Source organism: Motacilla alba, chromosome 5, assembly GCF_015832195.1.
Source record: "Motacilla alba alba isolate MOTALB_02 chromosome 5, Motacilla_alba_V1.0_pri, whole genome shotgun sequence".
In the NCBI taxonomy this organism is placed as follows: domain Eukaryota; kingdom Metazoa; phylum Chordata; class Aves; order Passeriformes; family Motacillidae; genus Motacilla; species Motacilla alba.
Window position 1 is genome coordinate 26,361,578 of NC_052020.1, and position 245,954 is coordinate 26,607,531.

A 245,954-nucleotide genomic window follows, 5' to 3' on the forward strand; every position below is an offset into this window, starting at 1 on the left:
ATAAGAAGATAGTGTGAATAATTTAAGCCCATTCTTCATTCATCACAAGGATATCATAGTTAAAGAGTAAGGTTAGGAAACATTATCTCTTCCTGCTACTTTATGAAAAGGAAGATTTTTAGCTCTGGTAGTTTACAAGTGAGTTACCCAGAAGTGGGAGCTGTGAACCAAACCTAACAGTGAACCCAAACAGTTGCGAGTTGCTCAGTGTCAGTTTCAGGAAGATGCTTCTTCATTAACAAAGGGAATTGCCTCAACCAGTGGGCCACCAGTCATAGTGGTGTGGACAAACACTGGTGATAAGCACACATTTCTCTATATGTAGTGAATGAATATGTGTATTATGTGTCCTAACAATTGAAGCAGATAATAAGAGAGCTGATGAAGAAATGTTCATTTTGTGAATGGAAATGAACCAATGTTGATGGCAATAGGTGGAAAGAGTTGCTTTTTTTATACACAAAGTAGTAAAAAAGTGCATCTTTCCCTGGGTTACAAAAAGGAGTTATGGGGTTTGCTTACCTTTAAAAGGCACTTACAATTTCTCAGATGGAAAATATTCAACTAGAACTACATAGTCCTTCAAATCTGTCATAAAGGTATTGCAAAGGTGACAGTTGTTCTAGTATATTATGCACATAACAATTTTTCCACATTCACTCTAAAGTAGGCAGTGTTTTTCCTCCCAGATCATAACTGAGGGTAGATAAACACCCTAACCACCTCTTAATTTAAGTAATAAGTTTTGCCAACAAAACTTGCTGCATGCTAGATGTAATGAGGAGCTCATGAGTATGAATCCATTTGTGAAGAGTACTTTATTGTTCCCAAATAATTGACATGTTGCCTGCGGTGTACAATTATTCAGGAGAATTTTCTGATTCAATTAAAGAGAATGGAAAGGCCTTACCAAACTTGTTTATCTGGTTTGTCTGTTTACCTGTTCATCATTTCAGATCCAGGGGGCATAGTTTCTCTCATCACTTTGGAACTTCACAAGTTAATTCATTATCTAATGCAATTGACATGCACATTATCATGGGAATCACACCAGTTGTACATGTCTTTTTGCACACTGTAAGCTCGAAAAGACCAATTAGCCTTTCCTTCATCATCACTTGAAGTACAGTGAGCTGTGAGTTTCCAAATTACCACATGCTCTTCGTAAGCAGACAAAACCTGGATGGTTCAAATAAAAGTCAAGCAGAGAAAAAAGTAAACTAAAACTGAGTCTTTTCAAAAGGAAAATCTGTTTCCACTTATGTGAAGGAAGTCTTTAAAGAAAAGATCTAATCTTTTTTAAGTCACTGCTCCAGAAATAGACCACGAAGTTCTTCAAGGCTTTCTGTTCTACTATTTTAGGTTCAGAGATGTTGGTAAGTATAACAGATACCAGCGTTTCCTCTGTCAGTGCAGACTTGCAGAATATCTTTACCACACACCAAAAAAAAACCCAAACAACTAAACCCAAAAAACCACCAGCACACTAAAATCTCTATGTAAATAAGAATATGAAATTGAGCTGCTCTAGTTTCTTTTTTTTCCGGCCTTTCTTTATTCCTTTTTTTTTTTTTTTTTGGGGGGGGGGGGGGGGTTGGGGGGAATAGTACATCTCTTTTTGCAGCTGTTAGTCAGCAGCTGTGAACCACAGCAAATGGACACCTCTCTGTTCTGGAGGTTTTTAAGTATCCCAGGTAATGCAAAATAAATCAGTAAAGCAAACCGTCCTGGTTTCAGGTGGGATAGAATTAATTTTCTTTATAGTAACTGGTACTTTGCTGGATTTAGTATGAGAATAATGTTGGCCACAGGCTGATGTTTTAGTTGGGTTTGAGTTGTTCTTACTCTAAATCAAGGACTTTCCAGCTTCCTGTGCTCTGCCAGTGAGGAGGTGCTCAAGAATGAAGGGGATCCTGGCCAAAGGGATATTTCATGCCACAGAACATCATGCCCAGTATATTAATGGGGAAGGAGTTGGCCATGAGGTTTCAATGGCTGCTGGGGGACAGGCTGGGCATCAGGCAGTGGGGGTGAACAATTGTATTGAGCATCTCTTGTTTCTCTGGGGTTTTATTTCTCTCTCCGTTACAATTAGTAGTAGTAATGTCTAATTGTTGATATCTTTTCTATTTTGTTTCAATTATTAAATTGTTTGCATCTCAGCCCATGAGATTTGCCTTTTCTATCCACTTTTTTCCTCACTGGGGGCAGGGGTGGGGGAGTGAATGAGCAGCTGCTGGGACTTAGTTGCTATTTGGGGTTAAACCACAGTGTGTTGTCTTAGTTCAATTCTGAATGTCTCACTTGGCTGTAGACTGCAAGAAGAAAAGTACTGCACACCAAAACTCTGAAGTTAGAGAGCAGGAGGACTAATTACAGAAATTACTCCAAATCCCAAAAGGCTTACATGACCAAACTGTATGATAAACATATAGTTGCTATGAAAAGAAGTGAACAAAAAATTTAATTGTGCTGGGATGTGCATGGCAATGAATATGGTTTCCTAATAAGTTTGACTGTATGGAAAATAATCCCCAGTCATGTAAAGATATTATTACATCTTAATATGGATATTTTCTATTTAATAATTATAAATATTATGCATAATTATTTAATATTAAATGTAATAAATGTTAAATCATGTAATGAGGCAATAAATAGAATTGGTCTGAATTTCAAAAAAGATAAAACAAGCCAGTAAAGACCAAAGTGACAGCAAACTATTTCTGGGCACAACCAGACATAGCTTCAGCTTTTATTATTTCTTAATTTAATAAAGAACAGAGATGAGAAAATAGTCATATATCTAATGGGGTACCCACTTCTAATCTCTTTTTTGTTTGAAGAAATAGATCAGAATTTCCAGGAATGTCTGTAGATGGAACACAACTTTCTAATGCTTCCAACTTCTGGTTCCCTAGGCTTTATAAGGTATAGCAGTGGAAAAATAAGTTTACTTTCCTGAAAATCTTCTTTTTTTGTGTAGTAAAGGAGATGTGAAAATTTTCATTAATAGTTTTTGTCTGAAAGGAATGATCAAATTTTTCTTCAAGGAATCTTTAAATATTTAAATCTGCACCTATACACAAACATTTCATAGGTCTGTGATGGAGAAGGGTGACATGATTAACAATGTTCAAGAACTTCTGAACTCTACTGTTATTTTCTTCAAATCAACATGTGTGGCAGTAGATGACTCATCCTGCAAAGTCCAGATTCATTGGTTTCAAACACTTACATTGGAACTTCCTTGCCTGGACTTTGGGGTCTTGGTAGTACGTATTTATTTCTGTATGAGTCAGAAGTTCTGAATAATGTTTCTACTTAGTTGACTACAGAAGACAAAGCTCCACAAAAATTTTTGGAGTCAGATGTCAGGAAAAAGAAGGGACAGAAAGAAAAAAAAATAAAAGGAAGATATGGATAGCAGGATGACCAGACCTTAGAGATGGAAAATTCACAGGTTTGGTTAGTCAGTAAGTTAGCATACACCAACTCCTAGAATGGAAAAACTGTTGAAAATTTTAACTAAAATTAATATGTAAATGGAGGCGGCAACAATGCTTTCACTGAAGAGTGGAAAGGTAAAAACATTTCATAAGCTCACATTTCTGGCAAAAGTCAAGGAGCCAAGGAAGTATCAGCCAAAGATGAGAAAGCTCTTGGTTTTGTAGATGTTTAAACAGGTATCTAGTTAATAGCAAATGACACATCACAGACACTGAGACATTTAGTTCAGCCCCTTTTCCAACTGTCCCTACAACACTCCTAGCCAGTGTTAATCAACCTGTTGTAAAAGCACTTTGATGATGGAAATCAAGGAGTTTCTTAGGGGCTGTTTTGCTATTCTCACTAAAAGAATTATTTTACTCATTATTCTCATATCCTATCACCAAAGGAATTTATTCCTTTCCTCTGTGCAACTGCCTATAAAATTATTTGAACACTATTTTCATCTCTCACCACCAGTCTTCTCTACACTAATCCACCTGAGTTCCTTCAGTCTTTTTCCACAAATTGTGATTTCTCAACACAGTGTCAATAAGCATGAAGTCATCACTCAAGGGATAGAGGGATCTTGGAAAAGCTCTAAGAGCACTATGTCAAACAGCATCAACATCAGGTTTATAGTAAGCTGAGAATAGGTACTGATTAATTTAGGAGGTCATTTGAGGAGAAATGTGACAGTGTATGTCTGTCTATTTTGCTAGGAGAAGAAGGGTCAGTTGGTAGTATAGTGCACCAAAGTATTGATTCTGTGAGATATGGAATTTTAAAAGGAAAATTTTACCTCATTATGTAAGGAGAATTCCGCTGCCAGGCCTCGTAATGTGTAATTCCATTCTGCAAAAAGCTTCCTGATACCTGGCTTGTGAGGATAAGATCCATAGTGAATAAGGTACAAAAATGAAAAGCAAAGATTGCTGCACGGTCTCATTGTGATTAAGTTGTAAAAATGGATTCTAGCCTTCAGAAAGAAGTTACAGCCAAGATGGAAGTTTTAGGTCACTAGGCAATATAAAATACGTGTTCACTTCCAGCTGTACTATAGACTGCTGGTCTGATTTTAAGGTGAATACACTATTTCTGTGCCTTAGTTTTCCCTTTGTAATGACTCATTGTGAGTCATGAGTGGATGACTCAGAGATTATGGACAGTACAGCTCCTATGGATTGAAATCAGAGCCAGCCTGAAAGGTACTGATATGGATTCTCCTGCAATGCACAGGACCCTGAATGACAAGCCATACACATGCAGTGCAGTTCATGCAGGTCTGCTATAATTTCCTTTTCTGCCTGAGAATGATTTTCAGCATCACTATTGTTATAACCTTTACACATCTGAAAAATGTAGTACTTCTTTTTCTGATTTGTTTCATCTTTTGTGTTCTTCAGGCAATTAAATGTGCTACAGTTAAAATATTCACAATTTTTTATGGAACATAGTACAGTGGATCTTCTGGTACGATTGTAGTACAGCGTAGATCTGTAGTTGTAAAAAAATATAAATTACTTCATTTTCAATAAGCTTTGTGTCATTTTAATGTACAAACTGGGTCATTTTAAATTATTGACTATTGCCATTACTTCTTGCCTTTAAATTTTGACATTCCCTCTGCCAACTCTGCAATTCCATAAGAATTTCAGATGTTGTGACTCAAGTATCTTTATCTAATACAACAACCATAATCATCTAAATACCACTATACTTCCTTCGTAAAAGTTCAAAAATGTAATTGAGAAATTAATGTTCTTCAAAGACTCAATTATTTCTATGTGATTAATAACTTAATTCTCCAAGTGTCTACCTTGTGGTTCACAACTTTACGAAAGCCAAAAAGAGCAAATTGTTGTTCGTGTCCTCTCTCCATTATCACATAGCAGTGAGAATCTCCTCCTGAATGTGGACTTGCCCAGCTCAGAAGGAAAGGTTGTATAGCTCTTGCTTTCATCAGACTCACCAAGTGCCTCCAGTATTAGTCCAGTACTCCAAAATTTCATACCATTAGCTGTCATTTACATTAAATACAAGGTGAAATGAAAAGCCATCCAAATATAAAAATAAAATATTAATTTTTGGAAACTAGATGTAAAATTAAATGTTGCATCATCCCAACTAGTTATTTCATTACACTGATTCATAACATACCCTTGCCTGGGGACTTATATATGAATGGTACTAAATAGGTAAGTAATTGAGCAAACATTTGTTAAATTCACCTGTTTCAGATCCACAGCAATCTCCACTGTTAGCAGGAAAGTGTGTGATCTCTTTCTATACCACTGGGTGGTAGATGCAATCCCCCATGTACAACCACTCCCACAAGTTACAAAATCTTATTAAATGGTCAGGATGTCCAGGTATCCCAAAGATCTGCAAGAAAGTGCATCGTGGTTAATTATAAACTGCCATGACACAGAACTAATTTCTGAATAATTCAACTTTTGATATTACATTTGCAGCTGAAGCCATTTCCAAATATGAGACGGAACAAAAAATACAAGTAGCACTGGTCTCTAGCTGCATTACAACTGGATTTAAGTAATTTCTTACAATGGGGCATACTTGTGTTTCCATTAGCTGTGTGAATGACCTCTAATCTCTAACGCAAACTGAAAAAAAAAAAGCTTCTTGCTCTGTAGTGTAGAAAAAGCCTTCATACAGCAGTACTGCCATCTCCTGCTTGCTTGCTTCCATGCATGCAAGTAGGAGATCTGTGTTGCAAAGCAGCCACAGGGAAGATGCAGTTTTCTGCTGCTAGGTAACTGAGGCAGTAACATTTTCTAACACTCAGGAATAACATGTTTGTAGTTCCCCAGATGGGTAGAATTTTCAGAAGTTAACTTTTTTTTAGCATAGGAAAGTGCTACAGCCATTTGTCGAGGATTTCTGATATATGACATCCCAGCTGAACAATAGCTCAAAATGTGTACATTTGTGTGCTTGTGCTGTACCCAAGGAATACAGTATACCTATTGAATATGCTTCTGTGGAGTTGATCTGTACACAAACCAACACATTTGAGCAGAACTAAAATATTCCCTGTGGTCTGCACGAGTGCTGCAAGTCCAAAGAATGAAAGACTCATGCACAGCATTAATTCAATGCAATTGGGGTGTATTTGCTCATATGAAGCATTTGTGTGGTCCATATGCAGTAGGTCCAACAGGTCCCAGATGTATCACATATGCTCTAAATCATTAGGACACAGGCAGGATAGAGCCAGTGTACTGCCAGAACACAGAGTTAGAATCACAGTCATATCAGGCTACTGGCTTATTGCTTACCATAAGCCAGGAGAGGAGAGTTTATGCTTCTGAGAATATTTCTACACATTTACAATGCCTGGTGTAGGGTCTCTTGCAGTTAGTCATGTGCCTACTGAACTCTCTCTGCTGTGCTAAGGCGTTATAGATATGGACCCTACAGCTCAAACCTAGTCCTGCTGAGGGATTCAGTTCTGGTGCTGACATCACCTCTAACTTGACCAAGCACTGCGGCAGACCCAGCTTATTGCCACCACTGTTGCCAGTTCAAACCAGCCACATCTCTTCCACAAATTGCTACGTGCTGGGCTCAGAAATGCCAGAGGACATGACACTTCTGCTTTTGCTTCTGGCTTGGACTAGAGCTAGATAAGAGACTAGGACAGCAGTTTCTACTTGAACCTGGAAAGCTTCCCAAACCGGAACCTACCATGAATCATACAGATGATCCAACTGCCCTTGGTTACTTGAATTCTTTTCTAGGACAATCACATTCAATACACAGAGAACAGAAAATTGCATCCAAAGCAACAAAATATGGAATGATGGGTGAGGAACATAATAGTGGATGTAAATGATAGTTGCTTAAGATAGATTTTCCCTTCCCAGAGAATCACAAAGTTCCATTATTCTCGTTCTTCCCTCCTTTGGAGGCATATTTATTGTTCAAAACAAGTTAAGAGCTATTGAAGACATTGGCAGATACTGAATAACAGTTCTGTTGCTTACTAGCCCAAATCTCCAGCAGGGTAAAAAGTCCTATAAACCATTTTGTTGGTGAGATCTCAGTTCACGCTCAGTTAATTGGCCTGTTTTGTAGGATTTAATCTGGTGGCATAAGAACCTAGAAATAAATCTCTTAGCTACGATTAGAGATGAAGGAGAGATTAGCACAGGCAGGAGAGTTGAAGTGGTTTTCTCCATCTCCATTGGTAAGTCAGTGTGAAGACAGAGCAACTACAGAGACATCAGGAAATCAGTATTTCAGTCATCCTCAGGATGTCCAATTCAGGTATTTTCTCCCTTGAATTCAACAAGTTACCAGTTTCAAGATCCTGTTCAGTCCTCTGAAGCAGGTTAGTGGTTTCTTTTATAACGTCACAAATAGCAGTATATGTTTAGCTAAAATAGCAAATTGTGGATGGTTTATGACAAAACTGCAAAATTTCTTTGAACAATTTGTATCTAATAAATAAATATTATAAAAAATAGCTGTGCTATGTCTTGTTCAATATAGTTTGGGGAATTTGGTAGCAAAGGAACAGCTAGGTGACATCTTGGAAGCAAATTGTATGGTGATGGAAGCTGTGTTTAAAGTTAGATAAATTTTAATTAGATGAAGAAAGCTTAAGAACAGTATTGATAGCATGGGAGAGATTTCCATATTTATTTGTCTTCTTTTGTTGAAAGAAGTATTTCTCCCTTTATAGAATAAAATCCAGTTTGCTGTCCCATAGCTAAAGAAAGTATGTCTGTGTGTATATGATTCATAACTCTGGAGTGGCTCACGTGCAAACGTTTCTAAGAACTGTGGCAGAGACGTTAGTTCCACTGAAATGCTGGGAGCATTTGTGGCTTTTCAGTAACCCACTGCCAGCTATGACTTGGACAAGAACAGACACATGTTGCAGAGAAAGACTGACGCTTTTAGCTCATAATTGCAGTTCAGTTCTTTCAGCTGGAAAAACTTTCTTCATTGTGCTCAAAAAATTATACTACTCAGCTGTGCATGTGTTGCAATAGATCTTACACTGATAAATTTTTTCAATACTTTGTTAAACAGGATTTTCAAATTTCTTTACAGCTAGAATATGACAAAGTCTCAAATCTATATCTATATCTTCCAAAATCGACAATCGACTAATTTTAAGTAGAGTAGAACTATTTACAATTTTTGTCCAAATGTTAAAACTAAATATGTTTTGCAAGTAGAGTGTTTTCAGTGACACTGTAACTAAATGTGTGCTGAACAATTTTGAGGCATTGTTCAAATATATACACATGTTTCACAGAAACAGTGAGTGATGCATTCATGTGTGCTGGCCATTGAACATGAACTGTGTATCAGCAATCAGTAAATTTCAGAACAGATTTTCACTGTTGTGAGCTCTGAGGCCTGAGTATCAGGGGCAAATAAATCTATTAGCAGCCATCATTTACAGTTATTTAAGGTCAAGTCACAAACTGCTTAACTGGTGAAGCAATCAAAGATACTGTCTCCAGGCTTAGCGGGCTTATTCAGGCTGTCAGCTGAATTCACAGGGAGGCTTAATTCTGTACCACCAGAGCATGATCCCTTCAAATGAGGTCTGACAAATACTGGAGAATGGTGTGAAGGAAGTGTTGTAGTTTTATAAATTATTGTTCTCTGAACTTCTCTGTAAGGTGTCTATCATTTATATGATTATCACAATATGATCACAATCAATATTCAGCCATAATTGATAATCAACCTTAACAATCATTACAATTAGGACCCCATTTTTAAATTCAGAAAGCTGCTGGCCTCAACACCTTTGGAAATAGACTAGTAAGGAAAAATAGTGTGCATTTTGCACACTATTTTCTGTATTGTACAAAAGATACAGAGCTGTATAGCTTTGAGAAGAATTCATTTTCTCTGTAAATGCAGTAAATAAATGCAACTTGAATTAATTAGATCTCATAGACCTTAAAAAATTAGTGTATCAACATATTTAACCATATCCTCATATGAATCACACAAGCTATTCCTCGCCTGTACAAACTGAACTGATTTCTTCCAATGTAAACACATGAAGACGCTGGGATTCCATTACCTTTTTAAACTGCACTCTGCAACAATCTGCTTACCCAATGCTAAGCTTCATTGCAGCTGGGGATCCTTTACCAGGTCAGTGTAGCCCTACTTCTGTCCAGCTTGTCTGTCCCCAGGTGGTTTTCATGCTGTTTTAGCTGATACAAGTTTTATTGAATAATAGCATCCACTAACTTAGAAAATATTATGTTGCTTATACATCTCAATTTTTCCAGATTTACAGGATTGCACTTTACCGTTTATAAAGGCCACTGTATTAGTGGAATTAAATTACTGTATAATTATTAATGCAGAGTTTTACAGTATAAAATCACTCTAATGAAAGTTGCCAAATTAGGAACAAGACAAGGAAGATTTCTGGAGAGGAAAGAAAAAAAGAAGGCTGTATATATGTTTGTTTATTCCGATTTTGAACACAAACCTAACCATAACACAGGAATCTAATAATAATAAGTACCTGTAGTTGTTTAAAAAAAATGCAAGCAACAAGTAGAAGGGAAAGACACTGGGAGTCTTCTGAAGGGAAAGACAGCAGACCAGTTCACTTCTAGATATCAGGTCTGCACAGAAAATTGGTCTTGACAAAAATTCATAGGAATCCAGAGTCTCTGTTCATACTATTCACTTATTTTTAGTTGCTCTAGTTGGTCCTTAGAATTTATTTTTTTTAAGTGATTCACATTGTTATGAAATTTAAGCAATAAATTTCACTGGGGCATTCCCTTGGCAGGACTCAGAGTGCGTGAGGCTGTGCAGGAAGTTCTTTTCTAGGCTCTATAAATACCTGGTCAAACAGACAGTAATCTCTCTCCCTCTTCTTCAGATTTCTACTGCACGCCTTGGATCCATGCTCCTAATCAGCTTATGAGCTTCCCTTGACCTACGCTTCTTTTCCTAATGCGTGTCTGACTATGGCTGTCCTCAAAGTCAAATTCACCAAAACCAAGAGGGACAAATTGGCTCAGATCTTATGGATCCTCAACTGGGTTTCTGTAGTGAGTGGGATCATTCTCTTCAGTCTTGGCCTCTTTCTGAAAATAGAGATCAAGAAGCGCAATGAAGTGATGGCGAAAGGGGACATTAACTCTGTCCCCAACATGCTGATCTCTGTAGGGGTCATAGCATGTATCATCAACTTTCTGGGTGGCAAAATCTGCTATGACTGCTCAGATGCAAACAAGTTCTCTCGCTGGAAACTAGTAATGCTGCCATACATCGTATGTACCTTCTGTTTTACCTTCTGCATCCTGGTGGGTGCTCTCATGTGCTATACCATGAGGAACGAGCTGGAAGAGTCTCTCTATCTGGGACTGAGGGATGCCATTAAGTTCTATAAAGACACAGACATACCTGGGCGATGTTTCTTAAAGAAAACGGTGGATTTGTTACAAATTGGATTCCGCTGCTGTGGAAACAATGGCTTTAGAGACTGGTTTGAAATTCAGTGGGTATCTCCTCGGTATCTGAATATGGCTTCCAAGGAGGTTCTGGAGTAAGTATTTATCAGTCATAACAAAAAAAATGTAGAAGAAAAACTCTTTTGAGACTGGAAAGCCCTTTTTTCTGGATCTTTGTATCTTAATAAAAAAAAGGTAGAATGACCAGGTTACTCACAAAATATGCTAAATACATGTCCAATCAAAAGTTGCCTTTTGCTAAGCCTTTAGGGATGCTAAGCAAAGCAAAGATGTATTTCCTTTTTCAGTGTGGTGAATTAGCTACCTCAAAATTTAAATTTCATTTATAGTGAGCTGATAACAGTAAGAAAAAAAGGATTGTACTATCAGTACATTGCAAAGTCAATTCTAAGCACTGAAAGACCCCTCTTCTTCAAGGTATTAGACTTTGCAATCCCAAGTTCAAATCTGTATGTTCACATGTGAGAAACTGCCAAATACCACATACACTGCATAAAAAGCAGAAATTCCCCATTTCTTTCTGCTGGTGGTGCTTCACATGATGTAGCCACTGTGAAATTTTATGTTCAAAAAGAAGAGTCGTAATACTTACAAAGAAGGTAAAAATTAAAAACTTCCAAAAGTAGACAATCCAGTCTGTAATAATTCTTCTAAAGCTGAAAAAGGTCTTCACTGACAAGTAGCTTTGTATTCCCAGGAAAGACAAATGGAAAGAGCTTGACTGGCATTTGTAAATGCTGCATTTTCTTGAATTCACAAATCCATGACAATAAAGCCAGAAAAGGGGAGGCCAAAGGTCTTAATTTTACAGAATCTGCAATTTGAAACTGCCAGCATAGCAAAACATATATAGAAAGCTGCAAATATACCAGAGGGCAGGACCTAGGAGAATACAAACAAGCAGGCATCAGCATACAGAAGACACTTGTCTGTGGAAATAAAGCAATGCAGGCATTCTCAAGAGATAAGTTCGAAAGTGTCACACAGAACACTGACCAGAGCTGTTTCAAGTCTTGGGTGTATGCTGAAAAGTGACATGACAACAAAGACAATCCCCAGGAATTTAAGAGTAGTAGCTTAGTGTGAGGTCAAAAGTAAAATATACTTCCTTTTATTTCTGTGAGAGAGGCAGAAACAGAAATGTTTTACCCAGGGTTTTAATTAAGCTATGTTTTCTTCTGCAGGCTCATCTGTGCTCTGCCATTGTTTTGAGACTACACTGTCATTTAGCTTTTGCCCCATCTAGGCAGAAGGTGGCAGTGAAATGTGTGTGATGAAAGTAATTTGAGAATTTCTTTTGCTGTGGATAGATTGCTTAGTCCTGTCTTGACTGGCAGAGTCCAAGTTGGTGCTGTATAACAAAACTATACCATGGCTTCCAAAAATCCGATAGTCAAACATTTGATATGAAATCTTTGGAAGCAAAGCCCAACTGTTAATGTTTTGAAAGGATGGAGAAGGAATCAAATCTTTCTTGGTTTCAACTTCTACTCTGTGTCAGTAGTTTGTAGATCAAGAGGCAAAGCAGGTGAGATCTGACACACTGTGAACTCACATGTAACCTTTGCAAAACTGAACTTTTCACCTTCCTGCAAAACCTTCTACAGCTCTGTTACCAGCACCATAATTTAATAAGGCATGGAAACAATCAGTGGGAATGGTAGGAACACGAGGTTACAGCAGTACAACGCTACCATTGCTTTGGTTGGGTACAAATCATCTTTGCTCAAAAGCAAATTTTTGCTTTACAGTATCATAACAACTTTGAATTGCAACAGCAAATAGCAGTGAATGTGTTGCTCCACCAATTCTTTTACTGAGGTCTTCCCTTCTAACAGTACCAAGACACAAATTAAATAGTTTTAAAATTTTTTAATTTGCCACTAGCAGAGGAAACACAGCAGCAGAAGGATATAACCCAAGTCTGAAAACTGCTGCTGTTGGCAGTAGAAAGAAGATTCCTCTTTATAACACTCCCAGAACAAAAGAGTTTTAATTGATGCTTGGAATCAAAAGAAAAGCTTAAGACCCAGTTTAAGAGATTGTATTTCAACCATCTTAAATGCTGTACTATATTGGGGTCCTTAAATATGTATAATGCCCTGAAACACAGAGGGCATTTTGCCATCTCAGGTAAGATCTTGCCTTTCACAATGTGCCAGCCTTCCTCTCCTCTGTGAGCTTTCTTTCCTCCTCACACATTGGAGCCCTCTGGTTTGTGCCTCTCTGGCTCCCTTCCCTTCCAGTGCTTGGTTTTGCCTATGCCACAACATGGCTCACACACTTCAGTCTATTTTTATTTGATTATTTGGACTCTTCTGCATTGATTCCATTCTGTTGCCATCACCAGGTATATGATGGCAACAAAATGAAAAGCTAGACTTGAAAATGGAGAAAAATTCATGCCTATCCCACTTCTAATGGGAGTGGGAAATGGCAGGCGAACTTCCTGTCTTACCTGGAAAGATCTTTGAGGAAAATGTTTTTAAGAGAATTTTAAGTAAAACAAGAAAAAAAAAAAAAACAACAACACTACAACCCAAATTAAAAAGAGAGGAAGAAAAGGACAAGAAACAAAAAAAGAGGTTGTATTTAGTGGGCTCACAGCAATAAAATAAAAGCAAATTTTCTGCCATAATAGCACTGACACAAATACTAAGCTTCCTAGCAGCTTATGTTACGTTTGAAGGTTACATTTATTAATGTGAAGGTCCCAAATTCCAGATCAAGACTGGACCACAGTGTTTCTGCTCCTTCTGTTTACCTAATGAGCTTCTTGTATTGCATTCCTTCCCTCTCATTTATATCAGCTGTACTGGAATAGAAAAATATTATTTGCAAACATTAATAAATGAGTAAGTTTTGGAAAATCCTAGAAAATTTGCTATTGGCAAATAGTGAATGCTGTATATGTAAGTGAAAATTATCTATCATGTATTCTGGTCCCCTTACAAAGGGTAAATAGCCTGGACTTGATAAACTAGAATATGGTTCTCACCCATGGGGCTGTCTTAGGAAATTAGCCTTTTCCACCAAGCATAAAAATAGATACATGCTTAGAGGCTGCTTCCCCAAGGTGTGAGAGTGTCTCTCAGCATCTTAAATACTGTCCAGTTTCTGGAAAATCTCTTTCTCTGAAGAAAACAGATGCCAAGGATTCATTTATCTTCCAGAAAATCTTGGTTAATTTGAGACTGTTCTCTTCCCACCCTATGATTTTTTTCCTATTGCTCTTTATCTTTCTTCTTTCACCACTTGTTTTCCTCCTGATCTTATAGAGGAGGGAAAGGAGTATTTTTAGCAATAAATAAATTTCTTAAAGTTACAGAAAGTGAAGTTACAAGAAGTAGAAACTCCCTTGTGAATTAGTCTCAAAACATGTGCTGGACCTGTCCTTGCAACGGGTACAGTGGCAAAAGACCAGCAGATGATTTCCAGTGGTTCCTATGGCATACAAAGTTGTTCTTGTATTAGGATCCCTCTCATGGAATGATTATGTTGAAAAATTAATCCAGGAGTAGTGAAACACAGGATTTCCAGGTACATAACTTCCATTAGAATTCCAACAAGATAAACAAGTCCAAAAATTGTCTTCAGTATTCAGCACAAAGATATCTAAAAAGGCAACGTCTCCCTGAACAATGAACTCAACTCTTGTGGCACAGAACGAAGAACCACATGAGCTACTGTGCTATACCACACTTAAATACAGCAAGTCCAATATTCAGTGTTCCTGCAGTAAACAACTTTTCCACTTGAAAGTATATTCTCATTTTGCTTTTGTTATGTGAGAGGCCCACATCGCAGCAGAGCTGTGTTACTCCCTTTTCTAAAATCACAGGCACTGCCTGCTGCTGCCACCAGGTTTGTAATGCCCAGACTTTGTCCTGTTGCAGCCGTCTGAAGAGCAACGTTGATGGGAAGTTCTTGGTGGATGGAGTCCCCTTCAGCTGCTGCAACCCCAGCTCCCCACGGCCCTGCATCCAGTACCAGCTGACAAACAACAGTGCTCACTACAACTACGACTTCCTCACAGAGGAGCTCAATATCTGGATGAAGGGCTGCAGAGAGGCCCTGCTGGATTACTACACTGGTATCATGAGATCCATTGGCATTGCAGCATTGCTTATTTGGTTGTTCGAGGTAAGTCTCACAAAAATGGTCTCTATCAGATTAATCAGTCTTCTGTCTCTCCAGGATGGAAAACAATGACAGTGTAACACATGAGAAGTGCCTCAGCATCCAGTATAAGGTCCACAAGCACTTCAGGAATGTTGTAGGATTTGTTTTAGTAAAGACAACTTCCAAACTCCACACAGCAGAAGGAAATCTTGTTGAGGATGAGAACTATCAGAAACCATGTATATAATTTATAGAGCTTTTTCAACAGAATATAGCATATTCCCTTCCCTGATGCATTTATGGGATCAGATACAGGATGATACATACAGTGACACAACTGCAAGGAAATTTGGTGAGAAGGTCTGAGTATTTTTAAGTCAGTTTTAAGAAATATATAAACTATGAGTAGGTCTTTGGCTCAATGCATTAATTTTGCTTATAATTAAAAATGTGTCTTTTATTCATTATCTCAAAGCCTCCTTTTTATATTACATAGCTTCACCATATAGACAGTACTTGCAGTCGTGGCATATCATCCTTTTAGAAGTAGATTGGGCTGCTGGTTATGTAATCAAAATAAGCACATCACAGGCAAGATACATGCCTGCAAAGCTGCAGTGTCCTGCTGACGTCTGTAAAGAAAAGTTCTCTAGACAGTGTCATCTGTAAGTAAAGGACTCCCCAATGGCACTGGCTCCAATACAGTTTTCTTACCTTTTTAGTATGTTTTAGTTTTCTGACTGTTGCTCTATTTATTCCATACATATTAACATTGTAATTTAAGTAGTTCACAACAGTCCTCAGGCAGTTCTAGGAGGGGTTGTGATGCCAGAAATAACCTGAAGCATGTGAAAAGCTGTGAGGCAGCTTGCTGTGTTCCCTTAAATATTGACAAGCTGGATCTTGATTCCAACAGAACAATGAAAGTGGGGCTTTTTCCTAAACTTAGACTTGAGCCTCTGCTATAGGCCATCCTTTTTTAATTTTCATGCTTTGACATGTTTGACACATATGGCTTACACAGGAATGAATAAACATCCTTGGAAGAAACATTGATTTAATCAATGTCAGTGGAAAAAAAATCCACTGAAATTAACATACTACAATTTTTTCTTTCCCAGTGACTGATGGTTCCATCAATTGATCATCCATTCTACACCAATTAATTGCAGTCTCTGAGGCTACAAGGTTCACCAGTAATTCTAGGTATTTCTATGCAAGGGGGATTGCTACCTGAAGAACGAAGAGAGAATCAATCCATCTCTCCCTGCTATCTTTCTTTTAAAATGTAATTAACTGGAAAAGTGGTTAGACATATTGCTATTATAAAGAGTCTGTCTGCTTTACAGAGTTATGAGGCCTGTAAACACACAAGTCAGAAAACTGACTGAGTGATAGGACTGAGGCTGCAATTTCAGCTGTTTAACCATTAACTGTTTCTTACAGCTCTCTGTACTGATTGGTGTCCGGTACCTACAGACAGCAATGAAGAATGTCCTTCTGCTAGGAGATCTGGAGGGTGAATCAGATGGTTGGTTACTAGAAAATAGTTTTGTGGAAACTGCCAAATACAACATCAACATCATTAAGAACCTCGGCAAAGCCAACCAGATCTCCACTGTCTCAGGCATGAACGACCCCAACATTAATGTTCAAAACACAGACTGTGACAAAACTAATATTACAACAAAATCTATCCCTGCAGCTAGGTAGGCAAATCTTCCAAGAAAAGACATCACAAGTGTAGCTTTGCTCTATTACAGTCCTACAGTCACCAGATTTTATCTGGTGGGGAAAAAAAAAAAAAAAAGTAGAAAAACTAGTAAAACAATTGAACAAACCAGACTGGAGACAGCTCCAAAAATGCTGAACCTTTGGATGAATGTGTTTTTACTTGTAAAATCCCTGATTCTCAACACTGCAAGAAACTTCTGGAATTTCCCCCACTTTATCTCCTTTACTTACAGACTTCTATCATGGTCTGAATGCATCAGAATAAGCATTATGCACAAGCAAATATTTCAGACAGGGTGGGTTACATGTACTAAGAGACAGATTAGTTGAATAGGTATCAAAGACGTCATTACATGTATAAAAATCCCAGGAGCAGGGATATCCCAAAAGAAATTATTACACTGGATAAAAAGTTTATTTATAACAAAGAAGACAAAAACTGAAATGAAGTTTCTGCTGGTGCAAGTTAGGAAAGGGGAAATTTTAACAAAAATATACATATATTACAGCCACAAGAATCCACCATGTATGTGAAACTGAGGTGAAGGCAATAAAAGTTACCACAAAAGTATTTCACTTGTTTTTCCCAAAATGTCTGAAGTACCTTTTCATTTCCCCCCCTCCAATTGTTTAGAGACAGCTAGTTGCCGCACTTTCCTGAAAGTCAAAAGGTACAACTGAAAGTTCTCTGCTTGAGAAAACTGCCAGCTTGTGCAGGGATATTATAACTTCCAACTAGCATGTGATAGCACAAGTTTAAAAACAAGTAGATTCTTCCTATGAAACAAACACTGATGATCCTAGATGCTTGAAAGCTCTTAGTTTCAAAAGTACTTACCACACTGATCCAGGGGTGGGAAGGTAAGAGGTTATTTGTAATCAATGAAGGCAGACAGACTGACAGCTCACACATCATGCCCTTGCTACAGTGCTCAGGAGCTTTATCACTGCATGCTGTGAAAGCCTTCAATGCACAAAACACCTGTAGTTACAGGATGCCCTGTGACTGTAACTGATCATTAATAGTCAGCAGGAAAAAAGTACCAATACAAAACAGAGGTGGAAAGACCAAATGAAATATTTTACATGTTACTGCTATGAGTGCATTCTTTGGATAATCAACTAAAAGAAATTTTATCACTGGAATATTTAAAATAGAACCATTCCTGCTTTTGAAACTGTGCAAAATAACAGTGAAAATTTCTTTACCTAAGATTGTTGTACCCCACGAGAAAAAGCAAAAATTATAATAGAAGGATATATTGTAAATAAACTGTGCAACATAATAATCTGTAGTGTAATTTCAGCAGGCTATGTGCATGACCATAATTCAACTGTAATTCCTTCACTGCCTAACATGATAGGCCTACACTTAAGTATGTTAAAACCTCTCCAAAGAACTAGATTTACAAGCTGAGACTTCTTTCTGCAAGAACTGTTAATTCTTCCTTTTGCACTGCACTTACCTGTATGCCTATTTCTTGTCTTCATTGCAGTCACTTTGTCCAGTGAGTGATTAAAACTTAACTGGTGTGTAATTCCTTCAGCCATTTCTGAGAGCCAGAAGTACTTACCAGCAGCTCTATAATTAGCTGATACAGGCTGGAAAAGAAATGCAGAAAGTCATAGCTCCTTGAGAGATCAAGGAGAAAGACACTCCTTGGAATGCAAACCAATCAGATTTTGCATGTTTTTGTATGTTTTTGTTTAAATGCAGTGTATTTTTTTTCCAGATAAGTATTCCAAGTGTCACCTGTATCAGTCAATAGCAGTCACTTCCTCAAGACAATTTTATTCTGTTTTTGGTAAAACAGTCCTAGACCTCAATAACTAAAGCTTGCAGAATTATAAGAACTGTGAGCTTTTGATAGCTTTCTAGCTAATGGCTTTGTCAAGAATCTGCTCTAAAAAAACAGATTTGGAAGGAAGAGTGAACTGATGATCCAGCCCCAGCATCTCTGTCAAGACAAAAAAATGCCATCCAGCAGCAGCTGTAACACATTACCACAAAGAGCAGAGGTGTAAATATCCAGCTATACAATTTTTCTCTGGCCCCTGCACAGCTCATTTACTTGCACAAGAAGAAAACACATTTTACCACAAAAGACTAATCAGCATTTAGCACATTAACCTTTGTCTCTCAGCTAACTGCCCCAAACTGCAGCAGTGCAATATGATTGGTTTTGAAATTAGCTTACTTTTAGCATGCATCTCACAGGCAACAGTCCTTGTCTGACCTATTACCAGTAATTACTTAGTCATTAGACTGCTAATTTCTATCCTGTGTAGGCATTCAGAGTCTCCATCGACAGGGATGCATTACAAAAAGATAATCACTCATTTCATAGTATCAGGGTAAAATTTACTTTTGTAAATAAATGCGTTCTTCTTTGCTTTGTATTTATTGATTTCCTCAGAACATGGAAGTGCTACAGCCTACATATCTGGCTTCCTTTATAGCACCTGTCACAATAGTTTGGGTTTCCTGCACTATTTATCACCAGAGGCACTGGATCAAGGAAACAAACTCAGGCAGCAGCACAGACTCCATCTTTAATTCTCTGTAATTCATAAAGACGAAGACAGCATTAGTGAGACAAGCCTTTAATCCAGGGCATCTGCTCAGATACAGAAATAAATACGATTCGGGGGACACTTCTTATCCTATTTGTTACTAATGCCTAATCCAGCCAAAATTTATAATAATATAGAAAATTCCAGAGTAAGGAACTCACCTATGCATAAAACTGTCTTCTTTATCAAGTTCTTCATTTAAAAAATAAAATAAACACTGTAATGTTGAGTTTCTGGTGAAGGCACAGTAAGAGTTTCTTTAGAAATTGCATGTACAATGCTCTTCCTTTAAAGCTTGCTCATTGCCACTGAAAACACTTGCTCTATGTCGATCACAGAGAAAAAATAGTAAGAAACATAAACATGCAGCACACTTAGGATTTTGTTAAAATTAACATAGTTCAAGTAGGAACTGGTACCTTGGGATGAGCATCTCAATTCTTGTACCCAAAGAGGCCAATATTAAATTTCAGGCACAATTAAGGAGGAGAGATAAAGTTCTGCAGTCTTCTGAAAAAGGCTAACCACACATCTGCACAAATACAGCAAGGACTTCAAATGATCGTGAAATCCACAGTCCTCACTTTGTGCTTCACAACATTTTGCTGCAGCTTATTCACTAAAGCATAAAGCCTAGAAACCTAAAATTAAGTCCAATGGACTCGAAGTTGTTTGACAACCTGTACTTATACATCACAAACTATACTCCTTTTATGACACTGATCTCATGAACAGCAATAAGAAAAGTTAAGTCCCCATTGTAATGTCTCATGTTTAACTCTATACCAGATCTCTTAGGCACCATTACACAAAATCATGTATATATCACCTCCTGGAATTTCAGCTTGCTCTCCTTCAATGCAGATTTCCTTTACATAACTTCACTTTCATGAACTATTTTGACTGTACTGAATGCAACATCAGAGAAATGTAGCTAGGATGAGAAATAACTAGATTTGAGACACACAAAGGAAGCGGATTTTCATTATTAGCCATTTTTTCCTGTATCAACCTTCCAATTTAGCCTACCTGGAAAATACTGATAAAAACAAAGAGAAGAGATTGCACCACAGAAATGAAGCAACTTCTACTTTTGATAAAATATCTTTGAACACCTTGTCAAGTAATAGGTTAGAAGAATCTAAGTAACAACACAGATATTGTATTATGAATCTGAATAGTTTACATTAGAGATTATTCAAGGTTGTTGTCTAGAAAATAAGTGGATTTCAACCATAATGCAGAGCATATAATAGTGAAAATACTCCTCTATATAACTTTGTACATTGAGATTTTTATTACACAAGAAATAGTGCTCTGACTTTTTCTTTTTTCACTTAATTAACAGGATTCTTGCTCTAATTTTCTTCAGAACATTTTTGGTAGTAGACTTCAATCTATCTACCTCTACCTTTTTCCTTTTCAGGAATTCAGTTCTTAAAAACCATTTACTAAGAATAGACATAAAGAGCAACATCATTAACACCCAAATGGTGCCCAAAGCTTCAACAAAGCAGAGAGAACATGATGATATCCAGCAGCCTCTAACATGAAGAGCAAGAAGTACTGGCCATATCTATGTAAAACATATCTTGACTGTTTGCTTAGGTCTATAATAAACCACTTTTTTTTTTTTTTTTTTTAAGTATGTATCACACAGCACATGAGACCAACACCATGGAGTTTCCCTTTTTAGAGGTTAAGTATCTGCCAAATATTACAGCCAGTTCTTCAAGAAGATACAAAACCAGAAGCACTCAACTAGATCAGTTTCAGGGCATTTAAATATTAAATTCTGTACTTTTAACTTCTTTTAGAAATTTATGTAGACACAATTTATGCAGGAATTTGCACCTGTAAAATACTAGCACAAGTTTCAAGTGGAGAGTATATTTACATAACAAAAGGCATGCTACCATTCCTTACAGTATGACCAAGATACAGCCTACATGGAAAACTGATAGTTTACCAACCATTTACCAGCTCTTCTCCTTTCCCATACTGACAGACACCACTATAACACTCTTGTAAAATGAACTGTGAGGTGCCAAAGTGCCTTCAAATAAAAACTGAATAATCTACGAGAAGTTACTTTATTTCTTTTTTTAAATATACATATACAAGATATTTTATTTCAAAAGCACAAGAACATTATACAAGTTTCAAATTTACATTTTTGCAATTTAAGATACCAGTATGTGCATTATCAAATAACTTCTGTCAGCTTGGATGGAACAGAATAGTGGCATAAGCATCCTGCAGTCACTAAATACAGATTATACTCACAGTGAACAAAACTGCATAGTAATTTATGAAATGAAAGATGACCACACTAGTCAGTGAATTATAGGGGAGCCCATTTGCTAAATTAGTATGTGCAAACATACAGAAAGACTCAACTTTCCTCTCCCACTTCTTTAGCTACAAAAAGATTTCCAGAGTTTTAAAGAAGCTCACCTGCTCTTACCAGCTCCTGTCCTTGTATACTACAGTTCAGACAGAAAACAAAATAACGTGATCTCGCTGCATATTGGATAATGGAAATTTTGTATCAGTGAAGTGCAAGATAACAAAGTTTTTGATAACTGAATATGTAAATATCAGAGGGAAACAGTAAGAGAATACAGGTTTGGTATCAATGAGGCATTTGTGAGTCTTAATTCAGTATTTTTGTTTGTAAGCATTGTTTTGATGATATAAAAATCACCAGTGCATGCAAGTTTTCATGACAACTGTTCTAAACTCAGTATGTGTTTCAAACATGTTTTAGAGAAGACTAACAGAATTAATGTTTGTCTTCTAAGAGTTTAATTTTCAGGTTTAAAATCTGACAGAATCAAAATAAGGTCTTAATTTCAAGAAAGATAATACCTGGAAAATATACTGAAGCCAACTTTTTATATCACTGGGGAAGGATTACAGCAAAAGTTTTTAAAAAGTATTTGAAACCAGAACAATGTTTGAGATCATTGGTATTCCACCTTTAGATTAGTTATGGTGCTGTTCAGTGCACCCATATATACACACTCAAAAAACATTTTTAAAAACCCCAGAAGAATGGTATTTAAATCTAAATCATTAATTGTGATTCTACTATCTCTCATGTAATTGTGGGAAAGGAAAACAAAACAAAAAAGAAATAATACAAAACCATTCAGACATTAATTTGAAAACCTCCCCTTGAAAGCCTGATTAAAATGGCACAAAAGACTCCAAATAGCAAAGGGGCAGGGAAATGGAAGGTAGTGACAACTTCAAACTTTCTCAGGAGATGCCATTCCCATGTGAAAGAGATTTTACCCATCACATTATAAATTCCCTCATGTATATTATGACTGAAATTCAGAAAATAGAACAACAAATATTTAGAACTAAAGCAAAATCACATATCATTGAGAGAGAGTTCAGTCACAATGTGCTATTAACTACTGAAGGGCAAAGAGACAGATTTAGCCGCCTTTTCTTCCCTTTTCTGCTCTACCTGGCATTGAACCACTGAACATGCCTCTCAAAACACACAATTTCCTTTATGCAGACTCCAAAACATGCTCCAAACAACAGTGACAGAGGATGATGAGTGGAAAATCCCTTAGATAAGGGCAAACTTTTTTCTGATTCTAAAACTTGCTGGTTTTGGGCCTTGATTTTAGTCCAGTGATAGCTTTGAAGGCTGTTTACTTCAGAGGTCTCTGGCTCCTGTACAGCTTACAGGCTACACTACAACTACATACCTGCAGTATTCTCACATTTGATTCTTGGGGAAGGTCTCAGAAGACAAACTGTAAAAAAAGTAAAACTAACCACAACCTAGGCAAATGGTGAAGCCCCAGACCTCTTATGATATACATTAATGAAGGATAAATTAATTAGATAAAGTGCAGTTCTGGCAATGCAAAAAGCACAGACTTAATTTTTTGATGCAACAAGCAAGATGGTAATCCCCCCATGCACTTTCTATTCCACACTTCTCATTTAAAGAATTGAAAACTCTTCATTAAATCCCAAGGTATATCTGAATGCAAGCTTTTTCTGTAAAACTTATTTTTTATTGTACCTGTTGCTGCAGGTGACTAAAGACCTGGCACCACTTCCACTCCAATATGATCTCGATCTATTTAAAGCTTCACTAAGCTTGGGAAAAGAACCCAGGAAGAAAGTAAACGAGGCTTTTCCTTGGCAACACCATTTAGATAAGTTCTCAAGGCATGGAAGAGACAAATGTGGTGCATGCTCTGAAAAACAGCATTTGGGAACTGTCCTCATGAAAATACATAAAACAATTCAAACTTCTGAAAAAAAAGGGAAATATTTCTGGTTTAGTAATAATTACAGAATGTGGTTTTCCTTTTTTTATGGAAAGAAAAAAAGAGGAAAATAGATGATATGAGTTCTGTTTCAACACATCAGTGATACATCCAACAGAGAATCCATCAATTAATTGTCTGAACTACAGAAACCACTTGAGTAGATTTTTTACTGCCACCTTCCTTTCCTTTTCCAAAGCACTGCCACAGGTCAGAGTTTTCACTAAAATCAAGAGATTCAGAGCAGCTGCCAGTTGAATCCAAAGAAGACCTGATTTGTTTCTTGGCTCCTGGCAATCTCCTCTATGATGCAGTGCTGCTGCCACAGCAGATGGAGCTTCCGGTAACGCTCCTGACATAAGTGCAGGGGATTGCCTCTTCTTCAGAGAGGAAAAGAGAATAACCAGTTAGCATTTTAGAATAGCAACTGTCCAATTAAAAGGCTAACATTAACTCTACACTAATTAAATACTCAATAAATTCCAAGCAAGTCTATTGGAAAAGTAAAAATATCTCTACTTGTGACAAGCAATGACTGCCATTTCTATGATGACATTTCAGCAATGGCAGTTCTCACATGTTTCTGGTGAAATGCAGACAAAGCATTCTTGAGACAAGAAAGTTTAACAGTACCAGAAAAGTGTATTTTCTCATTATAAACTACCCATTTCTGACTGGAAACTGCCATCAGTTCCCCAGGTCAAGACACACATTACATACAGTGCTGTACACACTAGCTAGAAGAATGTGTTTTCCAATGAGTGTAAGAAGGAAAGAAAGATAAAAATGGAAAGGTAGGAAGTCAAGCATTTACTTACTTTAGACCTGGATCTGTTTCTCCATATTCATCCAAGTAGGGTGCAGGATATAAGCAGCCCCTGGTTTTACCTTCAATGAGGACAACTTTGCATTCCCTGATTCTTAAAAGAAAAGAATAGCTACATTTAAAACACAACTCCAAGCAGGCCCTTCCCTTTCTGGTGTGCTATAATTTATGTCAAAGTAATGTTTCTTTATCTCAGACAAAAAGAATCAAATGCTTTGACAAGGTTGTGAATTCTGGCTACTTACTTGAGAAACATGCAGACTCCAGCTCCGCATTGAAGAGCATGAGAAGTACAGGCTCCCAGCTCCTCCCCATTCACCACCTCCTGACAGCAAGTGTTTTGGGAACACAACATTGCCCCACAGAATAAACACAATACTGGGTGCTTTTGCTCATCGTCAGAAGATCGTGGGCATCTAAAAGAAGCGTAACCAGCATGTCACAGTAGAAATTAAAACTTGAAAAGAAATGTTAACTAAAGTTAATGTTCCTTAAGAAAACCCCCAAAATACCTATCCAACCAATTAAAAACCCCAAATCACAATCAAACAAAAACCTAAGACATATTATATCACAATCATGTAACGTATCTGCCTCCTTATGTTGTATTTTCACACTGTTTGAAATTAATTATCTGCAAGATATCTGCTTTGAGTAGGAGGTTGAACTAGATGATCAACAGAAGTCCCTTCTGACCTCAATTATCCTATGATTCACTCTTCTTGGCATAAAACAGTGCCATCATCTGGGCTTGTTGTGTCCAGTGCAAAAATAATTTTCAGGCTTATGGCCAAACCAAATGAACATTCCACAGAAGAAAAATGACCAGCAGACTAAGCTATAAGAATTTTATATGCTGTCTTATCAAACACAAGTGACTTCATTTAGCAAGCTGTTGTGCTTCACATTTCAAATGAACAGGTGCTAGTATAGGTCAGTAGAACCATAACAATGCCTTCACTACAAAATAATTCCTGTATTCTTTCAATACCAGTTACAGTAACTGCAAGAATGTAAAAATTCACTAAAAGAGACTAAACACCTAAGAAAACAACTAAGTATGCCACATCTTACCTAAACTGAGAGGCTTGATTCAGAAGGCAACTGTAGTCTTCAGGAAGCTCTATTAAATGATTTCTTTTCCTAGGATACCTGGGTAAGTGGAATACAAGTATTATGAGAATAATAAAGATCAAAGCAAACAATGGACTAAATAACCCCAAATCCCTGCTGAGCTTTTGGTCATTTCTGCAGAAGTCCACAATTCTAGAGCAATTCTTCAGTCCTGGAATCCCAAATGAGATGCTCCACATGGGAGCTTCAACATTTCTATATTCCAGCAAAGGTGTTGAACTTAAATTTCACATATAACCTACATGTATGAAGACATTTCCTATTTCAGTTAGCTTTTATTCTTTCCTAGAGCAGGACAGATTACTTGTCTAACAATGCTGTACAATCTCAATAAGGAGTCAATGTATGAGGAATAACAAACAAGACATTTAAAGTGAAATGTACTTCTAGCAGTAGAGCAGAAGGAATAAAACATGAAGTCTCTGACTTGCCCACAATAAGCATTTCATTTTTTCAAGTGTTTTAAGTCAAAACCAGAAGAAAACAACAACAATAAGCTTACCTTATTGCAATGCTTTTCCCTTTCAAACAACTTAACACCACTGGATCAGCACACCACCTATTTCAAACAAACATTTGCAGATGACAGCATTTGATAAAAATACACATTTAGGTTCATTAAACTGAACTAGTTAAGTGATAAACAAACACAAAACACTGATAAAAAGCAAGTTCTACCTAAAACTTTGCAAGAAAAAAAAAGGGGTGTTTTTTAATAGTTTTCTTCAGGAGAACGTTTTGCACACAGGAGGAAAAACCTATGTGAAAAAACACTTAAAAATACCATCATGCACATAAAACCACCAGATTTACACAGAGTTAAACAATGCAAGCAGAAGTCAGACATACTCAGTTTCTCAACAATGGGCTACAATACATAGCACCTTTTGAAATACACATGCTAAAAGATACAGCATAAATAAATATTGTGCATTGTAACAGAAAAATATTTGTTGCTTTGTTTAAATAATCATCACCTAATGGCTATTTTACCATGGTTTATTACATAATTGCTTAGAATGGCCAAATGTGTCTATCAAAACAATGGCAGGTATTGGCCAGTTACTGAAGAGAGGAACTGGTATGTTTAAGATGTCTTTCAAGTTATTTCTACCAAAAAAAAAAAAAAAAAAAAAAAAAAAAAAGAAAAAAAAGAAAAAAAAAAGAGAGAAAGAAGATGCAGCAGATGGTCAATCTAGTATGCTTCATTTAACACATTTCTCAACAATCATCAAATTCAGTCTTCTGAAATAAGATTCTGTGAAAAAACATATGGGAACCTGCATGATGATTTGGCAACTGTTACTATTATGTTAAATATGCAGCCTCCTACTTGAAACCTCTTTTTCTGTATCACTGTAACTATTTGTTAATCCTCTTTCTAGTGATCTTTCCCAGTGCTCACAAGCATTATCTTCTGTGTTGTTTAGGAGCACTTTACGTCTTCAGCAAATATGTACAAACAAGTAAGACAAACTTATTTAATAGTTTACTTGTAAAAATTAATCTATTAATCTATAAGTAATAATATATATTACAAATGGAATTGATCATAATGAAACTGTCTGCAGGGAACTGTTTAGGTCAGCTATAGGGACTGTTGGGAATCAACAATTCAAAATGTCCCTAAATTGAACAAATCTAGTCAACAAAGGTTAGAACATGTAGAGGTTAAAAAACCCAACCAAACAACAATGCAGTAAAGGCTACTGCGAGCCAGAGAATTCTGCCAAGAACCAGGAATAATCATTATTGCCACCAGGTGCTCAAATGGTCATGTTAAATACACATTCTTCAACACAATATAGCTGGCTTATTCTTAATTGAGGATGAGGTATGGTGTGTCTGTTTATTTAATTTGAGGTTTTGAATGCAGAATTTAACCAATTCTTTCTTTACTGCTAAAGAAAGAATGTTTTCTTTACTGCTACTTTCACAAAATGAAAGAGGAGAAATTTAGAAATTCTTTCCTTTGAGGATGGTAAGATACTGGAACAGGTTGCCCAGAGAAGTTGTGGATGCCCCAACCCTGGAAGTGCTGAAGGCCAGGTTGAATAAGGCTTGGAGCAGCCTGGTTTAGTGGAAGGTGTCCCTGCTCACTGGCAGGGAGGGCTGGATCCAGATGATCTTTAGGGTCCCTCCTAACCCTCAAACATTCTATGATTCCATGACTGCAGATGGGAACGTACATAATGCTCAAATTGTACCTTTTAACCATTAAGCCAATTTCAATATCCACCAGTCTAATTTTGCAAATGCTGCGAAGAAATAATACAAAGCCTCACCCTGCCAGCTACATGATTTTCCACATTCTCATTTTATAACTCGTGTAATCAGCACTTTTGCTGTAGACAAATTAAAAATAGGCAAATGAACACTGAGTGCCATATCAAACGAGCAATGGTTTAAAATAACTTCTGTCTGAATGGTTTCATATAGGTCTGCAAGCACTAGTCCCTTAAACTATAATTATTTAATATTGAAAACATCATAAAATAGAGAGCGCTTTATGTTTCTGAAGTGCTTTAAGAGATTCAGTGTACCTGTACAAATGTTTAGAACTTCAGTATGAATTTGAGCTCAGTCATTCATTAACAGTTTTAGTCTAGAATTCCCACAGGGCCACCACAACAGAAGAACATGGCCTGTCTAGTCCCAGTTAGTACCTTTGAAGCAGTGGATTTACTGTGTCCCAATATTCATGGAAGAGCAGGAACAAATTTGTAGGAAGGGAGAGGTAACTACAAAGTGCCTTGAATTGCCCTTCTTCAGAAACTGCAAAAGAAAACATGAATGAGTGCTTAAGTGTTTCAGCACTGCTGAATAATTCACTCAAAACTAGAAATCTCCTGATCCCTTTTCCATTGAACAGTCTGTATCCCACAGCTTCATCATGGCTCCTACATAGTACAACTGGATATTATTCTGCCAACTTAATTAGAGCTATAATAATTTGGATTAGCTGAGGATCTGTTTAAACTTTAGATATATATTATTAAGTATTTTTAGTGCATAAGTTACACAACAGAATTTCTTGCTTAAATTACTGCATAATATGTAACACAAGTGCAACAGATTTCTATACTTGCATTTTAGTTTGTCATTATCGTTACGATAGCCCTCAATTATAGTAAATTTTGCTGTAATCAAGTTAGTGCTAGCATTACATAAAATTGGGCTAATTTTATAGTTTGCCGGGTGGTCATTTATTGTCTCTGTTACAGAAAATGACATTGTTGGTTCAACAGAAAGACTCCTCCCTATAGAAACCAAGATCCAGACCCCTGGTAAGGGTAACAGCATATCCCAATGTGCAGTGACTTTGACTTGCATATTCTAACAAAATTCAAACTTAGTTGACAGTTTATATAATCAATTTTGTGTTTTTTTTAATATATTATACGTATTATATTTTGTCTCAGTTATTCATAAAAATTATTGCCCTTCTTTTTAAATAGTTCATGATTCTGTGTTTCACTGCTATTTTGACACATAACAAAATATTTATTTTTGGGGTTAGTATCAGTAATGCATTAGGATCCTTCAAGAAAGAGGAAATTTAAAGAGAGTTTTAAAATACATTTCAGGCAATTTCTCAGGTGATGTAAGCTAAATTCCTGAAATTATCCTTAAACTGCTGAACCTCTATCAACAAGTACTTACTATCAATACATCACTGACAATTCACATATTTGCATATACTCAGAAGTAATGCTCTTCTATGCAGGTCAGGACAACTCAGCTTCATGTGCCTGTCCCTTCCTTTACAAATTAGTAATTCCTTTGCTTTCCAAGTCTTACTTTCATGTATTGACTATTGTTAAATTATTGCGAACATTTTAAAATTCTTTCAAGACAATGAAGGTCATACATTTGTTTTCTCATATTTACCTTGTAGTAGTTCCTCAGGTGGAGAAACTCCCAGTAAATAATGAAAGAATAAAGCAGCACAACGAAGGTAAGGCATGATGCCTTTTTTAACACAATCCCACACAAGCCAGCCTGGAATATCCTGACTAAAGCAACTGTAAAACACAAATGAGAAAAAGCTGCAGCAGTTCATAGTGCAAATCATTCTAGCACGATCATATTTTAGCTAGCATTGGAAGAATGGTAGCTGTGTAGAAGCAGCCTTCATGTACCCCAAACTCTGTGAAACACAGCCACCAGCACTTAACTTCCAACTTCCCCTTTTCACAATGAATGAGTACTGAGTTTATGAACCACACTTGTATTAAATCTTCAAATTAGACAGCTGTAACTGTCAGAAATGTCTGAAAAATGGGCACTAACACCCAAATAAGCAACAATGTTCAGCTTTACACTTATCCCCCTTTTGTAGTAGGACCATTTCCTTCTTTCTGGATTCCATTTATAACACAAGAGATCTAAACCAAAATAATCAAAGCAAAGAAAAAAATAAATACTGCAGTTGGATGTATTTCTCTCCACAGGGTGTATTTATCTCCACAATGGGCACAGGTATTTCTTTTATCCTCAGGCTAATGATTCACTCTGCTGTCCACAAAAAGTAGCCACTTTAACTAGGAGCATTTCTTCAGTTTCAGTGTTCAGGAGCATGGGAAGAAAGCACAAGGCACTGTGCTAACTCCCCATACAAAATGAGTACTTTTTTTCCCGTCTTCTGTGTTGTCCAGGTCAATCCTGTGGATTGCTGTCTTTCCAAGAAAATTTAACACTACAACTGTTACTTACCCACTGGTGTACTGGCAAACCTCTCTACAGAAAGACTGTGCAGATTGTGCCTCCTCACTACTGTCAGATGAGTGAGCAGTAGGGGATTCTGCACACAAAAAGAAGAGTCCACTGTAAATGCACTACATCCTGACACACTTCTCTTTTACAAACACTAAAACCTTTTTTATTATTCAATTGCATTACAGAATTCCACTTTAATTTGCTTAATTATTTTCTATTTGTTGTTTTCTCTCTTAAAAATGTTCTCCTAAGATTTGATGCTGTAAGGAAGAATCAGGATTACACCCTCATTGCTTATCCTCAGTAAAGAACTGCTTCCTTCCCTTGAACTTTTGAAGTTGTCCTACATAGCTTAAGCTACAGAATTTTTTTTTAATGTCTAGATTTTAAAAAAATTCCTATCATACTGAAGAAAAAACAAAGTACTAGCTAGGAAGTCTACAGGCATTTTTTAACTATGTTATGAAATAGAGAGAAAAACTAAATTCTCTCCTATCAGTTTACAGGATTCTGTATTTCAGATCTGGGTATTTACTAAGTTGAAGGGCAAAGAAAATTTTATTTCCCAAATTCACATGGATTACCACTGTGCAGCTCAGTGATGCTGGCAGAACTTTGATTGTCTTGCAAGGAATGAAGAAGGGGAAGTTACCCCTCTGAAAAGACTGACTGAAGCAAGTACTGGTATATCAACAACTATTTTGTTTTCTTAGCCTAAGCACACAGAAGTGATATAATAAAATGCTCTGAACTTGATGTAATGCTACTTCATTTTTACCAGAAAGCAGTTATTACTACCTAGGCCTAAGTGTCACTTCTTATGAGGACGTTTATACCTGGAAGACACTAATGTTATCAATCCATTATTTTTAAGAAACTGTGCAAAAATGCCAGAAAAATGCAACACAAATACACATTTTTACCTGTTGCTGAAGAGATGACTATTTGCATTATGTGTGCCAGTGTTGTCAGATGGAAGAGGTAGAGGTGGTTATAGGCTGAACTAATTGATGAAGGTTGCAAGTCTACAGCATCTTCCCAGTATAAAGATGGAAAGGATAACACAGCTCCCACCTACAGGGAAAAGGAATAGGGAAATATTGAAGTGCCAAAAATTTGGTAATAGATACAAGGGTAGCAATTATACTCTCACTATACATTTGTATTTTATTTCTGTAGTCTGAGTATGTTCATCTATCTTGCTAGTTTTAATTCAAAGTGCAGCAAAGACGCACTGGAGAGTATTAACCATTTGAGCACTAGGGCACGTAGGAAACTCAGACAGAGCTGAATGATAATTGTCAGTTTAGATATATACCATGCCCAGTTCCTAAAAAGCTTTATATTTCTGTTCTTTGACACAAGACAAAGCACATTGAAAAAAGTGGGAAGTGAGACCAAGCATTAGATAGAAGGACAGCCAGGGCAAGACAGATTTTATTTGGTGAGTTTGGTTTTGTTGGCTGTTTTCTGCTTGCTTTGGATTTTTTGAACAGCAGAAAAATCTATAATATAGATTTGTATTAAGAACAGAAAGAAGAAGCTAAGAAAAATACAGAAGGTAATGAGAGTCAGTGTGAAGGAATCAGAGTATGAGACAGTGATTGAGATGAAGGGAAAGTGAGGGAAAGAAACTGAGTGCATTTCTTAAGTTTATTTTTTTATGCTGAATAACAATGGAAGTGGTAAAAAGAAGACTGAGATTGCAAGAAGGAAATTTAATAAGAACAAGACAGCAAAGATTTGAAAGTTAGAATAAAAAGTAAACAGAGCAGTCATATGCAATCATTTGATTGCTGCTCATGTATAATCATTTGACTCATGCAAGTGAACAGATACTATTTACAGAGTACAGTACACAAAAATTTGTGCTCAAAAGGAAGTATTAATATGAAGAATAAAATGAACCTGCTTACCAAAATGTGGAACATATCTACTTCTAAGAGTGATGGAGTGTCCTCCCCTTTAAAGTTTGGTAGAAGAACTACAAAATAAGCATTAAGTTAAACATTTAGCACGTATTTTCTTCTTTTGGATTGAACTGCAGTATCACAATCTGATTTTAGAGACTATAATTTCTGTGTTTTCATCAAACAAAGGTCCAGATCCCTAAGTAGGGATCTATTTAATTAACTGCTTACCACTGATTTAATTGTGCACGTTCAGCTGTTTCCACATGCACAAACAGTTAAAAATTTTAATTAATTTATCTTCAAAATTCTGAGACATAAATCTTTGTTTCTCCAGCTCTAATAAATCACACACAGTGTTAAGGGTGAAGGTCCTTAAGCACCTCAACACTAGATGCCTCACAACCTTGCCCAATACAACAGCCTAAGAATCACACCTAAGAGTCTTATTGAATAGAAAGCAAATGGAAGAGTAGAATTCACAAAGGCCACCATACTAACCCAATCAATAAGAAACATGGGGGAACTAGCTCTCCCAGGGACTGAAATATCTTAAGCTAGGCTTTCAGCAGCCTTTTGAAAGTACTGAAATGAAAGTCACAGAATAATAGAATGGTTTGCATTGAAAGGGAGCTTAAAGATGATCCAGTTCCATTTCCCCTGCCAAAGGCAGGAATGTCACTCACTACATTAGGCTGCTCAGAGCTCTCTCCAATCTGACCTTTAACACTTCCAGGGATGGGGTAACCACTTCGTTGAGCAGCCTGTTTCAGTGGCTCACCACCCCCCCAGTACAGAATTTCTGTCTAATAGTTAATCTAAACCTAGGGGTTTTTTTCAGTTTAAAACCATTCCACTTTGTCCTGCCCCTATCTACCTCTCTAAGAAGTCTCTTTCCCACCTTTTTATAAGCCCTCGTAAGATACTAGAAGGCTGCAATGAAGCCTCCCCAGAGCCTTCTCCATGCTGAGAGGATGAGGTTTCACAATTAAGAAATACCTATTTTGTGGTTTTATTCACCTGTTTAGAAGAGAATTTGAGTAATTCTGAACATTGAGAGAAACAGTTGCTACCCATCTGTTCCAGACTTAAGTATCTGTAAGTCTGGGTAATCTGGGGTGAGTTCAATCCACACCCCATGATTTCAGGCAACTGAAGTGAGCACTGCTGTCAAGTACTCCGACCCTTGCTTCTACGCTGTGCAAACCTGCGTGCCACTTTGGAATAGAAACTTGCACAACACAAAAGGCAGTAAATTTAAGGAATACAGTACCTCCTAGAAGACGAATCAGATGTTTCTGAATCAGGAGCTGTGGGGATGTTGTTCTCTGAGCAGCTGCAAACTGCACTAATGCTTTAAGGCCACTGTGCTAGAGCGCAAGAGAAAACGGTTGAATGGGAAAAAAGGCTAAATATAATAGTAATATAGAAGTGTAAAAACATATCTACTTCTACATAAACATAAAAGACATTTATAAATTAATATGAACATCCATATATAAGCAGATATATTATTCTTTCAAAGTGCTCTTTATGCTATGAATCCAAACACAGAAATATCTCTCAACATAGAATGATCTTGATGTTAGCACTTTTGATAGGTATATAGATGCATGCATATTATAAATAAACTTTTTGGTTTAAAATATATTGCATATCTTACTCATCCGTACCTGTCTATTTTGTAGGGATCCAAATAAAGGCTTGCCCTCTGTTTCCAATAGGTTTTCTTAAAATTAAACACAGAAAAAATTAGGTTGTTTTGTTCTACACAACCTAATATTAATTTATTCTTATTATATACACTCCTTTTCAAAGCTCAACCTCATTGTTATAACAGAATTCTCATGAAAAAAAAAATCTGTCTTAAATGGCACTGATCATTTCCAAGATAAATTATTACAATAAGCCATTTTCAAATTTTCAGTTTTCAGAACTTGCAAACTAAGGATTTAAAGGAATGCTGCTTCACGTGAATGATGATAAAACATTCATTCTATGGATTCAGATTTATTTTCAGTTACCCTTATGCAATGCTCCAAACAATCAAGTTACATTTATAGAGATGCTATGCAGCCATCTTACCCTCATATATTAATAGAATGTTAAGGGGCTGAAATGCACCCTAAAGATCATCTAATTCCCACTCCCCTGCCATGGGCAGGGACACCCTCACTAGACCACGTTGCTTGAGGCCTCATCCAACCTGCCCTTGAACATTGCCAGGGTTGGGGCAGCCACCATTTGCCTAGGCAACCTGGCAAAATCTGCACTATCTCATTTGACTGCAGTTTAACAGAAATACTTTGAAAACAAAACTCCCAAGTTGGAATACAGCCAATCTCAGTCTTTTCTCCCTGAGTGCTTTGATTCTGAAAGAATAATAAGGAAAAAAATAAGCAAATAATAAAAAAAAGAAATCAAATTAACTCAATTGAGTAAAAAGGTATCAGTTCAAATGTTTTTGTACTTTAGTCACTTTCCAGACATGAAACAGTACACCTGGAATTTTTAAAATTTGATTTAATTGGGGGATTTTGTTGTGGGAATTTGATTTAAATTTGTTGTGTAAATTTGATTTAATTTGTTGTGTAAATTTGATTTAATTGGGGGATTTTTTTTTTTGTTGTGGGGTTTTGGTAGGTTTTGAGTCTGTTTCCTTTTTCAGGAGTCTGGCTTTTGGCTATGATACCAATTCACATCCCTTGGGTCAATGATGCTTTGAACCTCCTCTAGAGGTTCTTCTAGAGTTCCTTATCTAGGCAGCTTGGCTATACGCCCATTAAATGGTTTCAATAACGCACTATAACTAGACTCTAGACCAGCATACTGAAGCTATACAGGCAGTTTTGCTTTACAATTTCACTGAAGTCTGCTCTACTTGCAAACAAAACTGATTCCAAGGAAGTGGTGTGGCCAAGTCAAACTGTCACAGTGATCCCTCTGGCTTTATACTCTTCTTCTCAAGAGTACCTGAATTTTCTTCCAACACAGGCCTTCAATATCAGACCTGTGATAACAGTTACTGCATTTATGCACTTGCTGGCTAACTCCTCCTTGACAGCCACCAATATTTTCTTTCATATATCAAACGAAACCAATCTGCACAGCATTAAGTACAGTAATGTTAATAAAGTGGGTGGCCTCCAGTATTTTCTCAACCAACCTGAAAATATAGAATCCATCACTAAAGATGCAATCAGTTCTGTGACTATTTCTGCCTTATCAGAATATTCCCAATCCCCCTAAAAATCTTCTGAACTCCTGATACTCCACCAGAGATTCAAGGTAGACTAAACTTGTATTTCTACATCTTCATCAAGAAATAAATACTTGGTATAGTTGTCAAATCACATGTATGGACATGTACAATTATGTTCTCAAGCCCTTCATCATGCATTTTAGACCTAGATCCTGCCTTTTTCCCTGCCTGGAAGCATCTACAGATTTATCCACAGCTTCATGTTCATTACACAAACTTAATTGTGTATGTAGTACAGAAATTAAATGGGTACATTATCCCAAACAATGCAATTATTTTTCTGGTAACTTTTTTGCCTTCAGAGATTCATAGCAGATAATGTTTGGTAGTTTTTTTGGTAGGTTTTTTGTTTCTTTTTCTACCAGGTACGTACTTAGCAGTTTCAGAATACAAGAGACTTTCTTCTACAAATCCCATGAAAATTTTTAAGAATATAGACAAAACCAAATAATAAGACAGAGTACTATTTCACAGCTATTAGATATTTTGCATAGGAGATGCGTGTAGGTCAATGATCTTTGGCAACCTGAAAATATTAATCAACCTTGCTTAATGTTACAATTAGTAATATGGAACATGATCACTAACTGTTGTCCCAAATCAAACTCAACATTGGCATTCCATATCATATTTCAAGAGCTACTGTCCAAGAAAAACATCCTACTATTTATATTGGTGTATAGATAATAATTCTGTTATTATATATGCAATTACATATAATTTATTTGCTATACTATTACATACGGCTTGTACTTATGTAGAACTATTATTTGTACAATCACATTGCATAAAATTAAACAATCAAACAACTGTAACATTTTCAATTAATGAGAAGGAATAAACTGAAATTAAGCTTTACCTATACACTGGATGGTAAAAGCACAAGTGCTCCAGGTCATCATAGGAATCCGGGAATCAGCTTCATTCGGAGCAACTTTGAGCCCAACTCTGTAAACGGTGGTGGCAAAGAGAATAAGCATCTCCTTGATACTGCTTGAGTACTTGGCTCTGCAAAACCAAGATGAGAAAAAATCAGTCTCAATTATTAATAGTGTTAATTACTTAGTGGTTAATCGATCACTATCAAAGTCTAAGTCCAAACCAGGAAAGTTATTTCTGAAAGAAGTACTGAGAACAAAGACCCTTTGTCTGGACAGAGATGAAAAAAAAAATCCTAGTTTTCAGTAGTAAACCAAGGACTTTGACAAAAAAGGCTTTACAAATTGAGAGATTAAGAGCTGCTAGGCTGGAAGATATTATTTCTGTGTATGACATTATAATTCACATTAGAAAAATGCAAACATTTTAAAGTAAAATACACTGAAAATAAACATTGTAAGAAACAATAATTTTAAGTCCTGAAGTGAAAATAATAAGGTGCTAAAAATGGAAGACATTTCAAGTGTGTTTTTAAACCCATTTTTTAGCACTTAAGCTCTTCTCAAATTACATCAGGTTACTTTATGTAAATATAGTTTTATGTAAACAAGTGTTTAGTAGTTTTAATGGCTTGTGGGTTTTTTTCCAAGTCATACATAGGACTTTCCAACAGAAATATATGACATTCATATTAATTCTCTGTATCTTTATGGGCAAAACTATGGTACCACAAAATCTGCGGTTTAGCCAGGTTCACACTTAAACAACACTGTTTAATTTTAAACTACAGAATCTTTCCCATGAAGATCAGTTACTGAGAAAAATATTTGATTCAGCTTACTGACATGAAAAGCTCTGTATTTCTCTACAAATAAAAGATACACATGGGTATTTTGCATAACTTTGATGTAAGTCTGAAGTAGTAGGGTACTTACAGCATGACCTAAAAAGAGATAAGGGACAGCTGAGCTCACTTCAAAAGCATCTACCCATTCATTCTGTTTTAGTGGGCCAGTGCTTTTGCCCACTGGAATTGAACACGCTTAGTGTTACAATTAGTAATGTGGAACATGATCACTAATTGCTGTCTCAATGTTGGCATTGAGTTTAATTTAGAATAGAATAGAAACAGAAACAGACAACAGCCCTATTCCTCAAAGTGATCCACATTCCATTATCGTGTCCAAAACCACCTGAAATCTATGCCCAAAACAGACGCATAGCAGAAAAATTAAGGCAGACAAACAATAAATAACATACCTAGCAGCACAGCAAGTAACCCAAATCACCAGAATTGTAGATGAGAAGATTCCAGGCTTCTAGCTTTGCACCAAGAACATAAGAAGTTCCAGACTGGATTTGACCAAAAGGTCTTCCTAGCTCCTCACAAATTCAATATTCAGTGAATGCTTATGGAAAATAATAAGTAAGCCCCTAGTAAGACCAAACAAATCACGTCTTCCTTCAATACACATTCTGAAATATATCTGGGATACTGAAGGGAAAATTAACACAGTGCAGAGAACACTTCCAGTAACACTTACGAGGACTGAACTCCAAAACTAAGGATGGAATGGAATTCCAAAGCTGAGTTCCCTGTTCCCTTGTTGGTGAAAGGTGGAAGACTTTGTTTCTCTCCTAAAAGGAAAAAAAAATACATCCGCATTAAAAAGCAAAGAAGCTGTTACAGTTTGCAAAGCAGTTGAAAAAAAGGGAGTAGTCTTCTTATTTGAAACTGATTTGAAAGTAACTGCAAACACACCTCACCAGCCAGACTATATTCCATGATTCCTCCTTTAAGTAACATTTGCCTCTATGCCCCAAAACAGCAGACTCTCTGTGCCTCTTGTTTTCTAAATACTCATACCTACTTTCATTTCGTCCTTTATAATTTAGTTGTTCTCTTTTTTACTACCCCACAGTCTATACAAAAGTTTATTAACCATGAGCATTAGTCTGCTGGCATCCTCTCCAAGTGCACCCAATTCTTTTTCTACAGGAAAGATGGAAATGATTTAACAAAAGCCAGAAAATTGGTGAGGGCACTGAAATCAAGATATCAACTCAGAAAGGGTAATAATTTTTATCCCCAGCTTTATTTGATACCGTCTTGATTGAGAGCAAAATGTATTCTTTATTTGAAGTTTTCTGCTGGTACTAGTTAGAACATGCACTGACATCTATCCCACAGAATAGCTTAAAAATTAAGATAACAAACCTTTAGCATTTTTCACACTGTAGCCTGATATCCTGACTGTGACAATCTCCAGCCACCTAGCTAGAGACAGGATTTGAGCTACTGCCTCTGCATCCTCACTGAAAAGAAAAATAGAAAGCAGGTTTTACTTTAACACTCAAAGAACCACCTTAACTTAAAAAGGAGAGGACGCAATTAGATCCAAACACATTAACTCAGTATTTGCTCTATTTTACTGGCTTCAGAAATTTAGAGCAAACAGTACAAAATGGAGTGTAAGGCTAAATACTAGCACTAGGTACTTTCTCATTTGATTTCAGCTCAAAAGAATAGGTAACCCAAACCTATTTAATAAAATATATTTACTGCCAAAAGAAGTGTATTTGGATAAACAATCAATAAGGTGATATGCAGTGTTTTATACAGATGAGGTTTTTCTGAAGTTTCCCTTTCAAAAATTTGAAAAGCTAACCAGCCCCAAAGAAATATTTCCTTTTTTTTTTTTAATTAGAGGTTAACCAATCTGGTATTTCACCTGTTTATTTTTTGAGCCTGCAGTGGAACAATAGGAATCACAGTATTGCACAGAGATTTGCAAAGGGGACAAAGATATTCTCCATTCTCCAAGTCAAATATCTGCTCAACATGCAGACGTTGTCGGAAGTTCAGCTGCATTGCTTCAAAGTACCTACAACATTAAAAAGGAAATGAGAAAGTGGAATGGCTCAAATGCAACATGAACACAAAGGTTCAAAGCGTAATTATACAGCAAACACCTATCCAAGCCAACAAAGGAGTCTTTTTCTTTGATTTGTAACTCTTCTACATGCTTGGATGGGAAAATAGTAAAACCTTTGAGCACACAGATGAATTCATGCTAAAATGCATGGTGTATCACTAATGGGAAAATGACGGCAAGTTTCCCTCGCTTATATTATCCATATAAATTTCATTAATATTTTGCAGACAAGCAGTCCTTACATTTTTCTACTCTTCCCTCTTCTCTTCAACATAATGAAACATTGTATCTAATAACTCTCATATGCAATTCACTACAGTAAATTGGAAACAGGTATTGAACACAGGATTATTTAATTTTAGGAAACACTACTAGTAACATGTCACAAATGATTAATCAGCTATTCATTGCAATAGTATCATGACTAGACAGTGGAACTGTAGCCTTCTTTCAACAGGAAGAGAATAAAATATATTACAATATCATATTTCAACTATTTTAAACAGAAAAGGAAATAAGAAATAACTATGATCTTTTTACAGGTTTCATTATAATTTTTGTCCCCTCAGTGGATGCAAGTAAGCTTTCAAATGTCATTATTGTCTCATTAGTATTTATGGGAACAAAAAGATCAAACATTTAAACCTTCTTCTCTGGATACAAATTTAGTCCTAATGTTCAGATCTAGAAAGCAGGATCTTAGAGAGAAATATGAAATTATCTAACTTCCACACCACCAAGGTAATAACTAGATTTTTTTTTTTTTTTTTTGCTTTAAACCATATATCTTAAATAAAATAAAATTCCATTTATGTGAAAAGAGAAAGTGTATATGCAGGGGCATCTGCAGAAGTTCTAATGAAGACAGACTATTTAGGGAAATATTTTGTTATAAACGAAAACCCATACATTGGTTTTCCCCACATTCACAAAACAATGTTTTTGCAAGCAACTCCTCTTCCTCATACATGGCAACTACAAGGATATTCCACTCATTTTGACTTATTCTGTTTTAGAGGATTTCCAGCACTTGTAGGCTGCACATAGAAAGACAGGCAGGCATAGTTTGGAGGAATATTAATAAGTTAGAATGTCTGTTATGTAATAAATGACTGTACTCAAACCTTCTGTGCTACACCGTATGTGAAGAGCCTGTTGCTCATTTAAATCCCATTAACCCATAGAGCAAGTCATCTTTTCTTAAAAAGAGCAAAGGAACTGAGCTCCAATGTTGCACTACTTAGACCTATGCAGATGTAGGTGGATCTGCCAAGAGCAGATGTACTATACTCAAGGAACATACTTGGGTTTCATTTTAAGGTGCATGTGCACCTATTTATTCTGTACTGATCTTTTATTGTAAAAACAGCCTTATACACACATATGGAATGTAAAAAGTGAATGGTAAACACTAGAAGTTCAGTAAGATTTTTTAAAGTAAAACAGTGCAAGTACAAACAAACCTCAAGAGATTGTTTATAACGTATGTCATATGTATAAAGAGACAATTACAAGATTAGCTTGTGATTGCATGACCCACCTCTTATCTGTTGATAATACTTCAGTGGGATTATTTCTATTATTATCTCACAACTGCTTATATAGTTTAGACTTGCCACACCTATGTGCAGTGAAATGTAGGTTGATTATATCCTACAAGCTAGGAATCTTAGTCTTTTAATGTCCAGGTTGCATTCAAATCCAAAACACTTGGTCTGAATTGTGGGTCTCCCAAACAACAGAAATCCAATTAAGCCTACAGCAATTGTATCAATTCTTCACCCTTATTTTTCATTCAGAGTTTCTTCACTAATATGGGAGGAGTCACAAGATTTAACCACTCATATTCCTCATATTCTGTTCTAGATGCTAGAATCTCTTCTAAACACTCACTGGAATAGATCAGTTTCACCCTGTAAGTATTGACCTGGAGAGACCTTCAGAGTAAAAAGTAAACACTACTTTGCTAAAAGTAAACCTACTCAATATGGTTTCTTATTCTTGACCAATTCTACTCCATTGTTTATATTTGCATAAATTAATAAGTCCTTAGAAATTCTTCTCTGGGTCATAGAAGGCCCTAAAACTTCTTTTGATGATTATTATCTTCATTAAGTCAAAAGACCTCTCATTCCATACTTCATTTTTAGATCAGTACAAATATTTTTGATCCCTAAATTAAATATCCACTTACTATATATTGTTTTCAGTGTAGTCTTAAGGTGATTTGGAAAATAGATTAATTGAAAACCATTAAAAGGCAACAAAGACATATCCTTACTTCTGCCAGCAGGCTGCATGCATTACATGACCACAGCTCCCTGTGTGGGTCCCACAAGGTAAGTCAGGGTGCATGAAGAGAGGATCTAGCGTATCTAGAAACACACAGCAGAAAAATTATGGAATGAACAGTAACATTACTTACCATCAGTACGAACAGAAATGAACAAAAATATACACAGAGCATGAACTTTCAGATCTTATTATCCTACAGTTTGCACAGTCACATTGAAGCTTCACTTGGCTAACTTTTCCAGACCAATCATGAAGCAGAGCAATGACAAGGAGTACCCATTTAAACTACGGAAGGTTCTCCATATAAAGAAAAATATGCCAAAATTCAAATTGGTTAAAAAGAAAAAAGAGTGCTTCTGTACTGGAACAGATCTGTGGTTGGATTCACTGTCACTGAAGCTTCTAATGTCTTTCTTATTTTATTTTTAAATGAAAATGAAACTACTAAGGACAAGTGGGATGAATAATTTATCCAACTAATCCCATATATTTTCAAAACACTAACACAAAAAGCACTGCTGAATAACAAAAATCAAGTCTGTCTTTTACTAATCTTGCACAATTCCAAACAACAGAAATATTATGTGAATATACTGATGTCTTTGTGTTGTATGTACACCCAAAGTAGGATCCCACTTTCACTTTAAAGATATCTAAATACTGAACAACAGCATTCTTCCATGCCTCATCTGGGGGACTGTTCATGATTTTGAACAAATACACTTGAATCTAACAAAGTGAAATAAAAAAAAGAACTTAACTTGCACTGAAAATAAAAGAAACTAACTTGCATTGTCTGTTTGACAGCAGCTGAAGCTGCCATAAGTCAAATGGAGACTGAAATAAGAAAGTAAACCTTGGCATAACACTGAATTGTCACTATCTGCACTTCTGCTGGGGGAACAAGCATTTTTACATTTATTTAGATCTCGAAAGAAAAAGTTCTTACAGAACTCCTTCTAACTGATGAGCAGCAGAGGACCATGCAGTAGGGTATAAGTACTATAAACCATGCTCAAAACAGCTTCAGAAAAAGGAACTCTGTCCCCTTCTTTTTGCAGTTATTTCAATAGGCAAACATGTCACTACAGAAAATTTACAAGTGTGTCTGACCACAAGAACATAGGACTTAATCTGCACTTCAGAGTACCACAAAAAAAGAAATGCAATTAGCATATGACCTAGAAAAAAATTCTATATAACTGGCTCAAAAATGCCATTACCAGTAGTTTGCTGATAAAGAAAAATGGATCAAGCAGGATTTTGTAGGAGTTTGTCCTAGGCCTAGGACAATTCAGTACCTGTTAATGATCCAGAGGAGAAAACACGAAATATCTTATTAGTGAAACAATTTGGAAAAGGTTTGTAAGCATGATAAAAAATAGGGTAATACCATGAAAAAACATTAAAAAATCATGATCTTTCCTCTGGTAACAATCAAGAATTTACTTCTAAGCTAAAGCAGGAATAATGAACTGTACAAACATAATTTAAAGCTATTTTCTACAGCGTAGTGTGAATAAAAAAATCGGACATAGCATCCATTTTGCTCTATGAGCTGACCATAAACCACAAAAAAACACCCCTACATCTGAAAATAAGAAGGAATTTAAACTACAAGTTGTGACAGCATCTTTCTTGAAATATTACTAACTTCCTTTTCCAAATAGAGAACAAAAATGTCAGTGAGTACTTAGGTTCTCCCATATCCTTGTATTTATTTTCTTCAAGTAACAGACCAAAATTTCCACCATGTTTAGTCAGCTGCTACTTACAAAACAAATTCTGCTGGGCTTTGTGTTCCCTGCTATCAATATGCTATTACACAAATGTAACTCCTGTGATTGCATAACTTTCTTGTATTCAATTCTTTGTTCACTTATCAGATGATATCATATGATCCTTGCTTAGATTTTTATCATTCTTTATATTGTTGTTTTTATTATTTCCTGAACATATAAGGGGAAAAAATACCCAAACCAAAACAAACATCCTAACCCTTTTCAGGTTGGCATACTGGCCTCTGATAATGTTCATTTATTTCCTCCATATTGGGAAAAATTGCACCTGTACTTGAATAAACAGGAACTGTGAACAGTCTTTGCTTTTCTTCAGACTAACTACTCCTACTAAATCTACATGTTAATAAATTATTAAGTCTTGTGAGATCAAAAGCATTTTCTGATTTCCCTCACCAACAAACCTAAATCTCCATATACTTATTTAAGTTTTACATGTATTTTAAAGCAATTTAGAAGTTTGCACCCATTTTTCCTAAGTACAGTAAGCCATTTAGTAACCTGACCAAACAAAAGAGTTTAGTTGGTTGAAGGAGTTTGAGCTCCAGATACAGAAGTGCTTGTGGTATAAGAGAAGACAAATCTCATACCTCCTGAGAGTTCAAGAATTCTGCTCCTATTCTGAGTTAAGGCAGTTGACTTCTGCACACAGGCAGATAATACCATGGCAGCACTTTCCAACTTTACTTCCTGCTCCTCCTGACAAAGAATACAGGTCAAAATTTCCTTCTCAATGACAGATGGACCTCGTTTGGGACCCAAAGCAATTCTGGAGTAATCAATTGCTGAAGAGGTGCTGTAAGACCAGAAGTGAAACAGATATAAAATAACCAGCTGGATTTTCTAAATGAACTGAGTTCTTCCCAACATCTAACAAGGTCATAGACTACAAGTATGTCTGTTTTCTCTTACCTTTCTTCTTCCATAGTAGCATCATCTTTCCCCTGGGCCTCTAGTGTGTTTTCATACAGGAGCTTGTGGGTTTCAATGAAATTCCTCTGCAAAGCAGACATCTGGGCCATTATCTTCTGACGGTGCAACCTCGCTGCCTCCGCCTTTCTCTTCCGCTCAGCTTTCTCTTTATCCTGAGTGCTCTGTGTCTTATAGTAAGAGAATAAAGAAATCACAGGCAACTAAGAACATCAGAAAATGAGAAGACTCTTTCCCCATTATAGGCATTCTAACCACTGACATCAAATTCCTTAACTGACAACACTTTAATAAGGAAATAAAGTTAACTGCTATCTGAAACAGAAATAAACAGAACTCAAATCTTTACATGTTGACTGGACAGACTTTTGTGGTCTACCAAAGACTGGACTTTTGTGGTCTACAAAAGGTCACTACTACAATCCCTAGTCCAAAGATAAGATCAATAATCCCTGAGTCATTTCAATTAGGTACTTGTCTGTTCTTAAAAAAATTTAGTGAGTTGTACATTAAAGTTTTCTCCAGAGTTCTGTTATTCTCCCCATAAGTGAAACCCTACTGAGTATTCAGTACTTCCCTTACAGAAATTGAAGACAATTTTATCTTGAACTGCCTATCCATGACAGAACAAATGTGTCAGCATTTTGTGCATCTCTCTATTGTATTTTCATTATTCTTTCCAGTACACTGGAAAGCTATTGTTCTTCCAACGTTTACTCTTGTATCATATTTTCAAAAACTATAAACAAAGTATTTCTATGCTTTAGAAATGCAGAATTCAAAAAACACCGGTAGATTTGATTAAAACATATAGAACCTACCTCTTCCCATCCCATTATTAAGGGACAAATACAACATTATACACAAGGTTTCCATTCACAGTACCATCACTTTTCCAGGAAATCAAACAACTTGCTCCGCAAGTAGAACTGTAAGAAATTAATTTCTTACGGACTTCTGTAATTTGTTTGATACCTTACCAAATCTCATATGACACCTACCTCAAAAAAGAAACACGGCATATGCTGTGTGGTAAGTTTAGAACTAGGCATGCAATGACCAGCCAAGAGATTGCTGGGCAGCAAGCTGAGGCCAAACAAAACGTCTAAGAGCAAACTGGTCTGTCTTCACCTACTGCCTAAGAGTAATCAGATTCCTCTTTTCTGTTCAAATGCCAATTGAAAACTCAACCACTCCTTAAGATTGAAGTCATCTTTGAAATCTCCATTTCATTGTGTCATTTGACCACTGGATTCAGAAGTTATTTTGAGGGAAGGGCAAAGAGACTGACAGTCAGAATATTTACTTAAGGTTCATGCCTTTATACAATCAGGGTAAAGAACATTAACCTCTTGATAGATAACAAATTACAAGACATCATCTAAAGTGGATGTGTATTTCTAATTATTGTGCAGTGATAGTATAAAGAACAGGTGGTCAATTCACAAAGACAAGAAATGGAAAGATCAGCACAAATTACTTCCTTCAGCCCCTTCAATTGCTTCACTTAACTCAGAAGTTAAGTGAGGCTGTACTCAGAAGTACAACCAAAACTCACAATAGCTGCTAATAATGACATGAAACATGTTTGGCACAAATTTCACTTACTGAAAATATTATTCTTGGAAACTAAATCCTAGCTGTAGACAACGTATCAGAAATGAGTTTTGAAAAATCATCATTTTAGGCAACAGTAAATTTAGACACAGTACTGAAAAAAGCCATTCAAAACATTAAATACAAGGCTTCTACTGAAGCTTTATTTTTAGCATTACCTCATCACCTTTTGTAGCTTCTGAGCCTGATGTAGCTCCTACTGTTGCCAAACTAGACTTTTCTCTCAATCTCTTCACCGTGTCAAACATCTAAAAAGAGAGATTTAGATGTTAAAAATAAAACACAACTTAGCTCTTATAACAAGATAGATTAATACATTTCCAATGTTACAATATATAAGCGCTGCAATAGGCTGCCCAGAGAATTTGTGGATGCTGGAAGTGTTCAAGTCCCGGTTGGATAAGGCTGTAGACAATCTGGTCTATTGGAAGGTGTCCCTACCCATGGCAGGGGCTTTGAGCTACATCATTTTTAAAGTCCCTTCCAACTCAATCCATTCTATGATAGACAGAATTAAAACTTTTGGTATTTTGTTTCATGTTACTTTCAGATTTTTCAAATGGATTAAACCACTCAAAATTCCTAAATAACAGAAACACCCAAGACTCTAGGTGCACTCCCAGAACATTGCCTTACTCATTATTCGCTGTTACTGTGCAACAGATACATTCCTCATATGTGTAAAAATGTCATTACAGGCATGAGAAATTGATCCGATACTTCGCAGTACAAGTAGCAAGCACAATGCTGCAAAAGATTAAAATTCTCAAGAAATCACTGCAGCTATAAATGGATTATATGTAGGAATCACATGCAGGAATCATAACATCTTTCATATGAGCTTTCTACACTACTGAAATCAGATTGTACTTATCTCTCCTTTGTACCTGCAGTATCCAATTGACTGTGTCCTTCTGTGCCTCCAACTGGGGAACTCTCCTCAATTTCTCCAGAAGCATCAACACGTTCACAGCATTCAAGGCTGAGCTTCCCATTCCTTTACAAAGTGAAAAATAGAAAAGGGCCTTCAGGGAAAAAAAACCCTAACATTTTAATGTCCTTACAACCATGCACGTGCCTTAAAAAACTGCTAATTATATGATACACATACATGAACACAAACTGTGTAGTTAAATTTCTGGTATAGTTTCACCTGGTTATTCTAGTTATATATAGTATAATTTATCCTCTAGTAGTTCAATTATTTCTGCTTTAGAAAATCTTTGCTTAATGTCTGCTTAAAAAAGAATCACCTTTCACTTCAGGAGGAAGCAGTAAAGCTCTTTAGAGCTTACCTATGTTTGCTAACAGCTTAGTGTGTACATGTTTACTTCTAATCACAAAGGCTATTGTAATTACAGTAATTATTTCCTTCCTCACAACTTGGTGAGAGTCCATAGTAATCTAGTCTCTTCTCTAACACAAGAATGGTCTTTTTTAAAGCATTTTAAAGCATTCTCTTCCATGATATTTCTTTTGCAGCACTGTCCATGTGGAATTAATTTTACATTTTTAGTAGGGAGACAAATACATTGCTAAAGAAACTGTCTTTTAATGAACTGTGTCTCAATAAGAGCTTTGTTACGAAAATACTGATTATTTTTGCATCCCTTTCATATAAATGGGGCTTTGGTTTTTCTAGTTATGCAAAACTAAAGCTAGCAAAGCATTCTCTAGCATCTCAGTTATAATTATTACTTTTATTGTATTCCTATAGTTGACATGAAGCTTCTTAAATGGAAACACCTTCAGTATGATGATAGTTCTTTCTCTACAATATGAAAAAATTTTAAAATAAAGTGCATTGGGAGTGCTTTTTCAAACAACATTTTTTAAAAACTAAATAAAGGGACTTCAGTAGTTTTACATATTTATTCTTGTAGAAGGTATTTGAAAGATACACAGATATGATGTTTAGGAACATGTTTTAGTGGTGCACTTGGCAGTGCTGACTTAACATTTGGACTTAATGATCTTAGAGGTCTTTTCCAATACAAACACTTCTATGATTTTACTTCACAACTCTTATCTCTGTTGCATCTCACAAGTGAAATTATGTTTAGCTTGATAATGGAATTTTTATTAAAATAAATTTATTTTTTACACAGTAAAGCAGAAACTCTAGAGAAGATGGAAGATTATTTAGAAAATGCAGATTCCAACACCCACACAGTAGTCCTGAATGTAATATTAAGAAATGCTCAATAGAGATTTGAAAAAGAAAAGGGTACATGCCACAACCATGAAGTTCTGTTTCTATTTTCATTACCATAGTAAAAGACTAACTTGCAGGTAAATCAGTAAATGTACAGCTCAAGAGAACCAAAGCTGGACACAGTTCACTTAAATCCACTGCCATTTTTCAAAGAGTCCTTAGTTCCCATTTCAATGTTGTTCTTGTGAAGGAAAAACCACTTTCAGTTATGTAACACTAGAACTACTTTTCATTTTGTTCCCAGGAAGAGAAGCACATATCCTCTTCAACCCATCTGGCAACTGGGAACAGAGGCAGTTAGTCCAAACACAGTTTCTCAATTATGAAAAAGACCTGTTAAATTACCAGGTTTTAATTAAATAGAATAAAATAAAACCTTTCTGACTAAATAACTGAATTTCTTCTAGTTTTTTGAGTCTTTACAAAATCAAGTTAGTCTAGTTTACTCTGTGCTTTAAAGAAAATGAAACATACGTGTTGCTTTGTGATAAAAATCAAAGGTTACTTCTTCTTCAGGAGACTTCTGTAACTGCTGCTTCTCTTCTAGTAACCCTAAAGAAAGCAGATGAAGCACCTGAAAAAAAGAGAAAAACAGTAACTCTCAATCAATGGTTAAGATATGGAAAACTGGCATATAAAATTAGGATGTTTAATACAGTTCTTTATTATATATTTATTATGTTAATGATAAAACACATGAAAATACAGAGATCATACATGGAAGGTGAAATTTAAAAAAGCACAATGTAAATTTACTGCATATTAGTTGCACTAAAATTCATCAGCTTGCACATGCTTTTATATTAGTAATATGTGAAATCTTGTCCTTCTGCTGATACAAAATCTGTACTTGGCTAATTCCATAATCCAAAGATTAGCAGTATTGGCAAGGCAATTAAACAAATCTAGACACTCTAACAAAACTGATTAAGTAAAACTATCTATAATTTCAAGTCCTAATTCTATAAATATTAAAATAAAAACCCCACTAAAACAAACAAACAAAAAATGCCTCCAAAGAACATTTCAACAATGTTTTAAAAGACTCAAGCCACTGCAGTAAAATTAAATGTTTAAATACTTACAAAAATTCTATTATTTCATGACTGAGGCCCCAAAGACATTTATGTATTTGGAGACTCTGCAGCTCAAAAAATGAAGGAATTCCAATTATCAAATGGTTACTTGTGAAGTTGCAGTAAAAATATGAGGCAGGGAAAATTACATATTGAAACAGCTTCAGTAATGAGGCAACACGGAGGAAAGTAAAATAGAAAATTTTAATACTGTTATGTATCATGTTTCTATTTTACAGCAAAGCTAGATAATTAATAATAAAAATATTTTCTTTGCCAGTAAGATTTATAAAAACACATTTGGGGACAAAATCATTCCAAGTTAATCTTTACATATTTTGGTGTTCTAATAAGCAGTCAGCACAAGAACGACCATCAGAAGATGGCCAAGGCTAACCATACCATTTGGATCATCGCCTCAGTCCACAGGTGGGTTTCCAGCTCCACTGCCCTCTGCAGAAGGGTGCGCAGGATGTGCATCATAACATCACAGTTCAGAATCCTCACCACATTGCTGAACGCAGGACTGAAGTCTGGAGGAGGAGGTGGTGGCAATGCTAGGAAACAGATGTGTAAACATATCAATGAACTGACATCCCACCCAGAAGGAGAGAGCACAAATGTATTCATTTCAGTGAAAGAAAAACTAGACCTTTAAATGAGTAAAACCATGCTCAAACACAATTGTGTGCCTAAGTCAACTTTCATCTTTGGCAAAACTAAGTACTTTTAGTAAGTTCTTATACAAAAAACACATGCAAGCTAAGTTAAACAACCAATCACAAGTATTAGTTACATCTGTAAATGCAAATTTTTAACACTCTGAACTACCTTATTTATGTCTCACTATTAAACATAGAGTTTGTGCTTTGCGTCAGATAAAAGGTTTTCAAGTAGTTAAACAAAACTGAGGAGTGGAGCTTCCAGACTGTGGTGTCCCACACTACAATGTCACATGTGTGGAACTCTAAATTTTTTCTGCTACTGGCATTCCAGTCACTTCTGGTCATGTACATTTGCTGAGTTAATACTGGAACTCTAATGTGGAATCTTGCCATCTACTAACAGCACCCCATGTAACGCCACAGCCTTTCCCTACCAGGAACCACTGACTTCTGTCTTCTTTAGGTATCTGGATGCCTCTTTTCAGAGGACTTCTGTGAATGCAGTGTTTCTGAAACTATCATTCTTTAGACAATTTAGGCTGAATGAAGTTACTGATAAAGACAACACAGCCACACAAAAGAATATGCAGGAAGTACCTGCAACAATAAATGTAGCCACAGGGGAACACCAGTCAGTGTCAACAGATATCTTGGCATTTTGGAACCGTACTGTCCAATTACACGAGTCTAACAATTACATCTAAATAATCACATTTTTTAAAATTTCCACAAAATAGTTCCCCTGATAACATTTTAAGCTGTCAGAGTGAAAGGGGAAGAGGCAAAGTTGAGTTTATTAAATTGCTCATTGTATTTATTTGTTCAGCTTACCAAGTCCTCGTCAAATCAACTCAATTAAATGCTTGTGACTTGAATGGGTAAAAGTAAACTCAAAAGGGAAATAACATTTGTGTTACAATAGAAACACAGGGGTTCATTGTTTTATGTACTCAGAGCTTACAAAAAATTCTTTTTAAACCTCAAGTCTCATTCTTATCTTACAGAATGGATCCAAGCATTAGTTCCTGTGGCAACCTTCTCTACATGCTACTATTATGTCTCAATATTGTGTTAAAGAAACTGCTCACAAAAAACACTACAACTTTTGCCTCTTTGTTACTCCACCATAAAATCTCTGAGTTTGTGGGTTTGTCAACAGGTACTGTGCCATGGTTATTTCCCTGAATGTAAATTAAACTAAAAATTCCAGAATTCCTGTCCATGATAAAGAAAAAAGACAAAAGAAATCCCAGGTAACAATTAATGACAATTACTACAAATCACAACAAATTTAATATGAACTCACCTATCCACTATGAAGTCACAAGACATCTCTCAAAGCTCAGTATATATATACAACTACATATATTACCAAATTAACACATTTGTTGAATCATCAATTTTAGATTTTTACCTTCATCCCTGTTTTCTTGTTTCCTTCTTTTCTTTTGTGTATGTTCAGCCTACAGAAAAAGGAGTGTTGTTGTATCAGCACCTCTATAAAAGTACACGATAATGAGATTAATGAAATTATGAGAAATCCTACACTAGAAATATGGTGAGAGGCACAGTAAATGCCTGGCTGTGAACTAGAATTTCGTCTGAAACACCTTTAACAACATTGCATTTTGCATTTAAATTTGTAGTAAAGATAAATAATTGGACATATTTGCTTCCTCAGTAAGAATTACAAAAGCAAAATTTGGGGGTTCCCAGTCCAAAGGTAATTCTTATCACATTATGATCTCAGCATAGAGAGTTAACAGAGTAAATACACAAGGTGTCAAAAAGGAAACACTAATGCAAACCACACCATGTAAATTTGTATTGAAAATTTTAACTTAATGGAATATTTCATTTCAAAGGTAGCTGCAGATTCTCTTTACTGAACCAATTTCTTTAAATGGCATTAATTCAGCAAAATTCTTTAAACATTGGTAAGTATGTACTATTTTTTTAACCTTTTAGAGTGAGTCTTACACTGCTTACCTTGCTGTGCTGGGTCTTAGTATAGTGATAAAAGAACATATTGAATTCCTTCAAACATTCATCTTTCAGTTCATAAACTCCATGACCAGAGACACCCGGTTTCCTTACAGAGAGATATTTCACGATATCCAGATTAATAATATACATTCAGAACATCTTTGAAGGCAAACACAATTGGTTTTCTAAAGAAGCAGGAACTGTAATGGCTACTCACTAACTTATTAAAAGCAGAGAGTGAGCACAGTTATGACTCTTAAATTTTCAATACAGGATTTACAGAAGTAAACAATTCAGCAGCAAAATATTTCTAGTCTATACCATCTAAAGCACATCGTATAGCCTCTGAAAATGCTTTTTAACTGTATGGCTTAGAATTTCAGACATTTAATGTTATTGCATAAAATTCAATCCTTTATTTAACCTAAGAATAAAAAAAGTAATACTTGCTGCTTTCCAGACAGAGAGACTTTTTGAACTGTTAATGTAATTCACAAAGTAAGATTCCTAGGTAGACCTACAGTTTCTCTTAATTGAACATGAACAAGCAAGTCATATGAAATTTAAAATAAGGTATACTAAAATAAAACATTTTTCTCACAAAAATAGCAGACATTTGAACTGGTTTTGTTCAACTACAATCTATTGTTCTATATTTGCATACACACAAATATATATTTGTATATAAAATTAATTCCCAGAAAAAAGGCTAAGTTCCAGAAAGTTAGCAACTAAGTAACATAACAATTACTAGATAGTGACTGTCAAAGGTATAATGACTTCTTAATTTTCCATCTTAGAAAAAAAATGAACTTTCAAAGACTTTCCCACTAGGACTTGAGATTACTGAACTCCCAAGGCTCCTCAAACTGAATTTGAGGAAAGAGGGGGGCAAAGGGAAAGAAACAGCCGCAGTGTAGGATATTCCACACACTGCTCTTTCCTAAACATATTTGCAAATATATTTATTTCAAGATATCAAAATACTAGCTGAACAGAGACTGTTGTTCATACTGTTTAACCCAAACATACCTAAGAAATTTTATTCCACATTCAAGCTATTTATAAAATAACATTAGGAGCTTACTTGAATGTAGCCACTTTATCAATTACATTCTCCAAGCCAGTTTCGTTGTTCTCCTGGTAAAAAAAATTAGTTTGGGAGAAACACATAATGATTCAAATACCTTCAGTAATATGATATGCACAACAAAAATAAACAAATTTAGATAATTCCCCAATTCACTAATTATTACCTTTTGCCCACTGTTAATCAGAAAGCAGATATTCATAACTGGCAAATTCCAAGGAAGAATCAAAGATACATAATACTTTCACTTAATAACACAGAACTTCATTAATAACAGAGCTGATCTCTAGAAACAGGTCAATGCTTACCCAACCTTAACGAAGAGGAAAAAAAGAGGTTTAGATATTTTAAACAGTGAATGTGGATACTATGATAATATTTAAGGCCATTTCATTTACAACAAAAATTTTGGGGTTTTTGCATTAATTGCTGGCCCTGAACAGTTGCACAGACTATAAAATCTAATCCACATTCCTTGCCTTTGCTTCAATCTTCAACAACTGTAATGGAATGGCAAGGAAATCTCTGTTTTCAAATAGACATGAACAACACTTGACTTCAAATGAATCTGACAGGTTTAAGTCATCAAAATTACAGACTTAAATTTATCAGTGGTACACAGGTCAGAATGGAATAGAGCTGCATCATCCTACACGGCCAAACCAGAAAATTTCACAACTTTTCTTTTTGAACTTAGGAGAACTACAGCTTAATATTCTAAAAAAAAAAAATCACCTCTTAATCCAAAAGCATAAATCCCATACAAGTTTTTTCAGATCAGCCCCTACTTGAATCTATGACATTTATCTTTACATCAGTAAGGTGTGTAAGCCCCTTTGTCATGCCATTTTGTAATTCTCAAACCAACATTTAAGCTTTATATTAGAAATGCCTCCATATAAAGATATGAAAGCTAAAGAAGAAAAACACAAAACAAGAAAGAGTAAATAAAGGAAAAAAGTAAATAAATCAGGACTCACATTTTCAGGCAAGGACTTGGTAATTGCACTGTGAGCCATTGGTTCAATACATAACAGATGGATGATTTCTCTCATTATTACATCTTCTTTTGTCACATTACTGATTCCAGGCACATATCTTTCCCCTGTCAGAATGAACCAAAAGGAGAAGAATGGTAAATATGACAGTTACAAAGCGAATTTGAATTTTGCATCATGATAATGGTATTACTGGGATGTTTCATAGAATAAGCTTGCATTTGTCAGAAGCCTGTCCCAAGTGTCTGAGTAAAAATGATTCTTAGCCTAGCTTCCTAACAAAATGGGTCAAGATGGACTCTCTTCATATTCTACCTCAATGTCAATTATGAAGTTATCTAACAGCTTTTTTCACTGTCCAACTCCTATTGTTTCCAGCTGACAAATACTTGCGTTACTGAATCATCTGTTTAAAAGAGGCACTCTTCAGTATCCTCTCTATAGTGTCTATGTTTAAGACAATCATCAGGCCTGCTCTGTCAAAGCAATAATCCATTACTACAACAACAGAGAGAAATTAAACTTACCCACAACATAGATGAGAATCTGTAGCATCTCTTCTATTAAAACATTATATTGCTTAATCAAATCCTGCAAGAATGAGAGAAATCAGGTTAAAAAAAAACAAAAACAAAAGTGCAGAAAAAATCCATCCATCAAATGACACTAAACTCAGCCTTCATATCTACTACGTTGCTGAAACATTGTACTCTAGGAAGAAATTTCCATTCCAACAGGCTGGAAAAAGTGCCTGCTCTGGTAGAAGAGATATTATACAGCAACTGAAATGCAAGATTCACATGCAAGAAAAGAAATAGCTAAAAAAGTACCCCAACTGAAGGGTTATATCAAAGTTCAAGCTACAAGAATTAGCATAACAACCCAAGAAACTTCCAACCAATATAAAAGCATATAACATGGCTTAAGAGATCTAGAAATGCTATAGCCAAGTCATCTACATGGATTTTGGTAGATGCCCTATAAAATAAAGGTCCCAAAGGGAGCTAAACTTGCTTGCTAATTTTGAGGAAGCCTCTACAAATTCCAAATACAAAGTATTTACCTAACCACAAGCTTCTGTGTTTACTGACTTCTAGTGTGGCCTTAAAAATGCAGTCATCAACAGTAGCTAATTTTCCTTGATGATGTTTCATATACTCAAAGCTGACAAATTAAACAGCAGAAAAATGTGCTACTTACCTGATCTTTGGTGGGTTTGATCTTTTTGAAAGCATCAGCAAGCTCATATCTCTGCAGTATCAGCAGGAGAAACTGGTTTGGATCCATAAGAGATGCACCTATCTATCAAAAAAGCCAAATTAATATGAACACCCTTTGCTATTTCAAAATAATGCAAATTAAACTCAATTTTTAAAAAATGACAACTATGCAGTGATTCAGAACATTATACCTGGAGCATGATGATGTCTTTATCATACATCTCTTCTCTGCATTTTACATCTTGATAATAGAATACCTAAGAAACAGGAAAACAAAATAGAGATATAAAGCAAGGTACTACCAAATGCGCAGCAGTTAATTTCCAAGGCTTTTCAAAATGTACTACACTTTTACTGAGGAAAGTCAACATTTCTTTCAAAATAAATATGTACTTTAATGGAAGTGAAAAACATTTTTTCACCTTTCCAGAAAAAGTCTATGCCATACTTCACACCCCTTTCCAAGAGGGCACAATTCAGTAGCAGCCATTGGAGTTAAGTCAAAACATCCTCCTTCTCCTATCCCAGTTCTCAGAAAGACAATCCTGCAGGGGTTCACTAAGATTTACTTTGATTTCATCAAATGGTTCTACACAAGCTTAGCAGAGAATTTCTGCCATCAAAGGAAACAAATCCCCCCTCTCAAAAAAAAAGAGAAAAATTCCCAAAACCAAAAAGCACCAAAAAACCAACAAAAACAACAACAAAACCAAAAACAAAAAACCAAACAACAAAACCAAAACCACCTCAAAGTGAAGCCAAAGGAGGCAAATGCAAGGGTAGACTCTTCCCTTTACCTTTATTCTTGTAATAGAAGTCACAAGTATTAGAAAATGTTTATATCTTTAGCTATAGGGTTCTCAAAAGTTTAGTGCGAGACTAAAATAGTTTAACTTCTGTATATAATAATTGTCATACACCATAAGGAACTCTTAACTTTTTATGTTGTAATTAAAAGTACTAACAAGTACTTTTGCAGTGACTATGAGATTTGAAAGCAGCTTACAAGTAGTCATCAGCAACATTAATACTATTTCACAGAGCAGGAAAAAGAGTCAAAACAGAGTTGAAAACACTCATCTAAGACAGGGAGGTAAGCCACTGCTGAAGATAGAAATAAAACCATGTAACCTAAATTTCCACCTAGAAACTTTTCTATTTACTGTAGGAGTGACCCCATGATGTCCCTTCTGCACTGGATGAACCCCTGGCAGCATTACTGAGCAACCCTTGCAAACACTAATAGGATCAGCTCAGCACTGACCACTGCAAGGAGTACCTGGCTTATCAGGGAGAGCCCATTCCTTCTCCACATCTCTGCAGCAACCTGTGCAACCAGGACAAGACATCGCAAAGGATATTCTACTAGCAGCTCCACTTGAAATTCTTCCTAGAATTTAAAAAAGGAAAAACAAACAAAAAAAACACCTCAGAATAAATCTGCCAGTGGTTTTAAAAGTGTAAGTCCTAAAGAACAGAAATATATTGACAGCTGAAAAATAACTTGTATGCGTGTCATAAAGGTTAGAGCATACAGTTTGAGGCTTTTTTCTTTCCAGAGTATAAATCACAAAAGCATTTGGGGAAAAAAAACAAGTATCTTACAGGAGAAACAAACTCGTGCAATCTTGAGATGGCTCCAGTCTTGCTTAATCGTACATGAAGACCTACAAAACCAAGGAAGAAAAATCAGAAAATACATCAAAATTAGTGAAGGTTCTCCAACACCTTCTAAATGTTAGCTAAATCATTTACAATTACAGAATTACAGAAAAAAAAATCCAAGCTTGTTTAGGAAAGATGTCATATTTTCCTTTTTTAAGAGAAGATCTATTACATTATCACAACAGTTCTTACTAGTCTTACAATCCATTATTTTATGAATAAATTTACACTAAATGAATGAAGGAACACCATCTAAATTGAGATGCTAGATAACAAATAATAAAATTTTTATTTCACATTGAAATCGTACACCAGTAGTAAATGAATTTCAAGACTACAAGGCTTAACAGATGGTATCTTGGTATCAAATGATGTGACAAAGAACCTACAGCTTAGTAATAACATATGATTTCATTTGTATTCTACAGAAAGCAGTGATTGTATTCTGACTGGAAGCCTGTCCTGGCATTGTGCAAAATGTGTTTCAGGAGGAGCATTTTAACAGTCCTAAGATATATATGGCTGGAAACTAAATTCAAGATACAGTAATAATGGACATTCATTTAAATGAAGGAGAGAGAACCAGAAACACTTCAGAGAAAACTAAGGATCTCATTAAAAAGGAATTTTTTTCCTTCTTGACTGACTTCTCTCTCTTCCATTTAAAAAGACATCCTCCAACCTCCATGGTAATGTTTTAAGAAAAACTTTCCCTTAGTGGGAGATATGAGGAGCACATCTTCCTGATCATGAGAATGTCAAAGCTGGAGAGCAACTCATCTGTGAAGTACTTACTCCAAATGTTTTCTGGAGTAAAGAAATGGAGATGGATGACAAGCATGATTTAAACAGCAATCAAAACACACTTACCAGCAAGAGTCCTAGACAGTGGCAAATGTATGCTGACAGGATCTGCAGACACTCTGTAAGGCCTGCTCTCCAGGGTATGGCCACATAAGTGAAATACTGTCTTCTCCCGAGAGCGGCCATTTGTGCTGCACCTCATCACAGCTTTATGACATTCTCTGTAGGACCTGAGCAGCAGCTCTTCCTAGAATTAAAAATACTTGCAGAATAAAAAAATCCTACAGTCTTTCCTTTCTCTCTGTGTCACATCCAAACTCATTCTTTCAGACCACTTTTTTTGTGGAGAACTATATTGAACAATTGAGAGCTTTTGTAAAAGATGCTGTTTCAAAAGCTGTCAGGAAGATTCAAAAAAGGCATGCACGCAAGAATCCCAGAAAATTTATATACTTACATCACAGGCACACCACTCCTGGAACATCAAAAGAATGTTCTTGAGCTGCATCTGTATGGCAATAGCAGCTTCCCAGTCAGGGTCCACTTCAATGTGCTGACCAATCTGTCTTTTTATCTCCTCCATTCCCTGAAATAGGAATCCCACTAAATACTCTGTCTAAATCAATGATCACAGGCTTAACACAACAGAAAATTCCACAGTCAAAAGGTAAAACACATGTAACTAAATCTGATGAGTATTACTTGTATAAGCATGTCTTCTTCACCCACCCAAAACAGGAACTGAAGAATTTAACACTGTAACTACATGTTTACATCCATTATAATATTAAGGGAAAAAATAGGAGCTGTAATCTCTTTACAAGAGAATATTAGAAAGAAACTATTTAAATGTATTGTACCTGCATGCAAGTTAGAATCCTTAGGAAAGAAACAAATCCTTCTAGAAAACGCTCCCTCAGACGGTCTGTCCATACTGTAGGTTTGCTGACCAAGATATACCTGTCCCCCCCAAAAAAATATTATCATACTTTACTCAGACTTCTCTTATGCTTGTATTTCAAGAGTTGTTGAAATGCAATTGTTTTCAATTGTTTTAATACCCTCAATTACATAATCAAATTTCATCACCCTCCCCATCTTAAAGTACTCAGAAAATTCCCCCAAGTACTAGAACTACTAATACCTTGATGTGACTCCATCACTAGAAATTAACAGATTTTTAAAAAAATTCTAAGGTATATGGGGTGTAATAAATGGAGTAACAAACACTACTCAGTTTATTAGAGCAATTTGGTACCATTAAAAGTAGAAAAACCTATGCAGATAAGGATTATACAGCTTTCCCTGAACAGCAAATGGGAGACAAATTTTCCATACTGTCTTACAGCAGATAAATTTTATTTATTAGTGTAAATATTATATGCAATTAGATAATTGAAAATCAAAAACTGTTTTTATAGAATGTAATTTTGGTATTTTAAAATTTTAATGTTTTCTTTATCATATAATGTATGTTTTTTGAGGGGTTTGGCTTTGATTTTAAAAGAGTTTTAACATCAGACTCTAAACTGAAACACCTCATCGTACTACCAATATTTTCGAGCTGCTCTAGCTTCTCAGCCTTACACTTACCTGAGGTCATATATTACTGAATATACCCGGCTCATTTTGTCCTGACTGTAGCCTTGGAAGTTGAACTTGTCGTTTTTGTCTAGGTACTCTGGAAGCACTTCCAGGAGTGTCTCTGTAATGGTGGTGATTACATTTTGCTCTTCAATAAGATGTCGGGCCTGCAAGAACAAAGTGAAATTTTTTTCTTCCTGTTTTTGTAAATATTATCATCAAAATATTTTTCCTTTGAATCCAATCTTTCTGATTAAAAATTCTTTTAAGCATTTGCAAAGAGCCCAAGATAAAAAAACTCCCACAGTACTTATTGCATAGGAACACAGCTGCTACCAGCTACAAAGTTTGTTCAACAACAATTATGTACGTTTGTTCAATTCTGACAGCATCTATATAATGGATATGCTGGTTTTTATTCTTGAAAGATCATGTAGAAAAGAATTTTTACATTAGTACTCCAGCCAAGAAACATATAACCTTTAAAATTTATAGATATACTTCCTCCCCATATTTCACCCCTACAAGAAAACATTTAACCATTTTTTACCCCCTTGCCCTGTTGTGAAAGTCACATAGACAGGTAAATATGAGCAGTAAATAAATACACAAAGTTAATGCAGAGTACAATGTGCCAGGAACTTATACTTATTTGCATTCCCTCTATGTTCCGTAATGAATTTTCGCATCAACTCAAGCTCCTGCTTTCATATTGGCTTTCACAAATCTCAAAATCATTCATGCTCAACTCAGCAATGCATAAAGAGTCCCTGTCAAATACAACAATCTGCAAAGGTGGCACTACTACCAATTCTCACACTTATTTTACACCTCCAGCAGAGCCAGGCTGTACATACCAGAGTAGGTACAGTGAACATCTGAACTGAGAGTGCTGTCACAGAGAGAACTCTGTCATGATCATCACTGATGTATTCCTTTTGCAATGCCTTGTAATACTAGAAAAAGAGAGTATTGGGGACATTGAACAAATGTTAACAAAAATGTTTACTTTTTTATTCACAAGAATTACATCTCAGCGTATGTCTCCCACCTAATAGAAGCAGCTCCAAAAAAAACCAGCACAATATCCTCAATGCACCAAAGCAAGTCAATATAGCCCCCACTGCCTTAATACTGAAGATAAGCAGAAATTTAACTGATTTGTCAGATTGGAACCAGAATTATTTTATCCTACAACCAATCTTCCCCTGAAAAAATGTTAAAATTTCTGAAAAAAAAATCTGAAGAAAAAATAAATACATTAAATTCTTAAAAAACAAGTCTTCCTCTTGCAGTGAACTGCATGGATAGTTGTTCAACAACTGTCTTAAAAGACATGTGCAATGGGTAATGCAAGTCTTTGTTTGCTTTGTTTCAATCCAAAGAAAATCAAAAAGTATCAATCATCTTTATTAGAATTAAAAAGTGTCACCCTAAAACAAAACACACTTTGTCTTATGTTTTGTATATTTCTTGATTATTGTATCAAATTTTCAAAAAGAATAGGCAATTTCAGTTGCAGTTCATCTGGCATTTCAAAAGATACACAGAATAGTAACAATATGGCATTCAAACAAGCATATCCCGACATGAGTCTAAGGAACAAACCAGTGACACGGGAATTAATTACCTGCACTCCAATAAAGGCTGAGCCAGTTATTGAAGTTCTGCTTGTTTAAAATTCATTATTTATATTGAAACAATTTTCAGTTTGGGGGGAAATTTCACAAAGCTAGTACAAATTCATAGCATAAAAACTAAACCACTTACCTTCACAAATTCAACAGCAAAGAGTTTTTTGTATTCCATTTCCATGAAAAAGCTACTGAAGATAAGTTCATGAAGAACCTTCCTCGCCCCTGCAAAGAGCCAATACAACGCATGTCACTTTGTTGTACAAAGATACAGCTTTTTGTGGGGAAAAAAGGAACCAATTACTAAACTGTAATTAAAAATCATTAAAAGTCTTGAAATAGTTATGAAGCATAAGAACAAAGTTATTAATTATTTTTGGGTTTCCACGTTTATTGGTATGTTTTTAAAACACCAAGTAATCAAGTCACTCAGTGTCAGGCTGCATTTCGTAAAAAGATTTTTCAAGGTATAAAAAGCAGGACAAGTGGAGGTGGCAAATATATATCCCAAATATAAATTAGCTCAGCTGTAAAAATTAAGGCTGTATGAAAACCGTAATAAAAACCCATGAAGAACTGTAATTCTACACGCATAGCACTTACATTTATCTATATGTTACACACGTGAAAAATTAATTTGACAAATCTTTAGTTTATAGCAACATGGATAAACAAACCTTTATGAAGCCTTGCATCCCATAGCATCAACTTGCTTATAAAGCACGGCTTTTCAGATCCAGCTTCTTCCTTGAGACATATTTGACAAAAGATCTGGCGAAAGTCACCTGTAGGGATGAAACCACTCATTTGTCCAAGAATGCTTCAATAATTAAATTATATGACACAAGAAAATTAGAATTACATCATTCTATCACTTAGAAGAAAAAAAGAAGGCACTTAAGAACTACTTTTAACATTTTTTCCTCAAAGAATATACTTCCACATACCCTTTACCTCACTAATTTCTTCCTATTATTCTTGCCTATCTACTTTAATAAATCCCGTGATGCAGAAGAGTATTTTAAAATGAAAACAATTTAGACAGCTTTGCAAACCAGATCCATAAGAAGCCTTCACTATGCCAGCACAGAAATGCTCAGGGCTAGGCAAGTTTCTGCTGGTCACTGCCTCAGGCCTTGAAAGTCAGTCTTTTGTAGAATTTCAGAATTTTTTTGTATTTTCTTGCACCTATCAGTAGACGCAGTACTTGAAACAGTTTTGGCAATCAACATATCACAGTCAACCTCGGGTTTTTAACATTCCAAAATGAGGCCTTATGTTACTAATTTGAAAAGTGAAGAGTCATGAATCAAATTCCTGACAACCTGGAAATAAACATTATTAAATGTTTCTTGATCCATGTTATACCACTTGAAACAAAACCAAGAAAAGAACAGGAACCACCAGACCATGCAAAGGTTCCAGCTGAGTACAGAACATCAGGCTATATAAAGCCTCTGTGTCTATAATCCAGAAGGACAGGAATGTTTGACTTCAATCTTTGTACTTAAAGACTCTCCTGAAACATAGAAGTATCCGTTAACTTACCTGGATAAAAATCTAACTTTCACTTGAAACTTTGAAATAATCCACACTCAAAAAAAATTGTACTGACTGAAAGAACTGTCTGAAGAACTCAGAACAGCAAGAAAATACCATTGGCAAAACAAGTACAAACTTGAAAAGAACAGAACACTAAAATTTGTAAAACACTGTAAAGAATTACAAAAAAAAAAAAAAAAAAAAGACAGTTCTGATCTATGTATTTCAAGCAAGCATTCAGAAAAACTTAGAAGAAATTTGCTTTATTAAAGCTTACAAAGGGGATAACGCAGACCACCAGATTTACCTACCAAGAAGGAGGATAAAAAGTGAGTAGAGCTTAATCTATGCATATTTGTACTGTGTAGAGAAATTTTATAATGGCTTTAGTGTGGCAAGACACAGGTATGAAAAAAATAGTAACAAATCAAAACTACATTGATTCAGAAATCTTTAAAACCATAAGGATCAAACACCAGCACAATGTTTGAAAGCTTCAAATAGACTTTCCAGTACTGGAAAAAAAAATTAATTAAGATTTTTATATGCTTGTTTTATTGACACTTTCTAATGAATCGCAGCTATCAAATCTGAAGCAGAAATTGATGTAAGCAGAGGATGTGTGTTTCCACTGACAGAGAAACTCTGTGGCTTTCCACCAGCACTGAGGAGGAAAGCTTTTAAGTAAAGGAGTCACATACAGTGTGTGTGATGCTGAAAGCCAGAATAATAAAACTTTGAGATAGTGCTCCATCAGGGAAGCACACACATTTATTTCAACAAGAAGGAACAGAAGAGTACTGCTATTCATAACCTTGCTAACAGACATCATCACCCATGCTACTGCACTATTCATTTTCTAATTAGAAAGAACATCAAAGTATTTTAATTAAGGGAATATCATATATAACACTGCTTAATTCATTCAAATACTGGCATGGCCTTATTGTAACAAAACCCAGTAATGCTTACTTGAATAGCTCATGAGCTTGTTCAGCCAAGAACCAAGGCGCAAGGCAAACTTCTGGTGTGCCATAACATCAGCATGCAGAACCTCCACATGAAGAGGCCGTTGAGAAACATTTTCAGAATGCCTCTAGGAGTCAGGTAAATATTAATAGATATAAAATAAAATAACATTTATTTCATTACTTATTTTCACTACCCATCATCTCTCCCAAACAAAACAAACAAAATAGTTTGATGATTTATTTCTCAAGATATCTGTCTCAAATGAGTTGGTGTAAATTCAATTCCAAAAAGCTCACAGGCAAATTATAAAACCATGGAAGTACTAAGCTAAAGACTGTACAACAGACAAACAAGTGCTCAGTGTTATTACTAATTGGGTTGGTAAGGGGTAGTTTTTTGTGAGTATTACTTTAGGAAGTTACCTTAATTTCTTCTTTTGCTTCCTGACAAGAGGCATAATGCCCTGCCTTAACAGCTCTACGACCCTGTTTAAGAAAATATTGAGCATGAGACCAATATAAAGCAAACCCAAAGCATCACAAGTCTGATCCTTGTTATGTTTTTAATTCATAATAGAAAAAACAGGGCCCAACATCACTCACAGTGCTATTAAACACCAAGAAGCAAATAAAAATTAACATAACTGTCTGTAGGAAAAACGCTACCCAAATTAACAACACAAGGACCAAGTGAAGTCTGGGTATCTTATTATTAAATAAGGAAAATTCATGTACACATTAAAACAGATGAAAGATTTCTGCCTAATACTTTGAACACAAACCATATCAACTTTCCTCCTGGCACAAAGTACATGAAATAGAAGAGTATAACCAGAGATATATGCTTCCTAAACAAGTTCTCCACACCTGAGGAACAAGTGTTGACTAAGAGTTGCTCAACCATGTGCCTTTCTTTCCTCAAGCTCCAGCAACCAGAAACAGATTCTATGACCAAGTGACTGTAGTAGTAGCAACTCTTAATGATTAGAAGGTGACTCTCTGATATCCCAAATGCACTAACCTCTTTATCTATGGCAGTCGTATGCAACTGGGCTTCACCCAGTTCACAGCCAAGTGCCCTTTGCAGGCTGTAGATGACATGATCGTAAGAATGGTGTTCATCATTGAAAAGGACACAGTAGTAGCTGTCTACCTTCTCTCTGCTGGGAAAAAGGTAAAACACCATACAAATAAAAGTAAAATTGTAAATACTGTCCTATTGAATACAGCTTAATTGATAGCTTGACAAGAATACCAAATACAATTAAAAAAGTTATTCAAGTAAATCAAGCATATTCTTCATGCTCATGACACCCCCCCCTCCACCATCTATGCCAGAAAAAGCTATAGAAATTATGGATCAAGTACAAAAGAAGTTATTTCATATTCGCTTATGATTTCCTTTCTCTAATGTTTTATGAACCCATTTGTTTTTTAATGTGGTACACAGCCTTTTTCCATTTTCACAGAATCATGGAATGGTTTGAGTTGGAGGGAACTTTGAAATTCATCTAGTCCAGCCCCCCTGCAATGAGCAGGGACATCTTCAACTAGATCACGTTGCTCAGAGCATCATCCAACATGACTTTGAATGTTTCCAGGGATGGTGCATCCACCAACCCTCTGGGCAACCAGATCCAGTGTCTCACCGCCCTCATTGCAAAAAAAATTCCTTCTTGTATGTATTCTAAATCTACCATCCTTGAGTTTCAAACCATTAGTCCTTGTCCTGTTGCAACAGACCTTGCTAAAAGGTTTGTCCACATCTTTCTCTCAAGCACTGTGGAAAGCATCCTTGAAAATCTGCCAGCTCAGTTCTGCTCCCCTGCACCTTAGCCCCATCAGTGTCTCCCAAGACAGCCAATGGCACCTGGTGGGTGTCTCCACTCCTGCCACTTCCTCCTCTGTGCACTAAGACCTGCCATTTCACTGTAGATCAGGCTGGCTCAGGAGCACTTCCCTTCAGTGACTGATGGAGGACAGTCACACATACTTTTCCCATGAAGTATCAAAAGCTCTTGTCCACATAACTCTAGGTCAATGATGCCACAGTGCTGTTTACAGGTATTTCAGCACTAATGTCTGCATAAGTATGAGACTATCCCAGGCAACATTATAATCCAAGTTGCTAATGAATTGAAAAGAAAATTGGAAATACTCCCTACCTAATGGTGAGTTCCACAGGCAGTTCCTTCTCTTCCTCCCAGATAAGCATATCTACAATGTATTTTATCACAGAGGGAAACACTCTCCTAGAATGCTCCATAATTTCTTCATTCAACTGACATTCAGAATTCTGTAAAACATGAAATAATATTAATATGGAAAACAACCTAAAAAATAAAAGGGGCTTGGTAGAGTACCTTCTTAATATAACAGGAAAATATACTATAATACATATACTGTAAATTATATATACATACTTGTACTATAATCAGGAAATAATCTTTTTCACAATTTTCAAGCAAATTAACCTCACCTAATTTCTTCTTTTCAAAGTTATTTCATCCCAAGGGCTCTCAGCAGTATTCCAACAGTTTCATATACCTTTGTTTATGCATCCATGTTTTATCCAGGCCTAGACTCGGAAAGGCCTCATCAAATGTGTTAGCTTCTTTTTAAAAGAAGCTTTTTTTGAAATTTTTAATTTTTTTTTAATTTTGTAAGCTTTTTTTAAAATTTGCATTCAAAAAATCTGTTTAACAGCTTTCTGCATTCCCACAGATATTAAAAGTTTGCAGCACAGACCAAGCAAAAAGCTCCAACTGGTAAACAAATTACTCCTTATTGCAGCTTCAACCATTTTTTATCTCTGAAATCCATTAACTTTCTTCAAAAAGAAGGACGAAGAAGTGAAGGAAAACTTTGTCTCATTTTTCTGTAAGGCCAGTGCTTTTTATTCCTTTTCCATTCGACTTTTTGACCAGAACATAAATAACAGTATGTTTTCTACTAAACCATCAGGGATTTGGGGTCTGCTTGCAATGACAAATACTGAGGTTTTTCATCCTGATTATCTCAGAATGAAGGAGTCTGAAAAAACCCCAAATTTTACCTGAAGCAACTGATTTTCCTACATTCTCTTTAGGAATTCCTTGTAAGATTTTTTTGTTAATATGCTCCTTTACGGGGTACAATAACCATGAAACATCCCAGCATAAAAGGTTAGTTTCAAGGCACAGAAAAAAATTTTTGTCATAGTGACAGACCACACACCAGAAGCAACTGAGAAATGCAATTGTTCAGTAATGCACTAACATAGAAAACAGAAAATATTAAAATCAAACTTCTAAACATTTGCTAACTGCTGGGAAACCAATTATTTGTGAATAAGAATTAATATACTTAGCAAAGAAAAGAACAAGAGACTGCAATTTCAATTCCAAATGAAAGAGTCAAGCGTGCAAGACAGGCAGATGAAACTGTCTCCAAACAAAAAGCAAAAAAACCAAAGGATGTATAATATACATGTTTGATCCCAAACACCTTGACCAAGGAAAGCCTGATTCAACTTGACTGAACCTGTTCCATGAGTTATACAATACATCTACATTCAAATACAGGAATAAGCACTTTTTAAAATAAGAAGGTAACATTTTAAAAAAAATTTATTTCCCTTTAAGAAATATTCTTACTTCTTTTGGAGAACTTGATGCTCCAGGCTCATGTTTAGTACACAGTGGTCCAGCCTTCCATGCCTCTGTATCCCCACAGTCACAAAATCCACCTCCAGTGGAGCTATGCATCTGGAAAAAACATGTATTTCAGTCATGAAATGTGCCCATAAAAAGCGAGAGGAAAATAGCAATGTGAATTATTTAAATCAAACACAAATATAAACATCTACTTCAACACAGAAGAGTCATTGCATAACCATGGACTTACCACAAGTTTTTTTAGATAAAAGGAAACTTACCAGAGGAGAAGGGAGGCAAAAGATAAACTTTTTGAGCAGAAAACAAAGAAGGAAATAGAGTTGCTGCTACAGAAAGGTATGCAAGTCCTAAATAAATTTAACTTGAAAGTAAGTGAAAACGCCTATGACTGATGAGTGTTTCATAAATGTCTAAATATTTCTGGGTTCATCCACAAAACAATAGCAAAGCTTTTTAATGCCTTCTTTTAAATTACTTCACCAAGCTAGAAGATAATACAAAAAAACAATGTGCATATTAAAGAGACATTTAGTAGTACTTCTACTTCTAACCAAAGAAAAGATGACACAATCAGCATCTAAATACATTTTTATAACTTTAACTTGGCATTGTACTTTCAGAAGAGTACAAATTCTGAGCCTCCATTTTGGCAAAAAAGTTCAGACAAAACTCAGGCAAAACCAATTATCCTTAGCTTCCTCCAAATCGCCAGTCTTGTAATAATTCTAAAAAACTCTGACCCAATAAAAAGACATTTAAAAATCTGTTATTTACCTGAAACATTTAAAAATAACCTGATCTAATTAGATGTGCTTTGAGCAGGAGGCTGGACTGGGTGACCTCCTTAGGTCCCTTCCAACATAAATTATTCTATGAATCTATAAAGAGCACATTCTGTATTCTTCAGACGAAAACGCTACAAATCTGCTCCCATCTAATTACCTACTTCCATAGCTGATATTCTGCCTGAAGAATTTACTGAAAAACACGGAAATGACAACAGCTTCTCAGCCCAGCTGTGGCTCCAAAGTACTCTGTAATCATTACTGTCTGCTTTCCCGGGTTTTCACCTCACTCATATCCCAACAAAATTGACTGGGACTTAGGACACAACTGCCATTTTCAGTCACAGCTCTTTGCTCTGACCTACACTTCCATGAAATTGCCAACAAGAACAATGCATTAATAAACACTCCTTTCTCTTTTGTTTCTTCAATTAGCAAGTTGCTGTCCTTAGAAGAGGCTTTACACAGCTCGAGAGATTAAATAATTCATAAATCCCAGAATTTATTTTTTCAATAATAACGTAGCTAATGGTTTATATGCAGTTTATTATAGCCTTAAAAGAACTTCTCTAAAGCTACAAGTACCATTTCTTAAAATAAGATTTTCCTACCTTGTACCGGTGGTTCTTGTGAATGCTGTTCTGGAAGCAGTCAATACAGAGCACACAAGTTGGATCAACTGCACAGTCTCTGCAACAAAAATGGTAAGTGGAAAACTTTCTAAAACAAACACCTGAAATTTTCACGCACAAAAGAATATGTTGCTCAAAAAAAAAAAAAAAAAAAAACAAATTGAGATTAACAACATATTCAAATTATAAAAACATTAATTTTCATCATCTTTCTGTGACATGGAATAACCAGTCTTGTTAAATTTGAACCATGTACTCAAATCTCTTACATCAAATTCTGTCAGAAACATGCTCAATTTCTACTTTCAAAACTTAGCGAAACTTTTTCTGGTTTTGCTAAGAATAGGCAGCTAGGAAAACCAGTGAGGACTCTGAATTAACCTTTATTATTGTTTCCAACATCAGTAAGTAGTCAGTTTGCTCATTAAACTTTTGCTACACGTCTACTAGATTATGTTTCTAACTTTTAAAACAGAAGTTAAAATCTGAAAAGAATTCCTTACTAAATAAGCTATGAAGGCATACTTTGAAATGTAACTTGTAAAGTTTCACTCATGCATTTAAATAACCTGAAAATAAGGAATTACACTCATGGGCAATATAATTCCATTTTATCCTATGTTTCACATACATACTTTTATACATTGCCTTTTTCCTCAAAACATGGACACTCTTCTCTAAATGCAGTTTTATTCTATGCAAAATGTGGATTACAGGTGCTAAATGACAACATATCAAATTTTTTACTCTAGACCGTTGTTCAACATTTAGCTCAAGCCTCTTTTACAACTAAAATATCATGGTAATTCTGATTACAGAAATAGCTTCCTTCCAAACCTTCAGATTATAATAATTACATTACAGTAATTTAACACTTCAGTAACATTCATTTATTACCATAAATCTACTGAAAGATGAATCAAAGTAAAAAGAAGACAGAAGTGCCTGCTAGATCTGAAATTCAAGACATTCAGATTTTGGAACTGCAGAGTATCTTTTATTTTTAGTATTTAGCATGAAGCCTAAAGCAAACAGATACCTAGCTTCAGTTGCAGAAGTACAATACTTGTACTACTTGTATAAATACTACCACATTTTTGCAAGACTGAAACTCAAAAAAATAAGAAAGAGACCAACTCAGACATCTGGCTTTGTCTTTTCGCCTGCTACCATACATGAACTCTGAAGAGGCAGGAAGAGAATTATTCTTGTTCCAGCAGCACTAAACTGCTTTGTCCTGCTTTTTCCTTCGTACAGCTGCCCCACTTACTAAACACTTTCTAGTACACACAGCAGGACTTCTTCAAAGACCATTCTCCCTTCATACACAATACTAGCTGATTCCTAGAAAAGGCTGAAGAGTATGTGAGTGATTAAAACTTTACAGTGAAATTCATAAACAAAGTATATAGAGAGCTTTTATTTTGACACTTCCTAAATTCAAAGGGATGGATTTTTTACTGATAGTGCTTTTCATCCTTAATAATATTCTCTTAGTATTTCTAATTAAATTTCCTAAGCTTTTAAAATAAACTGAAAATTAGAATAAACTATGGCAATATGATATTAATGCTCATCAATTGCCAGAACTGTTGCAATCTTTAGATTCACCACAAAAACTGCTAGCTTTTAAATATTAATATATTTTATTCATGATACTCATTAATGCATTTGTATTAATAGGAATTAATAAAATTAATTCTATCAAATCAATAAGCTGCCACCTTTAATATACTGCAGGATGAGGAAAAAAAGGTGAAAAATTACCATTGGTCACACAGCTGTTGTCAAAGCAAAGGACTGATGATGCTCAGCAATGCTGGATTCTGTTTCGGACTCTGAAAGGGTGAGTACTGTATCCCTCAATTCAGGTACAGACTCCATATTCATACCCTATCATCCAACACTTTTAACCAATAGCTTTCAGTACTTTCAGTAACCTTTGCATTTCCTTCCCCCCCATTTCTCTGCCAAGCCTTCTTTCCATATGCAATTTTTCTCACTCTAAAGTGGTTTGAAATGGGAAACAAATGCCAGCATCAGTTAAGCAAAGAAGTACCATGACACAAGCAATGACTAGTTAGCAGCACAACTGATTTTATTAAAGCATTTTACTGCATTATCTCAGATGGGAACATTGATGACAACACACTGCCATCCTCACCTGCAAGAGTACGTTGTCTCCCCTCCTTTGAACACCTTTCCACACAGCTGGGAGGTTCCACTCTGCTGTAGTTTCTCCAGGAATATATCTGGGTCCTCCCCAAACAAATAACATTCCAGGGGGTATAATATTGCTGCCTGGACCATTTCTTCTTGTTTCTCCACCAAGGGGTCCATTTCAGCTGAGTAAATATTTGGCACATGTTTTGCCAAGCATTGTAAAAATGTAGCTTGGAAGTCGAATCTTTCATCACACCACTGCAACAAAAAGTACACCCATGGATACACAAACGAATAGGTAAATATAAAGAAAATAGGATTACACACTTCTACTGTGAATTCAGAATTCTTTCCTACATCAGAAGTCAGTTCTTTGAGCAATAAAATCCAAGAAACCACGGATTTCCAATGATTTCTCTGCTATTTTCCACCACCTCTGTTCCTCTGAAGTCCTCTACTAAAACACTCTAAGGCAAGAGCTGGCAAGTGCAATGTTACTGTGGAGAAACCCATGAAATAATTAATTTTCAACTACATTCTTCCCCAAAGGCCAACCAATACACGAAGTTTGATGTCTGTTCAGCTGCTGATAAATGGTAAGAATTGCCACAGCTGGGAAAAGTTTGGGATTCTTTCCTTTGCCTGCTGATAGTCACAAAACATGTACCACCTTAATGGTCTTCCGAAAGCCTTGTTGAACTGATCATCAGAGGTCAATAGCTGCTGAGGAAGAAAGAAGCCCAAATGATCATACAAGCTTATTGTCCTTGGGAAACCAGGCTAAAATGCAATTTCTTTTTTGTAAGACAATTAATGAAAGTACTTGTGTTTTGACTTGAGGTTCTTAGTCCATAACTTTACTTCCAACTCCTTTACTTCTCCAAACACTTCTCTCCAATGGTCCTGTTTCTGTCTTTCAAGTCGGTATATTCTTTTTTTCATATTATTCCCATGATTTAGAAATAACTTTTGGTTTTCCCTATTGCAAATCAGACAAGGCTCTAAAAGACAACATCCTTTCAAACATAACCTTGGTTAAAATCCACATATCATAGAATATCCTAAGTTGGAACAAACTCACAAGGATCTTTAAGTCCAAAACAGGATAGCCCCAAGAACCACACCATGTGCCTTAGAGCATTGTCCAAATGCTTCTTGAACTCTGGCAAGACTGGAGCCAAACCACTTCTCCAGGAAGCATGTTCCAGTGCCCAATCACATTTTGGGAGAAAAACCTTTTCCTAATAACCAACCCAAATCTCTCCTGATGCAATCCCACGGTGTTCCCTCGGGTCTTGTCTCTGTCACCACAGAGACAAGATCAGTGCCTCTCCCTCCTCCTCCCCTCACAAGGACGTTGCAGACTGCAGTGAGGTCTCCCCTCAGTCTCCTCCAGGCTGAACAGACCAAGTGACCCCAGCTGCTCTTCACAGAGCCTCCCCTTCTGGGCCCTTTGCCATCCTTGCTGCCCTCCAATAGGTTTGCATCCTTCTTATATTGTGGGGCCCAAAATTGCACAAAAGATTCAAGATGAGTGCAAGAAAAACAAAATACATATGTAACTTCATAAACCACTCTAAAGGATATTTTCTCCAGGCCAGCAAGTAGGGAACGAGCAAAGCAACTGCCAAAAGGTTCAGACTGAAAAAAGGCTCAAAGAAGTAGACTATTTAACTTTTTATGTGAAAAGCAAAATATCCTCAATCCTTTATTTATTTATTTGGCCATTAATCTTCCTCAGCATTACCCTTAGGCAGCCCATCACCTCATTTATCATGTGAAAATGCATGGCAGAAGCTGATGGAAAAGATAAGCCATGGATAATGCATCAAGCAGAACAGCAGATTTGCCCACAACTGTATTAGAATATTCTTATTTTGTAAGGGCAGCAGCTTGATCAGTCTAATCAGATTCCTTGAATCACAAAGCATTCAAATATATCCATTATTATCTGAAAATGAAGACCCATCCATGAACTGAAAGGAAACAGTTATTTTAATTCCAATGCTAACAAATAAATGTGGTTTTGTTGCAGAATTTCACCTGAGAAGTAAGCACCCCTGAAATTATTGTATTGGTCATAAAAGCTGTAGCATACACACATATGTAATATATATGCAATCTGTATACATTTGAACATGCATTCAAATATATAGGTATGTATTTATTTTCACATATTCAGATCTGAGGAACAAAAAGAAAAAGAAACAAATTAAATGAGTGCCTTTTTACTTTAATTAACTTATTCAAATTTTTCAACTACCTAGCAACATTTTTACTAAATAAAAGTGATGCTTACCCAGGGCATAAAGACACTAAATTGCTAAAAAGAACTAGAAATTAAATCCAAATTTATCAGATACTTGCATATCAACACTGAAAAAACAAAAATATCACACACAGCTGATGGCTCTGAGAAAGATACTAACTTGTAAGAGGTAGCTGAAAATTGAATTACTGATCATGCGTATATTTTTTTAATGCATCTGATTTAAGATGAATGGAAGTGAATTATTCTTATCCTAATTCAACTTCATAATTTAGTGTTTCTGCTTAAACACATTTCCTCCTACAACTAGTTTTTGTTTCATCTTGCCTATACTGCATCATGCCTTCATCAAATTCCCCTCCCAATTTGGTCACAGTATTTTTTAAATGCAGGAGGGTGGGATGTGGCCCCATGGCACGCTCTGTTCACAGAGCACAAGAGAATCCAAATCTGTCCCCTTCTATCTCAATGACCCAGGTTCCCAGGAGATGGTGCAAGTTTAGCTTCTGCGTTATTGGTCCAGAGCACGTCATAGCTTCAAGAAACACAGGGCTAAGCTTCCCTGAAAATCTGCCAAAAGTATAAAATGGGTTCTCACACAGTCAAACTCACAAGCATTTCAAGCATTCTTGTGCAAAGCTTTTAATTCCATTTAAATGTTGTTCCAAGAAGAGAGGACAGGAAGTAGGAAAGAAGAGGGAACAAGGGAAGCAAGAGAACTTTCTCAAGCAGGCTGTCTGCTTTCTGGTAAGAACACTAAAATATATGCTCACCCAGGAAATACCCATTATACTCACAAAAGAAACAAAAACATTATTTTACTTATTTCTAAAAGCCACACCAGGCTAAACTTCAGACCTAACACATATCTCCTACGAGAAATAATTTATTCCTTTTATCAAAATCTTTTTACTACATTATGTTCAAATGTATAAAATTTCGTAATTTCAAAACTTCTAACAACACAAAATCTGCCAAATAAAACACCTCCTAGATTAAACTTGACTCTTCAATCCTACCTTCATCCCCTTGTGCCCACATATTGAAACACAACAGTTTCAGAAGTCCCACTTTCCCTCTGCTCACTCACTCCCTTACCTGAGCTCATACCTGTCAAGTGCTCAATTGCTACAGATATTTAAAAAACATATGAATTAATAGCCTTTTTGTTTTTATTGACAGGATGAGCTGGAAGTCTAGAAAAGCCAAATTGATGCTCCAAGTCAGCTGCAAGCCAAGATGGAGCTGACACTGCAGCTTTCTGCCCAACCCTGGCATAGGCAGCCCCGAGAGGCTGTGGAAATGCCATCCATTGACATATTCAAAAGCCAGTTGGGCATGGTCCCAGGAAATCTGTTCTAGGAGACCCTGATGGAGCAAGGAGTTTGAACAGAATGACCTGCAGAGGTGCCTCAATCACTGTGTGATTCAAATGCTTTGTAAGGAAAAATATGGTTTCTTCATCAATCTCTAATAATCTTCTAATATCTGCTACAAGTAAACTCTAGAGAAAAGTTATTTTCCAGATTTGATTCCACTCAAGAGTAAATCTGAAATACTACAGAAAGAGACAGAAGCCATGAAATGACACAATTAAGGAAGAAACATTACCACATAACCAAAATAATACTATCAGTCAGCTCTCCACAGCCCCCCAGGCACTCAGACCCTACTCAGAGGAGCAAATAATGGCTGAATACACTCTACTCCAACTGACACTATCCCACTGGAAAATATTTTTGGACTGTAAACTTAAAATTATTGATTTTAGGAAAAAAGAACCATTTCGAGCGCATTAGAGCTTCATCTAAAATCTGAATTCTGAAATTGCTCAGCTTTTAAATAGCTGTATTAGTGACCTTAGTAGAGTTCTTTCAATGGGTTTCCTGGTCATTTTCTCACTTTTAATTAAAGTTTACCAAAGAAACAGCCACGTCACCACATGGCCCATGTGGACATACACATGGCCCACAAACAGTGGCAATGAGCTAAGGGAGTTCTCATTGCAGCAGCACACCACAACCTTTCCTGCAGAGGGAAAGTAACATCCACACCATGTTGGTGGGCATTCACAAGTACTGGAAACAGCAGGCAAAGGTGACACTCAAGAACCTGACACTAGTGAAGAGCATACATCAAAGATACACATTGTCTCCTAGCTCTGCTTTTATACTTGATATCTCTAACCTGCTCCAGACCCATGTCTTTTCCTACTTCAATCACACATTCCTGTCACATTCACCTTTTTTAAGATTAGGATAATTCTCAAACTGCACGAAAGAGGAAGAAAAAGGGAGGCAGGAGGAGTTGCAAAGCTGTGTTTCTCAAGTGTTAGCAGTTTTGTCAGAAGAGCAGACACACAAATTATTTTGTCCACCACATTTGATTTGTGCATTATAACAAAAGCAGTAATTTGTCATCTTTATTGACTCTTCAGAAGAATACTGTGACAGAAGCACTGCTTCACAACACCACTTGAGAGCAAACAATTAGAAAACAATTTCTTGTCTTGCATGGGAAACATATTCTCCTCTGTGGGATCAAACTAATATTTCTTTCCATGTGTAACCACATAGAGATTTTCCCAAATGTCAATTTCAACCAAACATGCATATTTATCCTACAGGTAAAAGGACAGTTTGTAGTTCTTTCCAAATCCTTTAAATAGGCATCATGCCAAAAGGTCAGAGGTTGAGAAATTCTATTTGTCTACAAATACTGCTATAAAATACCCAAAATATCTGTCACTGATATAGCAAATATATCCACATCCAATTTTGTCTTTCATGAACACATTCCATTTATGAATACTACAAATAATAACAGGAACAAGAAAGAAAGAAGTGTATAAGAAAAAAAGGGTGGGAAAAGTTAACAACACTCTCAACTCACTTTTCACCTGCAGACCAAGCACCAAATGAGATTTCTCACCACTGACAGAATTTCCTCATCATTGCAGAGGTTTATTATGTACACTAATTCAGTAGCTGTTGCTTCCATGACAATTTTTGATCTACCTTCTAGGCACAGTTCTCTTGGAACTCTGAAGTCTTTTCCAAATAACAGCTTGCACGAGGCAATATTATAAAAAGCAGTTGTACTTTAACTGCACTGATTGACAAGCTGATATGTTAGTGCAAAAGTGATTGCCTAAATTTCTAGACTATTTTTAGACCTATACATTAACCTAATCAGTGAAAAGGAGTATTAATATTTATGAACATTAAACAACAAATTATGAACGAATAGACCCTACCAGTAGCATGAACTAAAACGTGTACCTGGTCCAGCATTCCAGTTAAAAGGAAAAGTAAAATAGTTTGTTATGAACAGCAAAAATCTGTCAGGCATAAGATGACAATACTAGCTGCCTGTCAAAACAGCTAGAAAAAGCAGGCTTTTAAAAGTAAATATTTAAAATGCTGGGGGCATACTGATTTCAAGCAGGTGCCATTCAACATAAATACCAAATGCAAAAGGCAGCTTTACTTTAAGGCACAGAACACTTGTACAAGTTAAAGAGAGATTAGCAGAACAGCATCTCAGAAAACTTTTATTCTGATATTGCCTAACTAATTCAGGAAACATATGACATTTTAAAAGGATAAATATGCACAAGTTCTTTGATAAGTAAGCAGAACACTTAAAATTTCTTTCAAAAGGAAAGTTCAAAGGATTCTTGAACTAACATTTTCATATAAGGGCTTTGCTTTCAAAATTTTGGCTCCATTTTTCCTTCTTATTATTTTGGTTTAAAATTACCAGTTTTCTAATGCATTGAAAATAAGATCCAACTAGAGTACAGAACACCTAGGCATTATTTTTAGTAAAAACAACATGAAGACAAGGCAATCTATTGCAGCCTCAAACATATATATTCCACAAAGAAGAAGCTACAAAAACAAACACTAGAAATTAACATATTTCTTCTTCCCTGCCTTAAATCAATTTTTTTTTAATTTTCAGGAGTATAAATTCTATCTCTGGAAGGGCACAGTTCAGGGAGTTAAAATGGAAACTTACTTTATTTTTTTGTCACATTTGTAACAGGAATTACGTTGTTTCACATTCTCCAACATAGCACAACCAATGAGAATCTAAACTGTAAAAATTACTGTTTAGAAATCAAATACAAAATATCTGTTTTCTGATGCATCTGTCAGCTCCTTTATATAACATGGCTAAAAAAACCAAACCATACTACCAAACTTTAGTATCCAGTCTGCTTTAGATATCAGTAATTACACTAAAAGAAGGAAGATCAGTTTCAAAAGTTTTTTTTTTTTCCCCTTGGTACAACATGGGTAGCATTCAAGACTGTCTAACATCATCCTAACAAAACATCAACTTTGACCTGAAGACATAAAAGAACTTCTTGATCTCTCCAGTCATTTAACTTTGGCCCCTGAGCCAAAGCAGGGTGCCAATTCATGAAAGATGCTGTAATGATGCAGGTGTTTGCCCACTTGGAATGAGACTCAAAACCAGCACAGACTACTAAAGCTTTGTCTGGAGCACAACCTACCTCGACTCCAGCAGTCGCCAATGGCTACCAGCTCAGCTGAACCAGAGCAAATGGGTGACCACCAGAGAAGGACAAGCAACCACCAGCACCATCTGTTACTGTTTCAGCTGCTGGACAGATAAAACTAATGTCTTCTTCAGGGTAAACAACACACAGACCTAAGCTGCTCAACTTCTTGGAAACTGCAGGTCACTTTTAAATCACAGGCACCTCCAAAACCACAAGAGCACAGCTGCAGCTCATGGGAGTAAGCACCTGAAAGCAATCTGCTGTCCAAGGAGACAGCTGGAGTCAAATCACCGCCTGTAGCTCTCTCCACCATGCTGGAGGTCTACTCTATTGTACTCCCTACCAAGTGGACACTCCAGCCTAAATATGCTGCAAAATTAGCAGGATACTACGACTAAGTAGGTTCAACAAGCAAAATGGTCAGGAATTCTGGAACAAATTTTCAAGTCTTTGAGGCATGCAATCTAATCACCTTTTCATGTTCGAAATTTTTTGGTGAAACCCGCATTTGGTAGAGAGCAACATATAATTAGCATTAGAGGAAGCAGAAATTTAATACCACGCAGTAAACCAAAACAATGTGCAAAATACTTATTTTGGGGGAAAAGTTATTCTCCCTATAAAAATAGCAAAATCATCTTCGCAGAGATGATTTGTGAAGATGATTTTTTGATTCTACTTATAATATTCTGTGAGACTTTGAAATTGAATTTTAAGTTCTGACTATTTATTTGACAGATGATTTTTTTTGTTTCTAGAGAAACAAAGGAAATATTTTTATTCTTTCTTTGATCCTTAACATCCATGCTGTGGTCTCCTACATTTGAAGGAACACAACATCCATGAAATGTCTTAGCAAGCACCAGGCTGCACTTCAAAACACACAATTACAGTGAATATTTACAAAGAAGTAATTCATTAATGGAAGGATGGGGGGGTGCAGGGCAGTGGAAAACAACACCATTGCTATTTTTTTATTAATTCTCTGTGTATTCACACTTATCTAATTTTCCAGTAATCATCAATTTTAAGATCCACTGAACCCAGTCTAATTCTGCAGTGAAGAAATGTGCAGAAATATTCAGGTGATTCTATCCATATTTATCACTCACTCAGCATCCCTCAAACACTTTCCCTTTTACACCAAATCCAACCTGTTTATTCCTAACTTCTCTGCTGCTGTGACATCTAGGAGACACTGAAACAGTTACATGCTATGAGGAATATCCACTGCTTTCTCCTGGAGCCACATACCTCTCACAACTACAATACTGTAATAGGACTAGAGCAACCCTCTGTTGTGCACTTTATGTGGAGTCGAGCAAAGATAATAGATGCCTTTACAATCAGTTCACCCCTGCACTAACAAACGCCACAAAAATTAGCAACAAATATAAGTAAAAATGAAAGCTGACAGGGAAGAAAAAAACCATAGCACTACCAGACACTGTAACAATGTGAAAGCGCTTCAGTAAATACACAGGGATGCAAACAGGACCTGGGCCACGCTCCAGCTACTTGTTCCAACTTCAAGAGCTCCATTTCTTGGACACTGACACAAGTGTATAGTAAACACTGCTCTGCCAATATGCTGCACTGTTCTAAATACAGCAGCTTTGACCATATGCATTTCAGGGCTTAGACACAGTAAAGGATATGATGGCTTACCTAAAATGGAGTTTTAAACAAATTTAGCTTAACAAAGCAAAATTATATGGACGTGTCATCTGGTCTAAGCAGGTCAATTAGTTTAGAAGACACTGCACCTCCAAATAAGAGGCCTGACTCAAATTTCACTAATTCCAAGAAACAATCTGCACACGAATTTGAATATCCCCTCCATATGACTACTTGATTATGACACATCCACGGTAGCAGGACTCCTCATATACATTTTCTCAACTATGTAACAGCACTGAATGACACAAAAAATCTGAAATACATTAAAATGCACAAGTGCCTGTATCGTGCTTTACATTATGAAACTGAAATTTGGAATTTTTCTCTCTTTAAAGAGAATATACTAACAATTAAGCTTTTCTTTTCTTGTGCGCCACTTACATCTCAGCTTTTGTTAGGAGTTCTGACTGATGGCAAAAGAAAGAACCTTTTAAAAAATCCCTTTTCTTCACAAATATTACTGAGAAGGTACACATACATGAAAATTTGAAGATTCCGTGAAATAGCTTAATATCAAGGCCGTGCTCCAGGTAGCAGACACAAAGGCAGGCAGGAGTCAAACCAGAATTTGTTTAGAATACAAATGGACAACCAATCAAGGGCTGGATCCAGCCTGCAAAGCAGGCTTTTGTCAGGCCACCAGCAATGCCTGCTAGCCAACTACTGGACAAGCCAAGTCCAGCCCATCAGCCATCCAAACTGTGGATGCTGTTGGGAAAGGAAAGAAAGTAAACTCAAGTTTGGTAGACAAGGTTTACTACTCAATCAGTATTAAATTCAGCCCACTCTCCTCCAGGGCAGCTCAGGAAGCACTACAGCCACTATGGAGAAGCAGAAGCCCAGACAGGACCTGACTTCCAACTAATGAAGTGAAACACCAAGTCAAGTATTTTCAACCACAGTCGCCCAGCCTGAAGCACTGCAGATAAATGCAGAGAAGACACCACTGACTTGGGCTGGGTGCAGAAGAGTTTATTTCCTGAGTCACCACCATCCATTCCAGAATCAGGCTGGCTCCTGCAGAATCATTCAGGTAATCCTGCAGCATGCACCCAGCACTCTGGGAAGGCGTGCAGCCAGATGTGGTGCTGCACTGCAGCCAATGGCACCCAAAGCCAGAGAAGAACAGAGGAGCCAGAGTCTGCCTGACTGCTTGGACATTGAGACAGATTTGACAAGTTCAGTCAGGCCAAAGCTCACCATATTTAACCAGCTCTTTCCACTCCACACAACTTTCCAATTCTAGCACCACAGTGACTTTCAGAACAGTTCTGCACAGTGAAAGCACAAGTCAGGCAGGATATATTAGTTCTACCTACTTAGTACCCTCTTTAGGACAGCAATAAATTGGGGGTACTGCTTCAAGATTACAGCTGTCTAGCATCACTATAGCCAGGTCTGCTATCTGACATCACAAATGCTGTCAAACACAACCTAAGTACATCTCAGGCTCTTCTTCTCCCTTTTTATAACATACCCTCAGCCCCTACTCCCTGTCAAAATCCCTGCAGGTTGCTTGGATGTATGGCAAGCAACACAGTCTGGATGGCCAACTACCTTCTTTGGAATAACGATAATTCTGGTCCAGACACTTTCAGTTGGCTGAAATCACACAAAAATTAAGACAACAAGACAACTTAGTGGACCAGCATCACCTTTGAGCAGCTGAGGATCCCTTCAACAACTCTCTCTTAGTTTTTCACAATACCACTATTACCAGTTTAATGGATTGGCTGGGCTAACTCAGCCTCTTATGTCCCCAATTAATGAAAGGTTGATTGCACTGCTTTGCTGCTCATTGCCTCTATTACCCTCACTACCACTGACTTTATGCACAGCTCACAAGCTTAAGAAATTGCCTGTCTTGGGTTGCAATTTTTGACACTGTGCAATCAAATCACATTTTTCCTAGTTTAAAATCAAGTCCTATCTGATTTAAAAAAAAACACACATAGACCTCTTTCAGTTACAGAAATACACAGCACTTAAGAACGAAGTCTGTGACTAAAGGGCCATTTCTAATGATTTGCAGATACTTAAAATTCTGAGAAGAAGGGTTCAAGGAATAATGGCTGTTGGCTTAGTGCTGCCATATGCAAGACAAGTTCCATGAGTAAACAGCTTTCTACTTGTATTAATGGTGGGTAGCATCATGTAGAAAGTAGCTATTCTACAAGCTTGCCAGCACACAACTTTTAAACACGGGCAACCAAGAGTATCAAAACTATACTATGTGTGCAGACTGTAACAGAAAATAGAACATAAAATGCAAAGTGCCTCATACACATCCATCTGCCTTCCTTTCTTAAGTTGTCAGCCTTTGGGTTTTAAACTCCTCTATATAAAGTGTTTCAAACATAGTAATCACTACACAACTACTCAAGTCTGTAGAGGAAACCAGAGAAGGCACTTACGTGCTACCACTAGACAGGGTCAGCACCAAATTGCGTTCAATAACAAAATATTAAATCCATAGACAATTATTTTGCAAAACAAAAAAAACCCCAATATTTCTGTTCAACAAACAACTGTTTTCTATGTTCTTTCTAAAGTATGCTATTTGCTGCTCCACACACACTGCAGAACAATAATTTGTTATTCAGCCTTTTTTGTTCCACACTGGAGTCACCTTTAATTAAGAAAGGTAAAGGACTACGGTTAAAATGCACATATACACTACAACGTTTAAAGGACAGTCTCTGAAGCTTTCCAAAGTTGGATCTCATTCAATTCCGGCATTATGTGTCAACTGAAGACCCGGGACAGGGGCTGAGAGATGATGCGGGGAACTGAGACAAACCGCTTCCCCGTGGGCTCGTGACAGCGGCTCGCCGGGCCCGGGGCAGGGCTGGCTCCCCGCTCCCGGGGCAGAGGCGGCAATCCCCGGGGCCGCAGCCAGGACAGGCCGCCGGGAGCGGGTGCGCAGCCGCGCCCGCCGCCGGCACGGGGGCACCGGGCCGCCCGCTGCGGCCCCAGCGCCCAGGCCGCGCCCCGGCTGGAGCCGCCGCCTCCCGCTGGCTACGGCGGGTGCGGAGCGGCGCGTCCCGGCCCTCCAGGGCTGGCACTCGGCAGCCGCGGAGAGCCGGCCCGGCTCGGCCGAGCGGCGGGGCGGCAGCGTGGGCAGGGCACAGGCTGCCTACGAGGGCGGGCAAAGGGAAGCGCGGCGCGGCGCCGGTCTGCAGCCTCACCGTAGCTCGCTCCGGGGCCTGCGCGGGGGCCCGGCCGCCCGCCGCTCCCGCCGCGGGACCTCTGTCGGCTCCGTCCGCCATTTTGAGAGCGAGGGACGCGGCCGGCGGCGCCGTCACGGCCCGGAAGGAGCCGCCGCCGTCACCGGGCGCTGCGCCCGCAGCCCAGGGCCCGCCCCGCGCGCAGCCGCCGCCGCGCGGCGCCTCGGCAGCGCCTCCTGCGGGAGGCCGCAGCAAGGCCCGGCCCGGGGCGGCCCGGAGCGGCCGGCACGGGAAGCTCGTGTTGGTCCTGTGCGCCGAGCTACGGGGGAGGAGTTCCTCTGCAGGCACTTAAACTGCACCGTCTGAGTGTTCACTTCGCGCCCTGCATTACGGAGTCACAGAATCAATTAGGTTGGAAAAGACCTCTGAGATCATCTAGTCCAAGCTACGAACGAACACCAGCCCATGGCACTGGGTGTCACGTCCACTCTTTCCTTAAGCATCTCCAGGGACACTGGCTCCACCTCCCTGGGCAGCCCATTCCAATGATTAGTCACCCTTTCGGTGAAGAAATTCCTCCTAATGTCTAACGTAAACCTCCCGTGCTGCAGGGGACTGTGTCCCCTCATCCTATTGCCAACAAGATAATGGCACAAATAATTTCATCTACACAGGTGCAAAGTTACACCACTTTGTGAGGCTCCCATGTGGGCTAAGCAAAGGGAAAAATTATTAATTTGGTGTAGGAGGCAAAAGTAGCTCTAGGCAAATGTCTGTCTGTAAGATCAAAATTCTTCCTCCACACCTCCTTGCAACAGCATATCATAACTGTTCTGGGTGCTTAGCAGATTTGGCAGATTAGGGCATTTAGGATCTTGATTGATATGTGGCAAACACAGCCTATGCATTGCTGGAAGTTTTCCAGATTGTTGCAGTCCCATTCCAGATTGTTGCAGTCCAATTCCCTGTGTTTGCACCTTCCTAAGGCTGAGGAAATAGAGGAATAGCCATAGCATTGGATCTTGAGGTCCATATTGAATGCCTGATACCTTGGATATTGGGAAGACTGCCTCCTCCCACTGTAGTCTTCCTGTTCCAAGCTTCCGAGCAGCTTTTCCACTTTCTTCAGTTATCATTATGGATGGGATAAAGTTTACAGGTAACCTTTTCAGGTATATCCAATGACTTTTTGCACTGCACCCAGCCACAGCTATTCTCAAAGTTCTTCTCTTATATCTTCAGAACACCTGAATGTAGTTCCTCTGCCATAGCTACCAGTCATGTTCGTATTAAGAAGTCCTGCAGACTTTTTTATTACTTTTATTACTGAAATCTGTCACTTAAAATCACCATTACTAAGACAGATTTAAGTATGAGGTGTAAAAAATTCAAAGTGAATTTTGCCATGAGAAAATGAACAATTTCACCTTGTTCTGTCTGTCCGTATTGCTGATCTGTACCCAATCCTTTTCAATAACACAGCTGCCCGCTAACCAGAAGTGTTGTTTGCACAACAACCGAGTTTGGACTATAATTACTGGAGTCCTCCACCTGTTTTGGCATCAACACGAGCAATTGTATAATCCAGCTTCTAAGGTAGTCGAGCAAGAGAAGCAAGGCAGAATTCCAGGACAGCAACAAACCCAGTCAGGCAGCAGGAGGGCTCCCTGCAGCTCCCTGTGCTGCAAGGCAAGCAGCTTGCCTGGCCACCTCTTTCAGCTATTGGTGTGGGTTTGCTTTACTGTGGGACTTTTAGAAGTTATGCTAATGTAAATCAACTGCTTTAATTGAACAAGACTTACTGTTAGACATATTTTTAAAAATTATTATTACAAAAAATGGAACCTACATGCACTGAGAGACAGCAAAAAAAGTGTCAGCAAACCTCTTAAAAAAACAAGTTGGCACCATTGCCCAGGCAGAAATGGCACAAAACACCAAGATCTCCATGGATACTACAGTAACAGAGGAAAGAAGAACAAAACAGGATTTCAGATCAATTTTAATACAGACAAAATGCTTGACAGCCTTGCTAGAGCTAAAATAAAATGGTAGAGCTAAAATAAATGGAAGACAGTGAGCAAGCCCCAGTTCTCAAGATTACTCCTGAAGATTACCAGCGTTGCTGATTGATGTTTATTTAGAAACATTTATTCAGGGTGGTTTTTTGGGGGGGAAGAGTACACAAGCAAGATGAAAGGCAGCTGAAAAAAAACCGAAACAAACATACATGAAGTCCTGCAAAAGAGTAAATTATGAAGAACATCTAAAAAGACGTGTCTTACATTCATGCAGTCTAATTGATCTGAAAAATGTTTTTTCTTGATCAACCAATGCTAATCATTATCAATGCTAAAAATTAAATCTTTGTCCTATGACAAATTATATGAGAAAATATAGTTACAAATAAACAATATTGAATTAGAAACTTCTAATATCTTAAGTTGTTTGACAATATTATGTTAAATAACAAAGAGTGATGTGAAGTGACAAGCTTTTTCACCTAAACTCATACTTAAGATGGGAAGAAAAAATCTCAACAGTAAATGGGCAGCAGTTAGTAAACTGAATTGATAGCAAAGAATAGAAATTATGAAACTATGCAGTTGCTATAGAAAAGTTTAAAATGGTGTGTGTACATATATATTAAAAAATATTCAAAATACCATAAAACGACTTCTGTCAGGAGCAAAGTGGGTCAATTGTCTAGATTTCCAAGCAGGCAAAATTATAATACCCTCAGGAGAAAAAGCGAAAGTTTACACGCTGTATTTGTAAGGAAGCAGGATGAGGCACGGATCTCTTCGTACGCCTGGGTTTCGTTCTGGTTTAACCTGGGCATTTCCAGGCACCCCCGCGGCTGGAGGGGCAAGCGGGAACGCTCAGGGCCCAGGCAGCGGGGGGAGAGCCGGGATCCCCCGGCCTCGCCGGATAAAACCTCCAGCACAAAAGGAGCGCCCACCCCCGGCCCCGCTAGCACCGGTCCTCCGAGCCGAGCGCGGGGCGGCCCGGCCGCCGGGGAGGTGGACGCGGAAGTGCCGGGGCTGGCGGCGCAGGGCCCTCCCGGGGCGGGCGCGGTGGCGGCGCGGCGCAGGATGCTGGGGCTGGCGGCGGGGCTGCTGGCGGCGGCCGCCGTGGCGCTGCTGCTGGACTGGTACGGGCCGCCGGGGGCGCCGCCGGCCCCGGGGCAGCGCCGCCGCTGGGCCCCGCAGCCCGCGCCCGGGGCGGCCGCCGCCAGCCTGCTCTGGGTCGTGCAGGTGAGCGGGGCCGGGCGGGCGAGGGGCGGCCGAGCCGCGGGCAGGCGGAGGCGCGCAGTCGAGCCCAGGTTGCAGGCGTTTGGCCAGGCTGCCCGAAAGGTCGCGTGGAGGAATACGTTCAGTGCCGGCAGCTCCGCGTGCAGCTGCAAGGCGAGCTGCAGGCTGAGCGCTGGAGGGCGGGAGCCCGAGGCGAAAGGCCGGGACCTGTGAAATCCTTTACACAGCGAAGGACACAGGACAGGGGACCTGTGGCCCGGCCAGAGGGCCGAACACTCAGAAACGGCAGGAGCCCATGACCCCTAGACTTGCCTGCTCTCCGACTGTGAGGGTCTAAAAGCCCGGAGATTCCTTTCTTTGGGGCACCTTCTCAGAGGTACACAAGTAGAACTGTTATTTTGTTAACTGCTGCTCCAAGATTAAATTATTTTAATGATCCTGAAGTCCGAGACCCTGCTATGGGAAACCTGCGGCTGAGCTGGCAAGGAAACCTGGTCTGACTGTGAGTGGGGGTGTAGCTGTGAAGGGGCCTCGGTCCCAGGTGGTGTGAGTGACTGCCAGAGTTGCTCCTGGATGGTTGTGTAGAGAAGTTTCCTTATCACACAGACAGATGTGTGTAGTGGAAGTGGATAATTAAAAATCACCTAATTATTACACTACCCTATATATTGCATCAGTACCTGTTACGGTATTATCTAATATCCTGGGGAGAAATGCAGGCTCTGCCTGTCCCTTTCCCCATCCAAAACCTCAGAAAAGTTGTGTGGCTGAGAAAATAGCTTTACTGATTTATAGCAGTAGAAGGTACTGTGCCAGTATTCAGAAGGTTAAATGTACACAGCTTTGTTTCCAGGTTAAACATAAAATCCAAGTTGACCTAGAATAGTCCTGGGAGCAAATTGTCACATCTTAGGGCTTCCGTGGCCTCTTCTGACTTCTCCCCAGAGCATTCCCGAAGCACGCAGTGTAGAACTAGCCACAAAGATGTTTACGTATTTGTAGTTCACCTATGGCTGAAATGTCAGAGGGATTGCTGTGCATTTCCTTGTAACAAATAGCTACTTTTACTGTTTTGTTATCATTCTCATCCTCAAGAACATTTTGCCTGACTTTATTAGCTGCAGGCAATGCTCTTAGTGGACGAGCTGGCATATAGAAGTCTTTTGGTTCTCACTAATTGGTGGTGTAATTTTTTTTCAGTAATTTTTCCATAAGTGACTTAAAGCTTATTTTTACTGCAGAGTATAAGTATCAAGAGATATGCTTGAAATAATGTAAGGAAAGCCCCTGTCCTGAGCTGCTGTCTTGTGAAGAGTCAGATACAGCAGCATATAGCAGCTGCAGAACTATACTGACAAGCAGCATGCAGAGGCCCATGTTTCTCTTGCTGTGTTCTCTCTGGTTGTGTCACTTCAAGTGGAGTTCTCCCAAGGATAGGTCACAGCACAGCTAATTTGAGACTTGGCTTTACTTTCAAGTGGCTATGTTCTCTTTCAGACGTGCCCTTTAACAGCTGCTTTATCATTGACCTAACTTGGAAACTAATCGAGCACCAAATCCAGCCTTGTGCCTGATGACGTTATGGGAAACAGGCTTCAGGCTCCCTGGTGATTCCATGGGTCTAGCCTAGGTCACTGAATACAGCTCAAGATGGTCAGTTCTTCCCCCAGCAGTTCCTGTCTTGTTTTTCTTCCCATACACAGGACTATCTCTTCTTAAAGGAACTAAATCACAGTGTTTCTACTTTAATCTTCTATTAAAGGCTCATCCACCTTTATTGTAGCAGAATTTCCTTTCTTACCCACTGCCAAGGAGACACTCTAGTTCAGTATTTGACAAGCATATAATTATTTCTCCCGTTTCTGTCAGTTGAAAGCATTCTACTGCTGCTCTAGACCTTGTAGTTCTCCCTCGTTAACGCCTGCCTCTCCTGAACCACATCTTTGCTAGATAAGGAATGTTGACTCTGATTTTTCTTCACCCCTAAATCTCTTCCAACCCATTTTGATGAAAGTAACTGCCTATGATGCAATGAGAGGCCAAATAGCCACATCAGTCAGAGGGAGGGGAAAGAGCAGCAAATGGGCTTTCACCTACATTTTGAAAAGTAAATAAGAGCATTTCAAGCTTTTCATCTTGCCCACTGTCTTTTTATTGGAATATCATCTGAAATGAATTTAAAATTAAAAAAAAAAAAAGAAAGAAGCTTCACTTCTGAGATCTTCATATGTCATGGCTGTTAGTGATGAAAGAAACTTAGTCCCAGCTCTCAGAAGTCCCAGGACACTGTAACTCTTAGAAATTACAAGTTGAACCCTTTTAAATATCTTAAACTCATGGGGGAGAAAAGTGGGAAGGTCATTGTAGGAAAGGAGGCTTCTGAACCACTCTCTGCTGTAAGGTTGGAAATTTACATTTGCTGCAGTTACTGGTAGAGCATGAATAAGGTTTTTTGTAAAACTGTTTTTTCTCAAGAATGAAAACTGTAGAAGTTTTGATTTTCTCTGTTTGATTGCTGAGATAAATTAATTGCAAAGCCACGGGCTGAAAAGAAGCAAAACAAGTTGTGTCCTTGTCAATGATTAAATGAGGTTTGATGTATCAAGGTAGTTTTGCTGTGCTCTTTGCCTCACAGTAGTTTGAATGCATCAATGAAAGTGAAGATAAAGTTATATCTAAAAGTGTTTGCCTTCTTTAGCATGCAGTTCTGATCTAGGCCAAAATTCCATGTCATTCTGAATGGGGAGTTTTCCTAAGCAGAATTTAAAAACTGTATTCAGGTAATATTTTCTTCATATACAGTCATGTATATTCGTGACTGAATAAGTAGAAGTAAATAATTTTTCTCCATGATATTTTATCTGGATTTTTCAAAAACTACAAGCTCTACAAGAACAGGTTTATTAAACTCAATGTAAAAGTTAATGTTTTTCTTTCCAAATGTTATTATCAGATGAGCATTTGCTTAGTGCTTTTTGAGCATCAAAAACCATTTGTTCAAACCAAGGAAGACAATTAATTAATTGACTGAAGTAGAATGGAAAGTGGAATTGAAGCCATTCACACAAGGGTTTTGGTTTTTTTTGTACAGTACTGAAAAGCCACAATGTAAAAAAATAGAAAAATCTTACATTTCTTATTCTCCCCAAACCATTCTTCTGATGTGAGGGCTTTGACTGATTCAGGAATGAACAGTATCTTTTACAGTTACATACAAATCATATCATCATTTCTTAGGCAATCTTTGCCTTCTTGAAGGCACATGGAATGGGATCTAAACACACTTGTTTGATCCGTTAAAATGCTTGGATAGAAGGTCAAAAAATCCTTCCACTCAGCTACTGGAAATGTCACACCAGGTACAAAATAAATTTTCAGTACATTTCAAGTTCTAGGTGGCTTTAACCTATTGCTTTGCAGAACTACTTTGAATTCTTACTTGCAGCAAGTTTCTGTATTGCACAGAAACTCCCAGAATTTGAAAGGCAACAGGCCACTTGCTGTCATCACAATTTACTGCGGATACCTAAGTATTTCCTCATACTTTTGTATGCTCTTAGTTTTAAGGGAATTTTCTTGATGTAAATGTGATTTTAGGGGTTAGAGTTGCAATATCATTTGCTTGTTCTGCTTTCGTTCTCTCTTAGTCACCCACTTCTGTTTCTCCCTGTATCCCTTACATTGACATGAATCACTGTAACTGCTCTTATGTTGCATTCTTATGTATACTTGGCTTTGCAGAACAACCTGGATAGCAATAACCCTCTACTTGGGGCAGTGTTTCACTCTTCTCTTTTGCAGGTGTCAGATATTCATATCAGCAAATTTCGGGATCCCAAACGAGCTCCTGACTTTGAAAAATTCTGTTCTGAAACAATTGATGTAATTCAGCCAGCACTTGTTCTAGCAACAGGTAAGCAGTTGAAAAGTGTGAATTTCCTGTTGAGTGTACTGTCAAAGGAACAGCAAATAGGCAAAATTCTAGGATCTCAAGAGAGAACTTTAAACATATCTTAATTAATGGAAATTGAATTGCAGCTGAAGGGAGACTGCTAGAAGCTGAAAAGAATAACTTCTCAACAAGGGAATTATTATTATTATTTTCTTCAGTGTTCAGTTTCTTCAGTGAGTTTAGTGTGTTCTATGTGTAACAGACACAATCACACAAGATAGCCATTGTTTTCCCAATAGGTGTTGCTGCATTGTAGCCCTTGCTAGCAGCCACCTTCCCTCTTGTCCCGGTCATGATTCTACATTCTTTGTGTTTGAAATTACAGAAGTGAGCAATCTCTGTGGTTAGCCATTAGGATACAGTTCCTCTCTCAGAACAATCCCTGCTCATTTGTATGAAATTCACCTGTGAATTAATGTAAAATTTTATTGCTGGTTTCCATTTGAACGTATCATAAAAAGAGAGTCGAAATAAGCCTTGCCATTTCATGACAGCTTGCTATTGAAATAGATTAAGTTTTGACAAGAAAATCTAAAAGACTTGGAGCCGTTACTGTATGCAAGGCTTTAGAATCTTAATGCTAGTCCTGGAGTTTTGTTTCTACAGAGAGTTACTTATCTAATCAGTGAAAGTGCTGCAGTGATGTGGTCAATAGATGTCTGATGAGGTTGCTGCATCTGCATTGGAAGGCGTTTACCCTGATCTTGTGGACTAGATACAGAAACATGCAGATTGCACCCAGGCCTACAGCCTCTTAGTCTTGGAGGCAGGGATGACATGCTTGTCTAGTTACAGTATTTGTATAAGCTGTGTAGGCCTCTAGTTATATCTCACCTTTGTTCACTCTCAGGTGATCTGACAGATGCTAAGACAAGAGATAAACTGGGATCTGAGCAGGTAGAAGATGAGTGGATAACTTATCAGTCAATCCTGAAGAGATCAAGGGTCATGGAAAAAACCAAGTGGATAGACATCAAAGGGAATCATGGTAAGAAGAAAATGAAACATTTCTGTCTTTCCTATGATTGCAGATCACAGAATATAGAGGTAAAGTGTTAGTACTCACTAGCGTGTTAGTATTCATGAATCAGGAGAAGGGCTACATGTCTACTGAGGACACACTTTTTTTTTTTTTTTACAAGCTCTTACTGGAGTGACTATTAGTACCAGAGAGGTAAGAGTCTTTTACCTGGCAAGTGGTAGAACATGACTTCAGATGTTAGTTTCCACATCATTATTTTATATACCACATTTAATGGAGGGACAAACTGTAATCTTGCCATACTGAAGAAATAGTTTGCTTTTCATAGATTTCCCTCTCACAGATTTAGGTTTAAAAGGTGTCACATGTCCAGCAGCTAAAGGAAATTTGGTTTCTTTTGAATAGAAGGGGAGTCACGGGAGTTTATATCCATCAGCTGTTGCCACATGTTGTAAGCATTCAAACACAAGGTGACAATCTAACAATCATGTAGGCTGTATAAACAGGCTGTACAGGAAGCTGCACTGGGGGGAAAAAAGTGCATGCTTTGTCATATATACTCATTTTCCTATTAGGCTTCTGTTAGCAGCATTAATGGAGAAATGGAACTGTTGCAGTACAGACTTCCCCAAGCTGATGTCTGTTCTACACACGCTATTCTCTGGATGAGATGCTATGACTACTTTATTTTCCATGACTGAGTTAAGTCTTACAGAGCATGCACCCAGTCCAAAAATGCTCTTGAAAAGTTCTGTGGTTAAAATGGTGAGGTTTCGTTTTTGGCTGCTCAATAACAATTTCTATTCCCACAATGCCTTTATCTTTGAATTGAAACTTGAATGAGAAAACTGTTGCCATTTAACTGCATTGAGTATATAATGTCTCCTCTGCACAGTTAGTCTGCTTGTCAATCATGCATTTTTTAAAAAGTTGCTCTTCAGCACCTGCTGAGACTGCTTTATCTCAACATTACCTAGTTAGATACAGGGGCCAATGATCAATTTGATCTGAAAGTTTCCTTATTTCCTTTTTTACTGTCTTACAGATTCATTTAACATTCCACGCCTGGATAGTGTTCAGAATTATTACAGGTACTTTTATTTACCATACAGTCGCAGCTATATTCAAGGTCAAATTCACTAAACAATATTCTGGTTTCAGTTATCACATATATGCTTTTTCACTGACTTTCCTATAGCCCAGGCTCATATCAACTATTCCCTCTGTCTTTTGCATTGTCAGTTAGTAGAGCAGAATCTATTTAGAAAATAGAGCATTCTTTGTGCAGATTTCTTATCTCTTACCCTTCTGTGTTTCATAATTGAGTATGTTAAATCTGTCAATGTCTACAAAATTTTCAGTCACACTCTAGGAGAGAGGAGATTGAAGAGTGAAATGGAGTTGTTTTTTCAATATATAAAAATATAAATGTATTTTAAAATATTAAAATTGTAAAAATTTTTTGCAGAAGCAAAAATAGAAGCTAGGAAAAACAGTTATTCAATACCACATTCTGGTGTTCATTATGCCTTAAAATTAAAGAGGACGATGGGTTGTATTGAAATACAATATTTTACACAAAAACATATAAACATTATATGTTCACAGCATTAGCAGAGGATTAATCAACAGTTACACATATTCAAAGTGGGACTAAAGGATGAAATTTTATTGAAGTTGATGATGTTCATAAAGATAATGCTAACTTAAAATATTTTGAAAGGGTTTTTATGGCATTAGAAGTATTGAAAACTTGTTTTTAATATAATGGCTTGTATTCTAGTCAGGTCAACCTTTCTGGCAATTTTTTTGTTCTGAATGGTGGAGGAACAGGGACATGAACTGATTTCTGGATGGCTGTGCTCAAATTATATTCATCATCTGAACTCAGGAATGTTTTAGCCTCCACATATCATGCAGGAGTAAAACAAAACTCAAACAACTGAAAGAAACCCAAAATGCACACAAAATACCCACCCCAAAACCCCAAAAGAAATTAAAAAAAAATCAACAACAACAACCTAAATTTCATTAATTGTAGTGATTATCAGATTAACTCACAATCATTTTAGTTACAGAATTTAATCCTTAATAGAGCATTTTAGCAGTTAGTTGAAATGTCATGTCTTCACTAGTGGAAGATATGTACAATTCCCATCTAGCATAAAGTATCAAAAGCACTTCAGTTTTGTAAGTCAGAAATAGTGAAATTACCTGTTGTCAATTGAAAGAGAGAAAGCAATGTATGTTTGTCATGGCTACAAACTTTCCTAACAGCAGTATTTCCATCTTATTTTGTTAGGAAATACTCTGCCTGGCGTAAAGATGGCTCTTTCCACTACATTCACAGTACCTCTTTTGGGAATTATTCATTCATCTGCGTGGATGCCACACTCAGCCCAGGCCCTAAGAGACCCTATAACTTTTTTGGGATTTTAAACATGGTATTGTATAACTCTTTGCATTCCATTTTGCTGGCTGTTTTATTTCTGTAGTGGTTTGTTTGGAGGTTTGGGTTTTTTTTAGTATAGAAAAATTGTTTGAAAGATTTGTGTTCATCTATAAGAATGTTTACATTTTTAAGTTATAATGCATGTGAGACATTTATTTAGCAAAATGGATTTGTCACCTGCCTGTTTCAGAATCAAATGGCAGAGCTGTCTTTGATGGCAACAGAAAGTCTACACAGCAACCATACTATCTGGTTTGGCCACTACCCCACCTCAACAATCATCTCCCCATCCCCTGGAATACGAACACTAATGAGGTAAGATCTTCTTACCCTATATGTTTTCAGCATGAAGTACATTTTTTGCCTGCCTTCACATGCTCAGATCTCACTTTTCAGGTTTTCTGCAGTGATATTTCCTTCCCACCCAAATAATCACAATTCTTATTAGTTCTGCCACAGCCTATTTATGTGGACATCTCCACACAATGGGTGGGCTGATGCCAGTCTTGCACAGTCAACACCGTGGTGGCACTCTGGAACTTGAACTGGGAGACTGGATGGATAATAGGAGGTAAGAAAAGCCCATATGAACAAATTATTATACCAAACCTACCTGCTGTACTGTGATTCCCTTTTATGCTGTGTGGTGAATTGGAAAGAAGCATGAGATCAGCCTGACTGGTTATTACTTATTCGTGCTTTTGAAAAAAAAGGCCTTGTGTGTATGTTTGGGATTTTTCCCCATACCAACAGTATGATAATAAATTAAATAATTTTTTATTAATTCTTGATATTTAAAAATTAAAAAGGGGACATTTAAATGTCCCTTTAGTATGTTTGAAGTATTCAAATGTGGGCAAATAAATTGTAATAAAATTTAGCATCACTGCTTCAAAACCATATGCTCTGCAGTAGCTGTTAGAATTCCTGACACAGAAATAGTCCACCTGAGAAATCTTACCTTACTTGCGTATCAAAAAGTGTCTGATGCTACATGTAGTGAATAGTAGTATATTAGCTTTTATTCTGCAGTAATCCTAAGAAAGATTCTGCTATGAATACAAGGGAAGAGCTCACTGGGGCCGTTGTCCTGATCTAGAGTACCTACACAGACACTGTGGAAATGTACATTATATTTGAGTTCTTTGTTGTAATGTTCATCTATCTGATTCATGTGCAAAATTCCATAGATCTTCACACTTGGAATACTTTGAGTACTGCTTCCATGATTTATAATAAAATTAACCTCATCAGAGGTAAGCAACTGTATAGTTAATACAGCAGAGTTGGAAAATATAAGATCAACTACAGAAGAGAATAAATGGAAAATAAAGCCAGGTTCTTCAGGAACTTGAGAAGCATGGAAATCAGCTGTTCACAAAGCACTTTGTATTAACAAAATTTTTTCCCTTTCATTATAGATACAGGATCCTCGCCTTTGATCATGACCTCCTCAGCTTCGCAGATCTCAACTTTGAAGAGTGGCCTGCAGTTCTCATCACCAATCCCAAATCCTTCCTTTACAGCAGTTCTACTCATGAACCATTAGTCAGAATTCTTTATTCCACTCATATCAGGTACCCTGCAATGTCTTGATTTCACAATATTTAATTATATTTATATGTATACACACAAAATCTTTTTTTAAATGTGTGTCTACTGTTCTCAGAATTCATTTTTCTCTGGAAGATTGTTCCAGAGAGCTTGCTTTGTATCATGTCTGTGATAAAAAGTTTGTGTAGTAGTAATTCGTGTTTGTTTTATTTATGCAGTTATTTCCCCTAAGGTCAAACAAACTTTATGTAACAAAAGCTGATCAATTAATATGTAATTAAAATAGATTCATATGTAATCAATATGCAAAGATTATTATGTAATCTGTGTTATTTATCTCACATGTGCACATCAATTCTGCTAATTTCAGGATTTTGTCTATGTATTTTTCTAAATGTTTTCTCTATTCACTTCACTTTTTAGCTTTGTCTTTTCAATTCTACATCCTTTGTATACTAAAGCATGAGAAGCATCTGCCAATTTTCATATTAATTTTAAATCTCTCCGTCTTTCCTTTTTTTACCTTATCTATTTAATTTTTACATTTATATTTCAGATTTTTAGGCCCTTTTCAGCATTTTATATTTGCTGTAAGACTAATCTGCTTGAAATACTGCACGCACAGGGTTACAATAAAAAGAAGTTTGTCATACTTTTCAGTTAGGGAGCAGTATCCTACTAGATGTCCTAATTACTTTCCAGTTTCATAGTCAGAACCTTATCTGAACATTCTTATGATTATATTAAATATGTGAACTGGTAGAATTATTCACCATAACTGTATGAAACACCTTCATTTGACTAAAACATGCTCTGTAATGCCATTCATATTACCAGAAATGAAAGGAATTGCATGTGCAGTATTTTGAGTGTGTATTAGTATCACTGTTTCTATGAATATAAGCACTACTGCCAAGTGACAATACATTTATTGGTATCTGAGATCTGTAATATCAGTCTTGCATTCCACTCCATTTGTCCTAAATGCAGTAACAAACTCTGAGAGGTTATATTCTGACCAGCAAAAAGAAAAATGGGAAAAAAAAAAGGGAAAAAACCCCACTCCCAACAACAAAGGACTTTAGAGAGAGAGAGCCTGGCAATTTTTTTATGAAGCCATCTACAAGTGTTTGGTTATGTTTCTATATGTGCTGGAGGGTGCATCCCATTTGTGTTAGCAAATGCTTTGAAGCAAGAGTTCTAAAATTATTTCTGTTAAGGTCTTACAACTTCTGCCACTTTTTGGTCTGTTCCAAAGCCAGTTTTCTATCCTGTTCTTTTGTGTAGTGCCATACAGAACTATTTTAACTGTAGGAAAAACCTACCATGTTACCATTAGCAATACAGATATTTCACTGTTGTAATTTCTAAATCTTTTGAACTCTTTACTACAAGGCAGCCTAACCTTTAGGGACTTTTTCTTAAGGAAATAATGACATATCTGCAAGTCCAGTAACAAATCTGTTTCTTTTGCTCTGTATTTGCTCCTTAGAATTCTGGCATTTTCTCCTTCTGTCATTATCTCTGTCAAAGTCTACATAGATGGAGTTCACCTGGGGAATGCACATCAGGTGTCTGGCCCTCTCTATGTGCTGAAGTGGAGCCCAAAAAACTACAGTGAAGGGTTCCATCACATAGATGTGACTGTCCAGGTAAGGTACCTGTTGGCATTCTTTGTATTTTTTTTTTCTTGCCATGACTTCTCTATCACCCTCCTGCCTCACATAACTAGGAACAAAATACATGATAACAGACTTACTTTCATATTTGTCTGATTACAAAACCCAAAGGATTTAATAAAGGAATAAACATTTACTGCTAAGCACCAAAATATTCATAAAGCTGCTGGGATAAAGAAAGAAATATTATTTTTCATAAGAAGGAAAATAAGACATGACAGAAGTGCAAACTTGAATTGAAATTGGCCAGAGATGTCAAAAATTACAAGAAAGGATTCTAAAGGTGGATAAACAACAAGCAGAAACAGAAGGAAAATACTGGTCAGGTGTTAAACAGCAGAGGTGAATCGGTCACCAACAGCTCTGACAAGGCAGAGGTTCTCAACACTTTCTTCACCTCTGTCTGTACTAGCAGTGTTGGGCCTCAGGCTTTAGAACAAGGATCAAGGTTGGTGCAGAGACCCACTGTCAATGAAAGAAGAGTTGGAGTAAGACCTGTCACCGGAGCTTGATCCTACAGATCAATGGGCCCTGACAGCTTCCACTCCAGAGTGTTAAGAGACCTGGTTGACATCTTTGTGAGGCCACTCTCCATAGTCTTGGAAAAGTTGTGGAGATCAGGGGGCATCCAAGAAGACTGGCAGAAGGCTAAAGACTCTCTTGTCTATAAGAAGAGCTTAAGGGAGGATCCAGGAAATTATAGGCTCCTTAGTCTTGTACCAGTCCCTGGGAAAATTAGGAAATAAATCCTTGTGGGGGGCTTTCTCAAGTCAGATGAAGCACATGACTGGGAAGAGCCAACACAGATTAACCAAGGGCAAGTGGTGGGCCAAGAAGAATATGATGAAGTTCATAAAGGAGAAGTGTAAGGACTTGCACCTGGGAAAACATAATCCAGGAGTGCAGCACAGGCTGTGATCTGCCTGGCTGGGAGTAGCTCTCTGAAAAGGGACCTCAGTGTCCTGGTGGACCACAAGCTCAGTGTGAATGGAACAGTGTGCTGGTGCAGCAGAGAAAATTTACTGGATGCTGGGGTGCATCCACAAGGGCATCACCAGCCAAGTCACTATCCTGCTCTACTGAGTGCTTGCCAGGCCACATCTGGAACACTGTGCTCAAACTGTTGAATAAATATAAACAATAATCAATAAATAAATGTTTGTTTATATGGGTTTATGGCAATACACCAGAAATTAAGCGCAACAGAATTTCAAAATATTTTAATATGGGCTATTACCTAGAATTGAACTTTCAGAAAACAATTGGGGGGGGGCAATAAACAGTCACAGTCTTCCATAAGTTGCTGGATCTCTGACAGGCTCTTCTTCATGTGTAGTACTTTCAGATTATGATTTTATAATCACCAATTTACTTGAAACTGCAGAATTGGCTGCAAGTAATCCTTTGTAGGTAGAATTTAATACAGCAGTATGCCAGAGAGGCATACATCAATTGTATCTTTCTAGAAAAGCTGCAATGATAATTAGGAACTTTAACTAGACAGTTTTTTGTACCACTGCTATGTAATTGCTCTCATTTTATGTCAATCTAGGATGCTTCAGGAAGAATTGGCACACAGGGACATTTATTTGGTATGGAAGAAAACCTCTCTCTTAGATTTGACTTTTGGTCATCTGTTATTCTTCTCACTGACCACTATGTTCTAGTAAGTACTTTCAGCAAAACAGCTGTTAGTCCATGTTGGTTTCCCAATCTGCAGTAGGCATTTTCGTAATTTCTGAAGGAAGACTTAAATGCAGTTTACTTTTTCCAGATATGACTCTTTTGGAATTCCAAAACATTTTAAGTTCCTCAAGTTTCACACTTCAACCACAAATGTGCAACAACACTTTATACAAAGTTGACATCCTGGATTTAGTTCCAATTATCCATTTTTGGGCATAAGCATACACACATTTTGTGCAAGCAAGAAATTGAAAAAGAGCTACTGGAGATAGTAGAAAAAGGAAACATTAAACTGAAGAGAAATTCCCTGGGAACTGTTGCAATATGTTTTCTGGAAAGAATGCTGCAAATATTCTTATTGTCAGGTGCTGACATTATAGCTGAAGTGAAGTGGAGGGCAAAATCCCCATCGACTTCGTAAGTTCCAGGTCATATCCAGATGTGTTACAGCTCAGTACATACAAAGAAGGATGTCATGTCTTAGTAGTCTAGGTGCATTTCTAGAACTACATAAGAAAGTCCACATGACTGTAGTTCTCATCATAATTGGCTCAAAATTATTCTCTTAGGTTTGTTAATCAGTCACGCATTCCACACCATGTCTTGAACTCCATTTCTCTTCAGAACAGTGCTCAGACAATGTTTTGCCCTGGAAGTGTAACTACACTTTTTCAATGGATGTGTTTACAGACTCTGTTTAAAGATTCGGGTCTATTGCTTTCAGACAGTGAGCAGAATTCAAGTCAGTACAATACAAATCCTAGAACTTAGAAACTCTTAAGTTTCCTTTTTCACTCTTCAGTTTAATGACACCAACAAGCTTTGAATAGGTGTTTCAAAGAGAATCTTTGTACCATTCTATCAGTATCCATAAGGCATGCTCCAAGGCTGCAATTATTCCAGGGCTGGCTTATAGTCAAAACTGTCTTTTCAGGCTCGAGTGCTCTTTGGACTGACTGTGCTGATTCAGATTACCTTGCTTGTTGTTTTCCGACACCTCCAAAAGCCAGCACTCAAAGGTATCAACTAATGTTTACCTGTGGTTTTTAGTTGATCTGTTTTCCCCTAAACTTTTTACTGTTGACTGTGTGCTAACAATATGGAAGTAACTGTGCTGTTAATCACCATATGTATTTTACATCTGCTACTGTGGGGTTTGATTGGTTTCTCAGAAGCTGTTGTTTCGCTTTTAAAGGAAGCTGGAAAATCTCCAATATATCAAATAAAGTAAACTAGAAACTTGAGCAGGTATCTTTGTTTAAACAAAAATTAAGTTGATTGAAGTCCAAGGTTTCATTTTAATTTTCTCACTGAAGAATCCAGTACATAGGTAAAGGAATGTTTTGTTTTGTATTAGTTCTGTATGTGTGCTTGTTTCACTACAGTTGCCACAGCATTCTCTCTCGTCTGAGTGGAGAAACAGATTTCCTTTTGCAAAGACAGTATTTGTTAACTTTTGCAAAGAACATGAACAGGATTGGGTCTTTCTCAAAATAATATTAAGGCCATTTCTGTCATAACTTGATACTTTGGTTGTGATACATCTAGTAAATGAAAATTATTACTATTAAGCTCATGGCATTTATCCTTTAAACAATCATTTGAACCACACCTTACTAATGAGATTTTTCTGGAAGCCACCTCCCTTCCTATTCATGTCAGTGTTTGTACCTTCCTTTGTACTCCTAATTGTGTAGCATCCTGAGGTAACTACAGCAACTGCTTACATAGAAAAGAATCAGATTTTCAGTTCTGATTTCAGTTGTTATGGAACTCAGCAGCTAAATATTAAAAAAGCTGACTCTGTAGTCAGCTAGGTCCATGTGGACCGTGACAGATGTTTGACAACTTAGTGAACAAGTTTGTTAGAGCTGTTGATTTCCAAAGGTGAAGCTTGCCCTCTAGGGGTTAATTCTTTGTGAGAAGGCCACATAATAGGTGTAAGTCTACAAGCTAACTTTTTATGAAGGTTCTCTTGATCTGTGAATTGTCTGCTTCAGTTAGAGAGCTACTACTGCTATTTTCTGCTAACACCACACACTTGTCAGAATAATGTCATTTTAATGCCAAGCCTTAATTTTGAGTTGCTATCAGATCTCACTAAAATAGATTTAATCAAAGGAAATTCAACAAATCTAGTCCGTGCTGACCCACCTTTCTGGGTATGCAGAGTTACTGTTTCGATTCTCTTACTTTTAATTTAATACATACTTTCTCCATGTTTTTCATTCTAGCTAACTTCATTTTCTGGGTATAGAATGGTCGTTCAGTATTATTTACATACAGTAAGTGTATTCCTTTAGAATGGCAGGTTCCTCTGCTGTTTTTAATAGAGATTGTTATATTTATTGGTTTTTTACTTTCAGTTATCACAGTAATAGTAATGCATTCCTCTGCATTTTTCTGTAGACATACCAAATATTATTTTTATATTCCTTATTTAAAAGAATGAGTAAATAATGTGCAGATTTGTTTCAGAAAGACCAGTATTATACATACATATATATCTGGGGAGGTGTTGCAAACTGAATTAAGTGTATTTTTCTTAAATGTTGTCTCTGTTTAGGAAAGCCAGGATTACTTACTCTGACTTCATATTCTCTTCATGTCTTCAGTAAAACAAACACCTTCTATTATTCAATTCTGGTTCTGAATTTATATACCATTCTGGGTAAGTAGCCTAGAGCACTGGAGGACATAAATTGGTATTTTGAAATCACACATTAGATCTTGATGAAAATTAAGAATTCTAACATCTTGGAGAACGGGGAAAATCTACTTAAGTTGCAAAATTTATGTGGAACTTTAAAAGTTAATGTCCAAAGAGACTAAAGGTTTATTTATCAGAGCCTAACTTAGAAGCCCTGCATTAATTAAACACTTAGATTGTTAAATTACTCTGAAAGCAAAGTGAGTATTTTTAAATTCAGTTTGGTTTGCACTTATTTTTTGATTGTTAGCATCAGAGCTAACAATCTGAGCTTGTTCTGCTCTGGTAACATGTTACTGAAATACCTATTTTCTTGTTAGTCTGAATAGTATGCAGAGCAACCTGTCTATTTTAATTTCTATGCTGAGGAAGGCTGGCATTGTTTTTGACCACGGTTTTCATATATCTTACTGTAATCCTGGGAAAAAGCTACACTTTTCACCTCTCCCATAAGGAAGATATTATGTGTGGTGTTGAAAATTGTCAAAGAGATGAAACTAATTCAAAAGTATTTTCATTGCATGCCACAACCCCATCATACTGTGGTATTTTCACACCAGACTGCTGTTTGCTGGATATGAAAACACGAGGCTGATTACTCTGGACAAGCAATAGGGAAGTCTCAGGGTACAAAGGGCCGTGTGGGAAAGGGCTGTGTCTCTGTTCTGTTTCCTGACGGTGATGTTTGGTTTCCTCTCTTGCAGGACCATGGTTTGTAGGTGAACTGATAGATGGCCAGATGGGGGCCTGTTTTTCCTTTGGGGTGTTTGTTGGTGGCTCCTTCTTCCAGGGCAGTATGACATTTGTGGTTGGGATTTTACAGGTGAGTAATTATAAAATAAAGGCTAAAAAACGGGGGGGGGGGGGGGGGGGGGGGGGGGGTGTGTGTGTGTGTGTGTGCTTCTCAGGGGGCTGTTTTCCATTATTTTTTTAATAGTTTTATAAAGAAAGGAGTCTTGGAAGGAGAGAGATTAGTGACCATGCCTGACTACAAGAAGTCTTTCCTTTCTGCAGATTCAAAGAAAGGAAAGAGGTTGTACATTATTTTCACAAACTTCTCTTTTTGTCTAATAAAATGATATTGCTTTGGACTCCCTGGATATCTGGATTAGAGGCTGTCTCTACAGATTTATAACTCTAAATTGTCTATACATTTTCTGGTTTTGCCCTTGGCTCACACAATGTGATTAAGCAAAAAACTGAGTGGCCAGGGCAGCCCTTGCAGCCTTAATAACCCTTCCGATCAGTAGGTGTCACCCTCCAAGCACACATGAGTCCAGGTTTCCCGGGAGTGGCTTCCCCATTAATTTAAAAGACAAAGCGTCATTCCTTGGCATTTAAGAAAAAGGACCAAACCTGCATTGCTTCCTTGTTCATGGTGTCTCCCTTGTACCCGTGTGACACTGCACTGGGCTGGGTCAGACTTAAGCTGACATACAGACTGTCTGGTTTTGCGATGTTAATTTTTTGCTAAGTCCGGCTCCCTGAATCAGTTCCAGGAAATGTCTGATGCGTGTTAGCGCCTCTTACTGCAAGGGAATGGGCAGGAATGCTTGGCCTGGGACTCAGGCACAGGCAGTCGCAGCTCTATCAGCTGCAGAGTCATGGAGGTGCATTCTGAGATTCCATCTCTGGGAATTGTACTCAGCCCTTAGAATGGGACAGCTTTATCTGTTGATATGTTTTTAAGCCTTCATAGATGTTACTCAGAACCCTTGGCTTGCTCATTGTCTTATTTTGATTTGCTCTTCCTTTTAGATGATGTTTTTCAACCTGCCATTGATGGCCTATCTGTGCTGGTGCCTGCTGCTGCGATGCCAGGGCCACAGCTTCCGTTCCCACATCCGTCACGTCCGACGCCTCGTGGCTGTGCTTGTTCACCTGGCAATGGCCCTGCTCCTGGCCTGGCAGGTCTATTCCTGCTATTTCCTGCAGCGAACATACGGCACCTTGGCGTTCTTCCTCTCCCCAATGAGAACGTGGCTGGTGGTACTGACCGCAGCTCTCATTTATAAAACCTGGACACTGAAATCATCAGAGCTCAGAACTTACATAATAGAGATAAAAAACTGTCAAAGCTCCTGAAGTACAATATAAGTACTCCAAATTCTGTCTTAAAATTCTGTCTGGTTGTACTGTCAAGGTACAACCTTATCATTTTGGGATGCTGGAATACCGTACACCCCAACCATTAGGTGGTAAGACCCAAAGCTACACCTGCACTGCTACAGAACTGTATTAAATAGTAAATGTACAATATGTTATACACACTTTCCTTGTATTATACAACATACAGTATAATACAGGTTATATAATACAGTTTTGCATTATACATCAATACAGTCAACTGTGGAATAATCTCATCAATGAGGTTTTTTTAGTGATACAGAGATAGATATGTCCATATGGATCACAAATGGAAATGTTTGCCTATTACTACTGTGAATAGAAAAATACTTTTAATTAATTATTGATTTTTATAATGCTGCAAAATATGAGCATAGGACTTGATGAGCGTCTGGATTTGTGATTCTTTGATTTTTATTTTTACAAGACTAGACCAGATGTCTTTATGAAGTAATAGTGATTACAAAGGCATTGTAGTGGCCTTCACAGTCGGAGTCCTATGCCCATACATATTTTCAGTTCATAATGCTGTATACAAGCAGATTATAGGCTGTAAGGTGTGTGTATGTATTTGTGTTCATGTTTACCTGAGCTGTGGCCTATAGCTCTTGCCCTGGGAGTGCTGACTAACTAACAGGCTCACTCTCTGGAAGGAAGGAGTTTAATTTTCCACTACTGAGGCTGCCAGTCCTTCTGCTCATGACTGGTGAAAGGACAGTGAATTATCAGTGGTGCTGTGGTTTTCAGCTTCAAAGCAAAGAACGGAGACAAAATCCTCAGGATGGGAGAGGCTGTAGGAATACTATGGTCTGATGCCTATAAAGTCTGTAATTTCTGTTTTTCTGGGTCTCAGCTGTGTTTCTGGGTATCAGCCAAACATACCAAAGAGTGACCTAAGATAACTCATTTATTTGTTTTCATTTTTTTCTAAGTTCAAAAATTATAGAACAGTTAGTTACAATAATGAAGAATGCAATGATCCAGAGCCAAGAAAGCTGAGATGCCTTGATCTGTAAAGAACACTGTGTTGCTTCACAAAAGACCGTCTGTGAGTGGAACATTTAAAATACTATAGGTAATTTTACTGTAACTTAGTTATGGCTTCTCAAGAAAAAAGAGGCTAGTTTATTTATGGTCCCTTTGGAAAAAAACAGCAGTGACTGTAGTAGAACACAGAAAAATAAACTGGAAGAAAATACTGACTACAACAAGAACTTTTGTTATTTCCAACAGGTGACAGTTTTCCTATTCCTTAATTTCTGTTCTTCATTGATATAGGAAAATAATAATGTAATACTAATAATAATGTAATGCCTTCAATGTAATAAGAAAAAGAAAGAGCACCCTTTTACACGAGTTAAATACACTGTTAAGAGAATAAAGAATGTAATTTGTTGCTACAAAACTTTGTTTTGCAAAGCTGGTAAAAAATCAGAGATGGCGCAAAATTTTTTTGTGCGATACAATACTGAGAAATTGATAATAAAATGACATTTCACAATTAAATTACTTTTATGTGATTAGAGAGAACAAGAAGTGTCTTTTGACTTGTTCCCATTGATAAATATGTTACCCAATACTTTTACTCTTAGGCTGGCCTCTCCAATAGTCTCTGCACTGCACACACTTGAACCCACTGATTGATTAGGCCCCCACACTGAGCATTCATGCATGGCTTGTGTGGAGGCTGAATTTCTTTTTTTTCTTTTTTTTTTTTTAAGAAGAGGAACAAAAGTGCACTTACCAATCTAGAAAATTCTGGGGATCCAGGAAAGCTAACACACAACTCCCTTTGGCTTCCTCAAACACCTCTCTGGAGCATTACAGCACCCCAACACTGGAGAGGATTTGCTGGGGTCCCTGATCCAAGGGGTCGGTGCACGCTGGAGACCTGTCCCCTCTGATTCGCTGCTGCGGGACAGCAGGACGATCCGGCTCTGTGGCTGTGCCACCAAAACTGCTGTTGTCCCAGCTATGGGTTCTCTCACCAGCTGTGCAAGAAGCCGATGGACACAGAGTTGAGAGGTGCATTTCCTGTGTGTGACAGAGCAGGTGACAGAGCCGGCACATCTGCAGTGCCAGTACCCGCTTTTATATACCCCAACCCCTGGAACAACAGCTTTCCCCCTGCAGTCATTGGCTATGCATTTTCTTGCCTTGATTTAAAGGCACATTACTCTTTTATTTTGCCACCCCTGCTCTAGGGGAAAGTGGCTGATGGTATTATATTTTACTATGCTAATGACTAAAGGTTAGCACAAAAGTCAAGCAAACTTCTTCTTTGGCCTTATCAGGCAGTTGTTCCTGTGTGATGTCCTTGTTTACTGGATTTATTGAGCCATCTTCCTCTGCTTTGCACAAATTTTGCAGATTTATGGAGTCATCTTTTTCTTACTTCTCTTTGCTGGAGCCTTGTTTCTTGGTTGGTTCCTCCTGGCTATCTTGCAGAGAATAGGGTTCATTGCACATACAGCACTCTTATCATCACTCTACCCAGACCAGAGTACAGTAGCAAAACTGAATTTCACTACTTTTTATCTTACTACTTTGAATCTATACTTCTGGTTGCAAAATTCTGTGTTAGTGTGGCTAAAACATCATGTCTCATTTTTGCTTCCTTCCGTGCTTTTCCTAAAGAGTTCTGAGTTTTCTCACAAAGTATTTTCTCAGTTTGAAGCTTATTCCAGCTGCTGCTACCATTTCTAGTTGTGGGATAATGCCATTTGTGATCTTCTTTTCTCCCCTAGTAATCTATTTATGGATTATATAAACATTTCCTGCTGTGAAGAGAAGCCAGTAAAGAGAAAGGTAGTATAGCAAAGGAGAAGAGCAGTGTTAGAAACAGGACTAAGTAATCCAACACTTTCTTCTTCCACAATCAATGCATTAAAATATTGAATGAGGAGATTAAGCTATTTGAAAGGCATCTGCCTTAGATCTCTTCACTTTTGTAACAACACCTACTATAAACTGCAGTAAGAAACATTTATGTCTGGGCTGGAAAGGTCTTTTCATGGCGGTGACATTTTGCATGAAATCCTGACATTTAACTGTACAGTTTAGCACTAAACAGTAATAGGTGCTCTTATGAAAAACATGTTTTTCTCATTGTCAATGAAGAAGCTAAAAAAAGAGGACAAGAAACAAGATGAACTAAAAAAAACCAAAACCAAACCAACTCAACCAAAAAAAACCCCATCCCAAAAACAACAACAAAAACAACCCCAAACAAACCAACCAAAAAACAGGACAGGGATGAATGGAAAGGAAGAAAGCAGAAGGGAAGAAAATTAAATATAGGGCAGACAACAGCAATACTTCAAGGTACAAAGGGGAATGAGATGGAAATGGGAATGTACAAGACTAATAAATACAAATCAGAAGACTGGCTTAACCACAAATAGGAAAAAAAGGTGTTTCTGCCCAATATTGTTTGCATTTTATTACCCTTTGCAAATGCTTACTTAAAAAGATTGTAGCTGAACTTCTCTACTGTGGTCATGATGTCAAATGAAGATAGAAATGCATAAAAGTTCACAAAAAGCCCCTAGCAGCTGTAGGTCAGTTTTGAAACCGTAACAATGGGGGCTGGAGTAATGGAGCAGTGAAGAGTCCTCAGCAATAGAATGCTATATGTAAAGGCTCCAGGAACAGAATACTATAAATCCTTGTTTAGTCAACAACCTATTTTTAAAAGAGACTCAAGCAGAAACTGTAACAATATAAGGTTAAATAGCAACTTGTTAGCTTATAGAAGGAAAATGTAACTTAGAATTACCTTTGATTACTGTAATACTCAGAGACATCCCCTCCTGAAAATTTGTCTGTGTAAATGATAATATAATGAACTGGACCCAGATTTGCACATGTGCATTAGGAATTTTATCACAGGCATCAGTAATTAAGCATGAGTGACTATTAGTCAGTGTTTGTACGACTCTTCCCTTGACATCTTTTTGAATAAAAGACTGTACTTGTTTCCTAGAAATTGTGCCAGTGCTCTCTGTGAGTTACAGGAGCTGCTGTTCTGTGTACACGGAAAAACTGCTGGATTATGCCAGAAAGTCAAGATGACCTAAAAAGAGATCAGTAGAGAATAAAGAAACAAGGACCCCAGCCAACAGATTCTAAGGGGCTCATCTTAAATCAAGAAGGTGTAAACAAGATGGTGAACTGCTTTGGCTCAGAAATGGTGTCCTTAGAGAAAAAGTAATTCTGGAAGTGTGAGATCAGGACCAGGGACTCAAAAAACCCACTGACTCAAAAGATAAGCAGTTATACACAGGCAGACCTTGTTAGCAAATATGATGCCAGTCAACTATGAGTAAAAATGAATATGTATTAGATAGAGAGAGAGAGAGAGAGGCAAATGCATGCATTCCAAGATGGCTTTGTGGAATTACTACCTAGCACCCAAACATGAAATAAACCAAATATCTTGGTTCTGGGCCAGATACTGGATTTACAGTGCAGGTACTGAATCCTGTTTGAGGAACACCACCAGCTGTGTTGAGGGGGATAAGAAACAGATGTATGGGTCTGTTTTTGGGAAAAGGAGAACAGCCTGACCTAAAAAACATGGAATGCAATAAAGAGAAACTAAGAAATGAGATAAAAGGGAAGAAACTGATTATGATGCTGACATCTTAAGAGACAAAAATAATTAACCATTTGCCCAAAGAGTTACAGGGAAAGGGGAGGGGGTTATGAAACATGGTCTTGCCTTATTGTTGTAAAACGTGAATTATGTAAAAATCCTCTTAAGAAAGGATGTTACTTGATATTTATATATTTTCAAGCCTAATTAACAAGAAAGAATATACAATCCACAAAGCAGGTAGCAGCTAACAAGCAAGCTCTAAGTGATGCCCAAGTGTTAAAGACAAAGTACTTGTCGGCCTCCTTGAAGTTTGGGGCTTGACATGCTTGATCCCAGGCATAGTGGGAGGTTAGCAAAGCTTGGGAAGAATGCACTACTGGCAGAGGACACAAAGCATGCAGAGTTTATGGGCCACAAGGACATCTGGAAGAACTCCCAAGATAAGGAAGAAACTAGTAAAGACAAATCAGCAACTGTGCTGAAATTGGCTCTGACTGGATAAAGGTAATTCTGACATGGGGAGATCACAACCACTGACTCAAGAAGCCCACCAACCTAAAAGAAGTGAAAGACTGGGCATGTGGACTAATTACCAGGAAAAGCAACCTCCAAAGCATACTAGATTTTTCTTACCAGTTATTTGTCACCCTTTGTTAAATGACACCTCTCACAGTACAAAATATATGATAGCTGAATAGCCACACTATTACAAATATCAAGAAATTAGGACAAGATTTTAAAAAAATCAGTAGTTTTTATAACCGATGGCTCTTAATTTAAAGATTCTTCTCCCTTTGGCATTTTATTTTTAAGAGGTGACATGAACCAGAATTCACAAGTAAAGGAATACTTCTGTGAGAACAGTAAACACTAAATCTCACCCTGATAATCCCATTTTGAATGTCCCTATCTTCTTGTCCCAAAGCCATTTTGACTAATGCTGCTAGAGCTTGTATTGCCCTCCACAGCTTACCTAACAACCGAAATGCTACTGCAATCAGGCTGCCTTTATTATGGTAAGGAATCAGTATCTCAGCATGATCTCACTCTGAATCATCCCTCACATCACAGCTCTTAATAGACTGCTGACTTGTGTGGATTACTAAGCAATTCCTATAAAAATTATCTTGCTGGGAATATTATAATTTTATCATATTTTGTTCCAGTTGTGAAAAATAACTGTCTAGAGGACAATTACTCATGGAAGGTATGTCAACTCATGGTCCCAGAGATGAGCTCACTCTGGAGTAGCTCTTCAGCAAATATTTTGATATTTACTTCCTCAAGATTTGTATCAAAATTTGCAGGTTTTTTGTTGTTAACCAGTACCTATAGCTAGGCAGTTATGACTAAGCACTTGCACAGTGAAACTTGTAGGCATGGCTAACGCTTTGTTTTAAGGAAAAAGGAACACAGTGCCAAAATAAATGGGCTGTCTTGGATGAGAGCCCTTGGAGTGAAGTCAGCAGGACTGAGCAGTAAGTGGGGGAAAGGTAATCCTGCCAGGGGAGATCAAAACCACCAACCCCTGACCACCAAGTTAAAACAGATCCCCAAATGGAATGGGGGGAAGAAGTGCATATGTGGAATAATTAGCATGAGAAGCAAGAGATATAACTGGCAAATAAGGGTCTGAGTACCAATTAATCAAAGAGCTATATCAATGGTAACCAATGAATGCCAATGGCTTTGTTTGCTAAAATGTGCAAGTAGTGTAAAGTTTTGACGGTAATGAGCCAGACTTTTGTGCGTTGTCCCCCAATTTCCTAGTTTGTACAGAATACAATAAAGAAACGGGAATTCCTCACGGGGTGTGAAGTGGTGTCACACACCAACCAGGTGATGAGCCTGTGCTTAGGACAACACAGGATGTTCATTTAAACCACGCCCATTAAATATTTGCAACTGTAGGTGGCAACTGTCAAAATCATGTCAAGAACGTATTACTCATTTTGAGTATAAATGATGGCATTGCTGTTTCCAGTTCAATTTATTAGCATCCCAAAATCTCTGCTTTCAGTACATACAGAACAACTTAATGGTTTATTTAAGAAATGTAAATTAGTACAAGTAATAACTTGCCCACTGTTACAGACAGAAGGCAATTCATTTTCTCCAACCAATGACTTTTACTTCGAAACCGAGACGATCTGTTTTCCAATATTGCCTCCACTCATCATGGATTGGAAAGCAGCTTCAAGAGAAATAATGAAATAAGTTAATGCCAAACAAAACACAAGTAGCTTCTAAAAAAGAAACCAAAAATGGTAGAAGCAAATGTATTAAGCGGCTCCCAAAAGAAGGAGAGATACCACTTGGGCCTAATCATATTTATCCTTAATTATGTCTTAAATTAGGAAGGGGATTTAAAAAAAAAAAAAAAAAAAAAGCTAGCCTGTAATAAACTGCTAAGGGCAGCTTTGCGTAATAATTTTAAAAGAATTATCTGTAAGCAACTGTTTGACGCTATACAAGTTAAAGACTACATTTACTGCTTCTGTGATATGCGACACAAACAGGAAAGAGAGACAAGGCATGATTGGACAGCTGACAAGTGCTATGGGTCACAGAAACATTATGAAAGAAAAGGTTTATAAATATTGTACAGTAGTAGGAGAAGCTGGTTCAAAAGAATATATCTTTGATTAAACAAAGTATGAAAGTATGATATATGACTGATATATTGGACCAAGTTACTTCAAAATACATATGTACACCAGGAAGGAGGAATAAGCAATTAATAGAATAAATTGAAATCTATGAGATTTAGTCATCACGTAATTCTACTAGTTTTCAATCTTGTGGGACTAATAGCTAAAGGGACTAAAATCAGATTCTTCCCTCTTCCTTGAAGGGGACACATTTTTACAACATATCACATTGCTCATGTCACCAGACCCCCTTCATTTTTGTACTTCCTTTGTTACAGATACTTTGAACAGACTACAGAACATTTTGTTCTATTAAAAGAAATTAGTTTTTACTTTCTTTAGTAAGATGCTTTGCCCTTTCTTCTGTATACTTTTCATTTTATTTTTTTGTTAGCAAATCCACTAATAAAAAAGGCAATATCTAACAGAGGTTAAGTATAAATTCAAGGATTTTAAGGAAGCATTTCCTTACACACAAGTTCAAAGTAAAGGGCAGCGCTTGAAACCTCTAAGATCAGGATGATTATCACCAGTTGATAAGATAGCAGTCTAAGAATAAATTCCCCTCAGTACTAAAACAACAATAAAATCTAAATTTATATTAAATGTTTTTTAAATATACAATAATTCTCTTACTGAACATTTTAATAAGTGAAAAAACTATTATAAAAATTAATGTTTTTGATAAAATACAAAAGTCTAAGTTGACAAATGAAACAAAGGAGGTAGTTAACCCCTAATGTATACAATATTGTATTTAATCAGGTCATCATTCTTCAAAAATTATGTAAATATCTTACCACCGATGTTTGCTAAGCCTTCTACCACAGTCTCTCTGACCTGTCAATGCAAACAAGTCCTTTCAGTTTTCGTCAAACAAGAGGAGCATTTCACATTTCTTAGAAACATGCCAAGAAACTGCCATAGAAACCACCAAAATCTAAAGACTTCTCTCGCTACAATGGACAGGGCTATGTTTGGACCAGATCCTTTCATCAAGAGAGTGAATATTTTCTGATAAATTTGGAGGTGGGTTAATTCTTCAATCAGATCCCTGCCCCTACCAAAATTTAATGTCTTGGTATTTTCCCAGGAAAATTACCGATCACTTGAAGAAGCAAAAACTAATTCAGACAGACCTCACAGGGAAGGCACAGTTAAGCATATACTCATTACAAAGTAATAAATGGTGATTATAAAGCTTGAAGTAAAATTTCCAACAAGATCCTCAAAAGCATTCAGGACACTTAACTCATCAGGTATTTGAAAGCACATATTTTCGAAAGTCTGAATCTTTAAGTAAAAAAGCACTTGCACCCTATGCTGAAGTAAAGATTACAGACATGAGCAGCACGTCATCAGAGAAGTCAGTCATACTACAGTGAGAAAATTCTCAGCAAGTAGCTTTTAAAACAGCACTACCTAATAAGCTTTCAATTATACTTACACATTTTTTAAAAGGTCTGTTCAATCCTGAGGCACAGTAAAAGAGTCAGAGACAAAGAAATTAGTCCTCTTGTAGTAGGAGATAGCATCAAAGGCCATAGATTAAACCTAGAAGTTCTCACCTTCAGTTTACCCTCTTGGATCCACTGGCAGAGTTGTAATACACTAGCTTCTTGTTTGTCCATGTAGTTCAACACCAAGAATCTTTCCCTGTGAAAGAAAAAAATGAGCTTTGGTTTAAGGAACTTTGATCAATGTCCTTGAAAATCTTTAAAAATCTTTTCAGAAAAAAGCCTTGTTGAAACTGAAGGGTTATGAGCACAAATTATAGAGAAATGAAGTTCAGGGCCTTGCCAGCTTGTTGTGACAACTTCCTGCAGTGGGAGCTTGACAGTAACATCAGTCTTAGGAAATTTTCTTCAAGTATCAGAGAGAAGAGTAATAAGAACCGAGTAGTAAAGTAGTATCACCAGAATAAGTTAATATCCATAAAATGTGAGCAAATTCCTATTATTTTTTACCTTTCCTTTTTCTTTTTTTCAGTGGTAGGGAGAATAATTAGTGAACCTGCAACCAAATGGTGAGAATAACTTAACTTTCAGGTTCCCCACAATTCTGCATATCCTGCTGTCATGGCTTTCCATAGCAATTGAGAAATGGAAATTATCATCAAAAATGATAATTACTTGTAGGGACATACTGACTAAATTCTCCACTGCATTCTACTATGCATGGTGTATTTTACTAATTTCATCCATTTTTAAAAGGGCAGACAACAGTAACAGGGACTATGAAAGATTTTATTTAGGAGAGATCAATTGATTTGCACATAAATCAAGTCTCCCAAATGTCCTGCAATGCAATGACTGAAAAATCTAAGACTCTCCTCCTAATCTCTGTCTTAGCTCCATCTGAACCCTAAGAGGAAATTCAGCAATTCCCAGAATCAGAACATAATAAAAATGTTCTACTCATATATATCTGTCACACCTACAGTTCCATTATCTAATAAACCTCCAAATACTAAAAATGTAATTTCAATAAAATCGCTGCATCAGCTGCATCCTTATGCCTGAACTACAACATTTTGAGAGAAGGCACTTTGCAATACATCTGAGAACAGAACTACGGCAACACCTTCCCTTGTACTAAAGAATTGTCGGGGATTTAAGGACTGAATCAAGCAACCTCAAACAAAATGTAACAACTGACATCTATGATTCTATATAAAAATGTCCTTTCCCATTTTTTTATGCTGATAAAGACAAACGTAAGGGAAAGGATCTACTGATACCATGATTATATTTTCCTTTTTAGGCATGGCAACATTTTGTTCCAATTACAAATAGATACTGCAGATTACAGACTACCTTCCAAACACCATATGAACAATCTATTTGGAACCTAGTCACAAGTTCTGGAGGAGAAATGTACCTTGTGATGTTCCTTTCTTTCTGTATTTTTTCTATGTCAGGAGGCAGTGGAGGGGGATAAGGCACGTCTTTGTTATACTGAGAAATCTGTCCACACAGGATGATATGGCTGTTCTGATTCATCTGTTTGGGACAGCATAAAGTGAGAAAAAATGGCATTCCTCAGTCTCAGAAACTAAATTTTTTCAGATGCAATAGATGTTATTGCAAAACTTTCACTAGCCACATTTCCCATAAGAGTGGGAGAATTGCATGCAGCCCCATTCAATCTACAACAACATTAAAACAGGTAAAAATGCAAGGCAATAGTGGGAAAATAACTCCTATATAGCCTAGTGTAATTTAAAAATGCACTAAATAGAAAGAATATAGGAAATTGTTATCCTACTGTGGGCCCCCAGAATCAGCACCTGAAGTCAATTACTGAAGTGGAAAGCTGAAAGTGAAAAGCCATTACAGGCTGGACTCCTGTATGAATTAATTGAAAGCTGGACATGCAGACATTGGAGAATGACTAGAATAAATCTGACAGCTGGAATAATCACCTGACTTATAACTGTATCACTGATGTCTCCACCAACATTGTCAAAGTAAACATCCACACCACCTGGGCAGAGTTCACGTAGCTGTTTTGCCACATCCCCCTTCTTGTAATTGATAGCAGCATCAAAGCCCATTTCTTGGACCAAAATGGAGCACTTTTCATCTGTGCCAGCAATCCCCACCACTCTAGAGCAGCCCTCCAGTCGGCCAATCTGCAGGCACACAGTTAAAAAAAACAACAAACAAACCAACCAAAAACTCCAAACAAAGACAAATTAGATCATTCATCTGCATAAAAGTACCAATGAAGAAAGGGGGTCCTAAGGGGTGTTACAGCTATTCCCATCCCACCAAACCCCAGGCGGCAAACACTCCCATCTCACGTGACACAACTGCTTCTTGTCACTCCCTCCTCACAACTACCCACGGGGCAGGAACAATCAAAATTTGCCATCTTTTCAAACCCACTGACTCAACAATGACTGCCAGTATTGGAGAACCAAATATAGTAGAAAACTACCATCTGCTGAGTACCATACATAACTAATAAAAGGAAAAAAATATTAGACAATAATTGATTTAAATACAACCTTCATAGCTTTACTCATGCGTTGTTTCTTCATAGTTTCTCTTTATTAGTAGGTCTAAAGTTTGCTCAATATCAATTTTGTTTGTGTATCTATGTATATATATATATATATATATATATAATATCTATCTCTAGAGAGATATTTGTAGATATGCACATACACACTGCAAACAGGTTCCGCAAAGCAGAGGAGGATAAAAGGACTGTAAATCTCATAACACAAAGGATGTCATGGAACACAGCACAAAGGGTTTACCACATTACTATTTTATAATAGAGAAAAAAAATGAAAGTCTCCCGTCAATACAGTGTTGGGATGGCAGGCTACCATATAAATAAACAATAAATACATGTATATATACACCATCTATTTTACTTGTGCTAGCAACAAGTAATCACCACGATCTGTGTTCTCCTCTCCCTATTTCATGAAACTTGAGTTTCACATGTCAAGTCTTTCACAGTGAGAGTGTGTGCCAAATCTGTGAAAATGGCCGTTCCCACAGGATTATACCTGCTCACGTTTACAAAGATTTTATCTGTATATTTAATAACCAGCATGTTTCAGAAGAGAAAACTTGCTAACAGAGTATGTTTGCATGCCCTAAGCCTGCACCTACCTGGCCGGCCAAAGAGCCGCAGGCACCGGCCGCTCCGCTCACCACCATGGTCTGATTTGCACCCGCAGCCACGTGTCCCTTCTCCCTGATTCCCAACAGGGCCGTCAGCCCCGTGATGCCAGCTGCACCCAGAAAGTAGGAAAGGCGTCCATTTACAAGCTGTGGCACCAGCTAGGGAACAGAAAGTAGGCAGGAGGTCATTTGTTTATAAGGTGAGGTTCTGCTCTTAGATTGCCTGAGGGTAGAAAACTAATTCAGGATATTTACCAGGCAAGGTAAAACTGGTAGGGATGAGCTATCTCTAGCTCTACTCTAACAAGAAGTCTGTACAAAAATGTTATGTCTCTGTGGTTTTAGAAAAAGTTTAAAAACAAAGTAACTCACAAAAACTTAAATTATGGAGGTGTTAAAAAGCAGTTGGGAGATAAAAAGTTTCCAACAAAGGTGAACTATCCCTATGCTAGCATAAAAGGATAAAAATGCCCCATTTTATCAAATATGGTGCTTGCAGATCAGTAACAAAGAGTCCTAAAGGAAGGAGTTTATTGGAAAGCATAAATTCTCAAACTACAGTAATTTTCTGTTACGAGAGAACAATCAACACAATATCCCTAATGCACTGAAACCTCTCCACTTTCAACTTAATATTGAATAGCCTTTCTTATATGAATGTAAAACCTGCAGTAAAAGCTTTTACTAACATAAGTTAGAAAAATAAATTAAATATACCTAAAGTTTTTCCTGTTTACAGTTACACTCTCATGAACAAGAAGTTCTATTAGAATTAAAATAATTAAGAGAATTATTTATTGGAGTAGCTTCAAGGAATTTTTTTTAAAAACAACAATTAAAATAATACTGGTCTGTCTATTAACCAGCAAAATTGCTATAACAAAATAAATTTATATAAATGTTGGCACCTATGAGTTGATCTGCCTTTTGAGAACTGATTGCTTCAATAAGTATGTTTCTTTTGCATAAAAAATAGTGTCATTAGCAACTATTTAGGGGGAAAAAAAAAAAGAGGTTTGGGGGAAAAAAGGGTTTAGGAGAAAAACAGTCACAACCTGGGCTTGGCATTTCTATTACCTTTTGTAGCGAGTCTCCATCAAGAACTGCCACTGTCTGCCAGGGCCAAGTGAAGGAAGTTACAAAGTCTCCTTTAGCCAGGTTATGGTGCTGGCTCTCCTCCACTACCCCGATGCCCCCACCGTCAGCAACTTCAGACAGCTGCCAGGGCCGCAGGTAATCCGAGCCCGTATCCTCATTCATTCGGCAGCGCTGAAAGACAAGGCTTTAATGAAAGGCCCTGGTGGAACACAACTTGTTTATCAATTCAAGCTGGATGGGGGATGAAGATGGGTTCTGAACTTCAAACACAAAGCGCTACTCAAAAATCTCTCAATAAGCCCCATGTATTCATAATCTTTTCTTAGATCCCACTTTCTCCTTGTTTGCTCAGTACAAAAGGAGGATGGACCATCCTGATCTCCTCCAGCAGTGTTACCAAAGCCAACACATTCTACAGACGGTGGCTCAAAGGCACTAGCACAACTGACAATGACTGGCTCGGGTCTGATGAGAACCCTACAAATGCCATTCCCCAACTGAAGGAATCCTAGAAATGCAGAATTGAGAAAGAATGCCCACAAGTCATTTAGTCTATGCCTGTGCACTGAAGAGCAGTCAAATATACGTAGACCATCCCTGACAGAGATCTGTTTCATGAAATAATCTTGAAATGGGATGTATTTTCTTAGCAGTTTCCCATGTAGCTACAGCCAGTATTTCAAGATTGTTAAACTTTTCATTAATTCTCAAACTTCTCTACTTTCTTGAAATCTAGACTGGTTTTTTTTCCTACTATCACCATCTATGGAGGGAATAAATTATCAGAATTCTCTTTATAACAAACTTTTACAGACTGTATCTGTCTGGTTCATCTACCTTCGCTTCCATTTCAACCCACAATTCTCTCAACCACATGATCTCTGTAATTCTGCATGACTGGAAAAAAAAAAGGCCAAGTTCAGAAAAAAACTATACAAACAAATCTGTAACGGCTTACAGTCTCTTCCTGGTCCAACAAAGTCATATTCCTATATCTATATACATCCCAAGCATATTAATGCCAAATTCCTTCCCAATATAACTCCATCAGAATGAATACGATTACTATGTTACACTAGATATATATTTGTTCTGTAATTGGTAACTTTGGTGTTAAACATCATGACAGGTACAGAGTTGAAGGTACTTAAAAGAACAATTTCTGGCTTAGCTCTAAGTCCATCACCTACCATGTAGGGGTCCACTGAGAGATAGAGAGTTTTAACACGCACTTGTCCCGCTTGGACTGTGTCTGATATTGTACTTTGCTCCAGCCGGAAGTTTTCAGCCACTGGCACTCCATTCTTACCTAGAGTTATATTAGAATTAAACAAATAAATGAATCAATATAGAACTTTCCTTAATTAACAGGGGAAGGCCTCTTTTTAAGGTAGTCCTTTTTAGAATAAATTAGGTTATATATTTACTCAGGTTTAAAACTACAACCAACTACTCTCACCTTTCTGCCTCTTCTGACTCAAGTAAGACTGAGGGAATACAGTCTGCAGCCACTGCACATGCAAATTCTGCAAGGGCATCCCTTCACAGAGACTTCCTTACATTAAAGCTTCCCAGAAACATTCATAAAATTGTGGCAAGGACCCCAGAACTGGAGGCTTCATCCACAGGTTGGTACCACATGCAGCAGATCAATCAGACAACTGGAGCCAGCAGCACTGAGACAGCCAGACAGCCTTGCCTATTTTAGGTCAGAGTGACTGCACAGCTAGGGCAGGCTCCTGCTGCACCATTTGAAAGACTGAATTGCAGGTCACACAATAGTTCTTAACACTTAAAACTATTTTAGCATTAAGCAGCATACAATACTCCCTCCAAAACATAATGTCTTCCACACCAGATTTATGAACTCACAACTCAAAATACTGTGCTGATCCATAAAAAGCCAAATGTGTAAGCATTTTGTGTAAACAAAACCTCAATGGTGTAAACTTAAAAAACAAACCTTTTGAAACATGAGAGAAACAAAAGATTCAATATTTACTGTAAGGAAACAAAAATTAATAGTAACAAAATATTTTAGACATCTCTTACAATGCAAGAAGAATTAATGTGAGAACTAAGAAGTCATGTGCCCTAATCTTTCTTCACCCTCAGCCCCTACACTTAAGAGTTTTCTAATATTAAATGTTAACCCTTTTTTCTCACTCAATAGTTTAGAAATCTGCATATACAGACTAAACAAATGCAGTTTGAATATATGGTATATATTTAATAGAAATGTATCTATATTAATACAATTTACATTTATTAATAAATGCAGACAAATGTATTACAAATATATTTATATTAATATAAATTGATAAATTTATATATAAATAAATGCATTTTAAATAAACTTTATTGCTGCATGCAATATTAAGATATATAAATGTCAATACCTCAAATTAGTGTCTGTTTCTACCCTCACCATTCTGGAGCATTAGGCAATCAGAACAAATACATTGATTGCTTTTTTAGTGGAGAGAAATACATACCAGGCCGTGAATTCAGCACTACTCTTTGTATAATCATCTCTGCTTTTGCAGCAATTTCACACTGGATTTCTACAAAAGAAAATGTTGCTTGAAGGCCCGAAACATAAGTTTTCTTGAAAAAAGAATATGAGGCAAAGTACTCAGTAATGTGGAAGCTGGGGATAAAATACAGACCTCCCCAACTTCAGCATTCATGCCCACAGAAGATAAAAAGAATCATATAAACCAACCTCAAGCATAAAATAAAGAAACATGTGAATAAGGAGTTTCCTTGTTTTTCTTATTAAAGCCCTGATTTATACAATGTCACAGTAGCACCTTCAGGAAAGAAGAAACACTGTAATGCACCATGCTCCTTGTAGGACCATCACAAGGAGAGGTGTCTCTTTAGCTTTCCTGGGCTGACTGAGAGCACCCTGTTGCCACCTATCAGACACAGAGGCAGCTTTGCACACAAAGTCAGGTGCCACTCAATAAAAGGCAGGCAGGCACACCAAAATAGCAGTCTGCAGGTACATGATAAAAAGATACTGTTGTGTAAGATGTTTTGTAAGAAAAAGCAATTCTTTCTATTAGCGGTGCCCAGAGATGAGAAAGAATGAGATCATCACTCAATCTGTTCTACAGAAAGATTTCTCCCTGAATTTCAACAGTTTTAAAAGAGGATTGCAATCTGTGATTTTGCACCTGTGAGACCCAAAGTTATTAAGAGGAAATTACCCTGACTTAACAGGAGAAAAAACATGATCTCACATGCTTTCAGATCTATTACAAAATAAAAATGTGACTACTATTTTCAGCCAAGAGCCATAAATAACCAACCTCCATACAAACAAAGGACATTCAAGAATGAAACATGATAGCTAAAAATCTTTGTCACAATGTTTATTTTGCTGACAAGAACAGCAAATTGGAGCAAATCTAAAGGATGAGCCTAGAAGGAATACATCGTCACCACTTATCAAACAAACATCTTTGTTCTTTGAACATTGCAAAATACAGAACCTTCTGTCAGTACTGCTACAGTGCTCACATAACAGCACTCACAAACAATCAAGAACTACAGTCTGGAATGCTGAAAAATATTAAAATTTATTAGGAGAAAAGGTGCACATCCCTGGTCATCCCTCCCTTGTAAAACACAGCAGACTCAAACCACAAGTATCTTTAGTTAAAGAAAGAGATCAAGCTTTAACATTCTATTGTGTTTGCACTTGAAAAGCTACTTATTTGGGAAAAGTTAATAAAAAGTGAATTTCTTTCCAGTATTTCAACACCTAAGGATGCTACAAGGAATGAAACTCAAATGTGTCTTTACAGCATCACATAGTGCTGAAAAACAAGTGACCTGCAGAGTTCTTTGGACAAAACAGTGTAGAACAATAGTCTACAACAAAAGAAAAAACCCCACACTTTGATGAAATTACTACTTACTGTTTATAAACAAAAATGTGCATTGAAAATTAAGGACTTAACAACTGAAAAGTGACATACCCACACAGCTGATATAATCTCTAGAACATAAGTAATGTAAAACCCTAACAGGAAGGATGGCCTAAGAAAAGGTTTGGCTGATGTTAAGTTCAGCACTGCACTCAGCTATAAACTTCCTCCGTGACCATGGGCACATCCCTCCGTATTTATTTTAGAGAATATTTTTCAGAACAAAACTAAAATTTTTCCTGATAACATCTGCCCAACAAAATTACATTCAAGTAGTACAACTGTTATTCCCAGAACAATTGATTTAGCATCTGAGAATTTCTGCTAATACAAGGAGCATTTCATAAACTGTCAGATGTGGCCAGTGCAGTTTAAAAGGACAAGCCCACTCTAGTAAATGATTTGCACACATTTGCGACTCTGCTGACGTTTACAACCACTAATCAAACTGCTCTGTGCAGAAATAATGAGTTAAGAACGCAGTGAATATAAACCAACAGCATCTGACATGAAATTTGGGCACATCACTATATATCACCTCGATATATACTATCCATACTCATGGCTGAGGGTCTGAGCCTCTGGTTTCAAACCACACCGAGCAGGCAGAATTGCTGTCCAGCTCATGCCTTACAGAGCAGCCCACTGTCAAAACTGCTGACTTCATTTTTGTTAACCTAAAACTAAATATGTGTATTATGCAAAGACAAAACCCCAATCTGAACAAGAGAGGATGAAGATAATTTTTATTGTGACTAACATACTCCTGAAATATCTGCTTTCTATGATTATACAGAGTGGAAAAAAAACCCCAGTTATATAAAGAAAAAAAATCAACTATATTAACTACTAAAAGGAAGATAATGCAATACAGAGCAGCATACAAAGATGTCAGTAGAAAAATTTCCCAATATAAGTTTAGACTGCTTCTTTGAATTCCTGACATTTTGAAGGAATAAAACCACCGTTTATTTCCCAGTTTGTTTTCACAGCTTTTGTTTGAGGAGCCTGTGTACTGATTAAATTTGAAGATCTTCCAAATACTGCGAGTGGGTGGACAAAAAGTGAAACTGGCAACTGAATTGTCACTAGTTCTGTGACAGCTGCCACAGCAAATACAACACTGCAGATGGACATTTACTTCTAAATAGGACTGCACCTACAGTGGAAGTCAGCAACACCATTACACCAGCAAATGGTCACAGAAACACCATAACACAATAAGAATCAAACTTTCCTCAGACTGCAAACAATCCAGAAGTGACTAAAGAAAGTAAGTAGAGGCACCATCTTTAAGCACTGTACAGTGGGGAAAGCTTTTGGAAAAAGAGAACAGATTTTCTTTAGAAAGTGAAATAAAGGGCATTTTTATCATATACACAATTCTTTTCAATACACGCATAGTGCCAGTGTGCAGAATGTTTTTGAGTATTTTTTAAAAAGACAACGCAAATATTATTTTTTAGCTTTTCCAAAGAAAACCAATCTGAGTTGGTTTTACTCTTTAAATTGAATAGAGTAAAAACTCCAAGTTTTAACATCATTGTGCTATGCCAATCACCTGATCCACCTTATGAGTACATCAGGAGCATTAAGCAGCACAACAGCAGCATCTTCAGAGAAGCCTCAAGTATGTTTTAGCCCAGTTTTACTCTTACCTCTGTCTCCCCTTGCCTTTCTTTCCCCACTGTTTCAGAGACACGTGACAACTCCTTTTAAAAAGTTACATAAATTCCTCAGTGTTAAAATGCTCCAGTTTGTTTGCCCTGGGCTTGGTTCCCAGAACTTCTTCTTTCTGTGACTGCCCATTAGGCAGAGTTTTCAGTTGCCTATACTCTTGCCAAAACAAGTCATGTGCTTCCAAGTCATTACAGCCCATGCCAGATGCAGTCTAGTTAAAAAGCAGAAGGAAGAACAAGTAGTGCTGTATCAGGCCCAGGCAGCAAGGAGGAAGAAGGCAGGCAATCTAAACAGAGAAAAAGATTTGGAAGTCCTCAGAAACTGTGATGCCAAAATGGCTGGAGCAAGGATTGTCAAAGAAAACTCAAGGAAAGAAATTTCAAGAATGACTCTGAATGAGGAACATGCAGGAAGAAAAGAGGGGAAGAACTGGGACTAGGAATCAGTAAGAACAGAGAAACATGACAAGAATAGCAACTTAATGGCCAGTAAAGCAGAGAAGAGTGAAACAGAATGGGGAGAGAGAACTGAAGAACCTGGGAACAATGAATGAGACAACCAAGCAAAGTGAGGTGGGAATGACTGGTGAAAAAACAGGAAGAGTCAACTGTAACTGGCAAGGTGAGGTAAATGGAAATGGAAAAGCAAACGTAATGGATTAAGCACCAAAATTTCCACCAGCTCCACTAAGGAGCTCTACATTTGATGAATGTTAATTAATGGCAAACCAGAATCAGTGCCAACTGTCATGAATGGAGAAAAACACATGCCATAAAAAGCTAAATATTTTCATGAACTGAACCAATAAATTTAGATTTCCTAATGTTCCACGTCTCATCACTGAATTCTCTGATGAGAAGTCTCTCCCATAGTGCGTTCTTCATGTGGATTTTCTGACACACTATAAGTGTTGATGGCAGGCTCCAATCTTTCCTCCAAGGAAGAAACAGATGAAAGACAGTAGTAGGATCTTGATCCAGCCATCTCTTTTTTTACACCCCCAAGAAGCCTAATATCTTCCAGCTTTTTATCAGATTTCACTGACTTACAAATCAAAAGTTCCTGTAAGTATATTCATTAATATCTACATACAATAGGACTGAATAAACTTTACTTTTTCAGATTTAGGTGGCAAAAAAATCAAAAAGCTTTTAGGCACCACATCTTGAACTATTTTTTTTTCACTAAGTAGTTGCACTGTATTAAGAGTTGCTGAAAACTGTTTAAAATACCATATCTCATGGGAAAAGTTCAACCAGTGCAGAACATCTAAATACCTATATAGTGCATCACAACAATATCTGTATATGGTCTATATACATAAGGCCTATTCCTTCTTGTCAGAATTTCACGTAAGGAATGCAGATTGCTCCTAGGATGCCAGGAGCATCATCCGATGGGGTTTTTGAGAAGCCTATAATGCAAGTTTGCAGGCTCCCACGTGAGAGCCGTCTCAGAGAGCCTAGTGGCTATCCAGGTTCCCAGGTATGCCCAAAGACCAAGTTAGAAAGCGGTGCTGCCAAAGGTGGGAGAGCCCCTGGAGAGAGCCTTGCAGGCGGGTCATTACCAGTTTCGGAAGCCGCAGACAGAGCAGCCCAGGAGGGAGAACCCCAGAGAGGCAGCGCAGGGGGCTCGGTCCTACAGGCTGCTCCGGGGCTGCGGTGGGCTCCGCTCCTCTCCCCAGGAATGCCTGCACCGGCTCGGGACGCGCTTTGATCGGGGGCTCAGTGAAGCTCGAATCCAGCTCGCGTTCCAGGGACCGTGCAATGCCAGCAGCCCCTTCCAACCTCTTCCGCACCTGTGCCCCGCCTGCCACGCAGCGAGGAGGGGCTATCCCTGAGAATATGACTCCTGGGAAGGAGAGTACGAGCTCTACCAAGCACTCGCCCCCCAGGCCGAACCGCGGCTGACCCCCGGCACCGCGGCACCCCCTCAGAGCCCGCAGCTCCGCTCACCTTGAGCCGACCCGCGCGCCCCAGACACCGCCCGGCCCCGCCCCGCGCGCACGCGCGCCGACCTTAAACAGGGAAACGCCGGGGAGCGCCATCCTTAAAGCGGCGATGGCCCGAGCCCGGCCGTGGCGGTGTGAGGGGCTGTGGCGGGATATCCCTGAATCGCATAATCACTCAGAATTATTAAGGTTGGAACAGGCCTCCCAGAGCATCCAGACCAACCTTTCACTGAACACCCTGTCTACTAGACAGGACACTAAGTGCCACATAGGGTTCACTGAATGCCTCCAGGAAATGAAAGTCCACCTTTCCCCCGGGCAGCCAGATTCCAGTTAATGCTTAATAAACCATTCAGTAAAGAAATTCTTCATAATGTCCAACCTGAACCGCTTCTGGCATAGCTTGAGGCCATCTCCTCTTGTCCTGTTGCTGGCTGCCTGGGAGAAGATACCAATCATCACGATCGCCTTCCAGGAATTGCAGAGAGCAGTAAGGGTCTCCCAACCACCCGCCAAGTCTTCTTCTCCTCAGGATAAACTCCCCTCAGCTACTCATCACACCTGTGCTCCAGACCCTTCACCACCTCCATTGCCCTTCTCTGGATCTGCTCCAGCGCCTCAATGTCTTTTTTTGTTGTGACGGGCCCCAAACTGGGCACGGGACTCAAGGTGTGGTATTGCCAGCACTGAGTGCAGAGGGACAGTCACTGCCCCGCTCCTGCTGGCCGCACTGTTGCTGATACACGCCAGGATGCCATTGGCCTCCCCGGCCAGCCGCGCACACATCGCCTGGTGTTCCTTCTGCTGACAACCAACATCCCCAGGTCCTTTTCCTCCAGGCAGCTTTCCAGTCACTCTTCCCCAGGCCTGTAGTGCTGCATGGAGTTGCTGTAATCCAAGTGCAGGATTTGGCAATTGGCCTTGTTAAACTGAGGTACTGGGAGAAGACATTTACAGTTTATGAGGGCACGGTTTCTTCGTGTAACACTGGGAGACATTTGCTCCTCACATGTTCCAGTAGATAAGATTTTGTTCATTGTTGCTATACAGGGTTGTTTGATAGCTATTTGCTGTTGTGAGCAATATAATGTATTTACTATATATGTGCTATTTATGTGCTTGAATATTTAAGATGAAGATTTTTTTTCTTTAAAAAACATGTTGTAGCAAGACCCAGAGCTTTCCTGGGATGAGGCTTAGGTCCTGGTACTGCCTGACATGATTGCTCTGTGTACTCGCCCTGTGTTGAAGTGATTCACTGTGCTGTAAGGACAGACAGGTCTCTAAAGTGGCCACTGAGTTGGTGGCAATTACTGTGGAACCTGAAGTGACTACTTCAGCATGGAAAAACTCTTCCAGACTGATGATTCTGATGATTTTGTACTCTGCCTCTCACATAAAGGCGGGCAAAACCTTTCTATTGTAGCTTGACCCATAGCACTGTAATACAGGTTTAAGTGAATGTTTTATATTTGTTCCACCATAATATACAAAACTTTGCTTTCACATTAGTTGAAATAACAGCATTGGAACTGGAATACTCTAGAGGGGAGAAACTATGATAATAAGGGGGTTTTTACTTCCATATATTTTTTTTCCCCAACTCATCTGACCTCATTACAGGTGCACTGATTGCGGGTGTAATCCACTGAAAGCAAGTCATCAGGGTTGAAATCATCTTCTTCAGAGTTTCAAATAGGTACATCTTGTGTGTAGGAGGCCTGCATTCAAAAGAATGAGCACTGACTTGCCTCCTACTTGTGCAAGAAAAGAGCAGCACAATTATAAAAATAATTCATTTAGAAAACAATGTCACAGGTCACTACATGAGCAAATAGGAAAATATTATGAAATGTATTACTGGAGAACTTCCTATTCATTTAGAAGTTGTGTTTCTCAATGACTAGTAATAATTGAAAGGAAAGTGCGGAAAGACAAAAATATGTTGTATGTTGGCACATGTACATATATTTTTATGCCTGTATTATATAATATAATGGCAACACAACTTCTGGTGTTTGATAAAAGTACAAAAAAAAACCCAAGACCCTTAACCCAAACACATAAAATAATATTTCAAAATCTCTGTACAGCCCTGTTTTCTCTTGCCTGGCACAGAATGGCTGTGTTTCCTCTACGAACAAGGTTATCCTGGAGATAGTTGCAGCAATCATCCGTAGTTTGCTGTTTAACCTTTACGGTCATGCACACACACACACCCATCCCTCCTTGTCTCTTTTGTTAAGTACTTGTTAAGTGAAGCTATTGCAAAATAAACTTAGGTGTAAATTTCAAGTGCAAAAGCTATTCTGCACTGACTCGGCTTGTGGATACTTTTTCTACTCTAAAAATGCTTTTTTGTGGTTTTGCTTGATTCACCTCAGACTCAACTAAGCTGCACAAAGTCACCCCACATGTGAAATAAAACTGTCTATGCAAGCTGGACATTGTGGAATAGTTGTTACAGAAGAGATATTAACAGCTGCTACCACTTATAAACAAGTCTAAATGAACACTGATATGATAATTTTAAAGTCAGTCAGAGATGGGGCAGATTAAATGGAGGATGTGTTTGAGCTGGAAGATGGTTGTGGTCATGGACAACAAATCACTACTGCCTACCCAAATAGGGAATGTCATTCGGAGAGCCTTACATCACTGAACAGATCCTCAAGGCATCCTCTGACCAACTTCGGGCAAATTTGAGAAAGCAAAAACATTTCTTAACCATATGGTGAGATAAAAATATTCCCATTTGATCCTTTTAAAACAAAGAGGGCGGGGAAAGAGGCTCGTGGCTAAAAAGTCATTGGCTCCCAAAATCATGTGTGAGCTTGAACAAAGTGTAAAAGCGAAACAGCTGTCTTGTTAAGAGTGGTTAAAATCATATTGCCATCAATTTCAGTGAAGCCAAAAGTAATAGTTAAAATAGTACTCAAAAATTAAAGTCTGGAGGCTTTCTTCTTTTCCCCCTCCTTTAAGATTAGCTGACTGTGTCTAACAGACTCCAAACCACCTGTTTGTTCATGTTTACCTGCTCTTAATATAGAAGCAATAAACTTACATATTCTGCCTACATTGTGAGGCTTAGATGTTTTTAAAGTACAAAGTAATCTAAATTGCAGGATTTGCTGGTCTCATGGGTCATATTTATGAGTGTATGCCATAGTAATTCTCCTTTTACACATTGCCACTTTCATGGGTAGCTCATTCTTGGCAGATATGTGCCTTTTCTTCATTATTGAAGATGTTCTTGGTAACAAAACCAGTTCACTTATCCTACAAATTCTAAAGCACCATTTCAAGCTGCAGTAAGAAAAATTATTGCAAAGTCATCTCTGATAGATTTGATGTTTCTGGTTTTCTAAATCATTAGTTTACTAGACTTCAGTTATGTTTCCTGCCCTTGTTGCTGAGCCAGGAGACCAGACAATGTGAAACTTCCCCTCTTCACTCGATGCAATGTCAGCCAACAGCATGAAGTGCTACTGAGTGTAATTTGAGCTAATCCACATACCTTAGCATGAAATAGCTTAGGAGTTTACAGATGATTTGTTCTGGTGACAAAGTTGTAGATGCAGTAACTTCAGGAGAGGACACTGACACCTTGGGTGATTACATACAGTGTGCAGTGACTCTGAATCAGTGTAAGTGATGTAATATACGAATAGAAAAATTTTAGCTTGAGACAGCTACTGAGGTTGAACTGAGTTTTTTAGCTGACTTCATGTCAGAGTGACATTCCTTGCTGTGGAGCCAGTTTAGAGGTGATTTGTGACCAGCTCAGCTCCCTGTTGGCTGAAGATTTTAGAAAGGGTAGACAGCTGGGGAGAGCAAATTATCATCCAACTCAAGTTATGCCATCCTCTTCTGAGTTGATTCTGTTTTGCAATTTTTACTCATGAAGGTCCTCTTTTGTGAAAAGAAACTAACTCCACAATGTATCACTTATAGACTGAGCATTAGCTTGAGGCAGGGATATTTGTGGGGAAGTTGTTCAAGTGACACTAAGATGTCATATGAGACTAATGCATTCAGATGCTAATTGCTGCCTAATCACAAAGTGGGCTTCATCTGTACAGGTAAGTATATAGATAAAAAAACAATTGCTATTTTTAATGGTAATTCAGTTTTCTGATGTTTCATGCTTGGAAATGTCTCAACCCATCTTTCTTTGTCATCATTTCAAAACCTTCATCTGGGTTCTGACAGGCCAAAGGGTACAGGTAGGATTTGGGTTTGCTCTGTCATTAACAATTTTTGTGATGGTAAGGAGGCTTTGCTCTGTAAACATACTTTGCTAGTCAAAACTACAGATTTTGACATAGATTTACACAGAAGACTATCTGTAAGACACATCTTGAAGAATCACATTCATTTTAAGATAAAATAAAACTTCTTTTGTAAATAAAGAAAAATATCATATGACAATAACTCACCTTGAGATGTGAGTTCTGTAAAGAAAACAGGATCAAAAGTCTTTCCCATGAATGTTGGGCCTGATCTTTAACCATTTGGTATTTTAGAAAAACTTCTAATACCATAAAAGTGAGTACAATGTATTATCAGTTTAATCTGATACTGATTAGTACTATTTGATCATCATAAACTTTCATTAATGATTTTGGTTCCTTATCTGTCTGTGCCTATTCTTCATCCTTAACAGAAGAAACAAAATACTGAAGTGCTTGTTGCAGAGAATGATCTTCCTGTTGTCTTTATTTTAATAGTTACGGTTTCTTAAATTATTTTGGTGTAGCTACTTATTTAATTTTTTATAAGTGACACAAGCATTATGTAGATGAAAAATATCTTGTTGATGTGCAGTATCATGCCAGAATCACATCTTTCATTTTTTTCTGCAGCACACTTGAGGAAATAAAGAACTTCTATTTTAGAACCACACTGCTAGATAAGCATCCTACGTCTGTGTAGGAGGTTTCTTTCTTTATTGCCTTGTGTGCCATTTCCATTTAATGATATCTTCCAGTTACACATTTAAAAAAAAAGGTTCTACTAGTACTCTTTCTGAAATCTGCAACCAGTGAATGTTAATATAAGTATGGTTTCTCTGTCATACTCTAAGACGTTTGTTCACAACAAAAAGACCTTGAATTTTCCCAATATAGTACAAAACATCACCACTGAAAAGTTAAAATTAGAATGTTGTTATGGCCTGTGGTTGTATATGCTTTTTAGTGCAAAATTGTAATTCAAAACAGGAAAGATTGAAGGGTTTTTAAATTAAGAATACTGATAAGCTTAAAAGTATTTCTTCTTACTGCTGGATTTTCCAGTTTGTTTAAAATGTACTACCAAATTTGAAAAAAAGTTATTAAATGCAAGTTATCCCTTATTTTTATTTGCTTCACAACCTATGTGCATGGAAATTTGCAATATTTAGTGAAAACTAAATTTTTCATTTAGAAAGAACTGAGTTTGTTATAAACTAAGCTGCTTTATGTGAGATTCCAACATACTAGACCATCCTGAAAAATGTGATGAAGGAAGAAATGTGATCACAAAAGCTCAAATGACTCATTCAGAACACAAAATGATCCTTGTACAATCAAACTTGAACTGTGCTAAGACAAGTTTCTTTAGTTTCAAATTGCTAACAGCAAATGGTCAAGACAAGTGTTTCTGTCTGAATCAAGGACAGAAAACATATGAGCACCATTTGTTGAAAATGCTACTGATTGCTGCATCAGACCAAGAGGCAGCAGTGGGTGGCAGTCTGGGCTGCATAGTGAAATCCTAATATTAACAGATCACTTAATAGTATTTCTTTTCTTTTTCATGACTGAAATTCAAATTAATTGGAAAACTGCTCTGTATTTTTAATTCATGCACCCTAATGCTAGAAGAACTAATGTTAATAGCTTACAGAAGCACAAAAATAAATGGGTCTTCTAAAATCAGAAGAAAATTGTGCATGTGAGGTATGTGTATAGGGCTGTGGGAAGTCATGCACAGTATATGTAGTGTTGCTTCCTTGTAAGACTCCTTGGTATGCTAATCCCTGATCAAATAGAATTGAAAAATCCATGTTGCAGGTTTCAACCTAACTGTGGAAAAACACATTTGGGATGTAGATAAAGATGAAAGCTGATGAAAGGAGAATAAATGTAGGTGTAAACAAGGAGGAAAATGAATGAGGAGGAAGCTGCTTCTGAAGGAACTCCTCTTGCACTAGCATCATGTTTCTGCAGTGCTATTTCTGAAAAGCAAGTACTGGTTTGTCAAAGAGAACTATGTAGATTTGCAAAGTCTCAAGATAACCAAAGGCATATTTTTGGAGCTTTGTGTAGGGCTTGTTTCAGGGCTGCTGGATATTAGTGGAAAGCTTCGCATCCGTTCAGTATGTGAACATTCTGGAAATTTACAGCACTTGGTTGTTATCAGTCAATTATTAATGACTATGATATCAGTAAATCAGCTGTTGTATTCTGCTGGCCTAGGAATGAGCATTTACAGAGACATTCAGCTGTTTCCTCTCAGGAAAAGAAGAGGGATCAGTAAGCACAACTGGCCTGGACAGAATTAATGGTGCCAGCTACTGTGTTCTAGGAGACTGTACTTGCCCTTATTATCATGCGTGATAAAATATATTATTGAACATGTGAAACTTAGACAACAACTCTTCTCACTCTGCTGAACAGCTGCAGAACAACTGTGAGGGTTGTCTTTTAGAGAGTGATCAACAACTGGTAACTGTAAAGGCTGAGGCAGCTCAGCAAAACTGGCTTCAGATTATAACTGCACTCTCTGTCTTACCCAGAATAGCTGGTGGGCAGTAAAGACACTTTCTGCCATTCCTGAATGACAGTCTCTCAAGGCATTTTGAGGATATTGTTTCTACATCTACCGAGGAAACGAGAGCTTGTTTGGATGCCTTTCCTTCTGTTTTTTGTTCAGCTTTCTGTGGTGTGCCATGCAAGATAGTATTTACAGTACACACATCTAGATCACTTAATGGATACTGGCTATGCAAGCACTGCAAGTCACATTACTTTTAAATATAATCATGAATGCTAGTTGACAGGAATAAATGGGCGTATCTTAGTTCTGACAAAAATTATAGCAATACATGACTAGTAGGAGAGACCAGGTCTACAAATCAAGGGGCTTGTGATAGGTGAACTTGTCCAAGTGAACTTGTGAAATTATATCTACAAATAGACTTTTCTCACTGTTTAAAGCACTACAATTTGGAGGCTGAAATGACCTGAGAGAATTTTGTTTGGATGTCAAAGAAATGTCTGGATGCTGTTCTCTGGAACAAACTGGGAGAATTGTAGCTGAGGGTCTGATGGCAATATTTGAATGAGAGCTGATGAATCTAAGACTGAAGTGCATGTAGTAGGAGAAAGCTGTAATTTTTAATAACAATACTCTCCAGAAATATGCTCCTGTTTAACTCCATTGCCTATTTTTTTATGTCCATGTCTATTTCTGTGTGTGCTTCCTGCACAGCAAAGCTCCACTCTGCAATTAGAAAATCCGATTTCATAATGAATTGTGATAGTGTTGTTGTTATGAAGTTCCCTTTGTTGTCTTCTGCATTGCTTTGAACTTTTGATGTCTTCTGCTCCTCAGCCAATATATCTTTTCAAGAGCTTCCACTAATCTTTCACCAAAAGGAAAAACACCCCAAACATCCAACTGTTGTAGTTGCCTGAAATGAACAGCAGTAACGTTTGTTTTCTTAGTGGTACAGATGTTAAGAATAATGATCCTATAACTTGGTAATTTTTCTCACTATTCATAGTTTCAAGATAAGAGGAGGTTTGGGGGTTATCTGTGTGGTTGGTGTTTTGTGTGGTTTTTTTGGGAAGGGTTGTTTTGGTTTTTTTTCTTAGTTGGGCAGTTTTTCTCCTCCTGCAGTTTTTGGATGCAAATTTCTGTAACCATTTCCCGTTCTTGAGAAACTCTAGAAGTTTTTTTCCATCTTTTCTGTGATGTACATTGATATATGAAGCCCAATGTCATGATTCTATGGTGATTGTAAGTGCAAAGTGGATTTGCTATTCCCTGCCTTGAGCACTGTGGATTTCTGCTGTTTCTTGTTAGCAGCCAACAAAGACAACATATTCAGAACACTTCTTATGGGGAAGACATTCTGCTGAGAGAAAGACAGTGATTGCTTTTTTTATTGCTTGAAGCAGTAGGGATATTGGAGGATGCCTCTCTCATACATATGAGGAAAGAGTACAGAAACTAACAAGTACATATAAACAGACACTATGGTAAATCCAGCAGAGACAGAATACTCGAGCTTGGTATTTGAATACCTTCTCCATGGTTGCCTTCATGGATCACGTGTATTCCTAGCTCTTCTACTGTAGATCTTGGTTACATTAGCCTCCTCCAGATAATATCCTTTGCATTCTCAGTGCACTGTGGCTTCAAGGAGCTGGAGAAATCTCTGCAGGAACAGGAGTGGGGGGAGATGAGGGAAGAGCATGCATTTGCAAGGGAGGAAACATCCTCCTTAGCGTGTAGGAGGGTAGGGTTTTGAGAGTACTTGCAAAATGTCCGAGATGCACAGATAAAAAATTTCATTGCTTCCTGTTGGAATTGCTGCATTTCCTTCAGGCTGGCAGTCCTGTGGCAGCCATGAAGATATGTGTTTCTGTTGGCTAGCAGAAAACATAAATAATGCTCAAATGCTCAGTGGACCATATATATAATATAACCACATTTGTATTTAGGAAATATTCCTGCCTTGGAATACCCCATTCTAGGTAGGGTTGTTGCTATGAAATTGTGGTTTATGCCCTATGTAGAAATGGGAAAAAATTGTTGTAGATTGTACTACAAGTACAAGCCTTTTAAGGTTCCCATTGACAAGAAAAAAACCCTGTAAATTTTGTATTAAAAATGGATAAGGGGAAGAAAAAAGAAAAACCTCCATAATGAGATTTGTACTAATAAACATAAAGAGAGTAACTGAATTAATTTTCCTTATAATGGAATATGCAATGTGCTTTATGCAAAAAATAAGGAATATTCAGAGATCACAGAGATAAACAGACCAACTGGTTGGGACAGGTCACAACTTAGTATTGGAAGGAATCATGGAGGACTGCCAAAATACTACTGGAATCCAGGTATGGAAATCAGAATGATGCAACTTGCTTGTGAATCTGAGAAGAATAAAAACTGCACAGCAATTCACCAAAAATGCTACAGTGTAGTGGTGATGACAGAAGAAGCTGCAGCCTGGCTTGCACCAATTCAAACTGCCAGCAGAGGCAAGCACGGAGTGACAGAAAAGAAGGATTAAGGAGTAGAGGGACAGATAAGGTCATCAAGGTGCATAATTATGTAGTTGCAGATTATCCTCTGTATTTATACCTGCCTGTCACCTATGTCTTATTTATACACGTTGGTGTCTCCCACTGTGGTTTATGTTCCCTTGCTGTTCTGTATTTTATTAATGTGATGGAATAGGGATGAATCCTCACGAGAGAATACCATGGGCTACCAACAGAACCTGGTGTTAGTAAATGCTCGCTTTCTGATTCCCCTGATGCCCCTAGATTTATGCAGCATATGTTTCAATTTAATTGCAATGGTGTTGAATCATTGTCACTGAAACCTGTTTGGGCTGAAAGTTCCTTGAATGACTATAAGTGTCAAATGATTTGAAATGGGCTTGAAGATTGCTTCTTGTAATATATGAGCTACTGAAGCTCAAAAGGATTTCCTAGTTGATGTTTTCTGTAAGAAATTACTTTGAGGATGTTCTTCTATATATGCACATACATACATAGATATATATATATAGATATATATAGATATATATAGATATATATCTTGCACATATAAATAATACAAAACACAAATATTCTAGAATCCTGCAAATATTTATACACAATGCACCATTAGTTATTATCAGTTGCTTGATGTCAATGGGGCAGATCTTATTTTTATATTATTAAATAGCCTATTGATAGAATTAAATAACTTCTGCATGTTTCAATAAGAAATTGGTCTGCTCAGAGTATTAAAGAAACAGCATAGGTTATTGTCTGTAATACTAATTCCTAGTAAATAACATCAATTTTATACAGAGAAAAAAAAATCACATCTTATTGTTTCAAATTCTAGTCTTTATTTCTGTTATTACATTAAATTCAACCAAGCTGTGAATATTTGCAGTACATGCTGTCACTTAGTCTTTTCTTGTTCATTTGTTGTTGTCAGGACTCTGAGTGCCTCTAGGAGGTTTCTCTGCCTGGGTTTAAAGCCAGATAAAGAAAGCACAGCTGGTTATCTTGAGGAAGGAGAGATAGAAGAAGCTTCAGTGGAAGTTACCTGCCAAAACAAGTCTCATGGGAGGCTTCTGCAACATTTTCTTGGGAGCTGCTTTAAGCTGAGGCTCTTGCATGTGACTGTGCCTGAGCTACGTAGCTGCTGCACTGCAGTCATTCCTGTTCTCAGCACTTGATCTTGGCCCCAAACTGTGAACTTTTCTACCCCCTTAACTTCAGCCCAACTTCATCCCATGAAGTGATTATAGCATTTAAAAAAAAGTATTAGGATTAAAAATTTAGATATGCCTACCAGTTCTTGATATTTCTTGCCTACCATGTGTTTCAGGAGTATTTCCACTGATCTGAAGTATTCTTGATCTTGTTGAGAGCTACTAGACCATGGACTTTTCCCAAGGAAGTTGCATTATTATTTATGTTATCTAAATTATGATGATAAATAGTTAAATAGAGCTAAAGAATTTGGATGCTTTACATTTTCAGAGTTCTAATATACATATATTCATCAGTTCATGTTCTAATTGTTCCTCTCACACTGTATGTAAGACAACATAATCAATAAATATTTAAGAAAAAAATCTGAGGCAGTTTACAGGCAGCTTTTTAAAAAATCTTTTTTGTTGTTGTTAGGGTTTTTTTTAAATATCATCCTCCTTAAGGTAACTTGAGCCTAATTTTCAGAAGGACTTTTGTCACTATTCAGTCAATTGAGCAGCAAGAAGCATTTGGTGTGCTATTATTGTATGTGTAGATTGGTGACACTTTGGTGATGGAGCATGCTGAAGTTTAGTGATGGAGCATGCTGAAGTTTAGTACCATCTGCATACTGAGCTCCTAAAATACAGGAACAGTTTACTGTGACAGAAGAGTTTACATGTGGACTTGAGCATTTGGAGCTAACCAAAGCTCAGCTAATCAACCTCCATGTGGCCTGCAGCTCACCAGTTAGCTTATTCAAATACTGTATTTTTCTCAATTTCAGTGAACAATGTTACCACAGACTGTTGTTTGTAAAACAAACAAATAATGTGGCATTCTGGGAAAAGTGATAGTAAATGCAGAAAGACTACAAAGTCTTTTTAAAGCTACACAAGCTAGCAAAATTAGGAAGAAAGGGTCAACAGTCCTGGTTTTCAGCATGCCATATAGTTTGGTACTTCATAGATTACCGCACTGTCTTTCCTAGCATGGCATCTGAGCTTCTTTCAGTAGTGTTTAAGAAATGTGAATAACTTTGTTTCACATGTGGTTTCTTCTCTAAACCACAGCTTCCCTCCCTTTCCCCTCATGCAACAAGGTTTCCTCCCAGTTCTCAGGGAGCCAGGTCATGACACACTGTGTGTGTATACATATGTATTTACACACGCATGCTCTATAAATACATGTATTTTCTCCCCAGGTTCAAAGAAACTGAATCTTGCTAAAATCTAGCTTGAATTAAGTGTTTTAATTTTAAACTCATATATGAAGAGTAAAATATAGGCACAAAGGTTTTTGGTTGGTTTGTTTTTGTTTCGTTGGTTTTTTTTTTAAACTCTTAAATAGGCCAAACTCCCTCTTTCCAAACATACTATCTATCTGCATCAAATTTCCCAAGAGAAGTTGTGCCCTTGCATAATATTTCAAACTTGAGTGATTAATTCTGACAAAGATGGGAGACAGACATTGGTATTGAAGAAACTAAAATTTCTCTGTAGTATAAAGTAATTGGTCTTGTATAAAAACCATTTTATGAACCTTTTCTCCTGTAATAGTGCTGTGAAATGGTGATTATGAGGGAATGGCTTTATTTGTAAGCAGGCTGATGGTCGTCTAAATTCCCCACCTCAAAACTAAAGCCCAACAAATCTGAAACAGATACAACCACTCGTATTTCCTATAAGACATTTTCAAACTATCTGACTGTTTTTTAATTACGTCTCTTCTTGTGTGAGTTAAAAGGATTTGCTTCTTGAATTACAGTATCAGCCAAGTTGGAGGAGATTCTGGGAGGTCACCAGTTCAGTCTCCTGCTCAAAGCAGGGTCAACACTGAAATCAGACTCTGTTGCTCATTGCTTCACTATCTTCACTAGCTGGTTGAAATGACCACTGTTTCCATCAGCTTCTCCTTGCTAAGGACATCTGTTCCAGCCCCTGACCATCTTGACTTTCTACTGGCTCCAGTTTATTAACATCTTTTTTATATTGGGATGTCCAAAACTGCACACAGTATTCCAGACACAGGCTACCAAATGATGAGTAAAGAGAAACAGCAATCTCCCTTGACCTAGCTTAGATTTTCTTTATACAGGCCAGGATGGTGTGAGCCTTCACTGCTGCCTGGTGTTTCTCCCACTGTCCACCAGGACCCCTAGATCCTATTCAGTGTCACTGAGTGTCCTGCCAGCCCCAGCCTGTGCAATGGCAGATCAGTCTGGGCAAAGTGCACGGCTTTGCATTAGTCTGTGTTGAACTTCACATGATTCCTGTCAGTCAATTCTCTGGCTTGTCTAGAGGCAGCCCTGCCTCTGAGCATTGAATATATTTATGGGATAAACACTGCAGCAATTAATTACTGGTTTATGCTGATATTAATATTTTAAAATAAAAATCACATCCTATTGAAATTTTAGAGGAAATTTCAGTGTGATTATGAGGTGGAAGTATTAGTCTTATTAGAGTCTGAAACTCCTATTACAAAGGGTGTAAATGCTTTTTTAATTAGCCATAGTGGTTAAGACCTTCATTTTATACCTAATTTCAGGGAGAAATAATGGCTCCATAATGTCTCCCATCATACTGGAGCACAAGTTCAGCTCCTGAGAATTACAAAGAGGACGGGGCCTTGGCTCTACTCTGATGCGGGGAAAAGAGTGCCACCTACTGAGCCTGTGGCTCGGTTTTGCAAACTTAAGTATGCAAAGCGTAGTCTTTAATCCAAATTCTGACTCAGTGCAATACAGTGTATTAATGATATGAGTCGATGTTGTTACACTACAAGATGTGTCCGTACAAGCCAAAGAACACTAAGATTTTATATGCTGATAGCTAGGAGATCTTCCAATCTCCTTCAATGTAGTAACAAAATAATTACGTAACAGGGAATGCGTGTGTATTAAGTTTTGTCACGGTAAAGCTGATAGAAGTGCAGCCATCATGTAATCTCAGTATATGCTGAGAAAAGGAGAAAGAAAAACTTTTAAAAAGCACAGCAAAAGCTGTTACTGAAAAGAAGAAAATTATGATGGCTGGCTCTGGAGAAGATGTAAGGACCATGTAATGTGAGGAATGGAGAAACAATTGAAGAGTGTATAACTGTAAAATCCTTACAAAACACTTCATAAAACTTTTATGGCTCGGTAAGATATACACTAACATACAGCTCTATCAACATCATGGTGTCTTTGAAGTGTTTCTTCTATTTTAGATCTATAAACTAGCTGGTGTACCAACCTGCTTGCTTGTTTTTGTTCTCATCCCATTTGGTATGTTTAGGAAATACAGTCATCCTTTCCTATAGATTTTGCATCTTACAGTGTGTTTCAGCTTTGTCCTTGTGGTTCCTATGTTGTCTTTGGCTCAGCATGATTCCTATCTACCCAATATGTTACTTAGAAGGGAACTATCAAACTCAACAAGTTAAAATATCTCCTAGAGCAGGGCAGAAAGCACACTCCCTGCTCTGCGCAATTTAGCCTCTGCAGCCGGATGATGACGTTTCTGCCATTGTCTGCTGCTTTTATGTGATTAAGTATTGTGAAACACAAGATGCTGCTCATCATTTTGCTCCCAGCCTCCAAACAGGAGAAGTACAACATGCATTTGTTCTGTCTGGAACAAAGAGATACACTTTGCTGTTAGAACATGACTTAAAATAATAGAAGATTGGTGGGGTTTGGGTTTATTTTTGGTTGGGTTTGTTCTCCCCCCAGTGAAAGCTGACATAAGTAATTTCAATCTCATCAATATCTGATGTGCTTCATGGGAGGCACCGATTGCCTAACATAACAGAGAGGAAATAAGTGCAGTTTATTGAATCTCTCACTTCAATCTTTATTAGGGCAAATTAAATGAGTGAGTTGTATGCCTTTGACTACAGCTAGTAATTATATGTTCAATAATTTATGTTTGCTTTACATATTAGGTAATTTGTGAACATCTGGGAATATTCTTTCTGTATTGATTTAAATAGTTTTTGACCTATTGTTCCTGTCTATCATGAGTTTGGAAGAGCAAATGTATTAATGGTGCTATAGCAGAGTTTTCCTTGAAGGTCCTATTGAGACGGTGTTGCATCAAATGATACCTCTGGTTGTGAAAGAAAAAAACCCTTTACCAGTAGTACCCGTGGCTACTATTTTGCTCTTCACCACCATGTGTCTCACTGTTATTCTCTGCACCATGACAGGAAAAGATTGGGTGTGGTAATTAGACTGCTGACCTGGGACTCATCAGAGTAACCTGGTTATGCATCTGTAGTCATAGGCAAGTCACTACTCTGGGCTCCTGTCTCTACGCATCTTGAACTTCCCTGGTAAAAAGTTCTGCAAGGAGCTATTGTGAAAGAAATGCGAACTACAGTGAGCAGTGAAAAAATTGCTTCTATATTTCACTCTATAAGGCAATGCATGCTGGAAGGAAAACTGACCTGCTGGTCTGAAAAAAAACCCTCAAAATCCAGCAATGCTGCTGTGTGCACTGAATGATCTGAGCCTGGATGAAGGTAAACATGTGGCAACGTGCACATTGAAGAAAAATGTTTGGCATTTTCATGTTGCTCGACGTTTCACTGAATGTGAGTCTAATCTGTGAATGCTGTCGAAAGGTTATTTTATAATCTAAAAGTTTTATTGATTGTTAACAAACTCAAGTGGCAGAGCAGTCTACAGAGGGAGCAATGACAAAGCAGCTTCTTTATTTCCTGCCTCAGTAAGGTAGAGTAGCGTGCCTGCATTTGTCAGCACACTGTGTTTTTTATTCTGGGACCAAGGCAGCAGAGGAAGCCATATTCCAGAAGAGGAGCTGGACATTTTTAGAAACCTCAGAAGTATGAGTTATTGTGAAAGTAAATTTCAGGTGTTGGTAAAACAGCCAACAATATAAGACATGACCTGAGGATTTGCATTGGACTAACATCCTTTCTCCCTTCCTTTTTTTTTTTTTTTTTTTTTTTTAATTTTCTTCCACTTTTTCTTCTGAAAAAGTGAGAAAAGGGACCGAAAGGGGGAAACAGAAAAGCATGTTTTCCTTTGGTACAAGGGTTTCCTTAAAAACCAAAAGCTCTTTGTTTGCTTTTCTTTAGAGAGAAAGGACACGAAGCCTTATCTCGCTGAAGAGGCTGGATCTGAACTCGGGGCATCAAAGCGGCGCTTTCCGCCGGGTACTGGACACGGCAGTATTTTGCAGGGCTTGGCTTTCAAATCAATGCTGCAAACTCTCTGCCCGCCCCTCACTCGTTGGGGATTTCCTCTCCTTCGTTGCCAACAGCAGCGACAGCCAAGCGCAGAAGGTCAAGCCGCGATCCGGGGACAAGGGCAGGGGGCCCGGGCCCGTGCCGGGATGAGGCGCTGAGGGCCGGCGGGAAGCTGCGCCGCGGAGGGAGGAGGAGGAAGGCGGGCGGAGGAGGAGTTGAGGAGCCCGGGCCCGGGAGCCTCCCCGCTTACTGCACTAGGAAGTGACGCTTTCGCTGAGTCCCGGAGAGAAAGAAACAAAGTTTGTTTTTTTTCCCCCCCTCCTTCTTCGCTCCCGCCCCCCTCTGCAAACAGCCGCTCCACGTTCCCCCGCGGCGCCCGCCGTGCCTGGCTGCGCAGGTGAGCCAGCACGTTCTCTTTCTTCCTTCTCCTGTTTTCCGCGCGTTTATTTATTTTTTTTTTTTAATTTGCACGATTTGCTTCCGTTTTCCTGCCATTTTGGAGAGGGGGTGTCTTTCCTGGGGCTTTTCTTTTGGGGGTGGTGGTGCGTGCTTTGTTCGTGGGTGCTGGGTGCAGGATGAGGAGCAGAAGTACCTGTGGAGGTGACGAGGGCGGCTGGCTCCGCGCCCGGGCCGCGCAGCCCCACGGGGCCGGGGCAGCGGCACTGCCGGCCCGCCTGCTGCGGGGGACCAGGCTCGGCTGCTGAGCCACCGCCTCCTGCCGTAGCCTGAGTTGTTACGAGCGCTCCGGAGGGGTCTCTTCGCGGCTGCCTGGCTGCAGCACCGCTTTCAGGATGTGTCTGTGTCCGGGTGAGCTGCCTGCGGATGGAATTTTGGGGGGCTGCTTTGGGGCGGGGGGAGGTTCTCTTCGCTCGCGGCGTGGCGGAGCCGGGGCAGCGCGGCGGTGCGGGGCCCCGGGTGCTGCGCGGGAGCCGCCGAGTCCCGGCCGCCCTGAGCGCGCATCGTGGCGAGGGTCGGATCGCTCTGCTGGGCTTTACGCAGTGGAGGGGGGTGGGGAGGAATTTGTTAGATAATTTTTGAAAAATCGCGTGCTCCCAAGTGTACAGCTCTTTTCTGGCAGCAACTGCAAAGGACCGATTCGTTGCAGTTTAGCAGTAAAAGCTGACAATACACCTACGCGCGTATGTGAGAGTCTTATATAATACTTACGGGTTTTTTTTTTAAACAGGCGTAAGCAGGATTTATTTTTGGTTTGTAAAGTCTTGTGTGGTTGCAGCTTGCAGAATTAGCGAAATATTCTATTTGCTCAGCAGAGATTTATTTTACATTCTTTTAAAAACGTCCGATTTTTTAATGATAACTTGATTTCATTCCGACTACGACTACGTGCTTTGAGCTTAGTGTAAAGGCCATCTGTACTGGAGCAAGCAGTTAAGGGAGGGGAAGAGAGAAAAAGAAATGTCCTAATGCAGAGACTATTAGGTTGTTTAGAGGGCGAGACTGCAGTTCCAAGCAGCAACAGCAGCAGCTTTATGACTGTGTGTAATTACAGAGTGATTGCATAGGACAGCATTGTTGGAACGAATACGTATACACAGGCTATTGTGCAAGATTTTTGTACCGAACAAAACCTAGTTTTGCATTGCAAATGCTAAAAAGAGAGTGAGTTCTGCACTGAACTGCCACGTTCCTCTTAGACTGACTTCTTCGTTTAATTAGAAGAGGAAGGTAGGAGAAGTGGAGTGAGGCTGATCGTAGAAATACAGATCTGAAATACTCAGCAGTAACGTCACTAGTAGTTTCTGAAATCACAGCAGACAGAAATTGAAAGCTCATTGAATCTGCGGGTTCATGTTTCTAAAGTGATTATATACAAGGTGAAAGCTAAGCAGGTTTGCTACAGTCCTGCACATTTAGCATAATTCTTGCTCTGGTCTAATTTTTTGTGTGCTTGTGTGGGAAAAAGACCTATGTTAAAATGAGCAGCTGCAGTTCAGCTAGCTGGCTTGGAAATGGAGAGAAGAGCATTGGGGAGAGTTTCTGTGTCAGGCCACAAAAACTTAGAGCTTGAAAGAACGACCAGACCAGAGATTCACTCAGAGTATGCTTTTTCAACTTTACTTCGAAGTTGCATCTGGTTCAGTGATCTTGTAGGCAGTGTTGGCTGAGGGATAGTATGAGGCACTGAGAAAGTCTGCCACTGACACTATATTAGCAAGGCTTTTAACTAAGACTTTAAAGAACATTATAATAATGCCAAAGTTCTTGTGGGTACAACTTAAGTTCCCTTAGACTTGTTTTTCAGAAATGCGGATCACCTGTTATTTTTATCAGCTTAGTTTTGAAAGTACTTGGAATTCATGACAGATCTGAAACATATCAGATCTGGTGCTCAGAGACTGGCCTTTCTAACACTAGAGACAATTTTCTGGAAGTGTTATCTTCAGCTGTTATAGCTGATGTCTTAATAAATGCCACAAAGGCTTGTAAAGTATTTTGAGCACTGCAATGAAAAGTACTATAAAAATGGAAAGCTGCTTTAAAATTTCTTGGTGTTCAACTAAAACATATTTTAGCTGAAGACACACATATTATTGGTAGTTTCCTCAGGTTTTCAAGAAGATGGTTCCTGTAAAATATATGTGGCTTTGTTAATGAAGAATGAAGGGATCTGCTGAGTGGTTTTTGTGTTTTGTTTCATTCTGGTTTTTTGTCATTTGACAGCCTATCTTAGTGATCCTTCTGTAAGTTTATTGGAGCATTTTGTTTTAATAAAACATATGAAACAAATATGTTAATGTGTGCATTACTGTGGTGTTCTACTTGTAGATTTTTCTTGAAATTGTACTTCATGTCTTGACTAACTTGACAATCTGTGTTATACTGGATGTTTTAATGTCAAAATTACCTCTGGAGTAGTTCCTAAAGATTTGATTTGAATAATTTGTGGTAGTGATACAAATAGTCATTCCTTATGCTAAGTCTTTTGGTTTTCACAACCTGTGTGGTGGGAGAGAGTTTTTGGCCAGGATTCTTTGGACTTGTATACAAAGGAGTAGGTAACTTGCACGTCCTTGAGTTGTCTTGTGGTTCTCAGTGGAATTAGTCATAGATATATATGTACATTTGTGTGCATGCTAGCAAAACAAAGGTGTAGCTGTGCTAGCCTTTAACCCATCCAAGTGCATGCGAGTAGTGGTGATGTGAAGTGCTGAGGGGCTGTAGCACAATGCAAGCTTTTCAAAAGCTTGCATAAATGCTCCAAATGTTAGTTTATATTTTTGCATTTTCACTCCTATGGTCACCTGTCAGTGGTGGCTGCGGAGCCACAGGAGATATTTTCAAGCTTGTTATCCCTTTCGTGATACTCTTCTGTCAAAGTGCTGATCCAGCCCTTAAGTTGCCCCTGACTTGAGGACATACAGCCTTTCTTTGGAAATGGCCACCTTGGTGGTGTGTGTGGAGGTGTGCCCAGGCATGTAAGGAGACAAGAGGGACTGCCATGAATGGAAATCTGTCTAGGCTGTGGCCCTGTTTGCAAAGTTGTATATATTTTCTATATGCTTAGCAGTTCTTGAAGGATTTCTACTCAAGAAACTTACAAAGATTTCTGTTGAGCTTAGGTAAACATTTAGCAAACACTTTTCTTAACCTACTGATCAAATTGTGGAATAAGAATGTTGGTAAGAGCTGATTTTTTTTGTATCCCGTTTTTGGGTGTGTGTGGGTTTTTTTTGTGGGTTTTTTTTTTTTTTTTTTTTTTTTTTTGGTTTTTTTTTTGTTTTTTTTTTTTTTTTACCTGGAGTTTTGCATAAAATCTTAGTACTGGTTGCAGTAAATTACAGTTTATGCTAAAATTAAATGTAGTAAATATGAATGTTGTCTCCAGTTCAATTAGTTACATTCTAAGAGACATGCTGTGAGAAGTAAACCACTTTGAGTATTCATAGTGTGAAATGGGGAGGTGAGGGAGGCAGGAGCTCTGCTGGTGAGGTTTTGCAATACATGCCCAAAAAGCTGCAGGTTTTGGCACGAGCAAACCAAGGCTCATGAGTCACATCCAAAGGGAAGACTTGTCACTGAGCAATTTGTAAATAGGAGGGATGAACTGCTAATTCAAGGAAATATCCTGAGGACCTTCCCTAATAATTGCAAGTGGCAGAGAGCTTTTTGTCAGACGGGAGTTGCTTGTACTTTGAATCACACGTTCCCCTGGTGTGATTTGAGCCTTCAAACTAAGAAATCCTCGTTATGGGTTACAGACGTCCCTGAAAGAGGTGGCTGGTCAGTAATAATTAGAGTTTTTGTAGCTGCATTGCAGCCCCTTGCATTCCGTGTGGAAGCTCCAGCAGCTCGCAGTGCACAAATGGCATGTGTCTGCTCAAGGAGCACTGCACAACGCTTTGCACAGCTTCTGGTTCTCGGTGGACTCCAGCTGTAGCCCTTGGTGCTCTGCTGATCGACTCCAGTGACTGAAAAAGTTATGAGGGAAAGATCTACTCTGCACACCGGGAAAAAGTGTGCAAAATACATGCATTTTGAATGCAGTCAATGTCCATGTATTTAGGAGCAACCATTCGAATGTGGATGCAGAGATATTCTTGGTAATTAATTCTTTGCTTTTCAGGCTCTCTTGATGCTTTTTATTGTATTTTGTGCAACTGTCAGCCACCAGATAACAATGCTTAAATTAATATAATTCATTAATCTGTATATAATATGATGTAAGATATTCTTTGAAATGTACATACCCCAAAATTAATGTTCTTTTTATGTACAAGTAAACTACATGATTGCCCCTCGATGAATTGACTGGGTGTTAATCAAGAGGTTGAAAACTGGGAAAAGCTAGATTGGGAGGGTGTGGCCAAGTGTTCAGTGTGTGTTAATTTTTTGCTTGCTCTTAAAGACAATTTGAAAGGCTCACAGCAAGGCATAGAATAATGTTTTCCTTTAGTGAAACTTAGTGTTTAAGTTCTGTATAGTTTGACTTTAGCATTGGTAAGGATTGAAACCAGTTAAGTGCTATTAGTACCTGAAGTAGTAAACTGAGAAGCAGTTCTGATATATTTTTTACTACATACGTTACTGATACATTACATGCTCAGAGCTGGGATGTAAAGAGACGGGAAGAGGAATCAAGTCAGTGTTCATGCTTTGCTTTTTCTTTGCTGCCTATCATCTTCTCACATTGGTTCTCAGTTGCTTGGCTTTCCCCATCATAGGAGAGATTACAGTACAATGATATATATTGGTATATCCGCCTGTCATTTATTTTAGGAAGACAAATGTTTGTGTATATTTGTATGTACACACACTATTTGTTATATCCATGCACATATCTCATTTTATAACTCAGCTCCCCTGAGAACAAAAGAAGTTTCTTTTCCTTGTGATGCCAGAGTAGTTTGGGAAGTTTGGTTTGGTTTGGTTTTTTTTAAACATGCTGAAGTTTTTAGTTTGACTGTTTGTACTATTATTTTAACCTTGAATATAATGTTGTCTTTTGGAGTTTATCTTAATTTCTTGTCTTTGATAATGTTGCTTTTGTTATTTCTAGAGTAATGGTGATCAAAATATGCATGAATTATAACTGTAGGTTTTGTTCTTGTCTATTTTTTTATTTTCTTTTTTGAAGGGCTTGTAACTAATAGGACTTTTTGAAATATTGGTTTGGTTTTGCAGCCTGTCTGTGGTACAGAATTGTGTGGTGAATTTCCAGCTATCAGAGTGGCTGCTTCCCTTCAGCATGGACAAACCAGAACCTGTTGTTCTCTGGAGCTGCATGTTGTGGGGCAGTCAGCCTGCTGAAACGCTTGTCACCTTGTCTGCGCTGTGCATCGTAATGAGGTCCAAAGTTATAACTAGTCCCAGAAGCCTGAATAATCTCCAAGTAGCCTTGTTACGGTGTAGTTCATAGGTAAAAGTGCATTTTTGTTTGGATTCCAAGTTTCATGAGGATGTTGCAAGTTTTCAAACTTGACTTAATCATGTATGCTTAGGTGCAGCTTTACCTGCTATGCCTCTGTACACCTGGGATTCCTTGAGCATTTCCTCTTCAACTCCTGCATATGTCACCTGGTTATTTGTCAAGAATTGCATTCTTGTTTACAGTTTTATAATATCCTTAACAATACTCTTGGGAGATTAAACCATTTTGATTTCAGGCTTTTATTTCTCCCTACATGGTGGATTCTTTCATTCACTTCCTGAGAGTTTGCTGTGTTTGTGGGAAATTACTGCACTTGGGTGGAGAAGAATTTAGCAAAGTATTTTCCTATTTAAATTTGATTTTATACCATTTGTGAACAAAATCCCAGCACTGCCAAATTCCTGGTGGGAGGAGAGAGAGCCACAGCTGTAAGATATTCTGACTGCTTTAGGAGATTCCAATGATGACAGCTTAAGATCCCAAATACTCACATATGTGAGACTGGCAGGGAAATCTGATTGCCCCTATGATTTAGTTTGATTTCATGACTTCGAAAATTCTGAGTTGAATTATTCTCTTTGAATCTTTTGTGATAAACTCTAGATGTAATCCTGCATGAGACACACTATATATTGGGGACAATTATAGCATCCATAATACTTAATTAATAATACCAATTTTATTTGGATTTTTTAAATAGAAAGCTATTGTATTTTCAAATCTTTATAAAATATAAGTATATATAAGTAAATAATGTCGACTTTCCAAACAATATTTATTTTAATGAACATGTTTTAAGGGATGTTGAGATGCCTCTGGAGGAGAAAAGGAATATATTAAAAACAAAAGCTAGACTTCTGTCATACTAGTGAAGCATTACTGTACCCTTAGGCATTCCGGTTATTAGGGGCTTAAGCTGTCCTCCTTGATTAACTAGAAAGGCTTTGCACGAAAAGAGTGTGATTGTAAGTAAACAACTGTGCAAAATGTTGCATTTGGTTATTGGCTTCACTTTTTTCTGATTTAATTTCAGCATTGAAGCGGTCTTTTGTTATCATGATTTTCTAAATACATTTAAGAGTCAAAAGGATATTTAAGACATTTCTTTCCCTTTGAGGTATGGGAACTGCTTTCTTTTTGAAGTATGGGACTCCTCCTTGCTTTAGTCCTTTTTCTTTGGCAAAAGTGAAATATTTCAGGTATGGTACTAGCTGACTTATTTTGCTATTGCAGCTTTCTTTCTGCAGAAAATGTGCTATAAATATTTCTGTAGAAAAATTTGATCTGTGATAAAAAGACCTTTTAGTGCCTAAGAAGTTACAAAAAGAATGTGAGGCTCCTTACAAACAACGTATTTTAATTTTCAAATTGAGATGTAAATAATAAACATTTGAAGAATTGAGGAATTAAAAACCTGAGAAGTGTGATATAGCTAATACTATACTCGGGGTTTGCACTTGTTAACTGAATAAGGAGCTGCCCTGCCAGAAGCTTTATTGATGTCAATGATGATATTTTTCTATTAAAAGATGAACAAAGCTATCTGGGCTTTTTTTTATTTGCAATATAAATAAACCTAGTTACCTTACCTTTAGAGAGGAAATTAAAATTCAGAGGCTTTGTTAGCAAAAGAAATGCAGATTTGAAGCCTTGATTCATAAAGTTTTTATCTGCAACTGGAAGAGCTCTTTAATAATAATAATTACTACTGATAAAAATTGCACACTGAAAAATTCAGTTTCCTTATTCAGGTAATTTCTCCTGGCATTTTAAAATGAACTAGCCTGCCTGTGCACACATGTATGCCACAATGCAGGTCTTTGTTTGTCTGAGAGTGGCATAAACATGTATCTGCTGAATTCTTAAGCACAGGAGGCGGATGAAGCTGGGGTGGACTGGTCATAAAGCAAGTGCATTTCTAACACAGAGGTGACAGAGCTAGGCTAGAGACCCTTCACTGACCTCCAGCTTGCACTGCTGCTTTTTAGCCACTTTATGGATTTCTTTGCTAGGCACCTCTGTCAGAGGTATCATTAGGCAAGTATGAGAGCAAGGGCAGTGGCCCAAATACTTGTCATCACCAGCAATTGCTTGACCACATATACATGAATATTTAGTTAAAGGGACAGTGTATTTGATACTTGGAGTTGATATTAAAACATACACGTTGGCAAGACGCTGCTGCTTTTGTGCTGACTAAAGTGATGTTGAAGTAGCTTATATTTTTTTCTTAACAGAAGTCTTTCTTTTTCCCCAGTGGTGATAAATCAGTAGTCTGTTCCAATCCTGATCAACAATATTCTATTGTTATAGTACTGTCATGTTCCAGTTGATATTTGTGGAAGAATGACATTTAGAAAGAGCAAAACACCTTGTTTTTAAAAGACAACCCACAAACCAACATTCTCATGCTCACACAAAATTTAAAAAGTGCCAATATAGGAAGATACTTAGATTTATAAATTCTCAATGCTTCCTTCATGAGAGATACTGGTATTTAAACTATATTTAGAATTTTGATCTCAAATTGTAAGTGCTTACTTCAGCCTGTATAGTACCATAATAGCACACTCCAAGGACCATGTGACAAAAAGTAAACATGAAAACTCTGTGGTTCACATGTTGCTCAGCTGAAAAGCAGAAATGGCACTAATGTTTGCAGCAACCCTTTGGTGTTAAATACAGAAAGGTAATTTCTTATGAAACAAGAAAACAAAACAAACAAACAAAACAAACAAAAAAATTCCAGTTTTCTATATTCTCTTGAGTTTGAGATCTGCTGAAAAGGTATTTTGAGTATAATTCAAACCTGCTAAGATGTTTTTCTTCTGCTCTTCTGTCAAGGTTTAGGATGGTACTCCCCAGTCTAGTGCCCCCACTCTCCAAACCACACAGTGGTTCTCTGTCTTTTCTCCTCCTCTCCCACTTTGATGGGCTGAAGAGGAGAATTGGAGGCACAAAAGGCAAAGATCATAGGTTGAGCTAAGAACAATTTACTGGAAACAGCAATGAGATAAGAAAAGGAGCAGTAACAGCAATAAAATATGTCATGGCTCCCTCTGCCACATTTTCTTACCAGAAGGAAATGTACAGTTTCAACAATCACCCTTTTCCTTTGAAGAATGTTTCTTTCCGCCATCCCAGCAATGACATGAGATGGTGTAGAGTACCTCCATGACCTAGCTGTGCCCCTCATGTCTGCTACAAAAAATAACCCTGTGCTGGCTGGAAGCGGGACATCTTCACATCATGAGCATTAATGAAAAAGACTGCACCTGATCTCAGGCTGCGTAGATAAGTCTACAGTTTTACTTTCATTTTCTGAGGCAGTATGGTTTTACTGCGGGTTTGTACCACTTTAGTTTGAATAATATGCTACAAAGGTGGAGGATACACCTAGACGTTTGGAAAGCTAAGCAATCTGTAGGGATCCCTTTTGTCAAAAGTAAATTTCAGGATCTCATTTGCGAGTGGAGATTGTAATGCTGTGATAGGGTCTGTACCTGCAGTTCTTACAGAGATCTGTTTCAGGAATAGAGCCTGGAAATTGAAGCTAGGGGAGCTTTCTAACACATTAATTGGGTTAAAATATTTAAGAAGCCACATCCATACTCTTCCCAAGAAGGCAATGACTTTGCATAGCCTTTTAAAATGTGAAGTAAAATCTTGCTCTTAATCACTTTTAGTAGCCTGAAGTGCTTTTATTGTTCTTTCTGTGGTGTCCCACCCTTAAAGGGAAATGATTTATGATTTCATTGAGTCTTTTATTCATACTTAGACACAACAAGCTGCTTATATGGAAACTAAAATGAGCAGCAATAAGGAACAGGTACCCTGAGCTTAGAACAAGTCTTGCTCTTTGCCCTCATGCAGAAGAGCATTAGGTCTTCCAGGCGTGGAACGTCTTGTATCCAATACATGAGTCTACACTTGCACCTATAAGCTGTTAGACAGCTGTTGGATAAGTAAAACTAAAGGCAGGCGGACTTGAAAGAGAAGACAACAAAATGCAATTCAGGAAGCATTTGTTTTCTGGTCATATGGGACAAATGTTTCCAGTCTGCTCCCTTTCTTGCAAGCTCACTGCTGACAAGTACTTTACATCGTTTGTGCCATGTTATCATCCTGGTTTAAAGGTGAGGTAATCGTCTTCAACCGAGAGGCTACAAAACCATACTCTGACCTAACACTCAGTGGCATAATGTGAGTAGAAATGGAGTTTCTGCCCCACACGGAGGAGTTGATTGATGGGCCCTCCTGATAGGGAAAGGTGTGGTATGTGAGTCTGAATTTGCATCTCTATGGCTGGGTGTTTTGTCAGCAGGCTTTGTAGAGAAGCCTAGACCCTCTCACACCTCCTTGAGAAGCAGCTGACATCGCTGTTCAGAAATGGTTTTTGGCACCCTGTTTACCTCCAGCAGATAGAGGCACTTAAGCCTTGGGTGAAATAGCAATTTTTCATTGAATTGCAGATACATTATTGCCTATATGCATCTGCTATAGGCCCTCTTGACTGGCTTTTTCCTGGATATTGTGATTAAAAGTCTGAATTTTAGTTCTCTGCTTAATCCTGTCATGTTTGTTCTAGAAATCTATGATGTGGAATGGAGTCTTCTGGATTGCACTCTAGAAATGCGTGCACAGAAATGAGTGCTTCAGTTTCTGTGTGGAGCAGATTGAGTAGTTTCCCTAGCCAGGTTACTTACTTGGCTTTCAATCATGTCAGTGAACGAAGTTATTATCACCCTGGTCCTGTGCACTTAGATGATTTCAGTCTGCCTCTTATGCAGTTATTTCATACTTTTCTGTTTCTCAGTTATCCAACTGGTAGTGTCACAGAAAAGGTCAAAGATGGAAGGAAAGAAAGTGGTGGATCAACATTCTTCATTGAAGCATGCGTTCAGGGCATTTTTTACATCTCTCAGATGCTCTGTTGTGGGGTTTTTTATTGTGAAGATGAGTAGAACTACTCAATTTTGCTACGTGCTATAAAGCATTTTAAAAAGACAGTTCTTTCTGAGTGACTTGATTTATGAGAGTACAGTTTGGAGGTGGAAGAATATTCTTTGTTCAGTGACAGCTCTAACAGAGTAACTATAAGCGACAGAATTTGCTTGGGAAAGTGCTCTAGGTTAAGTGTAGGATGCCTGGCTGTTTACAAGTAACCATCTAAGTCATACAGTTTGGATGTGTGGAGGCAATGTGAAAATCTATTGACATCTTCAGTTACTCAACTGGTTTATTTTTGGGAGCTCATGAATTGGCAGGACATACTGACCCTGCCTGGAGGGGAAAAGCATAATGACTTTGAATGCAGAAGACTTTGTGAATATTTTGTCAAGTTACTTGCTACTATTTCTTTGCAGCAACTATAGTGGAGGTTTTAACTGTTTGGTTTCCCACCTGAACATTTTTGCATATTGTTGATATATTTTAATGAAAATCTACTTGTCTGTCAAGACAAAACGGCTTAATGCATCCTAAAACAGATTTGAAGAGTATGAAGTTTTTTTGCGTGAAAAAGGGGGAAAAACATTTGGTTATAAGATTGCTTGTTTGTAATCCTTTGTAATATTAAACCTTCACTTGGAACAGCTATAGGTTGGATTCAGGATTGTTCATGGACACAAAAGGCTACCGTGTAAGAAGGACAGGGCAGTCTTGCACACAGGTAATTTTGGATTGTAAGGAAGTAAGGAGTTCAGAGAAGTTGTATTTATGCTCAAAAACACAGCTGTATTTTTTGTGAAACCGATACTACTTTTGCTCTATGTGACTAGAGAGGACCAGCAGACAGAATCAAAAATTGACAGTAACAACTGCAAAGTGAACACTTTGCCCTTCCTATTATAGGGTTTCTGCTTGTGACTGATTTACACAAAACTATTACCCACTGTGCATAACAAAACGAAAACCAGAAGGCTTTCTTGTAGTATTCTTTTTGTAGCTGCTACTTATGGTCCTGATTTGGAGAGCTAGTGCAAGGTTGCATGGAATAAATAGGGGGTTTGTCATGGAAGAAGGTGGTTTTCATTTGGCTTTCAACATTCAGTGTTCTGACATCATCAGAAAATCTCAACTGCATTGTCAGATTAGTTGAAAACAATTTCATTGCTGGAAATAAGTAACTTCAAAACATTTTGCTTGATGATATTTGCAGTCATCTTACTGAAAAGTTAAAAGTTGTGTTTGTAACTCTTAATTATTCCATATCCCTTTATTCATTCACACAATTAACTTGAAGTCTCACACCAGCATTGCAAGATTTCTTCCAAATGCTGAATTGTGAAAAAGATTAGTTACCAACCACTTTGAGGGGAAAGAACCACTGATTAGACTTTTCTGTGTTACACAAGCAAAGTTAAAAAGAAACCCGACAGATGAAGAAATAAAATAAAGCATATGTTAACACTTGGCAAGCTGACTGGACTCACTGAGACCATTTTGCTTGAAAGGTGTCTCCTTAACCATATTTTTTTTAATGAAGCAGAAGTGGTGGTGGGTTTTTTGTGTTTGTTAGGGTGGTTTTTTGTGTGTTTTTTTGTTTTGTTTTGTTTTGGTTTTTGTTTGTTTTTTGATTTTGTTTTGGTGGTTTGGGGTTGGTTTTTTTTTTTGTTGTTGTGGTTTGGTTTGATTTGGGTTGGTTTTTTTTTTTGTTTTATTTTTTTAAATATGAAAAGGAAGATCTGGAAAACTCATGTGTCTGGAATGATGTCAGCTTATCTGTTCAGCAACAGCCCAGTCCCTTACTATTATTAAATACAATTGCTGGAAAAATTGGCCTTGAGGAAGGAATGTTAATTTATTTTTGATGGCTTTTTTTTCTGAAGTGTGTATTGGACATTAGTTTCAAACAGTTGTTTGTTTTTTTTTTTTCTCAGTCCTATCACTGCTACTTTTCACCTTACTTTAATAAATTTGTGACTTTGTTATAAAGTTATATAGCTAATATTTTGGGGACTTTCCTTCCAATGCAAAAGTTGAAAATGAAGCTAGATATATTCAGAGCTTGTAGAAATGCCAAATAAGCAGTATGAACAACAGAAGAGGCTGTATAGTAAGAAAAAAATAAATTGAAAAATCCTCATTCAAGACCTAAATGAAACGACTGCATTGCAGAACGCCTTGCTGTGCTGCTCTCTGTGCAGACACCTTCAGCCTCGCGGCCCGTGGCGGGGGCTCAGTGCCCGGCGGGCCCGGCGCCTCGCTGGACCGAGCTGGGCCTGGCTCCCGCAGCCGCCGCAGGTCGCGGCTCGCCGGGCTGCCGGAGGGCAGGGGCAGCTGCCGGGTGCCTCTTGGAGGCAGCCTGTCCTTCCTGGCTTGCAGGGACGGTACGCTCTGCTGCGGGGGGACACGAACCCTTTGAGAGATAATGTTTCTTCAGGCTATCACTCGGGCTCTTGCTCAGCAGCTGAGGCATTTCATTGGGAAATGCAACATCAGAAAAGCATGCTTTTAGACTCCGAGTGGCTTTGGAACAGCTGTACTGGAGCAGCTAAATAAATATAACCCTCTATAAGAGGAAATAACTTTTCTAACAGATATATGCACAGATGGATTGTAATCATACTGAGCCCAGTGTTTGCCTGAGCAAGAGAGGAAACCTTTTAATAGCGATCTATAAATGGAAATCTGTGCTTATACCAGCTTCTTCTAGCAGCGATTGGAGAACGCTACTCCTGCCTAGTGAGAATGATATAAGCATCTCAGGGAGTTGGAAAAACTAGATGACCTAGGGAGACACCGGCCATGAGCTAAAACAGCAATGTACATGACATTAAAATTTATTGGTGCCCAGATGCCTACAGAAGTGTCTGGGAGCAGTTCTCTTACAGCAGTGTGAGTGGGCCTGGGTAACACAGACCTGAGGTACTCGGTATGCTTGGAGAGAGCAGGGGAGCATAGCACCCCTGTCAGGGGGAAACCCAGGGTTTTGCTACCTCCAAAATGCTACCTACTAAAACCAATTTCAGATTTGGAACATATTTAGTAATTACAGATGCATGTCCTAAAATATTTTATGATAATAGGGCAAAACATTGAGCTGAAATCATATTCAGACAGCACTTATGAGAGTTGCTGCTTCAGGATGGAATTATGATTGTAAAATAGTGGATCTGGTAAAAGTTCATCCCAGGTTTGAGGTTTTTTTTATTCATGAGTGAGGGAGTTTTTTAATAAGTACTTTAATGAAGTACTGTCCATCCCTTAATTTTCAAATTTTAAGATATTTAATGAAGAGGGAGTTGTTACTGGTGGGATTTTGCTTTAAAACAGCAGCTCCAAACTGAAAGCAAATTGGTAGATTTAAACACCAACCTGTGTGTCCTAAAATAAATTGATGGCATCTCCTGACAGACGTGGTGCCAGTAATCCAGAGAGGGCCTTGGGGCCATGTGATGAAGTTGCATGTTTAAAGAGTAAAACATGACTTTAAGTTAGTGCGTCCATTTGTAATTCTATGCCTGTATTTTTTCCTTGGGGAAAAAAAAAGGGGGGTTCTTAAACTTCAGTGTGGGATGGAAGAGGTGGTCAGTGATTGCTTTTAAACACTGAGGTTTTCCAGAATGCCTGGGAAGGACATGGTGCTGCTTTTGTGGTGCACGTTCGCTGAGGTCTGTGTGGCAGCAGATCTCTGGCAAGAGCTTGCTGTGCTGCACGGGCCAGTTTTCCACAAGCCTCAGCAAAGTTGGTCACCGTGGATTATTCTTTCCACATGTCGATTTTGGGCATGAAGCTACTTAAGGGAATTGAAGCCAAAATTTAGGAGTTGGAAGGTTAATTGTTTTCCTTGCCTTTTGTGTGTCTGTGTGTGCTATTTACTTGGAGGGAGAGGGAAGAGAGAGTTGACCATTTCCAAGTGTACATCTCCCTTCATTCCTTTCCAGAATGACGGTGGAAAGTATTCCTAGGTTAGTTTGGTTTAACAGCTAAGTCACTCTCAGTAGTAGAGACTGCTGTAAGTACACAGACTTTTAGCAAGAAACACATCAGGACTTGGATTTTGTTGCTGAAGAATTAGTTCTCCACAAGGGACAGGAAAAAAAAGGTGTCCATGTTCAGCTGAGGAAATTTTACTGATGCAGCTAGGCAAGCATAGTATATTTATTGCTATGGTCTTTATTTTAAACCATTTTCCCAAAGACTGCCAAAAATGTCATTTTACCCACTTAAGGCATAAAAAACTATAAAATCGGAATTGTGGTAGGCAATTTCCCTTTTTAACATTGGAGCTGCAGATGCACTTATTTTAGAAGTTGACTAGAGAGCTAGTGAAATGATACTGGGAGCTGAGGAACTGACAGGTGGGGTTTTTCCAGCTGCTGCTTTTAAAAACTTGAACTTTTAAATCCTGAAAAATCCTAGTGTCTATTGAATGCTAGGGGGAGCTTAGCATAAGAAAATGTTCAAATTATTTTTAACAATTTGCAATATTTGAAACTAAGAGGAGTTTTCCCAGTGATATTGAGAAAATTGGCACACAACATTCTCTCCATATATAAGAAAAAAGTGCTAATTCCTCTTTACCATGCAAATATCTGTGCATAAAATTAAATACATATATATTTATTAACACCAAAAATGTTTTAGAAAACCTTATATTTCTTCAAGGAAGGGAGCTAAGAACTATAACAAAAATTATAAACTACTTCTTTTTATTGGATGTAGCTTTTTATATGTCCAAACCTGTCTTATTATTACCAGGTAAGGTATAAGCAAAAAAAAATCCATTAAAGAAATTACCAGTTACAAAAAGCTACCTTAAAAAAAAAAAAAGGGTGACACACTAAGAAGTTATTGTGGCTTAATTGGGTAGGTGGTTCATGTCTTTTGGAACAGTTTGAACTGCCATGATGTCTTTGTGGAGCTAAGTATGTTTAACTGGAAGGCATCATATTCTAGAAAATGGACAAAATGTACTGGAAATGTAGGAGCAAGAGGAAGGGGATCTGGAGGGACCAATACTCTTGTGGTTTGAGGAGATTTGCTTCTTTCTGCTAGTTTTTTTTTGTCATCTCACCCTTTTCTCACTTGTTAGCTTCTTGTGTGTTGCAACACAAATGGAAACCGAATGGAAACAGAATGGAAACCGACCATCGTGCCTGACCTCAATTGACAGCGTGAATTCTTTGGCCTTGGGCCTCTGAAAATGCTGCTCAGGGAGATAATCCCCATCTCTGCACTGGTGCTACTGTGAAGCTTTATGCCAACACCAGAGTCACAAGTCTTGCAGAAAGTGAGCTGAAAACAGCTGAAGGGTGTGGAAACCTTGCTTAAGCAGAGCCGCTGAGTTTAGAAACGTCTGCAGTAGTACAAACGTAACCTGCTACCTGCAGGATCTGTATATGTGTAAAAGCCATTCTTTTAGTTAAACTTTTTTTCCTGATGGTCTAATGTGCAGAGTGAATAGCAATGAGTGTGAATTTCCTTCTGCTTTTTTGTTCATTTTTGTGGCTCTGACGGTACTTTTGTGACTCTGATTTCTCAGGTTTTGTCTGCAAGGGAAACTTTTGTGCAATGTTCAAGATTTTCAGTAAGAGAGAGAACAAAACCACAAATAGAAGTGGTGCAAGACTTAGGAAGAGCATTGACTTAACTATTTAACCTACTGTAATAGGTGAATGTCATAATTTATGTGCAAATTAGCACTTGCCCTTTTCTTTAAAGTAATGCTGTGACAGCATTCCTCATGCATAGCTCTCAGGGCTAGTTCTGTTACTGTTTTTTGTTTGTTTGTTTCCCCCCCCCCCCCCCCCCCCCCCCCCCCCCCCCCCCGTCCGTAGCTGTGACAAGTACATATCTTTATATGTAAAGGGGAAAATGACACTGCCAATTTCATCTGTACTGTTTGTATTTAAAAAAACTCTGTGCCCTATTTTATTTTTTTCTGTGAAACCTGGCTATATTTCACAACCAAATGTGAAATGGTTCTGACCATCATCATTTTGACCATCCCTTCCCCCTCTCACTCCTTCAATGACAGAAATCTGACATTTGCTCTTGGTCAAAACAGTAGCCAAGGGACCATGGTGCTCCCTGACTTCTGGGGCCCTCAGAAGGGGCAGTGGGAGCAGTGGCAGAGCTCTTTCCACAGTCTGCTGAAAGAACCCTTGTTCCTGTAGTCCAGCTGCTGTGATGTGTGCTGTCCTCCTGCTAAAAATCAGCACAGGTTGCTCTTAACTTGTCCAGGTAAAACAGAACATTCAGTCAGAGGGTTCAAGGAGTGGAAGATGTGGAAGCTTGTCCGTGCACCAGTGAGCTCTGAACACAAGTGATACCTTTTTATTAAATACCTATCTTATTCCTTTAACACTATCTAGCCTCTGTTCTAGGTAGCCTCTCAAGGCATCACATGCAGTTCCAATGTATCCATTCCTTGTGGGCCTGAAAGCTGTTTCTTATTTGTGGCATCTCAGATGTTGCTGTTGTAGGAAAAGAACAAAAATTCTTTTTCCTTGGAGTGATGGTTGGGAATGTGGTTGCAAAGATGGGAGGAATATATATGTAATGGTAGTTGCTAAAAGCACTCTTACAGGGTTTTAGAGCCCCCTTTTTTGGATTCTCTGATTCCCAATTGTGCTTTTATGCTTATGGTGCTTATAAGCATAAATGCTCATAAGCATCTGATGTAAACAGATGAAAGCTTGTATCAGCATTTATCAACTAATAGGTATAAATAAATACCTTCCTTTCTTTGTTCATATGATTTTGTAATTGCATGCAGGGGAGGAATTGGGTGAGATTCCTCGGCATTTTTATCTAATTCCTAGACAAAAGTAGTAACAATGTCACGATTGCACCTGAATAGGTCTGCCTAGTGTCCTGAATTTCTCTGTGTCCCCTGGCCACTACCACAGCCAAGGCTAGCGTATGTGCAATAAGTCTTACAGATGACAACTCTAGTAAAAGCTAGCATGATATATTTAGATCCACAATAAACCTTCATTGACTGCTGTATGCTTATCTTGAGTTTATTAATATGCGTGGCATACGGTCTCGTGGGTGGGCTGAAATAGGAAGAAATGTTTTGGAGAGGTTTCATGTGCACTTTAGCCAACCTTAGGATGGGATTTCAAACTGAGTAAGAGACTAAATATGATTGAAAAGACAGGCACTAACCTGAGACTGAGTTAGGTTATCTCATTTGTCCTAGACCTCTTTGGGCAAGTAATTTTAAAATCTCTGTCTCCCAGACTTAGCTGTCTTCAATAAAAAGGGAATACTAGTAATTCAGTCCCTTAAAGAGACATTGCCAGAGTAAGTGCATTAAGAGTATACTCTTTACGCATTCTTTAGTGCTGTTATACTGTGATTATGAGGCCATGCAGCCATGAAAAATAGAAATGGCTGTAATTCGGTTTCTCTACTATAGCGCAGGGAAAGAAGCCATGGACAATAAGAGCAGGACACCTGCCTTGTGTTGTCATTTCTTTAAAAAAAAAGGAAGCCTAAACCCCCAACCACCACAGATCATGCAAGTGGAAGAGCCCTTCCCCTTAGGCTGCAGTTCCAGGCAGAGCTTGAGGAGAGTGCAAAGGCATTATAGAACACTGCATCTGTAGAGTATCAAGAGATCTCTACTATGACACTGGCATGTATATCTTAATGTCTACAAGTGAAATTTCATGTGCTTTAGAAGACTTAGTGACTTTTATATAAATTACCTTAAAATTTACCTCTGGTAGGGGGCGTTCTACAGCGTACTTAAAAAGAAGTGTTCTATAGTAGTTTTGGAATTCAGTATAAATGTTCAAAATGAAGATGCTTTACTTGACATCTTGCAAATGCAGTGTGTAGACAAAACTGAGATAAAGGAAATACAGAAGAATAACCTCATTTTGGCAGCCTTTTTGTTTTTTAGTGCAAAACAGGCTGCTTTGTCTCTCTTTGTGTACCTGTTAGAAATACAGAATGTTGCAAGTGACACGTGTTGTGACTGGTGTTGATATATTGCTTAAACTGTTGCCAAGTATTATGTAAATGGTAAATATTCCAATAACATGAAGTTTGTTCATGGACAAGTTCCTTCAACTACTTTCCCCAGGAGAAATTTGTCTGTGGTATAATAACTGGCAGAATGTTTTTCTGCATTGGTGGAGTCACAGATCTTTTCCAAATGGAGAAGAGCTGTTAATCAAATGCCAGCCTGCTGATGAGAGATTGGATGTTCATTCTTATTGTTTGGAGATGTGTTGAAAATAGTAATGTCATCAGATGCTGTGGGATGTAAGCTGGACCACTTGAAGTAACCTACTTGAAATAAGAGAGTGCTATCTACCTGGTGGGAAAAAAACCAAAAAACCCCTTAGAGTCCATTATCACAAAATCAGAATGGTTTGGTTTGGAAGGGACCTTAAAGATCATCTCATTCCACCCCCCTGGCAAGGGCTGGGACACTTTGCTCTAGTCCAGGTTGCTCAGAGCCCCAACCAAACTGGCCTAGAACTAGATGACTAGATGCATTATGGATTGTAATGGAGCATCAGTCTCAGAGTTTCATTGGTGTGAGACAATTAATGGAATCTATATACTTGAAGACATGATTAGTTCATTAGCCCTTCATTTCAAAGTGAAAACTATATAATGTTAGGGAATTTATTTTTTCCTTCATGCTTAGTGATTTCTTTTGTAGATGGTCAAGTGTTTAGTGCAGATGATCTTATCAGCTTTTCTAGTAAGTTTCTGATCTTCCAATTATTTATATCCTGAGGTTTTTTTTCACAATTTGCGAGGACTTATTGTTCCTGTTAATAGCAATTACATAGCCTGTATCTTTAGCAAATGCAGCTGTTCAAAGTGTAATGTGGGATTATTGAATCAAAATGTTATGACTTCAATTAAAGTATATTTATATTCAAGGACTTGCAGAGTAAACTGTGCAATTGCAGGATACTTCTGATCTGCTTAAAACTCACAGAATTCCATCTACAGGTGGATTAATGCATAAACTTTAGTTTTTCTCATAATATTGAACTTAATTATAATGACCTCAACTTTATTTTACTAACAGCTGAGTCTTTGCTCAGTTTAAAATAGCTTTGTAAGGGTTCTTAATGAAGAACGCTTTTCCTCATGCTGTTATTGAATAACTTATTTTCTTTCTAGTTATAAAGTACAGAATGAGTGGCTTGTTTGGTTTCAGGTAGTTTTGTTGAGCTGAATCTTTCAGAAATTTCTGACTTTGCTCTGAGTCCATATGAGGCTGATGGCACTTATGCCCCATAGTGGAAGTGGTTTATAATGCTAGTAAGGATACAAATAAGCCACTACAGAAATGGAAGCACTTTGTATTTGATCCAGTATTGGTGCCAGCCATCTGCTCTTTCCTTCCTCCACTGAACTCCCTGTGGCTAAAAGGAGGAGATTGGGCAGGTGTCTGTCAGGTAACTGGCAAGGAGCTCTGAATCCAGAGACCTGGAGAGTGCTTTGATTTTTTTAATTAAAGGTTAAGAAATCAGAGTGCTCTTTTAGCCCCTGGAGTTTTAAAACCTTACTGTTTTCCACTATGTGATAATCCTGCTTGCCCACATCTTTCGGTGTTCCTACTCCCAGTACTAGTGTGCATTTGCTTAGCTGCATTGTTGTAATGCCTGACAGCCCCAGTCATGGCCAAGAGCTTACTGTACTTTATAACAGACCAGCACAGTAAAGAGACCCTTTTACAATCAACAGTGATTGCAAGAATTCTTGTAAGACATAATTTTAGAAATTTTAACTGAAGCCCTGTCAGTGCTGTAAAAGACTGACTGCGCTCAGTCAATGCTGTCATCTGTTTGCTGCAAGTGTGTGGATGTGGGCAAGCCAAGGTCAGCGCTGCTTCAGCTTAGATAACTGCTGATGAACTAAGATATTTTTGGGTCAAGTGAGATAGAGGCAGGCATGTGACAAAAGAGCAACTATGTTATTGTGACTTTTTTCCTTCACTTTTTGTTTTACTCCCTCTTCTTTGGTTATCACTACCCTGATTGCATCATGTCTGAAATTAGACTTCTAAGCCCTTTGTGGAAGACAAGACTCTCCATCTAGGCAGTTAGTGGCTATTGTTAAAGATAATACAACTCCATTAATATCAATGTTTTTGGTTTCAAGTATTATTCTTATTTTATGAAACAATTTGAAGTGGTTTGCTTAAGGTGCATGTCTGTAGCAGAGTTGGAAGCTGATCCCAGATCCCGGGGTTCTGCCTGTATGTGTAGTCTCAGCTATTGTCCAGCCAGACTTGGGTAAGTGATGATGCCTGCTTGACAGTCTTAAGAATGTCTCTGCCAAGGGCTCAGGCTGAGGAATTGAGTACCTTTATATTTCTCATGATGAAACCTCTGGGAATGGAAAGTATCACTGTCTCTATGAACTTTCACCATTCTCTTCCCTTATTTGTGGCCCATTACCTCTTGCAAAGCCTCAAAGGAATTTGTAAAGCACTCAAGACTTTGTTGTTCTGTAACTGGATGTCTGTGCAAGCCTGGTTTTGTGCTGGTTGAGATGGAAACAACTGAACCTGTAGCAATCTTTCCTGTTGCAGCTCAGTGCATTCAGTTGTGTTTTCTTCTCAGGGCTAAAGTAGGGAGAGATTTGATCTGTCTCTAGGGTGTCCATGCAATTCTGCAGCTGGTGTGCTTGTGGCAGGAGAGGCATTTGGAGTGAAGGATGTGTTGTGGTCCTGTCAGGTATGAGAATGCGAGGGCGGGGAAAAGCTTTTGGCCTGCTCTTTGCCATTCTGATTTTGGAGCCTGCTGTGATTCTTGCATGTTAGTCTCTGTTGCTAGCAACTGCCTTCCCAGACAGCTCCAAACAAAAAAGCTTAAAATAACTGTCTAAGGGCTTACAGTTAGAACTGTTAACCCATTTCCAGTGGGAAAGAATTGTGTTCCTGTAACCTTACAAAGACTGAAAGCAGCATTTCGTACTCTGTAATTACTGTGCTCATTCTGCTCTCGAAGGCTGCCCAAACCTCTTCAGATCAGGGTTTATCATCATGACAGATTATAATAATTATGCCTAACTTCAGTACAGTTTATAAACATTAACCAATATAAAAAATGTACCATGTACGTATTTTATCAAAGGATAAGCCTGGTCTGTGTTGCAAAGCCATTTGTAAAGATGGGCTTTCCTGTGTTTGTGCTTAAGAGTGCGGGTTGTGGAGCTGCCTCTCTCTTAGTGCGAGACAAAAGACTATAGTCTTCTGCAAATCATGAATAATTTGTTTTCATGTGATGAGGTTTGCATGAAATTTTGATTATTTTGGAAACAGCACTCAAAGTTTTGGTTGAAAATAAGTGAAGATTTTACATATCCTTGCAATAGCTGGTAGAAGCAACATTGTCAATTCCTTTAAAAAAAATCTGGTTGTGGCTTTTCCCCCCCTTTTGTTGTTTGTTTAATTATCTGCTAAGTTTTAAAACTTTAGTCAGTCTTTTTAGTAATTTTTCTACCTCATCCATACTGTTTTTCTTCTGGTGGAGCTGTTTGTGTAAGCCGGGTTTTGTCTGGCTTGTTACAAGGATAAGACTAATCAGCACTTGATGGACATTTTCTTTGTAGCAACTTTTTGTCTCTTCCTTATCCATTAGAACAAAATCATGTGGAAAATACTAGGTGTGTTTGGAAAAGGAAACCTCCAATACTTGTAACCAAGTTTACAGCTTGAATTGAGGAAGACAACCCCAAAAGTAGGTTATTTTTAAGTGTCCAGCAACAGTATATGACTTTCCCCTCATAGAACTGTTATCTGAAAACTTCCCTTTGAGGTGTATTTGAGGTGCTTCAGACCTTGTAATTCAAAACACCAAAATCTTTCTCTGTAACATCATCCATACTAGGATGGATCTGTGTGTTTAGATTGAGTGTGGAAAAATTGTGGTGATGTGGATAAATAAAATCACATCCATGGATGTAAAAAGTAGGTTCAGATGGAATCAGAGTGTATACTTTGAATTTGAAGACTATTGGAACAGAAATGTACCTAATTAAGTAATGTTTAAAGGGTTGCATTTTCACTGTTTGACATTTATTACCTCCTTTACCATAAACCAAAATCTTTTCTTGACGTAGGATTTGTATTTCTCCTTGGATTGATTACTTTGTGTAGTTCATGTAGTTCTGTTTGGGTATGTATATTTTTCCCAGACAATATGGTAGTTCTACATTTTGTGTTATTTTGCTTGCTGTGGGTAATTAACCTCTGGTGGTGCTGAATGTCAGGAATGGTTTAGATTGGAGCAGTAGTTTGTGGTATCTGGTGGTCCAGTACAAGTGATCTGATTTTGCTGGCACGTAGTCCTTCGCAGCATGACCGCTTTCTCACATGTTTCACCTCACAGAGTTGATGGGTTTCATTTTTGAGTCTCTGGTTAGTACAGTGGTTCAATAAAGCTTTATTAACTCCCATCCTTGGAAAATGGGAAAGTGAAAGTGGCAGCAAAGTAATTTTAAGCATGTCCTCAGGGCAGAGGCGCCCGGGTAGTCAGTCATAGCATCAGTCTTTCTCTGCAATAGAAATGGGCCAGTCACATGAAAATTTGGGCAGGTCATATGCATACTACTTATTTAGGTATGTGTTTGCTAGCCCCGGGCAGGCACCTTCAGGAATCAGAGGAAGATGCCAAACTTCCTGGATGCTGTGTTTTCCCTTTTGTTGTCTGTCTGTGAAGCAGCTTTCCTTTCATCTCTTTGTCTTTATTACAGGCCTGCTGTTGGATTCCTTTTTTTTTTGCTATGCAGTGTTACACAACAAGTAAGCCTTCCCCATTTCATAGGCTTTATTGATTCTAGGACTTTGATCTGATAAGTTCCCTGGATTAGTTTCATACTTGGAGGTGTTAGGGGAGATGATTGATACCTAATTACATTCTTTTATAGTGGGCTTCTTTTAAACTGCAGCACTGCTCAGTTGGTTCCACACTCCTGGAAAACACACCGTTTGTTATAGACACAGACATTCAGGATGTCTGGAAAATGCCATACCATTGGTGATAAAGTGACAGAAACATAAAACCATCATATTTGTATGTATGTATTTTGCTTTCTTGAACAATATTGTGTTTTGTAGTTGATTTGAGTTTCCCCCTGCTTGCTTCAGAACATAGATTGCTGTGCTTAACTGTATAGAATTTACAAACATGTTTTATTTTCTGTGCTGTGCTATTATGCTTCCTGTTCAAGGTGTCTGAAGGTGGTGAGTGGGAGGTTGAAAACAATCTGCAGGAATTTTGATGTAGGTAACTGTCTGGAAGAAAATGTGACAAAGTGAGCATGCGGGAGAGGCTTTGGAAGGAGGGATTGAGGCTGTTTCCATATACAGCAGAGTAAGCATAGACTACATGCAATAAGCTTTGCAGGTCTTTTACAAACACAAAACCTGACCCATGCTTTCAGCCTTTTCTCTGTTCTTACTCAAGACTTTTGCAAATGATGCTAGTGGTTTCACAGAGGCAGATTTCTGCTAGTTGGAACAAGTTTGTGATGACCTGTAACTCTCCAGTCATTTTCAAAAATGCAAACCACAAAAGCCAGAAACAGAGTCTACCCTATTGAGCCTCCTCTGACCTTTTGTTGCACTGAAGGAATTTAAACTTTTTTGCCCTTTCTGCACATGTATGAATAGCACACCCACTTTGCATCTTTCACAGGCAGATTTAATTAAACCCATGTTTTCTTTCAGGTTTGAAGGGGAACTGGTAGCTGTTCTATTATATTGCTTAATTTTTGACCTTGCTTGTTGTGTGATCTTAGAAGTGAGTTGTTTCCTCTGTTTCTCTTCCTTATTATTAAAATATGTATTATAGTTCTTTATGTGTTTCATAAATGTGGGATTTTACCATAATAATGAGCAAATTGGAGAAGGAAGGTTTGATTGCTCTGTCTCAGAAGGACACGGGATAACTTGCTGCATTTGTCTTAAATGTAAGATTGTTCTTGGAATCTGTCCATCATCTTGGTTGAAAGTGATTGAGCTGCTTACCAGGGAGGACCATAATTTCACTTGCTGGCAGCAGGAGGACTTAGTGAGAAATGATTGTCATCGCCCTAAGCTGACAGATTTCCTGTAAGGAACAGTGACAGCATTGTTGCAGTTAAGGCTGAGAATGTACATTAGTTAGAACAGAGAACACTTCATTTTACATGAATAAAACCCTTAAATAGAGGAATTTAAAAGCTAAGATGGTGGACTAAAAGATGGTCTACAACTGCAACTACAACTTGTCAGTATTCTCAGCATCCTTAATTTTGCTGAAGTTTGAGCAGAAATCAGTCTTTCCTGAGTCATTTCTGCAGCATTCTGTCAGAGAGAAATGCTTGCAAATGATCTCAAAGGAGACTGAGAAATGTGCACAACTTAAACTTGCTTATCATGCCAGATATAGCTGATGTAGCAAATGGACTAAACAAAGCACAGGACAGCACAGCCCTCAAAAAGTGAGCTGAAGAGTAAAGTTCAAGATTACTACAGTGTGTGAGGTCATGAACTTGATATGTGAAACTGTACAAATATACATATGCTTAGTTAAGAGAATATTTATAGAAATGGAATAATGGGGGATAGTTACCAGTTATACTGGCAACAGTTGCCAGTTATACATGCAACAAGTTTTGAAGAGAGATAGAGATATTTTACATTAAATGGTTACCATTGAGTGTTTTTCATTTGTTCCCTAAAGCAAATAATCTTTAACTTCAGTTAAGGTTTTATATCAGGCTCTCCAGGCTAATTATAAACTATGACAGGACAGCTGCACTGGGTAGGGATGTCTCAATAATTCTGCTTTGAATTGGGTAAAATCTGCTGATGGGTGATCTGGCTGGTAACAGCCTAGTGAGTGGCTCTGAGTGTCTGTGCCCTGCACCCTTCCAGTATCTCCTTTGAAGGGACTTCATCATTTCAGAACAGAATCGTGGATGCAGGAAAAGACTCCATAGTCCTGTTGTATACTTCAGGAAGTCCTTCAGCATTCTTTGCATAAATTTAGCTTATATAGTGTTTTATATATGTTTATGATTTTGTTTAATGCACTACTGCAGACACGCTAGAGAAGTTTTTAGCTAAAAATGCTAACTCTTTTCTCAGTAAGGTGCCATGAATTACTTTCCATAGGTATTTTTCCTTCCAGAAAATACTGCATTTGTGCCCATTGGATATGTTTATCTAATTTGTCATTCATTTTAGGTGCGGGAGAGAAAGCCTTGCAATATCAAAAATCCCTTAGAAATATGAAAATATTTACAGTATTAAAGGAGGTGGTATACAATTTGTATTCATCTGGAGAAAGTTCAGGAGAAGTTCTTGAATGTCAGAAGCTCCTGAAAAGAAGTGAAAATAACTGGTGATGTTTCATGCCAAATCATAGAGTTACTAAAACAAAATATACTGATGCTAGGTTCTGCTTTTTCTCTATGCAGTGTAAAAGCAATGCTAAGTATCATAACACTTCTGTATATTTGGAGGCAAGACACAGTATCTTTTGGGAATTACAGTATTGGAACTGGCTCTGTGCTTTATTCAAAGGTAAGGAATGGTCCAGGGTGTATTGCTCCAAAGCACTTAAGCCTGGAAGCACATTGCTATTTTCCTGTGCTACTGCAGGCTGACTCTTGTGCTGAAATTCAAGTAAAACAAAACAAAGCAGAAAAACCCCAGAGCTGGTAAGTGGTTGGGATGATGACTGTGTGAGCTCATTCCCCCAGCCTCAGGGAGGGAAGCCTGTTTAGTCAGCCAGCAGTGCTCATGCAGTGAAGCTGCCAAGCATGAGCTTTCCTGAAGCATAGTCATGCTGCAACTTGAACATTTATCACTGCAGCTTTAACTATGAACTGTTATTATTAGGATGGCAAAGAAGATACTTTTCTGTAGATTTTCTATATAGAAAGAAACTTCTAAAATGCGAATTTTGTGATACTTTCTTTTACCATCAAATACCAGATGCACCAAATGCTCCTTTATCTTAGTGATCTCTTCGGATATAGTTATTTTTGCACGTAACTGGGAGAACTGGGATGTTCAGTAAACATGTTTTGTTCAAATGTCTTTTCTCCCTAGTCACATACTTTTCACTATCCTGGGTTTTGTGCTGAATAACAACTTCAATTGTACATATTCCTTTTCCTCAATTAGGCTGTCTCTGAACTTAGTCCTTTTTATACTTTGCATCTTAATAGTTTTGTTAGGTCTCTTTCCCAGATCGCTGCAGTTCCAAACTGGTCTGAGTTAGACCTTGTGATGCTGGTGTCTTCTTACCTAGTAGTAGAAAAAGCAGAACGAACGTCCACACAAATGTAGGCTTGGAAAGTTGTGCTAATGCAATGCTTTTTACTAATGTGAGAGTCCTCTTTCTGCAGGTCTTCTGGGTACTTTTCTGTGTGGTAGCTGCAAGTCCCAGCCACAACTATTAAGAACAGCATCAGCTGGGCTCCTCCTTTCTTTCTTTGGTCGAAAACACGGACCCTTCAGTTTGAAAGTTGAATGCCATCTTTTTGACAATTATTGTTGTATTTTTCTTCACAGTGTAAAAAGTCTACAGCAGAATTTAAGAAAGCTGTCAGGTTGAAACTTGATCTCCTGGTAATATCTTCTGACTTCTAATATACAGAAAACCTTGCATTCTTTTTTGTCGGAATGATATGACTGAGCATTACAAAAGCATCCGTAGAAGGAGAATGTTGCCTAGTTTGGAGAAAAAAATAGCTTGTGATGATTTCACAAAGTAAGACTGTCAGAAATCACTCTTAGTAGTATTACCTCAGGTGTTGAAGTTTAGCTGATACATTTAGCTCTGGTACATTTGCAGTACTGCAGAAAGCAAGGAGAGAGGATAGATAGCATTAAGGCTTCTGAGAGGCATATAGCAGCTTATCTGCCTCTACATTTTTGCTACCAGGGATTCAGTTTCCTGCTGTAAGATGTTTTTTCCTCTCCTAGTGAAATTTTGAAGTAGGAAAAACTTACTTTATGAAATCTTCGTTTGTGTACTAGTTGCAGTTTAGAGAGAATTTTCCATCTCACGTGTCCATAATTTCTCCCAGAGTTATTTTCATCGTGTTGTGATAGTCTTGGGAAATGAGCTGAGACGTTGTGCTTAGAGGAGGGAGGAATGCCCTGGCTCCATGATGCAGGGTGGCAGAGGTCCATGGTTTGTAGCCAAAGGCGAAGGGGAGGCAGTGTGGGGGAGCAGCTGTGTAACAGCCTGAGGAAGTGAGTCACTGCACTCTGAAACACAGTCCCATGGTTCCAGTCGCACTGAAGCCAAGCTTGGCCTCTGAGGTGGAAGTTGCGTAAGTTCATTAAAACTCTTTGTCCTTTCCTCCTCGTCATGTTCCCAACCCCACCTCAGGTGTTAAAACCTGCACTGTACCCAGATCCATCTGAGGGAGCTCAGGTTACAGGACTTCAGTGTGCTATATAATTTTGGTTTATTATTTTTCATTTTAGAAAGTGGGATAAATAGATTGCAGGTTTCATTGGAGGGGATGTGTGTGTTTGTTAGTCTTACCTGCTCCACTCAAGAGAAACTTGGTTATGTAACAGAAGGGATGTAATAAGAATGTTTTTTTACAATTTGCTGTAATTTTCCTGGAATGTATCGGCAGTGGGATTTAAAGTGGAACAGGATACACACTGAAAAGGATAGAGGATAGGAATAGAGACTTAACACTCGAATGTTAGTAGTGGTAATCTGATAATATAATTGAATTTAAAATTAAACATATAAAAAAGTTTTCAGTGTCCAAATAGAAATACTAGTGTATGTGTTCACACATTAGACCTTAATCCTGCAAGCTAGCCTCTTAGAGTTTGTGGATAGCTTTTCTTCATGGAAGAGGAGGGTAGAATTGTTGTAGAGTGCCTGTTCTGGAAGGGCTTTCTTCTATTACATTTGTAGCTTTACACTAACAGATATTTGCTGATGTCTATGAGCAGCTGTTACAAGAGCAGCTGCCTGAACTACCTTTCAGTGAGTGTGACCTGAGCAGGAGCAGTTTCTTTCAGCTGTTGAAGAAAACTTCTGAGAGGGCCACACGTTGAGCAGGCCCTGGCCCAGGGCTTGGATGCTGGGTGGACAGTTCTTAACTGGAAAGCATCTGTAGTCATTGGTGGTGTGTGTGTGTGTGTGACTGATGGGCTGTTTCCTGACCCTTTTCCTTCAGAATACTGAATTGAGCATCTTGCTGCATGTTTGGCTGCTGTCTTCATGTACACACGTGTCTTTTAAAGGTCTTTGGGAAATGTTGCCTTTTGGCAAGCCATGAGGGTTTTTTGTTTTGTGGTTTTGAGTTGAGATTAAAACCAGAGTATTCTGGCTACAGAAAGATGTGGAAGTGATTGGCCAGATCAGAGGTAGTAAAGAGTAAGAGTAAAACTTTCAGGGTGAACTTAAGTGATTACTCAGAATTCTGTGTGCAATAGGGAGTTGCATCATGCAAGTACAGTGTGATATCTATTTTGTAAAACTAAGTTGTTTTGTTTTGCATTCTTCTAGCAGATCACATCTGTTGTTTCTTCCATCTATTATCCTGGTCTTCATTTCCATGGGAAATGGGACAGACATACACATTGTTACTTATCATATGAGCATTCATAGGCCAGTTATGTCTGTTGATGATTCATTGCAATTGCTTCTCTATTTCAGGACCTGTAACTAAGTGGACCCTACTGACCTCTGAACCACAAAGTATAAGAGTGAAAAGAAGTGGGAGAAGCACACAAAGAAAAAGGAAGTGAATGCACTTTCATCTGGACTTCTTTCCTGCCCGTTATTACTGGAGCTGAATGGAAAAGAAAGACTGCTGTGCCTTTCCTCCCCCAACCTCAGGGATGGGAGGATTATAAATACTGTGTGTGTGGCTGGGAGAACAGACTGAACCATGAATCTTCAGGCTCAGCAAAAGTCTTCAAGCAAACGGACTGGGAAACGAGTTGCCTATTTTAATGAGCAGGACATAGCAGTGCCATCAAAAGAACCACAGCAGCAGCTTAAGGAAGGACAGTACTATGGTCATGGAGGGAGTATACCAGTCTCTCAAACTATGGAGATTTCTCATCCAGGAGGATTAACAAGTGCACCCAACAATGTTGCTTTGATGAACTCTGTTTACAATCAAGATAGGGGAGAATCAGTGATGATGCCCCAGTCAGTAACAGCTGTCAAATGGCAGAATTCACTAATGGGAAACCGGTTGCCAGAGAGGGGTGACAGCCACTGGCAGTCTCCACCTTCAATGTGGAACCACAATATGGTTTTTGGGGGCAACCCAAAAGGACCCCACTCCAATGCTGGTGCCCCGGGCTTCTATGGCCACCCAGAAGCCCTTAAAAGAAATCAAGAGAAAGGAGTGTTTGTGTCACAGCTGGATTTATATGGAGATGCTGTCCAGCAGATGATGTCCCAGAAGGCTCAGTTGGAGCAGCAAGCTCTGGTTAGACAGCAAGCTCAAATGAATTCTTTTCATCAAATGCAGAAACAGCAGCAGCAGAATCAAACTCTGCCATTGCAGCCTTTCCAACTTGCATTTGGCCACCAAGGCCAAAAGCAAGGTCTTCCTGAGCTGTTACATGTCTTTCAAGAAGCCCCAACTTCTTCCAGTCCAGCATTTACTGCACAACAAAAACAGCAAGCTCTTCCCCAGCTACAGCTCTTTGAAAATTTCTATCCTCAGCAGCAGCAGCAACAGGCTGCCACACAAGCCTTCGGTCTGCAGCAAACAACTTCCATAGCACAGCCTCATGTGGCAGCTGCAGCACCTCAGCATCACATGATGCCACACCAATTTCAGCAAGCAGAGAGGAACCAGGAGCTATTCAAGGCATTAACAGAGCAGAACCAACAGACTGTGCTACCTCAGACGCAGATTCCCTTTCCAAGAAGGTCACGGAGACTCTCCAAAGAAGGTGGCCTGCTGACATCTGCAGGAGAAGTGTTGACTTCTAAGCAGGCAGAAGAACAGCCTAGCAATTTATTTCTGCATCACTGGCAAACACATCAGCAAGAGGTCCCGTTACAGCAAACGCCTGAGTCACTGGCCCACAGTAAAAGTGGCTATTTGCACCCCAAAAGATTGGATCTGGGGCAGAAGGATGTCCTGGTGAACAGTGAGCAGTGCCAGATGGAAACAGACAGGCAAGCTGCAGCCCAGAATGGTAGAGATGAGGAGAAGCAGGCAGCAGCACCTGAAGAAAACAGTCAGAGAACTAATGATTTTCAGAGTGTCAGAGGTGGTGTAATCCAGAGTACCCGACGGAGGCGACGTGTTTCTCAAGAAGCCAATTTGCTGACTTTGGCCCAAAAAGCTGTTGAGCTGGCTTCTCTTCAGAATGTAAAGGTAAGGTATAGACCCTACCAATATAGCATATTTTACACTACAAAATAGGCCTGAAAGGAAAGGAAGTTATGTACATATGCGGGATAGGATGGTATCTTGAAGTGTGCAACAAGAGCAGCTCTGGTGTGGAGGCATGTAAGTTCAGCTGCTGTAATTCATAGATGTGGGAGAACAGAGACGTAGTATAGTGAAACCACTAAGGGACAGTTTTGTTTCACTAACACCAAACATTATTTTTGCCCATGACATGAAAATATGGATGTTTTCAGCTTAGTTCTCAACATGATCAGGAATTTTGAGAGGCAGGTATAAGCAGCTTACTTGTTGTCTTTTTACCAATTTAACATTCTCTTTCTTTTCTGTTAAAAGACTTAAGCTTACCTGCCAGTTTTTCAGTTTCAGCAGTTAAAGTGTTTCTAAAATGTGCTATCTAAAAATTACATAATGCAATTTATATGTTCAGTATTTCTCAAATATTAAAACTCTCAAGAAAGCTTCACTTACGTGAAGGACCTATACCAGACACGACAAAGGCCTGTCTCATGCAGCAGCATCCTGTTTCTAAGAATGACCTGAGGGCTGTAGAATGACCTGTCTGCCCACAGATCTCCTGTAGGACTTAATGGGGAAGAAATTTACTGCTGACCGATTTGGTAGTTCACTACTCCTAACCTTTTGATATCCCATCAGTCTAAACTGAACAATATATATTCCATATGGCAAGATGACAGAGTTCAAAATTACCTAGCCTATTGGGAGACAAGTGATAGGATTTTCGGAGTTGAGTGGGGGTTTTTGGAGGGGTTGTTTTTGAATGTTTACTCAGAGTTGTGGTTTGTCTAATCTTTTATTGAATGCTTCATAGGAGGCACACTTTTCCTTGGAAGTTTTGTTGCCAAAGGCTGATGAAATACACATTGCATGAGCTACTTTTACCTACACTTTTGATATCTGAGTTGCTATCCAATCAGACAAGAAAGGGAAGGGCATTTTATTCCCTGTTTTGTTCTCATCATCCTTTTTATCGTAGTCTGTCTGTCACTGTTTTTTCCCATCTCTTCCTTAGAGGAATGTGCTGTTTGAGTGAAAGAACTAAACTAATACACAATGAGCTGAATATCCTTAACCTACTCCGTCTCTTGGACCGTAGAAAGCAAACAGTGACTTGGTTGATGCTGTCTTCAATCCTTTTTGCTCTAACTCCAGTTGAAGCAGCAGATTTGATAAAGAACTGGTAGTATGTAGTACCGTGGTGTATTTGCTCATACTTTGCCAGCCATTGTGTGGTTATATTGCAGAAGGCCTGCAATTCACATTGCACGTGGATCACTAACAGAGTGTCAAGAAGAAGCAAATAGAGCATTTAGGAAAAGGCCCTGAGAGGTGAAGCAAGAAATTGGCCGTTTGAAGGCACGTCTGCTTGCAGTCTGATTCATAATGTAAAGACCAGAGAAATGTTTTGAGAGATGCATTTTTGTTCTTTGCAGTTATGCAAGCATAATGGCACTAGCAGAACTCTTTATGTTTAGATCTCTGCAGGTTTTCAGGATGAGGTTTTGAAAGACGATAAAGTTCTTACCAGAGGTCTGATGGATTAAGGTGTTGGATATTGTGTGAGGGAGAAAAAGAAAATATGTTTGCTGAACGAGAGTGGGCTGCTTCTCTTATGAGTGTCTTTCTTTTAAAAACAACCTAGAAGCCTTCTCTGCATAGGTTATCTGAAGAGTGTGTAGAAGGCCGTGGAGTTAAATTATTGATTGAAGAAGATAGCATTCATAATTTGAACCAGTTTTTTTAACATCGCAGTCTAGGTATGTGTACCTTATGCAAAAATAATATTCTGGACAGCAGTATCTGTCTACATGCAGTGTCACGACTGACACTTTGCACCAGGCCTATGTCTGCCTTTTTTCAGGTGATGCAAGCTTGTTGCTGCCTACAGGCTGCAGTCAATTCTCAACTCCTAGTTTAATTGTTTCAGTGTGACTTGTTGTCTTCTATAAGTACAGAAAACTTTTCTCAAACCTTAATGGTTATCTTAAAGAGTGTCTGAATTTAAATATTCCTTTATGGAAGGAAGACAGGTTTTGCTTACCTAGCTGCTTTCCCCTGGCACAGTGCAGGGCACCAGCTGCTAGGAAGGAAAGGAAGAAAAAAGTTTTGTTTGCAGAATTGTAGTTCTGGTCTCTCCTCTTTCATGGGCAAGCTTTGGTTTGACTGCAGACAGAGGCTGCCTCTCCTTGATGCAGATGATGCAGAATGATAGCAGAAAGCACTATGTGGGCAGGTGTTTTTGAAAAGCTGGTGTGGTTTCTAATCAGATCACAGATGTGGCCTTGGAACAGTACTTCCCGGTGTTGTAGTTGGGTTTTTCTGTGAATTCTAAGTTTTTTAGAAACAGCTTGAGGGATAGACAGGATCGATGCCGGGATGTCTGATGGGTTTCTGTGGATTTCCTGGAGAACTCTAGATGACTAGTTCATACCTCAGTATTTATGCAAGAGTCCAAATGAAAGTGCCACATGTTGCACTTGCTGAAGTTATCCAGCAGCCCTCCTGCCCCAAATTCTGCAACAGGGATGCTGAGGTAGCCAAAAATCCCCTAGCAGGTCCCATCCTTTCTGCTTACCTCTGAGAATAATCAAACAGCTGAGAAAGTATTTAGGGATCTGAAGCAAAAGGCTTAATTCCAAAATTTGTCATGCCTTTTGTAAACATTAGGTATGTGTGAACTTTTGTGATCAGAAAAGCAATGGTGTGGACCAGAACATTTTTAAGGATGTCTCAACTGTTATATTAAAGTCCCTGCTGGTGCTTTTTATCTATCTGCGCTACAATTCAGGTCTCCTATTCTTCTGTTGTCTTGGAGGGGTCATCTCTCCCATCTCTGAAGAGGAGTCCTTTGCTGATTGCCCCCCAGTTTTGAACACAAAAGGAGCATGGTAAACCAATCATAAAGCCAGAGTAAAGTGACACTTTTGGGTGACTGTGGCACTTTTGAACTGCCATAATTTCCTTCTTGTAGTCAGCAAATTAGTTCAGGTCTCTTGACCTACAGAGGTCTCTGTAGCACCCAGAAAGTACCTGAGATTTTTAGATTGGTCAGAATTTATGCTTGTTTATGTATTCACATTGTCATTACATGTTGCTGTACCCACCCAGAAAGTGGTGGAGGGAAGCTACAAAAATTAGAAGGAACCCCTTTCTGTCTAGAGTCAGTGGACTCCAGTGATGTCTGTCAGCATGATGAACATGATGAGTGCCCTCCAAACCCAAAATTGGTAGTTTTATGGGAAAGTACACGAGTGTCACCAGCCTGAAGTGAAGGCAAGTCCTCAGACCTCATTAATTTCTCCTGAGGCTTATTCTGGGACAATGGATGCCACTTGTGACTTTACAAGTGTGTGCTCCATCACTGTGTGGTAGAGGTGTACATCTGCAGTGTCTGTGAAGAAGCAGTCAGACTTGTAAACTGCAGAGTCAGTTACGGAATAAACCTTTCCGTGCAACTTAGCCCAACTCTAATAAAAGGTCTTGAAAGGAGGCAGTCGTGGATCTTCTTGATATAGCAGATTTTATGTGCTCAGTCTTGTTATCTGGCTTATTTTGAAGGCTTAATGTTTTCCAGAATCAGAAAAAAAAGTGAAGCAAAAAACTAGCTCTGGGTTTAGGTTTTTTTGCGTGTGAGAGATTTCATTAAGATATTATCATGGTTCAGTCTTCCCTGGAGCAGAAATCCAATATTTGAAATTAATAACCTGCAGTTTTTGGTCATTACTAAAACTGAAGAGCTGTTGTTGAAAGTTATAAAGCAGGACACAAATTCATATAGAAAAAAAATGTTAAAACATAGGTAGTGAAATAATTCTTAAGAATGACCTATATAAGTGTTCTAGCAGTTGAGACTACAGGCAATCCTCAAGTAATTCTATGAAATTTTAGTAACACTGCGAAATATTCTTTTTCCTCCAGTAATGCTTCCAAATCAATTTCAGCTTGCAAATTGCTTCAAGAAACTTGATATACACTGAAAGTGAGATGATATCTCATTTCTTACATAAGTAATACAGAATTTTTAGGAATCTGTTTTTCTTCTCAGGAGCTGGATAATTCAGAGGAGAAGAAGAGTGTGCTAGTAACAGCTCCAGGACCTACTGCAGCTTCAAAGAGTGTTGTGGAATTCGCCAGTTCTTCACCAGCTCCCAAAAAAGCTCGGGAGGATAACAGCCTTGTGCCTCTTATCATTCCTGTGTCTGTGCCAGTGAGAAAAATTGACTTGCAGAGCCTTGAAAAGGAAAAGTCTGAGGATGGAAAGCTCCAGAGAGGCCCAACAAATGATCGAGCTCCTTGTGAACGGAAGCCTTCTGTGATAGTCACTCGGAGGCGATCTAATCGTAATACTAACATGGAGACTTCGAGTCAGGTATGGATGGACTGAGAAACCAAAGATGAGGCACATCTGTTAGATTTAATCACACAGTTTTTAGCCATGAACTTTTCTATTAAAGTAGTCTGATCTCAAGGCTTCAACGTGGAATGTACGTAGTCAGGATTTTATCATAGTGTTGCCATATATTTGGGCATTGCTGGCTTTTCATGACCTACAGCTAATGCTAGTAAAGCCAGGCAGCGCCTCACTAAATTCATGAAACAGTGAATGAAGCCAGATGAGCAGTAAGACTAGAATAGTAGTCTGTCTGTGTCAAGAGTGCTTTCTTCATACATAAATACCAATAAATTCTAAGTAGTGCACATATCTCTCAATGTGACCAAAATCCAAAGTGAAGATTTATTCTCATGCAATTGAAACCTTTTACTGAGTTCTGAAGGTCAGTACTTGATAGTTCCCCTACAGCATGGTAGTGATGAGTGGATGGGTTGATTTTTTTTATTTTCCCTCTCCTTTATCCAGGAGTACAACAGAATGTTCGGATATCAGAGGAATGGCAGGCATCTGGGGAGGTTTCTCTGCATTTAAATGCTTGACCATCTAATAAAATACTGTTATATTGTCTTCTCCTCTCTTACCACTATTTGGTGTCACTGTGTATCTCTGTCAGGGTTCTGGTGTGTCTGTACCAGGATTCTGCTATGCTTTATTGTTCTATTTTAAAGCTGCCATGAAGGTTGGACCAGATGTACATGAAGTTCTTGTAAAATATAACTTCATAATCACATGAGCTGGAGCTGCTAACTTATAGTTCCTGCGTCCATTTCATTCCATTCCATTCCATTCCATTCCATTCCATTCCATTCCATTCCATTCCATTCCATTCCATTCCATTCCATTCCATTCCATTCCCTGTGTTCTTCCTCTCACTTTCCCCTTCTGCTAATTGTTGAGACATCCTCCAACTGTCTTATCCAGATTTTAAGCTGCTATGAAAAAATGTTCTCATCTCACTGAAGTTTTTCAGACAACCTGAGATTTTAAATTAAATCAACAATGCAATTTTTTTTTTTCTAATAGAATGAAGATGCTGTTCCAAAGGATGAATCAGAGGGCTTTGCCCGAAAACCAAAGCAGCGGCCAAGACCCGAGCCACTCTTCATACCACCAAAAGCCGGCACCTTTATTGCACCACCTGTTTATTCCAACATTACTCCATATCAGAGCCACTTACGGTCACCTGTCCGTCTGGCAGACCATCCTTCAGATAGGAACTTTGAGCTACCTCCTTACACTCCTCCCCCAATCCTTAGTCCAGTGAGAGAAGGATCTGGGCTGTACTTTAACGCTATCCTCTCTTCAAGCAGTCATTCAGTTGCACCTCCAATGACACCCAAAAGTGGTCACAGAACTCTGCTTAGATCAAGTAAGTTTCATTTTAACCTTGCATAATTTATGATTAGGAGCATAATTTATGATTAGGAGCTGTGGAGCATTAGGGGGAACATCATGCCCTTAGGAGGTCTGTTTGTGTGAAACTGGAGCTTCTTCCTGATTGTTTGGGGAGCTGGAATAGAGGAAATGCAGTGTTGCTCCATCTGGGCATGGATGTTAAGATGGGTTCACAAGCAACCTGCAACACCCCCTGCTGACGTTCTTGGGAATGAAAAGTCAGTTCCTCTCCCAGATTGTCAGTATCTTGAGCTGAGGGGAGGAGGGCAAGTTCCTGGTCGTCTGGAACTCCTTTATCTAGCCTGGGAGTACCTTTTTTCGGAAAAGGACAGCTCTGATTAGATTTGCAAGCTGTGTGAAAAGTAAATCTCAGGTGTGAAGCTGAGCAGTTCTTTCTTCTTGTTGCAGATAGTTCAGAAGTTACCCCTCCGATTCTTACGGTTGTGGGGGAAGCCACCCCGGTCAGCATTGAACCGTAAGTAGCCAGTAGAGTCAGAGTCTCTTAGTAAAAGTGCTTCTTTGCTTCCTCCTAAACCTTCAAGCTGCTCCCTGTGCGACTGATGTATCTCTTAGAAGCATTGAAACTATTCTTATTAGTGGTTCAAAATATACGTTGTCTTGATTAAAAAATACACCATATGATAAATAGTGTTTGTTTGGGCAAATGTAATTCTGGTGACATTAACTGCTTTCTATTGATGCTCACCTGTCTCTGGGCTGAATTATTGTTAGTTACCAAAAGGGGAATCTGTCCTGTATTGTTCTTTGTATGCTGTGTGCTTGTTTTAGGGTGGGAAGATGATGCTCCTTTAGAAGAAGGACAGAATGTCCTTGGAAAACTGGGGGTAGCTCTCACATGGACTGGTCAGGTCGCAGGTGTGTTGTAGCTGCAGCACAGCTGTGAGCACTCTGCTCTCTGCTCTCCCCTGGGCGAGCTCAGCCTGAAAATGCTATGGCCAGTGGCATATGGGGTGCCCTGAGCTAATCAGCCTTGTGGTCATTAGCTGGCTGTGTGCTGGGAAACCTGTGGACACAGCAGCAGTAGGGAGCACAATCTGGAGATGCTGAAACTGGAATTGTGAGTTTAGACTTGGTGTCAGTCCTGCTAAACCTGAGCAGAGCTGCAAATATCTCTGCACAGCCTTTGCCAATGCTCTGAGAGTGTTATCAGTTCAAGCTCAGTACTGCGGAATTACAGCAAGGTAGTGTAGTTCCAGTTCATTACTATACCTAATTAATTATCTCCTGCAAAATGTAATCATGGAGATGCATGGCTTGGAAGCACCCATATGGCATAAAAACACCCACATGGCTCTGCATCTGACTGTGCAGTCAGGAATCTCTGCTCTAACTCTGCAGCATATCCCATAACATTTGAGATATTTAACTCAAACTTTCCCCAGGTAAATACAACGCTTCTTTTGTTTCTATTCAAAATTATTTGTATTTTAAAAAGGGACTGGAGCATTTGCTGACAATTTTTTTTCTTGCCCTTTTCCCATTCTGCCTTCTTGTTTCAAGGTCAGTTTTCCACACTTGTCACAGCAGCCTGTCCTGAGCAAATGTTGCAATTGTAGATTTTGATGGTAGATTTTTCTTGTAACCTTTGCAAACCTCCTCTAGACCAAGCCCATTCATTGAAATAAGCACATTTATTGTTGAATGAATTTATTTTGGAAGTTGCCTAATTCATCTCTTTCCCATTGGTTCGTTAATCCAGGGCAACTTCTTGAACAGTGTCCCTCTCAGGTCTTGATCTTTGACCTCTCTGTGGTGCAATTGTCTTTCTTGTTGGCTTAAATTGCTGAAGTTAATGACATAAAGTTGGTTGTGATTTTAGTTGTGTGTGAAAATTTTCATATTTTCAAGTTAATGTTGCTGGTAATTTCAAACCATGGTATCTTAGTAGTGCAAGTTCATTTCCTTTTGCTAAAAGGGAGTTATGTGCAGTTTTGTCTTACTGTCATCTTAAGTCTTACTGAACAGATGCTTATGGAGGTAAATTGCTTTTAACTTTTAATGACAACAGATTATTAACCTGGTGTCATTCTGTGTTTGGCAGCACTGTTGTGGTCTGTTATGTAGACATGTCTTTCTTAAAGAAAATGTGGCAGGAAGCACTTTTTTTTAGAAGAAAAAAATGTTTAATTGTCAGAAGTTGACTCTTAACTTGTGATTACCCAATACAGTAGTCTTAATTGCTTGTGTTTTGCCAAGCCTCCTGTTAATGCTTCTCAGAAGGTTATTTAATTGCAGTGATTTGAAATAGGAAATGTGATAATGAAGCTTAATTCTTTGTGAAATGGTACAAATGGCAGCTGTTGTCACAGATCCTTGTGTCATGCTGGTTTTGTAGTTCAGTTGCACCAACGTCTTGGGGTCACTGCTGAAGTAGGCAGCCTTATACCTGTAGTGCATCAATGTGAACTGCCTTCCCAATTCAGAGGCTCAGTTCTGGATGTTGTCACACTCGGCTCCCATGGCATCCCAGGAGCACCACTGGCGCTTACGGGCAAGAGCTCTTGATGTATTGAAGTCTAGACTTAATCAGTAAAGGATAATACAACTTGAATGGATCTCTGGAGAGTCATTTTTTGCAGTAGAATTCTGGTTTTATTTGGGCGTTGCAGGCACGTAATGTAATTTTTAGTTTTCTGTAGCCCAGAGATGTCATATTCCAAGTTCAGTTTCAAAATGAAAAGCAGCTTTCAAGATGGCCCACATTCTTTCCCTTCATATCTTCCAGCTGTCTCTTTCTTTCTCAGAAGTGAGGTCAGAGGAGTCTGTGCCCTGAGAAACGAAATCTCCCAAATTTCCCAGTGCAGTTTTTACTGCAAAAACACCTTTTTACCTGTTTCCAGGTGGCAGCAGAGTGTCAGTTTCAAGCAGTCATCCTTTATAGGGCATAGAAATTATGTAGTGAAATTATGGATTATAATCCATAACCCTTTCCTCCCTGTGAAACTGCATGCCATAAAGTAAGCAAGACTAACAACAATGAGTAGAAGACTTCAGATGAACATTAATCTGCAGTCCCTCTCAGTGTGCTCTGAAAGGAGGGCTGCTTTACCAGGATGGTTGCTTGCCTTTGCTTTTTTAGCAAGGTCTTCTCAGTCTTGCATGAAATCTCTTGCTTTTCATTTTTAGTCTAGATTGTGCTTTTACTGTCCAAGATGAATAGGACAAGTGAAGGAAAAATAGAAAATTATATAGTATTATAAACAGATTTTTGTACCTGTAAAATACTAAAAATCAAACTTTAACGTTTTCTTTGGGTTCTTTGTTCTTCTTTGTTCTCTGTTCTTGCATGTTCCACTTTAGTGTGCATTTGAAATGAAATTACTCCTGTTTACCAGATCCTGAAATACTTATAGCGAGGGGCATCAGAGATGCAACATTTTCAACTGCTTTAGTTCATCCCTGCCCATGGCTGTGATTTGAAATGTGTGGTGTCCCTGTTGCTTTACATTCAGCAGGTATTGGAAATAGTGTTTTTGGGGGAAAAGACTGGTAGTATGTGGCAGCCTGCCTAAAACTTCCCTGGTTACATCTGTCATGCTTGATGTCATCTTGCCATCCCCTACTGAGAGGAAGTTAGCATCAGTCTGTGCATCTAGCAGATTCTGAAGGAAGGAATCCAAGAAGCAATCCCACCCCACTTGTGTGGAGCTACTGCTGAATGGGTGATGAAGTTGGAAGAAGCATATAGGGTAGTTAACTTCTGCATCTCTTTGTTTACACATGGACTGTTCCCCTTAAGGATATCTGGATCTCCTATAGATGAAAAAAAAAAAAACCAACCAGTTTGCAAAATATCTTTTTATGTGTGTTAGAAGTCAGTAATTCTTTCGAACACGGGCTTTTCCAACACGACATCTTATGATGCAAGTGTTTCATGAACAATACCAAAATGAGGAATTGGGTGGAAAAGGGAATTAAGATATGTGCTTCTTCTCCTTCCATACCCATTTCTTCCCGTTTGATAACACAGTCTCTTAGGACTTCAAAACACCATATTGAAACACTTGCTGGTAACTCTCTGGATTTTTGTACAGGTTATGTGTTGTCTCAAGGCTTCCTCACTCTTTTTCCAAACTGCTTTTCATAACAGACATGTGTGTGTAATTTCAGAGGACGAGAAAAGTCTGGAAGTTGGCATTTCTCAGAAGTTTTTGTTATTATTCCTTATTGCACTAGATTACACTCTTTCTCTGGTAATTGTGCTAGGTGTGGGGCACCAAGCCAAGACTTGAGAATTACAGCACACCTTGCCCTGGGTGCAGGGAGTTTTACTTTTTTTTTTCTAGTGAAGCAGCTCCAGAATTTTATCATCTTCTGGGCACTGCTTGATCTGCTCTCTACACAAAAGAGCTTCTTTCTGTATACTTTACTATGTCAAGAGCCACCAGTGTGGTTGAATGAGGAGCACTTGCATTAAGTACTTAGTAGAACAGTCTTTCACTGGGGGTTCTTACCCACCTCTGTGCACAAAATCATGCTTGCTAATGCAGAGTAGAATCTCTGTGGATGGTCACTTGACTTAAAGCAAATGTAGAGCTTTGTGGGTTTCATGTAGTGAAAAATCTGTCTGCTAATTCAGATGTAAAAGTATGAGATTGCTGCTGAAAGGATAGGATTTGGTACAAAATGAGTGATGCAGGTTTCATTGTTTTATATTTTGGGTTTCAGTTCTTAGAAAGAGTACCTAGAAGACACCAGCTTGTGTCAAGGTAATAAAGGACCAAATTTTGATCCTGCTTTGAGTGGGAGGTTGGACCAGATGGCAGTGTTTAGGTTGAAAAGGACATTTGAAGACAGTTCAGTTGTTGGCTGACAAAATGTTAATATTAAAATTGGCTTACCTGTCTTATGCCTGAGGAGCAAGCTTGCCATAAGAGAGCCTCTCAAAAAGTTATGATTATTGGAAGCTAATAACTGTTCTTTGAGCAGCTATTAGGGGATGCTAATTTAAATACAGTTTCAACCTATGCTGATAAAAAAATGGAAACTGGGAATAGATGTAAAACCTCCCAACTTCCAAGTTACTTATGTAACCTACAACACTGTTGGTGTTATATGCAAGAGCCTGCATTTGTATATGTATTTGTTTCTTAGTTTGGTCTTCATTAATGTTTCTAGCAGAGATGGAGACTTCCTGGGCATTGTAAAGATGGCCTGACTGTAACATTTTTCTGTCTCTGCAGGCGAATAAATGTAGGAACTCGCTTCCAAGCAGAAATCCCATCGCTCCAAGACAGATCTCTGGCAGAAGCCGATGAACATAAAGCAGAGCTGGTGTGGCAGCCATGGGGTGACTTGGAAACCAATAAAGTCACTCAAGAGAATGGTAAGAAGGTGGAAGGCTGTTAAAGAGGGCAGAGTTGTCGCAGTGGTTGTAGGGGTAACCATATATCTACTGTAGGCATAATTAAAAATCTTTTAGAGCTGCCATTCAAGTTACATGTTTGAGTGGTCTTGAAAACAGTTTTAGGAGCAAAACTTGTTTATCAGATTGCATGTATGGGGCAAGGGGAGGCTGGTAGGATTGGTTCTTTTAATTGTGAAAAAACTGGGACTGTTGCTTCTGTCAGACAAGAGCAGCCTTTTGCACAGTGAAGCTTCCTTGGTTTTGTTAACATTTGAAAACCATGCACACTCAACTCTGTATTTTTGAGGGATGTTCTAGATGTAATAGTATTTCAAAAAAACCAAGTTGTAGACTGAAGTCAGGATGAGGAAGCAGGAGTTGTGGTGGCAGACCTGGGGAGCTGACTGCTTCTGTTACACATGGGTTGTGGCCTGTATAAATCCTGAAGGGAAGAGTAAGTGGGCAATTGGAAGAAATATTTTTGAATGAGAGAGAAGAAAGGGTTTTGTGAAATGGAAATTCACAATGTAAGGGTGGATTCAAGAAATATGTGAGGTGAAAGGACGTGGGAAGACATCAGAGCAGGAAGGAGATTTGCAAGAAATTCCATGTGTAAATAGTGCAGCATGACCTTGTAGTCTAATGAGTTCTGGGATCTAAATTTGACCCAGATAAATTTGCAAGGACATTCAGCTTCTCTGAGTTTTACTTTCTGTTATATTTACTTCTCTTTCAAAACAGGTAATTAATCATGCCAATCCTGTAGGAAACTTCATTTTAATCTTCTTTTCTGATTTTTTTTGTACCCCTGTGGAAATAGTGGAAAACCTGCTAGCTGCTGCCTGTTCAAGCATTTTTCCTGGGGCTGGAACCAACCAGGAGCTGGCGTTGCATTTCTTACATGAAGAAAAGGGAAGCATTCTGGTGAGTCTGTCCAGCTATTCACCTCAGTGTGGTCAAAGATGTTAAGGAAGTTCAGGTAATCTCTCATTCCTGAGAGGAGAGCCTTGCAAATTCCTTTTCAATGCAATTCCTTTCAATGTTTGGTGTCCCTTGTATGTCTCTAATGTGGGTTCTGACCAATGTACAGTGCCATGTGCACTTACTGTCTTTTATATTTCCAACTTGGACATGTTTGGCTTTTTAACAAACACACTGACAGAGCAAGTGAGCCAAGACTGCTAAATGAATCTTAGACGTAGTCTTTCTGGAAAGGTTACTGTGTAGAAAGGAAAAATAAGAGGCTGGGGCTGAAAGCTGAGTCAGAGGGCAGTGTCTTGCACCTCTTTGTTTTGGTAGATCCATTTGACCTCTCCGTCTGCATCTGTGCTGCTAACAGCTGTGCTGCTAATTTTATATCAGTATTGTAAGACATGATACACTTTCATTATTGCCCTTTGACACCTCTGGGAGGTAATATCAAAGAGCAGAGCAAACAGCAAAGCTTTGTCATCTTTTTATAGTTCTGACTGATTTAACCTGGCATAAATTAGCTCTGTGGTCAAGAGTATCCCACACTTTTGCCTGGCTGCTTGTTTCCCATCCCCTGGTGACACTTGTGAGACTGCATGGTCTTGCATCAGAGAAGAGATCAAACAGAAAGTAGTTTTTTTGTGTGTGTTAGGTTTCTGGCAGCCCATCGTTGTGAATGCTGCTGTTGGCATTAGGGAGGAGCAGGACTGCCTCTGACAGCAGGAGCTCATTGTTCAGGTGGTTTAAACTGCCAGTGGAAGCACGATTCTGTTGTCTCCTTCCTACAAAATTTGAAAACTTTTCTGGTTTAAATGAAAACCAAAAAGCAGCTTGAGAGGTGGGAGTTTAGTGTGTGTAATCTTTCAGTCACATGACTGCTGTTTTATTTTGAAATAATGCCTAGTCAAGTGAGATCAGATTACAATTACTTGGATATGTAAGACAGGTATCATTTAGGGCAGCATTTTTGGATATGTGTGTAATGGGCCTTTGGTTAATGAGAGGAAACTGATGCAAGGTCTCTATCTATGGAATTAGCTCTCTCCCAGTACCCTGGTGGTTGTGTCAATTCACAGATGTGAAGAGGTGCCAAGAATGTACCACTTGCCTCTGGTACCCAAGATTAGATGAGCAGTCAAGAATGTGATTTTTAAAGTTGTCCCAAGTGGTAAACTGTGCTCTGTTTCTTTTCTGTTAGCTTGCCACAGAAAAGAGGGGATAAACAATTGCCTGATCTTTGTTTTTGATACCCCAAACATTAAAGTAATTATTTTACTTGTGTTTATCCAAGGGAGCCCTGACCAAACTGCTGTTGAAGAAGCCAGTGCGACCACCTACCCACCCTTTGGCAGATTATCACTACACAGGTTTGTTAACCAGAACAACTCTGTGCTGCCTGCTTATCATACAGGAATTTTTCTATGCTTTTCTGATTTTTTGGGGTACTCTGTTACATTACAAGAAGATTAAAAGAGCAGTCCTCTCTTGTAACTCAAATGTGTCAGCTTGCCACAATTTTTGCTTACACAAATTATGACACTTTAAATGTAAGAGACACTGCATCCTTCTGAACATGTGCCTCTGTATTGGAATAGATATGAGTTCTGGTTTTCTTTATGAGGAAAAGGGAGGGTAATCCCCTAGACACAGGGAATGTTAAAAGATAGCCACTATGTACAAGAAAGGCTGTGGTTACCTTAGAATCATAGCCTCTCTGGCATGAATTTCCAGGGTGGAGTTAAGCAGAGGTTTTATGGGGAAGAGTTTTCAAGCTTGCTGAAGAAGCCTCAGCCAGCTATGGATACCTGTTAAGTGTTTCTTCAAAATTTAAATGCCATAAGCTAACTTTGTCGTCTTGCACCTAATTAGAAAATAGTCAGCTGTGTGATGCTGATTTCAGTGATCTGGAGTGACCCGAGTCACCTGAAAGATCTGATGTAAAGTGGTAGAGAGATGTCTAACTGCTGGTACCACAAAGCATAGAAAATACATTTCTTCGTTATTATGCATTCCTACTGTATTTGTTGGCAAATATTAGTTGAATAATATCTATAAGGAAAGAGGGGATTCGAAAATGTTATTATTAGAGGCAATGAATATTTGAGGAATACTGGAGATGTAGTAAATCTTCAAGTGCAGATTGCTGCTGAAAGAGAAGATCCTGTTCTTCTGCCCCACCATTACCCTACTATAAATCTTGTGACTGGGTCACCATGAAGTGTGTCACTTCACCTTGCTTGGGAAACATCTTAGTTCATCTAATTGAGTGGTTTTTGCAAGCTGAGGTGAGGTAACCCGTGGTGGTGAGCACTAAATCTAACACAGAGGAAGTGTTGAGAGGAGAGCTGAGGTGGAGCAGTAAGGGAGGAGTTAACAGCACTCTACAGTTTTGCTGTGGTAGGCTCGAGGAGACACTGCAGCCTCCTGTGTATATTGGTCTTATTTAAGGCAAACATGAAGAAAAGGTATGTAGAAGAGTAAACATTTGAAATTGTATGGGCTTCCATTACAACTTACTTTTACCTACAGGATCAGACAAGTGGAAGGTTGCCGAAAAAAAGCTATTCAACAAAGGCATTGCAATCTACAAGAAAGACTTTTTCTTGGTCCAAAAGCTTGTAAGTTACTTTTGTTTGTTTGTTTCTGTGATACATTTTTACATGTTTGTTGAACAGTTTATACAGGAAGTTCAGTCTTGATTTTTCTGAAACCTCAGTTTTAAGCATTAGGCCCTGCACTCAAAAGATTTCAGAGAAATGTCAGCATCCAGCACAACGTGAAATCTTACCAGAAAGCTAGAGCAATCATGTTTATTTTGCTTAACCCTGGTATTTAAACGGCATTACTTCCATTAGTCCATGCTGCAGTTATCTCCTCTGCAGAGCACATTTATAGAGCACTGGCAGTGTTTAACTTAAATGGCTTGCTGATAAAACTAAAAAGAAACACATCTTTGCCACTCATGGAGAGGACCAAAGAAGGATATGAGAATGGTGCATCCTTTAGATCTCTCCTTCCAGTGTTGTGACAATGATAGGAAAAATGATCACTCCCATGTTTTGATGAGGTATGATATGTCAGCAAGGGGGAAATCTCTGAAGGAGAGTGCAAAACCAGGAACTGCAAAGGTATTTACTGAATAAATTCCCCAAAGGCATTTAAATTCTGAAAGCTCAGAAGTTAAAAATATATTCCAAACATTTCAGAGAAATCACTGATGCAGAATATGTAGATGGTCACAAGTCCATGCTGATAATTGTCTACCACCGTATGCCTACAAAATACACGTGGCCAAAATGGAAAGGGGCTGCAAACCTTCACTTCCATTTTTGGATTGGTATTCTGGTCTGGTCTTCTCTGAAGTGCTGCTGTAAAATAAAGCTCCTCCATAAAACTGAGAAGCTGCTGTCAAGCCTGATAACTCAACTGGAACATTTCAGAGGCTGAGAGGTGCATTAAGCTTACAAAGTTCCAGGTTCTGTCACCTTTACATTAACCAGCTTTTCTTTGGAAAGTTTGTCCTCTAGTTCTCAGTGAGTAACAGTGGCAGTAGGGGGTAAGCTGTGGGATGAAGCAGACAGGCGAATATGACACAGAAAAGGAGGCTTGAACAGCAGCTGTGGTGGAATGGAAACTACTAAGGAAAGAAAATACAAAGTGTATTTATTGCACCTCTAGTAATTATTTATAAGTCTTTTTAAAAATCATTTAATCCATTGGACTTTCATGTTTTTTAAACTACAGATAAAAACCAAAACAGTGGCTCAGTGTGTAGAATTCTACTACACATACAAGAAACAGGTGAAAATTGGTCGGAATGGGACCTTAATCTTTGGGGACATTGATGGTGCTAATGAGAGATCTATGAAGGATGAAGCTGAAGTTGACATCAAAGTAAGCAATTTCCTAAATTTCTCTCACCTCTTTTGGGCTGTGGTTTGAAGTCTTGTGTGTTGTCTCATTTACTGGTCAAATCAAAAACACAAGCAATGTGGCTTCTCCACAGGAGTCCAGACTCACAAATTTGTGTCCTGTGTCACATAATGTCATTTACCTACAGACATCAAAATTAACAGTTCCTTTATCTTCTGGTGAAGAGTTCCCATAGGTTTGCACGTGTTCTTCCTCTCAGAAGGGACATCTTCAGTGAGGAACAGGGGCATGTGGAGGAGGAGGAGGAAGAGGAGGAAGAAGAGGAGGCAGAGGAAGGGTTGGATAACAGAAAGAGGAGTGCTGATGCTCTGAAAGATGAACAGACACTACAGGATGGTGTAATAGTAAGTGCTGCATTGTGCATGTTGTGCTTTCTGTGCCACCTTCATTCTGCAAATGGTTTAGAAAACAGGTGGGCAGTTCCAATGCAAAAAGTTTCCATCTCTAACTTTTTCTGGAGCAAGAGATTGGGCTGAGGTAGATCAGAGTGTTACTGTCAATCAGACTGTGTGCTGTGATGGGACAACTGGGATGTGTAAGGTGGAAAAATGCAATGTATTCTTTATGGCTGGTGGATGCAGAGGGCCTTGATGAGAAATGTCCTTAAAATAGCCTGAAGATTTTACCATTAAATAAAACCTTTGTCTGGAATGAGCGAAGCGCAGGAGCTCAGCCACTGTCTTCCTTCTGATGGTGGGTTTAAGTGTCACTTTGCCTCAACTCTTCTCCCCCTTGCAAAGGCCAGCAATACCAATATGAGGAGTCATGAGGCAACGGGCAGAATTGGGAGGAAGCCAAGGGAGACAACAGTGAAGCCTCGAAAGCCTATTACTGCTCCAGTGCAGAGGAAGAAGAGGAAACAGAAGATAAAACCAGATGCTACCAGTAAAACACAAAACACAGAAAACACGTTTCCATGTAAAAAATGTGGCAGGTAAGACCAACTCTGTTTCCAGCAATAGTCACAGAATCACGGTTGGGCATCTCCTGTGGAAGCTTTTTCTCAAATGAGCTTTCTGTCTTTCTGTATAGGCCATAGACACTGGCAGTAGTTCTAATGAACTTACTTCGAATAATATTTGCGAATTAAGGCTTGTTTTTCTTCAAATGGCATGAGATACCACCTGCATTTCAACTGTGTACAGTAGTTGGTACTAAGCTGCACTTTCAAGCAGCTGCTGTGTTGGCCCTCTGTAATGCTTACATTTTTGTAACAAGTTTCTGTGTATTTGCTAGATCACATATAAAGAACATGGTACAGACTTCAGAACAGTGGTGTAGAAACACGAGACTCTACCATTGTTATCGCAGCAGCTATTAGGCCAGTAGGTACATAGTTAATCTGGTTACATTTGCAGCTGTCTTTGGTGGATGTCAAATATATTTGTATTTCCTCACACAGTTTTAGTAGTTTTTGTAGGTCTGTTGCCAACAGAATCAAACTGTCAAGAAAATTCAGTTCCCTGCATAAGTTGCTTATTCTTAAAACAACAGGACAGGCAGACAAGGCTTCTTAATGATGTCTGAACTACACTTGTGGTGCTTCATGCAAAATGCACATAGTCAATGGTGGAGGGTGGAGGAACAGATCACAGAAATGTAGAGTCAGAAGAGAAAGCTCAAGTATTTTGAGCTCTATGGACAAGGCTCAGGAGTGGCATTGGGCCATCATCTGCCTCCATGCTTATTGTATTGTTGCAGCACAGGGGTATGCCTGAAAACCAGGGCTGTGTTAAGCAGCACATGCATAATTCAGATACCAGCACTGCCCCTCTGAATTCAGAGCTGAATGAGAAATGGCCACAGTAAGAAAGGAAGCTCAGGATCCCCTGCTAGCATTGCACCTTGTGCTGGCACATGTTGAGTGGTGTTTGCCGTAGGTGCTCTATCCAGTGCCAGCAGGAGTTCTGGAGCTGAAGCTCATGAACTTGAGGCCGGAGCAGCATAAGCTCTTCCAGAGAAGTGTTGAAGGAAGCCATAGGAGAAGCCAATGCTAATGTCCATGTGTGCCTTCCTCAGGGTGTTCTACAAGGTGAAGAGCCGCAGTGCTCACATGAAGAGCCATGCGGAGCAGGAGAAGAAGGCGGCGGCGCTGAAGCAGCAAGAGAAGGAGGCGGCAGCGGCAGCAGCAGCTCGCAGCCAGGCCCAGCAGGAAGAGAGCAGTGACAGCGGGAGCAGCAGCAGCGGGAGCAGCAGCGCCAGCTCGGATGAAGATGGAGAAATATAGCAGCAGACCAGAAGTGGAGGGAGTAGCAAGGCTGGACCCAACCTCCCTCTCGGTGGTCTCACTTTTTTTTGCTTGCACTTTTCTTACCTGAACTATCTGGTTTTGGTTTCAGTGCTGCCATTTTGTCATGCCACATGTTCCACTTCACCTTGCCAGTACTGACCAGGCCAAAATGGTGGATAACAAGATTTGTTTCAACTTGGATTTTTTTTTTAAAGACTGATAAGATTTCTATTCTATTTATAATGATCCGAGGTACATAATAGAACAATGTCACCTGCAGTGGAAGTAAGTTCTCTCAGGTCAGTCAGACCTTTCTTTTTGTTCTTGTCAGGAATCATGGTAGTAGGACTCTTGGATATAAAGATTTCCAGACTGGAGCAAGAAAATGAAGCTCTACTCTGAGCTAAGTGTATCCAGTTACTGTGACACTGGTGATTTCTAGTTATTTCCTTTCTCAGTAAGTTCTTCTTTTTATTCTTTCCTGCCTTTCATTCTGAGCAGTTATTCAGGCAGACAAGTTTTGTGGAAAGATGGTGTGCACTTTTGACCTCTGTTTCACAAAAATGAAAAGCAGGATGAGCAAGACACTCTTCTTCCTTTTGAGAAGAAGTTTTATTTTTCAAATGGAAGCCTGAGGTCAGTTATCTTATGGCATTAAGAACATAGTAATGGACATAAACGTATCCTGTGGGATAAGAGTAGCCACAGGCCTTGCAGATTGTCTCATCTTGGAAAACAAAATAGTCAGCCTTTGATTAACTTAAAGGAGTCTGGGCTTCACAAGTGCAATTTGAAATGAAAATTGCTGGGTTTGAATTTACATAGATGGGAGCGAGTTTGTTTAGTGAAAATGAACCCAGATCTTCTTGTGTGCTATATTGTTAGCAACTCAAAAATGGGAGGAATGGAGTCTCATCTCCAGCAGTCATCCCTCTGTGAATGCTTTTACCTCTCAATATCCTCTTCTGTCTCTAGCAGCCCTCATTTACTCCTTGAAATTGCCATCATCCGGCTTTTCTGGCAGGGCCCTCGTTTCCCAGGCAGTTGCTGTCAGACAGTATGTACAGGAGAAGCTTGTCACCTATTTGCACACCAGTGGCGGGGCAGTGCTGCCTGCTGGGTTGTCCTGCTATGAGCTGTTCTCTTTGCTGAAAGGCTGACTCTTCCTTCAGAACTGACACAAGCTAGTAGCCCAAAAAGTCTAGCCACCAAAAGCTGCTGGTGAAAGAGAGTTGAGAAGAAGTGGCCCAGGTGACAAATGTTAAATTCATACTGTACATCGTTATAGCCCACATTTATCATTATTTTGTAAGGATGCAGAGAATCATTTGTGCTTCATGGCCAGCTGCTGCCATCCTGTAGCCTGGCTGCCCAGCTTCCTCCCTCCATCCAGTGCTTAGTAGCAGCAGTGATCCCCAGCTGCTCAGGTGCTGGCACTGTGTCAGACCAGACCGTACTGAAGGAGCTGATCGCTCCAGCCTTCCCCAGCAGGAATCCAGGAGATGATATTGTACGTGAACTACTGAGTGTGCCTGATTGGCAGATTTTTAAAATTTTAATCTTGACCCTTCCAGCTGCTAAATAAATTCCTGGTTAACTACAGAAAGAGGCTATAACTCCAACATGTCGTCTGTCAGTCTTCTTGTCCTGTAGTTTTATGCACCCATGATGGCTTCACTCTTTTGTTTGGGAGGCTTTGTACAGAGTTTGCTTTGACATATCTATGCCTTTGCATAGGATCCTTTTTCTGAATAGCAGAAACAGTTACTACTCTTACAAAATCAGGAGGAACATCATTAAGGACTGCACTCTTTGTAAAGCTGACACTTTCACCTGTAAGCGTTCAATTTTCTGTCAAGATTTTATTTTTCATTCCTATCAAAACCGGGGCTCCTTTCAGCATTTGGATGACTGTTCCATGTTCCTACATTGTATGGATCTTGTTGACTAACCAAGAAGCACATGGCATATTGTGAACTGTTCAAATAATTAAAAAACTGCAAAGAACTAAAAGCTGCTTTTTTAAAAAGAAGCTTAGGCAAATCAGTCTTCCTCTTAAGGATTTCAGTGTTGATTTTTATCTTTTTTTCTTTTAGAAATTGGGGGGAATGCTTGTCTGCCATTATCTTAGGGCCCTTGGAGAGAACAGAAGCTTTAGCACACTATGTCAGGAGAACAGTAGGTGAGGCAAGCATTATTACAGTCTTCCAAAGGCCATATCGTTCACTGATTCTCCCTATTTTAGGAAACTGATAGAATTTTTCCTCTTGTCAAGGACAAGCTGTTGAAGTGCTGGTTAGAACAAATCAGAGATTTTTTTTTTTACTTGCATAAAAATGTTGTGTATATTATGTACTGATTCCAGTACTGGTTGTTTCTCTCCCACCCTGCTGGAGTTTAAGTAGAACGGAACAGGAAAACTGGACATAGTCTGTTACTGGAAGAAAATCAGAAAAGGGCTTTTCTGAGGATAACCTCTGTAACAGCTGTGGGTTAGCAGGGCTGACCACAATCAGGCAAATGTGCTAAGTAAGTGGCGTCAAGTTGGAATGTCTCTGAGCATACTTCCAAATTGCTAGTAGCCACCAGAAGACTTCTTTTCTGGCATGGTAGTTAGTAAAACAGCTCGTCCAAGTGTCATCTTAAAAGACAAACAAGGAAACCAAGCCTTCTATTCACTGGCTTACAGAAGGAGTTTGGAATTGATCCTGCATTTCAATTAGAGCTTGCCTACTAGCAAAAGGTGGTAGAGAATTTTTTTTAAAAAAAGAACAAAACCAAAACCCAAACAACCAACCCCCAATTTCTGTGGACAAAGTATTTAAAAATGGAATTTGTCTAATCTGGAATGAGTTATGTTCCTACTCTTTGTGGGGGAAAATAACTTGAGTGGCTCTTTACTGCAGCACAGTGTTAATTTAAGTTTGTGTTATTCCAGTTGAGATTTTAAAAAACCCATCCCAAACAAACAAAACTCTTCTCAATGTTCTGTTGATATGTCTGTTTTAAAACTCCATGCTCATTATTTCCCATCGTTTAAGGGCCTATTGATTGATCCCCATTTAGTGTTAGGGTTTGTTGCTAATTTAGAAAACAGGCAGAAGCAAGTCATTAACTTGAACAAGGTGTCTCTTCGCTTTGAAGAACAAATGGGAACAAATATTTATAGAATGCAATTCTATAAATGTGTACTAATAGATTTGCCTTTTACAGTGCAAGATCAGGCTTCAGGTGGTCATATACCCTATAGTCAGATGGCTGTATTTCAGATCATTACCTACTTGAGTCTTGATGCCAGCACTGGGCATCATGGAGATGCAGTGACAGGTCATGTTTGCCCTGATCACATACTTCTGCCTGTGCTTCTGCCTGCCCTTTACAGATAGATTCAGTCTTTCAGGTTTGTGATCTGCATGGGATAGCATCTGAGTTTTGTAAGACTATGTGTGTATGTAATTACTAGATAGATGCATGCACTTGTGATGCATATCTGATATAGCTGCAGGTGTTTTGCAGTCTAGCTGCAAGAACCATTCTGCATTTTAATTTATTTGATGTTTGTTCTTTTACTGATAGAGGTGATGGTATCAGAGAGAACTTAGCTCTGTAAGTTGAAGGCCTACAGAATTTCACTCAGCTGTGCAGGACCATGTCATTTTGCTGGTTAGAAAGAGGTAGGGATGTAGCTGCTTAAAGGCAGGGCAAAGATAGAAATTCAGAAGCTTAAAGGTAACTCATCTGTTAAACCCATTGTAGATAAAGTCCAATTTAACTAAAAATACTCTGATTTATCAAGCTGAGGCTTTTGGTCATTTTTGCCATTACAACAAGCTTAGATTAAAATCAACACTTTTCAGAAAAACTGTTTCTTAAATCACAAACCTGAGCTTTCTCACTCTCTGCAGTTACACACTTCTTAATTCTCTTTCAGGCAGTGGACTAGAAGGTTCCTACAGATGCATACTGTATTTTAGAGAAATGGGAGTAGGAAGGACTATAAGCATAGGAGTCTTGCTTTCATACAATGGCACATTTAGTCCAATGCTTACCAGAAACCTTATTCTAATACACATTTTCCCACACAAACTTTCTCCCTGCTTTATCTTCTGATGTATGTCTGGAAGTTTATAAAGCTTTAAAGAGACAGAGAAGTGAGTCTACAAATCATGTTTGTTTTCTGGAGGGGGGTAAGTTTCTATGTAAATTTGTCACTTGGGTTCAGCTGCTTTACTTTCCCTCCTCTCCTGTGTCATATGTTAGGAAGACGCAAACTTTAAATCCCAAGCTGTCTAAGGATCTTTCTTTCCAAGACTAAGATTCCACTGACAGCTGAGCCTGAAAAAACCCTTAACTTCTCCAGATTAGAAAACAACATATATTTTTATAGAAATGTAATTGTGTATTTTAAAAAAGTTTCCTGCAGCTTCTCCACCTGTATTTTTCCCCTTGTAGCTCAGATTTGATATAAACTTTTTGTGTTCATTCTTTTTATGTTCTGTTTTTAAATTTGTAGTCAAAGCTTTGGTGTACTGTACAGGAGCAGTCAGCCTTTGTAATTACTGTATAAATGCTTTATAATAAAGTATATTACTTTTGTTTTAACAAGTGAGCAGACACTTCTTTTTGTGTGTCTGCTGCCTAGGGCACCTTTTAAAAGACTGTTACATGTTTAAAATGTACATATATAAATATATTTACCTGTTGCTGTACAGTTGTGATAGACTGGACTGAATTTATTTTTTGTGTGCTTTTTTATAAAATATTAATACACTAAAGGAAATCTTGCAGATGTGATTGTAATGTACTATGTAACTTATTTACTTAATATCCTCTATATATCTAAAAAACCTTTTATTAAATGAGGTTAAAAAAAACCAACAGTCTCTTAGCTGAGTTTCTTCTCTTTCTGAGTCTCTTAGTTTCTTAATAGTATGAGGGAGTGGCCTGGGGCTTGTGCAGGCTGTGATGCACAGGAGGCTGCCCAGGTCCTTCTGTCCCGAGTCCTTCTGGCTGGTCTGCTCTCTCTTCATACTCACCTGTGTTTCCCACAGCAGCCCTAGAGGCTGTTTCTCACCTTCCCCCGAGACATAAGCCTGCAGTGTATTTTATGTCTTACATCCAAGAAAGGAACTGGCACCTGTGGCTGTAGGAGCCCAGAGAAATCTGCAGCTCCACTGCTTTAGAGGAGTGTTGATGGGATGTGTGTTCCCCTCCAAGCCAAGCACCCTCACAGAAAGACAGCAACAACCTTGACAGTGTGCTAGGAATTCCTGGGGAATAGTGCTAGGTCTGCTGTGCTGTAAGTAAGGCCAGTGGGATTCTGACACTACCTGAAATGCCTACAAAGACCATGGGCAAGGCAAAGACATCGTGGAGCAACTCAGTACCTGATGGGCCTGCATCAGATGTGAATTCTGCAGTGGCTTCAGTTGTAGATCACATTGTATCACACTTTTCAGTGATAAAGTTTGAAAAAACTTTTAATAAATACTGTCTTAAAGGCACTTATCTATTACCTGAATCTGAGGGGAGGATTTAACAGGTTTTGTTACACAGCATGTATTTTGTTTCTTCTGGCAGCAGTTGGGTCTCTCCGTGTGGATTTTAAATACGCTTCCATCTATCCTCTAAACATCTTCCTTCTGTTTTGGTACTTGGCCTTTTAGTTAAGGACCTGTGGGCATGATGTCTTTAAAAGCTACAAGTGCTACATAAAGCAGATGGCAGAAATGTGTACCAGTGCCCGACTGGTCTCCTGTGAGATTGCACTTGGGTTCTAAGGCAGCACGCCTGTTAATTTATGCTGACCTTTTCATTTCAATATTTTTGGCAAAGCTGGCAGGAGAAAGACTCGGCCCAAGACATGAAAACACTGTTTTTTTCAGCTCAGTGTAGAGGTCCTTGCTTTAGTGTATCCCTGTGCCTGTGGTAGTTGGATCAGCAATAGCATTGGGAGAAAAAAGTATTTTGCTTGGTGTGTGAAGAGACAGGGAACACCGAAGCCTTCACTTGAGATAACAGACCAGGATTTTAAAGCTTTAAGTCATGCATTTGCCTCCCTGGCAAAGCCAGCTGGCAAAAGTGCTGAAGTTTAGTACTTTCACTAAAACTGAGGCTGTGCAAACAAACCTTGGACTATCAAAAAACCCACACATTTTGTGCAATTTGGGTTCTGTCTTTTTTTAACTGCTGGATCTAAGCCCAGGCTTTTGGAAGTTATTTCAGCTACTGAAAGAAACCTTATAAAGCATTTTAGTGACTAGTAAGCTTTGAGTTGGTGGTGCTGTGAGAAGTTCTGCAGTAACTCCCTATATGCTTTCTAAATAGCATTACAACCATCACTGTAGGATGCTGCTCTTGTCATTATTGAGACTAACTACTGTGGACTGTGAGGTAGGAAGAGTTTTCTTTATATCAGAGTTTTGAAATTACATTTCAGTGACATGGTCTGCTGAAGGCTGAAGTTTCTATTAGAGAAGCCTTTTAAGCCCAGACAGTTAGCCTTCCCTGTCTGGGCTTAATGGAACAGATTGTATATTACTCTTAATAGAATTTAAATACAAAGTGAATTAGTAATATTTCAGTTGTACTGAAGAAAGACCAGCCATTTCTCTACTTACCTTGATATTTTTCCACATATACCAGTAGTAGACTTTTCTCTTAGGACCTAAGAACAAATTCTGACAACCAACGTCTTAAAAGATTGAAAAATATTTATGTATCAGATGACAACAATCACAATATATCAGCATTTTTAAAGCCTTAAGTTATTTTCTGTTCTAAAATATAGAGGCAATAAGGAACAGTATTTACATGCTATCATACTCTAAATACATTGCTTCCTGAGCAGCCAGGAAAGTTTAATGAGAACGAAATTTAGTTTCCAAATACTTTTCACAAGCTGAACTATTTCATTACACATCAGCCAAAGACATTTGTATAAAATAAGGTTATATTATTTTTGAACAAGTTTTACAGAATAACATTTATTAACATAGGTCTAAATAATTTAAACACAGCAAATTTAACGGCTTTTCATGCTACAAAATTACTGTATAAAAAAGATTGCCAAAGGGGATGTTAAAAGTGCTCTCTTACTTGGAAGTTTTTCTAGATGAGCCTACTTCTACTGTAAACTGAGTCATCTGCTGGTTCTCAGGTCTCTTCTGTCATTTTTCCATCAGTTCTCAATAATCACTGCATACATCAATCAGCTCTTCGAAGACAGGTAAGTGTGCCAACAAGCAAGCAAAAAACCTAGCTAGTTCCTACCACTAATTTAATTTTAGGATATTTCTCTAAGGAATGAAGTGGATGCTAGTCCTCTGTAACTTCACTGGGAAAAGCAGAATTCCACATGGCTTGCACATTAAATATGGGTGCCCTTTTCATTCATGAATAATAGTATACTTACTGCTTCACTGGATGTGGTGTGACAGGAACAGCAGAGTGCACAAGTGAAAGCCAGGCCTTCCAGCATCTCACTCTAATGTCCCTGTGGGTGCACAGGCCAAGGTGTCACTGTCACCTTACACAAAATATCGCGTAGCACCACCAATATACAAACCAGCTGTTGTAATTCTACCACCTCCCTATATCTTCCATCACATCCAGTGCCTAATTTTAAAGTGCAAATTAAAAAATTTAGGGCAACTTTACTTTGGAGGAGAAAAAGTCTGAGGTTGTTTTGTTCTTGAGAGTCATCATGACTCATTAGGCAAAGCAAGATAAAGTGAAGCTACCAGCTTTGAGACAAAGCATCTCCTGATAAACAAAAGCCACAGTCAATTATTTTCTTACTGTATTGTTTCAATGAGACTGACACATAGTTTTTATCAGAAGGGTTTTAAATTATTATCTAAGACTAGATGCTCCCTTCCTTCAATAATGTTTTTTTTCCCTTTTTTTGGTGGTATTTATAATGCAGCCCCCAAAGAAAAGAACTAGAGAATTTGTGCCATTTCATCTGTGGAAAGCACCAATGCCAGTGGGCCACACAATCCCCCCAGCTCTACCACCACCTACAATAGTTTTGGACTGATCCCTGTAGGTGTAGCTTCTACTGATCACTTACAAGAGCCAGGAACTGCTCTTATCCCTCACAACTTGTCAATGGATCTGTGTTTCACTTCAATCATTACAACATAGTCAGAACACTAAGTTTCTATTCTGCTCTCAGAATGCCCCAATATAGACAAGGTAGAGTATTTGCTGTGCCTAATGCAACCTTCAGAAATGTACAGACTTAGGCCATATTTAAAGAATCAACCAGCAGGATTACTTGGCGTTGGACTGTGCTCGCCACTCCCTTTTCCTCCTGTCACAGTCATGTGTGGAGCTAACCCAGCCATACACACCACTTGCAGCTGTGCTGGGAGAGACCAGCTCCACAGCTTCAATCACTTTTCTTCATGGCCAAGCACTAGGAGAAGAGCACCACGTGGTCTATTCTGAAAATGTCTCCAAACACAGAGATGAATTTGGCATTTCTGCTAGTTGGGAACATTCAGAAGGCAAGTTTTGAGTCAGTCAAGCTCTGGCTCACATGAGCCACACTTTGACTGCAGTGGTCAAGGGCACAGCCAATGCCCTGTGAGCCCCCCCAGCAGATGGGGCCAGCAGGGCCTAAGTGTGCCACGGGCTCTGTACTGCCCAAGCACACCCACCTTGCCAAGAGTGGTTGGCTGCAAGTGAACAGAGTGGCTTGGCTTAAAAGATGTGTGAAATGACTCATGACTGTAGACACTCCTCCATGGTGCTTCTTGGTCAATGCTGCCTTTACTCATGATAAAGCTAGAATACTTCTAAAGAAATAACAAACCAAAGTTGTCTAAACCCAGTGAACTAACTAACTAAAAAAGTAGTTTCTGGTAAAGAGAACAGCTGCCTGGAAATAGTTTGTGCTGGGTGAAGAATGTCCAGAGTTTTTGCCATTGTGCTCTTGACTTACTTTTAGTAACGGATCCAAATCAAACTCAAACCTCTTCAGCAAATGCCACCTTAAATCAGAATGCTTTAGAATTCCTCCAGTAATCACAGATTAAGTAGCAATATATTTAAACTAAACTGTGATTGTCTTGTAATAATTTACTTCACAGTGTTCACTTAGAAACTGATTAGAGAATTGCCCACTAAATTATACCTGGAGCTTGAGATCTGTACCACTGTTGCCTGGGCCAATTCTGCCATTTCGTCTCTGAACTTGGCTTCCAAGATTTCTACTCCTGCCACATCTTCACGAACAAAATAACTAAGAGTGCCATTCTGACCCCATCCTTCTATGCCTGGGCTGGAACCAGCAGATATTCTTGTTGTCACTTCAATTTTAAAAAAAAAGATGGTACCACAAATTAGAAGAAAAGCTTGTTAAAAACCAAAAAGGAACTGCAGAAAAATCTACTCAGGTGACTCCATCTATTCTTCAAAGAGAAGAAGAAAAACTGCACTATTGGCATCCTACAGTGGAATCAGGTATGTCTTCATTGTTGTTTAATGCTTTTCACTAGAAATAGCCACATAAAGGGGCTTTACTAAAACTGGTTACCCTGCAATATAGCACATTCAGTACCTCTTCAATACTTCTTTTTACCAATTCCCTCATCTCATCTCATCTCATCTCATCTCATCTCATCTCATCTCATCTCATCTCATCATCTCATCTCATCTCATCCTCATTTCTCATCCCATCTCATCTCACTGTCCCCACTAACTACATATACTTTTTTCTCACTGCTTAGTATCCCCAAAATCAAAATTTTCTGTCGTTGAGCCCAAGTCTTCTGTTTACTGTGAGTTTCTCGTTACTATCAGCCTCCTTAGTTACAGGAAGATTCCAGAGCTGAGAAGGGTTATGTCCACCAGTGACCCAATGCAGCCAGAAACCAGCTGTAGGCTGATAGGCCACATATTCCAATCTAAAATAATGTCTTAGTAAGAGACAAAACCCAAAGTTAGCACGTATTTTAGTCTTACAGAAACCATGCAATGAATTCCCACTGCCTCTTAAAAATAAATAAATATATAAGTTATACATGGCCTTCTAAGCAATGCAGTTGAGTTCTAATGTGAGAAGCCCATTTCAAGACTTAAGGCCAGGAACAAGTGCTCATCAGACCAATACCTTTTTCTGTGCGTATGCAACTACTGGGCCTGTTTGGCATAACACTTCAAGGAATGAAAAGGCAAACTCACATGTTAAAAATATTGAGTGAGTCCCATGACAAAATTAAACACAACAAAGCTCCTCAGGTGTCTCTAAACCACATTATTCTTCTGGCCTCAGAGTTTCCAATTCAGTGTTGGCCAGCAGCACCAAATGAGCTAAAATGGTTCTTTTATAACCCAAGAGTGAACAACAAGCACCACTAATCAGGAATTAAAAATAGCTATGTATTAATTTAAATAAAGATCTCTTGCTAGCCAAACAGCAGGTAAATTCAGCTCCACTAGTTTCTACAGAAGGTGTCATAAGCTTGACAAAACCAGTGTGAGCAATTTTTGGTAACTAACTCTTTGGGTGAGAGACTGTGGAGATAAGCTGGTCTTTTAAAAACTGCCCAAAGATTTTCTTCAAAACAAATATTTTTATAAAAGTTTATGTGCAAAGCTATCTGGAGTTACTTTAATAATTTAATACCCAATAAGAAAGTGTCATCAGTTTCCTCCTTCTGCCCCTTCTGCTCCTTCTACTCCTTCTGCTCCTTCTGCTCCTTCTTCCTCTTCTCCTTTAACAACTAAGGTACCTAGGAGAAAAAAAAAAATAGGGAAAGAAGAAGAGGAAGACATAGTTAATGATGATCTACCTGAAATTACGATCTTATCTGAATTATGAATTATGATCTTATCTGTCCTGTTGGAAAGAGTCAAGAGTTGTATTTCCTGCCTGTTTCTAACCAACCTGAACTTCTGCATACCTCAACTGGTCTTAACTAGAAAAGCCTTCAACTTATGGGCTCCTCGGTTGGATGTTTTTCCAACCTCTTGGGTAACAGGGAACAAAAAGGTACTGAAGTATGGTCTGCAGAGATCAGCCTCACTTGGTCTCCAGGAAATGCACCAAGTCAGTTCAACTGCTAATAACCAATCAGCACATCACCCTTCTCTTGTGGGGCCCCTACTTTGTGCTGCCTTTTCCAGGACATATATGCCCAAGTTTTAGTGTGGTTAATAAGTGTAACCTTATACTACACCAAGGGCACTTTTTGCCCACAAATATGTGTCCCATTCCTTTTTTTGTTTTACATACTAAACTTTTCCTATTACAACAGCAAATGGACCACTGCAGGCCATCCTTCCTAGCAGTGCAATTTTCTCATTGGGCTTCCACTTTCTAATAATTTTTTTTTACTGCAATTGATCTGGTTTTAGATAGAGTCTGGTAATAGACTTCCCATCCACCACTCCCCACAGTGAAGCTGTCTCCTCTTGTTGACATGCCTTCACTCTTCCCTTCCCTTCCCGCTGTTATTCTGACTCTATGTTAGTGTAACCACTCCTGCTCTCCCCTTCATTGCTTTAGTACACAGGGGGTAATAGTGAACAGCTAACATCTCCATTGACAGGAATTAGCATATTTCAAAATAGATTTCAAATTATCTAATTTTTAGTCCCTAAATGGTTGAATATCTTTTCATACCAGTGTCTTAAATAGGAGAGGACAGCTCACGAATTGAGGCTTAATGCAGTAATGGATGGGGATGTTCAGGCATTTAGGAAATTTGCATGCAGATTTGAAAATTTGCCCTTGCATCAAAAGCAAACCAGAGCATATATATCCCTGTCTATCTCCATTATCTCATGTCATCTCTTCTGTTGGGAAAACTGTAATTCAACTTGGCAGATGAAAGCCTTGTTAACTTATTTAATGCTAAATCATTCCATTCCCTATTAGGTATTTGATGAAACTACTTGGGTTACTACAAAATAATGCCCAACTGTAGGTTGCAAGACCACTTGGATTTAGCACTCCTAAATCCATCAGGCACCACAGCCAGGATCTCGGTAACTACTTCTGAATAACTCTGAAGAGGAAGGAGGAATATTAATTTCATGGGCACACAAATGAATCTCTGAGGTTATGTTTAATTTTCTGTGGTTGTCTTTATATTAAGCTTTTAGCTCACCCCAGCTGCCTCTTGCCCCAAACTCACCATCCAGCTTTTTCAGCTTGGGTACCCGTTTGGTTGCTTCTTCAATCCAACTGTTTTGATCAGCGGCAAATTTCTCTTGTAGTGGATTGCCTACAAACACCAGCTCCTCTAGTACTGGCAGCTCTGCCAGCCTCACAAACTCTGCTGCAACCACAAAGGTGAAAACACCAACCAGATTGTGGAACATGGAAAGTACATCTGCACCACAGCTTCCTTTCACACTCAGCGCAAACATAAAGAGCATGGGATACAACAGGAGAGGGACTGCTTGGGCTCTAACTGGTGTCAGGTTAAAGAACAGGGATGTGCTTTAAAAGAGGTTGGAAAAAGATTATTCAAAGGATGAACTTAGTTGGACTTAAAAGTTAAATTCAATATTCTAACTATTTTTACTCTCTTGCATGAGTAGATGTTTAGGGATTTTGCACATGTCTGCAGGCTGGTCAGTTACAATCAAAGCTCCATGAGATGCAGCACTATTTTTCACTTGGTGACTTAACTCATGCATTCACCACAGTACAGAAGTCTCTACAGAGTAGAGATGCGTGGCTTACCCCAGTCTTTCACCAAATTATTTGACATATAAAGAACTTTCAGTTTCTTCATTACACGGATACCCCTCAGTTTCTCAATTAAGTTGTATGAGATCCACAGCTCCTCTAAAGTTTCAGCAACTGCCTCCTGGAAAATGACAGGACTACTCAGATAAGCAGAAGTACATCTTTCTTGTTATTCATACTCTTTCTTCACCTTCTACAGGTGACGTCATGTGAGAAAATACTAAGGTATATTGATCCTCATTTCCTTTTAAGCAGGTCCCTAATTATTAGGCATGGCAAATATTCAAAGGCAAAGTTATATATGCAAATATATGTAAGGAGGACAGAAATCACTATATTAAAATAAAACAAGACGTAGCTGGCTGCAGTAATTCTTAAGGCATAGGGGCAGAGGAGACAAATCTGCCTACTTGTGCACTGCAAGCATGTGTGAAGAGAATCCAATTCAACAACTGCTTTGGAAGGGATGTTACACAGTGTGAAAGCATTATTCATTCTGGTATATTTGTATCTGCTGGCCAGAAATCACTTTCCTAATTCTCTCAAAATTGAGGGGTTTTTTTAAGCCAGTCATTACACATTAACTCTGCCTTTCACACTTGAGAAATATGGCATCTCTGAAGGTGAGAACAGCTTTGAGGGGAAACTGTATCTCTTGAGAAAGAATTTATATAATCATTTTAAAAATACTGATTGAAAAAAACTATTCTTCTGGCCTGAATTAAAATGTAACAAAATTGATCCAATTTTTTCCTTAACTAATTTTCCCCTACTAGGTAGACTCAGTCCTGCCACCATCAACTCTAAAGCCATACTGTTTCAGGTGCCCGTTAACATAAAAGGGACTGACTCTGAGGAAGTGTGTTTTTACAGGACTGCTGGTATTTGTATTAAAGAAGCACACAGTATCTTCAGGTAGAAAATTCTGCATGCAAAAAGTCTGCAGGAATTATATTGATGTAAAGCCAGCAGAATTTAAATGGTTTTACAGATAGACAGCAATTTTCAAATAGAAGTTCTGATTATCTTTATTAAAGACAAGAAAATCTCTCTTCCTAAAATTTTTCAGTGTAGTAAATTAAGGTAGAAAAATTTCCAAACATTAAGAGAATTTGAACTGAAAAAAGTGAACAGCTATCTGAAAATTCAGAAGCAATGTGTAAGAGTGTGAAGAGATGATAGCAAAAGGAGAATATAAAAGGTTAGTGCCTAACCTTTTATTCACTTAATTTTATTGAATTCAGCAAAGACTTGTATGAACACAGGGAAATTACCCCATATTCTATTTTGTTAGTGAAGTATTGATACTAAAAAGCACATACCAATCCATTCAAGTTCTTTATGTTATTTCTTCCCAAAGACAGAATCCTCAAATTTTCTGCAATAAATAAAAAGAGAAGTCTCAGTAATAAACAGGGTTTCTTTAAAATAAGAAGATGCTGTAAGTCAGGTAAAATGCCATATTCTGCTTACAAACTGCACTCTGAACAGGCTGCCTTAAGAAAGAACGACCTAACAGAAACAAAACCTCCTGACCTAAACAGATCAACAGGAATTGATGTAGGGGAAAGCTCAGAAATACACTCATGAATACAAAGCTGCTCATGTATAGGTTACCTAGTTGAAATTCAGTTTTGATAGATACTGAACAAAAATTATTATTTCACCTTGCACCTGAACTCTAACTGACTTTCTTCTTTGGATCTTCCATAATTCATATCCCTTCTTCTCCAGGCAAAAGTGGTTCTGATCTTATTTTAAGGCAGCAGATTTGGTTTCTATACTACAGACAGCATATAAAGCTGCCTTACAGATACCTGATAACAGACATTCAACTTAGTTCTAGTTTGTCTGGCTTTAGCATCAAATACTTGGTATAGAGTGGATGTTTTGAATCTACATTAATATAAATATTTAAGATGCTTTAACAGCTTTTAATGTTTTGTACCACTAAAAAAATTCATAAGTTTCACTTCTATGTGTAACTGCCTAATTATTTTTTCTTATGATAGTTACTCAATTGAAGTATTAGAGAACAGTTATTTGGAAAGACTACTGGATTATTTTCCCCTGACTAGTATTTTCAAATCTTTTGAACTCTGAGCTTATTATGCAAAGAAATAAGATAATTAAACTCTTTAGCAGATCTCTTGGTGTGCAGTTGGAAAGGATGAGATTCCAGGTTCCTTATCTATCCAGCTGGCATTTTAATAGGAACAGAAAAGCCTGGAAGCTCCACTTCAAAACCTGCAGCTCTTTGCTAGCCTCATGCCACAGTCAAAGTGTTGAGGACAGACCATTAAGACTTCTGTTCCAAAGTCAGTAACCCAAGAGTTTCAGACAGGTGTCCAAGAAAGAGAAGCTCTACTTCTAGGCAGGTGGCACATCCATTTATAAAGTATGAACAAAATGAAACCAAGTACATCCAATCCTCTGGAAAGTGGAATGACATTTTGTCCATCCAGGTCTACAACACTCAAACCTCACTGCAACCAATAATGCATTTGCAGAGTTGTTGAACTGCAGAGTGTCTCCATCAGGAGCATGGAAAATGGTCATTGCATCACTCTAGAACTGATTAGGTGTTGAATAGCACAGCAAGGCTCATGGGAAGGTACTGAAGTGCTTACTGAATGGAATTTTTTGATTGTTGCACTGTGAGACAACTGTCCAGGCTAGTGCAAGGATACCTGCTGCAATACACCACTGCTGCTCAGCATGCATTCTCCAGTAAGACTGGTCATTTTAAAGGTCACTTGTAATGTTCTATGAGGAGGGAATAAAAAAGGATAATAACAGGTATAAATAAAGCTGGACCACGTCACAAATGATAGCATGTCTCCTAGCCAAGCAACTAGAAAACAAACACAATGGACAGCTGGCTTGTCACTTACTTAGGTTGTTCAAGTTGGCGATTCTGTCAATGCAGTTTGTAGACAGTGATAGTTTCCTTTAAAAGAAAGAATAATCAATTCACAGTATATAAGGGATCACTACACTGGAAGAGTTCAATGTCCCAACACCACTGCATTAGAAATAATTATATGTTCTTGTCACATTAGATGGTAAACAAACTGGATATGTAACAGACTCAAAATATCCTCAAACCATTAAAATTTCTTCAACTTTATTTAGTTTCTGGGAAAGTACCATGAATTACTTACATTAAATACTGGATTACCTTTTGATGCCTAGCCTTATGAAGTGCGTGGATGTTTATTTCTGAAATTACTCTAATCTCTTTCTGAAAGTCCTGCTCAAATTGCCTCTTTTTTTCCCATGAATTTTAGAGTGGATCATAAATGTGCCATTTAGCTGATAGACTCCAAACACAAATCTATAATTATATACTGATAAACAGTATATAATTTTTCTGGGGACAAATATTAATACAGAATCTACCCTAACACCTTCTGAGTTAAGTTACAGGGGTCTTTGAATTAAAAAGGGCAATTGTGTGCAGAAAGAGAAGCTCGGTTAAGAAAAAAGAAGAGAAAGTTGCTACTTTGAAGACCCCACTGAACACAGTAAACACATATTTGCAGTGGACAGCAGAAAAGCTGAAAGAAAGAGAGGAGAATATTTTGTTTCCAACATGTTTTTAATTGAACTTACTCGCAGTTAACAAGAGCGGAGAGAGCGCCATCCATCTTTTCCACAGGAGGAACCTGCCCATACAGTTTCACTTCTTTTGCCTCTGAGGCCTTCTGGCCACTTTTCTCTTCCTAAAGAAAAGAGAAGGTGAGGAAGAGACTCACTGCTACATGCAACTACCAAAAACTACTACACTAAAATAATTACTCTAAAAGTGAATAATATAGAAAGAATTCCAGTATACTACTGGAAGGAGAAAGCCTTTTGAGTACTGTTATCAAGATTCCTGCTAGTGTAGAATAAAAAGGGTAAAGCTAGCTTATTTTCAAGGTATCAAAATAACTTACACATTACATATGCCAGTTTTTAAAAGTTGTGTAACACTTGAGCAATTTAATAAAGGAGTCATCTGCCACAAGGAATGGAGAATAGACTGAAGGCTAAAATTCTGGATTAAGGTATTTCCATGGAGACTGACATACAGAAACCTCAGCTAGGGCCAACCTAGATCAGAAGCAGATTTAAAAGTTCTCCTTCTCACTTCATCCAGAAATCTCAGAACTCATGCCCAGCTCACAACACAAACTGAATACAAGGGAGTGTGTTTTGGGGGAGAACTTCAACAGATTCACAGCATTAAAAATCTAAAAAAAAAAAAAAATATTCTAATTAGCCATTAAGAAAGAGTGGGAGAAGATGTCACACTTTAAAGAATACAGCAAAAGACAGATTTCCTATTTACAACCTGTTGATAATTCAGAGCCTTGGAAAAATGGATGTAACTTCGGTATTTAGGTTTATTAAAAAATACGGTCAATTAAAGCTTTTAAAATTCTGAAGTGATGGCAATTATTGACTAACCACTTGGAAGGAGTATCTGTTTAGAGAGTAGCAGCAGTTTTGACAGCTGCCTCCCTGACAGCACAAAGGGAGCATTTTGTCAGTTCACTCAGTGTTCAGTACAAGGACTGGAGATCCATTAACAAAGGAGAAATCTTGGCACTTTCAAAACAAGGACTCCTGTTTTCTCCTCCGTTTCATGCATCTACTGAAAAGAGAGATAGCTGAGTGTGCCCCAGTTTATATGGCTACTTTGTAATTAAGTTAATCATATCCCATAAGTCTTTCAGTATCCCACAGCAGAACATTATTTTTCCTCTTATGCACCCAAAATACTTCAGAAAACTTAATTTAATTTTTAAAAAATCATGTTGTCTTGCACACATATTTATATTCCAGTTTCTGTCCAAATGCAATGTGACAGTATTTTTACTCAAAATTAGTGATTTAGCAAATAAGCACATAAGATGTTTTGCTGGAATATGGTGATACATGTTCAAACAAAGTAACTATATTAATGTGAAACTTCCATTTTCTTTTCTAAGAACAGTACTGTATCTGTTTGTATTTACACTCACTTTGTAATCTATGAGCTGGTACCAACAAATAAAAATACATTTTTCCTTAAAAACATGAAAGGGAGAGAGCTTCCAACACAGACTGGGGCCAGCAGTGAGCTCACAGCAGTGAGCACCTTCAGGAAGACAATTCATCCGGATTGCCAAGTACTTCTGGAAGCAGCTACACAGCCACAATATGCCACAGAGAAAATATAGGTAGAACAGACATGATTTTATAAGAACAGGTAAAATGCTTGCCAAGTTGAAGCTGCTTTGATTTCAAGTTGCTTTGATTTAACTAATGTCACCCTGACTGTAGGGCATAGGTAAACCCTTATGCCAAAGGGAAGAAAAACATTCGGAATGCAACACAACACCAAATGCAATTGTACAAGTCACATGGACCCAGATTAGGAAGAATAAAAGGAAGATTTAGACCCACCCCTAATAACTTGAACAGAAAAGCAAATTCAGCACGTTATGCCTAATGTTAATGGAAACTCACTGACACAGACGGATTCTAAGAGACATGTGACAGAGGAGCAAATGAAAATTAAATCTGTTAAAAGGAAACATGGAGCTAAAGTTCTGGAAGGCAGAAAAAGTGAGAGAGGAAAAGCAAACTATTTTTATACACAGTTCATACCTCTACTAATGCTAATGTCTGGAATTGTTGCATTCTAGCTCTTACTAGGAGAGCAGCAGTGAAGTTTGTGGGATATACCAACATAACTGGAAAACCTCTGGAATACTGAAGGTACTAAAGAATGATAAAACTCAAAATGGAAGTAATCTTCAGTTACAGGTTAGTACCTTGAGCTTCTGGCTTCCAAGTGTACCTACCCATGCTATCACATCCAGATCTTCCAGAGGGCAAAGCATTTATAAATCATTGCTCTAGCAGCTGGCCAGAATTAGCAGGAAAGCATATGTACACCCAACAGCACATCTGTGCCTTCATCTAAAATTCAGAGACTGGGGAAAGATTCTCACTGGTTTTAGTGGACACTGAACCTGACCCTTGAGCATCCTACATCATCATTTGACATTACATCCCCATCCTTGCCAATACACAGCTTTTTGGAAGACCAGGTCAGCCACAACCAGACAAATGAGCTTCTGTATTCACAGAGTACTTTGAGAAGAAAAAAACCCAAGAAACTCATTCTGAGTTAAGCTTTGCACAATGTGAGGGACTATAAGTCAAAAGACATGTAGAAGATTCTCTGAATTCAGTACAGTGAGAATTTCATACTTGTTTATTCTGTGGGAAAAACTGCACTTGGGTAAAGTGAACAGAGCATAATTAAAAGAAAATACATCCCCAGCTTTGGATTTCTTTGTGACTTCAGGCCAATGCATATCCAGCAGAACAAGGCAGGAGGGCAAAACAGACTAATCTTTAGCAGTTGTATCAATTTAACAGGAACATACAGAAAGTCCAACAGAATGTACTATACAACAACAACAACAGTAATCATCATTTTACTTTGTGAAACTTGTTAAAGCAGATATTTCATGCAAACATATTTCTTACAATGTTTGAAAAACAAAATTAGCTGAATACAGTCAAACCTCATGCCGCTAGACACTGTTCTAGTTCTTACCCATCTGGCTAGAGCTTCTTTGATGGTCGTTGCTTTTGCCTAAAAGTGAAACAAACTTAAGTGAACATTCATTGAATTTTTAAGTGGCTTGTTCACTGCAAATCTATTTCCTCTTCCTTCCCTCTCCCTATCTTGCTTGTTTGCCCTTCTTCCACCACTTGCCTGTATTATCTTGGGTCAGCCAAGTCAAAGAATTTGGAACCCCCCAGTATTCTGTAATTTTGTTTTCTGGGGTACTTTGCTTCATTTTCAGAAGCAAACAATGGGCTTAATGTCAGGACATTATCCTCGTGATCTTACTCTCTGTTCCATGGCACATTCATTATTAGCTTTTATGGTGAAATTCAATGTAAAGGCATAAGAAGTCACTGCATTGAAAATTGTGGTCTAATGCTCTTAAACCATCACACTTTCTATTGTGCATTAGCAGCTTCCTGTCTGAAAGCGAGCCTGTGACCAGAAAATTATACAGCCTCCTAAAATTCACTGAAGAAAATGAGGTACATCTTGCCAAAACTCAAGAGCAATCTGGATTATATATATTTGGGGTTTCTTTCCAATTGTTTTGCATTGAGTTACACCATGTGATGTGAAAACATGCATTATTCAGTTTGGAAAAACCTGAGAGCCACTTCTAAAGGCTTTTTAAGGACTGACCCACTGACCAACTTTCTGTTGTCACTAACTCTTACTTTTTCACCTCACATCAGAGTCTCAGTGAAACCACATAAAGATATCCAAAACAGTAGTATATAAACAACATGTTTAATGCTTCTCTAAACATTAAACATATTCCAAGATGTCTTTTGGATTAAAAAGGTTTCAGAGATCAATCTTTTACAAACAGTGATCAACAGCCTTCTTATCTCTGCTGATTTGGTGAAAACATGGATATCAGCACGGCAGGTTATCTGGAGAGCACATAGCAGGGACTTCATTTTCTTTGAGATGCACTTGAAATTTCTGTAGGTAAATCAGAGTATCTTCTGCCACAGGAGGTTACTTAAGGGAAACTTCCTCCAAGAAGCTTATCTGCAGGGTTCTTCTACCTGCTTATTGAACAATTTTCTACAGGTATTTAGACTAAAAAAGTCATAATACTTTATTTTAAAATACTCAAAAGGCCAAGTGATCAGTGGTCACCCTGAAGAGTCACCATCAACATGGCAGGAACAAGAAACAGAATCTCGGAAGGGGAAAAATAATCACACCTGCACAAGTAATAGTTGTAACAAAAGATGTATTCCTCCCCCTCCCCCGCAAACCATAGCAGCTGGACACATAGTATCTACAAAATTTAGACCCTCAGGAAAAAGGAAAACAGCGACACTTCGCCTTTATTTGCAGACATTTATTTGTATTTAAAATAGATGAAATCGGGATTGCACAGCACCAGATACCAAGCTAATCGCTGTAGCGATCACCGATACTGCCGCCTTAAAACCACGTACTAACGGAGGTTTGGGAGTTGGTGAGTCCCTTCTTTCCTCGCTTCTCCCCGAAATCCCCCTTTCCCAAGGCACAGCAGCAGGCCACCGGCCCCCGCCTCAGCCGCCGCCCCGAGCCCCGCGCTGCCTCCCGGACGGCTCTCGCCGAGCCCGGGCTGCTCGGCGGGACCCGGCCCCGCAGGGCTCCGCGCCGCCACCGCCGGCCCGGGGGCCGCTCCGACCCCCGCCGCCGGGCCCCGGCGCCGCCCCGGCCGCAGGACTCACCATGGTGCCGTGGATACCGCGAACGCTCCGGTTGCTACGGGCGCGGGGAACGCCCCGCCCGGAACTCGCGTAGCGGCGGCGGCCCGCGGCGCCTTGTGGGACCGGCGGCGCCGGCCCCGGCCTTGGCGCGGCCCGGCGCGGGGCTCACGGCCCGGCCGGGGAGCTGGGGAGCCCCAGCTGCGAGGGCCCCCGGCTATGACCGGTGCAGCTCATCCAGCCCCCGAGCACTCGTCTTAATGGAATGTGATGGGCGTTTGGCCTGGCAAAGAATTAACTGTGGCGGGTTCCGGGCTCCTCAGTACAAGAGGAGCCACTGGAGAGGGGCCAATGGAGAGCCACAAAGATGGTGAGGGGTCTGGAGTCTCTCTGGTGAGGAGAGACTGCGGGACCTTGGCCTGTTTCGTCTACCGAAGAGGAGAGCTCACCAATAGATACAAGTGTCTCAAAGGTGGGTGCCAAGAGGACGGTGCCAGACTCTTTTCAGGGGTGCCCAGTGACAGGACGAGGAGAAACGGCCTTAAGCTGAAACATGAGAAGTTCCACCTCAAGGTGAAGAAGAACCTCTGTACTGAGGGTAGCAGAGCACTGGAATAGGCTGTCCAAGGTGTCTCCCTCTGGAGACACTCCAAATCCACCTGGACGCATTCCTGTGTAACTTGCTCTAGGTGACCCTGCCTTAGCAGGAGAATTGGACTAGGTGATCTCCAAACCCTAACAATTCTGTGAATGTAAACCAATATAAATAACGTGGCTGTAACTAAGGCCATAATCAGGCACTCAGTTTAATACACACTTCAGGAAATAGCTGCACATTCTGCAGAGTGCCTGCAATGCCTCTTGCATCCGCAGCTAGCATTGTAAATATACAAAATGTAGTAAATATACAAAATGCCTGGTTTTCAACAGGTCCTTCTATTAATTATTTTTTCCAGGAAACCCTGATTGACAAAAAGGCTCTTTGCAGTAAAATACATTGTTTTTAATTTTTCTCCTTTTAAAACAAAGTATCATACACTTTTCCAAACAAATGCTTAACATCAAATTCTTACACATGGTTGCTTTATAATAAAGGAAGTGTTTTATTGCTCTTTCAAACTGCATGTATCTGACAAAATCTAACACTGAATTATTTTAAAAGCTTGTGCTTTAGAAATTAAGTCTGAGACCTCTTAATCTACCTGGCTTTTAAAAAAATTGTTTATTTATTTACAATTTAACATTTACTTCCTGAACCTCCAGACTGCAATCTTGCATTGCAATGCATATGCTGAGGTAGGACTGCAGTGTGGAGACACAGGGATTGGCCCTGGGAGAGTGACAGAACAGGAATAGGGGAGGTGCTGCTCTTGCGTTAATAACAGCTCCAGCTACTGAAGAGACACAGGATGAGGCAGGAACCTTCACACATCAGACAACCCTTTCTCCTACAGCTGTCACTTGAAATGAGTTGGGAAAAAAAGGCAGTCTGACAGGTATGGGTGACACCAAGGAGCATATTGCAGCAGGCTCTGCTCCTGGACTTCTGGGGCTGCTTGTGTTAGCAGAGGTTCAGGCACCAAATATGACTTGGCAAAAGCCTGTTCAGCTGGTGAGGGAGTTTAGAGACCAGGCATGAAGAGATCTTTTGTGGAGTTCGCAGAATGGAGCTTCTCTTGTAAAGGATGGATGGATAAATTGTTCAGTTGGCATTGATTGTGTGTGAAAAACATGTGACTTTAATAAAATGATAAGGAATAATAAGAGTTGCAGAAGGCTACTGAGACTGAGCAGCAGCATCATAATGACAGTTAACTGGAGAGAGATCCCTGAGAGCAAAGCAAAACTGAGTACCACTAATGAAAGTTTTGTATCTTCCTGGGCAGCTCTCAAACTGGTCTGACAAAAATTACTTTGGAAGGAGAAATTTTGTTGATAGAGGCCCTCCTTCAACAGGCCTTCATCACTAGCACTATTTCAGCAAGACTCTCTTGAGAGATCAACTCATTTGGGAAGAAGTTGTTTCTTTCTACCTGAATGGTGAGGGAAAAAAAGGCACTAGCCAAAAATGAATTTGGATTAAAAAAAAAAAAAAATCTTGGGCAGTCATGGAAAAGCTATCCTAGATTTGGCTTTGGGTGCTTTTTATGGAGGGCATTGTTAGTTTGGTATGGTTCTGAGTTAATCACCACCATAAGGTGACAGCTTTTTACAGTCAGTTTAAATCTACAGGCTAGGTTTTCTGTCTTCCAACTCTGCTTCCTCCCTAAGAACAGCTGTCAGCATCTGTTGACACTACTAAAGAGTCAAGTAGTCAAGTCAAGACAAGTAATTAATCGCTAACTTAATGGCTGTATTTAGACATGCTCTAACCTATCCAACAGAATCTTAATACCCTGAGTGTCAAACGGCAATCCAAGACATTACAGGAAGAGACAGATACATCCCAAATACAAGACAGTGCTAGTACTGCCATTCTTCTTGGATGACAAGGAAAAGTACACTTCATTTTTCCATTCAGCACATAGTTCTTCTTGGAAAGAAACAGACTGTCACCAGAGGACCACAGTGCTAAGTACACAAGCCTCATTTCAAGTAGCTTCAAATTTCTAGTAGGTTTCTCCAGCTTCATGTAAATGGAAAATATTTCTGAAGTGTATATGGCTGTAAATATGAGAATTCTGGGGTAAGGTAGCTTTGGACTCAGAGTCATCATTATTTGGATATCTACGTTTATCATCCATCATTGCCGAGGTGTGATCCTCTCTGTCACCTCTGAGGGTGCAGGCTGCCTGTTAACATTCTGTGAGGTGTAAATACTGCGAGCAAGGAAGTACCTACTACTCTCTTCAGGTACTTGTTTCTTTATATCATGACCACTTTGAGCTGTCAAATTTGTACCACAGTGCAGCCTGCTTGTTGTTTCACATCTCCTCTGTTTAGCTAGTTAAATTAACTTAGACTGCTCCAAATAAATCCCTTTTTTTTTAGATTTATACTTGTAACTCAAGTAGTCATTTGGTTATTTTGATATTTCAAGGCTTGTCTCAGTCAATCCCTTCAATTCACCAGTCATCACCAGTCATTTTGGTGGCTCAAGTTCAGTCCTTGCAGATCTGCAACAGCTTGCCTGTGTTTAAGTGTTCACCCCAAATGCAAGTGCAGAAACTCCTGAATCTTTCCCCAGGAGTGTTCCTGTGCATGGGCATGTGCTTTGCTCTCTCCACCCCCCAGAACAGGCACCCCCAAAACACGATCCATAGCTACCTGACAAAATGGAGTAGAAGGAGGATCAATTCGGTGACCTGCTCCTGGATAACTCAGGAGTTCAAAGTTCTCTTTCCCGTGCTGGCGTAGACGTGTGATTGCCAGCTCAGCATATAAGGAGCTCTTCCACATCCGATCATCTTCCCCTACCACTAAGAGAAAGTGACCTTCTGCTTTTTCAATGGGGATCACGCTAGAAGAATTAGCAGGATTGGTTGGGTCATCCAGAGCTTCAAAAATGTCAAATACACCAGAGTCAGAGACACTGACTTTCTTCATATCAAAACGCAGCCCGGGCAGAGTCGTGTCACCATAATGGAGGTCTGCGACTGTGTTTGAACTACAGCCAGAGATTGAGACAGCAGCCACTACTTCTGGCAGGAAGGTGATCATGGAGAGTGCTAATTCTGCCCCTTTCCCAGTCCCAATCACTCCAACTCCTGGTCCTTTCACCTTCAGATAAGATAGGGGGTGGAGAAGAGGGGAAGAAAGGAATAAAGGAAGCATACATTATAATGGGATTAGCCATTAATTGACTTTGGAGTTGTTTTATTTAAAAAAAAGGTTAGGTTAATTATTGATGTAACCTGTTGGAAAGTGGTAGTCTGGACCCACGCTCCTCCTTCTGTTTACAGTCTTATTTTTCAGAGACACCAAGAGAGATCAAACCCCACAAAAAATGCCAACAGGCACAAGGCATAACATCACTCAGTCCTTACCTGGTCCCTACTGCATATGTTAATGCAATTTTTTTCTCATTTTCCTAAAACAGGTAACAGGAAATTCAAGTCTCAGGAAAATAAAGTAACCTCACAAATTACATTTGAAGGATTAGATAAGTAGCATTTGTCTTGTCTTTACTAGCCTGGAAAGTAAAACATCCCACATAATCAAATTCATTCTTTCAGCCACTATTGAGCAGTGTCATATCATATCTTTCTTAAAACTAATTGCTTTCATGTAAAAAAAAACAACCAAACAAGCCAAACATTTTTATCACCACTGGTCCTATTTGGAGGATACTCCAGCATTCACTATCCTACTGATCAGCAATCTTCTAGCTCCAGCATAAATTTAACAGATACTTTGTGCTGGAAGAAACTCACTCTCCCCAATCATATGTGTAAGCCACTATTGGGCCTAAGCTTGCCCAGCAGAAACTGATGCTCAAATATTAAAAAAAAAAAAATCACCACCATCACCACTTAGGCATAACTGCTAAATCCTGCCTAGTCCCAAGAGATTTCTCATTGCACTCACCTTTGGGTGACGCTGTAGGAACCTTGCTGCCTCCTCAAAGTACTCAAGTTTTAATTCTTTCAAGACCCTAGGAAGATCTTCAAAGTCAAAATATGGCAGAGAAAGAGCAGCAAAACCATGGGTAGCCAGGAGACTGGATCTAAATTCAATCAAGCCTCCTTCATCACCATACATGTCAATCACTCCTGGAAAGGGACCGTCCCCTATATTAAAGAGGAGAGTTACAGAGGAAATGTTATCAAACAGGACACAATAAACTATCTGGTGAAGAGTGAACAACAAAATACAGAATGCTTAAGACATTGGCTATTAATAGTCATATAAGACGTTAGCTATTAATAGTCATTATTTTTCCATTTGCACAGCAGAGATTTAAGAGAACCAGTGCCTGTATCCCGCTCCAGCTATTTCAAACTAAGAATAGGTCCAAGTCCTTACATTTCTGTAAAAATACATGAAATTACAGGTTTTGTTTTTAAAAAAAAAAAAAAAAAAAAAAATCAACCAACAAACCCCCAAAACAAACAAAAAAGCAACAAAAAATAAAAACAGTTCTAAATGTATTTTTCCACAGTCTTAACCTCCTGCCCTCAGACCAGTCATACACCAAGTCAGCTATTTTCCCACAAAGTCACTTCTTAATTAGCAAAGTGCAAGCTCATGAGTAATGAGGCAAGAGCACTGAGCCCTTGAAGTAAATTCTACAAAACTTACGTAAACTCTGGAATAAACTGCGTTGAGCAAAGCCCAGCAAAGATAATCCATTGTTAAAATCAACCTGTCTCTCAAGCTCAGCACTATAAGCCTTGGCAGGAGAACTGCTCCTGCAGACGTGACAAGATGGAAGGCCGAACTGAGAGCTGTGTGGGTGCGACTGTGTGTGCAGGATGATGTACAGATAAACGTGCACATACGTGTGTACCATCTGTCCCACCAAACTACAGAAATAATCAGAACCACAATTTTAAACAGCTGTGCTTTTGCAGACAAGGTCGTGTTGTAAAATATTTGTCTGCCAAGCCAGGAGATCTTAGGTTAAAAGGCTAAAGATGCTACTTGATGGAGTTTTAAAGACCCCAAGCAAGCTAATTTTTTTTCCCCTGGCCACCAGATGTCACGTCTGATGTGCCCTGATCCAGCTCACTACCATCTCAGCACAAAGAGGACACGCTTGTTGCAAGAGTGTGTTAACTCTCTGACACTACCTGTATGTGCTAAAGAAAAGGTCTCTGGCATTTCAACACACTTGAGAAAAGGAAGTTTTCTTCCTTTTCCTTTTAGCATGTCCTTTCTAGACATGCTAAATGGTGGAAACCTCCCAAATTAAAGCATTAATAAGTCAGAAAGAGATTGAAACATGCTTTTGGGCTCTTATTCAGTTCTGATCCTTTTTAAATTGAAGTTCAATATTCTACTTGAGAGAAAATAGGTTAGGATAAATTTATTGTAATGCTATGATCGGCAGTAACCTTTAGTTAGCAGCAGCCAGCCTATATGGCAAGAAAATAAGTATTTAATCATCACTCCTACCTGGAAAGCTTTCTAGCAAGAGCATGTAATCAGAACACAATCATAGATGAATGTGTTTCTCTCTCATGAAGACACCCTTTAGCTTGCACAAGGATCCTGGACTGCTTCTCTGAGTGCCTACACATGCCCAAGTATATGGGTCCTGCAGAGCTCACTAAAAAGCAGGATAAAATGGGCTAGACAATTTTACCAACATTTAAAAACAAACAAACCTCCACATCCGTAACTCTTATTCCAGAATTGAGAAATTGCTTTCATATTAAAATTACATCATAAACCCAGTTGTCCTCTCACTTTTAATAAGAATGGTTCACATTTAAGATTCCTATCTTAAAAATATTAACTTTTTTTTGTCCCTGGAGCAAAGAAGGGTATGGTCATAATGCTGTAACTGGATCCTCCACCATGAGGGATGGCAGTATCATTTAAGCAATGATTCCAGACTTTTCAAAACATTACAATGCCAGAGTTTCTAAAGGGGAAAATGCAGTTTCATCTTGCACATGTCTGGATTCCCACTGAGCTCAGCAGAAATCAAACTCATCCTCTAAGGCAGGATAGATCAAAACAATGTCTCAGAGATGGAAAATCCAGCATGCTGACTAAACATCTGAAATTCAAAGTTCAATCTCTGTTGTTTTTTTCCTCAGTGGACTTTGGATCCATATCTAAATGGATAAAAAAATCATTGGTTTGGAATGAAAATACTTAAATACTTAATAACTGTAGTGATACTTACAGGAGTTGCTGAACCAAGTAGTTTTAAATGAGAGGTAATGTGGAGGGCAGTTCCAGTACCCACAACACTCAGGGAACTACGAGAAATTTAACTCATAGCTCAAGTGTATAAACACAATCACTGGTGTAAGGTTTCGTTTTCCAACACCACTCACAGACCATCAGAATATCACACCTCATAAAGCACAACCATCTCATAAGCAGAACAGGCAGAACTTGCTCATAAATCCATTTTGGTTTTATACCACAAAAGTAACCCAGCTACTAACTGTAGTAACTCTGCAGGAACAGAGGTGAGATACACATGTATTTTAGAATTTCATCTGCTGCTCTGCTCCCTGGCTTGTGTTTCAAAGGGAAGAAAAATACCTTTTAAATTCAGTCCTACTTAGGATAAAATCCTTGGGACATTCAGCACAGGCTCACACAATGAAGTGCATCAGCTTTTCTGGATGTTAGATTCTGGTACTCCAGAGCAAACATCAAACCTACTGAAAAACCACAGGCCGAGCACAGCAACGAAGTAAACTCTACAACCCCTGTTCTCCTTTAGCTCCGGCCCGACCCGCAAGAGCCGCCCCCCCGTGCCCGCCCTGCTCGGTGCCGCCGAGAAGGACCAGGCGGGGCGGCCACGCTCAAGCCGGGCCCTGTCGCGACAAGCACTTGGGATATCGTAAACGTTCAGGGCCACCTGTCTGCAGGGCAGCGTTCGGCTGTTAGGGAATGCGGATTCCCCAGCCTCTGCAAGGGTTTGTTTTACGAGATTTTCCTCGCTCTGGTCCGAGAAGGCGGCGGGTCCCGCCGGCCTCGGTGCGAAGGTCTTGGGCCGGGGCACTCACCCGGCGGCAGGAAAAGGGAGCCCCTTACGACTCCTTCCTTCAGCCGGATCCTCCGCACGCCGGGGGCCGTGAACAACCTCTGCACCTCGGCCTTGGCCATCACGGGCCCGGGCATGGAGCCGGGCGGGCTGTGGCCCTGGTGGACCAACACCTCCACCTTCATCGGGGCGCTGGTGTTGCGGGGAACGAGCCGCTGGTACGGATTCTCCATGCCGGCGGGGGCCAGGCTCCAAAAGAGCCCCATGGGCTCCACGCCGGTGTAGTCCCCGCCGTGGGAGGCGTCCGTGCCCAGGTGCAGCTCCCCGCGGCTGTCCGCCCGGTAGTGCGCGCACGATTGGAAGAGGCAGCCGCGCTCATCGGCCGCCACCGCCCGCAGGGTAACCGGCTGCCCCGGGCTCAGCCCCGCCACCCGCGTCTCTACCCGCTCGTCCGCCGGGCCGGCGGCGGGGGACACGGCCAGGCTGGCAGCCCGTCGGGCCGGCGGGGTGCGCAGCAGGGCCCGCGCCGGGGCGGCGGCGGCGGCCAGTGCTCTCCACATGGCGGCAGCAGTGGCGGGTGCGCGGTGTGGCCGCGCCGCCCGCAATATCGGCACCGCGGCCGCCGCCCCTTCCAGGCGTCCCCAATAGAGAGCAGAGCCCCTCCCCGCCCCCCAGCCCCGCAAGGCCGCCAGTCCTGGGCCGCTCCCGCCTCCCCCAAACCATCCAACTGACTGGAGCAGCGAGCCGTGGGCAGCGGTTAAAGTTTCACTTTAATCCATTACAAGTACGGTGGATACAAAACGCACAAACGGGCCTGACGCGCAGGCAACACCAGAGGCCGCATACGGGCTGCAGGCACTGGCGGGTACAACGTGTTCGGGGACACAGTGCGAATGCGCCGGCAACTCCCAGCGTCTTCTCCTTCGACCCCACGCTTGGGTGCCCAAAGTTTCTGACGATCCCGGCGGGGCTGAGCGCTCACTGCGCTGCGCAGAGAGCAGCGGGCGTGCAGCCGGAGCCCCGCTCCGCCACCGCGGGCCGGCCGCCTCAGGCCCCTTCCAGGCCGCCTCACGGAGCCGCCGTGCCAGCACCGCCGCCGGGCTGTTCTCAGTCTGCTGAGACGGCATTTGGGGAATGTACGGGCAGGACAGCGCTGCGGGTCTCCACAGCGATACTCAGCCGTGCTGATGAAATACCCGGGAGTGACTCCAGGATGACAACTGACAGGACCTGTTCTGTTGTCTCTTCATGCTTACGAACTTCCACAGACTGTTTAAATATCTCATTTCTACTGCATGTTCTCAGAACATCACATCAAGCTATGGGTTGTTTGTTGCCTATAAATGTGAAGTGTTACCTGAGGGTGCTGGCACAGTAGTACTGCTTTTGGTAAGTGAAATATTAGATATTTTTAAGGCAGATGCACTTTAGTGGTTTGAGAGAAGGGCAAGGATCAACAAAGCAGGGAGAAGAGCACAGGGAGAACAGAAAGATTACTGAAGGCAGATTACTGCCTCCAAAAAAAAACTGGAATACTGGAACTAGAACACCAAGGCATGTTTTCATCCCGGTTCTCAGCTTGGATGAGTTACCTACCACTTCAATTCACACTCAAAGCACACAGCCTTACCACCATTTGTTTTCCACAGCTTATAACCCTGTACTACATAAAACAGGAGGCCAAGGCCTCTAACCAAGATTAGAGGAGGGTGTAAAAAGGAAGTTGCTTTCTTGCTTTCACCAACCATCATCCTCCAAGAAACCTAATAGCTTATTCTCTGATGTTCCCTGTTCTCATTCCAAGCCATTTAACATAACAATTTAACCAAACATTTAACAAAACCAGCATCTTCATCTGTAAAGTAACCTAATTCCTATCAGAGCTTACTGGATGTTCCAGATGGCTTGCCTGCGAGGTGTTTACGAAAGAAAGCTTGGATTTGCTGCCAAGCATCTATCTGTGCCTCACAGTGTGCCTTGGGCTCCCCTCCCCACATCACAGGCTTGCCAAATAGCAGGTGCATTGAGGCTGCACACATCGGGAAAAAGGGAGGTTCAATGTAGTGTCCTGCTCCAGGATAACAGACTATCTCAGGCTTTTCTTTCCCATGAGCTTGCAAACGTTTGCTCCCCTCAACTGCAAAGAATTCACTTTTCCAGTTGTGATCGTCCTGGCCAACAATGAACAAGAAGCAACACTCAGCCTTCTCCAAAGGGATAAAGCTTTGCTGGTCAGGCCCTTCTAGTGGGCTGTTCAATGCATCAATAATATCAGCAATCCCAGACTTGCCAACCTTGATGCGTTTTGGATTGATACCAAGGGGTGGAATGGTGATGTCCTTGTAGCGGAGCACCGCGCCCACATTGGCCACCGAGCCATTGATAAGGGCAGTGGCTGTGATGCCCTTTAGGAAGGAGGCCATGGAGACGCACAGGTCACCCCCCTTCGAGTGTCCAAGCAAACCAATTCCTGGACCTTTAACCTGGAGGTGAGAGAAAAGAAACCAGGAGCAATGAACTATGGCATGCCACTTCTTTAATATATTGCCATGTTTGCAGCTGTGTCTGTCTCAAATTTGGACCTCACCTAAAGCCATCAAAGGTTCTGTGTACAGGGCCCATGTCTGAGGGATCCTAGGCACTGTTCTGTGCTTGATTTATGATCCTAAGCCCTACTGAGACTGCAGCATCATCCTAACAAAGCTACAAGGTTCAGTGCTGTACTCAGAAGCAGAGTACAGCTGTGCTTGCAAATGTGCAGTCCCAGATTCACTTTATTTATAATGCAGTTGACAGAAAAGGGAAAGTGCAGGGGAGGCCTCCTCTGCGGTTGCTTTCTTTCAGTGCAAAATGCTCAAAGTCAGCAATGACTATGATATTGTCATCACTTACATTAATGTATTTCTTATATTCAAGGCTCCCCTGTTAAGAAGCTGACATGGGGTAGCAGGCTCTACATGAGCTGCTCTCCTGTTTCTCTAGAATGTTTGGTATCAATAACTCACAGGAAGTAGTCTGAGGTAGCTTACCCATTAAAATTTATCTTAAAAATATAACCTATTAAAACAATTTTTCTAGGAGAATTGTACAGTCCCCTGGAGTCAATCTAGACTAGGTTACCTTCATTTTCTTTTACACAAGGCAAATTAACTAGAATAGGAACGTTAAATTACCTGACTGGGTGCTGAAATCCTGTAAGGATACTGGAAGAAGGTTAGCTAATACCACAACTCTTCAATATCCAAAGACTCTCAGGGGCAAATAGGCTCTGAGACAGCATCAGAATCTAATACCTTCTGTGTCTTATCACCAGGCTTCAAACCCACTAACTTTGAAATATGGGAAGGGAGAAATTAGAAAATATGGCTGAAACTTTGCAACACATGAAAAACACGGTGGGAATATCAGTGGGGGTGTTAATGGGAGGCAATGGTACTGCACTGCTCTCAAGGGAAAAAAATGCAGGGTGAAGCAATTTTCAGATTTTTTTGGGCAGAGAGGTGCCATGAGCAGTTAAGGTTAAGGTAACTAAAAAGCAGTCAAGACCTTTAACAACTATTCATCTTTCTGAGGTTGAGGAAGGTATTTATTTTCATTTTCCAAAGAAACCAAGTGTTGGTTTGTGCAATTCTAGATACTTTCACTCACAGCTACTTATAAGGAGCTGCAGAATTGAGCAGGGTTCTCTTCCAAAAGGTGCTGAATTAGAAGGATCCCTAAATGCACAACTAGCTACTAAAACCCATACTTATGAAATACCAACATTTGGAGTGATTTTAAGAGCTTATAAAATACACAGCATCAAATGTGTATTGGTGGACTTCCTTGAGTTTCCTTGGTTTCCCTGAGACCTGGATCATAGAAGGCTATCATGCGCTCCACAGCTGAAAAGGACATTTAGTTCTGAAGGACATTCTACAGAGCATAAATCTAAAATCCACACTGCAAGTCTAGTAAGCCTCCAGGAAACTAGCACCCTAGTTATGACACTGGGTTGAATGGAGTAGAAATTATCAGTATGTGCCAATGTGTCACTGTTTCACTTGTCTAGTTCAAAAGGAAGAGCTGGAATAATGTGCCAGAGATCCATTGTAATGGGAGTTAAAGATATAAAACAATAACCAACTCAACAGCAATGCTATTTTAAGTACAGCAGCTCTGCCCCATCTGTAGTGTGACAGGACCTAACTAATGAGAGTTCACTAATGAGAGTAGTGAGAGTCAATGAACAAACCAACCTGGGTGTGTTGTAACATATAGTTTACAGCTTCTTCAAAATATTCCAGGTGGAATTCCTTCATCCCTTTGGGGAGATCTTCATAGCCATAGAAAGCCAGAGCCAGCACAGCAAAGCCGTGGTTGGCCAGCAGGCATGCCCTGTATTCAGGGAGTCCTCCTCCAGTTCCATACAAGTCAATAATTCCCGGAAAGGGGCCACTTCCTGAGAGAGACCACATAACAGGACACATTAACCCCCAATTTTTAATTTATATTCCGAATTCATAAGCCTTGGAATGTGGTTGTTTTTTTTTTTTAAAGAAAAAAAATTACAGCAGCAGAATGGCACTTAGGGTCCTAAATTACTGTGACAGTTTTAATGAAGTGGGTACATTGCTTAAACAATGTAAATTGTTTAAATTAAACTTAACAATTTGTTTATTAAATTAAATTAAATAGTTTGTTTAAATTAAGCAAACTAGCACAAATTAGCAGGTCTGCTAATGTTTTAGATAACATCAGGAAACAGGCAACTGAAGAGAAGGGATCTTTTGACACAATTAGTCACAATTAGTTCTCTGTATCATTTAAATTCACTGCAAATGCATTGAATTCTGCTTCAAAAAAAAACCAGTAGGCTTCTCCTTAGTGCATTTCTCAGAAGGCTGATCCAAAAAAATCTCATCTTCTGATAGTGCCAGCTTCTCCGTTTTAGTGTAAATGCACCTATCATTTAGTCATTTATTCTGGGATTGAGAGAAGAAAGTATTTGAAACCAGCTTTGCTTACCTGGTAAGGGAAGCATTACATTAGGTTCATCATGGGACAGGAACTAAAGTCCAGAGCTGAGAGGGATTGCTGCGAAGTACTAACCAAGTATGGAAAGGAGGAAGCCAAGAGAGACACTTCCATTCCTGCTCAGGAGGGAGGGTGAGGCTTCCCTCAGGTGTCTGCAGACTAACATCAAACGTGTGTAACAAGCAAGAACCAGAAATTCACCTCCAGCCTCAAGGAGACAGATGAAATCAGAACAGTCAGAGCCTAGGGCACTGGCTGGCACAGCACATATGATTTTAACTCTTTCATGACAGTGCTATCTGGGACAGACAGGAAAGAAAGGGGAGAGGGGAAGGCACGTGATTCATAGAGGAGCTCCTTAGGGTTCCAGAGATATGCTTGGTGAAAACCTCTGTATCACGGGGGGAAGGAAAGGTGGGATGTTGTGGGGGTGTGGCTACTACAGAACCAAGGGAATGCAAGAGATGTGGTTTCCTACAGAAAACTAGCAGAAATCTGGACAGCTAATGGAAGGACAACACAGAATTTATCAGGCAATCTGAAAAACTCACAGGCCCTTTTCATTATTTTCTGACAAAAATACTGCCAGGGCAAGTCTCTCCAATGTTTTCCTTGACCTGCTCACAAACAGGGAAGAACTGGGGACAAACGTGGCAGCAAAAGGCAACTTGGGCTACAGCAATTAGGACATAACGAAGTTCAGGGTGTGTGGAGAGGCTGGAAGGGGAAGCCACAGACTTAAACACCATAGTTTAGGAGAGCATCTTCCACTTACTTAAAAAGAATTACCGCCTGATTTTCCTGGAAAACAACAAGGTGCAGAAAAGGTGCCTTGAAAATTGGCTGACTCCACCTCCCATGGCATTTGGGAACAAAAAGTGTACTGGGATCAATGCCTTCATGTCCAACAAAAGTCAGTTAAACAGACACACGTGCTTCATCACATGAGGCTGCTCCATGTGAGAAATACGGCCAGCAGATCAAAGCTGGTCGGGCTGATCAGGCCACGCTTTGAGGAGTGTCCAGTCCCTACTGGCGAGACGCACTTCCCCTTGTCCTCAGCCGGGTCGGGAGCGCTAGGGGAGCCTAGAAGCGGTCTGGCTCCGGACCTGCAAGTGCGGGGCCGAAAGTAGAGGCAGCAACGTGGGGGACGGAGCCCGGCATGGCCGGTACTCACCAGGGGGCAGGAAAAGCGTCGCCCGGATCCTCCCTTCTCGCACCGGGACTCTGCGCACCCCGTCCCGCAGGAACGCCCGCTCGTGCTGCGCCTGGGCCAGGAGCCGCCCGGGGCGCTCCCCGTGGCCCTCGAACACCTCCAGCTGCAGGAGGAAGGGGCTCTGCACGTCCCGCTTTACCAGCCGCCAAAAAGGCTTCTGGGGCTGCAAAGCCCAGAGCAGCCCCATGGGCTCCAGGCCGGAGAAGCTGCCTCCCGGCAGCGCAGGACAGCGGGCGAGGTCCAGCTCGCCGTCGTCGCCCGCCTGGTAGAGGGCACTGGCCTGGAAGAGCTCTCCGGTCTCGTCCCGCAAGGACGTCCGCAGAGTGACCTGCTGCCGCGGGCCGAGGCCCTGCACGGCGATGGCCAGCGGCTCATCGAAGAGGCTGCGGGCGGCGGGCGACAGGCGGATGGAGGGGGCCATGGAGGAGAGCCCCTGGGCGGGGGCTGTCCCGGGGCTCCACGCGGGGCCGCGGCTCCGGGGGGCTGCAGGCGCGGGGCCGGGCCAGGGCAGCCGCCTCTGCCAGGCACGGGAACTGGCCCGGCACAGGGAGCGGCCACTGACCTGCCACATGCCTCAGGATCGCTCCCGCCTCCGGAGGCGGATTCTGGGGCAGATCCTCGCGAAACCAGGGCCGGGCTGGGGCCTGAAGTGCCGCTGGCACGCCCCGGCGGGGAGGAGCGGGGCGGCAGCTCGCTTGTCCCGCCCGCCGGCTTGCCTCCTGCCTGCCTGCGTGCCTGTCGATTTCCGTGCCTCCCTGCTTCCCTGAATGCCTGCGTCCTCGCCTCCTCTTCTGTCTTCCCCCCGCTGCCTTCCCCGGCTGTGGGAGGCTTCATCCAAAGGCTGCCGAGTCCTTGAAACCCGTCTGGGCCTCGGCGAGCTCCTCAGTGTCCCCCCGAGCTGTCCCAGGCCGGGCGGTGGCTGCGGGCAGGAGACTTGGGGAGAAGACGGGCCACCGAGCAGAGTTGCCGTCTGAATTCGCTGGACAGGGAAAGGCTGGTGTGGGACAGACCGTACAGAGATGGGACAGCTCTGCACGGCACAGCCGAGCTGTGCCGTGCCGCTCAGCCAAGGGACCGCAGCTGAGGCGGGGAGAAGCCACACCAGCACTAGCTCACCATTGCTTGTCTCCTTGCCGGCTCTGCGTCTCTGTTTGTTACGCCAAGGCATGGGCAAGGTGGGTTATGTCTCCACCTGGCTCTGCACGGCCTAGGCAGCTTAACAGCCAGGTGTGTTAGGAAGGGTGGTCAGGGATGCAGGAGCAATAAGGGAGGAGCACTTTCACAGACTATTTAGGTAGGCCAGGAAACATGTAGCTCTTCTAGTAATGGATTGTGCAAGGATTTAAAAAACAGGGTCATTCAGTCCATCTTAGGCAGAGATGGATCTTCTGATCCAAAAGGAACTGCAGAGGGAGAGCTGTTTGCTGAAGCTCCCACTCTTCCTGGGAGATGCTGGCAGGGATGCCTCATGCTCTGAGCTCCTCGTGTCTGTCTCAGAGGTGTGAAAGGGGTGGAAACATCTAAGGGAATCTTGAGCATCACCGTAATTGAAAATACTAAGTGGTCAGAGATATCGGGCAGTCTTTCATTCACCGTAGAAATTCCCTTCTCTCCAAAGAGGTGAGGTGTTCTGTCATCATTTGGGTATGTTGTCTGGTGTCCAGCCCTGAATGTGTGGCAACTATTCCTGTTGTGAGAACAACACTCTGTGGCTTACACTATTGGATTTGATCATGGGCTTGACCAAATGCAGGAGCAGATGCTAAGGGAAAGGGTCCTGGAGGCTTCAGCAAAATTCCTTCTCCTCCATGCTTGGTGACACATGAGCTGTGGAAGAGAGTGAAGGTAAGGGGGCTATGTGTCTGTCTTCTATGGTCTCCTGTTCCCACCTGGGCAACCTTTGATCCCAAGTTGCTGCAAGCTTTCTTAAGCCTTTACCATAGGATGAGAAAGTAGTCAAGTTGCAAACCCTGCTTCTAAGCAAAGCAAAAGACTCCATGGCTTTCAAATCTCAGTCTCTTTATTAAATGAATTCTCATCCCAGTAACAAAGATTAAAATGTTTCACATCATGTATGAAGGAAGATCAAAATGGCTGTAAATTCAACAGAAAGTTTTTTTTGCATGCTATGTTGGGGCCAGAAGTATCCACAAGCCAGAACACTTCCTTTGGAAGGGAAGATGGAAAGAAGGCACAAAAGGCAAGCAACCTTTTCCAAGGCTTAACCAGAGACAGCCCAGTATCCTGGCCACAGCAGCCATTCTTACACACTTCCAGCCGCACAGAAGTCAGACACGTTTCCATTGCAATGACACAGTCACCAGAAGAGCAGTGAAATCGCTGCTCCAAAATTGTCATTAGAGACAATTAGTATGACCTGAGGATAGCATATGCATGTAGAGACCACAGTGACATGGAAAGCACTGTCAAGTATTAGAGGAATAGAAACCACCCAAGAAACATAACTGCGCATTTTGCACATGACCTGTTTCATCAAAGACTGATGCAAAAAACACCATTCCTTTTCTGGACACTTGAGCAAAAAGGTTGAGAGAGGAACAGAAAAGGCAAACCCAATTATTTTCTGTGTTATGGATGTGCAAAATAATGAAATATACTGTAGTTGTACTGGTACAGCTGTGACAAGGGTTGACCTGATAAATGTAGCAGAATTTATCAGATCTGGTTGTTCAAAATTGTGTGTTGCTTGCACATTATTTGTTGCACATTAGTTAACAATTAAATACTTTTTGAAAAATGCCTGGATTTGTGACCAAGCATGAACCTGAGCTTTAGAATAAGCCCTGAGCTCCCCACCCAGGACTGCTCGCTTGTGAAAAACAGGGTGGCTTCCTATGGGGTACAAAGGGAAAAAGGGTGGGTCTATGCAGTGCCCTGTTCCAGGGCAGGAGAGCATCTGAAAATTTTCCTTCCCTTGAGCCTGCAGAAGCTTGCAGACTTCAGTAGCATAATATTCACTTTTGACCACACGGTCATCTTGGCCCACCATGAACAGAAACTGTGCCTCAGCTTTCTCTAGTGGGATCCGGCTTTGGTTGCCAGGGGCTTGAAAAGGATCATCAATGACATCAGAATAATCAAGAAATTTGGAATTGGTGGCCTTGGCTTTGTGTTCATATAAGGTCACAGTGGGGATGATTTTATCCTTGTAAGAGAAAGGAATACATGTAGCAGCAACAGGGGCATTCATGGAAGCAACAGCCATGATGTTCTTCAGGAAGGCAGCCATGGCAAGGGACACTTCACCTCCTTTGGAGAAACCGAGCAGGCCAACACCTGGACCCTTCACCTGGGAGACAGGAGGAAACGCTCATCAGTGCTGAGCTGAAAAGCACAACAGCTGATTGATGGAGGGGAAGATTGTCTAATGGTGAGAGTTTGCAAAACCACATGAAGGAAGTCATGGCAATGATTACTTTTCTTTCTGGACAAATGACAGGCACATCCTCCCGCACCCCCTATACATCCTCCTCACACAGTACTTCAAACCACTCATACGCAGAATGTTCCCTGGTATTCTGAAATCAGCCAGGAGTGGGAGGACATTATTTCATCCATCTGGGGACAGCTTGTAAGTCACAGCTATGAATTATTAGTCTTAGACCCTGTCAGATGCTCTTTACTTTTCACTCTTGAAACTGTAGGAGGGCATTTGGTGACAACTCATGAAGGCTTTCTCCTGCACACACTTCCCACCTGGTTACATCTGATCTGTCTCTTGTGATGTTGCTCTGCGATCTCTCTCCAGCCCCCTTCCAGTGCATGTATACTTCCCCTTCTCTTTCCTAGAACTCGGACACCCAAAATCCTTGCAAAGCCCAGCCCTGCCAGGTGAGTATTTCTGCAGCTTCCTCCAAAGATGACTTCAGCAAAGTGCGAGGAGTTTACAGGCACGGTTCCTGGAGCCCAGAGGAAACAGATGTTCCTACCTGTGGGTGCTGCAGCATATAGTTCACTGCCTCTTCAAAATATTCCAGGTGGAGTTCCTTTGGTTCCTGGGGCAGATCCTCAAATTGATAATAAGCCAGGGCGAGTGTGGCAAAGCCATGATTGGCCAGCAGGCTTGCCCTGGGCTCAAAAAGACCTCCTCCAAGTCCATGTATATCAATGACCCCTGGAAAGGTGTCTTCTCCTGGAGCAAGCAAGACAAAGATCAGAATTGCCTGAAATTACTCCTTTCAATGTTTCTCTGGTTTGGAATGCATCAAACGAGGTACCACAAAGGAACTGCAGAAAAGATTCTTTTGGGGAAAAGACACTATCAGTCAGCTGTGCAGTGTCAGCACGTGAAAAAAATTCTAAAGTGTGTTGCAGAGGAAAAAAGGTGCAGGAGCAGAACCTCTTAGGTAAGGTGCAGAACCTTTATTTGTTTTAGGAGTCAGCAGTACTGTGCATTGTGCTTGGGGCCAACAGGAGGAGAGTCTTTGGTAAAGAATCTCGTTCCAAATTCTTTTCCTGTAAGCAGCTCTGTAACAACAAGCACTTGATCTACCACTATAAAAATCCTCAAGGTATCATGGTTTGATAGATGCAGTGTAAACTAGAAACTGTAAGAGTTTTTGTTTGTATTGTGGCTTTTTAATATTTGGTATCCCTTGAAAAGCTGTAAGTCACTCAAACCAGTACTTTGTTTCTTTGCCAGTCATGTCTGGCAGCAGTCAGTATCACATTCTGCACAAGTACAAATTATCCACAGATACCTCAGTGGGTGATCAGCAGATCTCTGTTTGGATCTTTCTTGGTCCAGGATGCTCTTTTCCTCATCCTGGGATAATCCCAAACCTGTCCAGCCAGTGCAGGGAAAGAGAACGCTTTGCATGTTGCATTCCTTCAGCCTGATTGATTTTGGGACTGCAACATGCAGGAAAGCTCCACAAGCCACAGGCCAGAGAAGGTGACCCTGGACCTTTTGGGGAGTGGAGAATACCTAGCTCACACCTACTTCTGGCTTCAGGAGAGTCACAGGCCTGAGTGGGCTCATGCCTCCCACCCTTTGAGGATGCCCTTCTGCCACAGTCTCAGACCCTGCACCACAGTGGCCCATGCATCTGCAGATAACGCTGCAGGTGGAAGGTGGGAATGTGCTGCGGGGTGTCACAGAGGTGAGGAGAGAGAGAGCACAGCACCTGTTCACTATCTGCCTTGGACCAAGGAGAGCCCTGCTGTCAAAAGTGCTGCTGTGCTCTTCCTTCTGTGGCTGTTTGCATGCAGGCAACAGCACATCTACTGGTTCTTCACAGGCTGTGAGCACTCAGAGCAGTGGCTGTGTGGTCAGGGGCCAGGAGTGCAGTTGTCTGTGGCCCATAGCTCAGCTGAGTGTGGCAGGGCTCTGTGGACTTGCACTGAACAAGCCCAGAAACAGCTGAATAAGGCTGTGGGGAGCTCAAGGGAGGTGCAACAGTACTGTAGCAAAAGCCCTTTGAGCTCTCTGCCTCTACATGGCCTTAGGTCATTTGCTGAGGAATATCCAGCTCCTGGATCTGAATGTGGAGATGTGTGGTGTAGAGAGCAGGCTTGGGAAATGAACATCATTATGGGGTATCTCTGCGCTGGATAATTTGAGTGTGGTGAAATCACGGTTGCGAAACACATCTCCAAATAGAACTAAAAGAAGTACTGACTACAGACCGAGCTTACAGTCTTGCTAAGTTGAAGTTTGTTTGGGGTGGCAGTGGGATAGGGATAAATGCTTTTTATCCTGTGCCTAGGAAACAACTCAAAGTGCCTATGAAACAATTCAAAGTGCCAGACAATGTGTGGCAAGGGCTTATCATTTTAAAAAACAGGCAAAAGGTGGAGGTCAGGGGACTCGGAGGAAATGCACTAACATTTGACTTACTGAAAGTGCCTCAGCTCAGGGGAAGTGGGACATTTTGGAGATAAAGTGTATGCAGGTGGCTTCTTCCCTCTTCTGGTCAGCAGGTGGGGGTAGAAGTGAGGCAGAGGAGGGAGTCCTGGCCATGTTGTGGGCGGGATGCTACGTCTGTGAAATCAGCCTTCCCACACCCTGGACTCAGGCAGGAAAGTCTTGGTGTAGCTGCCCAGAAGATGCTGGAGACAGGTGGTGTCTTGGGCAATCCTTACATCTCAAAGCTGCTCTGCACCTTTTCTGGAACAATTAGATAATTGTCTTTTCCTCCTGCAAAGATTTATTCCCTGTAAATGTTCTTGAGCCCCTCCTCTTCCCTCTTTCACAAACGGATGATGCTCACCTCAATATGGTGGGCCATGGTCACCAAATAGTTACTATAGTTAGTTGCTGTTGGGGTAGGAGGGAGAACCCCAACCCTTCCCAGTGAGTAAGAGTGTCAATGACTGTCACAGAGTCCTTCCCCACCACTGTATTCTGCAGCTTATTGTCCAGCAGCTCTCCTGGCACACTCACATTCACTTGCTGTGAATTTCTTCGTGGTTGTTTTTTAGTTTGTTCTCTCTCTCTTTTTTTTTTTTTAACCTCAAGCCCCAGGTAAGAATGGTTATTCCTCTCCCTTCTGCAACCGTATGCTGGCACATGCATGGGCAGGTGAATTGGGAAGCATGGTCAGGCTGGTCAGTGGCAGGGGAGGGGGGAGGGAAGGATGGGGAAAAGGACATGGGGCTTTAATGGACTCCTTCACAGAGGTCACGGAACAACTTTCACCAACAAAACACCGGTTTAGAGAAAGCAGGATGTCTGCAGCTGGTACTCACCGGGGGGCAGGAAAAGCGTCGCCCGGATCCTCCCTTCTCGCACCGGGACTCTGCGCACCCCGTCCCGCAGGAACGCCCGCTCGTGCTGCGCCTGGGCCAGGAGCCGCCCGGGGCGCTCCCCGTGGCCCTCGAACACCTCCAGCTGCAGGAGGAAGGGGCTCTGCACGTCCCGCTTTACCAGCCGCCAAAAAGGCTTCTGGGGCTGCAAAGCCCAGAGCAGCCCCATGGGCTCCAGGCCGGAGAAGCTGCCTCCCGGCAGCGCAGGACAGCGGGCGAGGTCCAGCTCGCCGTCGTCGCCCGCCTGGTAGAGGGCACTGGCCTGGAAGAGCTCTCCGGTCTCGTCCCGCAAGGACGTCCGCAGAGTGACCTGCTGCCGCGGGCCGAGGCCCTGCACGGCGATGGCCAGCGGCTCATCGAAGAGGCTGCGGGCGGCGGGCGACAGGCGGATGGAGGGGGCCATGGAGGAGAGCCCCTGGGCGGGGGCTGTCCCGGGGCTCCACGCGGGGCCGCGGCTCCGGGGGGCTGCAGGCGCGGGGCCGGGCCAGGGCAGCCGCCTCTGCCAGGCACGGGAACTGGCCCGGCACAGGGAGCGGCCACTGACCTGCCACATGGCTGCGGAGTTGTTGAGTACACTGTCTGCATTCAAGCTGAGGCTTCTTTTATAAATGCGGTTTCCCACACACAGGTGGGGGTGGGGGGAATTTTAAGCAGGAATGGTGTGAATCCACACGTGCTGGAAGATGCCAGATTTGCCTGGAGCAACTGCTGTATCCTGCCAGCACCCACGGTGGGGCGGGATCATCACAGCCCGTCCCCTGATACTGATGGAGCATCTCAGCTCAGAGAAGAGAAAGCTCCAGGGACACCTTATGGCCACCTTTCAGTACCTGAAGGAGGCCTGTAAGATGGGGACAAATTTGTTAGTAGGGCAGTGGCTTTAAACTGAAAGACAGTTGATACAGATTAGACATAAGGTAGAAGGATTTACAAGGAGAGTAATAAAACACTGCCCCCAGTTGCCCAGAGAGGCGATGGATGTCCCATGCCTGGAGACATCCAAGACCAGGTTGGACAGGGCTCTGAGCAATCTGATCTAGTTGAAGATGTCCCTGCTTATTGCAGGGGGGTCGGACTATATGACATTTAAGGTCCTTTTCATTCTATGATACTAAGATCTCCAAAAGGCAGCTGCTGTCTCTAGACACTTGTTGATGAATAGTGTGCTTATCTACTGTGTTCAAAGTTCTCTACAGCAGGCCTGCTGGAGTGGACACAGACACAGCTGCATCCCTCCTTCCTCGGTTTCTCCTGCAAGCTCTGTATTTTTCCCTCAAACTCAGCCAAGCTGCAGGCCTGGGAACATCTCAGGCAGAGACAGCCCCACCAGCCAGCACTGCTCTCCCACCATCTCCTGGGACACACAGTCTTGCACCTTTTGTGCGATGACAGCACCTGGTATTGCCATGAGCTACTCTGAGACTTACGTTCCTCCCTCCCTCCTGCTCTGTCACATTCTCTTCTAGCCCACGCTCAAAGAACCTTATCCATGCTAGGGCAGGCCCAGAGGTGTCAGACAGTGCTGCTGATAACATCTGTTATGAAACATGCTGGCAGGGAAGGACTACAATGGGGACGCCCAGGTGCTGAAAACATGACAGGGCTGAGAGGCAGCTGCTGGCTCTGAGGTTTGCCCCATGTTGCACGGGGTGATGGTGTTCACAAAGGAAGTTGGCAGCCCTCCAGGTCTGACAGAAATGGTGCTCCCTGGCCCCTGGTTTTGTCCTTGTGAAGCAGCTGGGGGTGCTGGTGGCAGCTCATTGTACGCAGATGTTTTGGAGTGTGTGAATTCTCTGCTGAGGAGGGCAGGAGGTCCTCAGGGCCTTTCCACCAACAGGGCCCTTGATCTACCCTGGGATGGGAAAGTGGTCAAGATGCAAAACCTGCTTCTAACCGAAGCACAACAAATGATTACATGGCTTTCAAATTTCAGACTCTTTATTGCAATTCTCACCCCAATAACAAAGAAGGCAAACAACCTTTTCCAAGGCTTAACCAGAGACAGCCCAGTATCCTGGCCACAGCAGCCATTCTTACACACTTCCAGCCGCACAGAAGTCAGACACGTTTCCATTGCAATGACACAGTCACCAGAAGAGCAGTGAAATCGCTGCTCCAAAATTGTCATTAGAGACAATTAGTATGACCTGAGGATAGCATATGCATGTAGAGACCACAGTGACATGGAAAGCACTGTCAAGTATTAGAGGAATAGAAACCACCCAAGAAACATAACTGCGCATTTTGCACATGACCTGTTTCATCAAAGACTGATGCAAAAAACACCATTCCTTTTCTGGACACTTGAGCAAAAAGGTTGAGAGAGGAACAGAAAAGGCAAACCCAATTATTTTCTGTGTTATGGATGTGCAAAGATACGGAAGATATTGTAGTTATACTGGTACAGCTGTGACAAGGGTTGACCTGCACAGTGATGGCCAGTGGCTCATCGCAGAGGCTGCGGGCAGTGGGTGACAGGCGGATGGAGGGGGCCATGGAAGAGAGTCCCTGGGCGGGGGCTGTCCCGGGGCTCTGTGGGGCTGCAGGCATGGGGCCAGGCCAGGGAGCGGCCACTGACCTGCCACATGGCTGCGGAGTTGTTGAGTACACTGTCTGCATTCAAGCTGAGGCTTCTTTTATAAATGCGGTTTCCCACACACAGGTGGGGGTGGGGGGAATTTTAAGCAGGAATGGTGTGAATCCACACGTGCTGGAAGATGCCAAGTCTGCCTGGAGTCATGGCTGCATCCCTGCCAGCACCCATGGTAGGGCAGGATCATCACAGCCATTCCACTGACACTGATGGAGCATCTCAGCTCAGAGAAGAGAAAGCTCCAGGGACACCTTATGGCCACCTTTCAGTACTTGAAGGTGGCCTGTAAAATGAAAAATTTATGAGCAATGTAACAGCTTTAAACTAAAAGACAAATTTTTCTGTTTTATGGATGTGCAAAATAATGAAATATACTGTAGTTGTACTGGTACAGCTGTGACAAGGGTTGACCTGATAAATGTAGCAGAATTTATCAGATCCGGTTGTTCAAAATTGTGTGTTGCTTGCACATTATTTGTTGCACATTAGTTAACAATTAAATACTTTTTGAAAAATGCCTGGATTTGTGACCAAGCATGAACCTGAGCTTTAGAATAAGCCCTGAGCTCCCCACCCAGGACTGCTCGCTTGTGAAAAACGGGGTGGCTTCCTATGGGGTACAAAGGGAAAAAGGGTGGGTCTATGCAGTGCCCTGTTCCAGGGCAGGAGAGCATCTGAAAATTTTCCTTCCCTTGAGCCTGCAGAAGCTTGCAGACTTCAGTAGCATAATACTCACTTTTGACCACACGGTCATCTTGGCCCACCATGAACAGAAACTGTGCCTCAGCTTTCTCTAGTGGGATCCGGCTTTGGTTGCCAGGGGCTTGAAAAGGATCATCAATGACATCAGAATAATCAAGAAATTTGGAATTGGTGGCCTTGGCTTTGTGTTCATATAAGGTCAAAGCATGGGGCTTTTTATCCTTTATAGCAGATTGGAATCAATGTAACAGTCACAGAGGGAATGTTCCAATTGCTTCCCAAAATGGGAATGCTTCCCACTGGGGAAACAACAGCCATGATGTTCTTCAGGAAGGCAGCCATGGCAAGGGACACTTCACCTCCTTTGGAGAAACTGAGCAGGCCAACACCTGGACCCTTCACCTGGGAGACAGGAGGAAACGCTCATCAGTGCTGAGCTGAAAAGATTCATAGAGGGGAAGACTGTCTAATGGTGAGAGTTTGCAAAACCACACAAGGGATGTGATAGCAATATTTACTTTTTCTTTTGAACAAATGAAGGCATCTCGTACACAAAATTTTTTTTCTATTCCGTGCAAAACATTCCCTTGTGATAGCCAAGAGAGAACAAGCACAATGACACCATTTGAACTCTGGCTGCAAGAGAAAAATAAGATTATTTAGAGCTAATGTGGAAACGTTTTCGTAGTGGGAGGCTGTAAGAAGAGATTGGGGTTCCCCTATATTGGACAGAGACAGTTTTACCCAGCTGATGCTGCTCAAAGATGAGGGGAAGTTGTTTTTAATTTTCTTTTTATATCTTTCTGTCTACTCTGTTATTTACTAGCAATGAATTAAATTAATCTTCTCTAAGTCAAGTCTGTTTTGCCTACGATGTTGGGCAAAATATTGATGAATTATTCTCTGTTCTTGTCTTGACCTGTAAGGTTTCTCTTCTTAGTTTTTCCACCTCTCCTGTTGCTAAAGAGGACTGAAAGAGTGGCTTGGCAGATATCCAACAGCCAGCGAAGGTCAACACCCCCCCCCCCCCCCCCCCCCCCCCCCCCCCAGCTGGCTACCTCTGAAAGCTTTTTTCTTTATATTTTCTAGACTAAGGGTTCATATGTGGGCATGTGGTGACAGTTCATGAAAGCTGCTTCAAAAGATGCAGGTGTCTCCTCTCCACAATGCAGGTGTCTTCTCCTCTCAGTCACTCTGAGATGGTTTCCGAATAGTGCCCATGCTCTGAATAGTACCAGTGCATATTTGTTGATCCTTCCCCTTTCCTAGGTGAGCATTCTGGCAGGTACTAGCTAAACCAGATGAGTATTTCTGCATCTTTCTCAAAACTGGCAAAGTGGAAGGCACGTGTGGGACTGCCAACTCCCCTCCCCACTTTTTGTGCCCCAAATAGATGTTTTGAAACTCAATAGTCCTTGTGTCCTTCAAGAAGATGCTATTCCTGTGCCCCAAGGGTCTGATTATGAGAGCAAATAAATGCTTACTCTCTCAAAACTCTCCTGTCCTGCTCAGCTCCACTTGGAAAAATTGATGGATATGTTTTCTGTACCTTCATTTGTGTTTCTGCACTGCTTGGAAGCCTGTGAAGGGACCGTCAGCATGGTCCTTGCCTTACAGCATGCAGAACATTCCCCTCCAATAGCCCCGGTGTGCCTTCTGGAGGACACGACACTGCCCCATGCCTTTGGTGTCTGTGCTGTGCTGCCTGTACGATGGGGCCTTCAGGCCTGTGCTGCCCTGTACAGAACTTAAGCCCTACAGGAAACTCAGGAAGTTCTTCCTTACAGAGGAGACCACAGGCAGCTCCCACCCAGGACCTGAGATAACACAGCTTATGTTGCCCTGCCTTTTTTGAACAGTGCAGAAAGACATTCCCTTGCAAACACTGTTTCTGTTTGACTGTAGACATGCTAAATAGAGCTGTTTCTTTATACAATAATCTTACAATACCTTAAAAGACTGAAAGGGGACAATCTCTGCTATGAACCACGTCTGCGTGACATGGGGAAATGCTTCTTTGCTTAGGGTTCTCAGCATCTAAAGGGATGTAAGATTAGTGTTAGCTATAATACATGGCATTTTTAGATACCTTACAAAATATGCTTTTCTTACTGGGATCATAATGGACCACCACCTCCTAGTTAAAAAAATTTGGTATAAGCTGCAGGACTCAGCAAGAAATACCTTTCTGCAGACGGAACAATGAAGAAAAGATAAACTCTGTGCCTGGCTAGCCCTGTGTGAATCTGTGAAGAGTACCTGTAAGGTGTCTAGCCCAGGCAGTTTCCAGAGTCCAAGGAAAGGAAAAGCTAAAGAGATTTTATGCTCTCTTTGGTTGGCATTAAAGTGCTCAAAACAGACATGGGAGTGCTTGCAGCTCATGCAGAAAGAGCTGCATGAGCTCCTGGTGCAGCTCTGCAGCACAGCCCCAAGCAGCAAAGCTGCAGTGCTGGTGCCTGTGGTTGCACATAGAGCACACAGAGCAACCCAGGAAGGGCACCACTGAGACAGGAAATAATTACCAGGGACATAAATGGTGGGGTGAGGATGGCTGACCCTCTAGTGAGGATGAATAGATGTGGGGGGTCAGAGAATGAGTGTAGCAACAGCATTTCTGTCCAGCCACTAGTGCTTCACATAGCCAAAAGGCCCCAAGGGCACCTCAGCACGATCTTGTGCAATTTTACGCAGCTCAACTTTCAAGATTTAGCAAAAGCATACAGGCAAAAGAGGGAGGAAAGGCTGGCAGTGTTACAAGTATGGGATCTTGGAGGATTTAGTGTACACTTAAATCCCAAACAATTAAGAATGTATGAGTGCCATCTTGCAAAACCTGGATAACCCAACAGCTCAGAGCACAGGGTAATGCACCCTGCTCACTGCAGGTATAGCTTCAGGAGGCTTTAAAGACAGAGTATCCCTCACCTGCTGACTGCTATGATAAAATAGCTTTGTGGAAAAGTGTTTCAGAGGTTTGCCAGTATTTATGGGAACTGACCTCACAGCCAGGCATGTATTCATGTAACTTGATAGGTCCTAAAATGAAACTTTTTCACCCAGCACAAAGAAACCCCAAACATATTGGAGGCCACCCCACTTGTCTTGAAAGGATCAATAATTTCATTGCTAAAGGCCGCTGTGGGGAAACCAGTGGGGGAAGATATTTTATCTCTATTACTGGCCTGAAAAGAAAGCAAGCGAGCCTGAAGCATTTCAAATGCAGCAGATCACATTTGCCTGAGAAAATCTTACTGCATCATTCAGTAAGGGCGGGGCCACATTGGTGGGTGCAATTGCTCAAACTGAGTGAGAGCTGCCTGCAGGACCCTCTTTTAGGAAGAGTAAATGTGTGACCAAGGGATCTTTACAACATGGCATGGGCCTGAAGGCCACACCATATATGCAGTATAGCCCAGCAAAGGCACACAGAATGATGACCATCACCAAATATGCCTATGAACAGAATTTCCTGCATGCAGCTGAACAGGCTGCTTTAAAATACTGTGAAAACATGACGATGACTACAAGAAAGTTCACAAACTCCCTGAAGTTACTTAGGGTGTAACAACATGGCTGGTGAAAAGAAGATAACCAATTCTCTTCTCTAGGCACTCAGCCATGCAGAATTGCTCCTAGAGCAAATACTTATTTTGTTCACAACATTTGATTTCTCTACCCATGACATACACCTTCTACCCCCAGATGAGATGCAGAGACCTGAACTGCTGATTCATGTCTAGCAGACAGAAGGCAAGACCAAGACAAAACATTTTCTAAACAAGTGTACTTTTATTTTGTGAAAAAAATACGAGTTAGACTTTTGCCAGAGGCTTCTTTGTAGTCAGAATACCTTTCTCAAACAGAAGTGTAGCTAGAGAAATCTTTTCCTCCAAGGTTTCACATGGAAGGTTAGCCACACTTACATGATTTGGATAGGAAGACAGGAGAAATTCAATACTGTCTGTATATTCAGGATCTAGCTCAAGGAACTTGGGTTCTTCCTTATGATACACTCTTGAGTTTTCTGTAGTGTAGTACAGCATCACACCTGCTTCTTCGTTACACAGTCTAACGATGCCATGACGGAGCAGGCGTACTTCGGTGTCTTTTGTTATCAGGATATCAACATTGCAGGGGCCCCCATCTTGCCACCGGGCTGGGAAGCCATAGACACTCTGCACCTTTTCACTTTCAGTGAGCACTGGAGGGAGACAGTCATGAAGAAACGACTTCGCTCTCTGATCCACAGCAGCATCGATGGGGGCATAGTCAACAAGTTTCTTTATCAGGCTCTGCACCTTCTCCACAAAGGCCGTTCGTCGAGCATCGACTGTGTCGGAGTTAGCAACCCCCATATACCGCAGGTAATCCATGGGAAGCCCCTGTCGGTACTCCACGTCTTCCTCCAGGGCCATCTGCAGGGCAGCTGGGAGGAGCTTCTCCAGAAAGTCCCCCCAGGAATTCCTCTGGTAGGAAGACACAGTGATGTGGAGTGAATGTGCATCAGGGAGACAATCACCCTGGTGGATAAAGCCACGGGGGAAGTACAGCAGGTCCCCGGCTTCCAGCACAGTCTCCAGCACAGGCTCACCGAGTTCAGCCTGCGTGAGGTTTGCGCTGGAGAACTGGGGCAGCACCTCAGCATCTCTTCGGGGCCTGTAGACACGCCAGTGCTTCTTCCCCTCCAGCTGCAGCACGAAGGCCTCGATATCATCATAGTGGGGGGCAAAGCCCTGCGTACCCGGGGGCGTGAGGTAGGTGTTCGCCCCTGCCATGCTGCCAAACTGCTCCTGCAGGATGGAGAGGAAGTGCCAGACGGTGGGGGAGAAGGCCTGCGGGCAGAGGAGGCGCAGGGAGCAGCCGTTCTGGTAGAAGTCCCACACGACAGCGGGCAGGGCTCTGCCGGAAGGGTTGTGCGTCTCCCGCACTCCCTCGGCATAGCTGGTCACATCCAGGTGGGTGCCGAAGTGAACCTCTCCTCCTCGCAGAGCGGCGTCGAAGTCGGCCGTGGAGAAGAGCCCCGCGTAGTAGCCGGGGTCGCCCCGCCGCAGCAGCAGCGGCGCCCGCTCCCAGTGCCGCCCCATGAACTCCGCCGGCGCCACCGGGGCCAGCAGCCAGCGGAAGAGCTCGGCCGCCCGCTGCCGGCTGTCCTCCAGCCGCGCCAGCCGCCGCAGCAGCCCGGGCACGCCGCCGCCGTCCTCCCCCGCCGGCCGCGGGCCGCTCGGCATCGCCTTGGGGCTGCCCCGCGGTTTCGCGTCAGGCCCGGCGGCCGTCGCCTGGGGCCGAGGATCCACGGGAGCCTCCACGGGGGCCTCCACGGGGAGCTCCACGCGGCTCGGGGGCGCGGCGGGCGGCGGCGCCTCCGGCTCCGAGCCGCCGCCTCCCGCCCGGCCGCGCCTCAGGCGGGCCTTGGCCCGCTTCCGACCCGCGGGCAGCGGGGCCCCGCGGCGGCGCCGCTCCATCCGCCCGGCCCCCGCCAGCCGGCGGTACACGGCGAGGGCCGAGAGCTGCCCCAAGTCACGCTGCTCCGCCGCCATGGCCGCCACGGCTGCCCCGCCCTGCGCCGCCGCTTCCGCCGGGAGCGGGCCGGGCACGGGATGGAGCCCGTCCCGCCTGTCCCCGCCCCGCCGTCTGCCGCCGGAAGGACGGGCTCCGTCGGTGCCTGTGGTGCGCTGTGGAACAGAATGTTTTGCCTTTTGTCATCCACGCCGCTTAAAATGTGCTGGCTGTATTTGCTTCCCCCGCTCTGCGGAAGAAAAAGAGAGGCGATTCGCCTTGGTACCATGAGGTCTGTTCCTTGGCTGGGAAGCTTCGTTCTGGAAGTACTCTCTAAGCACGTTCAGAAAGTTATTTTTTATCTGAAGGCGTACCGTAAGGATATGCTTTCAGATAGCCTGGAATTACTTTGTAACCTAATGAGTCTAGGTGAGGTAACACTTAATTCATTATGTCGTGTTGCACAAGGAATAGAAACCCAAATTGAATGGAGCTAATTCTTGTGTGCCATCCCCGCTTCCCTTTTCTCATGCTTCTGATGGTGATGGCAGCTGAAAGGATCCCAGAAACCCAAAAGACTGTCATGTCACATAGTGGGGTTTTTTGTTTTGGTTGTTTGGGTTTTTTTGTTGTTTTTTTGGGGGGGTTTCTTTGTGGGGTTTTGTTTGTTTATTTTTGTTTTGGTGTTTTGTTTGGTTGGTTGGTTTTGGTTTTTTTTGTTGTTTTTTTTTCCAAATCCACTCACTGTCTAATAACCTGGGCAGACCTTTGTTTCCTCCCCATTTCTGTTCGAGGCTTCCCAGAAGGCCAGCATTAGTGGTGCTGGGCAGCCTGAGGGCTGCTCTGTGCTTCCAGAGGCTGCAGCTTCAGCGTAGGGGTAGAACAAGACTCTGCTTGAGGCAAAGGTGAAAAACTGTAGGGGTTTGTATTGACAGACTATGTTTTTGATCAAGAACAAGCTTCAGTTGAAGAAATTCACTATGCAGTACTTTTGTGAGAAGAATCTTTGATGAACTGCAGTAATTCATGAGAATGAATTTTACATGAGAATTTCATCTCCAGAGGCTGCTGTGAGTCTAAAGCACTTAACTGCAGCAATTACCCAAGTGTGCCCAGGAACCCTCTGGTTCACAGGGTGTTATTAACCTCTCACAGATATGAATATCAGCTGCACACAGTATGTTAAACAGCTAACACTCACAAGGCTTGTGCAGATTTGCTGTGTGGGCTACTTAGTGTATCAGGCATAGGATATAAAGTTGAAAAGAGAATTTTCACCTTTTGCCGGGTTTCAACCCGGACATACATTTCAATTTTACCACAGTTCAGGAGCAGAAATCAGTTAGGCCTAATGAGGATAAGTTCAGCTGTTAAGTCTCAATTCTAGAATGGACACAGATATCTCAAAAGTTTAAGGTTGTTTGAATTGCCTTAAAAACAACACAAATCAGTCTCAGAGAACAGCAATGTGCTCTAAGCAGTGAAGGCCTTTTTTGTATATGTGCAAGAACAACTGTTTTTATTTTGGAGGTATTTTTCTGACGGAGTTCTTCGGGCACAACCTTCGCAGCCAAAGCTGCGTGAACAGCAACGGCAGTAGAAGACTGTCCTGCTTTTGTCACCATGGTTTTAGTGAACGGAGACGGATTTTAGGAGTGCTCAGGCAGGACTGCAGGCTCCAGTTCCACGGCTGGACCGTTTCCGGCTTTGCCAGCAGGTGGCAGAGGCCGACCAGCGCTCTGCGCCCCCGCCCTGGGAATCGCGCCCGGGGAGCGCCGCATCTGCCCGGCAAGGTGACCCGCGGGGTGCGGTGCACAGCGAGAGGGCAGCGCGAGCAGCCTGTGCGTGCGTGTGTAGACTGGAAGAGAAGGGAAGGGCGAACTCTATTTCAATCCACTCTTTGTTTCCCCAAGGTTAAGCCCTGCTTACTAGAATAATCTTATCAGCTGAAACCGTTTCAACAGAACTGGACCCTTAACAAAATCGAGATGCAAAGCGCTTGAAATATGGTAAAAGTTAGGCCATTGTAGGCTTTAATTATACGTAAGCATGGCTAAACAGGCTTGGCAGGGGGAAGACCTTTAAAAACCTAGGCGTCTGGATTGTTATTTGTGTTACTGCTTAATTTACTGGAGTGCAACTGATCCTTCTGAGAAGATGCCAGGCACTGTGCACAGAGCCTGACCTGAGTTACACCAGGATATCTGCAATGACAGCACCAAAGCTGTTCTGGATGTTTACCAGTACAGGGGGTTCAAAGTTTCATTCGAGGGCCCTGATCTTCCTAGGGATGTCACTTTCTACTGCTGAGAGACAGTTGATTGACACTGGATTTTTTCAATGATGTATAACAAAGTCTCTGAGCTAACGATACAGTAGAAAATAATAGTGGTTAAATGTCTATAACAAGAAAACATTTATTTTGACAATTTAGTCTTTCTAATACTAAATGTTTTCAAGAATAAAGAATGTTGCTATTTTTAGGTGTGACGCAAGAAAGGGTTTTGACCTAGGGCAAAAAGAGAGAGCTTCAGTATCACTTACAGAGTATTCAGATGTTTGTTTAGGAGTAGCCACAAGGTTTACGTGCTCTTTGCATTCATTGTCCAATATTTCAAGGGAATTTGTCTAAAGAACTACGTGTCATGTACAGATCTTTAAATAAACAAAAGGAAAGTAATGCAGATCTCTGAATGATTAGGTGATCCCTAGCTGCTGCTTACAGACAGAGTAGCAACTGGAGGCTCAATTAAATTTCTTAATTAGAATTTAGCACAAAATTACTTGGATTTTGTGAATGCATGAGCTGCCAAGAACCACACGTGTTTTATTTAAGAGGACATATAAATGTGAGTACAACCAATTAGAGAGTCACAAGTGACTTCAAAAGAAGTAAGTAAATGGCACCTTAAAGAGATGTAGGGTTCATTTGATATTTTAACCTTATGCCGTTCAAATAATTGAAATCTCAAATTTAAAGAGCAGTTTGGGTAAGGCCTGACCCCGCAAAGCTATGAGAAGTCTTCACTAATGAGTGGAAAGAGCAAAATTCTTTGCAGTTTCCTGTGTAGTAGATACTCAGCTGTTTACCATCGTGCAGATTGTGCAGAACACTTTCTCTGTGTTCCCAGCAAACCATTAATGTAAACCAGTCACTTCTAGAAAGTTAAGCCCAGCTTAATCCTTCTTCTCATTATTACTTTGCTGGCGACCTTCCTTTTACACCATCAGTTCTGTTCTCATGCCAAAACTAATACCTAGTAAGGATAAAGAGCATTTCAAGCCTTCACTAACAGGTTTGCTTAGCTGACAATCTTTCCCATACAGCCTAGCCACATCCACTGTGTCATCACTGGAAGGACGCTTGGCTGGATTGTGAAGCCTGCTGCTCATTGAGAAAGCCATAAAGTTCACTGCCAGATAACAAGACTGAAAGCTAATTCAGGAACTGTTTCTCAAGAGCTATCCTCTGGCCTCCCTCATCAGAGTGAATGCACTCACTCACTAAAGCATCTTTTGGCAGCAGCTTTGGCCTCCCTCCAGCTGTTTCTCTCTTCTCGGGGATTTTCTTATTCAGTGACTGGTTGTGGTCTTTAATCCTGGTTATCTTGTGCAAGGAGCCCCACTGAGAAAAGAAGCCTTCCCTGCCATGGAACAGCCAAATTAAAGCACATTTGTAGAAATCATAATAAGAAGATCCTGTCCTCCCTGTGAAATTATCTTTTTGGAGGGATTTGGAAGCATAGACATTTTCTTTTGTACCATGTGACACTAAAGCAGATACATTGGAATTAAAGCTGAATTAAAATAATGCATTTAAGTAGGACCCTTGACTGAGTTTACTCACCCCCTTGACTGGGCATGTGTACTTTCATATTTTGAAATAATTTTATGAGGGTTTTTGTGCTTTTATTAGGTGCCATCTAGCATTTGGTAGCATTGAGCAGATACCATCTGCAGTGACTCCATAGGCAATGATTTAATACAAAGCTCCAGACTTCAAGGCTCCAGCAGAAGGAGAGAAAGAAATGGCCATGAGGAGAAAATCCCCATCCTAAAATGAAGGCCAAGAGGAGCTGAACGAAACACTTCTCCTGTGGGATTAATCACATCTAAAGAACCAAGGTAGAAAGCACAGTCAAACTCTTCCTGCAAAAATCTTGTGCTAGAAAATATCCTTTTGATATGCACAGACCATGGCTCTTGACAAGCTGGCTGATGCTTTTCTATGGAAGACAGGTTTTAAAGGATTCTTGCTCCTCATATCCTTTCTGTATTAATGATGGCAACTGCATAGCTTTGCTCATTAAATACATTTATGCCCACTATTTCAAGATTAACATATAGCTGTGCCAACATAGGGCAGCCCTATTCAACATTTGCTTCTCCTGTAAGCTTCTTCTAGTCAGAAGCCTTGCAAAAAGATTTTACCTTTTGTTTCCTATATTGAAGTTTTTCTGAAGTGCTCACCTCAGATGTAACACTACCAAGATGAAAATACTATGCAAACAGAATGCCTTGGTTTAGCAATCATATTGGTTCAGATCTGCTCGGAGCACGACAGGAGAAAGCCCCTGTAGTACTTACTTATTTGCTTCCCATAATAGATATGTGTTGCTACTGGCCGATATGGCACCTTATAGAAGTATTTTTGAACATTTCTAGTGCTCATTCAGACACAGAAGCTCCTATTGTTTTATATGTATTGTCAGAAAGATGGAATTCCTCTTTGTGAACATAAAAATGCATAGATGGTAGTATTTATACTGGTATGGCTTGTTCCTAGAAGGGATAATATTATGGTGTGATTAGAGAAGGGAGATTTAATCACTGACATTATTTTAGATAACCAATAGGGAAGAATGATGTTAAGCCTCCGGGTATCTGCAGTGGGGATAAAGGAGTTTGCATTGTCATGAATGTGTGTGTAATATATTCTCAGGTCCTTAGGGAATAGCATTCTCTCCTGCTATCCCACTGAGTCCAGGAAGAATCTTGGCTGGGAAGGCACAGCTGACAGGAGTCAGTGGGCATGACAGGGACAGTCAAGTCCATTAATCCTGTGTATTACACAGGGAGCCCTGCTCCGACTTAAAGAAAACGTGATAAGGGGCAAATATGGTTTGGTTTCTTGTGAATGCTATTAAGTATCTTAGATTTCTTTGTTATCCATGAGGATCAAAGCATTTGAAGCATTGCTTCCAGTGTCAGACCTTGGAGAAGCAATTTCCCCCCCTCCCATGGAAACGCTGTGGGAAGACTGAGTACCCAGGACATGCCTTGGTCCCGCAGTGCAGCACTGTGAATGTGCAGCTTGCTATGCTGGATGCTCAGCATGTCCAGCTAAGTGACCTCTAGGGTCATCTTCCTTTCCTTTCCCACCACAGCCCCCTTTCCCTTCAGTCACCAATGACCATACGGGGAGGTCAAGTTATCAGCTGAGCAGAGAAGCAGTAATGGCAACAAATGAATTTAGCTATCTAATAAATATTTGTAAAAGCTATAAATAGCTGAAGCATACATTAGATTTTATTTACAATAGCACGTCCTGGCCTTTTCCTTTATACTTTTCATTTGGAAGCAGAGCTTCTTGATAATATGGGAGTTGTTAATTTGGAATTAAGTTTTCATAAGAAATTAAGGGCACCATGCTTTACAAAAATTTCTGTCAGAAATCCCGAGACTGTGAATAAGATGAAGTGCTACACTGAAGGTACTGGGAATGCAGTATTTTAAGAGCTATGTTAAGTCAGGAATATTTTCATAAAACCAGAAGAAAACTTAGGACTGGCAGAAGTCATTATCTTATCCTCCAGCAATTTTTGAATATTTGAGAGGGAAGGCAGCTCTCTGTCTTGATTTTGCTTTCCTTGGAAAGCAAAGGGATATGCAAAAAGATGCAAGGAGAACCCCTGCATCTTCTCAGTTTAATTTATGAACAAGGGATGACTTGGGGGTCAGAGCATCAGTGTGAAACTGAGTCAGTGTCATACTCATACTTCTGCCTGAGCACTTCCTGTGTAAACTTGGTAAATTATTTTTGCACATGATGCAAAATTCCCAGTGATTTCAGTTGCTTTGTTTTCTGGATGTTTGCCAGCCAACATTATGGCCCATGTTCTTTGTTGCTCTGTTTCTTTGCTCGATTTCAGAAGCAAAGAGGAATAAGGGGGATGGTGTTTGCAGGGAGACTATAATAATGAAGAGAAACATCATGTAATCTTTGCATTTCGATCAATTTTTTTTCCCCAACTAAATGCACCGGGAATCGTTCTGGCTTGTATTTTGGATGAAGTAGCTGCTTGAAAGTCTGGAGAGAGGAGGCGGCTGTTGGAAATACGCATTCTGGTTACCGAGCCCCGTATGTGCAGTCGCAAGGGTGCTGCTCCCAGAGGATTCCCCTGGGTAACTTCCCTTTGAAGCGCAGCCTCCCTGCTGAATTCAGCACCCGGTACTGTCTCCACTTCAAAAATGGAGGCATGCTAGTGTTTCTGGGGCCGAAGGAAGGCTATCCCGAGAATACTGTGGTGCTCAGTCTCAGGCGTGGAGGTTAAAGGAGCCTGCTCGCGATTTTCCTGCAAGCCTGGTCTCTGGCTGATGTAGGGCATCACGGTTTCTGGAGAGCTGGCATTAGCAGCACGTCTCACTGCAGCCCCCAGGGAAGATGTCAGTCACCACATGCGGTGTATCGGGGGGGAAACCGAGGTGGCAATGGGACTGCGGGTACCCTCCTCCTGGTGCCACCACCGCCGCAGCCGTGAGGAGACAAGAACCACAGCTGAACCGAACCGCAGACGGGCGGTGGAAGGCGCATCGCCCCTTGGCGCATCGGCGGGTCCCCGAGGTCCGGGGGATCCCCGGTCCCGACTCCGGCCCGGCAGGCACCGCCGCCTTCCCGCCGCGCCGCGCAGCCGAGCCCCGGGGGGGGCGGGCGCAGCACGGCAGTGGCACCTGGGGCAGCCAATCCTGGCACGCTGTCCCCACCGCGTCAGCCAATCGGAACCGACAGCGAGA

At 39.8% G+C, this 245,954-nt stretch overlaps 10 protein-coding genes across 24 annotated transcripts; 3 read left to right on the top strand and 7 right to left on the bottom strand.

Moving 5' to 3' along the window:
* Nucleotides 1-7,499: 7,499 nt before the first annotated feature.
* LOC119701104 (photoreceptor outer segment membrane glycoprotein 2) lies at nt 7,500-17,409 on the top strand. Of its 2 annotated transcripts, none has more exons than XM_038137179.1 (4): nt 7,500-7,779; nt 10,388-11,056; nt 14,879-15,125; nt 16,551-16,817. In XM_038137179.1, exons 2-4 carry the CDS (start codon nt 10,476-10,478, stop codon nt 16,815-16,817), a joined length of 1,095 nt encoding a protein of 364 aa, XP_037993107.1. In that variant the 5' UTR covers nt 7,500-7,779; nt 10,388-10,475. The 2 variants fall into 2 exon arrangements, with proteins under 2 accessions (XP_037993107.1, XP_037993106.1); XM_038137178.1 differs by having other exon boundaries at nt 7,564-7,843; nt 16,551-17,409.
* Nucleotides 17,410-21,489: 4,080 nt separating this feature from the next.
* Nucleotides 21,490-82,578, bottom strand: UBR1 (ubiquitin protein ligase E3 component n-recognin 1). Of its 2 annotated transcripts, none has more exons than XM_038137176.1 (47): nt 82,381-82,578; nt 70,711-70,967; nt 68,526-68,604; nt 67,109-67,219; nt 65,639-65,769; nt 64,495-64,636; nt 63,897-63,959; nt 63,475-63,598; nt 61,638-61,745; nt 61,097-61,185; nt 60,184-60,282; nt 59,336-59,493; nt 58,603-58,702; nt 58,200-58,328; nt 57,809-57,989; nt 56,879-56,940; nt 56,553-56,663; nt 55,465-55,530; nt 55,254-55,355; nt 54,581-54,644; nt 54,036-54,160; nt 53,053-53,105; nt 51,969-52,071; nt 51,394-51,442; nt 49,717-49,871; nt 48,713-48,812; nt 46,911-47,020; nt 46,182-46,271; nt 44,389-44,576; nt 44,067-44,272; nt 41,664-41,757; nt 39,179-39,331; nt 38,665-38,762; nt 37,991-38,084; nt 36,427-36,575; nt 33,979-34,034; nt 33,579-33,675; nt 32,312-32,379; nt 31,319-31,469; nt 30,393-30,480; nt 29,568-29,701; nt 28,343-28,451; nt 26,179-26,235; nt 25,617-25,694; nt 24,788-24,958; nt 24,535-24,636; nt 21,490-24,096 (listed from the first exon to the last, which is right to left on the bottom strand). In XM_038137176.1, exons 1-47 carry the CDS (start codon nt 82,459-82,461, stop codon nt 23,955-23,957), a joined length of 5,277 nt encoding a protein of 1,758 aa, XP_037993104.1. In that variant the 5' UTR covers nt 82,462-82,578; the 3' UTR covers nt 21,490-23,954. The 2 variants fall into 2 exon arrangements, with proteins under 2 accessions (XP_037993104.1, XP_037993105.1); XM_038137177.1 differs by having other exon boundaries at nt 23,955-24,096; nt 64,495-64,633.
* A 2,336-nt stretch (nt 82,579-84,914) lies between these two features.
* On the top strand, nt 84,915-104,285 carry TMEM62 (transmembrane protein 62). 2 transcript variants are annotated; one of them, XM_038138424.1, is made up of 14 exons: nt 84,915-85,616; nt 89,415-89,526; nt 90,416-90,553; nt 91,593-91,638; nt 92,850-92,991; nt 93,190-93,314; nt 93,448-93,570; nt 94,421-94,576; nt 96,046-96,205; nt 97,785-97,898; nt 98,853-98,937; nt 100,485-100,589; nt 101,333-101,451; nt 102,387-104,285. In XM_038138424.1, exons 1-14 carry the CDS (start codon nt 85,455-85,457, stop codon nt 102,711-102,713), a joined length of 1,914 nt encoding a protein of 637 aa, XP_037994352.1. In that variant the 5' UTR covers nt 84,915-85,454; the 3' UTR covers nt 102,714-104,285. The 2 variants fall into 2 exon arrangements, with proteins under 2 accessions (XP_037994352.1, XP_037994354.1); XM_038138426.1 differs by lacking the exon at nt 84,915-85,616 and adding an exon at nt 85,635-85,989.
* A 5,041-nt stretch (nt 104,286-109,326) lies between these two features.
* PTGR2 (prostaglandin reductase 2) lies at nt 109,327-123,365 on the bottom strand. 6 transcript variants are annotated; one of them, XM_038138428.1, is made up of 10 exons: nt 123,321-123,365; nt 118,243-118,311; nt 116,938-117,056; nt 115,727-115,918; nt 114,638-114,808; nt 113,431-113,640; nt 112,887-113,008; nt 111,575-111,662; nt 110,807-110,846; nt 109,327-109,549 (listed from the first exon to the last, which is right to left on the bottom strand). In XM_038138428.1, exons 2-10 carry the CDS (start codon nt 118,277-118,279, stop codon nt 109,485-109,487), a joined length of 1,044 nt encoding a protein of 347 aa, XP_037994356.1. In that variant the 5' UTR covers nt 118,280-118,311; nt 123,321-123,365; the 3' UTR covers nt 109,327-109,484. The 6 variants fall into 6 exon arrangements, with proteins under 6 accessions (XP_037994356.1, XP_037994355.1, XP_037994359.1 ...); XM_038138427.1 differs by having other exon boundaries at nt 118,243-118,354; nt 123,321-123,352; XM_038138431.1 differs by lacking the exon at nt 123,321-123,365 and adding an exon at nt 122,933-123,308 and having other exon boundaries at nt 118,243-118,354.
* Nucleotides 123,366-138,926: 15,561 nt separating this feature from the next.
* Nucleotides 138,927-193,405, top strand: MIDEAS (mitotic deacetylase associated SANT domain protein). 3 transcript variants are annotated; one of them, XM_038136901.1, is made up of 13 exons: nt 138,927-139,387; nt 168,505-170,194; nt 174,294-174,617; nt 175,665-176,010; nt 176,445-176,511; nt 181,241-181,383; nt 182,225-182,328; nt 183,668-183,743; nt 184,906-184,994; nt 186,121-186,270; nt 186,474-186,653; nt 187,050-187,243; nt 188,329-193,405. In XM_038136901.1, exons 2-13 carry the CDS (start codon nt 168,740-168,742, stop codon nt 188,534-188,536), a joined length of 3,336 nt encoding a protein of 1,111 aa, XP_037992829.1. In that variant the 5' UTR covers nt 138,927-139,387; nt 168,505-168,739; the 3' UTR covers nt 188,537-193,405. The 3 variants fall into 3 exon arrangements, with proteins under 3 accessions (XP_037992829.1, XP_037992831.1, XP_037992832.1); XM_038136903.1 differs by lacking the exon at nt 138,927-139,387 and adding an exon at nt 139,404-139,797; XM_038136904.1 differs by lacking the exon at nt 138,927-139,387 and adding an exon at nt 142,782-144,868.
* On the bottom strand, nt 191,307-210,372 carry DNAL1 (dynein axonemal light chain 1). Of its 5 annotated transcripts, XM_038136908.1 has the most exons (9): nt 209,562-210,372; nt 207,850-207,888; nt 204,864-204,973; nt 204,143-204,198; nt 202,571-202,626; nt 201,243-201,369; nt 200,689-200,832; nt 199,176-199,281; nt 191,307-196,034 (listed from the first exon to the last, which is right to left on the bottom strand). In XM_038136908.1, exons 1-8 carry the CDS (start codon nt 209,562-209,564, stop codon nt 199,193-199,195), a joined length of 624 nt encoding a protein of 207 aa, XP_037992836.1. In that variant the 5' UTR covers nt 209,565-210,372; the 3' UTR covers nt 191,307-196,034; nt 199,176-199,192. The 5 variants fall into 5 exon arrangements, with proteins under 5 accessions (XP_037992836.1, XP_037992838.1, XP_037992837.1 ...); XM_038136910.1 differs by having other exon boundaries at nt 191,307-199,281; nt 200,689-200,778; XM_038136909.1 differs by having other exon boundaries at nt 191,307-199,281; nt 200,689-200,829.
* Nucleotides 210,373-210,616: 244 nt separating this feature from the next.
* On the bottom strand, nt 210,617-217,709 carry LOC119701033 (peroxisomal succinyl-coenzyme A thioesterase-like). The gene is made up of 3 exons (XM_038136906.1): nt 217,172-217,709; nt 214,065-214,267; nt 210,617-213,257 (listed from the first exon to the last, which is right to left on the bottom strand). Exons 1-3 carry the CDS (start codon nt 217,707-217,709, stop codon nt 212,682-212,684), a joined length of 1,317 nt encoding a protein of 438 aa, XP_037992834.1. The 3' UTR covers nt 210,617-212,681.
* Nucleotides 217,710-217,901: 192 nt separating this feature from the next.
* On the bottom strand, nt 217,902-224,070 carry LOC119701032 (acyl-coenzyme A thioesterase 1-like). Its single transcript, XM_038136905.1, has 3 exons — nt 223,343-224,070; nt 221,388-221,590; nt 217,902-219,632 (listed from the first exon to the last, which is right to left on the bottom strand). Exons 1-3 carry the CDS (start codon nt 223,950-223,952, stop codon nt 219,027-219,029), a joined length of 1,419 nt encoding a protein of 472 aa, XP_037992833.1. The 5' UTR covers nt 223,953-224,070; the 3' UTR covers nt 217,902-219,026.
* Nucleotides 224,071-225,589: 1,519 nt separating this feature from the next.
* Nucleotides 225,590-230,702, bottom strand: LOC119701035 (acyl-coenzyme A thioesterase 5-like). Its single transcript, XM_038136913.1, has 3 exons — nt 230,093-230,702; nt 227,332-227,534; nt 225,590-226,691 (listed from the first exon to the last, which is right to left on the bottom strand). Exons 1-3 carry the CDS (start codon nt 230,700-230,702, stop codon nt 226,110-226,112), a joined length of 1,395 nt encoding a protein of 464 aa, XP_037992841.1. The 3' UTR covers nt 225,590-226,109.
* A 6,511-nt stretch (nt 230,703-237,213) lies between these two features.
* Nucleotides 237,214-239,039, bottom strand: RIOX1 (ribosomal oxygenase 1). Its single transcript, XM_038138133.1, has one exon. The coding sequence runs from the start codon at nt 238,979-238,981 to the stop codon at nt 237,257-237,259; it is 1,725 nt and encodes a 574-aa protein (XP_037994061.1). The 5' UTR covers nt 238,982-239,039; the 3' UTR covers nt 237,214-237,256.
* Nucleotides 239,040-245,954: the final 6,915 nt, after the last annotated feature.

Bases quoted from the DNA above. Each gene is read 5' to 3' on its own strand.
- LOC119701035 (XM_038136913.1), bottom strand. From the start codon at position 230,702: ATGTGGCAGGTCAGTGGCCGCTCCCTGTGCCGGGCCAGTTCCCGTGCC. The intron at 227,535-230,092 runs GTGAGTACCAGC...TGCTTGCTCCAG, and splicing joins GACGCTTTTCCTGCCCCCCG to GAGAAGACACCTTTCCAGGG. The intron at 226,692-227,331 runs GTAGGAACATCT...CCTGTCTCCCAG, and splicing joins ATATGCTGCAGCACCCACAG to GTGAAGGGTCCAGGTGTTGG.
- UBR1 (XM_038137176.1), bottom strand. From the start codon at position 82,461: ATGGCGGACGGAGCCGACAGAGGTCCCGCGGCGGGAGCGGCGGGCGGC. The intron at 58,703-59,335 runs GTAAGTGTAAGG...TGGGGGGGACAG, and splicing joins TCAGTAATATATGACCTCAG to GTATATCTTGGTCAGCAAAC. The intron at 26,236-28,342 runs GTACTAACTGGG...TGTTTGAAATAG, and splicing joins GTAAATCCACTGCTTCAAAG to GTGGTGTGCTGATCCAGTGG.
- RIOX1 (XM_038138133.1), bottom strand. From the start codon at position 238,981: ATGGCGGCGGAGCAGCGTGACTTGGGGCAGCTCTCGGCCCTCGCCGTG.
- PTGR2 (XM_038138428.1), bottom strand. From the start codon at position 118,279: ATGATTATACAAAGAGTAGTGCTGAATTCACGGCCTG. The intron at 113,009-113,430 runs GTGATTATTCCA...TGTCCCAAACAG, and splicing joins GTGATACAGTTATAAGTCAG to ATGAATCAGAACAGCCATAT. The intron at 111,663-112,886 runs GTACATTTCTCC...TTTCTTTCACAG, and splicing joins AAAGAAAGGAACATCACAAG to GGAAAGATTCTTGGTGTTGA.
- MIDEAS (XM_038136901.1), top strand. From the start codon at position 168,740: ATGAATCTTCAGGCTCAGCAAAAGTCTTCAAGCAAACGGACTGGGAAA. The intron at 176,011-176,444 runs GTAAGTTTCATT...TTCTTGTTGCAG, and splicing joins CAGAACTCTGCTTAGATCAA to ATAGTTCAGAAGTTACCCCT. The intron at 182,329-183,667 runs GTGAGTCTGTCC...TGTTTATCCAAG, and splicing joins AAGAAAAGGGAAGCATTCTG to GGAGCCCTGACCAAACTGCT.
- LOC119701032 (XM_038136905.1), bottom strand. From the start codon at position 223,952: ATGTGGCAGGTCAGTGGCCGCTCCCTGTGCCGGGCCAGTTCCCGTGCC. The intron at 221,591-223,342 runs GTGAGTACCGGC...GGTCTCTCTCAG, and splicing joins GACGCTTTTCCTGCCCCCTG to GAAGTGGCCCCTTTCCGGGA. The intron at 219,633-221,387 runs GTTGGTTTGTTC...TCTCACCTCCAG, and splicing joins ATATGTTACAACACACCCAG to GTTAAAGGTCCAGGAATTGG.
- TMEM62 (XM_038138424.1), top strand. From the start codon at position 85,455: ATGCTGGGGCTGGCGGCGGGGCTGCTGGCGGCGGCCGCCGTGGCGCTG. The intron at 90,554-91,592 runs GTAAGAAGAAAA...ACTGTCTTACAG, and splicing joins AGACATCAAAGGGAATCATG to ATTCATTTAACATTCCACGC. The intron at 91,639-92,849 runs GTACTTTTATTT...TTATTTTGTTAG, and splicing joins AGTGTTCAGAATTATTACAG to GAAATACTCTGCCTGGCGTA.
- DNAL1 (XM_038136908.1), bottom strand. The intron at 200,833-201,242 runs GTAAGCCACGCA...TTGTGGTTGCAG, and splicing joins TAATTTGGTGAAAGACTGGG to CAGAGTTTGTGAGGCTGGCA. The intron at 199,282-200,688 runs GTGAGTTTGGGG...TTTTTCTCCTAG, and splicing joins CAAGCTGAAAAAGCTGGATG to GTACCTTAGTTGTTAAAGGA.
- LOC119701033 (XM_038136906.1), bottom strand. From the start codon at position 217,709: ATGTGGAGAGCACTGGCCGCCGCCGCCGCCCCGGCGCGGGCCCTGCTG. The intron at 214,268-217,171 runs GTGAGTGCCCCG...TCTTTAATATAG, and splicing joins CTCCCTTTTCCTGCCGCCGG to GGGACGGTCCCTTTCCAGGA. The intron at 213,258-214,064 runs GTGAGTGCAATG...TCTTATCTGAAG, and splicing joins TCCTACAGCGTCACCCAAAG to GTGAAAGGACCAGGAGTTGG.
- LOC119701104 (XM_038137179.1), top strand. From the start codon at position 10,476: ATGGCTGTCCTCAAAGTCAAATTCACCAAAACCAAGAGGGACAAATTG. The intron at 11,057-14,878 runs GTAAGTATTTAT...GTCCTGTTGCAG, and splicing joins GCTTCCAAGGAGGTTCTGGA to CCGTCTGAAGAGCAACGTTG. The intron at 15,126-16,550 runs GTAAGTCTCACA...TGTTTCTTACAG, and splicing joins TGCTTATTTGGTTGTTCGAG to CTCTCTGTACTGATTGGTGT.